The following is a 287838-nucleotide window of genomic DNA, read 5'->3' on the forward strand; positions in this document are numbered from 1 at the left end:
TTAGAGATGTTTTGCATATAGCAGCTCCAGTGTATTTATTTAGGGAGTAAATAAATACACATTTCTGTTCTAATGCTTACCCAGCTGGGAATGTCTTCAGTCGCCCTCTGACCCTAAATTGGATAAGTGGTTAAGAAAATGGATGGATTGAAGTAAAATGCACTGTCACTAAGATTTCAGCAAGCAAGAGTATTCCTGATCAAACTTTCATCAACAAATCAGCACGCAGGACTTTTCCATGTTTTTCATGCTTTAGATGTTTATATTTTTATTTTATTTTCATCACACCTGATTAGTCATTGATTCTGCCAACAGAGTGCCAAGAAGTCACAAGTCCTTGAAAAACTGACTGCAAAACACTGATTTCATTCAGCTTTCTCTGTCAGCTGCACTCTGTTAAATGAAAAAAAAAATGAATGAATGCATCTACTCCAGAGTTTGATTTTAGTTGCTAAACGCGGCATTTGCAATATTCGGCTGAAACATCATGCACATGTTTCTGCGTTTGTGGCGCAGAAACATGTGCATGAGGTAACATTTGCCATATGATACCATAATAGTTTGGACACACACCACAGTGTGGTGTGCCGTAAGAAAAATCTTGCCCAAGGAAATGTATTTCCCTGCCTCATAACAGTCTGGAATTTGTGTATCCGCTCTGTCTCTCCCATGGACACCAGCTGTGCAGCTGGTGCTCACTGGAAACTGCAGTTAGGCTGTAGTCATGTGGGATTTTTAACACAATTCTCCCATGTGTATTGAAGGAAGCAGTAATGTCATGCAGTCGGGCCGTGTTATCACTGTGTGGATCCTGGAGAGTGATGTCAGAGGAAAAAGGAAACTAGCTAACTCCCAAACTAAAAGAGCAAAGGTTAGAGGCAGGCTGGCAGAAACCCAGATTGGCTTAAAGATGTTCCTTATTCTCTTTCCATTTTCCTTTCCTTAAAAGCATAGTCACTCCGTCCAAATGGCTTGCATGGACAGGATGTTGCCTCCTTTAGCATATCAGGCACAGAGCTGTGATTTATCATTGTGGACTAATAGTTGACATTTTGGGGTTAAATATAAAAGCTTGATTAAATGGAACATCCAGTGAGATGGCTGCGCATTGATGAAACACACTGTTGTAAATGGATGAAACTGAGACAAATGACTGGATGGACAAACTAATTCATCTGCTACATTAAAGCAAGCCTTTCATCACCAGTAATGAGAAAATCAACACCAGCCGATCTATAACGTGGAAAAACCATTTTGTATCCCCCAAATGTTCCCAGTGTGTGACTCCTTTGGAGGGGAGGGATCAGAGAAGACTTTTTAAAGTTTAAACTCTTCTGGAGCCTCCTGGAGAGATTGCATGCAGCATTTCTGCATCTGAAAGAGTTTGCTGATGTAAACCGTCACTGCACAAATCTGTGACATGCTCTCACAGCACAGCTCACAAGTCTCACTGTTGGAAAACTGACAGTATTGTATACAGTGGCATCATAATTTATTTGCTATATAACATGTTAGGATAGTCCTCCGCTTTATTAAAGACAGTTATTTATGCTTGAATCGATTTAGTGGCACTCCTGCATTGTTTTGCAGGAAGCAGCACTTCCTGGGTGACTACAGATCAGATGGTGGGGTGACCACAACCATTAAAAACAAACATTGCAAACAAATACAACTGCCACACACAACAAATGAACAACATCCAGTTTATACATGGAAAAAGATCTGAGGCAAAAGAAGAAGAAGGAAGAACAATTTACCCATATTTCAGGTCTAATTAATCCAAATAGTGAGTGTGTAGGACAGCGAGTCTAGCTTCAGTTGAATTCCTGGCAGAAGCATCAATATCTCCAGTCCTTGTCGCTGAGGTTTACAAAATGTGCATATTTGAACCAAAAAGTGGTCCCACAGTATTTTTCCCACCCATCAGAATCTTTATCAGTCTTGATCTGTGCAAGAGTGGTACAGTTAGTCTTGAGATACTGGATAAAATGAGAGATTGGTTTGTTTATGGAAATGTGGCACAAGCTGTTGCTACATCCAGTTCACTCAGAGGAGGTGCACCTGTGTTGCATTGGTTGCATAATGTTGCTCTCAGTACCAAGAGTGGATTACTGACAGAGCCAGATGGCCTGAAGAACCCAGACTGGCAGAGTGTCAGTCAGTTTGGGTAATTTGATTAAATACAAATTAGTCTACAGTATCAACTGAAAAGGGATGGCTAACGTTTGGTTCCTGGCAACCTGCAGGCAGACTACATTGTAACTTTGGCATCTTCTTATCTGAACCTTGTCTCATAAAAGCCCTTGGATGCTGTGTGAGTAAGTTAAGAGTGAGCAAATGCAAACGTGTGCAGATGTACAGTCTGTGCTTAAGCAGTGATGATGAATAAGAATCAGTTATGGATGCTGGGCAGCAGTTATGTAGTTCGGGCCTCCACAAACTTAATAACATGCATGTTAATTATTTCCAATGTATTTGTGCTTTTCTGTCATCAGAAAGAAATTTCAATAAAGTTTCTTGTGAAGGCTTGTGATGGCTCACAGCTTGTTCTCATGCCATCCTCTCTGAGGGAGGTGACAGAAAAAAAACTGTTATTGTTATTTTATTAAATCCAGTTTTACTATTGGATCACATGTGGATGGAAAGGAGAGCTGGGGATGGCTCGTAACAGAAGACAGAAGGATAGCAGCCTGAGTGAAAGGGAAGGTTTACAAGATGGTGCTGAGACATGCTATCAAGTACGGTTTGGAGACAGTGGCACAAAAGAAAGGCAGAAGACTGAGCTGGAGGGGGATGTTAAGATTTTCATCGGGAGTGAGCAGGATGGACAAGATTAGAGCTGATCACAGCTCAGGTTGAGTGGTTTGGTGACAAAGTCAGAGAGGCAAGGTTGAGATGGTCTGTTGAGGTCCAGAAGATGGACATGATTTTATTTATTTATTTATTTAGGACAGTGCATGTTAATGAACATATATGTAAAAAAAAAAAAAAAAATTACATGAATGTAAACATACCAGATTATAGCCAAGGGCTAATTTCCATCTGTTGTCCTTAAGCATAAAAAATAGACATAATAATTCATAAAAATTCATCATTCATTCATAATAAAAACTCCATCACCAAACTTACACATACACACCATTCTGTTCCCAAATAAAACATTAAAACTATACAACTCATACATGATCACACACTTGATTTGTCCATAACCAGTTTTTAACCTTTGCCTTAAACAAAGTGAGTGTAGAGCATTCTCTAATGGGTTGAGGAAGACTGTTCCACAGATGGCCTCCCTTGACAGAGAGGACGTTTAAGATGGAGCTGCCAGGCAGGAGGAAACAGGAAGGCCCCAGAGGAGGTTCATGAATATAGTGAAGGAGGGTTTATAAGAGTGCTCCTTTAAAAATGTACAACTGGGTTTAGAAGCACAGTGTCAGAAGATTTAGTTCAGAAAGGATAAGTGTTTTTGTCCTTAACCTGTCCGGGAAACCGGAAAGATACAGTCCTGCTTCTCTTCTCTTCTTCTGGGAACAGACTTGAAATTGGTCAGTTAGTGCTTGTTTAGACATTTGCATTTGCAAAATCACTGCAATATTATCAACAGAAACAAACAGATCTGTGTAGTACGATAAAAGCTGCTGAAGATCAGCTCCTACATGAAGTCTTTTGCAACATTAAAAAATGTTAACGAGACCGATATGATGTAAACAGAAGAAGTTGTTTCTGTGTGAATCCGCAGTTTGGTTTGCAGACCCTGCTTTTTTTCTACACTACCATAAACACTTTTGCTTTGTTTTTCATGACGATGCAGGACACGTTACACATGATATTTCAAATACAATAAAGCCAACAGGCTAAGAAGGCATAAAATGATTTGACTGGCTGTGCTGGAGTACTGAATATTTTATATCAACAGTCCCTTTTTAAGATAAAATACCAGGAATATTTTTTTTTTAAATCAACCTTGTAGCAAACATTTATTTTTTACATTGTGCAAAACAATCCCTATAATCAATATAGTGGCAAAAAGGCGTTTGGATGCTGCATGCATAACCTTAAAAAGTTCAACTGTACTTGCGAGTACTTGCAAGTGGATTTTATTTCAAGTCTTTGCTGCAAGCAGATAAGTTCCCACAAAAACTGTAAACTCTAAATGTCTAAAAATGAGAGAATAGTTTACAGCACACGCATGCACCTTACTTTAACTCGTGCTCAATCAGATCGGCAGATGGAAACTATTTCAACATCATCAGTGAGCATTATGTTCATTACACTGACATCACACTGGACGCAAGCCGGTGGTTATTTTTGGAATTCCTTTGTGGACAAATTAACACCCCACCCAGCTTTTACAAATAGTTCCTGATGAAGTGAAATATAATCCATGAGATATATTTGCTGTTACGCTGGTAGAACAATCGGGGAATATTTCTGAATCAGCCAAGCTAAACAATTAGCCATCTCTGCCTTGAGGACTGACCCCGTTGGGCCTCTCTGCCACAGTTTTATTGGAAAAACACTACTCAGACTTGATCATAGACATGTCAAGCACAAGTTTTATGATGACATTCAAAGCAGCAATGTCACTATCTCATTAAAGTCCTTATGGTACAAATGAGTCGTTTCATTAGCCGCAAAATGGATTTGGCACACCATGGAAATTCAATAGATCACCTCAGTAATTCTGTTCTTAAAGAAGTTATATTTCAGTGTTTGAATCTGAGAAATTGTTCTTCAGAATTGAATCTTTGAGGCTATTGAGCAGATGGGGAGATTTCCATGCAAATGGCTCCTATAAATCATCTTTCTGACTACAGGGTAATGGCTGGTGAATGATACTTATCAAGCTCTGTAAGTGCTCCTTCCAATAAATACGCAGTCCAGGTCATTTGTATTGAGATTCACGTGTTGATGGATATGGGATTACCACTTAACCTTGGAGTAATTCCAAGGCACCGCTTAAATCATCCAATACATTATCTATCCCATAACGGCTGACCAGTCTTTAAGGATATCGCTTCTTAATGTAAAATATGTTTTATGTGATAAATTAAACCGGAGGTGTTAGTGACCTATTCATCACCTAGATGTACTCATGACAGGGCACCTCTATCCTTTTATTTTGTGAAAGGTTGCTACTGTATGCATGTTTCCCATATTATGGTCATGCGATTATTATTATTATTTTGACACACTGACGTGTAACAGCGTTGCTCAGGGGATCGCAGGCAGTAGCAACACACGTAACCTGCTCCAGAGACACGTTTAATCTCTGTCAGGTTAAGCAGGTTCGAATCTGCATAAATGCACTAACAAAGCAGGACAGTGATGTATGAATGCTGATTGTGGTCATGTGCTTCTTGTTGAAAGCTGGCTCTCTTGACCCTGACCCTGCCTGCCACAATTATATCTGAAGACTTTCACGCCACAGAATCATCATACAGTAGAGTAAACATCACTGCTTTTCATGTAAACATTTAAAGCTGCGTTCAGAAGTTAGTAGTTTCTCACAACTGGCTTAAAAATGCTGACACGCATGTTTAGACAGTTAGTTTAGAAGTCGATATAATCCTGACCGGTGCGTTCATTCATGGTATGAATCTGGAAAGTCAGCGGTCTCTGGGGCAATCCTGAGATGTTTACATGTTTCATTCTGACAGTGCAGACAGACCATGTCGCTGCTATCCACACATAAGCTTGTCTAGAAAACGCATCCTTTTTTTTTGTCTAAATGTGGAATTAATGCATTTTTCAGCAGAACATCAACTATGATTCCCTTCTGTCTCACTTTTACACAGAATCTGTTCATGATCACAACAGATAAGAGGTTAAAGCAAATGAGTGGTGCACTGATACGCACTCACAGGCCACTTCATTAGGTACATCTGTTCAATGGCTCATTATATTCAGTCAGCCGAGCAGCAGAACAAGGACAGAAAAGTGATTTAACCCTTTAAGACCTCAATTATGAAATAATTGTGAGGACATTCTTTTTGTTTTTAAGTTTAAGTGTTTATTGAACCTTCTGAGATTAAAAAAATATTAATTTGCACATATGATTCTTAATTTGTTAGAACCGGCATTTTATTTCTTTATAATTTATGCTTAAAGTATATAATTTTTTAGGTTTTTGAAGATGAATATATCACAGTGATGATGTAGAAGTCTCAAAACCTCACTCACAAAAACTTATGTATCAAACATGATACACTGTACGCTAAGAGGTTAAGTCAGTCTGAACCTGGTAAGGTTGCTGGAGCTGGACGCGCTCCTCTGAGAATTTCAGAAACTGTTGATCTATTGGGATTTTCCCACACAGCCAACTCTCGGGTTTACAGGGAAAAGGTCCAAAGAAGTAAGCTGCAAATCCCAGGGTGAAAATGCTTTGTTGTGATGTCAGAGGTCAGAGGAGAATGGCCAGACTGCCTTCCTATCAGCAGTCTGATAGCAGTTACAACTGAAGTATGCAGAAGAGCATCTCTGAATGCACAAGACATCAGATGGGCTACAGCAGCAGAAGACCACACCAGGCGCCACTCTTGTAAGCTAAGAACACTAAACCCAGTCTGTGCTTCACACAGGCGCACCAAAATCGAACACCAGACGGTTAGAAAAATGTTGTCTGGACTCATGAGTTTCTGCTGTGACGTGCAGCTGGTAGGATCAGAGGCTGGCATAAATAACACGAATGCATGGACCCATCCTGCCTTGTATCAACGGTTCAGAGTGTGTTGGTGTAATCGTGTGAGGGATATTTTCTCAGGGATACTTCACCATCGCCTAGCTGAATATTGTTCTTGATGATGTCTATCTCACTATGTATTTCTGATAGCTACTTCCAGCAGGATATGTCATAAACATCAGATCACTTCAAACTAGTTTTGCGATGCTGTCATATCAATCAAATGTCTGAGGAATGTTTTTTATGTTTTCAGCACCTTGGTGAATCTGTACCAGGAAGAAGTAAGTCAGTTCTGATGGCAAAATGGGGTCCAACCCGGTACAAGCAAGCTGTACATAATAAAGTAGAAATTCTTCATTCTAACTCTGTAGTTTTCAAGTGTGCAGTGAAGGGCAGCAGCAGTAGTAGAAGCAGTATTCATTTACAGAACAAAGTACACTTCTGTGTTTAAGAATGCCCCTTTAACTGACTGCCTGCTACCCTGCAATGATCCCTCCAGTTACACTAGCGCCAGTTCCATCTTCTGTGAATGTTGAATTTATTGCTTTAATTCTCCTAAATTAAGGACAAAGGCTCCCCATCCAGGGCTGTTGTTATTTTCTGTAATGTTCAACAGCCATTTCTTCTTCGCTCGCATGCACACATTAACTCATCACAGCATCGCTGGTGTGGAGGAGTCTCTGTTCGCTCAGCGAGCCCTGACTCACACTAAACTGGAATGAGAAGCATGCAGAGAGAGGCTTGCACAATGTTTCAGTGAGAAGAATCAGACCACCTCTGCAAAAGCACGCACGCACACATACACACACAATCTCTGTCCTTAGCTACCTCTCCAAAGTGTCCGTAAATGTGGAAATCGCTTTTGTGACAAATAAAGAGGACCGGACATCACAAAGACACATCTGTTTGTTCCGTTAACTCTGTGAGAAAATATTATGAAGGAACAGATAATAGGAAAAGCAGCGCTATCTTCTGGAATATTAACTGAAACTATAAACAAGGCTTGTGAAGGATAAGGGTTTTTTCTGGACAAAGGGTGAATGTCCCTGTCAGTGTGTGGTCTGTTTCTAGGCTGATGTCCTTAACTGTGGGGTTATGTACGTGCACGCTGAGAAAATGAGATGCTCTGAAGCGTCTGCATGAAGGAAATACTGAGTCTGTTCATTTCAAAATCTCTTAAAGAAGAACAAGATGAATAAAATCCCCTCAAAAAAAAGGAAATTTCAGTTCTTTGTCTTTCTCATTTGCTGATTGTTATGTTGTTGAGTGCATGTGAGGTTTTTAATTGTGTGAAAAGTGACAGAAACTTTTCACAGGGTAGTGTTAACGCTGCAAGGGTGAATTTAAATTGATTTAAAAAGAGAGCAAAAAAGGATAGAGGTTAGAAGTAATTTTTTAAATAAGTCAGAAGATAAACAGGTTCATAAATGCGTTTTTATCTTGAGAGTGTAATCTCCTGGTCTGCACTGACATACCCTGTAGTGTTAACAGAGTGCTGCAATAAGGAGATCACTTTTTCATCTTGTCCTTGGAAAGACTGATATAAACTGGGAAAGGAGTTGTGGGAAACCGTAGCCTGGTAAATTAAAAGCTATTTGCCAAAGAAACACTCCAGCACGGTGTCTTCACCTCCAGCATGAACGCCGTCACCAAACAGACTCATATTTCTGCTGTAGCCTCCCTCAGTGGTCACTTCTGTCTTTAGGGCCCTCTTTCATTTAAAAAAAAAAGGAAAAGTGATTTTTTTTTTTCTAAATGGCCATTTTTTAAAAAGTATGCGTGCTGCCTTTGTGGTTTAGTTCTTGAGTCAGACTTTCCACATGTCACAGACAAAAGATCTTAATAGCAGTTTGTTGTTTGTTTTTGTATTTAGTCCCATTAAGCTGTGATTGAGTAACTATGAGCCAGCATGCACGACACCAGGACCTGAAACTAAACCAGCCTGTGTTTAAGTAAACAAATAGTGTGTAAAGAGGGCAGCTGAGGCAAAATCTCATATTTAATATATGTGTTTTTACTCCTTCATGCAATGTACTCAAATGTTCCACTTCTTTGACATTCCTCAGTTGCTTTTAGAAGTCTAAATTTAGAGACAGATGAAGGCGTAAGGTCACACATGTAAATGTCAGAAGTTGTTATTAAGCAGTTACTTCCTTGTCCCACCCTACTTCCACTTAATAGGACACAACCGTCACTCATGCTGACAAGCGTTCTATTATTTATAGTAAAACAGCAATTCACACAGCAAGAGGATGTGTGTGACACGCTAACGTTATTCTTACTTTTCTTCTTTGGAATTGCGTCAGAGCTATTTACGCAGTTTTGGTGTTCTCATAATAGAAATAAACAGTATTTCCATTCACCTGGTAGGCTTAACTTTACCCGCTGCTACCTGCCGCTGCCCCCACCACGACTTTTTTTTTACTGGAACACTTTGATACAACTTTAATATTTTGCAGCACTGGCCAACTAAATAAGGAAGGAAGAGGATAAGTAGTGTGTTAAATGTTGTCCCCCACAAAATATGATTAATAACTCCCACAATGACACCTCCACCTCCTCTGTGGTGCAAGTAAAAACTCTAGCGTTTATCACTATGCAAATATTTCCAATTTCATAAGTTTGGAAACGGTTTTTACCTCAGAGTTCAAATGTTCACATCAGACTTGTGTAACTTCCCTGCTGGACCTGGATGGGCTGATTTATACGTCACAGATCATTTTGGCTCGGTAAATCTAAAACTGATTTTTTTTTCCAAACACTGACAAAAATACATCTGAGTGGATGGAGATTTTGAATTAGTATTCAAAGTATAATAATAATGAGTAGTACTATTAGTACTGTTCAACATGTGGATCAATATAACGAGCTAAGTATAGATATTTAATGTAATAATTAAATAGACAGATTTAGCCTGAATTAAAATGTGAGACTTTTTGATCGGCAAAGACTCGAAACACTTTTTCCAAGAAAAAAAGATTTTACTGAAAAACAAACAAAAAACAAAAAAACAACTATAGTCATTTTATAATTTTATAGCATATGATTGTATAAACATAAAAATAGATGGACATCAATGAAAATCAGTTACATGTATTTTAAAACACATCTACTCCTCTTTTAGCAGGTGAGAGTAAAATGCTTTTAAGAGGTTAAAGTTTTTTCACGTTTACATCAGTCAAAGGTCGACATACAGTGTTAAGTCATATGAGCTAAAATACAAACAAAGACAATTAGAAATCAATCTTAATTCAGAATTAACATTTCATCCATTCGTGTCTGAGGCTGACGACATCAGTGGTTTTGAATGAGCGAACGTGCTCGCACAAATTCTAACAAGACAGTGACACATGAGGTTTTGACGATCACACCGCACAGTACAGAGAAAAACTGTCACCCAGCGGGTTACAAGCTGCTAAAGGGCTGATTGCAAGTGCGGCAACTGAGTCTCTGAGCATCCAGCATCTGGTGGTGAGAATCGGGGTTGTAACGGCTGGGACGGGCGTCGTTATTGGGTTTTGAAGTCAGAGCAGCCTCCCCCATCGTCTTTGTGAGTGCTTTAGTGTAGTTAGTGGAGAAGGTATGGAGTACTGTGGGAGGGGGGCAACACAAGTGGCGATACCTGGACTGGAAGCGGCTGAATGTCCACGGAGGGATGGGAGGCAGTGAGTGGGTACAGCCTGGAGTTATCATGGATATAAGTAGCTCTGATGGGTCGTGGTGTGACACCATGGACAGACTGACAAAAGCTTGTCAACAATGAGGAAGACACTACCTCCTCCTCCCTCCCCACTCCCAAAAAAAGTGTGGCTGCCTTAAGAGTTCTTGGCGACCATCTTTATTGTGATGGTCTTCACTTCTGAGTACTCCTTCAAGCCGTTTTCTCCCCTGAAAGAAGAAATAGAAACATTTTGTTTAAACTCGAATGCTGACAGCAACATTGAATTACAGTGTACACACTGCTGGAGGCCCTTGGAGCAGGAATATTTCCTCTTAGATGGAGATTTACATCATGTTAAGCTTTTTTGGAAAGTCGGCTTTCAAAACACTAAGTCAGCAATACTAGTGTTGCAACTAATTTGTGTGTATTCAGCGGGCAGACGACCAAGTCTTACTCACATTTCACGTCCATTGCCAGACATTTTATATCCTCCAAATGGACACTGTGTGCTCAGAGCGTTGAAGCAGTTTATCCTGTGAAATACACAAAGCATTGATCACTCTTGATCAGTTGACTTGCAGTTTACTATAAAAATTTTGCACAACTTTATCCAAAGCGTCATTTGGGAAGATGGATGTAAAATTACATTCTCATCATCACAGCTATTTTTAAAAACCCCTGAACTCAATAACAATTATTCTTTTGCTGTTTAGCAAACACAGTTAAAAAATGTCAGGTTCTATATCTGTAAACGTAGTGATTACAGCTGCTGTAGCTGCAGAAACAATGCTTTGAAGTAACTCGAAAATATGAAGTAAAATTATTAAATATTTCAGCGATTTTTTTCCTTCTCATCCTTCTGCTGAAAGACTTTGTTCTCGTGCTTCATCACTTATGTCCTTGTTCTTCTCTTGCCAGTTTTTTGAACCACATTCAGCTGATCGCTCTCTGAGTCTTCATACACCCCCTGTACAGTACCCCCCAATTTCTAGATTGTCCTTTTAGTCTCAAACATTCATGCCATTTTAATAGTTGCACTACTTGTGTTTTCTTTTTCCTTTCTAGCTCAGGTTTTTGTATATTTGTGTGCCTCCTCATACATGACTTTTCTCCCCTCTTTTGGAGTCTGTCTCTTTGCCTGAGTTGACCACCTGCTGAGTGAATTTCTCAATGTCTATGATTAAAGTTCTGGATCTTACCTATTACTGATGTCTTGTGATTGGACTCATAAATATAATGTTTATAATTAAGGATGGAGCATATAATATCCTTTCTTGGTTACAGAATAATTTATGTGGCATTTGTGATGAAAATTGCCCGATGGTGATTAGGTCAACATCATTGATGAAGGAAGAGTTATTAAAATAGCTAAGCATAACAAGTGACGCAAGATTTCTGGCAGCTATCTATACTTCTACTCATAACCATTTGTAAGTAATTAAAAATGGAAACTATTGCAGGTTAACTCAACAAGTAACATTTACTATTAATTTCATTTCAGTTGTCCTGTCCTGGAACATTATTTCTGATATTTTCTCATCATATCTGAGCTTATGGGTGGATAAAAGGGAAGAAAAGCTTTTCTTTGTGGCTACTGTAATGATTCTAAATCAGCAGACTGTTAGTTAAAGCTTCGGGAAAGTGGCTGATATTTCTCACATGAAAAATATTACTGAATGGAGCTGAAGAAGCACGGCAGATAGAGCTTACCAGACAGTGCCAGCCTGCATGGCTGTGGATATGGTCATGGCTTTGCTGATGTCCTTGGTGAATACAGCGGCAACCAAACCATAATCTGAGTTGTTGGCTCTTTCTATCACTTCATCAATTGTTTTGAACTTCATGATCTGCTGGACTGGCCCAAAAATCTGTAGAAATATGGTAAATGGTAAGCTAACATCACACATCAAAGAAATGAGAATACACAGACTCACTATGAACTTCAAAATTATTAGTTATTCTTAGGTAAACGCATTTAATTAGGGACTTAATTTATGTATCACCATCCTTTTTGGTACCTTTTTACATTTTTTGACAGCTTTAGTGACTCTTTTTTTCTCCAGGTTAGAGAAACAGGTTATTAACAGCCTCTACATTTATTCATGAACTGTTTTGCTACCTCTTCTATTGCAGCCCTTAAATCAACTCAAGATGCATTAGTAGTGCTGGAGTCTTTATCACTATACCTCTTCTCTGGCAATGCGCATGTCATCTCTGACGTTAGAGAAGACCGTAGGCTCAATGAAGAAACCTTTCAAGCCCAGAGCTTTGCCTCCACACTCCAGCTTGGCCCCTTCGGTAATGCCGATCTGGATGAACTCCAGCACACGGCTCTGATGCTCTCGGCTGATCTGTGGAGGTGGAGGACAGACTTACTCCCTTATGACAGAAAAAATGAGCAATATATGAAATTTACAGAGCAAATGATAGAAAAACCGATCACAGCTTCTGATTCTGTGCTCCTCACCTGTGGTCCCTGCTCAGTCATGGGGTCAAAGGGGCTGCCAACTATCCTCCTCTTTGCTCTCTCCACGCTCCTCCGGACGAACTCGTCATATATGGGCTCCTCCACATAGACGCGAGAGCCTGCCGTGCAACACTGGCCTGCGTTGAAAAACACACCCTGGTGGGCTTCTTCTACAGCCAGATCCACTGGGGAAATGGAGAGATTTGTGCTGGTTAATAACTAAACAAAAGTAGTATAGAATTATAACCATGAAGCTACTTATTAGGTAAAAAAAAGACCTGACTGGTCTTTAAAAGTGAAACAACGCACAAATTAAATATCAATAAAGACAGAACAAATTTATCTGTTTATAAAAAGCAATGTGTGCAATGTTATTGGAGCTATCCCATGCAAATCTGACACCTGACACCTGAGAGACAGGATCCCGCTGTTGTGCACAAAGGGTTAATGGACCCCTGTGATTTATGGGTCTCGGCCGAGTCGGGGTCCATTCCCTTGATTTACAGGCCCTAGTGTGCCCCTCTCACGGCTGCTGAAAGCATTTGAGACGCTCTGCAACCCCAGTTTGGTGAGACACTTGGAGTTTATATGAAACCCATCCATCCAGAGGTTTTCATAGCACTGCTAAGCCCCGAACATTTTAAGGTTCTCAGTAAGGGTGAGAGCTGTGAGTGCTTTTCTAAGAATATGACACACAGCTACAAAAAAAACCGTGATTGTGACAGACAGACATTGGGTGGGAGGGGGTCAGGTAAATGAAGTGACAAATAACAAAATAACAAAACAAAACTTACAATCAGCATCTGCAAATATTATGTTGGGATTCTTTCCTCCCAGCTCCAGCGTCACTCTCTTTAGGTTACTCTTCCCAGCTGCCTCTTGGATCAGCTTGCCGACCTAACAGAGGAAACAGATCAGAGGTTTATTCGTGGCGATGCAAGGCTCACAGCCAGATCAGTAAATCAGCTGGAACCATTAAATATCTTAAAGAGGCTGGTTAGCTCCTAACAAGGAATATACTGGTAGGCCAGCTGAAACATGAGTTCTGCAAACACACAGAAAGAATATCTGTTACAGGCTTTTGGCGACAGCGAGAGGAAAACAAAATGATGTTTCTGCCGGGAAGAGTATTTGATATGTGCCGTAGGACAGGAAGAGGCAACCACAAGGTGTGTGGGTGGTGTACTGTGATATAACACCGAGACGGGATATTCGGTATGAGTTGGGCCTGGTGTGACGATACGAAAGACGGCAAGGGATTTGTGGTGTTTTATCTCATCCTTCTATTGCCCTAATTTCCACTTTACTCCTTATCAGGAGCGATGATATCAGATGACCTAAATGAAGAATAATAAATTACGGATTGAGGAATAACATTCCTTGATAAAGATCTATTGCTCAAGAGAATCATGTGTAAAATTCATTCTGGGGGAGAACGTTTTAGTTTTATTTAGTACAAATCATTAAATCTTTGAAAATGTTTTGAATACAAGCCATGAATATTTTTTTACTTGAACCTTGTTTTTCTCTGTAATACATCATTAAATAACATCCACACTTCTTTTTGCTACATTACAGGCTATGCATAGTAAGATATTTTAGAAGCAGGCTAAGGTAAGAAGACCAAGCAATACCCTTGTACCTCCACCAATCACCAGTAAGCCAGTCAGGGAAAAGATATTTTTCTCTGGTGACTGGAGATTTAGTGAAACTTGAAGGCGATGAGGTTTTTGGAGGCACGTGACCATTAACCACATAACATTAATATATTCACTGTTTGGATGTGTAGTAAGCTTGGTGGCAATGTAGGATCGCTTGAATAAGGCATTAGTGTCATAGACCAAGAAACTAGTTTGCAAACATCAGAGAACCACTGGTCATGAGGAAAAAATTTGTATTCCCTGACTGCTTAGGAGTGGTTGGATGCTGATGGCAGTCACTGGGAGATGAGTGATAAAATCCCAGTAATGCAAGCCTACATGCTCCCTAGCAAAAATATGTATTCTACAACTAGTTAGCAAAAACCTCATTGTGATTGCTTTGGCTGTTAGCATTTTGCTGCAGTTGTAGTTTAAAAGAAAGCATTGTACTTGCATATAAACATTGTCCAGCTAGTCTCTGAGCTAATACTGAAACTGTGAAAAGTAAGACACAAACCAGAAAAAGAGATGCTTAAATTTGTGTCTTAGCATTGCAGCCAACCTTGTTAAAAAAGCTCAAATTAATTTTTCTTGTTTACAATTTTCAGTTTGTGACACACTTTTTTAAGTTTTACTAGTGCTTGGCTAGTGGTCAAAGATATTTTGAAGACAAACATGATAAAGCAAAGGCAACACACTACTTGCTTTGCTAGCAGATTGTTAGTGTTGCTGGTAGATTGCCACTAGAAGATTGCAATCACTAGGAGGTTTTTGTTGCATACTGATTAGTATGGTTTTCAGTGTGATTATTTGTCCAGGTTTGTACTCCACTTTGGTGATTGAAATTTTTGTATTTTATGGGCCTCTGCTTGTTAACTGCTCGCCTAGCGGTAGTGTTGCTAAAACTGCTAAAAGTGCGACACCAACCAGGAACAAAGACCATCAAAGTAAAAGTTGAGCACTTTTTGAAATCTTCTGGTTCCAGTGGTAAGGTACAACTTTTACTTTGAAGGTGAGTGTTCTGCCTTCCCAGTTTGCATTGCATTTTTCCCAGTTTTACTACCACTTGGAGAGCAGGTGGTAAGAGTTTTTGTTGCAGCCTCCAGCAACCACCGCCAACCACTCAGGGAATCCAAATAAGATTTCAGGTACCAAACAGGCGACATCACAGTGGCAACGCCCACTCATCATACCATCTATGAGCTTATGAGCAGGAGAAACTAGCTTGAGCTAAAGGCAACAGAACTTTGTGCTAATATGAGATTAAAGTCATGGCACATTTATTTGTTTAGGCACTTTTTCAATTCAACTCAACGTGTTTTAAATGAGACACAAAACAAACATATAATGAGGCAACTTAAAAAAAATAAACATGACATTTAAATGAATAATTAAATTGGTAAAATAATAAATACATGGTGGGATTCATCACTTTTGGACAGAGCCAGGCTGACTGTGCACCTCTGGTTACAGCCTTTAATCTAAACCTGCTGCTTTAAGACTAATAAAGGCAGTTGCAGTAATACGTACTCGACATGAAAAGATACAGGTTAAAACTGCCGGACGCTATTTGACCCCCTTGCCAATTTCGGTAAACATGATTTTAGGTTGTGAGAATGAGTCACCAGTTTTTAATCAATATTTTTCACTGTTCTGACACGTTGCAATAACTGGACTGATAACAAGCCTGGAAAATCCCATACACCACCCTCACAATCCTACACCCTAAACAAGTATTCATCTTCCTGTTACTCATACTGTGTCTTTTATAGATAAAGAAGAAGAAAAAACCCCTTAGTGTCCAAGTCCCCCCCCCCCCCCCTTCTTCAAACCACCCCTAAGAAAAACATCTTCAAACATGTTAAAGACTCATTCTCTTGCTCTTTTCTTCTTCGCTCTACTTCCCATTATATACTGAAAGACTAAGATCAGAACAGCTGGGCTGCGGCTGGTACCGAAGCTGCCTAAATACAACACAAAACTTGGCTCGGCTTCATTTTTCTGATGTGTTTTGTCTGTCTTTGATCAGAAACATAAAGTGGCTGACTAAGGGGAGTTTAGCATGTGTTTATTCAAGGGTAAAGGAAACACACTGGGCTGCTAGACTCCTCCGCCACATGTGAGTCAGTGAGAGATGAGCTGAGCTCCTAAAATCCACCTGTAGCTACTCCAGCACCTTCAATCCTGTCTGAGGAGATGAGGTGCTTGCTAGGATCCCACCATTGCTACTACAGTGCAGTGACTCACTGTCTGGGCATCAGCAGTCTCTGACAGTGCTGGCTCTTTTCTCAGTAATTGACTCCAGTTCACACGAAATAACAGGAAAACTAGTAAAAAAAGAACCAAAAACAACAAGAAACCCCCCAAACTGGACCACTTATAAAGGAAATGTTCAATTGGGATGAGATGTTAAACAAAGATGTTTATAATACAAGTTAAACAAGATGCCACAGGATAGATAATTTCTAAATAGATAAATACATGATTATGGTTTAATCATAACTAGATCAATGTTTGAAATTATACAGTAACTAATATAGACCGTTAGCAGCTGCTAACAGTTTTTACCGTGGCTTATTCTAACAAAGTTTGGTGATCCTAGTGAGGTTGTGCTTGAATTTGAATGTTTACAGAAAATGTACGAAAGATTGAAGACACTGTAGACATTGAACAGACATCCTACACACATAAATAAGTAAGCTAAGAACACAAAGGATGCTGTGTCCACAATAGCGCATTTCTGTTCTGAACTTTTATTTTAGGAACTATTTGCGTTTGCCTAGAAAAGGTCAAATCATGTGACGATACATGTACGACTCAGGGAAGGACACATAGTTACTGTTATCAGCCAATCAGAAGCCTTGGAATGAATTAAGACAATGCTAAAAAAAAAAAAAAAAAACCCAAAAAAACCAAAACAAACTGCAGTTCCTCTAGTGGCCACTTGAGGCTGGCTTCAAAAGGGAGTGAGTCTCATTAGACTTCCATGATAAAATGGCCATGTACAGCATTACAAAGCACGTTTAGCTTGACATAAAAATGTCCCTGTGCTTTACAGATAGCCATTCAGATCAACTATAAGTAGAATGATTTATTTTTTTAATAACTGATCTACCTGCTTAACTGAGTTAGGGGTGTGGCCTTATTAATTAACAGACAGCTTTCCCAACACATTTAGCTGGAGCTGACTAGCATCTACGAGGCCTCACTTTTGTTACATCCAGCCATTAGACTGGGCCGGTATTGCCGTAGGTGAATTTTTAATTGATTATCTGACTAACATTAGGGCTTGATGTGTGGTCAAATCATCCCAGAAGTTATGTGCTTTGGTGAGTGAAGTTCTGGTGTTTTATTAGTTCACTACTTGGGTTGCTTATTCACAAGACACCACAAAAGCGGATAAATCAATAAGTTTGATTTGCCAGATTTTTATGCCAGATTCCATTCCTGACACAACCCTCCTAGGGATTTGTGTCCCTTAATCATTTGACATGTGTTAACCAATACAGTATGAACACTACGCTTGTAAATTGCCTTAACATGCTTTGCTGATATGTGCTTCTGTGTTTTGCACTCGAGTTCATGGATAGGTGATAAATTAGCACGCCACTTGTTTATTCATATAAAGTAACTTCTTCCTCCCAAAATCCAACATGGCAACAGCCAAAATGCTAACAGAGTCCACAATACAATTTCTGAATGTGGGCACATCCATGCTTTATACAGTCTCTGATCAAGAACTACTCATGGGTGTCTGATCGTTTCTAATATCAGTGTGGTCTAGTCTCCAAAATGTAGCTAATGCAGTGTTGCTGAAAGCTGCTAGATGCTGGCTCCAAAATAAATGTGTCTCCTGCTTCAAAATGGATCCGTTTTTTCCCGCAAAAACTAGATCACATTAGTTTTTGATGATTTCAGCTGTACAATCTAATGTGTGTACCATTGGTCATTTTATAAATTACTGCTGTGTTACTAAGACTGGTAGCTAACGGAAGGCTGTAACGCCCGGCAGGAGGCGTTGATTTACAGCTGGCTGACAGCTGTTTCAGAGTTTCTATTTAAAGAGTAAACTTTTTTTTCTCCAGACGCACACTTCTACTACTCTGTTTGTATTTAAGGAGACTTTGATATGATGCAGTCATGCATTATTTTGGTAATGCTTATCTTTAACACATTGTGGTTAATGTAACTAATACCAGCATGGGCTAGCCCAAGGTCCTGGCTCCACACAGACAAACTCTGCAATGCTGTGGCCATTTTTAGGAACAATATGGTCTACAGCTGTGGTTTGAGCTTAATGCTTATGTCAGCATGGACACACACACACACACGCACACAAACACACAATATGATATTAACATGCTTAGTTGGGTTGGGCAATATGTAAATATTTTCCAACGGCCTGCCGTCAGTCCTACGACAGGCAACTGATGATATATTTGTTAAGGGTTGTCTGTGCAGCAAGTGCAGGGAGCAGGGCAAAAGACTCCCGACACCCTTTCAGCAAATGGAAGCATTTGTTTGTGAAAATATTTTAAAAAATCACTATTTTGGGAATATTTTGGTTTTAAAATGGAAGAAACTAAAGGTCCTGAGGGAGTGATGCCTCCGCTTTGCAGCCTATAAATGAACAGAGGTAAAGATTACAAAGGCTAATAAATGAATAATGTCATTTATGAGACTTTTCAGTACTAATCGATTGGACAGCAACCACTACCTGCAATTACTTCAGTCTGGTCCCTGTCATGACTTTCTAAAAGTTAGAACCATTGGTACGAACACCAACTGTTTCCATATCACGTAGACAATAAATTTACTGGAATTTTCAAGAGGACAGACATAAATCACACAACATAATAATATTAATTATTATTATAATAACAATGAACCCCACAAACAACTGCATAACCCCAAACCTTAGCAGATATAACTGTAACCAACAGTTCTTAATATATCTGAAGCTGAATTGTTCTCCTGCCCAGATGCTAATGTTGATTTTTAAACTGAGACATAAATGTGTGTAACAAATTCAGTTCTGCAAGTTATCCAGATATTTAAAAAAATAAACAAAAAAATCCACCATTGTTTCATAAAAAGAAAAAAACCCAGCATATCACCAAAGTCATTTAAAACTGTTTTGGGGAAATTTCAGTGTTGAAGCAACAGACTGGTCAACTCTCACAGCTGTTCCTCGAGTCCATTAGCGTCACTTAAAATCCGCCTCATCGACATCCAGGATCTTTGAAATGCAAACAACGGCGTACACTAATGATGATCTCTCCCTGTGACATTCACGTTTACATTTTACAGGAATATGTCTACTCATGTGCCACTTAATTAGGTACACTGGTTCAACTGCCCCTTGCTCATGCTGAGCATCAGAATGGGGAAGAAATGTAATTTAAGCGGCTTTGAAGGGCGTATGGTTATTGGTGCCAGGCCGGTGTGACTATTTCAGAAACTGCTGATCTACTGGGATTTTCCCACACAGCCATCTATTTTACAGAGAATAATCTGAAAAAGAGAAGATATCCAGTGAGTGGGAGTTCTCTGGGTGAAAATAAGTTCAGAGTGGAATGGCCAGAATGCCAGCGCAGAATCGCTAAAGCGCACAGCACGCAGATTGGCTTCAGCCACACCGGGTGGCACTCCTGTCGGCTAACAGCAGTTAAAAACAGGAAGGCTACAATTTGCCTGGATCTCAATCCAGTACAGCACCTTTGGGATGTGGTGGAACGGGAGATTTGCATCATGGACGTGAAGCCGACAAATCTGCAGCAACTGTGTGATGCTATCATCACATCAACAAAACCCTAAATCCCTGAGGAATGTTACCAACACCTTGTAGAACCTATGCTATGACGGATTAAGGCACCTCTGAAGGCAAAAAAGGTCCAACGAGCGAATGTCTCATTGTTCCAGTCGGTTTTGCTTTCATTGCTTTTATCTGTGACATCTGTACCTGTATGGGCTTATCAGGGACTGCTCCAATTACACATACTGTACACATGGCGCCTCCAACACAATGCAGGAGTCAAAACAAATATTACATAAGGCCGTGTTATTTGCTAAAGATAGGTGTAAATTACAGGATGGTCACATAAAAATATCACTACAACATCAGGACTACTGTAAATGGTTTTAATACAGGGGTTAGTCAACATGGAAATGACAGATGTTTATAAATGATCTGTAGAAAGGGATCTGCCGTCACTCTGGCTGTTCTCGCTGACTCCAGGAATCTGTTCAGACCACAAGGCTCAACACCTAACATGGTATGTCCTTTGTCTTCCTATTAACTGCTTCCCTGTTCTCAAGAGCTGTAAGGGTACATCCTGATGGTGAGCTAAATGAAAAGCGGTATGGAGGTGCATTAATACCTCAAAGACAGCTGAGGGAAAACAGACGAGAGGCAGTGTTTTCAGAGAGACCTGTTTGTATACTCTCGACAGCGCAAATATGTGCATGTGTGTGCGATAAAATCAGAGCCCTGTCATGAGGAGTAATGACAGGGTGCGCGGCTTATGTAAGACCCCATTTGTTTGTCATTTAAACTTCAATACAGGCACACAACATCCCCTAATTACCCAGCCTGCTCTTATGCTCTGCACATGTTGGTCACTGTGTCAACTGTGTTCAGTGACAAAAGCTAGCAGTAGGCAGATGCTGATCTGAGCAGTTCCACTAGAGAGAAAAGTACCTCGGTTGATCCTGTGAAAGCCACTTTGTCTATGCCCATGTGTGAAGCAATTGCAGCTCCTGCTGTTGGCCCGAATCCTGGCAAAATATTGATGACTCCCGGTGGAAAGCCGGCCTGTCAAAACAATATGAGAGGAAACAAGCTTTAGCGGAGATGACAGCAGAGCCAAGCAAAACCACAGGCAGTGTGGGGGAATCCGGACCCAACCCAACCTCCCTACAAGCAGAGAGCAGGGAGAACATCAAAAAGGCAACAGACAGATAGTCTCCAAGAAGAGGCGAGGCCGGAGAGGACAGGGGAAAAATAGAGAGGATGTAGACACTTAAATTTGTCCATTATTTGGCTTCAATACATTGCCATGTCAGGCTGTGTTGTTGAACTTACTCATGTGTTTATCCTTATTGTACACAGCTGCACTCACTACAAAGAGCTCTGGTTTGGAATTTACTCGAGATTTATATCAGCGTGTTTAAGATGTTCAGATTTTATTTTATTATTTTGTGGAGTTTTCGGCACTATTGCCAGGAAAAACTGAATAAAGAAAAAAGAAAGTTGACACCAGAGCATCCCTGAATTAATTTTTCTAAAGCACTTTTATGTTGACTGTCACATCCATACTTAACATATGAAACTATGTGATTATATAACATTTGTTCTTGTGATCTCTCTGAATTCATAATAAACTGATATCAAATTTAGAAATAAAAACTTAAAATAACTTTCCTTATTAGTCATTTAGCATTTTAGCTAGTGTGTGCATCATTAGGCTCTCATCACTCTTCATGCTATTGTTAAAGTGGGATTATTCAATGTGGTATGATAATGCTGTACTTATTACTGCTAAAATACTGCCTGTATTATTCTCAAAGGTTGCCATCTTAGCAGAAGGTTAGGGAGTACATATTTTAAGTCTGTATGAGGGAATGCTAATTCTAATTAGCAACCGAGCAGCAGGTGATTTTTAGCAGACCTTGACATTATGGGTGTTTTTTCTTGTCTATGTATTAATGTTTAAATATTGTTAATAATGTTCCCCGTGGAAGAATTTAGTATGAGTGGTTACATGTTAAGTTAAGCTGTAAATGTCTACAAAATGGCACAGCTAGCTTGCTAACCACTGTGAAATGCTTCAGTAGCCATTTCTGCTAAGTACATAACCTAATTATCATGAGACAGCAGTACTGTATATACTTCATATACTGTTTATATATATATATATACCACATCCATACTTGCTGAAGGATGTGAGACACATTGTTAATGCTGCTCGAGTACTGATGACACAATGATGACACAGCTCCTGGCACAAAGTTTTTGTGCTGATGTTAAAGCAAAAGGAGGTTTTGCTGTTTGTAATTTGACATTCAGGGACTATTTTCCCTTAGCACTTGGTGCTGCTGCTCTATAACTTTATGTGGTCTTTGATTTCATGGCTGAGTTGCTGTTCTTAGTAAAGCCTCCCGCATTGCAGTAATTCCCCTTTCAGTTGATCGTGTAATATCTAGGAGGGTAGAAGTTTCACAAACTGACTTGTTGCATAGGTGGCATCCTATTACAGCAAAACGTTCAAATTTAGTGAGTTCTTTAGAACGACCCAGTCTTTTACAAATGTGTGTGAAGGCAGTAGATGAAAACATTGGAATTCAAAGATTAATAGGTTTGACCCAGTACTTTTGTCCATACAGTGAATATTGAATTGAGTTGAATTAGCTGTATTAATATTAATATTTGGATTTTATTTTGACTAAACTACCAGAGGTAGTAAACTAGAGACACTAGACATGTGTTTAGTTCTGCATCAGATAATTATTTTGTATTTCTGACACTTAATTATGTGACAGAGACCAACATGAAGGTTTTTAAATGCAGCGTGAAAGCTCAGCAAAAATAGATATTCACAATATTAATCTCATTATTACTGTTTCTGCAGCATTTCCCACCAGACAGATGCTAATTCTGAGCTTTTTTTTTTTTCATTAAAATAAAGAAAGATTTTAAATGTTTCATTTTTATCATCCTTAATTAATTTTATTGTTGTATTAAGAGACTAAAATGTGTATGTTTTAGACCATTAAAAAGTTCATTTGCATAATTGAGGCAAACTAACCATTTCATTTTGGCTCTATATTGGCTGGAGATAACATAAAGGCCAAGTCCTACTTCACTGACTCTGAGATGATGCACCAAATCGATGTGACACTTCACTAAACATCTGTTTTTTATCGCCTTTTGGTTACATTAACATTGAACTGTCTAAATAAAGTGTTGGCCAAAGTCAAAGTGAACACTGTGTCCTTGGCAAAATAAAATCTATAAGTGATTCTGTTTCAGTTAGTTCAGCACTCATGCTTGAAACGGTGCGTGCGAAATGTTTGCTGTCGTCATAGTGACTCTGTCATTTACCTCCTTGATTAGAGCTGCCATGTAGAGGCAGGTGAGCGGCGTCTCCTCAGCAGGTTTCAGGACGACAGTGTTTCCACACGCGAGTGCTGGGCCCAGCTTCCATGCTGTCATCATCAGAGGGAAGTTCCACTGTGTACAACACGCACGCGCACGCACACAGAGACACACACACAAACACCGGAAAAAGACATCATGCATCTGACACACTGGGTGGTCACAAGTCAAGTTCAATAACTCATCGCTCTTAAGTCACTCACTCTCATTTTCACTCTGTCTAAACATAGTCAAGTGAGAAAATGTTCTCGGCACTTGTACAGTATTTTCTCTTCCCACAGTATTCTGAGAAAGTCGGGAAATTGCAACACATGTGCAATAGACCCGTATCACTGTTCAACACACAGGCCTGTGTTATTTCTGCTTTGCACAGGAGCCCATGGGGCTCAACACAGAACCACACGCTTTCTGCACTCTTGCACAATCAACAGTGTCTCTTTCTCCTTGATCTTTTCCTCCTTTCTCATCATTCTTCTTTCCTCAAACACACTCTGTTAAATCCCTTAGCTCATTCTTCTGCTTCTCACTTCTTGTTCCCTTTTCCTCAAAGCCACCGGCACACTGGAGGGGGTGGGGTTTGGAGTGGTTGCGGGGCATTACCGGTAAGATTTAAAAACTGTGGCTGACAGGGAATTACTGGAAAATTCAGAATGTAATTCAGTACTTTTAGACGCAGCTAACTCCATCTTTTTTATTTTTTCTTCACACTTCCCTGTCATGTTTGCATGTCACTTTTCAGAAAAGTTATACTCACAGGGACAATTTGTCCACAAACTCCAATAGGCTCATATCTGGTAAATGTCAGATACTCTCCATCTGTAGAGGAACACACATGAGCAAAGAGAGAACTGGGTTATTTATTCCTAGCTTTAACACTTTAACAAATAAGCACTTAATAGGAAATACTAAAAAATCCCTCTAAACACATGAAAAACGTCACCACCTGACTCCCCTGGTGTTGTTGACTCGACATGTTAATTTGCAAATGAATCCACATTCCTTGTTCCTTGTTGCTTTACCCTGGTGAGAGATTACGTTTCCTCCAGCAGCACAGGCATGTGTGTAACTGTTTTAGGTCATAGAGATGGGTGTTATGCTGGAAAGGTTTGCTCATTCCTCTTGCATTACTTGAGTAAAAAGGAGGTACTTGCTGAGGGTGTGCCATGCTTGTTCATTTTTCAGAAAAACAATTCATATTGAGAAATGTGTGTATAAATTTGTTACCACAGTGGTCAGCTGATGATTGCTTAATGTTGCACTTGGACTGGAAGGATCAGTGGGGGGATGACAAGTTAAACAATCACGTTGACAACAGATACAAAACTGCAGTAAGATTCCCATATTTCAACTTTTTCTTTTTTTTTGTCCGTGTATTCCAGTGTGGATCTTGCAAAACTGCTATTGTTTGTGGAATGAATCTACAAACCCAGTAGGCATGACATTTTCTGGAGGAACTCGAGTATCTGAAGCCTTGTTTGAAAGAATGACGCCTGCACATGAATTATATTTCAATTTGGCACAGGTGGTGTAAATGATACCAAACTGTACTGCCAAAGGTGCTGCACATAATGACACTCCCCATTCATTTCATGCCGTCTCTGATATAAATTTAACACCACAGTATCAGCATAACAGGCAAGACAAATAGCTGCAGAGGAGCAGCTCATGGTAGCTGTGTTGCGCCTCATTCTAACAGGTGAACAAACATGATTACTTACATCATACAGGCTACAGGAATACCCTTATTTATTTACTCTGAAAGCCTACAAGTGGAATAAAGCTTAGACCAAAGCCCTGGGAAAACGCTCGCCGTGGTTGGTTTGGCAGCAGCGTACAAGAGAAGCTTTGAGAGGGACAATACAGCGGTAGCAGGATGTTTTCCATGTCCTCTCAGTCTCTCTCATTCTTTTTTTTCTTCCTTTTAAAACACACAGCCAACTTTCTTCTCTTCCACCCTCAGATTCAGCTGCTTTAGAGGGGCAACACTGGCAGCTGGCTCTAATGTGTTTAGATTGATTACCAATTTGTTACCTTCACCCGCTGAATGTAAGCTTAGCTTTCTGCAAAACTCTGAACACAATGAAATAAAAAGAGTGTTTTGTTTTACTAAAAAATGTAATAAATGGTGATGTCAAATAGAGACCCCCCCCCCCCCCCCAAAAAAAGATTAAAATTTCCTGTACTTATAAAAAGCCTTGTATTAAAATATTGCAAGAATTTATGCAATGATCCTAGTCAAAGGTCTCTAAAGTAGCTTAAAAGCAAAAAAAATTAATGTTGCACAACTTAAATCCCTATATTAATTGTGCATTCTCATGCTCCTCTTACAGGGTTCCTATATTATAACATAGTTCTCCTGACTGTCCACATGCTTTTCAGTCAGCGTAGGAAAAGATTAACGGAGGCTACAAAGATTTTTTTTATTTTATTGTTCTGAGTGTTTTAAAATCATGTTTATAGCTGCTTGTTGTATATAATAAACACCGATTTTGGTACCTATGTACAGTGGAAGCGTCATGGTATTAATACTTTTAAGGATCTCTATAAAGATGGCACTTTCTTAACTTTTTTAGACCTGTGTTCAGAAACAAATCTTCCGGCTACCAATCTATTCCGTTATTTTCAGGCACGGCATTGCACTTCTGCTCTCTTCCCGTCCAACCCTCTTCTTCCAAATGTCCAGCCTTGGGAGGAATTCTTATCCCTTAAACCCAATAAGAAGTCAATTATATCTTTAATATATAAACAACTTATGGATTTACATGTCCATTCAGTTGTTAAAATTAGGAGGGCTTGGGAGCGGGAGTTAGGAGTAATTTTTTCGGATCAGCAATGGGAGAAAGCAGTATCCAATGTCCGTTATAGTACGTCCTGTGTATTGTACAGGGTTTGCTATTCAAACTATTGCAAGTCATTAAACGTTCTACCAGCTGATTAATATCATCTCTCCCCCCCCCCCCCCCCCCCCCCCCCTTTTTTTTTTTTGTGTGTTTTGGGTTTCTTCTTAGTTTTTGGGGTTTTTTGGGTTTTTTTGTTTTGTTTGTTTTTCTCAATTTTATATAAGCGTGGGTGTGACTGTGTGTGTGTGTATTATTGTATCTGTTCATGTAAGAAAAACTAACAAATATGTCAGGGGAACAGATTGTATTGTCATTTTAAACTTATGTACATTTGTCGCTCAATAAAAATATTTATTAAAAAAATAAACACCAATTTGCTGCATTTGTTATCAGGCACTGGTTGTAAATTATATAATAACTTACTAATCTAGGTCACTTTGTGTGGAACACAGTCAATATAATAATATATCCCAAATTCAATTAGCACATGTAACAATAATAAAAGTAAAGTTGATCAACAGACTTCAAAGAGCGATCGTATTGATTTTCCAGGTCAGGGAACTATTTTTTTATTTTGTTTTATTTTAATTTCATTTTCCTGACACCCCAGTAATGCACAATAACAATTAAAACCTTTTACTGATACCAAACGGGTCTCAGAATAAAACCGTGCCTGCTAAAGCTCTCAGTAGAGTTAGTGGAGAATTTAAAGTTACTTTCAGCTGCTCACTTCTCACAACAAACAGCTAACTATTGTCTAAGAGGTTTGACACATTAAATCTGAATGACAGACTGTGTAAAAAATGTGCACAGTGTAACATCAACAATTGTTTGAGGAATTCTGTATTAAAACTTCAAGCTGATGCAAAGAGCGACGTGTTGCATTCATATTGAATTGATTTATCAACTACAGGTTGCCACGCCCTAAGGCATATCTTTCATTATCATAGATTTTCTCTAAATGGGAACTAAAAATGACAAAATAAACATCATGTTGCAATCTTTAAGCGTTTAACTGGTTTATTAATCAAGGAAAGTGTTTACTGAGGTCAAAGAGCAGATCAGAAAGAAAGTGATCTTTCTCATACACTTCTATACAGTCAGTCTTCTTTTTGCAACCAGAGGAGTCGCCCCCTGCTGGCCATTAGAAGAAAGAAGTAGATTTAAAGATCTTCCACACATGCTTCAGTTTTTAAATCCTGACTAATCATATATGTTAAGTTTGCAATTTCAGTTGAGTGTTGTTGCGTTTTTTGTTTGTTTTTTGGTACCAAAAAGTCAGAGGAACAAACACAAAAACACAAACCTGGCTCTTTCTTTAATACCATCTGACTAATCCTTTCTTTAACTGCTAGTACCCTTCATCTCTCTCAGTCCAAATGGCTCTTACCCATTGGAATGGAAGTACCATGGATCTTGTCGGCATATCCAGCAAAGTATCTCAGTGTCTTTATGGTTCCTTGGAGGTCCACAAACAGAGTGGGCAGGAAAGGCTTTCCACTGTCCAGTGACTCAATAGTCTGAAGAGAGACGAGGGACAAATATGTGATATAACCTTTTGATCTTCACATATTTCCATACTGTTTTCTATCTTTTACACGCACCCATGGGTGAAATGTGACACTAAGATAACACTTAACTACAAATACGGCAGTAATATGCTCGCTTTAGGACATTTAAGATAAGATAAGATAAGATAAGATAAGATAAGATAAGATAAGATAAGATAAGATAAGATAAGATAAGATAGAACTTTATTAATCCCTCGGGTGGGTTCCTCTGGGAAATTCGATTTCCAAAAAAGCACAGCACCGACAGAAGTTACAGAGTTACAGAATATTACATATATATATATACACACACACACACACACACACACACACACACACACACACACACACACACACACACACACACATATATAAATACAGAGACAATATAAATAAAATATACGAAGGGGATAAATAGAATTTGCATGTATTTGTACTATCAAGCACAAAAGCAACTGTAGATCCTTCTTTCCAAAAGGCATAAAATGCATTTAATAACATGTGAGGAAAAATAAGAGAACATTCCCAGTATTTGTCCACTTACTGCAAGGTAGACACTGTCCCTCTCCACCAGGTCAGCCAGTTTGGACAGCAGTCGACCCCTCTCTGAAGCATCCATCCTTCGCCACACAGAGCCCAAAGAAAAGGCCAGGCGAGCTGCCTGCACGGCTTTATCAACGTCAGCCTACAGGGGAAAAAAAACATGTCACTTCATGATCTGTCTCTGCATTTTAGCAGGCCTACATCTGACATAGAAGTGTATATGCTGAATGCTGAAGATGATTTGTCTCATATTGTGCTTTTGCTTTTCTTTAATATTTCAGATCCAGCTATTTCACTCATGTATGACGGCTAAAGACTAGACTCCAGGCCAACACTATTGCTATACCTGTTTAAGCATGCAACGCATGTACCAAAGGATAGCGTCCTTACTGCAGGAGCCAGAGTTGGAGTTCATTACAGACCATTTCCTGCATGTTTTCACTCTCTCCCCACTTTCCTACTCTCTGCACTGCCCTATCCAATAAAAAGATGGTTAACCTTTTACAGGGCACTCACTAAGATACACAGAAAGTCTCAACTTTAACCCTAAAGTGTGACTTTTTTTAATCTTTGCGATGCAAATGAAGTGATATGTTTCCTGATTATGGGTAACCCCCCCCCCCACCTTTCATTGTTAGACTCTCCAGCGCTGAAACCTAAGTACAGAGAAATTCATTATTCTTTTTACTGTACTACATGTATTTAAGGTAGCTCCATTATGCTTTTCAAATATATATACTGTTACATGCTCACTTTAAACATGGCTTAAGTTTCAGAAAATTAGGTCATCATGTATAAAAGTAATCCCTGTGAGCCAGAAACTCCAGACCTCACTGCATGCTCAGTTTACACCAGCTTTTTTTTTTTTTTTAACTCTTGGCTCTGTGTGATGAGAAAGAGAAAGAGAGGGCATCCTAACGTTTTCATCTCAAAGTACTGTACTGTGAGTACAGAGGCCACGCTGGCAGCTGTTCAAACCCGCTGTTTGTGAGAGACAGCCAATCAAAAGAAAACTGGCTTTAAGTGGGAGGGGCTAAACTGATGAACTAAGGGAATGGAGCAAGGCCAAGTATATGATTAATAAAGATAACACTGAACTATGAATAATTTAAAGCTACTCTTTTAAAGCCCAAGAATAAAAATATGGAGCAAATGAATTAAGAAAAACTTTAAGAATAATTTGTTATTTCTAGCTGCATTTATCTCTTCTGTGTTTGCACATCATGTGAATGTATCTGCTGAACATCAAGGGTCTTGTTGAGGTTTTACTTTCTGCTCATGTTGCTTTCTGTCCTTTGGGATCATCTGCCCCACCCCATGAGGTTCACTTGGGTTACCCTCCCACCTGTGTGTGTGTGTGTGTGTGTGTGTGTGTGTGTGTGTGTGTGTGTGTGTGTGTGTGTGTGTGTGTGTGTGTGTGTGTGTGTGTAGTTCTGCCTTTATCTTTTCTGTCTTTTTTATCTTTTTTTATCTTGTATATTGTCTAACATCCACTAAACGCTTGCTTTTGTTGTTTAAGCCTGCACGCTAGTCCAACATGAACAAGTTAAAAATTAGTTTTACCAATAAAAACTTCTACATCCATCAACAGTAATGACTTTAACCATTTACTTGGTTTAACTATACTTATGTAATGTAATACTTATAATAATACTCCACCATAAAACATTGTATAACATTTACCTTGTCTGCTTCCTGGACTTCACAGATCTGCTCTCCAGTAGCCGGGTTGTAGACAGGGAAGACCTTTCCACTAACAGAGTCCTGCCATTCATTGTTGATGAAGATCTGCAAAAAAAGAAGAAGATAATTTGGGCATTTTAGTAAGAGATATAACCCATTTTAAATTCATTAAATAGGCAAAATTATTATTGGAATGTATCCTTTTCACACGTAGCACTGAAAGCCTGAAAAGGCAGTTTCCAAACATGCTAAGCATGAGCGTGCAACAATGGCTGCTCTTTTTTTTATTTAAAAATATTTATATTATATTAAGTAATGCGTTCATTTCACCATTTTGCTGCAGCTATGTGTTTGTGGACTGCGAAAGAAAAACAGCTCTCACGCAGCGACACGTCCAGGGAGAATCTCTGGAAATCTGGACACAGATTCCTGTCTGTTCAGCATTGCTCTCTAGGGAGTGCTCCACCATCCAGACAAAGGGGGTGGGTGGATGTGGGGGTACAGATAAATCCCAATCACACACTCGACCCCCACCCACCTACACAATCCGCCCCCCCACCCCCCAAGCACACAGACACACGTTTCACAACATCGCTGCTCGTTTACGAGATCATAAAACACGTGCTGCACTTGGTTTCTGTGATGCGTTAAAGCAAGTCTTCCGTTAAACAGCAAGTCCTTGGATTCCAACACGAGACATATGCAACATCTTTGCCGAGCAAAAAGAAAAATAAATGTTTACACAACTCCAAAACTGAGAGTTATGACACAGAATTACATGTATGTGTCATATGTAATTTTAAACGTACCTCCAGCATATTAGGTCAGCGACAAAAACCTCCTTCCCCGCTGACATGTTTGGATTCATTAGGCTGACTTACTCACACTGTTTTTAATGGCTGTCAGTCTGCCTGATAGATAGAGTGCAAGGAGAACATCTGCTGGCACAAATCCCTCTGTGTATATATTCGCTCTTACCCTCCTTCTACTTTAGAGGAGTTCTGATGTACTGAGAGCAAACCTGAGAGCAGGGTTCAAGTATCCCACTGGCTGTAGCCTCCCTAAACTCTCCAACATGTTTACCTCCATAAACGCCGGGCTTTAAGTACTATTTAATTGGCTGTAAAGTGTTAGCTGTGTTTACTTTCGGGCTGGTATAAAATGCCGAAGTTCCTGAAAACCGTTGGAGTCACAGTAAAAACACATCACTCTGCCCCCCTCCCTCCCTCAATCCCTCCTCCGTATCATTCCCACGGCTCACTGGCTCATAATGTGGACTCTGCATCTGATTACCTCGCATTCACGTGTTTAAGGTGTTCAGTATCTCCATGTACCACTTCACAAGGCAAAAAAATACAGTACACGATCATTTTCCTATCATTCCTTTGCACTGCTTACCCCCAAACCGTCCCCCACACAAAGGCCTGAGTAACTTCTCCCTCTACCAGCCTGGTATTCTCAGGCGCCTACCATCAGAGGCCACCTTTAATCTGCTGCTCATTAAGAGCACTTCATAAAATTGTCAGTAACAATAAGGAGCAGAGGGCCAGCTACAAAAACAAAAAGTCCTGTAGAGCACTGAATTAGTTTTTAAATTTATAGGGGCCACTGAAGTGGGGCGCCCTAAATCAGAGGAGCCCCCTGACAGCCTCAACAGTCCGAGCAAGAATGCAGACCATGGGTAGCTTTATGCATGGCGTAACCCCTCTCACAAGATGCTGCTAAAGGAGAACGGATGAAGCACGACAACAGTGGAGCAGGCCCCACCTAAATCACAGCCAGAAAAGGACAACTGTCAGACGCCGTTTGGCTCAGCCCTCTCGCTGGGCTCGGACTGGTGTTAGACTTTTGTCTCGTTCCATTGAGAGACTTGATTAAGATGACAGGCTGGAGTCGTAAATCAACTCTCAAGGTTTCTTAAAATTGCTTTTAGGATCATTTGGACGAGGGGCAAAGAACGCAAGGATGAAAAAGCAAGTGCAAGGGTTCACATTTTCAAATGACTAATTGTGTTTTCTTTCCCATTCCCTGCGGGGTCGTTACTATCACTTCACATGATAGGTTCATGTTTATGAAAGTCTGTGCTGCCATTCAGGGCCTAAAATCCCAAAAGTGCACGCAAGATGAAAGAAAATAATTAATATGGATACAAATAATCCCAGGTTTTATTTACTCTATATTTCATTTTAAACTAGAGGTATGAAAAACTCTTTAAAGATCTAGTTCTGCAGCTTTTTATACAAATGGGAGAGAGGATTAAAACTGAGTCCAATATATGTTGCTTGAATAATAACGAGGAGGCCTGATGTGGATGAGTAAGCCTATAGGTCAGGGCTTTCTGCATGGGTCACAGAGCAGCTGCAAACATTTAGCAAATCTCTTGCTTTTCTATAAAAATCGCCGGTCCCATCATCCGGTACGAGCCTGCGAGGGATGGGGATCACAAAAAGATGAGGCACAATATAAACAACTACAATTTAAGATTGTATTTTTTTCAATTCAGCTTTAATTTTCTGTAATTACAAAAAACAACAACAAATAAATTAACGTTAAAATCAGGATTTGTTCATGTTACACAAAGTTTAAAATGTAAACGATACCGACTTTTCCTTTTTTTCCTTCTTTTTTTCCACGTTAATAAAAACTTTGTGCGGTATTTGTGTCGATTCATTTTTTCGGAGTGAACTGTAACGGGAAGTATGAAATGCCAAAATACTTCATGCAGCCAACAAAACATCTGTTTGGCTCTTTGCTTCTTCTCACAGCTCACATGCTGAAAGAATATGTAAGGCTACTCGTTTCTCGTCGGTTGGACAGAGGGGGCGCGGGGGTTTAGGGGCGTCTGTGTGTGTGCGCGCGCGTGTGTGTGTGAAGGTTTACATACGTGTGTGTTTACACACAACACGCCAAGATTCCACAGCCAGATGAATCCTACGGGCACCTGCAACACTCGTCTGCGCAGGAAGTTTCATATCCTCCCCTATCACAGGACCTCTATTTCCTTTCTGGTTTTGGATGGCGTTCAAAACTCTTATAATTACTACTGTTACAAGTGAGTGGAGAGCATGTGAAAGTGGAGACCAGCTGGTATTTTCTTTTTTTCTTTTTTTTTCTCCTACTCCTCTCCACATGTCTGACACCGTGGAGCCTTCATGTTTTTCATTCACACACCCAGAGACAATGCCACCCTGCCCTCTCGGGTTTGGCGAGGGCGGCCTCATTGTCACTGCCTGGCAAACGCCTTTGTCTTGTCAATTTGAGTAGGCAACTGATAAAGGCTGTTTGTCCTGACAACGACGTTAAGCAAGAAACAAGCTTAACACAACGCACACCTTTCTAATAACATCCCCAGAAGTGATGCTGGTGCCAGTGTGACAACGTTTCTGGGCAGATTTATTCGGCCGGCAATGAATCCCAACACTAACGCTCAATTTTTATCAGACTCAATATGAATATTATTTACTGCAAAACCTAGAAGAGCTTAATCTGCAGTCCTAATGAAAGACAGAGCAAAATAAAACAAAGAAAAAAAACCTCGAGACCATGTGCGGCTTAATTTCCATGAATCAACAATAAAACTGACCTCTCCTCTCACTCGTGGTGTTTTTTCTACCATTTGAGGTTTGATGGGTTTCCTGTGTACTTAACCACTCTTTATATTTCAGGTCAAGGGAGGTTTTAAAGAACGTTTTAACATAGTTTCACTCATGGGATCACTGGACAAGGAGGAAGTAATTTATAAAGAAATGTCATGCTTTTTTTCCACGGACAAATAAACATCTAGAAAAGCGGTCTCTGCTGTGTCGTGTTGTGCTCGCCGGCGAAAAAGAGCCCATTCCAACAGATTTATGAAGCCAAGTGTTTTTCATAATGACACCGTAAGGATTTACACGTTTTCTTGTCAGGAGGGCCGCAGACTGAAGGTATGGGAAGTTAACAGGGTAACCTCGCTGTCACTGCTCTTCCTTAAAAAGTGATTAAGAGACAGGGGACATGATGTTGACGTGTCTGCTAAGATGATAATTTACACTCGCTGCACAAGCAGGCATTTCACACCAATGGACACATTAATGGCGGTGCACACTTACCCTGTCACAATCAAAGAGATGTGTTTTAGAGAGTACGCAGCCATGTGTGTGCGAACGAGGAGATTGTGAAAGCAAAGGCACAGAAAGGAGGGAGGGGATCTTGCTGTGCTCGTTGTGATAAATCATTTAGTTGCACAGTATCCACTAACTTTGCCTCTGTTTGATCTTGATCGCGGTAAGATGGTGGTTTTGAAGTGAAAAACTCCAGAACTGCAGGTCAGACTCTGGCAAGGCAGGGCCACTAACCCACACAGTGAGGCAGGGTCATAATTTACACCCCGGTGGACAGCACCTAGCATCGGGGAGCCCCAAGCCTCCATCTGTACTATCTCAATCAGTGACAGATTGATGGAGTCTCTTATTCATCCACACTGAGTGGATGTCTGTGCATAGACTGCTTTACAAATTCATGGGTCTTCATCAGAGGGGCTCTGCACAGGTTCCTATGGTGAAAGTGCACTAATGCCACCACGAGTAAAGCAACAATGAAAATTTATAACTTGATTAGATTAAGAGATCTGTAACTCAGACGGTGAACAAGGCCACTGAATCTGGTCCTTGTCAATTCTTCAGATGCGTTCTCACTTTATTTGTGCTATGAACACAAATACAAAAGTGCATTTTTATCAGAAGCTTAATATTAACATTTGTGGAGCATTCTTGTAGTTTCTAGTCTCTAATAAAGTCTCTATAATATCAGAAAGACAAGACATGTGCAAACGTTTAAGAATAACTAAATAAAAATGTCGTAAAATACCTCTAAATCCTCTCTTCTCACCACATGTAAAAACATTTTATAGACTCTTCATCCACAGCAGAAGAAACAAAGCTGGGCCTTTCTTGTTAAATTTGTCCCACCGAGTGTCTGTTTTAACAAGTCATTACCACTCAACAGTGTGAAAAACCACAACAAAGAGCAGGGATACTTTCTCCTTAATTATTTATCAGTCTTTCTCCTCTCCACTTCTGGCACAAGTGGAAAATGTCAATAAATAGCTATCATCGTCCTCTTATTTATGGCTTCCGTTGTGGTAATATCAGGCTTTAAACTCTTTCTGTCTTGTAACCCAGCTGTTGGATCCTTTTAATAATAGAAATGTGGGGGTAGAGGATGGGAGGGGGTATGCTTTCTTTTCAAGGTTTTAGAGTATTTATTAAAACTACAAAGTCTCCTGAAGGTATTAAAAAACTATAAATGCCACTTTAATATGATTTGCATCCAAGCAGGAAGATATCTTGATACGATCACACAATTTCACTGTGAGTGGTTTGTGACTTGGTGAAAAGGACAAGGGGCAAACCTTGGCTGAACTATCCCTTTTGTTTTAATCAAATGCTTCCCTGTTATAGATCTGTTGAAGCACGATAATGGATCAGCATATCTCTGCTTCCGGAGTCATCTGATCTTTGCATTGCAAAGCAAAGAAAAGTCACTGCGATCAAAGTTTGATTAAAGTTTTTGAATTCTCATTAAGTTGGAAAAAGTTTCAGATGCCTTTATGTTGCAGAAAATGTGTTTAAAAATCATATTTGAGGGGAAAGGACTGCATCAGTGAACAATGTGGGCTGATTCCTTTGCAGTCAGCAGGGAGGAGAACAGGAACAGGGTGTGAGGAGAGTCCACGCCAGGGGTGCCCATAAATCAGGGCCCTTCTGCCCCCTATGTCCACCAAACCATCAGGGACTGGATGATCCAAATTCCTGGGGGTTAATTCACCAAGTCGCTTCCTAAATTTCCTCCTGTACACTGTTGTTTCCACTCCTTTAACTAACATTCTGCACTGAGAGGGAATGAAAAGCTTTTAGCAGGACAACACACACCATTGTCTTTACAGGGCAGCAGTAGTGTGCCCTTTGCACTTAAAACACTGAGGTATGTGTTAACGCAGAGCAATTATAAAAGCAAATGAACTTCCACCACATTATCATCAGCCTGTCCTCTGCACGAGATGCCCTTTAATCTTACAATCATAAAAACACTTGTTCTGCAGCTAAAAGACTGTTTTAGTAGCGACAAAGTGCAGCAAGACACAATCAGGCTGCTCAGACTGATGATCAAACCTCTGCTACTGATACTGTGAATTTACCTAAAAGTGCAGCAACATAAGCATGAATAAAAAATAAAACTGAAAGAATGAAGATAGTCTAGACATCAAACCAAATCAAAACAACTCATATCATGCCAGTTTTTCATGTGACTCATCACTTATGACTCACTTTCAAAGCCCAGAGGCTTAAAGTGACATCATCCGATTAATTAATGTTTTTTTGTTTTGTTTTTTTAAGAGACATCTATTTATTCAAGCAGGATTAAGCAATTCACCATATATATATATATATATATATATATATATATATATATATATATATATATATATATATATATATATATATATATATATATATCTTTAAAAAGAAAGAAAAGAAAAAGGAAAGAACAATAGAAAATATATTTTAAATAAATTTTAATTCTAAACTATTTCCTCACTAAATATGTTGTTCTTAGATAAAAGAAACGGAAACATTTGACCTGAGTGTGCTGCCATCACTCATGTCATTAATAGAAAAATGCTTAAAGATCAGGTAGAAACTATTTTGGTTGCGGTTTTTTTTTTCTTTTTAGCTGATGCCTAATATGATCCTGGGCCGTAATAATAACAGTAAATCGACTCAGTGAATATGACGAGAACACATAGGAAGGAAAATAAAAATAGACTAAATAAAAACCAGTGGTTCAATACATGGTTCAAGTCTCCCAGTATCATTATTTTATACCCCTTTAAAGTATATTTTATAAATTGTTTTCCCACGCTGTAACCTGGAATGAGGTTGGCCTGTGATATTAGGGATAATGTATTCCAGATGGAATAAATATAAAAACTACATTAAAACGGCGGAAAAAATTGGCCACGTGACTCAGTGTTGTAAAAGTTTAGCATGTGGTGCACTTCTTAAAACACGGTCAAACTATGACACGCCCTTTGTTAATACGTTGTTGGCGTCTACTTAAAATCATAGCCGTTGTGCACCATGCGCACTTTTAACTACAAGCAAAACCAGGCCAATTAACCATGTTTAATTTTTTTTAAGAACAAAAAGGCTGAACTGTGTTAGGAAACCAGTTGTGTTTCAAAACGCACGAAGCGATGGGCCTATCTAGAGAACACAACAATCTAAAAATATTAATCAAACGTGTTTTATCAGCCACACGCTCGTCACCGCTTCAGTGAGTCGCGCACGGATTGTTTAAGATTTAATGATCATCTCTGAGCGCGTGCGAGCGGAAAAACAATCTAATTAAAAGTTGCAGCGCGCCAGGTTTAAAGCTCTAAAGTTCTGCTGGATCATTTTTCATCACCTCTAGTCTGCTTTCAGCCACACGCTCTGACACTGAAGCTCCAGCTGCTGACTCACAAACTCGCTTTACTTCTAAAGATTTCCAAGTTTAGGTTTAAGATCTGCGCGTACAGGCTGTGAGTCGTTACGCGTAAAATAAACTCTGCTCGGTCGGCGGCGGTTTGTGGAGAGACACAGACCTTGGTATACTTGATCTCCGGGTTGGGCACCGGTGAGGGCATCAGCTGGAGCGATGCCATGAGAGCAGCGGGGTCGCTCTTCACCTCTCCCGGGATCTCGATCTTACTGGAAGTCATCGCGGCCGTCTCTGCGCTCGTCTTGCCTGCCTGCGCCTCTCTGGGTTTTTTCAGCACAGTTCTGATTGAGATTTTGGACTCCTTCCTGGGTTTATAGCCAGGTGTCAGCAGCGGTTCATTTTCATTGGGTAAAGAAAAGGGCTGTCCTTTTGAAAAATAAATTCAAGCATTTACATAAAGCCATGCGTGTTAAGGAGGAGGAACACATCCACCCCACCCACCTCACACTCCCGGTGCACTCAGTTTCCAGTGTTCTCACTCACCAACAGCTGACGCTTTTCTACACTAATTCATCCTGTTACATGTACAAATAGACCACGCTCATACTCGAGAAAGTCTGAAATGGATTGTTATGATAGTCACAAGTGTAGTATTACTCAATGGTAATAACAATTCAGCATGTAAAAGCTATGCCAAGTTTATATAGTTAATATAAATGGGCCCTTCAGGGAAACAGAGAGTTACTAAAGCGTAATAGCCAACATATTTGTTGGGTAAACCAGTCTCGCAACAGGGTCCATTAGTTTCTGGAGCTTATCGCTTGCTCCTTCGCCGCAAACGGAGTTTGCCCTGTTGTCTTGCAGTTGTAAATGTGCAAATATCGGTCTTTCTGAGCCCTTTAAGCGCCTTGCTTCGGCTCAGATTAAAGGTTAACTCTGTCTCTCGGATCCCACAGTCAACAAAACAACCCCTCATACATAAAGCACACCATAACCTCACACTTACACCGTCATTAACCTTTTCCTAAGTGACATTAAAGTGTCGCACCACCTTTCGCCTCACAGTCACCATGTAGTCCTATTTGCCTAACACAACCTCCCCACGGCCTGAGATGTCATGCAAATGCGCACTGGAGCAATTGTTCCTGCGTGCGGGGTATTGTTGGCACAGATTTGTCCTGTAGGTGATAATTCCTTCCAGCGCCTCCTTCAAAACCGGCCAATATACATCCTCCAATTAGCCGAAAGAGGCCCTATCTGGGAAAACTAAAGGATTTAAAGAAAATCCACGCGTATTAACACATCCACAACAAATAGACCGTCATACTTAAATGTGACGTCACTCACTCAGCAGTTTGTGGGTGAATGAGGTGCTTATTTACGATTATCTGCTCATTAAGTTTGGCGGAAATGTGAAGAAACGGCGTGGGGGGAGAAAGTGTATCTAGCAGGGCTTACTGAAGAGGCGTGAATTTCAGATTTCATAACGCGGGCCTCTTGACAGCACAAAGGAGTTTGAGACAGATGTAGGTCCATAATTTGCAAATCCCCGCAGGATGCTTTTTCTCCATCAGCACATCACTCTTTTTCTCACAGCATGGGCGACACTCTCCAAGTGTCTGTTTCACATCAAAGAGGACGGCTCCGAAACTGTGACATTGATTAATGGAGTCAAAACATCCCATTCTCAGCCTGTCGTCTCACCTTTTCACAGAGCGCAGTGAACGGAAGATAAGGCATACCGGGGAGACGGTGTGACAAACGTGTAGCCGCCACTTCAACACTTCAAATGTTTTCATGGAGCTCCCTCTGTTGGACGGAGAGAGCCCAGGACTCTGCAGGGTCACACACGTTTACATGAGTCTGAATAATTGGAGAGAGCGACTCGATAAGCTGAAGTGATGGGAACACGAAACGATAACAAATGGAGGCATGACCGAAAGCCCAGGATGAGTGCAAGGAGCGCAAACCCTCCTGAAGGAAGGCTGAAAGAAGGTGAGTGGGAAAGCATTTCAGAGAGAAAACAGAGGTGAGTGTCCCCCGAAATGAACCAGCATCGCTCCCAGTTGCCCCCCAAACGAATTACAGAGAGTAAATACGCGACTAATGGATGGTGGTGAAGACCTCTGAAAGTTACGAAATATTTTATTCACAAAATCAACCAAATTTTTTTATGGACTCAATTTTTTTCCCATAAGTGAGATTAAACATGTAAAAAAAAAAAAAAAAAACAAGCGTAATAATACTGATGGAAAGACGCATTAAATCAAGAAACGAGGCTGAAGATAATCTGTTCAACCCTTAACCGAGGTTAACCTCTTATACTCGGTAGATTAAACATATTTTTTAATATTTTAATTTTTAAACTATTCTCAGTTTTATTTGGTTATTTGATGGCGCACACATTTGTAAATATCTTAACTCTAACTCCCCATGTGCACTAGTTCGTCTACTTTGCATAAATAATTTGATTTTATGGTTTAAACCGAGACAAAGCTGCTTGTTATTTAAAGGTTTAACATATGTTGATGTAAGGCGGCTGCTCGAGCACCAAATAGAGAAGCCTGTAATTCCTATCACGTTCTGTTAAAATACACACACATAATGTTTTTTAAATGTAACTTCAGACCCGAAAGTCTTTCAAAAAAAATAAAATAAATAAAACTAGTCTGTTTGGGCTTTTAAAAAATCCTCTAAACGCCCAATAGAAAAATCCGTTTTATAGGGTTATATTTAAATGTACTTATAAGTAAATCCCTCAGCTAGAGCTCATTAAAATAAGAGATTTTTTTAGAACTGTTGCACCTTTGAAATTGTATGGGTGTAAAGTAAAATATGTGTGCTTTTAGGTCACATTTCCCATGGAACTTAAGTATAAAATGTTATGTTATTTGAGGAGCATATTTAGCATTTTTTGCCTTTTGTATATTTCAAATTAAAACTTTAAAGTTCTCTTCACATAAGATCAGTTGCTTAGTACCGTCTATACATGCAGTAGAAATCTTTATTTAAGCTGCAAAATGCCGTAACTGGCTCAGACTCTTTGTGCCAAAATTCATAATTTGCGTCACTGAATGTGCTACAAGTGACTTATGATAATTTCTGAAAAGTGGCCCGACATGTTTTCACTGACACTGGATGTGCTGTGGTTCTAAATCTCTAAGAGGAAAGATAACTGGCCGCTGTTGTGTGTTTAATTCCGATGCTGAGCACATGGTTCAACCTATAACTTGTAAAGCAAAAGAGCGCTAACACGTGAGGGGAAATCAACTGCCCTGCGATGATCACGTAACACATACAATATTGAGCAAAAACAAGGGGAAAATATAAAGAACAAATACATTTGTACCCAGCACTGAACAAAACACACAGACCGTCAGTGCCCAAAAACGTGTGGTAGAAAGAAAGCATTGGCCTACGTGAGCATATAGCAACAAAATGTTGCTGGGAATCTCATCATGTCGCTCCTTTTTCCAGAAATTCTTGCACTTATTGCATCCCTTTGCAGCGTAACTTGGGAATAACTGGCTTGCATGTTGCAACCATCGTCTGCACGCCCGTGCATCGTTGTGCTGACCTCCTCTCGCCGTGGCTAAATTTGTTTTACAATCCACATTCTCGTGTGACTTACACCTGCAGGATCGACAGATTTCGGCCGTCGTGGTGACTTGCACAATAAATAACCCCAGCATATTTTGTGCTGTAAAACTAGCCCATTACAATTTAGTAACCGTTCAGGTGGTAGGCAGGTGATGTCACATTGGCTTAGCTGTGTTAAAAAATGTGCGCTGGTGCTCTTGGTGTTGTGCACAGGAAGCATTTCATTTTTTGTTTTTACAACTTCAAGTGAGATTTGAAAATTCAGTGAAAGCAGCTGAAAAAAAAACCCTGTTGAAGTAGAAGTAGACCTCTTGTGGTCACCAAGGGAAACGGATTGAGAAAGCTTAACATCGCTGTCAGCCTGCGCGGTCCGAGCGCACCGAGTGGGAGGCGACAACCTACACCGCCAGTGTTTCACGGAGACTCCATCAGAGCTGTTAGCTGTTTGTTGTGTCACAAGGAAGACATCAAGAAGGAAGCCGCAGGGGAAAATGGAAAACGAATACAGGAGGAAGATGAAGGAGAAACTTGGCCTGAGGCGAGACATCTTTAAGGAGTTCCTGGCGGAGTTTCTGGGGATATTTTTCCTGATAGTGAGTACCTCCCTCTGCACCTGTCATCCAGCTTAAATAGACGCTTTAAAGCTGCGAGCCAGCAGCCTATGATAATAAGGTGTCAAACTGGGTCTCCAGGGACTGTAACTGCTGTCTGTCATGAGTCTATTAACAGACTATATATCTTGAAAATATCTTTGTCTTTCATGTGCTCAGCTTTGATTTGCTGCTGACAGACTGTAAAAATCACAACAAAATGTTTCTGATTTAGGGAATGTTTCTCTTCAGGCAAGCAAAGGCATCCCGCTCTACAAATTTGAAAATTTGCAAATATGTTATTTCATCATAATTCTTATGTCACATGGGGGGGGGCTGAACATGGACTTAAATTATAGCAGGAATAGGAAGTGTGTTTATTTCCCACCCTGGTGTTTTCATTCATTCAAGCGGTGGCCTGCTTTACAGTTATGTTCCTCTATCCACCTGTCCACCCCGACCTCCAAAGCCTGTGACACACCATCAACAGCTTCCTTTTTTATTTGCCTTTAAATCACCCACACCCTTTACCTAATTAAGTGGGGGACTCATTACTGTTTCCAGCTACAAATTGTACTAATTGCTGCAGATGGTGGTCAAAGGGGGCTAGTGTTAATGGTGGGTATAATTGGACCAATTAAATTAAACACAGTGAGCCTCTCTGCCTCTGCTGTTTACGTTTCTGTTCTTGTTTGTGTTCCAGCTCTTTGGATGTGGTTCGGTGGCCCAGATGGTCCTGAGCAGAGCAGGTCTCGGTGACATATTGAGCGTCCACATTGGTTTCACTCTTGGAGTCATGATGGCCGTCTATATTGCAGGGGGAGTGTCAGGTAAAAGTTCCCCTCGCGTTAATTATGTCACCCCTTTTTTTAAACAACTAACAATTTGAATATCAGATTGTTAGCAGATGAATCGATTGTTTTGGTCACTCAAATGTTAAAAACAGCCAAAATACTGAGTTTAAAAGTAACAAAAGTAACAAAGGAAAGGACACATTCCCACAATACAGACACATAATTGTGTAATAACTATGTGTTTAGGGTCTACCTGCAGGCACATGATAAAAATGCTAGTTTCAATTTGTTGTCACATTGTTTTCCCTCACTAATTCAGTTGTTTTCTTATATAAAATACTTAACGTTACTTAATAATTCACCCTGGAAAACAAAACTAGGCTGGTAATGAAGGTCACTCTGCTCCAGATGACTTTTCTCTGTGTTTAAATGATAACACACAGGTCTTAATGTAAAGTTTATATTTTTATGATCCTTGTGACACTAAATTACTGCCATTATTTAATTATCCTCTCTAATGGGCTACATTTCTGTTTAATAGTAGTCTGAATGGTCTAAGTCTGGAAATTTTGCACCAATGGGACTTTATCGGGTGCATTCCTTGAGGATTAAGCAGACCCTGCTCGGCTTTGCCAGCAATGACAGGGATAGAAGGGGATAGTTGTTAAATGTCACGGTGCTTCTCACAGGCTGTCTGAGCCAAAGTGAGCGTCCATTAATCAGTGATTACAGTATCCAGTGTGTCAAGGGTTGCATTGTGCAGACTCCATGAGATGTATGGACATTTCATCAGTATTTGAAGGGGAAAAAGCTTCAAGGCTGAAATAAGAGATTATATAAATGCTGTGGCATCTGAAGGCTTAGTCACCGCTGAAAAGAAAAGTTTAATGTATCTGAAGTAAGGGGAAGCGGCAAGTTCAGTGGTAACATGAGCTTACCAGCACCTTTGTTTAAAAGTGAATATTTGCTGTTTCATGAGGGTTACGTGTGCAATTCTTTGCAGGCTTCAGAGTTTGTTTTTGGCTTTGGAGAAGACAGAGTTTCATAAATAAAATTTGGGTTTTTAAAAACAAAAAACAAACAAACATAGTATAATAAGTGAATTCATTTTTTAAAAATTATTATTATTTTTTAAGAATCAAAGACTGAAATATCCAATTTACGCTAAATCAAGGAAGCCAAACATACGGCCTGGGGGCCAGAATCGGCCCAGCAAAGACTCCAATCTGGCCCGAACCAAAGCAATTTATGGTTAAACAATCAAATGATTAAAAAGTACATGTTTTTTCACCATCTGCCATAAAAACTGATTTTTTGTTTGCTTGGTTTTACTTTACAGTGACTTCACAGTTACAAAAGCAAACAAAACATTGAAATTTTCAGTGAATTAAAAACTTTATATTTCATAATTACAGGACAGTCTGAGTAATGAACAACCAGAAGTTTGTCTGTAATTTCACACACTTATCACATAGTTTTACTGGTCCAATATGGCCCACTTAAGATCCCATGTATGTTGTATGTGGCCTGCGACATTAAAAGAATTTATAAATATAAATATATATATATATAAATATTAATGTCATGTAGGCTGTACTTCGTTAAAGGTCTTAGTATTTGGTTAACTACGCAAGCTCAACACCCATAATGTGGTTGAATTTTTCCTGCCTTTTCTTTACTTTTTTCCACCTATTTCCATTCCTTTTTTTTTTTTTTTTTTTGCTGTTAGGGATGATTGCTGTGAGCACTGAGACTCATGGTTCAGTTTTACTTGCGCGACATGATTAATAAGAATAGTTTAAAGCTTCAGAAGAGTCGCTGAAAAACTTGAGGACAGCAAGGTTAATATATGAAGAGCTTTTGCTGCATGACTGAGCCATTCAGCCCTGGGGTCCACGGCTCAGTGGGAATCTTCTGTCCAACGACATCTCTGAAGATGATCATAGGTATTGGACTAATGAGCTTTACTGGGGCATGGGTCTCTGGAGAGGAGGGGAGTCAGGTGTGGCAAGCCTGGCTTTCTAGGCTCCCCTGGCAGGGAGGCTCCATAGGAGAAGAAAACACAATTGTTTTCACTTTGTAGTCTGAGATTTTAGATGACAGTGCACGGTAAGTGTGACACATCATGGTCACTCTAATGACCCGCAGCCTACGTGTGCCTTAAGCAGATTCAGGCAGATTATGTCAGATGCAATTCAGACAGGCAGGTCTGGCTGGTTGTCGTGGTCTGTGTTTGTGAACAGGATGGGGAGATTAACAATGGGCGCATGGCCGATACCCCCAGTGGTGTTACCACATCTAGGTCAAAGCCAAGAACCCAGAGTGTTAAATAAATGACCCCACACTGCCATCACAGCCCAATAACAATTGGCTGGAATGTGTTCAAACACGCCTCTTCAGGACAATGCAGAAGAAAAAGTATTGACTCTGAAGGCACACAAACCCGGTGCCCTTTGTTTGAAAGTATCCTGAAGATTGTTAGCAGAGGGTTTGATCACAAGCATGAAATGATCAGACAGGACGTCACTAAGTGTTTTAATCTACTGCACACTGGTTTCACCTCATCTGGTAAGACATAAGAGACTTTTAAATGCCTGGCCAAGTCCTCCTCTTTGGTCTCAGATGTTTGACATCTGATTTAGAGCTTAAATGGTTAGTCAATTAATTTGTCAATCAACATTTGATAATTATCGTTTAAAGGGTAACTCCGTCAATTTCACAAATCGAAGTTTGTTTGCAGGTCTAGGGGAATATTTCATGATGTGGGGGAGGGGAGAAAGGCCTGATGTAGCTTAACAAGGAAGAAGACTATGGAATAAAGAAGTTAATGACGTCTGTAGCCATGCTGGATCTTCTTTGATTATTTTTAAAAAAAAACAGCCTTACAGTGAGCCTAGGTGTAATATAAGAGTCTCATGCTCAATGCAAAGTATTCAGAGTGATAAACTCAGTGTTTGAGGTTATAGGGCTTTGAGAACTGTGTGGCCATCATTCATCATAGAAAACAGGTCTTAATTTTTGCCAAAGCTTTTTTGTGTCATAAAATCATTGTTGATTACTATTGTTTCTCATCTTTGACTTGTAAATGCTGCAATGCTATGTTCCTAATGCATTGTTGCATTGTTCCAGGAGCCCATGTGAACCCGGCAGTCTCTCTGGCCATGCTGATCCTGGGGAAGCTGCCTCTAAAGAAGTTCCCCATATACGTGGCAGCACAATTCCTGGGGGCTTTTGTTGGATCATGTGCCGTCTATGGATTGTATTATGGTGGGTGTAAATTTCGCCAGTACCAAAAGGCAGGATTTTTCTGAGGAAACCCGGAATAACCATCCAACAATAACAATAATCACAAACCAGATGTACATGTTAAAGAGCCGAAACAATGATGCTTCTCATTATTATAGTTGATACTGTTTTAATGCCTGAATTCTTTTTTAAATATTAGATGAGCTTCATGGCAGTAATTTTATAAACATTTCTTTTGCAGATGCTTTGATGGACTTTACCAAAGGAGAATTTATTGTTACAGGTGAAAATGCCACAGCCACCATATTTGCAAGCTATCCTTCAAAACATCTGTCTGTCCTAAACGGGCTTGGTGATCAGGTGGGCCTTTAGACCTGTCACTTATATTTTGTAATTTAGATCTTAATGACTTTTACACTCCTTTACATATTTTTGTCAGTTGATCACAGTATATTGTGGATGTAGAAGTAGAAGTGCCCTGAGTTTGGGACTACATGCATACACAAGTAAGAGCAGAAAGCAAATATATTTTCAAATCATGTGTGTTTATGAAACCTACCGTAATACATTGAGCTTTAGATATATAATTGAGGTAAAAGAGTTTGGCCAGACTTACCCTTTTAGTAAAAGCATAACATTTGATAGACCTTTACAAGCTATATAAATGGCCTGATAAGCCTAAAAAGACAAAACAAAACATGTTATTGAATCAATGTGAATTATAACCTTACAAAATATTAATTTCTTTTATATAAAATTAATAATCCAAAAAAGAAAAAATTATATATAAGACATTTTATTATAATACACCAAACCTTTTTGTCCGCAAACTCCTCCTCCATGATCAGGGATACAAAGGTACATTTCAGGCGGCTGAAGGTTCTTATCTATATCAGACATGACATCATCATCACCATCATGTTGCCAAGCAACCCCAAGCAAATTATCCAGGCCTGTAACACTGTATACAAAATTTCACAGCAGTTATGTTCATTTAGTTTAAAATTTGAATACTATCATATATCATGATGCCATCATGTTGCCTGGCAACCACCTAACAATGGCATTTATGTGATAGAGGAGAACCTCATCATTGCAGTGCGCCCAAAAAAGACATGACATGGTTAAAGATAATCTGGAGTAAAAAAAAGACCCACCAACCCTACTTATTATTTTCTAAATGAGATACAGTATGTCAGTTTGCCAACAGCACAAACACTACTGTAACATGGGTATGCAAAAGTATAATAACATTTCCAAATTAACTGACATGTTCACTGTTTTAGAGATGTTTTAACAATAAGTGTGTCATAATATGCTTATATTGTTGATAAACATGATATTAAATAAACTAACATCAAATAATCATCAAATAATATTCCTGTTATTATCTCATTATGGAATATATTTAATGTACAGTGAAGTCCTTCAAACACTGCAGCAGCTGCAGCAGCAACTATAGCAAATATGTTCAGAGTTGTGCTAACTGCCTTATTTTTTATTGTTTAAGGTAATTGCAACCGCTGCACTGGTCATATGCATCCTGGCTATCACTGACAGGAAGAATATCGGCGCTCCAAAGGGCATGGAGCCTCTGAGTATTGGCCTGATCATCGCAGGCATTGGAGTGTCCATGAGTCTGAACTGTGGCTATCCAATCAACCCGGCTCGAGACCTTGGCCCCCGTTTCTTCACAGCTTTGGCTGGATGGGGCATGGAAGTTTTCAGGTAACTTAGCTGTCTGATATTTAAACAAAAGGTGGTTGTTATCGACTGTTAAGTGCATTTTATTGAGACTTTGGGAAGAATTTCATTTATTGAGTTTCTGTTCTTATTGCACATGATGAGCAGCATTTGCACCATCTTCACTCCTGTGACAACTGAATTAATATTTCAATGAGAGCGAGGAGCAGAGGGCAATCCAATGCAGATAGATATAAAATATTCAGCGCTTTGTTACTGAAATGAAACAACTGGATGTTCCTCAGTTTTATTCCTTTTTACCTTCAGCTGGTCCTGTTTTGTGTTTTTCCACAAAAAGGTTTTAATCAGATTTGGAAGATCACAAAAAGGGTTATTTTGTCTACACATGTAGTGTGCAGTACTCAATACCTGCTGTTATTAACACTCAACCACTGCACTATGTATATTATAATATACACTTACATATTTTTTGTCTATTTTTTGCATAGTATTATTAGTGTTAGGTTATGCTGCATCTATTTATCTTATCTTATCTTATCTTATCTTATCTTATCTTACTTACTACATTAATGGCACTTTTTGGGGTATTTTAAATCACTAGTAACAGCTGCTATAAAAGATGAAAACTAACTGTCACATGTGCATTCATGTAAGTCCATCTGTCCATCGGTATATGCAGTAGTTAAAGTGGGGTTCTTTGATTAATCTCCACTAACTTAAAAATATATTTAACACCCCTTATAAAAAACAAATACATCATTTTGACCCCGATTCCCTCATGCTATCTGTGAGCCAAAGGAAATTCTAACAAGTTGAGAAATATTATTTCAAAGTTGCTACAAAAGCGTTCAATTAATCATCGCCACGAAAACGGCTAATCATCAAACTGTTGGCTATGCTCTGGGAAGATAGCGTCATTGGCAGGATGGAAACATTTTTGAAGCTGTGACACGATGATGTTGATTTATATGTTGATTTTGGCTTTATTGACAGATCTCTCTTCGGTTTTAAGCAAGCCAAGCTAAAGCACCGTCTAACAATCCAACACCCTAATAACCCAAGCAAATCCTCCAGTAAACCTAAAAGATCTGTATATAAAATAAAGAATGAAGAAAAATAATCAAAGAGCAAAACGTTGCAAATGTAAGGAGGTTACACATCCATTCTCTAAGTAAGTTTATGGAAAAACTGAGGAATGGAGAAAATCATACATCATCGATCTCTGTGTTTAGCACAGACAACATTTCACTTCATACTTCCCTGATTTTAAAACTAAAGTTTAGGACTGTTTGTGCCCCAGTCGCAACAAACTGGTGGATTTATCCTGAAATACCAGCAGGTGTCTCACGCAGTATTTAGGCCAACCCGTTAAGTATCCTGAACTCTCAGAGCATGACAACTTTGCTCCCACTCCCTCTTACCCATGTGAGTCAGTCCTGACTCAATGAAGACTCAGTCAGGAGCTCAGGACACGTTTCTATGTGGAAGATGATATTAAACTCAGCTGTAACTGTCAGGTGCATCCCACTGGTTTCAGGCGGGGTGTTATCAGTGCAATTAGAAAAAAAGAAAAAAGTTGTGCTTTAATACTTTCTATATGTAAATGTTCGAACAAAGAATTTTTAACAACAGTGCAATGTTCTGTAAAATTTCTCTCCTCCCTCTAAGAAGTGATTTAAAGGGTCATGAAGGTTGCACACAGAGCTCCCCGCATCTGACAGGGTACACACTCGTGACATAGAGACACAGAAAAACAACAGTGTCACGGTCCGCTGTGACGGACCGAGTGGAGAATGCGTGTAATGGACCCAGGTGCGTACACAAGTGAACAGACAGGAGTGAGCTTTAACAGAAGGCGAGCCTTTATTATGGCTGAAAACAAGGTGTGCAAATACAGCAGGGATGGCGTGGCTAAACAAAAACCTAAACTGGGAACAAACTATGGTGAGGCTATGGCTTGGAAGACAACAGACCAGGCGTGGAAACACGGAGGGTGGGAACACAGACGACGCGACACAGACTGTAAGAAACACAGAGACTAAATACACATGAGGGATGATCAGGGGAAGTGGCCACACATGGGAACGCAGCTGACACACATGAACTTAACGACAGGACAGGAGGAGTGAGCTGAATACACAGACAGTGAATGCAGGCCTTCAAAGTAAAACAGGAAACATGAGACATGAACCGGGGAGACGTAGTACAGGGGGAGCTGACATAACTGACAGCATGAACTTGACAGTACAAGACACACAGACATAAACACACGAAGGGCAAGGGAGACGTAATGCAAGGGTAACATAATTACAAAAAGGACTGGACTACCTTAAAGAACCTAAGCAAACAATAAACATCAAAATAGGTTAAGCATAACACACTGGGTCACACGACCCAGGACCATGACAAACAGGCAATTTAGAGTTGACAGAAACCCTAACAGTTTAGAGAAACCTGCAGAATCCAGGTGTTGTGACATTTCTGTGAAATGTTTTGCTTCTTGGAACCAAAAATTATCTGGAAATTTGGGAAATTGAGACAGTTTTTTTGTATTTAGCACCCTTCAGACCACATAAATATGTATGTGGATTCCTAAATTAACCACTTACTAATCTTAGAAAGATCAAGAAGTACTGACCACTCCAAACCACCATCAAAATGATGCTGTGTCATCAAAGTGTACCTTTTATATTTTTCCAGTATGTTGCAAACATACGTGGGTTCAGTGTGTCTCCATGTCTCACTTTCACTTTGGACTTTGACTGGAGTGCAAACAGAACTGTCTGGCTACATGTAAATTACCTGAATGCTTTATAACAGTGAACTTTGTGTCAGCTGTCTGACCAACTATTCACAAATCGGTAATGTCTGTAGTGAAAATATTGGACAGAGACCCCAAGAAGTAGTATCACTGAACAGACTATCATTTACACCGTCTTCACTTAGACTTCTGGTCCTAACAGAGTTAGAAAACACTCCTCTGATGGCTCATCTCAGTCTCCGAGTGTTGAATCAGATTCTTATTCTTAATTTAGAAGATATCTCCCCAGAATCTTTGTGATATTAGAAAACCACATCAGCTGTTGAACGCTGAAGTATTAGAATTTTCAGGAGCTGATCTCATCAATTGCTGGCAAATATACAGTGTTGGGCTTTTTAACTAACTCCTGTAGGATTCAAGCTTCCAGATATTCCAGGTCATGTTTAGTTTTTCCAGTTGTTGCTTCATTCTCCCTCAGGTTTCCCTTTTATGAAGACAGTATCCTCTGGGTTTCTCTGCCCAAAGCAAATTCTTTGTACCAAATCAAAACTAAAGCTTTCGTAAAAGTACCCCTCAGAACTGATGGCAGTTTTCTGAGGCATTAGGCCTATAATCTTCATTCCCATCTGATCCAGCTGGGTTTTAACTCAAAATGTTTATTTTGGGTTGGCAACATAACACAGTTTAATAGTACAGTTTGCCTGAAGACAAAGCGTTTGTGCTGTTTGTTTGTGGATTTGCCCTCAGCGTCCGATCATCATTGGCTGTGTCCTGATCCAATCTCTTTAACCCCTGGACCTGAAAGTGTCTGAGCACAAACTAAGACCCAGGTGCTCTCTGAATAATATAGGGCATATAAATGCAGACTTGGATTTTTTTTTTTTCAACAAGCCTGAGAAATATAAATGTTCTGGTGTTATCTGTTACTGCACTACAGCCGTAAATATCTCATGTGTAGCAATGTTTCTATACTAATGGGTAGAAATGCACTTAAGAGGTTTGTATCACTGTGGTAAATCTGATTAAAAATGCAACAAAACAAAAGAAAAAATGGAAGTCGGGCTGAGGATTTCCTGACATTCCGTTTCTTTTCTCGCTGGGTAGAAATGCACTGAAGAGGTTCGTATCACTGTGGTAAATCTGATTAAAAATGCAACAAAACAAAAGAAAAAATGGAAGTCGGGCTGAGGATTTCCTGACATTCCGTTTCTTTTCTCGCTGGGTAGAAATGCACTGAAGAGGTTCGTATCACTGTGGTAAATCTGATTAAAAATGCAACAAAAGATTAGGTCCAAAACATCTGACAATTCTTTGGGAAGGTTGAACGCCTGGAAAAATGATTTAAAGAAGGACATATCCATGGAACAATGTGCATTGGTTTGCGCAAAAGCTCATAAACAAACTATTAATTCTAGACTAAGGTTGTTGCAATACAAATGGTTAATGCGAATATATGTTACTCCGGAAAAATGAAATAAGTACAACTCTAATATTCCAGACACTTGTAATAAATGTAATGAAGATAAAGGTAACTTTTGGCATTGTATTTGGGATTGCAGGAAGATAGGCTCTTTTTGGGTTGCAGTAACACAAACTATGAAACAAATATTATCCAAAGAGGTTGTTTTGGATCCTGGCTTCCTTATTTTGGGATTGTACCCGGAAAACATGAAGTACACAAAAAGTGACAGAATGTTTATTGATATGGGTTTGTTACAAGCAAAAAGATTAATCGCACTAAAATGGAAAAGAACAAGGGAACCGAGTATCACACAGTGGATAAAACAAATGATGGTGGCTTTGCCATTGGAGCGGATAACATGTATACTGAAAAGGAAATTGGATGTTTTTGAGAAGGTGTGGAGACCATTTGTGAATTTTGTAGAAGGATTTGTATTATCTGAGGAGGACGAGGACTGAGGGCAATGACATTTGATTTGGGATAATGATAAATTTAGGCCTTTAACGGAGTGATAAATCTGATGACTTTTTTGTTTTCTTTTTGCTGTCTGAGAGGAGTGTATGTTCATGTAGTATTTAGAATGTTGGACTGTTTGTAAGTCATTAAAATGTAAAAAAAAAAAAAAAAAGATATTGTTGGAAAAAAAATGCAACAAAAGACAACATGTAGTAAAACAAAAGAAAAAATGGAAGTCGGGCTGAGGATTTCCTGATATTCCGTTTCTTTTCTCGCTCACTATTTGCATTTGATGGTGTCAATGTGACCCACTGAGTGTCTGCCTCCCAGCCTGATCATCTTAGCCGTGGCCATAGATTAAAGTCTATAATCCGGGTGCCTCTCTCCTCAAGTCTACTTCCTGAATGTCTGCTGGACCTTGTTTACTTTCAGGCCTGCTCTTTTAATTGAAGCCCTTTCACCTATTGCTACATTAACCCACAAGACTCTAACTCCCTCTTCTAAGTAAAAGAGTCTTTGCGGGGGGGCAGAGTGAAAATGAGGACACAAGCAGCTGGTCCAACAAACAGAGCTTCTTAGTCTTTATTGTAATCTGGGATAACTTGTCTCCGGTAGGAGGATACTAACATAAACAAAGAGACTAGTGAAGCAGTTCACAATATGTCTTTTAAACCTACTAATTAACCTGCCTAATTAATTAATAAAATTAGAGATCATACAAAAGAAAAAAAAATAATACAACATTAATTGTGCTGCATTTGTGCCATGTTTGCAGTCTTTTATTTTTTATAGCATTTAAAACAACATCCAAGTTGCAATTTTGATTCAAAAATATAGCTAGCATATCTGCCTATCTGAGGCATTATGACTATAATCTTCATTCCCATCTGATCCATTTGGGTTTTTTTTTTTAACTCAAAATGTTAAAACAACAACAAAAAAAACCATCTCACATGTGTCAGCATGTGTCAGTGCGAGATGGACAAACACAAGAGACTCATCAGCCAAAGGCAAGTAATAAACACCATCTATGTCTGAAATAAAGACAATCCTAGCAGCTAGTTACACCATAATTGCTTATATTAGCATAGCAGTATCATCCATGAACCCACTGTGATGTGGACAGATTAATCGGCCACAATATCACCAATAAACCTGCAAATCCTTAGATCAATAAAATGGGATAAAACATGTTACCTACTGAGCATTGAAGGTGGTGGTAGGTAGGTTTAATTATCTTAGGATGGAGACGGACTCTTCAGGTTTTAGCCACAGACTGTATGTAAAAGATGGACAGAGCTGATGAAGTCCCATTTTGAGCCATTTTGAGATGAGACAATAAGGGGTATGTCTGACTTTGAAGCCATATGCTTATTAGCTGCTGACTTGTTTTTGGCTCATAAGTTGTTAAGTTGCCAGCTAATGAATATTTCCTGGATAATCCTCCTTTCTGAAACTTAAAGTTATAAAACATTACAAAATGGACTCAATGCTTTATACAGTATAACCAGAAAATACTTCCAAAGACCATAAACTCAACAGTAAAGTATTTACTGTGGTCCCAGTAGAGAGACATCTATTGGACTGTGAGTCATTCTGCAAACATAGCTTTCGCCCCCTGATGGCCATTAAAAGGAATGCAAGTTTAGGGTACTGGTTCCTGTTTTCGGACCCAGAAGCTACATCTAAGTTATCAGATAATGCTAGCTAGTTGCATTTCACAGAATGAGATATCTGCTAGTTAGGGCTAAGTAACATTAATTTGAAAAACAAAAACCACTAGAATTTAACTCAAAACTGGCACTCAGGTTTCTTGGGCAGTCTACAGGTATAATTAACAATAATGTTAGTCATATTGTTTGTCCAACACACTCTACAAACCTAGCCATGAAGTAACTCATACTCTACTGGCACCAACCTTTGAAACTCAAAGTGAAGTCAGAGTTGTAAAAAACAAAATTTTTGTATCAGGTCATAACTTTGTTTATTCCTGATGTGACGATGGCTATGTCGAGCATTAGAAGAATGATTTTAACTCACTTTTGGAGCTGGCCTCAAGTGGCCACTGGAGGAACTACAGTTTTTGTTACATTTTTCAGCACTGGAGGTTCCTGCTCAGTTCTAGCAAATCAACATAAAACTACTCTTTGAAACCAAAACATAAATGTAATATTTTCGTATTGTTTGTAGTGTTTTTTAAAATCCTAACAAGACATTTCCGTCAGCTGTCTGTCTTAATGATTATCCCGTTTATTAGAGTCTAAATAAAAATATTAGAATTTCACTCTTGTTAGTGATTCCTCGGCATGAATCTAACATCAGCCTCTCTCTGTATGGTAAACTTTTTACTTCATGATCCTAGTTTGTTTGTTTTTTAGGACTGCGCAATAAGCAAATTTTTATTTTTAAATCCTTAATAAGACCAGATACGTTTGGGGCTGTGTTTTTGTGACATCATAATCTCTGCGTATGTCCCCTGTCTGCAGAGCTGGAGGCTGCTGGTGGTGGATTCCTGTGGTAGGGCCCATGGTGGGTGGTGCAGTGGGAGCAGGTGTTTACCTTATCTTCATTGAGCTGCACCACCCTGAACCTGAAAAACAAGAGGAGAACAATGTCCAGGACAAATATGAGATCGTAACTATGACTTAATACTAAAAAAAAACAGGTGTTAGCATGAAAACTGAAATCTATTTCTACTGTAAAAAAATATCTGAGTATATTTACAGTGAATAGTTGCATGAAGCATGTACGTGAATGGAACATTTTATAGTCATTTATTTATATACACATGAATATTTTATGAAGCCTTTAAAGTCTCTCTTTTTTAAAAGTCTATACGACTTCAGGTATCAGGGTTTATCTTCCAGGGGCTCTTTTATATATCAAATTTGACTAAAATAATATATCAACTATACAAAAAATATATTCTCTTTAGTATCATAATAATAAAACCTTATATAAAGTGTTTTTTCTGCATTAATCAGTAGCTATGCAGTATTTTTAATCTCCTATTTCCTAACTGGGACCATCTTCTCCTGTTAGAAATATTTGCCAAGTTTCTGAACAATATTGTTTTTTTATGTGCTTCTGTCAAACAAGTGGGCATTAAATATACAGCATGTATTTGAAAACTGCTGAAAGGTAGCAATTTATGATATGTTTAGGTAGTGGCATTAATTGGTATCGTGGAGTGTCTTCGCTCTGTGTCACACCATCCTTTGCGTGCATGTAAAAATGTACGATTGCTGCATCTTGCTGTTGTCGTTTTGTTTTTTTAACGTGTATATGTAGAAAGTCGAGCCTTAAAATGACGATACTGGTATAAGTTTATATTTTCATTTATGTATGCTCGCATAAACTTTTCTTCTCTGCAAAGAATGTAGCACATGTCACTGAATTCCTTCATGTTCTTTGTAGCGGTAGTGTCACTGTATCACAGGCAGTATGCAAACACTGACTGTAACTGTTTACATTAAAACCTTCTCGCAGCTAATGTGGGAAATGTGTAATAAAGGCTGAAAATTCCCTCCAAAGCACACAATCATTGAGCCTCTTGATTCAGATTAGTTTGTGATATTTTGAGATTATCTTATCTGCACTATTTACTCTTGATACGTATTTGTTTAAGACATGATTTGAAATGTCCAATTTTGCCCGATCTTGCAGCCTTGAAGAATCTAATTTACATCTTCATATACTCTAAAACAGGGGTGTCAAACATAAGGCCCGGGGGCCAGAATCAGCCCAGCTAGCAAAGAAAGGCGACAGGTTTCATTTTCACTACATAAGATCAACGTGGGCTGCATGTGGCCCACCATGTATAATGCGTTTGACATGCCTCATCTATATGTGAATCACTGCTTAGATGGGCTGAGCCATATGTGCAGTAAATAAAAAAGCCAGACAAACAAACAAATAAATTAAACCAATCACATCACCTGTTTGGTCTTCATAAGGCTGTTTTTCAGCATAACATGACGTTAAACACAGCCTTGAAGATTGGATCACTCAGAATAGGCACTGCTGTCAGAAAACAGGAAGCATATAATCTCTGCTAATGCATGGATGCTGATATTGGCTGTCAGTTGAAGAAAAATAGCCGTTCTCACATAATTACTATGCTGAGTGTCATTTTACAGCAACGCAGTGGTTTAGTGATATAAAAGCACTCAAAGCACTTAAAAGTTGTTTGTTTTGTGAAACAGGAAATAATGATGACATAATCTATGATGTTTGTCTGTGCACCATGCATGAACTGGTCCATTAAACGCTGCACTGTTAACTGTATGTATGCAACTGTTCATTAGTGAGATTATATTTCATTGTTTATTTTTCTAATACTTCTATGTTAGAGCTGTTTGAAATCACATGTACTTGTAATGTGTGACACATTTTCTTCTTTAACACGTGTCACTGTATCAATGTAGTAAACTGATAAGCAGCATTTAAAACGAATCAGTGAAGACAGGTTGTGAAGCTTAAACAGCTTCATGAAGAATGGATGCAAAGTGTTTTGCTTATCAGTGGTTTTTCCTCAGAAAGCAGCCTCTCACTACCCGAGCCTGCTGCATGCTGTGATCTAGATTAAGTGTTTATGGCAGCTTTGATTCCCCGTCAGTCTTTATGCTGTCACCATGTTTCCCTCATCTGTATGTAAATTTTTAAAGTACCATCACAAAGGCAGTCCTTGCCTGCTAAAACTGTGTGCACACACGTGAAGAAGGCATGGATGTACACAATCCTTGGCAAAGAGCAGGGTCATCAAGTTTGCTGTCTGAAAGTGTGTCAGGCGACATCATGTATTAAACAAACCTCAGCTTTAAATATAGCTGCTGTTCAGAACAGGTATAGAGAGTGTTTAATAGTAAGGTTAATATACCAAACACCTTACCTTACAATATAATATGCATTGAGGCTGCTGTTGTTCTGATTTGTGCCATATAAATAAAACTACATTTATTTATTTGCTTACTTTTCCTCAAAGCAATGAGCAAACCCAAAACTTTTTTTTTTTTTACTAATATCGGACAGAAAGACAACAGATACAAAGACACCAAAATATAAGCCTGATACCACTGCACACACAATAATATGATTCATTGTTAATATAAAAGTACTGAATCAAGCAAATGTTAAAATTTATTTTGAAAGAGATATTACGTAGAGTTTTTAATAAAAAAGACAAACAAAATACAAATACACTTCTTTATAATGCAGAGATTATAAACAGAAATCAGAAGTGAAGACTGTGTACGCATTAAAAGGAAGAAAACAAAAACAGTAGCTTAAAACTGAAGAAAATATGATTCAGACGCTATACTATTTTGTTAATACCCAATATTACTAAATGAAAACAAATGCCTGCGGTTGTATTTTTTACCCACTCTGTGGGACGTTAAGAAAATTTTGTGTGCAGTATTGATCCACTGTGTGCCCTGGGTACACAGAGTGCTCTTCGTCAACTGTTTAAACATGGGTTTAAGCAATGCGGTAATAGTCCACATCTAATCCATGTCATGTCTTTAGCCAATAACACATAGTTCTATAAAAGCTACATAAAAAGTACATATTCTGTACCTCTACCCTGGTACCTGGAAAGGGTCTCGATTGAGGATCCAAGGTCACAGCACATCGTACCACATCCCCTGCCTATCATACCTCTGCTCTTTCACAATGTACACGATCCAGCCCCCAGCCAATCAGGATAAGAATAAATCCCCCTTATCCACGAACCATTGCTCCTGGTGTCCCCTCTCTTTCTCTTTAGAGTTCGGTAAAATAATCTGATTTCAATCCTCAGGACAGAAATGAGGCTTCCTTAAAAACAGCTCCTACATCTGCAGACAAAAGGTTCTCACCTTTAAAATCCACAGCACACGCTGAAGATTTTCTAAGCGTGGCCAAAAGGACCTACCAAGCTGACGGCATGTTTGTGGTCAAAGTCTTGTGGTGTTTGCTTTTAATCTATCACCTCAGTGAGGGAAAGAAAATCAAAGGAATCAGAGCAGGTAAGTGAAATATCATGCTTTGCCTTCGCTTCTGTGATTTATGCACAGATTGATTGATGCTATCAAAATCTTTAACAAGCACTAAATTTAACTATAGTTCATGCTGTGAATTCATGCTGAGGAAAGTGTTTGCAATGAGACTCACACCGAAACTAGCCAATCTGTACACCGCAGAAGTATACACATAATTTCCCAAAGTATCTCTTTCTAAAGACAATCTTTAAAACAATCTTTACTGTTTATTTAGCCTCACAGTAGATAGTTATAAAGATGTGGTTCCACAGAGTAGTATTTTGCCTAAAAAGCAAAAGCTCCCCGATTTGGTCCCAGGAGGAGACACAAATGGATCACAGAGGGGGCCGACATAGAAACACAGATAAATTAGACATGTGGAGCTACCTGTCATGGCTACCCCGTGTACATCAGGAAGCAGCTGAAAGCAAATTCATGTCTTGTAAAGTGAAATTTTAACCAAGTTTCAGTCCAGCTGCTTCAGGCTGTATGTTTATTTTTACTAATTCATATGAACAATTACATTTAAAAGTTACATTAAGATTCCACAGATGAGCAACAAGTAAGCGGAGAAACACAAACAGTGTGCGTGTGTGTGCGTTTCCCTTGTTCCCTTACAGTGAAGAGTCACTTCAAATCGGTATAAAGCTGTTCTGAGCTTTCACGTTTATCCTGTGATAAAACATTTTTCATGCAATCGGTCCTTTCAAGATTGCCAGTGCCCCCAGTGTCTGGGGGAAAAACAGGCCACCAAATGATTTGATGAATATAAAAATATGAATCATGCTTTTTTAACATCTATGGGAGATTTTACAAAGCTGTTAGCCTTTTCTCCACCACGTGGATATCTGGGTGAATGGCGTTCATCCAGAGAGAGACTTAAAAACTGAAACAGCTGTCAGATCTTGTTAAGTTGAACTTGTTGTTTTGAACTTTTAAATACTTTTTTAAATAAAATAAAATATTTAGCATCTTAAAACCCAGCCTTTTTTCTACAAAATCTCAACTATTTGAAAGCTCGTAAAGGATGCGTTCACACCTTATTGATGATTGTCATTATTTTAAAAAGTCCTACAACGAAATCATTAAAACGTGCGCAAAAAGGAAAAGTTACTGGAGATTTTAACTCAGATCAGATTTCCTTGTATTATTGTAGGGTGTTTACCTCACAATACAAAGCTACTTGAGGTAACTGTTGTTGTGATTTGGCGCTACATAAATAAATATAAATAAATAAATAAATAAATAAATCATATTCCTTTAGGTTTGCCATTATTTTCTCCATCTCAGTCTTTAGTGTCGGTGTTTTTACTGGGTCTTTAAATGTGGGCTTATGACAGACTTCATGCCCCATTTACAAATATGTTTTTTTTAATTATGCGCTGTGATAGATACCATGACTGATTTGCAAAGTAAACACAGTTCTTGTACAAATTTCTGGGTTAGGGTTTGTTTGTGTTCTGTTACTAATGAGTCAGACTGTTTTCACTGATCGTGTCGATAAACAGTCACTGAAGAGACACACCAAAGCAAATGATGATAAATGATGGCTGGATGTTCTTTTACTTTTCTTGCTAAGACGATTTGGGCTTCACATCAGGAACCAGAACTTGTATGAAGGCAGCTGCATTGCTGGGTGTTTACAGGCGCCTTGGTTTTTGGCATTATTGGCTGTGGTTTTAAACATGTTGAGGGAGGAGGAGTTTACGTAACAAATGATAGAAGAGTCTGGCAGAGATTCATCCGATGGGACTTGTTGTGAAGTGATGTCTGTGAGCAGATGCCAGCGAGGTCTGTATGACCTGGACTCACAGCAAAGGGCTTCTGATTGGGCGTTAGTTAGTCTCCAGTCCAATGGAGCCTCAGCAGGAACTGACTGTCCTAATTTCTCCACGTTTACTCACTCAAATACTTACATTAATGCATCAAAACACACTCAGTGTTATCAAATTGACACATTTCCATTCATCATTTGTAATTATTCTGTAAGCATAACCATCGTGTTCTGTAAAGTACTCGTTTCTAACAGACAATCCATCCGTTATTTGATTTCTGAGGTGCAGTGGGGACAGAGCAGAGGGATGTCCTGAGGGAGAAAGAGCTATATGTCAGCAGTTCAGTCTTTAGGCTGTTTTTAGGAGGTGAGGACACCTGCACGCTGGACCCTCTGCAGCTGCACACTCTCACCTCCTGTGGCTTCAACAGCAGTAATCCCCTCATCATCATCACTCATGGGTGGTCGGTAAGGTCAACTCCCTTTTCTCTCTTTACGCTTCGCTGACTTAAGCCACTGGATACTAAACATGGAACTTGACTACAGGGAGGGAAACGTCTTCAAAAGGCTGAAACATGTTGAAAAAACACACCATGAGGTAGACACGTGGATCTGCACTGAAATGTAATTAAATTTTGGATCGGATCATGTCAGCCACAATAGCAGTTAGTTCCCAGACCACACCCGTCACAACTCAAGATTACTAAAGTTTTGGTAGAGATTTATACGTACATTATCCATCATTCAACCTTTTTTTTGCTTATCCAGTTCAGGGTTGTTGGGGGGGGCTATCCCAGTGGTCAAAAGGCGAGAGGAGGGGCACATCTTGAATAGGTCGCCAGCCTCTTGCAGGGCTAACACAGAGAAACGTACATTAAAAAGGGGTGGGGTGCTAGTGCCATGACTCTCTTGACCCCACTGAACTTTGACTGCCCTTTTCTCTTTGGAGTATGGAACATTTTGATCTCGGTTACACAACTATAAAGCTGTCTCTATAACAGTGAAAATATTTGTCCACAAACAGACTTAAGAACACCTGCCAAAATACATAAAAACTCCTTGCTGTAATTCCCATTCACAAAACAATCTGTATCATATTTATCTGTCAGCGAGATTTCAACACCAAGCTGAAGTTGGTGAATGCTGCAGGAGAGGTGGAGGATGGCAGATAAAAGGAAGCTGTTACATTCTTGTGCACATGCAGGTCACCTATTCCTAAACTGCAAAACAGGAAGCAGGCCTTGGCTGAGGTTGAACCCTCTTAGTCACCCTGTAGTTTGTTATGCCTCCCCGTATGAGGTAGCCTGATTTTATTTAGAGTGAAACCATATAGTATATGTTTCACAGTCATGGTATAAAAGCAAAATTTCAAGTTTGATTTTCAATTTAAAGATTTTTTTTTTTTAGAAAATAACCTAAAATTCTGACTTATGGATGGCAAAAAATGTTTTTGTCTGTGGCAGAAACAAACTTCCATAGTCTGAGAATAGGGTCCCAGATGTCAGACAGTCAGTTTGACAAAGGGAGGACAGGAGACACTGAGGATTAGCTGGAGATTAGAGACGCATGGGGAACAAGACACAGGTGAGCGTAATCAACACAGGTGGTGACAATAAAACACTGAATCATAAGTGATATAGAAATGAAAACAGAAAAGGAACAACAATCACTTTTACAGTGAAACATGAAAGATAAATACGGAACATGAATGAACTCATTCAATGGGACAACATTTTGAAGACACGGGAAAAACAAAGAAACATTTAGCTTCAGACTAAAGGCAGCTGGAACTGGAGAAGCATAAGAGACAGTGAAGGATGACACGTGAAGACACGAGGACATGAACGAGACAGAGGGGACACAGACTGGAATACTGGTGAAGAATAACAAACAGAAGCAAAACACAAAACAGAACTCACTAATTTCACAAGAACTACAAATCACTAAAAAAGAAACTTGTGACAAGTGCTCAAAAATAAGAACCAGAATTCAAAAATACCATGAGAATTAAGACTCCATAAAAGCCAACAAACACTAGCTCAGCAAATGAGAACCAAACAGAAACCCCAATCCCACATACTAAGAATTCAAAAAGGGAAATAAGAAAGAAAAAACCCTCCATAAACACAAAGATGATGCCAATATATGATGGGTGGGGAAAAGTGAAAAATCAACAGTTTGTAACGGTTCATGAGGAAAAATCCTTTAGTTAAGTAACAGAGTCACTGCAGTTTCTCTCATTTTTGCCGAACTGAACTATGCACAGGACTGTACTGTGGACAGCACATATTAACACTTTAAAAGTAAGAAGCTGTTTTTTTAATGCTTAGTTTTGCTGTTGTGAAGGTGGATGGCATAATGGAGAGCTGGGTGATGAGGTTAGCCACGGCTGTGAGGACAAACCTGATAGATGCAAATGTGGTGCTTACAGACTGGCTGTCGCTGGCTCAGCAGCACTATCCAATCGCAGTACAGAAAACCCGCACTGTTGGAAAAGACATAGCTCACCTACTGCAGGCACTTCAGGTGAGAATAAACTCCTCCACTGATCTTTATGATGTCAGTGGACTGAAAGGTGATACATTTTCATTCCATAATCAAATCCATACGTTTCAGCAATCATGCATGTCTTTAATCGCCTACAGGAGCACTACAAGTACCCACTTAGAAATGCTCATTTGATTGGCTACAGCCTCGGCGCTCACATCTCTGGATTTGCTGGGAGCTTTCTGACAGGTCCGGAGAAGATTGGAAGAATTACTGGTGAGATTTTTAGTCCTTTCATAGCTAAATTTAATAAATAGCAATTTATTCATTTAATATTCTAAAACCACCCAATGCTTGTGTATATCATGTGTGTTCAGGGCTCGATCCAGCCGGTCCGCTGTTTGAAGGCATGTCTCCCACGGACAGACTGTCTCCTGATGATGCTGAATTTGTGGATGCCATCCACACTTTCACCCACGAGCGTATGGGCCTCAGTGTGGGAATTAAGCAAGCTGTGGCCCATTATGACTTTTACCCGAATGGAGGAGATTTCCAACCAGGGTGTGACCTGCAAAACATTTACGAGCACATATCCCAGTACGGGATCCTCGGTAAGATAAATCTGTAACAGCACATTAAAAATTGCGACCACCAGAAATAACCATGATTGTTTTATAGTATAGTATTTCTGCAGCATGAAATAAGCAGCTCTGTGATGCCTCTTAGAGGCTGCAGTGTTTTATGGTCTGTAAGTGTGGGATAGAACAACAGAACATCCTGCTGTCTGTTTGCCGCTGAAGACTGGCAACAAGCTGCCTGGTCTGATGAGTCTCAATCTCTGCTCTGACATTCAGATATAAACAGCATGGATCGATCCTGCCTTGAATTCACGGTTCAAACTGCTGCTTTTAGTGATGTAATCATGTGGAGGATATTTTCTTGCCTTTCTTAGTACCAACTAAGGGTCAGCCTACCTGAGTATTGTCCATCCCTTTATGATCACAGTGCACCCAGCAACTGTGCGATGATATCATGTCAGCATGAACCGAATGTTTCCAGCACCTTGTTGAATCCAGCATCCAACCCTAGCCAGATGTATCTAATGAAGTGGCCACTTTAAACATTGTATTGAAACTTAAATATTACAAACATTTTTCTGAACAAACAGTCTTTTACAAATTTAGACCATATTTATCAGGAATACCAAAGCTATTATATTTGTTTATTTATTTAATGTCTGCATTGATGAGTCCACATAAAGTAGGCATTCATTCCCTGTTTGAAAAGGCATTCAAGTTTCTGGTTCCTCTGGTTTAAATCAAAGCTCCAATCAGAGCAGTATGTTCTCTGCTTAAAGGCTTTCTGGTTTCCTTCTTTGCACGCTCTATCATAACATTTTTTCTTCTTAATTGGCCTTGCCACCTCAGAACACTGGTTTAGAAGCCACGTCTAGGATGCCGATTCCTCTTCTGCTTGTTGACAGTTTCTTCTTCTGTGTTTAGGCAGATGTATTTAATTTCATGCAGTCTAACAGAAGTGGCTGTGGGATTTATGCTGCCTCTCAATCCTAAACACATCCTCACAATATGACAGCGAGAACCACATTAAAGCATCTGTCATCCTCAGGAGTTAATTAGCAACATGTGCCGTGCTTTTTCTCTGTCCATCCGTCTGAGCTGAGCTGCCTTCAGGCTACAAGCTGCTGCTCAGAGAAACGGCCTTCAGAGCAGAGCCGTGTCAGACATAATGAGTCACTTATAGGAGATGTGACAGAAGCAAGAGCTGATAGATGCCACCATTTGGCGATAATGAACTCGATCCACAAATAATGGTCAGGCTTCGTGGTTTAGCTCTTCCACAATCCGTTGAAAGTCAGATCAAAGTCGTTTTGGAGAAGCAGGTTTAAAATTTTCACCACATTTTTATTTTTCTCTTAGGCTTTGAGCAAACAGTGAAATGTGCCCATGAGCGCTCTGTCCATCTCTTCATCGACTCTCTGCTCAACAAAGACAAGCAGAGCATGGCCTACAGGTGCAGCGACAACAGCGCCTTTGACAAGGGCGTCTGTCTGGACTGCCGGAAGAATCGCTGCAACACACTCGGCTATGATATCAAGAAAGTCCGCACGGGCACCAGCAAGAGGCTCTACCTGAAAACACGGTCTCGGATGCCTTACAAACGTATGGTTTGTCATTTTGACCTAACAGCCGTGTAAAAGTCATAACTGACCAACAGGATACACTTATATGTCCCATTAAAGACTTAATATATATAAATAGCTTTTGCGTGTGTTATTAAGGCAAAATAAATCAGTTTGATGACAAGATTACACAAAAATAAGGAGGCCAAATTTTATTTAAGTTAAAGCGGAGTGGCAGTAGATTTGAAAGGATTCGGTGCATCTGTCATCATGGCATAAAATCTCATCCCAAGAAGATTTCTAGTCGTTATTTGTTATTCAAGTAAACCTACGACAAGACCTAGACTTTTTACAGCTTCATTTCTTTTGAGAATGAAAAAATGAGAAATTACAAACCACTAATTTCATTTGTAATTTAGATCTTTAGTAGGAAAGGGTGGCTTTTAGATTGGTGCCATCAACTGGGCTGGAAACCACAAAGCTTTGGTGTTTTAATGGAACTTGCAGACATGAAAACATAAATATCAGATAAATATCAATATCAGAAACTTTGCACTTTGATGGCCTCATTTTCCCGGTTTTCTGCCTTGATTGAACTCCATTACAGTGGGGCAAAAAAGTATTTAGTCAGCCACCGATTGTGCAAGTTCCCCCACCTAAAATGATGACAGAGGTCAGTAATTTGCACCAGAGGTACACTTCAACTGTGAGAGACAGAATGTGGAAAAAAAAAAAAATCCATGAATCCACATGGTAGGATTTGTAAAGAATTTATTCGTAAATCAGGGTGGAAAATAAGTATTTGGTCAATAACAAAAATACAACTCAATACTTTGTAACATAACCTTTGTTGGCAATAACAGAGGTCAAACGTTTACTATAGGTCTTTACCAGGTTTGCACACACAGTAGCTGGTATTTTGGCCCATTCCTCCATGCAGATCTTCTCGAGAGCAGTGATGTTTTGGGGCTGTCGCCGAGCAACACGGACTTTCAACTCCCGCCACAGATTTTCTATGGGGTTGAGGTCTGGAGACTGGCTAGGCCACTCCAGGACTTTCAAATGCTTCTTACGGAGCCACTCCTTTGTTGCCCGGGCGGTGTGTTTTGGATCATTGTCATGTTGGAAGACCCAGCCTCGTTTCATCTTCAAAGTTCTCACTGATGGAAGGAGGTTTTGGCTCAAAATCTCACGATACATGGCCCCATTCATTCTGTCCTTAACACGGATCAGTCGTCCTGTCCCCTTGGCAGAAAAACAGCCCCATAGCATGATGTTTCCACCCCCATGCTTCACGGTAGGTATGGTGTTCTTGGGATGCAACTCAGTATTCTTCTTCCTCCAAACACGACGAGTTGAGTTTATACCAAAAAGTTCTACTTTGGTTTCATCTGACCACATGACATTCTCCCAATCCTCTGCTGTATCATCCATGTGCTCTCTGGCAAACTTCAGACGGGCCTGGACATGCACTGGCTTCAGCAGCGGAACACGTCTGGCACTGCGGGATTTGATTCCCTGCCGTTGTAGTGTGTTACTGATGGTGACCTTTGTTACTTTGGTCCCAGCTCTCTGCAGGTCATTCACCAGGTCCCCCCGTGTGGTTCTGGGATCTTTGCTCACCGTTCTCATGATCATTTTGACCCCACGGGATGAGATCTTGCGTGGAGCCCCAGATCGAGGGAGATTATCAGTGGTCTTGTATGTCTTCCATTTTCTGATGATTGCTCCCACAGTTGATTTTTTCACACCAAGCTGCTTGCCTATTGTAGATTCACTCTTCCCAGTCTGGTGCAGGTCTACAATACTTTTCCTGGTGTCCTTCGAAAGCTCTCTGGTCTTGACCATGGCGGAGTTTGGAGTCTGACTGTTTGAGGCTGTGGACAGGTGTCTTTTATACAGATGATGAGTTCAAACAGGTGCCATTCATACAGGTAACGAGTGGGGGACAGAAAAGCTTCTTACAGAAGACGTTACAGGTCTGTGAGAGCCAGAGATTTTCCTTGTTTGAGGTGACCAAATACTTATTTTCCACCCTAATTTACGAATAAATTCTTTACAAATCCTACCATGTGAATTCATGGATTTTTTTTTCACATTCTGTCTCTCACAGTTGAAGTGTACCTCTGGTGCAAATTACTGACCTCTGTCATCATTTTAAGTGGGGGAACTTGCACAATCGGTGGCTGACTAAATACTTTTTTGCCCCACTGTAGCTCCATAAGCCTAGGATAAGCAAATTAGATTTTAGTAGTTAAAAGTGAAAGATCAGGGCCACTTTGGCCTCATAAAACATTTTTTCTTTGTCTAAATCAAAAAAATTACAGAGCAGTTTTTGCCAATTTTTCACACTATCGAATAAAAACTTACATCTAAATCTGTTTAGACAGTCCACATCCACCAGTAAATGAATCCAGTCCTCTGTTTGACTGGTAGGAATACAAAAATCAGCCATTATCTACACAAAATCTGTTCCTGTTTCAATGTTTTATTATCCTATATGTTAGACTGATAAAATGTAAAGCTAACAAGAAAAACTGAAAACTGTGTCGGGGGTTTCTCTGTAACCGTGTCCTCTTCTTCTTCTGTTTCTGGCTTCCACCCTTCAGTCTATCATTACCAGTTCAGGGTCCAGTTCATCAATCAGACGGAGAAGGTTGAGCCCTCTCTTACGATCTCCCTCACAGGAACCAAAGAAGAGAGTGGAGCTGTGGACATCACCTTGTGAGTACTGTACCAACACCAACCCCCCATCGGGTTTAAATCAGAACACATGAGCACTCTTTGACACATGCAATATGCAGCTGGGCTCTCAGCTCTACAAAGCAAGTTAAGGAGAGCAGCTGACACACATGGAAACAACTGAAGCCTTTGCATGAAAGAGAACTATAAATGGCAATGATGGGATGAATAATTTAAACAAGACAATATTCCCTGACAACTGTGTTATCCTTCATATTCTGTGTATCAAAGCGTCTCAGGCTAAACAGTGCTAGCAGAGGAAATCTCATCTGCTGTCCCGCTCTAGTCTGAGCCGCCACAACAGCCTTTTGCAGGGTGATTAACTCTCGTCTAACTTTGTCTCTCTCGATTACTGTTTTAAAAATCTCCACCAGCAATGAAAAGATTTCAGGTAACAAAACCTTCACCTTCCTGATCACCCTGGACAGAGACTTGGGGGAACTGATGTTGCTCAATATACGCTGGGAGGCATCTCCTCTGTGGGAAAATGTGTGGGACAAGGTGCAGACCATCATTCCTTGGAGAACTTGGGAAAGAAAAAGACTCCTGAATGTGGGCAAAGTCAGCGTCAAAGCGGGCGAAACACAGAGGAGGTACATGTGTTTCTTACGAGCTAGCAGCATAAAACCAAAAGTTTTTCTTGATTGCTGTAAATTTTCTTGTTTTAACCAAAGTTTCTTTAGCAGACACCAAAAAAACAGGAATTGTTCTGTCTTTAATTGTTTATCTATTACTTTGGTGTAGAATGAATGGGGGAGGTTATTATCAACAAACTGTAAAACGTATAAATATATAATTAAATCAAAACCTTTATGCCTTCCATATTTTCTAAAGAAATCCAGCAGGCCGGATTGGAGTCTTAGCTGTGCCAATTCTGCCCCCCAGCCTCATGTTTGACACCCCTAAATTAAGGGCTTAAATGATGGAGAGCACAAATAATTATACAGCTTTTCATCATCATACCGGGCTTTATTCCACACATGATTCCAACACTGCTGAAGCCTTTTCTATTTTTTTAAACTACATATTTTTAAATTGATTTTATTTACATACACACATATATATATATATATATATATATATATATGTATATACATACATACATATATACATACATACATGTCTACTAATTGGAAGGTCAGTGGTTTTAGTCTGCGTGTCAGTGTTTCCCTGGGCAAGATGCTGAGCCCTGAGCTGCCCCTGCTGCATATATATATATGTATGTATATATATGTATATATATGTATATACATACATACATATATACATATATACATGCATATATACATATACATATACAAATGCTTCAATGATCCAGTCCAAACCCATTTCAACAAAAGCCGTGACAAAAACTAAGAACATTAACTGAACTTTTAAAGGTGAAATGTTTTTTAGTGATTGATACTTTTCAGCTTGTTTGTTTTCTTTGTATTATTTTTTTGTTTCATGATAGATCACATATTTCCTGTAGGTTGCAGGTCTAACTGCAGACAGACATGACAGGCTAGTTTAGTCTACAGCAGCCAACAATATGTGTCAAAAAGTGGTTTAGCATTATCTTTGCTGCATGCAAAAAGCTCTTCTCTGAAAGAGACGTCTGAATGGCTCTATCTGAATATATGTGTCATTCAGCATTAATGGGGCCTTCACGGATTAGCACGTTACAGCTGTGGCTCAGGAGGAAGAGCAGGTTGTCTACTAATTGGAAGGTCAGTGGTTTTAGTCTGCGTGTCAGTGTTTCCCTGGGCAAGATGCTGAGCCCTGAGCTGCCCCTGCTGCATCTATGTGTTAGGTTAAATCACTTTAAAAGCAATTAGGCATAGAAAATGGTGATTAAGGCTTGTGGCTAGAAAGTACTTTGAGTGCTCAAATAGAGTAAGAGAGTGCAATGTAAGTACCAGTCCTTTTACTGTTGCATCTATCGGAGGACACAGTGTCCATGATTTCCAAAATATCTTCACATTCCCACTCTGTACACATTCAAATGAGCTTTGACCCAAAGAAAGCTGCTGTGTTTTGGATGGTGTTTGGGGTTTTTTCTCTTTGCATTGTAAAGTTTTAACTTGCATTGGTGGCATCACAGATGACCTCTGTTGACCCTGCAGTTTTTCGTATCACATTCAAAGCACATATATATGAGCATATATGATATTTCCAAATATAAAATAAAAATCACACTGTGATATTTAATAGAGCTGAAAATGGGATAAACAGGAAAGAAAGTCAAGTACAGTTGTCTCAAATTGTACAATAGTGCTAAGACGAGTAATATTACTGATACTGAATTATATTAATTCAGTTCAGTTTTAATGAAATAGCACCAAATTGTAACAACAGTTGGCTCAAGGTGCTTCATATTGTAAGGTAAAGATGCTACAATCGTATAAAGAACACACTTGAGACCATTACAGACTGCTGATGCCATCTAGTGGGTTGTTTCCCATACACAGACTGGTTAATCTTTACTCCTGCACTCACTCTTTCTGTTTAATCGCAGCGTGTTAACGACACCGTCTCTGTTTTCCAGGACATCTTTCTGTTCCATGACAAACGAGAGACAAATGGAAGCGTCAGAAGACATGGTGTTTGTACGCTGTAAGGAAGAGAGACCAAAAAGGCCCAGAAGAAAGGACAACTTATAGACTTGTGTGGGTCACTCGCTGAAGATCTAACTGAAGATATCAGTTGAATGGCCCTTGAAAACAACAACGAATGCGATAAAATTCTCCCTCCTTGAAGGGAAGTTGTGTACATTCAGGGAGTAACGCAGAAAACCATAATTGCTGGAAAGAAGTGCTGAATAAATATACTGTTCTTTTCTATCATGTCATTAGGTGGGTTTATTTTTCTACACATGCACAAAGGTCCATTCGTATCCAGCTACGGACTAACACATTTTTCCATGTCACAAATGTGCAGATATTTTGGTTGAATGAAAACACAACTGACAGGTTGAACTGTAAGTTAAAGCGCTAAACCCTTTAAAGCCTGAAACGGGAACTAATCTAAATTCTAACTGAAAATTGATGTTTATAAAACCCTCTATTGATGCCTATTTTGCATCTATTATTTGAATTTGTATCATAATTGCTTGAAAACAAAATCAGTCTTAAAATCTCATTAAGAGATTAAGAAAGGCAAGTAATTACCAGGTGATGACTGCAGAGGGCAGGCTGTTACAGCTGAAAACTCGAATGCAGTTGAATCTTGTTCTTCTAAATCAGGTGCGACACTTGAATCTTCTTACCAATCATCACTTTGAACCATTTGTGGGTTGAATAACATAATAACATTAAATTAAATTGTAAAATGTTTCTTTTTTAAAATATCAGAAATCCATGGCGCTACCTTTTAACACTGGACAAAGAGGGAAACAATATGGTAAATTCAACTTTATTAATGCAGTTCAAGTAATTCAAAAGAAATTATACATTTCCACCTTTGCAAATGTAGTAAAATATTCAAATTAAGCAGGATGAGAATCAGAACAAAAGAAGGGGGAAAACAAAACCACACAATTTGAAGGCACAGTATAAAAGACAACGCATTAAATCAGACAGTAGTAATGAATCTATAACATTATGGATTCTGTTTACATCGCTTACATTTCAGTGCAACATCAACAAACAAAATCCCAGAGTACTAACCCTCGACACCAAGTATCCACATCATACATATATATATTTTTTAAAAAGATACGAATGTTTCAGCAAAGCGTCTCTCTCTCTCTCACACACAGACAAAAGCTTTTTTTTAAAAAGCCACAGAAAATCTCATAACCAACAAAAAGCATAACTAGTAGCACCACAAAGACAAAGAACATAAGAAAAGGGAGCAAAAGAATTGCATTTGTGCCTGTTCACAAGCTTTGCTGCAGCACACGGTTTTCCGTGTACCCTCTCAGGAGGACACGCTGGAGGCATTTCTCACTGAGAAGGTCAAATGTTAAAACTCTGTGAAGCTCTGCATAGAATCTGGTCTGTAAGACATCCTGGCACCTTGCACATAAAACAATGCTAAATTGCAGTTGCGCTCAACAGAGCTCATTTGAGGGAGCATCTCTTTTATTCTACTAAACATATGTTATGTAGTCTACAAATCATGTTTGTGTGTGTTCTGCATTTGTATCTATTTATCTGAAGAGAACCTAAAATTACACTTACTGAATACTGCTCAAGTTAAGCCAAAAAAGGTTTTTATCTGTGTGCAAAATTGGATTCTTCACGTGCTGGCTGATAAAGTGTCTACAATCAGGCAAGGCTATGCTCTAAGTTGCATCACACAGACATCGTTTCAGTCTTCAGTAACGATTGCTGACACTTGTACATCAACTTCAGTCACACTGCTCCGAGTAGGCACATATTTAATGTAATCACACAAAACCAAAGGGAGTAACAAAGGTTAACAAAATCCCCAATCAGTAGCAAAAAGAAGGACAGAACAGTAGTGGATGGCTGATGCGATGTGATTGTTCACTCTGATAAAGATCTGTTAACAGCAGCAACAAAGCAATAATACAATTAGAATCGCTAGACTTCCCAACTCCATGCACAATAGAAACAATCTCAACTGCATTAAAAAGCATTAAAAGCAAAAAAACAAAGAAAAAACAAAAAACAAACCACATATAAACCCGGACAGGTTCCTTATCTGGGTATAAAGGTCTGACTGCATTTGAGTGGTTTTACTTTGTCTTTAACAACTGCTAATGTGTGAAAAGATGGACAGATGACAAGAGTTAAAAGACACGACAGTCAAACCAGGACTTCTCTCTCCTCTAATCAGTTCTGTACACTTGTATTGTTTGGTTTAACGCATTCTGGTTTAGCTTTCACTTTTCTGAATGTAGCACAAAGTGGTTGTTTCACCGCTCAGAGTCAAAGCAACCAGTCAGGTAAAAAGAGTTATTACAGAATACAAGTGTGATACAATCAGTTTAACAAAAGCTATTTTCTCGTCATTCAATTCCACCTCAAGTATTTTGTTGTAAACACATCTGCAAACCATATCACAACTACAAATACACAAATTCAGACCACCAGATGACTGACTGGTCTTATCGAGCTCATTTATATACATTCTTCCAGTCCTGTCCTCTGCCTTGGATGGCAGCTTACGTGACCTGTAGGCCTGAGCCAGAAGAGACTCTACCCAGACATCTGTAAGCAGTCGTCTTTACACTTGTATTCTGTCATTTTATTGATCCTGAGAAGATGAATTAAAACAGTGAACGATCTCCATTCAAAGAAAAATAAATTCATGTGAAACAAAAGACAAAACGACCTCAACATTTATATATTTGCACACAGAAGGAACAGAAGTATGCCTTACAAAAAAAATATTATATGTATTGGGGGGAAAAAGTCACATTGGCAAAAGAAAAACAGGTTCTTTTCAAACACAAAGTCTCAGATCTGTTTTTGATTGGCAGCAGAAATTTGTGAAAAACTAATAAATTTGCTTTTCTCTCCTCCACAAAAAAGAAAAAAATTCAAAGGTTTAAAAAAAAGAAAAAAAAAGAAACAAGATTAAGATTAAATAACGGAGATCAGTAAATTTCTCCCCCGTTCATCCTTGGAAAAATGTATTTCCTATAAAAGCTAAGTGAACCACTGCTAGTCTTGCTCTTAGAGCAGAGGTGAGTGAGTTTGTTAGACCCAAAAATACATCAGGTTTTGTCCAGTAAAAAGGTTTCAGTTGCAAGTTCTCAGAATTCTGCAATAAGTGGTAAAGGTAACTCTTTGGAGTAAGGTGCTCCGATTGTAGGCACGAAGAAGAACCAAGGCAACAAGCGGACTTTTGCCTCATTGTCTCAACAGTCCCATTTGATACTGCTCTCTTTGTTGACGCTGCTGACGCTGCTGGCGCTGGCCCTGGGCTTGGCGCTGGCCCTGAGCTTGGCGCTGGCCCTGTGATGCTGGGGGCCGCCGTCTCAGAGTATTCAGGGTGTCTACAGGAAATGGACATCTCAATTAACTTAAAGAAATACAGTGAATGCTGCAAATTAATGCTACTACCATTTATATTGTTAGAAATGCCCACAGTAGAAGTGACTATTACATGATAAGGTAATCATGTTGGACTACAAAGTATTTCTTAGCACCTTGCTATTCAGCCATCTCTTCTCTTTAACCTAAATATGCATTCAGTAATCCACAGTTGTGGAAGTTTATACACATACATACACACACTTGTGCATATTTATATCCTTGTGGGGGACATCTCATTGACATAATGCTTTCCCTAGCCACTTACCCTAACCATCAAAAATGAATGCCTAACCCTGACCCTTACCCTAAACCTAACCATAACCCAATTGTAACCCTGACTCTAAAACCATATTTTGAGTCTCAAAAATGCTTTCGTGCCTTGTGGTGGTCCCCACAAGGGCTGTCGGTCCCCACAAGTATAGTAAATTCCAATTTTTGGTCCCCACAAAGATGTTAATACCCATACACACACACATATCATGAACATGAAAGTCCTGGTAATTTAGGGATTTGATTTCTCTGAACTGTTCATTTTCCAGGGTGGAATAACTGTGCATCATACATCTTTAATTATTTAAAACACAAGAATTAGATGCAAAAGTTTAAATTTGTTTGGGATTTTCTCTAATCCATACAGGGATCCATACATGGGAATATCCCTTAGCAAGTTGCACCTCAACCCGATGCTTTTGGCATAATTCTGACTGGATATGTGACCAGTCTTGGCAAAGTTTGGTTTGACTAAGGGACATTTAATTAAATGTTGTGGAGGGTGTATATTTTTGATCCTACAGACACTGAATCAATTTTGGATTTTTTCTAAACTCCTTAAAAGTCTCAAATTACCATGACATTCATGGCCATGGCCTACTAAAACATGTAAATATAAACTGAGTTACATACAGATGAACTGTTAGTATACTTGCAAAATGTATTATATGCATTATTGAAAAAAACATTTTTTTTCTCAATGATGTATATACATTTTTTTGTTTAAAAAAATACTTTTTGTTTAAAATTATTAAATAAAAAATTAAATGGTTAAAATACAAAATGTATGAGAAAAAAAATATACATCCTCTGAGAATAAAGAGAAATCCTTACAAAGAAAAGAAACTAGCGTAAATTTTTTTCATGCTATAAGGTTTTACAACAAGAGGGAAAAACCTCTGCGGTGGATGACCTAATCAAGTTAAACTGTACTTTGCAATGGGATTCTTAAAAAAGGAAATACTTGAGATTTTAGAAGTCCGAAGATTAATTTGTCACAAATAGGCTAAAGTTAGAAGAAAAGAAAACCCTGATTTGAATGAACTAGAAGTCACGGCCCATCTGCTCATTAACATGGACATGTGCTGGAATCCTTGATGTGATGAAATTGACTAAATCTTACAAATAGAACCAGTATGGAGTTTGATATCCAAAATGAAAGTAAACAAACTTTTTTAATATCTAATTTCCCTTCTCTCCCTCACTCCAAAATTAGTTTTTCTTTAACCCACAACAGGCCACAGATTACATCACAGTTTCCTTTTTTTGCAGAGCCCTGGTTTAGATACGTACCAGATACATGCTTGCGTGGAGGAAGCTTGGGGTTGCTACTGGGTGTGTGGACACTGCAGACCTTGATGAAGCCAACCATTAGCATGATGAGAGCAACACCCATCAACAGCACTGCCCACCAGTAGGCCTGAATGACACAGAATGTAATAAAAAATATTTAAGCACAGACAAGAATCACTAAAAATATTAGCTATGTGTGTTTGTCACCATGTTGACAAATCTTTGTCACTATATACACTCCCACACTGAGACACTCACCACTATCCAGTCTGCAATACTGTTATAGAAATCAGGATTAAAGATGGCTTTCTTTAGCCTTGCAAGAGGCCCGTCTGCATCCACCAGGCGACACTTATTGAACACATCGCAGTATCCCTTGAAGTCATTGCAGGGTGAGCCAGGCTGCAGCGTCACCACTTTCCCACTGAAATACTGGGCCCATCTCTGTGACCCTGTGCTGCTGCAGGTGCTGGGATTCACTGAGGGTAGAAAGAAAGTAAGTGACATCTGTATTACCAAGAAAATGTTTTAATCGTAAAGATGTTCTCATGACTAAAAGCAAACATTAAAACCAACAGTCACTTATGCTATACGTCAGATAATTCTAGTTTTAAATGACTATACTTAGTGTACATTTTGACATGTGAACAATCAGACACTCACTTTTCTCCTGGCAGCACACATGGCACAGGTCAGTAGCCTCATCCTTGCCATCCTCCTTAGCACAGCTACATACCTCCAGATTGTGCTTTGCACAGACAGAACCAGTGCAGGCCTATTTCAAAAAACAAAAACTTTAACTTATGATACAAACTCACAAAGCGGGAAAACAAGACACGAAGCCGATTATATGAGCATACCCCATTGATGCAAACTTGTGTATCTTTATGACAAAAGGTGAAATTCTCCTTTGGCTGTGAGGCAGGACATAGAGCAGTATTTCCACCACACCTGCCCTCATTGGCACACTCAGAATCTGGTCTGCACACCTCATTATTGGTCTTGAAAGTACATTCTCCTGTGCAACATGGGCCTTGGCTGGGACTGCGTAAAAACAATGAAAACCATGCAACCAAAAGTCAAACAAATGCTGCCCTGTTCACAGCTGTGTTCTGTGCTCACTAATACCACAATCAACAGTTCATCACAAAATCTTACCTGCAGATTTTGCCGGGTCTAAGTTTGCACTTTTCGCCATCCCCTGAATCTGCACTAAAGCAACAGTTGTCTTTACACTGGTCTTGGTAGCCACAGTCACACTGCTCTCCCTCTTCCACCAGACCATTACCACAGATAGGATGGCCAGACTCTGTACACACAGAAACAACAGACTGAAAGAGCATCTCTCTCTCTCTCTCTCACTCACTCACACACAGATAACAAAATCCTTTTATTTATTTGATCACATAAGAGAATTTACCAACAAAACAGCTATCTCTTTTCTTTTGTAGAACAGCGGTTATATTCCCGATGCTGCAGCTTGAGAACTTGTTATTGTTGAGCCTGTCCCCTGATGTGGCTCTGGCATACATAATGTAGTTCCCTCTCTCCTTTTGTCCTTGCTCCTTAGACTCTCCAGGGGTGCATACGCTACCAGAGTCATGCTGTGAAATAGTAGGCAAGCAAAAGAGAAACAGCAGAGCTCTGAGAAAGTTCCACAGAATAAATACAGCTTGGCAAGAGAAAGTAGGCTACTGGCAAAGGCTGGGATTTAAATAATAGTACTTACAGGTGAGCCAAAGTTGTGTCCGACCTCATGAGCGAAGGTGATGTGTGACACCTTGGGGGGGACATGTGAGCCATAGTTCTGCACTGTGATGATACCAGTGTTCAGAGACTTTGTCCTTCCATCTGAGTATTTTCTGTTCTTCTCACAAATTCCCCCGGAGCTTCCTGCGGTAAAAACAAAGGGTGCGATGCATTAACAGGTCAAACACAGCCAGGATTTGTTTGAATTTGCTTGCTAGACAAAACCTAAAAGTCCAGTTGGAGATAATGTGCATCTCAACAGTGGTTATCAACGTTCTGTTGAACCAGGCCTTCTGAGCATGTTTAGAAGCCCATCATAATTCTTAATCTGTACAAAATGACCCATATGAGTTCTGCCTACTCCAGTCAGAAACACTTTAATGATGATGATGATAAAACACTGCTAAATATGTAAAGAGAATAGAAAACAACATTAAAATGCAATCCTGTTGTAAATAAGACACAAAATTAATGCTGCAGAAAATAATTAAACTGGGAATTCAGTCCACAGAGCAATAAAATAAACATTTCATTTTAAGTTAATTATTTTAAAGCCAAATGCGCTCTCACTGCTGCAGTTTATTTTTAATGTGACAGCGCTGAAATTTTAAAGTGTATATATTTAAATATTACATTTCTTTATCCCATAGCCTAATAAAGGAAACGTGGAAATCACAGATCAAAGTGAAAATTATTTTACTTTTAAACAGGCATTCTTGCGTTCTGTGTTTTAGCAGCTGCAATTCCAGCAGTGTCAAAGGCGACTTAGCAGCAGATTAGAATCAAGCAAAAACAACATTTTTATATTTTCTGCATCACCAACCGAATACACACATGAATGCAACAGTCTGTGCTGCTGTTACTTTACATCTGGGCTTCATTCCTGATGTTGGTATGGTTTGACAGCTTGCACATATGAAAGGTATTCGCTCAGCAAAGAATACGAGTTAAAAAATGCTATAAATAAAACATTACGTGAAAACGTGGCAACTAAAACAGTGAATCGAGGGTTGGCAAGATGGCGTCGTAGCGCGAACACCCGTCTCGCTGTGCTCCGGTGAGGTCCCCCGATTATCCGTCTAAAATACGTGTTCACCTGGTGAAACGTTACAAATGTGCGTGGGAGTAACTCTATAATGAGTCTGGACGACTATTTTTCTAAAATGCCTAACGTCAGGTCTAAGAAAAAGACAGCTCCGGTTGTGCAGGCTAGCGACATTGTGGGTCCTATGGCGGCTGAGCCTGAAGAAGCTAACGCCAGCGACACAGAAATCTCCGCTGACGCTGAGGAAACTGGGAGTGATATCGACCCGAATATCCTTGCGGCTCTGAGTAAGATAACTGACAGCATTACAACTTTATTGGATGTTAAAGTTGATACTGTGCTGGCCGCAATCCGTGAACAGACGTCTCGGATCCAGGCTCTGGCGACACGGGTGGGAGACGCCGAGATACGGATTTCAGGCGTGGAAGACACGGCAGGTGTATTGCAGGCGAAAGTGGCTCGACTCGAAAAACAAGTAACTGACATGGCAGACCACATGGACGATTTAGAGAACCGCAGCCGCAGATGTAACCTTCGCCTGGTCGGGCTTCCCGAGGGCACGGAGGGAAATGATGTTGTCGCCTTCATGGAGTCATGGCTCCCCTCCTATCTCGAGCTCACAACTAAAAATGGGAAGATCAAACTAGACCGCGCTCACCGCTCTCTAGCACCGAGGCCGGGCCCCAGCCAGCGCGCCAGACCCATCATTATGAAGCTTCACAACTTTGCTGATAAACAACGTGTGATGGCTACGCAGCCGAACCAACCAACAAGTCGGATCAAAGTCTCCTTCTTTAATGATTATTCAGCGGCGGTAGCCAAGAAACGCAAGGCTTTCGACGAGGTGAAAAGCTGCCTGAGGAAGAAGAATGTGGATTATGCGCTTCTCTACCCCGCCACACTGAGGCTGTTTGCCAACGGCAAGGAGAAGAGATTTAACACACCGGAGGCAGCTGCGTCCTACGCGGACTCGCTGCCCTGAATCCCCGTAACCACCGGAGTACTCCTTTTCTTCACACTATGCCTTAATTAACCGGTGTGAGTACTTGCCGAATCTAGGCGTATATGACTCTTTTTTTTTTTTTCGTCCTCGCTGCTTATAAGCGACCAGGTGAAATCTTCCACCCCATCGGGCACCGGACGGACTGTGTTTTCGTCTATGGGTAGGCGTGAGTTACGCGCGTGCAATGCCCTTCGGCTTTCCCGACGGGCAGGAGGAGATTGGTTTTTCCCTACATGTTTAGTAGGGCTGTTGCCAAATCACTGTTCTTTGAATGTTCCGTCACACAGCTCTTTCATGCCTTTTTTATTTTTATTTTATTTATTTATTTTTTCAACCAGGGTGTGGTGAACCCTTTGGCTCAATATGCTTTGTGTGATACATGAATAAGTCTAATAATGAGTAGGCTGCGAATATGCACCTGGAATGTACGAGGGGTTCACAGCCCTATTAAGAGGAGGAAGATATTTACTTGTCTAAGAAAGGACGGTGTAGATGTTACTATGTTACAAGAGACACATCTTGATAATAATGAACACTTGAAGTTGCAACAAGGATTATATGGACAAGTGTTTTTTTCATCCTTCACTACAAGAAGTAGAGGAGTGGCAGTGTTGATTAGGAAAAATGTACCTTTTGTAGTAACTGATTGCGTTAAGGATCTGAAGGGCCGCTACGTGATAGTCAAAGGGATTTTGCAAGGCCAAAATATCTTATTACTGAATGTAGAGCTGGGCGATATGAGATTTTTTTCATATCACGATATGTTTTTTTCATTTCAGGCGATAACGATATCTATCACGATATAAGCCAAATAACTATATTTGTAAGATTTAAATGTGCCGTTGCTCACAAGTAAAATGTGAAATAATCAGCAGCTTGTTTTTATTTAAATATTTATTTCCCATAATAAGTTCAACAGGGTAGATGTACTTAAGGAACATGAGACTTTTTCAGATAAATAAAGGCAAATATTGCAAACTACACAAAAGGCAGCCGCTAAAGCGTTTAAGTTTCAAAATAGAACAAACGAAACAGACTAATTTGTCAATTCCACTTAGAAACAAAATATTAATTCTAAAAATAAATCTTAGTTTGTTTTACAGAATAACAGACAAAACTGACTAACTTTTGTCAATATCAAATAAACTGAGAACTAAAAGGAAATTCTCAATCTCTCCTTGTTGTATAGCTGAGCTTTTCAAACAGTTTTAACAGTTACTTTAGTCTGACAAAAGCTGAATGACGAATTAGCGCTTCCAGTCAGACACTGAGGCTACGTCCACACGTACACGGGTATTTTTGAAAACGGAGATTTTCCGTTTTCGTTTTAAAAAATAATCCCGTCCACACATAAAGGCAGAAATGAAGAAAAACGCTGCTAGGAACATGCCAAAGCAGCAGGTGGCGCTAGATTCCTAACCGTGCAGAAATGTTGGCCAATCAGAAGTCTAGAAGCCTCGGTGGGAAAAAGTAAACAAAGCTGGGGCATAGAAGCAGAACCGAGTCGTATGTGTGGACGGACAGTAACTGTGTGTATATGTAAGCATTTAAACACTGCAGAGAGTAGAATTAACAGTAACAGTATTGTAGAAATTCATTTCACCGAAACAATAACGTGGCGCAGTGTGACACATGCACCAGTTTATTGTATTTCCAGACTTGCTTTCGGCACAATTTACAGTGCACGCTACTCTGTTTTTTGTCAGACTTGAAATAGCCGAAATACCTTCACACTACGGAACTTCTATGGCTCTTCCGTTCGACAATCTCTCCGGCATTGGAACCATCATCTGTTTTCTCTTCGGTCACGCTCGGTTGATTTTTCTAGTCGGCACACTCATGTCCTCCATTATGCGCTGGCTCCATTACCCGCTGGCTGCTTCCCAAACAAACACACGTGCGGCTTGGCACTTGTGCTGTACGTAACAAGTCACGCGACGTGACGCTGCGGCTGTGATTGGTTCGGCTCTGCGCTACTTAGTTTGGATTGGCTGACCTTTTTTTTTTTTTTTTTTTTTTTTTTTTTTAAGAGGACAAGAGCGGCGAGGTCTATCGCGATAGCTTAATTTCTCTATCGAGTAAAAGTTATATCGCGATACATATCGTTATCGTTCTATCGCCCAGCTCTAACTGAATGTTTATTTTCCACCTGCCCACCCAACTACCTTTCTTACCAAAATGTTTCTGGAATTAGCCCCATTTCTTCCTAACTCTACCGTTATTATTGGTGGTGATTTCAACTTAATGTTAAATCCGCTTATGGACAGATTTCCACACAGCATTGCAACTCCTTCTCCTCAGGCCAAAGCGCTTCATGCTCTATGCGACGAGTTTGGACTTGTGGATGCTTGGAGATATACTCACCCCTCCGATAAGCAATACACATTTTTTTCGGCTCCGCATAGGTCCCAAACTAGAATTGATTACTTTTTTCTCCCGAAAACTGACTTAGGTTCAGTAGTATCGTGCGACATAACAAGTATAATCATCTCAGATCACGCTAGGGTAATCATGGATCTCGATCTTAAAGCTGCGCTTCATAGGTCCCGCCACTGGAGGCTTAATACCATTATTCTTAAGGATGAGGAATTTACCTCTCACTTCTCTGCAGAATTTAAAGCGTTTTTGGATATCAACACCCCCTCAGCTACTACTGCCTCTGTTTTGTGGGAAACATGCAAAGCTTATGCGAGGGGCCTAATTATTTCGTATTCTGCGACAAAGAAGCGACAACGGATGGAGGAACAAAAATCTTTAGAGAGCGAATTGATGGATAAGGAGAAAACATATATTGCCTCCCCATCACCACCATTATGGCAAGAAATAACCGCACTCAGGTCAGCGCTGAATTGCCTTCTTACCAGAGATGCAGAGAAGAAACTTAAATACACCAGACAGAGGTTCTACGAGCATGGAGATAAGGCCGGTAAATGTCTGGCGTACTATGTTAAGAAGCGCGCAGAATCGAATACCATTGCAGCGATATCTGATGAAGGTGGCCACAAGATATATGAAAACAAACTGATAAATGACTGTGTTAAGAAGTTCTACGAAGCCTTGTACTCTTCTCAACAAGTCCCGGAGGGGGTGCAGCTGATGCATAATTTCTTCACCCAATTCGACTTACCAAATTTGTCAGAGGAACAGAAGACTGCCCTTAACAGCCCTATAACTAAGACCGAAGTGTTTAAGGCTATTAAATCACTGCGAAGTGGAAAGTCGCCAGGGCCTGATGGCTTCTGTTGTGAATTTTATAAACAGTTTCGGGATATTATTGTGGAACCGCTTCTTGATATGTTCAACCACTCCTTCATTACGGGTGAATTCCCGCAGACACTGAAGGAAGCCAACATTTCCCTAATTCTAAAGAAAGGGAAGTGTCCTGATTTGTGCGGATCCTATAGACCTATAGCCCTCTTGAATGTAGATAGGAAACTGCTTTCTAAAATTCTGGCCACCCGCTTAGAAAATTTTTTACCTGTGCTGATAAGGGAGGACCAGACAGGCTTTATAAAGGGTCGAAACTCAGCCACCAATGTTAGACGCTTACTGAACGCTATTGTAGCTTTCAAGCAAAAATCTATTGACAGCCTGGTGCTTTCTCTCGATGCGGAGAAAGCATTTGACAGAATTGAGTGGTCTTATTTGTTGTATACTCTGGGCAAATTCGGCTTAGGGGAGAATTTTATAAAATGGGTCAAAGTTATCTACAATAATCCACAGGCAGCAGTCCTGACTAATGGACTTAGGTCTGATTACTTCAACACTCATAGGGGAGTTATGCAGGGCTGCCCCTTATCGCCCCTTCTATTCGCTCTGGCCATAGAGCCTCTTGCTGAGGCCATAAGACGCCCACAATACGTAGTTTAGAGATTGGACAGCTGTGTCATAAAATAACCTTATACGCGGACGACATCTTGATTCTTTTGACTAACCCTGTAACATCCGTACCCAGTCTCATTGAGGTGATTGACAGGTTTAGCCATTTCTCTGGCTATAGAATCAATTTGGCTAAGTCAGAGGCCATGCCTCTCGGTACTCTTTTCACAATGCCGGCTACTGTTCCTTCCTTTCCTTTTAAATGGTCTCCTAATGGATTTGTGTATTTGGGGATCTTTATTACCCCGTCTCTCGACCAATTGTACAAAGCCAACTTCACACCCTTATTTGGCAAACTCAAACAGGACCTAGAGCGGTGGGCGTCACTTCCTGTCTCCTGGCTAGGACGCATTGCCCTGATCAAAATGAATGTGCTGCCCAGGCTATTGTATCCTATCCAAATGATCCCCGTCTTGTTCTCTAAGAGAGTACTGAAGGACATAAATGGTTGGCTCACCTCTTTCATCTGGAACAAGCGCAGACCCAGACTCAAGATGGCAGTGTTGCATCTGCCAAGCTCCAGGGGCGGCTTGGATCTACCTAATATTAGATTGTATCAGCTTTCTGCCCATTTAAGATTTGTGAGCGACTGGGTTAGGGGTAAAACCTCAATCTGGTCGGATATTGAGACAGCTCTGTCACAATGCAAACTGAGCGATCTATTATTTTGTAATGATTTTAACGGAATTAAGGCCCTTTGTACAAATCCTGTAACAATCAACACCCTAAAAGCGTGGCGAATTGTCCGCCGTCTTGAGGGAAGATCGAGAATAACATCAACCTTTACCCCTATAATGAATAACCCTGCTTTTCCTCCGGGTTCTTTGGACCCCGGCTTTCAACGATGGTCTGATAAGAATATTAAGTCTCTTGGTGACCTTTTCTCGGGTGGTGAACTCATGTCGTTTGAACAGCTTACCAACAGTTACGGCTTGCCTAGACAGGATTTCTTTCGTTTTTTGCAAATACGACACTATATCACTCACAATACAACCCTTGCTGAGCACCCTGAAGTATCTGATGTTGAGAGGGTTTTGTTTGGGCAACAGCTGACGGTGTCTCTGAGTTCATTTTACCATGTGCTTAATGCTTTGACTACCACTGATGCGCAGGGGATTAGAGGTGTGTGGGAGAGGGAACTGTCGGTAACCATAGATGAAGATAAGTGGGATACCGTTTGGTCTCTCGCAAAAAGGATTTCAATTTGTACTCGGACAAGAGCAATCCAATTTAAGATTTTACACAGATTACACGTATCCCCTCACCGCAGACACCTCTTCAGCCGCTCTCTTTCCCCTGTGTGTCTTAAGTGCAAAACTGATGTAGGGACTTTAACTCACTGTTTTTGGTCCTGTTATAAGCTTCAAGAATACTGGGCTGACATTACAGGTGAACTGGGGAAAATCTTCCACGTTGATATAGAGATGGACCCTTTGTCCCTGATTCTAGGTCTTCCAAGTGACCGCCTAAAAGCGGCGGCCAACAAAAGATTGTATAACACTCTTAACATTTGCAGCCAGGAAAAATATCCTCTTACAATGGATCAACGATAGGACTCCCACTGTCTGTGGCTGGCGCAAAATAGTTTTTGAACTGATTCCTCTGGAATACCTCACACACGTTATACACCACAGTGTGGGTCAGTTCTATGGGATGTGGCACCCCTTTTTGGACTATATTGGACCGGACCTTTCCGCTATCTTATTCAAAGGACTACTACACACGTGATCACCACCCGGGCGCTGTAAGACTGACTCACCACCTCTTGTATGTTATATTTTGTATTTTGTATCTTGTATTATGCCTTATTTAAGAGCTGTTGTGTACGTTTTGTGTTTGTACTGTTTTGTTGTTCTGTGTCTACTGTCGAGACACTGTCGTGTTAAAGGAAAATCTGCAATAAAAACAATGATGAAAAAAAAAAAACAAAAAAACAAAAACAGTGAATCTAACCTGCTCAAAAGCAGGTTGTGTGTTCAGCAACAGTTACCACATAACAGTGACTTAGCCACCTGTGCGGGTGACAAAACCTTACTTTTAGCTCACTAACCCATTGTACACCCCTCTGGTTCAATATGGACAACAAAATACACACATACATACAGACACACAGTAGCAGGGCATGGAGATGCTGGTAGTTTCAGCAAGCGTAACTGGCTCCACAGTTAATCGAAAAGAAGTCATGAAAATCAGTGAACCATAAACTACAGTAATTAACAGATGGAGAATGTTTTATTTGTATACCGGTTTAACCAATAAACAATAAAGTCTTATAAGGGTTGTCCAATAAATTAAGGAACTTGTTTTAAATGTTTTAAAAGGGGAGAACAATAATCTGAAACAGGATGAATCGTCTGTAAGTCTAAGACCCTGAATACATCTAAACCCCTGAAGTTTCTTTGCTTTATTTGTCTGTTAAATTATCTAAAATAAAAATTGGTTTTGGATATATTGGGTATCACGCTTAACAAGAAGCACTCTCCCAGTCGTGCTGCAATTCCCAATATCCAGAAATTCAGAGTTTAGGAGACCACTTCCAGCTACATAGAAACATGAGACCACGTCAAGCAATAACGTGTCCATTCTGTGTAAAGTGACCATGAGACTGAGTGCACATTTTACTACACATCGCACTCTTTACCTGTGCAATTGTGTAAACCCTGCACTGAAGCCACCCATGACAACTAGTCACATGAACTCACACATTAGCTGTGCTTCACCAGTGGGCCTGAAAGCCTTTTTTAGACTTCCTTTGTTCAATCAATCACCACAAAGCTCACTGCAACCAATCTATTCTCCATGTCTTTTATTCAATCAATTCTTTCAGCTTACAGTTTTGCTAATACGCCAGGATTGATCGTCTGGGTTTGTAGCGGTATACTTCATGTTGAAATGGTATCCAAGCTAATTCAAAAGGAGAGGAAAGAAGCACCAAACACAACAATCAATTACAAATGTGAGGGAAAAGCCAGTCTATATGAGCAATCTGTGGGAAGACCACAGCATGAAATCCAACAGGAAAGAGAGGCTGCTGGCATACTTTGCACTTCAAGGACAACAGTTTTTCTCACATACATAAATATAAAGAAATTAGAATATTTCTTAATACAAATGGCCACCTGTGCAGATTCTTGTGGTCTCAAAGCATTGCCAGAATATAAACAAACTCTGGGTCCTCTGATCACCACAGGAAAAAAAGAAATACTGGCAGTGTCCAGTGGTACCTATCAGCCTCATAGCAGATGCACCTACAGTATAAATTTCAAAATCCTATGTCCCTTCATTCCTGATTTCACAAAATTTTCTGAAAACTTGACCTCTGACCTAACAGCTGAAATCTGTGAGATTATAACTTTTCCAAGATTTTTAGTCGATGCACATATGGTATCAGTTTGAAACTCCTACATCTCTTCATTCTCAAGTTACCGCATTCACAAACTTGGGTGTCCTTGTCTCCCCGCCTGGTTGCCCGCCCGCCAAGCAGGGTGACAGCAATACCCCGTCAGCCTTTTTATGGCTGATGCGGTAGCACTATTCAAACTACTAAAACTGAGATCTGGTTTCTTGAACCAAAGTGATCTTAAAAAATAAAATGATCAGACTAATAAAAAAAATTATAATGTGTAGTATGGATAACTGGCTTGATAGCAAATATGATTATAGAAGTAATGTGAAGGTGTGTTACAAAACACCCAAACACTTTAAATGCTTCTGAGCAACGCAGGGAGTCACTACCAGAGCTCGGTGTGTGTGTCTGGTACCAACCTGAGGGAGCCCCAACCCACGCCAAGCCAAGCACGCCATCATCAAAGTCCCTGTCAGTAAAGACGTAGGCCAGGCAGTACTGATCGTGGTTCTGTTCAGAGTTGAGCTCCAAAAACTTCTCCACTCCGATGTTGGCAAAGCGAAAAGGATTGCTGGGGTCCTTTTCTTCAACTGTGGTATTGATCTGTGAGAAAGAGTTAAACAATCAAAAGGAAAAGTAGGAAAACAAAACTACCCCAATGAAGCAGATTAGTTTAGAATGATCCCGGGCAAGTAGACAGATCACTTCCACTTTTAATATCAGCAGGTTGATTTAGTTGTTATTAATAATGATAAATGAGGTCTGGTATAGATGAAAAATTCTAGCATATTAAATAATGGTAAACAAACATAATAATGTAACACTTTATGTAATTTAGGACTATAAATGGTGGCTGGCCTGAAGTTTGAGACCCTAAATGTCAAGATGAAACTCACCCTGACTCTTTTCACCATGAAGCTGATGTTACGTATGCCCTGGAAGTCCGTGCCCTGGTAAATGGTGTCAATAGCCTTTACGTGGCTGGAGATCTGCAGGGAGTGCAAGATTTTAGATTAGGAGTAACACAGGTACAACAATGAAAAAAGCAGTGAATTATTAGGTTTAAAATTAAAAAAAATAAAAATAAAAATAAGATTACCAAATCTCTGCAGCTCCTCATCTCTGCTACAGGTTACTGGCTAAATTCCCAGCTACTAGAATAATGCCTACACCACATAAGTAGGCATTTGTTTTCAGCCTATGAATGTTAGATGCCAAGTTTGACTTTGTGGTCAGCTATGAAAAAAGCTAAAACATTAAGAATGAATGGATTAAGGATTACGAAAAAAAGGTCTCAAAGACTTTAGAGTAGGGGCGGGTTTTTATAATCAATTCATCGATTAAAATCGATTCTGGCTTGGATAACGTAAAATCGATTCATTTAAATCCTGAATCGATTTTTTTAATATAAATTTATTTTGCTTGAAATGCCAGAATCTTTGGTGACATCTCACAAAATTTCAAGAACCACCAAACAGTTAAGACAGTAAATGAGAGCAGGTACACGGATTCTGCACATAGACTTAAACACACGGTGCGACCCGCGGATCAGAATCAGTTAGATGTCGCCTTTCTCACGGTCGGGGCTGAAAGCCGACAGCTCGCTGATCCTGATGTTTCGGCGGGTCCACGCTTTGTGTTCACGCCCTTTTTGCGCCGATTCTAAAGCTGTTAGTTTGATCTCTCTCCAAACAATATTGACCGAACCAGCAGCAAAAGAAGATCCAAACGATTCACATAAAATCGTCATGAATTCACTCTGACTTTTACTGTTTTGCTTCCACCGCGATGCACAGCTCTCTCTCTCTCTCTCTCTCTCTCTCTCTCTCTACTTCAAGAACAGTTTCCCTTTCTTCATTATTCGCTTGCTTGTTACGCACAAGTCTACTGTTGTTTACAGCGCTGTCAGCCGCTGTTTTTTTCCCTTTTACATTCTTCCGAAAAGAAAACCTCATTTCTGCTGTTCAATACTGAACAAATTTAAACTTTTTAAAATTATTCAAAATGCAAAACGCTTAACCGTGTCTCTAATAAAACCGCTGTAACTTCAGAGGTAATGTTCATATGTTGATTAATGGTTTTCTTTCGTTTTTGATGTACTGCAGAATATTTTTATAAAATCCCAGGCCAGGAAAATCACCTTCATGTTTTTCTGTGTTTTATCTTCAGCTACTTTGACACAAAGGCATCTGCTGTGATGCTCACACCTTTGATAAAGTCTTGCGTGTGTCAGCTTCCTTTTTATTGATACAAAAATATGTAAATGTACTGATTTGAATTATAATATTTCTGACTGTCAAAATTTCCCAGATTTAAATCGAATCGAATCGAATTAAATCGAATCGTGGATCGAATCGATTCGGGACCTTGTGAATCGGAATTGAATCGCTTCTAGAAATCAGTGACGATACCCAGCCCTACTTTAGAGTCAGACCTGTTACAGATCGTCAACTTTTCCTTAATGTCAGGTGTGTTTCCAGAACCACTAAAAACTGCTGTAATCAAACCTATACTGAAAAAGGACAATCTTGACAAGACACAAATGAAAAACTACAGGCCGATCTCAAATCTCCCATTTTTAAGTAAGATCATTGAAAAAGCAGTTTCTCAACAGCTCAATTACTTCTTAAAACAGAATAATTGCTATGATGCCTTCCAGTCAGGTTTTAGACAGAACCACAGCACTGAAACCGCTCTGACCAAAGTCTTTAATGACAAATGTCTGAACACAGACAGTGGAAAAATGTCAGTCCTAGTTTTACTGGATCTCAGTGCAGCATTTGATACAGTTGACCACAACATATTACTCAAACGACTGGAGAACTGGGCAGGTCTTTCAGGAACTGTACTAAACTGGTTCAAAACATACTTAGAAAACAGGAAATACTTTGTATCAATAGGTAACTTCACATCCGAGCAGACAAGTATCACATGTGGAGTTCCCCAAGGTTCGATCTTGGGACCCCCTCTGTTTAACATTTACATGCTCCCACTGGCACAGATTATAAAGAACAACAAAATAAACTATCACAGCTATGCAGATGACACACAAATATATATCACAATGTCACCAGGAGACCGAGGCCCTGTACAGGCTCTTGGTAAATGCATTGAGGAAATTAATGACTGGTTGTGCCACAATTTTCTCCAACTAAACAAAAACAAAACTAAAGTAATAGTCTTTGGCGCCAAAGGAAAACGATTACAGGTCACCAGAGAACTTCAATCTATACATCTAAAAACCACAAACCAGGCGAGAAATTTGGGTGTAGTGATGGATGCAGACCTAAACTTAGAAAAACACATTAAGACAATAACAAAGTCAGCTTACTATCACCTCAAGAATATTTCAAGGATAAAAGATCTGATGTCTCAACAGGACCTGGAAAAACTAGTCCATGCATTCATCTTTAGTAGGCTTGATTACTGTAACAGCATCTTTACAGGTCTACCAAAAAAAATCAGTCAGACAACTACAGCTCATTCAGAACTCTGCTGCTCGAGTCCTCACTAAGACCAAAAAAGTGGACCACATCAGTCCAGCTCTGAGGTCTTTACACTGGCTGCCTGTCCGTCAGAGCATAGACTTTAAAGTTCTGATGCTGGTCTATAAAGCTCTGAATGGTTTAGGACCAAAATACATCAATGACCTCCTGACCCAGTATGAACCTTCCAGATCCCTCAGGTCATCTGGATCCGGTCTTTTATCAGTTCCCAGAGTCAGAACCAGACACGGAGAAGCTGCATTCAGCTTTTATGCTCCTTATATCTGGAACAAACTCCCAGAAAGCCTCAGATCAGCTGAAACACTCACTTTATTTAAATCCAGGTTGAAGACTCACCTATTCTCAGCTGCATTTGAATAAAGCACCAAATCCACACTTTTAAGCTTAAATTTCAAAACTTACACTAACTACTGATCTTATCTATTTCTGATTTTATCTGTTTTGATTTTATATACTGTTTTGTTTGTTTGTTAAGCTTAAATTTCAAAACTTACATTAACTACTGATTTTATCTACTGTTCTGATTTTATCTGTTTTGATTTTATATACTGTTTTGTTTGTTTGTTTGTTTGTTTGTTAAGTGGGTTTAGAGCTCTGGGTAGCTCCCCAGCTGGGTCTAGACTGGGTCTAGAGAGTATTTTAAATTCAGGGAATTTAAAATAGAAAGTAGCTCGTCCACAGAAGGACTGGTAGCTCCCCTTACGATAAGGGTTCAGATCGCGCGAACAGGTGTGAAATGTGTGTGTTTAGTTAGTTTGTTTGTTTGCTTGTTTTAATCAATTTTAAATCATGCTTTTTATTTGTTTTTGTTTCTAATGTCTCTGTAAAGCACTTTGAATCACCTTGTTGTTGAATTGTGCTATACAAATAAATTTGCCTTGCCTTGCCTTGCCTTACGAACTTCTGTCCAGCTAAACTTATTAAAAGTATAAGTTACGAATTAGGAAATTAAAATCTGATGTCAGGATGTAGCAGCAGCAAGTTAGCCCAAAAATCCGACTCCACAGAAATGTTTTGATTTGGTAATCCAGCATGAAGTCACTGGGAGGCAGCAGCTAAAACAAGGGAAGGGGTGTGAGCTAATGCTAATCAGCAAATAAGCAAAACAGGCTTTTTCAAATAAAAAAAGAAAGAAAAGAAAACAAAGATTTCACATACTGCATTTCCTCATACCTGAGCAAGGACAGCCTCTTTTGAGCCGTAGCGTTTGAAGAAGAAATGGTCAGTCTGGATGTAGAGCTGACAAGTGTTTTTTTCTTTACCCGTCGCCCTCTTCTTTCTCAAAATGACAGGAGTATCTTTAGATTCCTCATCTTCCAACATTCGTGTCACATCCTGGACAGAAAACGTTACGTTATGCTTGTTATCGATAGCATAGTTCAATGGCGTTTGGGGAAATAAGCACATTTCCGGTTTTGAAAACAATCCAACATTTTTATCCCCTAAAAATTTCCCTGGGCTAAAAAGTTTATATTGCCATTTTAAGTAAGGTCAAACACTTCCACCTTGCTGTTAACTAACAGTGTAAGGTAAGGTGGAAATAAGCTCATGTAATATCACGAGTCTTGTCTGCCTGTGTTTATCTGTTCTTGTTCTCTTGTTCTTAATAACACTTACTCTGGCTGGCTCTTCTGCTGATGCCTGGTACTTCTTCATCCTCTCAAACACAGAGTGGTCTGCGCAGCCACCCTCTGAACCATACTTATGAGGGTAATCTGTCAGACAGAAGGAGAGAAACATTTTCTTGAGTGCCTTTCACCATATCCATTCAGTTATCTTCATCAGTCATTTATATCTTTATTTTAACATTCAGTACAAGAAGAGAAAGGCCCTGACTCCACTAGTTAAAAATCTGTGCAACTAGGCCTCTTTTCTCATTTATTAACAAAATCAAGGCAAAAAAAAAATTGTTATGACCTGGCTCAAAAGCCACAAAATAAAGCAGAGACTGACAGAGTTTGCAGGAACATTTGGTTTCATTTTAAATTGCTTTGTAATCTGTGGGCTCTTTCACACCAATAGTTTGTTTACTCTGTTTTGAATCAGTTGATGAGTTTGTAAACTTGCCGCCTTTCCCCCTGGTTTGGTTTGTTTTCACATGGAGAAAACTTGAAGAGAACCAATTTGTGTCACTACAAGCCACCCAAACACGGGGAGAACATGCAAACTTCACAGAGAAAGGCCAAGTGGGAAGCAAACCCAGGATTGTCTTGCTGTGAGGCAACAGGCCTGACCACTGTTCCACGTACTGCCCAGGTGTTAAGCAAAACCAATAGACCACCACTGTAAGGAAATTAGGGCCTGCTCAAGTTCAATACAAAATTCAAACAAACTAATCATGTTACAGCAATGGAAAAGAAATTCTTGCATATTTACAATCACGGGCTCCACTGATCATATCTAAAAATTGAAAGTCTCTGTTTTCATATGAACAAAATACACTACGCTTCGCTAAGACTACAAGCAGATCCAGAGTTCAACACTGAGTGAAGCCTTGTGAATGTTGGATTTCAATGTTTCTGCATATTACTATTGACACCATAACAGATAATGGTGTCATAAACAATAACACTGACTTCAGAAACATGTTTCCTAAATGAAAACAGGTCCGTCGTCTCCTCTTTTAACTCACTGAAACGACCAAATACACTGTGTGCAATGTGCTTTTGAATTTTTTTCAAAGAAAGTCGTCTTTGTCCTCACAGTGAATGGTGTCTCATTCAACTGCTAATCAAAAGGCTTTTGCAGTTTGGACAGAGGTAAAAAGCTTAAGAGAAAGGCCAAATCAGAAGCAAAGGCTCCTCTGAGTCTTAAAAAAATAAATAAATAAAAAGAATCAGCCTTCTCCACCCATTTCACTGATACCTGAATAAAAAACTGTACAGAAACTTCACACAAAAAATCCCCCAGTTAGTTGTGAGCAGTTTTACTGCTGGGTACTATCCACGTACGGTTCACAGTCCTCTGAAAACCACAACATCAATGAGACAGCACAAGAGCCATCACAATTCACAGGTTATTGCCCATAAAACAACATGTGTGACCTTGAGCTTGAGCACAGTCCTGATAAAGTCTCACTGGGTGATCACTGTGTGCAGCTTTCACTAAAACATGACTGACACTGTGCAAGCAGCAGGAATTCTTGGGAAAATGAAAAATTCCTTGTAAGGTGACAAATATGACCCTCATCTAAAGCAAAGCCTTGGTGAAGATCGATTAGCTGATCACTGTTTATAAGTTTGCTTAAATTCTGTACAAATCTATAGGAAGAGCAGCAATTCCTATGAATTGTGGGCAGACAGACAAGGGCAACTGGGCAGACAGATGCCTCCTCGTGACATTAGACCTTCAAGGTTCGTAAAAATGTCACCTAATTATCTCAAAACAAGGGGGATACATTCCGACTACCTAAAAATTGTTCAGAGAAGTTTTAAAAATATGTCTGATAAATACATATTTGAGTTTTAAAAATCACGGTACACAGCCAGAAACAACATCTTGTTTTATCTTTACAACCCAGTGCAGATGTTAGCAGAGACTACATGCAGCAGAAGTGTTTTAATGAAAAACACACTTCCACACAAGTTGATGTGCTACTTCAGTCTTGATTAACAATGATGAGTAGGGAAGTAGAAAATTTAAAAGGGCAAATAAGAGTTGATTATAGTTGCAACACTAAGGGAAGAAGGATGAATTAATGAAAGCACTACATAAACAATTTCAGTTCCACTTGATGTTTCTTAGGAAATTTAAGAAGTCATAAACTCCACTGTGGAAACTGTGACAAAACCTTTTCTTTGATTACCCTCATAAAGAGTAAAGTTAGCACTTCATTAAAGTGTGGCAGTTATCCCACCGAGGGTAGTTTTCTTACATAGTTCCCAGCACTTCTCTTACCACTGAATTTCACCATTGACCACAAACTCGTGCTGAAAGCAAACATCAACTTCTTTGTCAAACTGACCTAAACTTCATGTTCAGGATGAACAATGAGGAAAGCTAGGTCTCCAGCTTTGGTCCAAAGACCACAAACAGTTTTCAGCGGGAGAAAAGTGGCACATCAGGGGAGAAGTGCAACAAGGAGCAACTTCCTCTCTTACTATGACATTCACAGAAGCTGTGAGCTTTGAATTAGAGCCCCAGGGTCACACGATAAATACTGAGCTCTACTGTAATGCCCTGGGAAACTGACTGTAAACCTAACCTTTGGTACATGCTATTGTCTGCCTGCTTATCTACCTTTGCTGTGCTAAAAATGGCAGAGATGTATCACATGTCTCAAATGCAAACCTGAGGCGGTCAGAGATTTCCAGGGAAGGCTCTTGCAATGTTTTAAGTGGTTTCTCGCTAAGGAGACGGCCCTGACGGGGATAACAGCTATTATTTTTTTGTTTTTTAAATAAGTGCACTTGCTGAACTTTTATATTGTACCATTTGTTGGTTTAATTTTTCCAATATGCATCTTCTATCTCATTAGTGACAGAATTTCATGCTCCTGCTGTTAGAACATGAATTCAACAAATCATTAGGCACAGTCTGAGACTCTAAATCCATATTTCCTAAATTTCCTTCAGCAGATTCAGATTATATACCAGTGTATGTGTTTAGACGTGTGTTTGTGTGCTAGTCTAAAGCCACCACAGGGTTCATATCAGATTCCCTGCCATGCTGCTAAATGCACCCCCGGTCAGGGAGCACTTGCATACATTTGTGCGACCAGTAGAAATGCAGAATGTCATTTAGTACACACGAAGACCGTGAGTGTAGCAGCCAACTCAACACAGAGCTTTTGGACCGGAACTTAACCTTACAGTTAGCGCACTGCATGCCTGTTCCCATATGAAAGAGCCTTCATACTAAATTTGTAAGTCTCAAGTTACTGAATTGCATTTTGACTCACGCACTGTGCACATGTTTTTTCAGCTTGGTTGAAGTCAACCTCTAAATAATTTCAGATTTGCTCATCTTCATCGAAAACACTGAGAAACTTGCAGTGTCCTGGTTCTATAGCTCTGTAGTCTGACAAAAGCAGTGAATGTAAGCCATTTACATTCTCCGATCCAGTTTTCAATAGATACCGAACACCCTGTCCATGACTCAGGATGCTGAACAATATCCTATTACTACCACTACTACTCTGTCCTTCACTCAGTTTTAAGATCATAAACTAAACTATTAAATATGACGTTCAAGTACCAATTTAGTCTCAATGTATAATAACAATGTTATTTGGACAGCATAGATATCAATCACAGCTGTACATATTCTGATCAAATGTCAATTATTTAAATGTATTATCAGCAGGCAAGACAGTCTCACATTTCAAAACAGCTGGTGTGCTACAAAAATGGGCTCATTTATGCAATTTCCCAGTTAAGATTATGGAGGAGGAAGATAAGCTCGTTACTCTTTAGAGAGCCCCCAATGGTCTAGGCCCCAAGCGTTTGTCTGGCACGCTGATTCAACAACTTCTGTTGCAACTGAATAAAAAATAAAATAAAAAAAATTCAAATTTCACTTTGTTATTTAAAAAATATAACAGAATTTTCCTTTGTGTATTTAACAATTCTTCACCAAGTTAATGACATTTGCCAGGGGTATAAAAAGAAAGCTTTTCTATAAAGAAATGTTTCAGACTTTGTAAAAAAATACCACTTGTCCAACAAGCTTCATGTATTGGTCACTATACTAAACATCAGAACACAAATGTAAATATAGTGCCTACTTACTGATGTCATCTTCGTGATAAATGACAGAGTGGAAGGGCACACTCCTGTCCTGTAGGTATCTTTCTGAAGGTTCAACATAGTATGTTCCTTGTTGGGTTTTAATGAAGCCCTCAAATCGCCCATCAACCAAAGAGCCATGTGTCAGTGTGCCCTTTTCTCCTGAAACATAAGAGGAGGAGGGTCAGCAGATGAAGACAAGTCATTTTTTTGTGTAGCCTAAAGTTGCAAGTAAATTGAAAAAAAGACTAACATGCCAAAGTGGACAAACAAACAACCACTCGAACCAAAACTGTTAAAAACAAACAAACAAACAAACAAAAAACACATGAAAACCTGAAAACACAAGCGAGAAGAGGAGAGAGAGAGATGGCGATCAATATGAGGAATAAAAATGATGATGATGATGATAGATGAAGAAGGCTTGGCTTATATAGGTTTCTGTTTTACGGTTTTGTCTGTTGTACTGCTTCTAGAGTATGAGGTTTGCTTTTTTGTCAGGGATTTTTTCTTTGCTTGTTTTTTTTTTTCACTTTTGGATTCCGACTTTAAGTCTTTGATCGCCGTTTTTGTTTTATGGGTTTTTCATGTTATGAATTTCAGTTTTGTGATCCGTTTGATTAAAGTTTTGATTTTTATGAATGTTAGTTTTACTTCACTGCCTGTTCCTCCCTCTGACTCATTTCTGTATTAGTTTATTAGTTCCACTGTTCCCTAGTCTGACGTCTTCTTAAGCGTCACAGTTCACATCAATATTTTCTCATTTAGTCATTTCCTGTTTTGCTTTGAAATGAGGATTTTGCATCTTATTCCTTTATTTCTCCTTCTGTTCAGATCAAGATCACCTCCTCCAAAGGATCTGGCTACAGTGGGTTTTGGACTGCTCCCCAGTGCAGCTGCCATGCACAAACGAACTGCACAACAGTGCCAAAAAAAAAAAAAAAGGTTTGATTTAAGGTAATTACAGAGCACCGGTGTGAAAACAACTTTATTCACGCTGTGCTTTTCCTGCTTTGTTACATGTGTGGATTAGTTATGCATCATGAATAACTTTAAAATGTTACTCAGTGGTTTAAAGAAGCTGACTTCTTATCAGCTCAGAAAATATTCAAGGAGTATACACCTCTCCTCCCCATCTGTTTGTTTGATGCAGACCAATCACTAAAAAACAAACACCCTTGTTTTTCCTCCTGTTCATTTGAACTCTACTGGAAACAGGCAGCAGGAAGATGTCCAGGAAGGGAGGGAAATAAGAGCAGCAGAAAGAACTGGGAAAAAAAAGAAGCTAAAAATAAGTCTTGTGAGATTTGGCTTGTGATTTGTTGTTTACTCTGCACATTTAACAACGTTTCATCAATTGAGAAGTCACCCAAAAGGTAATACAAATAGGCTTTGAATTGAAAAATAACAATGCTACAAATCAGATACACTACCTTTAAAAGACACACACACACACACACACACACACACACACACACACACACACACACACACACACACACACACACACACACACACACACACACACACACACACACGCGACTCAAGACTTACCATACAGTTCTCCACTATAAATATGTGATGTATCAATCGGGTTCTCCTCCCCTGACACCTCAATGACAAGATCTGGAGAAAACAGCTTTGAATCCCTCTTCATCCGCAAGTTAAAATGTCTGAAAAGAAGAATAGGAAACAATGTCCAATTACATTAAATGTCTAACACCACATTCAAACTTTGTACATTCCTCTGACTGTTGTCCACATTTACATGTGGACAACAGTCCTGCAGACAGACACTCATAATTCACAGTGTTGACAGTGTTTTTGTCATCCTCTTACTGAAAATTTTTAGAATAAAGGACCACAAACACTGGAAATCTACGACAGGAAGCTGAGAAAGCAGCCTTATTTACTTCACTAATGTTTACAGAGGTTCACCGTTCTAGTGTTGTTACCAAGTAGGCAGCTCAGTGAGTCAGACGAATTATGTCACAAGGAAAACCACATGAACCTTGCAAGTGCACAGACACTGTTTTATGTAACACTTTCAGTGGAAATGATGAGAATGATGTAAAAGGCAAAAAGGCAAACGTCACATGGCGCTCACATGAGGCACTTCTGAGAAGTTAGTGGTTCTAAGGCTTGAGCAGTTCAGATGCAAACTCCTTATCAGAAATCTCCTGACAAATTATAAATTCCTCCACATGACTCAGTATTAACCTTAAATGGCTCAAGACCTTTTTGGCTTTGGTGTGTTTACACAATCATCAGTAAGGCCAAAAAGCTGTTCACAGCAGGAAATCTTTAAGCTAAAGTAGGCTGTTTAACAGATTTTGAAAGTACTCCACACCTTTTTCTTTTTTTTTTAAACTCATTTTAAATACCACAGTTGCCCTTATAGGCAGGCATAGTAATGAGATTAATCATAGTCGGGCAGGATGTGTGCATGTTCTTCAATCCCTCAGCTGCACATTAGTCTCCAAACCAAAGCTAAGATAATCTCAGGTCATAGAGGACATAATACTACTGAGAACAAAGTGTATGCTGTGAAGTTTTCTTGATGTTCCAGTATACAGGTTTGTTTCAGACTAAGGATCTTACAGTAACATTTCTACACAACAATCATGGAAACATTCATAGAGCAAAACAAAATGAAAACACAAAATGCAAATAAATGCTCTGAGCAGTACAACGTGTCAGGGAGTGTCTGGCAGAGTTAGAAAGCAAGGCATTATTCATGGCTCAGACAGTTCAGGATTTCCCTCCCCAGGATGACTTTTTGACCTGCATTCAGTTTTTCCCAGTCCAGTTTTCATTTCACACCCCTTTTTTATTACTGTTTATTTTCCATGTATTGGTTCATTGTACCAAATGATATGCTGAATGAAACAGCCTTGCTTTTGGTTAGTATTCAGTTTGGTAAAAACTTTGTTATGTCATTAGGAATGCTTTTTATAGATACAAACATGTATAATAACCTAGACGGATCAAGTAGATTTGCAGTCAAACACAAGCTGGCCTCGTCTACAGATTTTCTGCCCAAAGAGCATTTCAGCTGAAGCCAAGAGAAAGAAAAAGGATCAAATATTTGACACAGAAGAGGAGACGATGAAATAAGAGAACTGCTAAACCTGTACGACAATGGCTGCAACATGACCTGCTGTTTGAAGTCGGCAGTGTTACACAGAGATAGCAACAGATACAGTATAGTTTCCTTGGCTTATTACTCATACTGGCACTAAAACAATAAATCTGCCTTCATAAACATAATTCCGGTCACAGCCAAAGCAAATTATTCACTTAGAAATATAACCTGCACTGTCATGTATTTAGAGTTAGTCGTCAGGGATTGAGACACTGTCTGTGGTTGGGTTCAAAAAGAGAATGACTAGTTGGTAAGAAGCCTTATAAAGTCTAAAACCTAACTGCCTTCTTTGCAACATTTGCCTCCTCATCTTAGAAGTTAACACCTCTGCGACAACTTCCCCACAGCAGCCAGGTGTACCACTGAAGTCACAAACCACTGGTTATTCTGTTATAAAAAACTGTTCTACACTTAGGATGTGGCTGCTCTTGTTTCTGAAGCAGTTGAACAATACAGTTTTGGCAATGTTTCCTGTGTATCGAGAAGCTTGGCAAAGAGGAATCGTGGGTTACATCTTTTGTATTGCAATAATAGCAAAAAAGGTGTATAGAAATACACTAAAAAGCATCTAAAAGGCTTTCCTATTCAGAATTTCCATCCCAAAGTTCATGAAGCAACAGACTGCAGGGGCTCAATCATGTCTGCCACAAGTCGTTGACACCCATGTGAGTCAAGGTTCAGAGCGCAGCAACTCAGTAAAGCAGCTTAGTGTGTTCAGAGAACAGAGAAGCAGGAAATCCGAAGAAAGGGGAGAAAACAAAGCAGTAAATGAAGAAGTAAGACTTGAACAGTTGGCTTGGGCTTTGCAGAACAATGCAGCTTAACTGCACCTGTATATGTGATTTAGCTATCTTAGCAGGTTTAGTGGGAAGCATGTCTCTCCTGCAATGTGTGGAAAAACAAACACATTTAGTGTGTTTCTAATCACTAAACTATAAAGTGCCCTAGACAAAAAAGAGAAAGAAAGAAGAGACCAGAAAAAATACCAACAAATCAACATGGGCCGCAAGACAAGAAGAGAGGAATCCAAGGATAAACCCAGTGGTACTCGTCTCACAGCAGCAGCTCACTGCTAAATTATTCAGACAAATCCCAATTGCTGAACATACTGAATCAAGCATCTGACAGTCATCCACTGCTAAGTAAGCAGGCCAAGCACACAGAGATGGGGTGCCCTCAAGACATTTCTACAGAGAAAATTCCAACTAAAAAGGGGGCAATACCTACTTATCACTACATAGAGCTCTATTTACAATATTAAGTCGCTTGGTCACAATGAATCATCGTAAAATCATAGTATTCCCAAATTACTTAATTGGAAGAAATCAAATCAGGTCAGAAGTTGTTAAATATCAGTGCAGAAAGTGGGAAACAAGGACAACGAGAGGAGAGTAAGAGATGAAATCAAGACATAACTGGGAAGCAGTCCTAAGAGATTCTGGTTAAAGTGGTAAAATGTGGTATGAACCTTAACTTTAACATTCATTAATGGATAAGCCGCATTGTTTGACTGCTTCAATAATAATAATAATAATAATAATAATAATAATGTTTTTTGTCAAATATTTTTATAATTAAGGAAAAAAAACACTTATGCGTCTTATTAATTCATTATTAAGCTATAAACTACAAAGAAATGTGAATTATATCACAATCACAAGCATTGCATTAGCACATGCTTGCTATGGCACTTCACTTTGTAAAGAAGCCCTACACAGAGACCCTGTGACTTGCCTTCTTCTGTCACCTGATCTGGCCACAAATACTCATGCGAGTGGGCATACAGAAGAACGCTTTTCTCTCGTTACAACAAACCTCTACAGTGCCAAACAGCCTGGCCTTGAGTTTTCACAGAAGGGAGAGTGTTAGCCTTAATTTGCACACACTAAATGAATTCAGTCAGGACATAAGACACAAGCTTAATGTAAAGTGGCATAGTATTATAGTCTGTGGTACAGCTACTTTTATTAATATTATTGCTCAGCTTTGAAAAACTGAAAGAAAGTGGTCAATTATTAGTTCACTTTTTGTTTTTTGTTTTTTACCACATCTCTGTAGCTCCTCATCTCTGCTACAGGTTAATTCAATTCAGTTTTATTTATATAGCACCAACTCACAACAACAGTTGCCTCCATACACTGCATATTAGAAGATAAAGACCCTACAATAATACAGAGAAAACCCCAACAATCAGATGACCCCTAGGAGCAAGCACTTGGCGACAGTGGGAAGGAAAAACTCCTTTAACAGTAAGAAACCTCAGCAGAACCAAGCTCAGGGAGGAGCAGCCATCTGCTCTAACTGATTAGGGATGAGGAGAAGAAAAGAAAAGAAGTTCTAGTATGCAATGCGATGTGAACATCAAGCCTCAAGACCTCTTAGTTAAATCTAGATATTTCTAACTGGCATGATAACTAGCAACTGTCAGACATGTCTAGTAAATTATCTTGTACAAGTAATACCTGACACACAGTTTTAATATGTACAAAGGTTTCTACACTCCATGTGATACTGCAGAAAACTGGACACTTTATAACTAAGTGTCCACTTATTTCAAAGAAAAATCTAAGAAACTTTTTAGAACTCAAATGTAACAGGTAGGCAGCATTATCTGTGCAGTTCTTGCTCCTTAATGCTTCCATAATATAAATCATACTGATGTACAGCAGGTATACTGCAGCCGTTTTTGGAAACTGCAGTATGCTCAGAGAGTTAAAGTGGTTATCTCACCAAAACAGGCAGTAGAGCTACATGACTTTTCAAACTAAGTTTCGTTTTTGCACAATGTGCAAAATGTCTAGTCTACAAAAATGAAATAAGCCTGCAAGTGTGAGCTTCTTCATTTAAAACACTCAAATTTTACTCATATGCTTCAATATAACCTCAAACAGACAACTGTGCCATGTAAAGTAAAAAACTCAGTTCAAACTAAAAGTGGAAGCATGACAAGCCTCCTTCGCACAGTGGAATACGAACAGTGTGTCTCCTTAAATTCGGAGCCTCAGACCAATCTCAGTTCCAGGGCCATAGATAAAAAGCTGCCTCACTTTACAGTGGCAACCTATATAACAAGACAGGGAAGTAATTGAAGGAAAGCTCATACGGTTAAAGAAGTGATATCCACTTACGCAGTCAAAAATCCTGGATTTAGGATGCTGAATACAGTCGATCCCAAGCATGAACCACCCAGCCTTATGTATTTGTGGAGTAAGCAGTGGACCATTTACTGCTCCTACTGCTGCAGATTCTAAGGCTTTTACTTACAAGTGAGCTTTTATGATTCACAAATGATGCAGATGATTGAGCAGAATCTTTCCTATAAGCTGAATTTTTTGAGAGGAGATCATATTTTCTGGCCAACCCAATAAGGCAATGCTAACAAGTTCTGCAAGATTCAGCAACAACTGGAAAAAGCGCAAAAGCTGGGTAAAAAGCCACTGGTATCAATATACCAAAAAACTGAAAGAAAGGACAAAAGAAAAAATAAAGAATTAAAAAAAATAAATAATAATAATAATAATAATAATAATAATAATAATAATAATAATAATAATAAGGAATGAAACAGTATCACTGCACAAAACGTCAGTAAAAACATTAGCGAATATACTAGAATCAGAGTTTATAACCGCAACTAATTTAAATATTTTTTAAAAAGGAAAGAAGAGACAGGAGGAACACGCTTCAGCTGATTCATGAATGTTTGAGTTGCACAGTTTGCATCTTCCCTACTGGCAACATGTGTTTCAAACCCACAAACACAACAACCAGCTGATCTGCACAGACTTAGACAGAACATAAATGAGTAATCCATAACCTGTGACAATAAAACAAGATTATAAACTGTATTGTCATAATATTTTAGCAAGTACTCAGAAATAACTACACATAATAAACAGATGCTTGTTTCATGTGCCTGAAAAAAATATTGGCCAATATATTGGAATTTAAAATCACCAAATATTGGTATTGATCTTAAAAATCATTCAGGGTCTAGTTTCATAAATGTATTCACATAGACGGGGCTAGAATAAATAAACAAACCAATCAATGTTGCTCGTCTTTGGTTTTGTTGAGCATTTACACAGTTTTGTCTTACAGTGCCTCTTTATTCAGTAAATATACCTGTCTCACAAAGACATGGACTGCATGGACACATTTAAAATGATTGGATGTCATGCTAAATTAGAAATTCATTCGTGTAGATTAGGAATAATACAAGCTCCAAATTATTATCATTGTGAACATTTTGACCAAAAGAAGGGAACCTGTGGCTAACAAGGTAGACCAGATCCCTGGTTCTTCCAGTCTACTACTGCATCCCAGATTTCAAGTTAGTATGCTTCAGAAAAAGCAAGAAAAAACAAGTTTTGTTTCAGTTCTTAGCAAGGCTCAGCCAGTCAGGTATCACTAGCAATACAGCATTTTGTTTAAATTTTCTTTGCACTTAAAACACATTCGTGGCTAGAGCCTGCTCACTCCTCTGTGTATGCCTTATTTAGTGAGTCGCAAATACACAACAGTGGCAGTACAGATTAAAAATAAACGGTTTCCCTATCATTTTATGTTCAGTGTCCCCATTTGGATTGCTAACAACGGGCTTTCTGGGTGGAAAATCCAAGTTGAGGGGGCATTTGTCAAAAAACATTCCAACTGGGAACTCACCATACAAGTCAAAGTGTCCTTGGGCAAGATATTGAAACCCAAGTTGCCCCAATGTATCCACTGGAGTGTGAGTATGTGAATTTTAGACAAAGCGCTTAAAAATGCAAATGTTAAAGCCCTGCGTGAATGTGTAAATGAGGCTGTCACAGAAAGTACTCTGATTAGAAAAACACTAAAGTAGTATGAGTCCGATTGCCATTTTTAAAACAAATGTTTAAATTCTTAATAACCTTTTGAAAACACACCTAAAAGTACCTTCTGCAAAATGAATTAACAGCATTGACTGCTTTAACTGCGTTTCACAAGTTCATGTGAAAATGTGTAATTCTTACACATTTTTGTTGCAGAGTGTTGTTCCTTTACAGGAGATGGCAAAAATTCAGCTGATACAAATCTGGGAACATTTGTGTTGTTGCCCGTTTCCAAAACAAGGGTGGCACCACTGCACTCAGATGACATGGGTTTGATGAAGGGTCATCCTTGGATAATGTATATAAATGAAAACTGAATCTCTCAGGTTAAAATGAAACATGAAAAAACCTGAGTTTGAACTTTGAGCAATGAGTCTTATCTTAAGGACTATAACTAGTATCTTAGCCAAATAATAAAGAGATATTTTTCCATTGACCTTTCTACAACTCCCTCTCTCAGCTCAGCTCTGTATATACAGCCACAACCAACACAAACTGAAACCATGGTGAGCAAATTAATTTCCACAGTAATTTATTAGCTGTACATACTTAATAAGAAAACAAGCCATGTCTTATCTTGACGGGCAATCACCAAGCATCACTGATCTCAAATATCACCGCCCATCTCCAAGATGATAATAAGAGTTAGAAAGGAAAATCAAATTATACTAATTATACTACAAATTATACAAAGCTATTCTTCTTAGCTCTTTTGCAATTCCTTGGTATGTACTGTATGTCTGCCAGTATGATAACACTGAAAAAACATTTCATATTGGCTGCAGCTCTAGTTTTAACAGGGAACCAGCATAACCAAGTCACAAAATACACAATATGTCATGTATAAAGGCATTAGGCAACAGAGCTTGCACTTATCAATTTGACAGGCAAATATACAGCTTGCTGATCATCCATGCAAAAAGGTGCAGTATAATCTTGCAGTGGCAACAAAGTGCACACAGACCAAGACTAGAAAAACCAAAACCTGATAAATATCACCACAACACACAAAGCAGTAAGAATTTATGAAAAGGTGTTTCACATTACTAAAAAAAAAACAAAAAAACAAAAACCCACTGAGTAATAAAAATAAATACTTCTTGTTTGATCCTAGGGCTGGAATATAAATTACTGATCACAAGAATAATAGACTTGGACATGAACTGAGTCAGCACAGAAAGAAAGAGTGACTACATGAGGAAGGCTGTGTGTGTTTCTACTTAAACTGACCTTCCGTGTGCATGGAAGTCCAGCTGCACGGTGCTGTCTTGAGGAGAGAGCGCCCTTTTAGCTCTCTGGTGACGGCTGTGCAAGGCTTCTGTGTCATATGATAAACCCTCATAGTGGCGAATATACTTGTTCAAAGGGTTCCCAAACTGACCTGAAAGAGAGTTCAACAGCTTTTTAGTACTGGTCAACAACAGTATCAAAACGAATAGGTTTTTATATTGTTTTATTAATCAAATGATAATTAAAATTTCATTCACGTATCGCTGACATTTTTCCACTGTAGATTAGCATGTAATTCTGAGATAATTCATTTTTATCATTTCTATCCATGATTTTCCTGACGTGCCAATCTTTCAATGGAAATGGCCTATGGAGCAATCGATCTCTACAATACTGGCTAGCTTTAGTACAAGCCCGCACTCGCTAAACATGCTTAACAGGCTTATTCAGCCAATTGCTATAACATCCCCTGAGGTAAAACCCTACCGGCATCCATACCGACCCTTTTCTTTGTTCTTTTCACAAAAACAAAGCTAGTGTTCAGTTTAAAATACAAGTGAGGAGCACATGATACGATCAGGTGACGAGGGTCTGTTTCAGTAGTACTGTATAGCATTGTGTGAGCTTGTTGCAGGCTGCTTAAATGCTAATCTACATTCAAAGGGGTGTGTGTGTGTGTGTGTCCATCTATCTGTCTGTCTGTCGGTGTCTGTGCAACTCTGGTGGCCTTAAAAAAAAAAATCCTCAGCTATGACTCAATTTAAGGATTTGTTAGTAAGATCAAGTTCTAATCTTTTTGTACTGTAGGATTTTCTGCACATGACTAAGAGATACCTAGACTCAAAAATGCAAAAATAGATGATGTAGATGCTCCACATTATCTGCATTTTTACATTGCACTGTTCTGTTGACAACTACATAATTTCCATGTCAGTGGGAGGCATAACTCCCCATACAGGGAGAGGCTGCTCCAGGCTAGCATGAACTTGTCTATGAATGCACTTAGAAAATATTTCAACAACCATCTTCTTTAGTCTCATTAAACAAGGAAAATAATGTTTGCAAACTACACAGACAACACAGATCAACCTTTGCAGGAGGTCTCACCAACTTCATTCGTATATTATGTATATAATGAAGTATGCAGTGTGTGTGTGCGTGTAAGATATCATGTCACATTTGACCTCTTTATGTACACGGTTTCAAAAAGAATGCTGACAGGTATCTCCGGATGCCTTCACGGTAGAAAAACATGTTTCTAAAACAACTCTGAGCTTGTATGATAAATCAGTCATGCTCTCCATCTAAAGACTCTGGAATGAAATCTTTTAGCTTATGTTAAGGGTTACAGAGTTAAGCCAGTTGTAAGAGCAGGTTAACATTTTATGCAGCTTTCAAATACCTGAGAAAACTATCACTAACAAAAAATGTACCATCTTACTGCAACCCACACACACACACAGGTTATTGTTGCAAAACAAATACAAGAACCACGCCAAGAGCGCAAACGTCCGCCAAGGCAGCTCACTCTCTGGGCAGTACTTACTTTTAAGGGAGTAGTTTTGTATTTTCTATATATTCATTGTGTTTTCTTTGTTTGTTTTGTTTTTAATATACTTTATGTTTGTAGTGCAGTGAAAATATGGATATGGCACACTTTATTTTAATTAAGACCTTGAAGACCTTGGTGGATGTAAGCCAAATTTTAAATGATTGATAGCAGTACCCCACTCCACCTCCCACAAAAGTCGATCAAAATTCACCCAAAACTTTTCAAGCTAATCGTGTTTACAGGCAGAATGACATGCAAGCAAACATTACCAAAACCTCCTGGGCAGCGATAAAAGGTGGAATTGTAAACATAAACAATATAACAAAATGTAATGTTGTTTTACTTACTAAAATCTCTATATAACTCTTGATTCCCATACACAGACATCTTACTAAGCAGGTTTTTTTCATGTTGTGTGTAAACATCACATCCTGAATGTTACAAGCCTGAAAAGAATCTAAAATGCAGGCAGCTACACAATGTTGAAAAGGTTAAAAAGACACTTCCTTCTCTCAGTGACAACAAAGAATTCAAATCAACTATATTTAATGAACTACTCTTTATTACTAAAAATGTGTTGATCAGGATGTTTCAGGAAGTTAAACCAGATCAAATAGGTTTAAACATCAAACCAGTACTATCTGAGTTAATTTGTTCCACGTCATTGCATACCTCACAACTCATACTACACACACACACACACACACACACACACACACACACACACACACACACAATCCAAAAAAGGTAAAAAGCGAGGATTGCTCTACTCGCATGTCAACATCTATCCAGTTTTATTTATATAGCACCAAATCAGAACAACAGTTGCCTCAAGGTGGTTAACATGTTAACGTAAAGACCCTACAATAAGAGACAAAAACCCAACAGTCAGACAATGCCCTATGAGCAAGTCCTTGGCGATGCTGGGAATGAAAAACTCATGGCTCAAAGGCTCATGGAGGGGCAGCCATCGCCCCAACTGGTTAGGGGTAAGCGGAGGAAGACAGGAAAAATGACATGATGTTGTGTATGTGATTTATAACATAATGTACACAACCTTTATGTGTATCTATAATTTATAAAATAGCATGCACAAAAATTGGAATTCAATTGAGATTTTTAAATGCATTTTGATTTCCAGTGGTTGCAAAATACATTACTTTCAAAATGAAGCTCTTAGTTGCTTGCATTAACATCTCTATTAATACCCTACATTAATCACATCAGTTGGTTCCTTTGGATTGCTTTCTTTTACTTTTATTCTTCTTCTGTTTTTTAAAACATTTTCCATTTTTATTGTAACAATAAAAAAATACAATAAATCATTATGTGACAATACTATCCAACACTATTAGGAACTACATAGTTCACTTCAGACTGATAGCAACAAAAAATTCATTTAAACTGCCAGTGAGTTTTACTGAAAAGGCATCATCACTACAGAGCAATCTGTTTTCACTCTCAAGTCCTGCAGGAAAGTGCAAGACAGAGAGAGAGAGATAAAAAACCTGCTGACAGGAAGCAAAGACATGGTCACAGCATGGATCAGAACTGAGCTGAGCCTCGCATTGCCATGCACGCTGGGTCCTGGCAGCCCGGCTAAGACAATATCTCAGGCACCCGACTAAAATGTCTCTCCTTAACATTTTATATCATACAGTACTGAAAAAAAATTAAGTGGGTTGGCAAAAACCTGTAGGCATCAAGTCCACAACAAAAATTCACTCTACATTACTCAAAAAATGTCTGCAGGAAGCTGTGACTGTGAGAAGGCCAAGTAACAGCAGCTGTGCGAAAGTGAAATAACCTACATTACATGAAACACAGACTTCCTCGAAAATGTCTGGGCATGTAAACAGAGTAAGATTGGTTGTTGCATGTCACGCCATCATTACTAACAAGCTATCAAATTGCAAACTCAATTGCAATGGCCCCTCTTACATCAAACATATCTTTCAGAGGTACATGTGGAATGACATAAAGCCATTTGTTTGAAGCTTTGTGGAAAAACATTTTTTAAAAACAACTGAGCTTGTATAATAAATCAGTCATGTTGTACATCTGAAAACTCTGGAATGCAATCTTTTAGCTTATGTTAAACTGATAAAATAAATTAATTAATAAAATTTAAAAAACACAAAGCGTGAAGTTTTGATCAGGACATTTCTGGCCCCACCTTCCCAATCCCTTTCAAGAATATAAATAGTGTTTCCTCATGTTGGTGTTCACATCAGTGGACACACCGCCTACAACTGCAAAGCTCTCCAGCGAGTAGTGCGGTGCTCTGAACGGATAATTGGAGGTGAGCTTCCCTCCCTCCAAGACATCTACAGGAAGCGCTGCCTGAGGAAAGCGGGGAGGATCATCAAGGACTCCAGTCACCCCAGCCATAAACTGTTCAGACTGCTTCCATCAGGAAGGAGGTTCTGCAGCATCCGGTCCCGTACCAGCAGACTGAGAGACAGCTTCTTCCATCAGGCCATCAGACTGCTGAACACGTCATAGACACCTCAGCTTCACCACTGGAACTTCAACATTATGCACTCCACACTGTATATAAATGCCACTCGTTTTGCACATATTCAACTCTGTATATTTTATTATTATTATTATTATTATTTATTTATTTATTTATTTTTTTTACTATTTAATTTGTAAAAATGTGTATATACACACACACACACACACACACACACACACACACACACACACAGGAAAATATTTAGTATACACATCCAGAAATGCATACACTATTATATATTGTACATATATTTATTAGTTTCAGGTTGGCCATTCTTGTATTTTGCTCGTTTGTGTTGTTGTGTTTGCACATCTCTGTTGCTTGTGGGGCTCGCACACAAGAATTTCACTCGCATGTGCTGTGCCAGTGTGCCTGCACATGTGATGTGACAATAAAAGTGATTTGATTTGATTTGATTTGAAAGCTCAAAATACATTTCTGATCAGACACAAAAAAAAAGAAAAAGAAAAAAAAAGGTAAAGTTGTGAGATGGAAGCAGGGGGGAAAAAACGTAGTCACTCGAGTCACAATTTCACTTGTGCTACTGCAAAAAACAAAACAAACAAAAAAACGCCAGTACAGATGTTTTATGAAAATACGTTGATGCACTTTGTACTTAATCTTGACATGTCAAATGAAGGTTTTAAAGACATAAAGAAGATTAATGTGTAATCACAATGAAACAAATCTGAAATAAGCCAAGAAACTGAATTATTTATAATGACAGATTAAGCAATTTTTCAAACACAGCAGCAATATTTTGCCACAGGATATTAGAACTTTTTAATGAAGGTTTGACAGATGTTAAAAAGTGAAAATTGAATAATAATGTACCAGCTATCTTGCCAGATTATACAATTATATGAAAGTAGCACAGCAGCTCATTACCAACACAAGGCAGAAATCAATTTCTATTTGGTTTTCCTGTCCTGATTCTTCATGACAGCCCCCAGCTCTCAATAAATCTGTCACTGCCCTCACAGATAATAAAACTTCACAGGTGTAGTATCTGCAGTTAATCACATGCACACATTTTACACTGTGAGCTTAAGCTCGTCTGTCTTGATGTTTTGTGAAGCAGGTGGTGTAACTGTACTAAATCTGGAAATAACCCCTTAGCGATGATTTTATTTTCATTTACACACAAATTATATCTATTTTAATATCACCAGTTACACAAAATCACAGTTTTGCTCTGTTTGTCTTACAAATGTTGATGCCTAAAGTACAATTAAAGTACCAATCTGACATACTGTAGAAAATATGTTATTAAGAAGGGCCTGGACAAAGTTTTGTAAGGTGGTTAAGTTATATTAAAACTTATAATATATCGACACCCAGGTAGTTACTCATCCACGGTAAGAACGGGATATATATCATCTCTTTCGACCAAATGCTTGAGTCAGCAGTAGAAAAAAGTACCGTATTTTGCTTCAGGTGCCTTTCTGACGGATGCAACTGCTTGTCACGCAGCTTCATACCTAACCTGCTTTTCACAGACTGTCCGACAAAACGAAAGTTTTTTGTTAAACTAGTCTCAAATTATTCTAGCGACACTGAATATTCATGGTAACAAACATATTCGGCAGTAAAACTCTTGTTTATAGACGTTAACAGTGTAAAGATTTCCCACTAAGCAAGTGACTGAAAGACAAGCCCCCCCCTCCTCTACTACAGGAGTACTTAACCTGTATCAGCCAAACATAATTAATTAACCAGATAACAGCTAATACAGATTGACTACACACTGTAAACAACAACAACAAAAAACACAAACAAAAAACACACACAAGTTAACCGCAGTCTCCACAACATTAGCCAGCCAGCTAGCTAGCAAGTTAAACTGTCGACAGTACAACTACACGATCCGATTAGCGCTAGCTCTACTGACGAGCTCTAAAGACTTTCTCTGTTAGTCAACGGCAAACTTACCTGCAATATCGTGTAGGCAGCAAAACAGAAGAATTAGTTTGACAAATTCCATAGTGAAATGCCCTGTAGTCCCGCTTAACCAGCGAAGCTACACAGCGATACCCCTGACAGTTGCTTGTTTCGATTTCTGCCACACTTAAAGACAGAGTCGCCCTTCCTAGTTAGCTGTGACTCCCATCGCAAACACCGGCAGCTCTACCTCTCCAACAGCGCTACACACTGTCATAAACAGAGAGAGACAGACAGGCAGGCACTACTCCCTTCCGGTGTATGGGGCCAAAAGATATGGACACACCCGCTGTTCTGCGTTTCTATAGTATTGCGATCGTAGGTTGAAAGATACGTGAAAACAACTGGAAAAAAACACTACTGAGCTTTACACAACGCCACCAAAATGTGTCTGCTCCTGTGCTGAAAACACGCACTGATCTGCTGTTTACTGCTTGCACACATTATTTCCGGGTTTAAAAACTAAAGATTTAACTTTGTGATAGTGAAGTTATACATTTCCTGTTTCTCTGTCTATGTAGACTGCGCTGTAAATGCAAGGTACAGACTGCTCTGAGAGCGAGGATTCGCAACAAACCGGTCTGTAACATTAGCATAAAGAGAACTCGGGAAAGAAAGGATTAGTCATTCGTTTTTAATGATTTTTTTAAAGAATGAAGTTGAAATGTACTAATGAATCTCGAAGTACTATTTCGAGATTAAGTAGATACAAACTAAAAGAAAAAAGTTACAAAAATACAATTTGAAGAAAAAAATGAAATAATATTTTGACAGTATACATATTTATCTGTTTATTGCTTTGTGCAACCGCATGGTAACCGTGTAAAAGAGACATCTGTAAATTGCATCTGTAATTGGACCAGCAGGTAAGTATAAGGGTATATAAATTACAGAGAAACACTGGCTTTCTATACCTGTACCACCTCAGCCAGAAGGATTATTCTAGCTGCAGTGTATACAATTTATTGTACCCCGCAAAAGTCTGCAGTGTTCTTTGGGTGATGAAACCTATTTGTTATGTTCTGATTCACTAATGTTGAAATCCAGGCTCTGGGGAGGCCACTCTATGACTGACAATGTGTCTTTTCTATCCAGGTGTATTTTTATTGCATCGACAGTGTGTTTGGGGTCGTTGTCATGCTGAAAAATTAAGCCATTGCCAATAAAAATGCTTTGGTACTTTTCTGTGTTTATGATTTCATCAGTTTTGCCCAAATTCTCAACAGCAGTGGCTGAAATACAGTCTCAAACCACTGCAGGCATCTCACTGTTGCACCTCTCTCCTGAGCTGCTCTAATTATGACTTGAACCCAAAATGTCTCATTTGGATTCCTCACTCCATCGGGCCTGTTGCAGCTGATTTTCAGCTCAGTTCTTGTGTAATCTAGCATACCTCAGCCTTTTCTCCTTGTTTCCCTTTCGTAAGAATTGCTTCTTGAAAGCCGCCCTTCCGCTGAGATAATTTCTGATGAGGCTTCAGTGAACAGCATCAGTGATCAGCTGAAGAGACAGATGTATTTCCAATGCTGAAAGGACACAAGTGTCTTGCATTAGAGAATGCTGAGGCTTGTAATACTAAAAGAGAGATTATGCATATAGCAGGATCTAAAAACAAGTGAAAACAATACACAACATTGTTTGTGGGCATGTAACAACAACAACAACAAAGAAATCAATGCAAATAAAGAATTAGAACTGAAAAAGAAAATGTGTAAATTACTGAGACAGGAGAGAGATGGACTTCCAAGTTTGTTTGTTCTTTTTGCAGACTAGAAAATTATGGGCAGCCACATCACTCAAAATGACAAAACAACCCCCCCCCCCAAAATAATAATAATAATCTGACATGTACTTTGCTGTTAATGTTAACATACAATTCGCAAGGGTTATGTTTACGTATGAAAGTAAGGGGTATGTCACTTGTATTTTTAGGCGATAACATGTGGTCATTTTTGTTGTCTGTCAGTCTGCAACCACAAAATCTAGGTGCTTCACATCCCAGAAGTGACTGTGACTGACATCCTGTGACTGGCCTATAAATAATTCTCAGTTTTGATGCAGACTTCAAAACAGATCAAAACAGGGATAATCTTTTGTGTGAACCTGTCAAACTTATAATAATGGCCACGTAAAACGACCTTTTTCCTTAGCTGCCCACTTCTACATTCCTTTTCATGTAGCTCCACTGTGATATTGAGAGCCAAACCTCTTATCAAATATAACACTTTATTAAGAATTTTTTGTATATTTCACTTTTGCAGCTTTTTCTGGGTTTTGTCATTATAGGACGTTACTAAATACTATCTGTGGCAGAAATTTATGCCTGTAAAATCTGTGCTGAAACCCTAAATTGCGCTTCTTGTGCTAGATTGAGTATTTTCTCCCACCCAGTGTCTATAAAACGTTACTACACGTGGGATCTATAACTGTCAGATGTGGTTTTTGTTGCACAGCCAGAGCTCTATCTCAAGAATTTCCAGTGTGGGAAAATTTAATCTACTCAAAGATTACTCCGTTTTTGTGCTTTTTAAAATTTATTTATGTATGCATGTATGTATGTATGTATGTATGTATGTATGTATTTTTATTTATCTTTTTTGTATTAAAAAATAGACAAGGATTAAAAAAGTAGACACAAAAGTATACACTAAACTGTCAAACAACAAATTAATAAAACACATCCAACAAAAAGTATACTTTGTTGTGAATTTTTAAAACTCACAGACAGTGACAACCTCGCGATATCCAAAGTTGGACCTGGGAGGTCCAGCTACGCGAGATCACGCAATACAAATGCGCGTGCACTGGGACGCAAAGTGGTCACGGCTACGCCAGGCTCTTATCAATTTACGAGTACTCGTAAAAGTAACCACCTGAACATTTTAGCGCTTTGAAAGGCAGCCCGACTATTAAGTTATTCTACATGTGATTCAGCTGATGCAAATACTTTTAAATGTTTTTAATTTTTATTTATTTATTAGATAAACGCAAAGCTCTCACTTTCAGCTCGTCTGGGACGCAACGTTAGTTTCAAACTGAGAAATATTCTACATTTTATATATTTATTTATGTTTAAGTAAATGACAGATAAATGTTAAGGCGTGAAATGTAAGCTTGTCACCATAGTGGTAAAATGGTGTGTAGACACGTAGATTAAGTAACACGTCGAGTGGGTCACGCGGTTTAATGTGAGTGATAAGCTTTAGAGTTTACAGAATACGAGGTGACCCAAAACGCACCACTGGTTGTCTGCCGCCCCCCTCGTTCGGCCTGAAAGCAATTCACTCTGGTGACGTCACTCGCAGAGTTGTCATGGCGTCTTTGGGACCGAAGCTACCGCTGCAATTTAGCTAAAATCTGTCGACAACTCGTAAACCGAAATGGAGAAAAATGCAAACTTGCATCGAGACGCTGACGGGAGCTCTTTGTGTGCTACGATTGCGGGAGAAATGGGCGAAGCTGCTACTGTCGCTGGAGTGAAAGGAACAGCCGACAAATGCAAGAATAGTGAGGCTCCTCTCTGTAGTTTGGTTAACGTTAGTTATAATATCAGCACCACAACCGATGGTGCTCCCAGTAATGTCACTTCCAGTACCAGTACCGGGAAGTCTGACGTGCAAGAAGTGGTCGAAGTCCTCCCCGAGCAGCAGCAAGAGGAGGGATACGAGAAGAAGAAGAAGAACGCCGAGGCGAGCGAATTGTGGTCGGGGTCCGATCAGATCAGTAACGGGATGGGGCATGACTCTGTGGTGGCCGCAAAAGACAGCCAGGGTGGTGCCTCAAAGTTGGTAAACAACAAAACCGACGCCTCGTCCTCACCTCCCGATAAAGAGAGCGCAGATGTGCAGGCTGAGGTTTCCGCCAGCGGAGAAAGTGAGCCGACAAAACTTGCCAAACCGACTAATCTGTGTCCGGACAATGCAAACACAGAAAACGTCAAGTCGGGGCTGCCCGCTGATAACGCCTTATCAGAGGGATTGCCGAGTGGGAGTGACCCCGATCCCAGTCTCGGTGGAGAGTCTCGAAGCATAGATTCACTCGAGTCCTTCTCCAACCTCAACTCCTGCCCCAGCTCTGACCTGAACAGTGAGGGGCTGGAGGAAAGAGGACTGGCCTTGGCCCTGCAGAACGAGTACGGGGCTGATGGCACGAAGAGTTCATATGCGAAGGACAGGGCCGCCGGCCAGTCCATATACCACATTAAGTGGATCAAATGGAGGGAGGAGAATACGCCGATCATCACCCAGAACGAGAATGGCCCCTGTCCATTACTGGCCATCATGAATGTCCTTCTGCTTGCATGGAAGGTAAAGGCTTGGAAATGACTGTGGATCAATGCAAACTTGATTTTGCACTGATATAATTAGGCAGATTTCTTAATGCATCTCTGAGCTCTGACAGGTTTCATGCCTTTATAAAGAAAAAGTGTGTATTAAGACTTAACTTAATAACACAACTGTCAGTCTCATCGCTCTGCATTATCTTTTTTTAAATTTTTTATTAATTTCAGCCAAGACACGTCTTTACGTGATTTCACTAGTTAAACCATCATGCCCAAACGCCTTAAGTGCTTACAGGATATATGATGTACGTATCTTTTACATATTTGTCCCGCTGTGTTGTTTTTAAAAATTACTAATGAACTATGGCTCTGCATACGTCTGTTGCAGGTTAAGATGCCACCTATGATGGAAATTATAACTGCTGAGCAACTGATGGAGTATCTCGGTAAGTCTTTGTAATCCTGACAGCACTTAGTCTCCCATGTGTGTTCAGTGACAAGTCCAAAAAGCAGCATAATCCAGTAGCAGTGTCTTGGGCTGCTCCTACAGCATCACACTAACCTGCATTTGGAGTGGCGCCCATGAGTCCATGCACTTGTAAACATAGAAGCCTGCAAAGCCACTGAGTTTCAGTGCCCTCATAAGCGTTCTTGTGTTTCATGTCCTCTCTAATGAGCAGTTACATGCAGGTCATATACAGTGTTGGGAAGGTTACTTTTAAAATGTATTCCACTACAGATTACAGAATACAGGCCCCAAAATGTATTTTGTAACGTATTCCGTTACGTTACTCAATGAGAGTATTCTGAATACTTTGGATTACTTAATATATTGTCATGTTTTTTACAACTACATGAATGTACTATTGCTGTGTGATTTATTGAGGGTTACTCGCCATACCAATACCAACTGGATGTTTAAATCTTAACATAAAATGAGTAACAGTAGGGTGGACATTAGGTAAGGCTGCGCTTTTTTGCAGCGATCTCATATAGAAAACTATTCTGAGCGTATATAAAACAGGTCAAACCGAGGTAAAGGGTCCTCTGGCTAATACGCCGGGTTTCGTGTCGGGCTCGTAGCCGAAAACTGGCTTTACTTTGTTGTGTGGGTCAACTTTGCTAGCGAGAGACAGAGAGATGCGTTGAAAGGCTGCTCCAAAGGAACTTATTGTGTCGGAGAAAAACAGGAACACAGTGTACAGTCCTATAGTCTGAGTCCTAATAGCTTACTTACAACTGGGCTTGTCAGGCACTCTTTTTGGCTGTAGTGGTTATTATTATATTTACATGCTTCCATCTCCCGTTTCTGCTCGGTGACAACTCGTACTTTTCTCCTTTTTCCTCCCTCCCTCGCTCGCACATAACGGGTATGGCAGGCCATTCTCCCTGCAGCACGGACTACACTGCCCATGAGGCTACATTCTTTAGGGCGATGCCTGTAACACTCTGCCTATTGCCTTCATATTAAATCATTTTTAAAAATATTTCTTCACGTCATTGTGCAAGTAGAGGTGACATGAGCCACAAGATTGAGACACAGGCATTAGAGCCTCTTAATGCGCGTTTTGTTTGGGTTTCCACCAGTGTGGAATTACCAAAAATAGAGAGAGCATAGCCTAACATATGAAACAGGAAAAGACCGCCGTGTAATCCATTTATTTCAACAAAGTAACTGTATTCTGAATACCACCTTTTAAACGTTAACTCTAACGGAATACAGTTACTCATATTTTGTATTTGAAATGCGTAACGGCGGTACATGTACTCCGTTACTCCCCAATACTGGTCATATATATATATATATATATATATAGCAGCACAGGGGAATCCCCCATCAGCCAGTCTCATGCTGCTGCAGAGGAAACAGGAGCTGTGTCCTGTCATTCATAACTAAAATTAAACTTCAAATATCAAAATAAAGTGTCACATTAGCAAGGGGCTCTTCAGAGGTAGAGTCACCGATCCACACTTGTGTCACTCTCCAGTGCACAATGATCCACGTAAGGTTTTACAACAGATTTACTAGGATTACTTGTGTGTGAGACATACCTCGTCTCTGTTGATCACACTGACAGACAGTGGCAGATTTGTGCGGCCTGATCACTATGTGCATTTAAAATTGCTGTGTGCGTGTGGTACCTCGTGCTTGCACATAATTGCGGCACACACAGTCTTGCGTAGCGTTAAGGGGCTTCTGGATAGCCTCTTTGTCGTAACACGTAAACACCAAGCTCAGAAGTGGTGTTTTTAAAAGGCCAATGGTTGAGTATCACAGCTCACGAGTAAGCAGCGTAGCATGCAAGAGATCCGGCAGATAGATACAGATATTAAGTGACTGTCAGGGATCAGTGAGTCAACAGGTCAGCAGTGAGGGGTTTTCCCAGTTGTGGACTTGCTGTAGTAAAAGCAGTCAGCTGGCAGGCCCCCTGCTGGAAAAAATCTTGACTTGCACTAAAGTCTTTGTCAAGGCTGTCCAGTTCAGCAAGTAAGACAGTGGTGGTTTTTAGGCTACTGTCTGATCAAACATTTTGTGAAAAGCAAGCTTGTGTTTTACAGTTGTAGAAGACGGCAGCAGGGCTATACCAAGCCCGAGTGAATGCATCCGCTTGCTTTTCCGGTTTGTTTGTGAAGCATGCATTTGGCACACGATATCATAAGTCCCAATAAAGGTTGAAGAACGTAACAAGCCTTTGCTGAGCTTTGTATTTTTATTTCATTTTACTTGAAAGCCAAGTTCAGAACTGGGCAGTTATTTCCCACAGCATACGCACAAAGAAACCACTGCGTCATTACAATTATAAAGCACTAATCACACAAAAGAAAGCTTAAGAGGCTCTTTTTATTGGATGTATTCCACTTGTTCTGTTTGAGGAAGATGCATATGAAAGCAGTTTTTATCCTAAACGTGTAGCTGTTTTCACTTAATATAGATGTTGTCGACTAGGCGTCCATGGCATTCCTCTGAGCAGTTCTCAGGGAAAATATGTGTTGACAGTGCAGCACAATACTCCTGCCAGTTCCTAATAAATTTATGATTCTTTGTGAAACATTTTTGAAAACCACTTGCTCAAGAGTTTTAAAAGTAAGGAGTAGACGGCAGTAAAGCATTCACAGCGAGGGGAAGAATGTATTTGCCCTTTGCAATGCTGGAAATGTTCATCAGTGAGATCCTAATGAAAAACAAGACAATTAGCAACGAGCGGAAACCTTTGTCTTGAGATGTAACGGTCAGCTGTGTTTTTGGCGCATCTTGAAACTTATCTGTCTACAGCTGATGTACTGTAAAGTCTCAGTTTGTTGAGTGAAGACTTGCATGTTGGTAGTACTGATCAGGGCAAAAAAATAAATAAGTAAAAGAGGAGCCAGACATCTGCCAGGCTCTGCCCTCTGGCACAGCCTGTATTGCTATAGAGGTGAGTCAGCGGAGCTTTCAGGTGATGCCACAGATGACCGAGATTCAGCTCATCCTCCATATTTGTCACAGACCTTTTTTTGGGATACAGCCGACCAGTGCAAAATCTACCAGTGAGCACTAGAAACAGTTCACAACATCTGTTACAATCTTTACTCCATGTAATGAGTTCCAATCCAGATAGTAATTGCGTTGCTCTGGAATATGACTCGACATATCTGCCAATATCGCTCTCTCTCTCTCTCTCTCTCTCTCTCTCCAGGTGACTACATCCTGGAAACCAAACCTAAAGAGATATCAGAAGCTCAGCGGTTAAACTATGAGCAGGTAAGGCCTGACTCATACCTAAGCAGGCGTGTGTTTTTGCTTATGTGTGTGTATTAGTAAGCTGCTGACTGTTCACGGTGCTTGAGGAGGAGCGAGGGCTGTTTTGGATGAGTTGGCTCTCACTCTCTTGCTCTCTTCTCACCCTCTCTGTTGAAACGACAAATGTGCACGTTTAACACGAGCTATCTGCTCTGCTCGCTGTCTCTATTGAGATTTCTTTTTACTACAGTGACGACACTGCCGCGCTGCTGTGTCTCATGTCCTGCCAACACCCCGTGTAGCTGCTTGTTTAAACTACAACGGGTTTGCACATTTGCATTGACATAGCAGAGAAGGGCAGCGGATGTTCCATAATATGGTAATAAGGGTCGAGTTGATTGCAAACTGCATACATACGACTGCAGCCCAGCTTTTCTTTTTTCTTCCATTGCTCTGTATGTTACATAAGATGTGTCTTGCAAGGCCCAGGGAACAAAAAGGGTCAACAGTGTCAGATTATGTTGTTTCACATGGCAGTAAATGCTTAGAGACGCTTGGGTAAGTTCAGCTCCCGGCTATTACTGAGGCTGTATGTGTGTGGCTCACAGTGAGAGGCTCTTGGAGATGGAGCTGTGGTTCCCTTGCTTCCTCCCATCTCCACTGCCTGCCTCAGAGTGTGGGAGGGGCCCTGCCTCTTCTCCATTTGCGTGGCAGAGCACCAGCACATCTGTGAATGATTTCAAGCCACACTTGTCCCTCGTTCAGAAAGGGCAAAAATAATGCGCATAGGTTCTTCATAGAAGCTCTCTGGAGCGACCTTTCTAAATTTAAGTTGAGCTGAAATACAACCTCTTGAATAAATCAGCAGTGTCCTCAGCATTCAGAGTAAGGGAGTGGTCAGGGTATGCGTTGCATAGTTATTATGGTGGTCTAATCCTAGATACTGGCCCGGGAGTTGTTTTGCATGTGGGTGTCCTTGTGTCCGTTTGCCGCCTGCGTTTGCAGTTGGGCTGGTTGACACAGTTATGTGGAGACTACAGCGGCCAAGGCTTCTTGGAAGCTGGAAATTATGATTTTAAAAAGGAACAAGTCTGAGATGTGTCGTGGATGAGAATCAGATGGTGCCCTCTTCTTGATATGTTGCAGAGACATATTTCCGTTGCTCATTGGATTGATGCAAAATGCAAATGAAGTTACCCCGACTTTGAAAAGGATGCTAGGAGTTCATAACCGAAGTAATTCTATTTATAAATTCCGCTTAAAAGTCATCATCTGTCGCAGGAGTGCATGCGGATTAAAATAGCAGATGCACGGCTGCTCTTTAGCTATTGTTAAATATTTACTCGGTGAAGCTGAGGAAGTGAGTGTAGTTTTGCTAGGCTTTCGTCTCAGTGGACCCAGCTGAACACTGTGATTCATCCACAATCACTGAAGGAAGCGGGCTGGGTTTAAGCATCCTCTCTTGTTCCTATTTAGTGTCATTCATAGTATCGATCATTATTCACAAGTATTTTGCGCTGAGTGAAGCAGGTACAGTCCCAGCAGCTGTAGCATGACTCTGAATTTCTATATGCCCTTAAGTGTGGATTTTTCATTAACGAAGGCAAAATATTTGTGTGTGGTATGTTTGAAATCTCTGTCGAAATAAGCCAGCGTTGACTGTAGTTAATAAACTTTAGATAATAGAATAAGTTACAATTAAAAAAACAAATCATACAGCCCAGTTTATAAGGTTTATGGAGGTCCTTGTGTAGTGCAGATTACTGAAGGAGTTATAGTATGCTCTCAGTTGTGTGGGTTGTGGTATCAGAGCCTGATTTAATCCGAGTTGGCTCTATCTAATTAAAAGATGAGAAATGAATGTCTACGCAGAGTTGCCAGTTTATCAGGTTTGTTGTGTAAAAGGTAATTTGCAGGTCTTTTCAACCTTGTATTTTATAACAACTACAGTAAAAGTACCAACTGAAAAAAAACATTTTATGTATGTGGTTATTTTGAATTGGATGCAAACAGCATGTTTCAAAAATGTCAACAGAAGGAGAACAAAAATGTAGAAAAGTTGTGTAATACTAAAAATAAACCAGAGGCCAGGTCTTAAAACTAAACTAACTCTCTGTATGTATTATTGTAGGGTCTACCTTACAATATAAAGCGCCTTGAGGCGACTGTTGTTGTGATTTGGGGCTGTATAAATAAAATTGAATTGAATTGAATCAATACGAATAGAGGCTGAGTATTTTTGCGGTAATGGTCAGTTTGGTGGTCAGAGTTTGGGTATTTAATATTTAATGAGTCTTGTACGCAGGGGACAGTTTAAAAATGAGGTTGAATGGCAGTGACCTTTAGGCCACAGGAAGGGTATCCATGAAAGAAATCCTAAAGGCTGTATCCTGTGAGCTAACAAGGAGAGTGACCCTCTGTGGATGCATCAGTGCACACAGCTTGGTTAACTCACACATTTGTGAAGGCACCATTAAAGCTAAACAAGTTTCATCCAGACTCAGTGAATCCGTGCTTGGTTTTAGTGAAAACAGTGGAAAACCACACATATTGCAATTGCACTGTTGTGCTAAGCTGGCCTCCCTGCTGTCTGGACCTGTCATCTACTAATTAGTGTCAAAGTTCTCAATGTTTGATGTGTCATCTTTATTTGTTTTGTTTATTTTTTTCCATTAAATTTCAGTAAATTCTTTCTTAAATGCGTTTGTACAATTTAGTGTAATCCATTGCGAGGGCTCCTTTGCAAAAAATGTATCTCTATGAAGCTTGATGCTTTGACACTGTCAGAAAGAAACTGATTTCTTTTAGGACCTGGTTTGCTTTTCTGCTCTATTGGGAAAAAGAAATATTCCCCCCATGATTTAGACAGATCTAGATTTGTCTTGAATCTGATGACCAAAATATTGAGTATCAAACGCTGCAGATGTGAGCCAGCACAAAAAGTGTGTCCCACTTTGTGGGACATTGCCGTCTTGTAAACTGTTAATAATTAACACCTCAAACTAATGGGTCATGACATTATGTAAGACTTCTGAGGCTGCTGGCCTCCATTCATTGACTGATGTTTTTTAGGCTCAAAGATCTATTGTGTATATGTATAAAGATTTATCTGGCGTGTAGATGTACACAGATGACTGCAGGCAGACCCATAAAATATGCATCAGCTTGCACAGACAACAAATATCTGACAGCTGTATTCACTATTCTCTGTTTGCTTCACAGTGACATAAAATGTACAGTGCATCCTCTGAATCCTCTGATTTCATAGCGCTGGACAGTAATGGACAGAAGCTTTGTGGTAATTTTTAAAACACAGCTGATTACAAAGTATAAAGTCATTAGTGCTGTTTCCCTCCAAACACACGGCATACAGTGCTCAGACTCGTCCCATACTTTTGAAATCATCTCTGGAGTTGCTGTTGTTGTTATGTTACCTACCAACAACCACATGAAAGTCACAAATCCCATCTTTCTGACAGTGTGTTTTGATCGTTACTGGTCTTGGAAAGGCTGCATAATTATAGCACTTTAAAATTGGACTTTTCATACACCCTTTATATTTCTACCAGAACCTGGTGCTCAGTTGTGTTTCTTCACAGTAACAATCAGATTTTATGTTCTTTCAAATCTAGAAATAAAGCGAGCATCTTCTTATTGTTTCTGCATGACTGGTGTCACGGTGATTTCTTGGCTTCATTATGTTGTAAAGTGGGAACGGCTACATGTGTTCTGTTCTTAATTGGAACCTTCATCTTAAGAAAATAAATCCTTTTGGGAACAAAGTCCCTCATGTGCTCAGAGAGAGAAGCAGAGAGGCCTGCCCTTAGACACCTTCGCTTAGACTGTGTAAAAAACAAACAAACTGCAAGGCCCCAGCAGAGTACCATGCTAATGTTACGCTGTGGAAGTGTAACACGGCGGGGCTAGATGAACGTGTGCGTGATGCAGTGCTAATCATCTGATCCACGAGCGCTCATCTGCTGTTGGAGCTCTCTGCCCTAAAATGAGGAGATGTGGTCCATTACACATCCCTGCTAATCCTCCCATCACTGCCGCTTATAAGCATCCTAATCCACACACTCAGATGAGCCAGCTGTGGGCTTTCCACCTCAGCTCTGTGCACCAAAGGGTCAAAGCTGGAGCAGCCCAGCGCTTATTGGACACGATCCTATTGCTAGCAGGGGGATGTCAAAACACTTCACAGAAAATACTCTGAAGCCATTGTGGGAAAAACAGGGGAAAAAAGGAAAGACATTTCTGTATTAGATGGTGGGAATTTTTCTGCCTTTTTATTGTTTGTCTATTACTTATTTAGTCTGGTGTGGTATAAATGGCTTTGCGGGGAGGTCTTTTATAGTTAAAAGTCCAAAATGTATCCCCTCCTTCACATTTTTCAAAACTATCCAGTGGGCCTGATTGGAGTCTTTACCAGGGCTGGTTCTAACCCCTGGGCTTTATGTTTGACACCGCCGGTCACCCCTGAGTCCACACAAACTGCCCTGAAAACATGAAGACATTTCGATGCTTGCATATTAGATGTAGTGTATCACAGAAATAAAGTTTTTCATTTGCATAGTGATTCAAGCTAGATCATAATAGTAAGACCATATTTTATTCATAGTTTTATGGAAAATGTGTGCAAAGTCATGTCCAAAATAATAAAATTGATTTGTGTCAGACAAAACCCTTAGAAAACATTTCTATAATTCATTTGGAAGCATTTTCCCTACAGCTGCTTGGAATTACTATTATTATTAGTTTGGACAAGAGAAGTTTTTAACTGATTAAACATATGAAGGCATTTTTATAATGCAATACAGCTGAGAGAAAATAAATGGGGTTTAATCGTTTAATATTAGAATTTAAAAACTGAAAAATGCAAATAAATCTCCACTTTGTAGGCTCGTATTTATCTTTCTGGTATGTGTGACGGTGGTAATTGGTTTTTGGTTTGTGGAACTTTTTTTTAATCTTCCCATAGAACACACTATACACTCATAATAGAGTTGTCGGGCTCAGCTGCGAGGCTTATCTTGATTTCAGAGTTAAATGGCAGGAGAGGTTTAGTGCCAGCTGGGAAACATTGCTCTGAGGCTGAGTGCAGGAATTAGTCTCTCTCATTGGGTCCTCAGGTGTGTGGTGCAGTTATGTATATAGAGTATTTGCTCTAATATTCATACGGTGAAGTAAAAAGGCTGGTTTTCTAATTAAATCCTCTCTTACCGATAAAGAAAGAATGCCAGTCGGATCCACAGAAAAGGATTTTCCACTTACGCACGATGTATTTGTGTCTGCTTTAAAACCTTTTTACTCTACAGAGATAATGAAAATCCACCAGTCAAAACATGGCTAATGAGAAGTACAACCAGAGACTTTTCTATTAAAAATTTTCTTTCTAAATGTGAGAAAAAAAAAATAAAGATTTGCTGATATTTGTTTGAAATATACTTAAAACATGTTTTTGTATTACTATATCAGAAAAGCCTTTTTTATGTATCTATAGCACACGGATCAGGGTCAGCCATGTGCTGTGGATCATCGTGTGTATGTGTGCTGCAATAACAAAGGAGGAAAAGAGCTAGCACACACCTAAAACATTACTGTAAAGAGGACGGGGTGTGTTTGTGTGTGTGGGAGTGTGTGAAGATTGTGGAACAGCTGATAGTTACTAAAGATGGCCTCCCAAACAACTTCACATTAGGTGGTAAAATGTGTGCGAATGCTTTGAGTTTAGAACGAGCAGCATCCCGAGGAAGTCATTATTAAAAACATGGTGTTGTTAAAGCATAACAAAAAACACAACATTTAACTATCAATATTAGGGCAGCTCATTCAGACAACTTTACACCAAGCATGGCATTTCCTTGGGTCCCCAACCGTACACCTGCTAAGTGTGAAGAAAAGAGGATGAGCAGTTGTCAACAAAAGCGGAGTACAGGCGCACACATGGAGACTAATTCCTCTATAGTGAGAGGTTTTCTTATCAGTGTAAAAGACAATGTTTTTCTCAGTACTGTTGGATTTGGCTAGCAGTGGCATACAAGCTCTCAGTCAGGTTCTAATATGCAGGATGTAACTGAAACAATTTGAATCTCATGCAAAATGATGCCGTCTCATTCATACGACTGTTAGTTTGTTTGGGCTTTTTATGCAGGGATCCTGCTCTCTGCCTGTTAGGCCTTATTTTCTTCTTATGTTGCTTATTAGGTGGTATCTGGGCTGCAGCCTCTGTGCAGTGATTGTGTAGTCACTGGGCAAGAAGAGTGTGCAGGGTTTGAATGCAGGTCTCTATGAAAACACAACAACTAGGTTACGGTTTAGCTTCAGGCCTCCCTGTTTTCTCACCTGTGAACTATGTTTTTAGGTTGTGTTTGCACAAAATCCAAGACCTTCCTGTGGGTTTATGTTCAAGGAGTTGAACATAAACAGGTGTTTTGTTTCGTTTTGTTTTGTTTAAAACTTACAAAGGTTGTGCAGTCGCACTTTTTTTCAACTGAGAAATATGCCAGAATTTCCCATTTTTCTCTCAAGCAGACCTTGAAAAACTCAGCCCACTCATTACAAGAGGAACTAAATAAGAAATCTTATTTTTACAGGAATTTAAATGTTGAAAGCTTTGTCCACTGCTGCATTCACCCTTTTTTCTGTGCCTCTAAAGTATCTGCCACTGTGCACTGACTTGTGTAAAGCACTTTTAAAACATGGGTAAGCTATTAAGAATTGAAACTTGACTTTAAGAACATTTTAACAAGAATACACTGAGAAGTGGGTGAGGGAAAACTGAAGCAAAATAAAGCAAATCAACACTCTGTTTTATAATGGAAAATTAAGCGCACAGGTGAAACACAATGACATGGAACTGTATTCACAAACTTACTGCAACGGGGACCGGTCATATCTGACAAATAGGCTCAGTCATCCAGGTTTTCCAGGATTTAACTGTTATACCCAGAATGCCAGTTTGTGCTCTCTGTTTGGGGGTTAAAGGTTTGTAGTTCCATAGGTTTGATTCCCAGCTCCTCCAGTGTCCATATTAAAGATCTTCAATAAGATGCTATACAATATAAATACAGCCCATTTACCACACCACGTACAAATCAGGAGCCTCTGATTCTCTCCTGGTTCCTGTGCCCAGCCACTACTGTCGGGTACACGGCATAAAACATGATCTAATCTGAAAGATAGATGGATGTGGATTCAGTTTTTTTACTTTTTCAGGACTTTTGTTTGTTTGTATTTTTTTCGCCTCCTGGTATCACAGCTCAGTCCGTTCATAGCAGCCACAGTGGGTTTGTTTTGTCACAGTGTGATAGCGGCAGGGGGGTGGTATCATGCGAAAAAGTGACGTCAGTGCATCTTTCGGCTACAGTGAGTCATCTCCCATCATCTGGTCATAAAGACATGACACATTGAGGGAAGAAACGACATTTGAAGTTGATCTTACCAACTGCTGCAAGCAAACAAAAAGTAAAAATCTGCTTTACTTGAATTTTTGAAAGGAAAAAATAAAATATTATTATTAGCCGCTTAAAACATATACTGATGTCGTTGAGTTTAGATGAAAAGATGAACTGTGTGTAGTTTGTTACGGCGTGAAATAATCACAGGAATATTTAATTGCATGAAGTTGACTGATTGAGCAAAAAGTAAAAAGAGCAGTATATATGAAAATAACTCCGCTACAATAAAATAATGTGATCTGACAAAACTACATGAAAGCAGGTTTTTGTATTGGTGTAAGTGACAGCTAATGGTTTATTTTAAAGTTCTAGAAATTGATCCACGAGGACTCCAGCAACTGTTGTGATTACTTGCATTTTTTCTGATCAGTTCAATTTGATTTGTATAACATCTGTGTCTCACGCTGCTGCGCTGTGTCCTTTCTGTTTTCTAGAACATGAGTGATGCCATGGCAGTGTTGCATAAGCTGCAGACAGGTCTAGACGTGAATGTGAAGTTCACCGGGGTGCGAGTCTTTGAGTACACCCCAGAATGCATTGTGTTTGATCTGCTGGACATCCCTCTTTACCACGGCTGGCTGGTTGACCCCCAGGTGAGATGGATCTTATTTTGCCTTTACTGCCGTAGAAATCGGCCCGTTTTCTTTTTCTTCTTTTTTTATCTTCAACATAATATGAATACTCTCAGTTTTGTGTTTTTTGTGTTTTTTTTTGTTTTGTTTTTTTTCTCCACACATACACGTTGGACGTTGAATTCATTTTAGTTGTAGTCCAATTAAGTAGTCTTGTTCTAACTTATTACTGCAAATTGTAGCCTCAATTTTCAGTTCTTAGATAACAGGAGCAGCACCTGGGTCTTCTGCTGCTGTAGCCCATCTGCTTCAAGGTTTTACATGCTGTGCATTAAACGATGCTCTTCTGCATACATTGGGTGTAAAGAATGGTTAGTTGAGGTAGTTTTGCCTTCCTATCATATTGAAGACATTTTCAGCTAGAGAATGCAGGTCCGAGGATATTTTCTCTTTTTCAGGCTTGTAAACCTCGAGATAGTTGTGTGGGAACATCTCAGTAATTTAACACTTCCTGAAATACTCACATCAGCCCATCTGCCACAACCACAGTCACTTAAATCACCTTTTATTCCCATTCTGATGCTCAGTTTGAACTTCAGCACATCCTCTTTCATGTTCACATGTCTCCATGTATTGACTTGCCCCCTTTTTTGTTTTTTAATCTGTGCTTTATTCTAACATCTCATACAGTGCAGCATCATTTTCAAGCAGTTTTACATTTCGACAGGTCATGTTTTTCTTTATTTGCATGCCACATGACTTTACATCCTCGATATGACGCTTTAAAAATTAATGTCAAAACAAGAGCATAAAAACAAATTGTTCTGATTAACCCCACAAACAGGGAGGAAATTAATAAATGATTAAACAAAAAAATGTGCCAAAAAGAATAGAAAGAGATGTGGATTGAAGCACCTTGTTGTAATTATAAGGCCATTGCAGAGTTAAAAAGCTTTATAAAACAGAGATTTTGTAGCTTCAATGACTTTTAGCTAATTTGATATGTTTGCATGCTTTTACTTCCATATGTTTTGTGGTGGTGGATTAAGCTTTAGAAACCAATTTATAATACATTCAGTGGGGGCACCTGGAGCACAAAGACTTTAGTCTTAGGGTGTTATTATTAGATTTGTGAAAAGAAAAAAAATAATGTTAAAAATGATTGGATAAAAGAAATGACAATTAAAAAGATGAACAAGAATGTTTTTCATTTGGTTTTAAACTCGTCCAATATGTGTGCCAACATTATCAGAGCACGATGTGGTTGCTTGTTCCAGCAGCGTCTCCAGTATCAGGGGCGAGTCGGAGAACAATCATTTGTTCTGCTTCAGAGGACCTGAGAGGTTGAGTTGGTTCATGGCTTAGGAGCCTGTCAGAGAGAGGAGGAGGTCTCCAACCTTTAAAAAAAAATGAGCCATCCACTATAACGCATGCACCTTAACAGAAAGCTCTTTATTCTGGACATGAACAGAAATGATGAGTGTAGGTGGCAATCTCCTCATTTCAATACAAGCTACTGGAATTAGTCTCCAAATGCAGCTCACACCGTACCTCTCCATTAGCACGTAATTAGAATTTACTCTTGTACCAGTTTCAGCTCACCTTTTCTTTGAAAGTTTTATTTTTGTTCTATTTTATCAGCTTTTCTTTATCTAATCGTTCTCCAAGTCCTTATGAGTCTGCAGATGTTTACAGCAAAAACAGATCTGAAAGTAAAAGGTGACCTTTTAAAGTGCACTCTCCCATTTGATCGTCTTTTTGAGAAACGTTAATGAAAGGTCATGTTCTTTATAAGTGTGTAATCTGTATAAAGACTTAATAGGTGAGTGTAACAGATTTAAATAAGTTAACTTTTTGGGGAGCTGCTGTCATAAATTTTCTTTTGGTTTTTCTGCAGCTTTTCGTAAAACAACATCAAAGCTTGTTGAATGTTCTTTCCCACACTTTTTATCTTTGTTTACAGATGCATGATATTGTAAAGGCAGTGGGCAACTGCAGCTATAACCAGCTGGTCGAAAAGATAATATCCTGCAAACAGTCAGACAACAGTGAGCTGGCAGGAGAAGGTAAGTGCTTTCTCTACTCTCCTGATCTGCCCGACTGCTTTCTAGTCTCCCATTTCTTCTCTTTTGATCCTGTGTACTTGAAGCTGGAGAGAAAAGAGAAAAGTTGTACATTTTAGTAAAATAATAAAAAGATTTTTCTTTTTTTTTTCTTTTAAATTACATTACATTACATTTTCTTTTAAATTACATTAGACATGCTTCCCCAGAAAACCACAGACTGAGTTTAAACAAAAACCAGGACATACTTGTGACTACTCATCAAATGACCTATTTCCTCGGCTCACAGCGTTCCTACCAGCTGTCTGTAACTTCTCAACTAAATATTTGCTCAATCAACACTGAGCTTCCTAAGTAGTTGTCAGCTGGGCTGCTACCACATCGACACATCACCGCATTAGTCGATGTCCCGATATGGTTCATTTAATTATCTTGGACAGAGATTAAATTCTGAGAAAACTGAGTTTTGTGTAAAGTTGATTAAATCTTTAAAAGATTCATTCACAATCTAGGGTAGAGTGTTTCTCAGTGGTAGCATTCCACTGATTCTGAGTTTTGAATGCTGCTCTGTTGTACAGATGTCAAATGTGACTGTAAAGGTTGCCAGTTCGAGCAGAGAGTCAGAGTTGCTCAGAGTGAGGATAGACATTACAGCAGAATTTCCACAAAGCTTTCCAAGTAGCGACCTGTGTTCATGAATGAACTGGGATTGCTTGATTGGAGTCCAGGCGACTCATCCAAGTGGTAGCTCAATGACAAAAATAGCTTTTATGGGATCTAGCACGTAAAGCTAATCAAAACAAAGGAACTAAAATTTATAGTCACCTAAATCTGCTTTATATTCCCCAAGGAATTTAAACCAATTAAAAGTCATCAGTGTTTCTTCATTTTCTAATCTAACTTCATTTAATTTTCTGTTTTGTGTTTTTTTTTTCTCTTCTCTCTCATTAGGCATCGTAGCAGAGCAGTTTTTAAACAGCACAGCCACCCAGCTGACTTACCATGGACTGTGTGAGCTCACATCTACGGTACAGGAGGGAGAGCTCTGCGTCTTTTTCAGGAATAATCACTTCAGCACCATGATCAAGTACAAGGTAAAACTACCAAAAAAGTAACAGCATATTTGCTCTGACTGTGAACCTTATTGATGTAACTTGCATTTAATATATTTTCCTGATCAAGACGGCATTTGGCAACCTTCACTGGGCTTTATTTGGTTCACTCCAAGAATGAAAGGTCATCATTCCTCCATGCTGTTTCCTCTTTCATCTACAGTAAATGAAAACCTCTGCGCCATCAATGAAATAGTGAAAAACGACTATTCAGAAGAGTAATACTACGTAAGTTATCAGGTAGCCTCACTACTACCTGATAACTCTTAATGGCAAGTTTTGATACCTTAGTATATATCAATAAAGACAAGGTTTGACGATTTTTCCAAGGGTAGTTGCATAGACAGAGACCACCCTGTCGACACCCAGTCGTTCTGTTCCATAAGCAGGTCTGGAATATGACAGAAACTGCTCAGCTCAGAAAAGAGCTTCAAGAGTTACTCTTAGTATGCTTTAAAGGGGTAAAGAGTTGAGATTTATGTAAGAAGCCACTGCTACATTGCAACAGCTTAAATGGGTCAGGACGTCATGATACCATCTGTCCCTCTAGCAGCAACAAGTCTTGCAGCCCTTTAAATGTCAGTTGTTGTAGATTGTATGTGATATATGAACACAAAGTATAATCGTAAAACGATTAAAATAACGTAAAAATAATATAACGTGGTTTTTTTTTTTTTTCAATCGAGGTGCAATTGGTTGCACAGAGGATGTTCACCTGGGAGAGCAGTGTCCAAATGACCTAGTGGGAGGGGCTACACAACATGCATAACAAACCTACTGAAGTGTTAATAAGTTACAGTTGAGCTCACAGAAAACAGCTCAACCACTTTCTTGTTTCTGATGAGTAGTTCTTTTGCCTTTAAGTGGCATCTGTGTAGTTAATGATATGCTTTAATATATTCATCAGTCTGAAGAAAGCTGTTTATTTATGTGTACATAACATTAGACACCACATTCACAGTGACCCTAAGAGGGTCATTGCTTACCATATATCTGCAGCAGGGAATAACCTTTCCTGTTATCCACGGAAGGGGAAGTGAGTGTCTGTTCTTTCATTTTGAATAGTACACTTGTTGCCAATATAAGCAAAGCAGTGCATGTGTGTGCCCAACAACCATCAGACAAAGCATAATAACAGCCCATGGTCTCTTGTAATCACTCCAAAGCAGACCTTTGCATGAACTTGTACACATACATGCTAAACAGCCTTATTTATCTGTGAAGACTGTATGTGTAGGGTCTAGCATGTGATTTAATCTGAACACTGGCACGTTGTTTTTATTCTTCATAAATAATTCTCCTTCAAATAATTAATATGGGGATCCGAGGAAGGGGATCAGATAAATACCGAAGCACTTTATGTCCGACATCAAAAGAGTTAATCCTGTGAAAGAGTTTATTATTATAGAACAATCAACATTTCCTCAACTTAATATTTTGTAACCAAACTCATTATAATAATAATCATAATTATAAGGAAAATAACAATAAGAGTAATAATATAACTTTGTCTGTCTACATACTCGTTCCATGATCCAAAATTCAACAACCACACTGGCACACAGGCACATCTTAGGCCTCTGAAGGTTCTTATCTAGGTTACATATTATCTCTCCATGTTACCTAGCAACCACCTAGCAACAGACTAAAGTGACCCATTTTTAACTTTAACTAATGCACCTGTAAAACCTTATAAAAGAATCATATTTTAATGTTACAGCAGTAACTATTAGTAACATCTAATAGCCTCAAAACGTTAAAATTATGTAATTTTTTTTTTTACACCATCATGTTGCCTGGCAACCACTTAACAGTGGCCTAAGGTGACATTTATATGGTAAATCAAATCAAATCAAATCACTTTTATTGTCACATCACATGTGCAGGTACATTGGTACAGCACAAGCGAGTGAAATTCTTGTGTGCGAGCTTCACAAGCAATAGAGTTGTGCAAAATACAATAACATAAACAGGCAAAATATACGAATGGCTAAATCTGAAACTAATAAATATATGTACAATATATAATAGTATATGCAAAAAAAAATAATTTCGGAATGTGTATACTTAATATTTTTTGCTACGTGTGTGTGTGTATACACACATATTTTACAAATTAAATAGAGTCAACAATAAATAAAATATATAAAAATATACAGAGTTGAGACATGTGCAAAACAGTGGCATTAATGTACAGTATGTAGTGCATAATGTTGAAGTTCCAGTAGTGAAGGTGAGGTGTCTATGACGTGTTCAGCAGTCTGATGGCCTGATGGCCTGTAAAAGCTGGGGTCCTGAGTAGGGATGGGTATCGTTTAGGTTTTATCCGATACCAGTGCCAAATCGATACTTTTGAAATGATGCCGGTGCTCGAACCGGTGCTTAAAGAATGGAGAACACAAACTTTGTCCAAAAACCTCCTATGTTTTTATTTTTAGCAGTCTCTTTTTTTTCTGCAAAATGATAAGCACGGTCCAGCCCTACACACGGAGCGATCCGAGCTAACTCGCTAATGGAGATTTGCCACACCCGCAGTAGATGTGCTCTGTGTGAGGTCTCGCAGCAAGCTATCAAATACGGTACATTTGATAGCTTTTAAAAAAATGCTATGCGTCGCCAGGTGTTTCATCAGATTCGAGGTGTTACCTCCTTTGCACAGTATCAGCTTAAAGCACTTGTTGCAGGCTGCTGAGTTTGCATCTTTTGCTGTGAAGTACAGCCAGACTTGTGACCGCTTCGCCTTGGGCATTTTTAATCTGTAGCTCTGCTCTAAAAGAACGTACGTACCTGGGCCCGCCTACTGTACTTGGAAAGGTAAAATGATCGGCTAGAATCCAAAGTGTATGACATCTCGGGGGGGGGGGAAAAAAGCACCGAAATGTGCGCTGCTTTTCGGTCTGGTTACTACCGTTTATGTCAGAACTGGTGCCATAATGGCACCGGATATTGGTACCCATCCTTGTCCTGAGTCCTGTAAATCAGTTTGCCAACACCACCAACAGACCAACTAATATTGTGGCATTGGCATGTATTATTAATAATGATCATTTAAATGATGAAAATAGAAAATGGTAGACAATAATCTCTGGCTCCACAAAGCTGATAAATTCTGGAACTGAGACTGCTTACTTTGACCTTCAGCGCTATCACATTGACCAAATCTGACAAATAACCTTTGAAAGTCCTTCACCTCCTTTGTGGTAATAACAAATACACATTGTACTAACAGCATGTTTGTATACACTGATAAGATGTGTGTAATCTGTGTGTGTTGTTTCCCAGGGCCAGCTGTACCTTCTGGTTACAGACCAAGGTTTCCTGACGGAGGAGAAGGTTGTCTGGGAAAGTCTGCACAACGTTGACGGCGACGGCAATTTCTGCGATTCGGAGTTCAGGTTGCGGCCTCCTTCTGATCCAGAGACTGTATACCGTGGCCAGCAGGATCAGATAGACCAGGTCTGAGCACTGATGCAGGCAAGACTAGCAGAACCAGTAACAATTCCCGTCCAGACCGTGATGTGTTTAAATGTGTTGTGCTTTTCACACCATCAGTGTGACACAAAGTAACGTTTTGGTTTGTTTTTTTTTTAGCTGCTTTAAAGCATTGGCCTCAATGAAACACAACACCAGTTCGCATGAGACAGAATTATCGAAGTGAATAGACACGGGAAATGAAGCCAAAGAAATAAACTCTGCGTCAACCCAGGCTAAAAAAAAATATAATGGAAACTTCTTAAATAATAAATGTGTTGTAGCTCCCAGTGCAAATCACATACAGGGCAGCCTGAATAGCACCGGGCAAGGCTGCATGGCACCTTGCCCCCCTCTAATGCATGCTTCACTGTGGTCCCTATCAATGCATTGTGTTTGTCTGTGATGCTCTTTTACCTGTTTCACAGCTGTCTTCTTCTCGGTGGACCAAAATAGATTGAACACAGATTTTCTGCCTCGCTCCCACACATGCACCAATGAGACATGAACAGAGGGGCTATTACTTTTTATTCTTCTTGCTTACTCAGGTCTAGCACTCCTTATCAGCAAAACTGGTTTTGTAAGAAAACTGTATTTTATGGACGACTCATGACTTCAGTTAGATGAAGAAAAAAATTCACCATCTTTACAGCGACACTGTGCATAGCATAGACAAGGAAACACTTTAGATAATGCACTCTGACAAAGTAGACGACAGACACAGTTGTTTCTCCGAATAAGGAAAAACTTGAGGCTTGTGACCAACTGTTCAATAACCATAACACAGTATTTGATGGATTTAAGCGTTGCAGTGATAGATTTGCTCATAGGTGATTCTTTCTCCACCTTTATATGTGTGTTCATGTCTGTTATCAGGATTATCTGATGGCGCTGTCACTGCAGCAGGAGCAGCAAAGCCAGGACTTACAGTGGGAACAACTCCCAGAAGGCATCAGTGATCTAGAGTTGGCGAAAAAGCTTCAGGAGGAAGAGGACCGACGAGCCTCCCAGTACTACCAGGAGCAAGAGCAGGAGCAGGCGGCGGTGGCAGCAGCAGCACACGCACAGGTAGGGAGGGTGGGAGATAGGGAGATAGCAGGTAAGAAAGGAGGTAATTTTATGAACCACGGAGGGTAAAGTTTACCTTTTGGAAACGGAAAGATGTCTGCATCAGAGAGCGGAATTACAAAGGAGGAACTGATGATGAAAAGGGGAAGGTGATAGCAAATAATCATCCTTTTTCTCCTTAATTTGTGTGAGCAGAGTATAAAATTCAGAAAGTGGACAAAAAGAAATAAAACAGAGAACAGGAGATAAAAGTAAAACTCTTCAGTTTTATTCACATCAGTTTCTTTATACAGCTTTTCTCCTTTTTTACATTTTTCTTCCGGCTGCTCCTTTTAGGGGTCGCCCAAGTGGAGCATCTCTCTCCATCACACCCTATCCCTAGCGTCCTCTTCTATCACCAACCCTCTGCATGTGCTCCTTCATTGCATCCATTTATCTTCCCTGTGCTCCTTTCTCGTCCTCCAGCCTGGCAGCTCCATCTTCTACATCCTTTGTCGAAAATATCCCCTATCCCTGCTCTGCACATGTCCAAACCATCTCAGCCTCGCCCGTCTTTGTCTAAAAATTCACATTTTTGTTGTTGTTATTCACGAATTTTCAATTGACTGTTTTACAAAAAAAGCAGATATAACGTTCTGGAAGGAAAGAGAGGGTAAAGTAAAATGTAAAAGTGAAATTAGCCAAATGTGGCATAATATTTGGATGTAAATGATGTGATATTTAAAATCTCCATATATCAGTATCATTTCAGAAATGTTGAAGAAGAGGTCAGAGGTCCAAAGTACATGATATACCCATCTAACATTCCCAGTGTGCCTATATGTCATTAATACAAACAATTGCAGTGAGAGATGCAGTTTTAAATAACTCTATATATCATTACTACTTTGACCATCAGATCAATCTATTCACTTTGAAGGAGAGGTCAGAGGTCAAGTGTGATATATAATAGATTGCTATATTTTGACAAGACACACACTTGTAAGAATCACAGTTTCTAAGGCTTTTTCTCAGTTTTCAACCAATCAAATTATGAAGTTGACCTTGAAAACCTTGGTGGATGTAAGCCAACTATTAATGGATTGCGACCCCCCACCCCCCCACCCCCGTACACCACTAAAAAGATTGATCAGGATTCATTCAAATCTTTTTAAGCTATTATGTTCATACACGCTACCAAGTACCTCCTTGGCTGAGGTAATTACTGTGAATCACTCTTGCCGTAAGTAACACTGACACACATGGCCAAAGTTTCATGAGGACACGTCTTAACGTCCTGCAGGGTGTCAGGACAATCAGATTATGATAATTTTCCCATGTTTACCACACAGCATTAAACACATTCATACTATGTGTTCAACATGAAGTTAATATGTCATAAAATGAAAATCAAACAGAATAGGTCATCTTAAATTCTAAATATGTTTTACTTTAGGGATCTGTCTGCATGGGTTAGGTGTGGATGGTGTTTGTCTTTGTGTCCTGTACCTGGTGGTAAATGCACCGTACTGTATGATTATTCTCACATCAGTGCGAATTACAGACTTGAAAGAGCTCACAGAGCGACCACGTTCAACCTGAATGCATCATGTGTTTGCATTCTCATGATCACCTGCCTGGTAGAGTCCTGTTAAAGTTCAGGACTGCAGTGCATGTGTGAAATAGCTTTAGTTTACCTCTCAAAGTCTGTGTAATTAATTCCAGAGAGAGATTAATTTTTGGTTGATCATTTCTTGCCACAGTTTTTCAACAAATACAAACAAAGCTGTAAATTTCTACTCTTTTGCTGTCCTGTTCGGGAAGGAGGGCCAGCAGGATGCTGCCGAGGGGGCCGAGACGGACAGAGGTGGTCCAGGAGCAGGGGGAGCAGCAGCCAGCGGTGGCGTAGCAGCACCGGCTGGAGCCACACCCAGCCCGGGGAAACAGTCATCTAGTGGGGAGCGTAAAAACAAGAAAGAATCAAAAGATAAAGACAAATGTGTTATTTTGTAACATATAGCTGTCTGCGTGAGTGTGCATGTGAGTGTTTTGTGCATTTGCTTATCTGTGAGAAAGGGGACAGAGTTTTTTCTCCATGGACTGGACACACACAACGCACAGCCCCCACTTGATGGCAAACAAGGGAAGGAGACGATTGAGGAGAGATGTGACTAACAGAGGATTTGCTGTTCCCAAACCACTGGTGCCTGCTATCCTCTATCCTCAGTGGAACCTGGACATCAGAGGAAGGGGCAAAACAACAACTACTACCCCTTCTCTTTCTTAGAGTCCGCCAAACTTTGTTACAAGTTGCACACTATATTTGTGAAGGGAGGGAGGGGGGTCAAGTTTACCTGGGGATGGTGTATTTTATAGCCAACGACATAATCCGAAGAAACAAAATCTCACCCTCTCACATTCTCTTCTTTTACAAAACTTAACTCACTTTGGTCATTTTTTTCAGTAGTGCAGCTTATAAGCTTTTTTGTATGCGTCAATATTTACAAAACATATATAGCCATTGATGCCAACATTCACATTTTATTTATCTGAGTAACCTGTAGCTTTGGGAGAGGTTCTATGTTTTTTTCTTTTTTGTTCCTTTTCTCGCAGTCTAAAGGGAAGTCGATGTAACGCCACTCGTGTCCCCTCTGAAACACTACATACTAAGGGTTAATTAGCTGCCAGATACTGTAGCTATGTTACAACACTCATCACAGCTTGCCCTGTTCAGATTTGCCTTACCAGAGTATGGCAGTGTTGTATTCTGCTCTGTCTGAATGTGTATGTGCAGTAAACGTGTGCTACTTTGGTATAAACGTGTCATTTACTGAGCATCACTGATGTAACAAGATTGCTTTTTTTTTTTTCTTTTTTTTTTTTTGTATGCTGCATCAGTTAAGCTACACATTTGGGACATTTTGTGTCTTTTTTGTTGTGATTCTGTTTCACAAAAACAAGATTTGGGACAGGAAAACTGAAGATTACGTTGGCACGTTATGTCTGAATCTGATGTTTCTGAGACGCGCCTATCTTTCGGCAGATTAGGTTTGCGTTCGATGGCACCTAGTTTAGAGTGAGCGGTAGTTTGAAAGTCTGTTCTGACAGCTTCCTGTAGAGCGTATGTGTCTGTGTGTGTGGAGACACTGTTAGAATCAGGGCTTTGAATTCAGTAATCCACATACATTTCTCTGAACAACGGAGGTCCTTTTATTAACATATAAATTGGACTCCAAATATGTGACATCAGGATATACAATATAATAGAGTCAGATTTAACAGCAGGCCGATAGTATCCTATGATATTAGCCATTTGACAGTTTGTCAATATCGGCAATCATAGTGGCCAATAAATGTAAACTAATAAAGTAAAGAAGAGATGGGAGAAACACCCTTCAGCTATTTTATGAGTGTTGATGTTGCATACTTTGTCCACCAGAGGGCACTTTGCAACTTCCTTGTTGGCAACACAAGTGTTTGGAACCCAAACGACTGCCGGCTAATCCGAGCAGAGTCGACCATAAACGAGAAAATGAAAATAAAACTAAAAAATAACAAATGTTACGGAAATCTGTTTGTTTTGTGGCTAATTTATTATAAAATCAGATTTTTAAATCAAATATCGGTATCTGTATATATCAGGCTCTACAAGATCATTTTCTGCTTTGAATTTTTCTCCCATTGTTCTCCACAGTTCTCCCTTTCCTAGCCCCTTCTTAGTCAGCTTCAGAGAAGACTAATTTTATCAGATATTTATGAACATTCAGGCCCAAAGTTCGCAGACAGAGCTGTCTTTGGAGGTTGTAGGAAATTCTGTGGTATCACCTTTAAACTTTTGTGCATTTTCACTGCGGCGCTGCGCATGCAGACACATGATGTACATATTTATCTAACCCATTCTTATAATTTAGCTAGTGGTTTGTGCCATTATTATACCATGGGACTGCCTCCTGACAAACTTTTTCTATCTACACATTCCAGTCGGATGCCTTGACTCGAGCCTTCTGCTAGAGACTGAGGGAGACAGTTGGCGTAGGAGGTCTTTGCAGCGCTTGTAAAGTGGTCTCCATTATTTTGTTGAGTGAGAAGAAAATTCTCTGTCAGGACAGCAGGCTACCTACTGTGTGGGAAACCTTTCTTACGAGCTTTGTGTGATGGCTGGAGTTTGTGCTCCCCATTTGTTTCTTTGGCCCTAGCAAGGCTATGTTTTGTATATATATACATAACTACAGTTGAATATATAACGCCTTACAGCATTTCAGCATATTTTATAGGACAAAAGGAAACAGGCGTATTACTAGAATGAGACAATCCATACATTTTTCACGTAAACGTCAGAACTTCTCTCAGGCCTTTTTTGATGGGACATATCCTCGGGTGTCTTTTCAGATGTTAATGTTTCTAATGACACGGTTCCTCGGCCTGAAGTCACTATCTCAGTCGCAACTTTTAAGCATCCGTTATATGTACACACCACACAACTATTAGGACACTTTGAAGGACTTGACACTAACACTGTTATTGACGGCTGAATTCATTCAAATAACAGTAAAAAGCAATGGACTGGCTGGTCCTGGTGAAAAATAAAGACCTCGCTGAACAGGGTTAAGGAACATTGTTACTTCTTTGCAGATTTTTTTTTCATGCACCTTAAAGTAATAAAGTAATCAAAATTTCTCTTTAAGAAGATAGAGGGGAGGCTTTCTGATTTTTTTTTTCACCCTGTCTTGGCCCATCAACAACATGCTGATTAAACATTCCAGAGGAGATTTTTTTAAAATTAAACTTTATTTTAAAGTTGGATTTGATTTTGAAGATTTTTATGTGGGTCTTTGTTTGAATACAGCGTGAAGTTACCTAAATGCCACAGATTTTTACTATTGTTTCAGATTTACTACTGTGCATCCGCTTGCTACTCTTAGTCATTATCACCTGAATTAAGTATTTTTGTTGTAATGTGTTTGGTTTCACCCTACTTCCTATGATGAATTGATCAGAAGGATATTGTGTGTTTAATGTCTCAAAGTGGTCTCTTGTATGCCTTGTAAAAGTGATGGTGGGGTAAATGCTGTAAAATTAGTATTTTGACAAGGTGATCGTTGAACATATAGTTGTTGTAATTGGTTTTGCACTGTTACATTGATATGCACTAACAGGAAAAAAAACATACCTCATTTTCTACGGAACACAAATTGTGCAAGAGTGCTATTGTTCTTTTGGGTACCTTAAAAAAAGTAAATAATGGCCAAAATAATAATTCTTAGTAGCAGTTGCTCTTAAGCCAGCTAAATAATACGAATTTGTAAAAGTATGAAAGGGCTGATTAAATGTTTTGGCTTAAAATGAAAGGATACATCTGTTACAAGGAGCCACTCTGTTTCCAGAAATGGCGGGATGTTGTGCAAAATGTAAAAATAGACAAAACATACAACTTTGCAGAGAGATATGGAAGCTTGTTTCAGCCACTGAAAAAGGAGCCATTCGTAGTTCATAATAATCTCACAATGTTGACTTACTTTTTCAGAAGTTTGAGTTTGTAACCCCAAATTGAGAAAATAACTTCGAAATTTTGACTTGGCTTAGCTAAAATTGTTTGGGATTTTTTCAGTGGCAGCAACAAGCTTCCATAGAGAAACCCTGTTTTGAACTTAAATAGAAAAACAGGCAACATATCAAATATTAAAACTGGCGTTTTTTTGTTTTGTTTTTTTTACTTTTTCTTACATATGCACATTTTGAATATGATGCCAGGAACACATTTCAAATAAATCTAAAGTCGCATTTTCTTTTCACAATGCCATGTTTTCCCCCTTTTTGAGAGATTTTGATTGTGTAAGCATTCAAATTTAGTAGCCAGACTCTCTAAAAACAGAGCCATGCTGTTGTCACATCCCTTTCTTCCGTGTGAAACACGTTGGTCCAAAATCTGTAGATATTGTTCAGCATTAATGGGACCTTTGCAGATTAACAAATTGCTCGTGTTGCTCATGGGCCTCCGTATAATCACAGGTGCTGCTTTTTAAACAATCTGAACAGCCCCTGTCCTTTTTACTCTGGAGGACGTGGTGCCAGTGGTTTCCAGAAAGACCATTCAAACCCACGCACAGTTGTCTGCTTCGGCTCAGTCCACTATAAAATAGACCGTGGTGTTTATGGATCTTGCTGTACATGAGGTTTTTAACTTTGTGGATGCAGCATCACTGCTTGCAGAACTGTTTCAGACTCCACGCAGTGATTCCCACCATGATTATCCCTGTTTTTAAGGCAGTGCAGCCCCAGAGCCTAATGATCCTCACAGTCATTCAGTTCAGGTTTTTCCAGCCTTGTCATTTGTATTGAGAGATTTTGTCCAGATTCTCTGACTCTTGTATTGATGATGAAAATGATGAAATCACTAAATTCTGTGCAGTTATCAATAAGAGCTTATTTGTTTGTTTGTTTTGGGGTTTTTTTTATTGTGTTGCTGGCTTCAAATTCAAAATGAGCATTAAAAAGTTGCTTAGTTATAACATATGGCGCTTTTGTAGTATTTATAATTAAATGTATGGTTTAAATTAATTTAAAGTCTTCTTGTGGTTTAATTTATATTTTTCACAGCATCCAGATGTTTTTGGAAATCGGGCCATAGCACCTTCAATAGAACTTGCTGCAATTTGATATATTCGTAGTTAGCGGTACATCTACACCAGACTCAAGTATACCAATACAAAGGCTGGAGTTATCAGCTCGGCGCTGATATTCAGTTCCACTGGTATCCAATTCCATCAGCAAAAAAATGGTGTAGGTTAACCCCTAACTATTTTTTTTCCCATCAAATCCATCATTTCATTACACAATGTTCTCAAAGAAAGGCAACAGGTCAAAAGTACATACAAATGTGAAAATGCTTCATCAGGCTTGAGTGTTTTCATTAATGTAGCAGAGGGAAATGTTCATTGTTGTTGTGTGACGGATAGATCCAGAGTGCTGAGCAATCTAAGGGAGATCTTTTCTTTATTGCAATATCAAAACTCCCAGATTTTACCCTGTGATGCATGTACAGTGTGGGCTGAAAAATAAAGAGGAGTAAAAGTTCATCATCGATTACCCCAAGAAATTTTTTTTCCACTGTCCGGCCTGTTTTGTTTATATTTCGCATAAAAGAAGCAAACAAAAAGGAAAGCGTTTGTGAATATGGGAGGTTACTCATTTGTGTTGATTTCAATGTTCATGTATTTACATAAATGACCAAATAATGTATGTAGCCTTTCACATTACAGTCACATATTGTATATGGTGATATATATATAAATATATATATATAACAAAATGCCTTATAGACGAGGGACATTCAACCTGATTAGAAGTTACCAGGAAAATAAAAAACTAAGATAAGTTGTTGGTTTGTTGTCATTGCTTTGAAGTCTTAATGTCTTTTGAGAAAAGTGGAAGTTGCACCATTTCATAGCCTGTATGTGTGAAAACTGGAACTGTGAGTTGGATCATTCCACGTAAAATTAATCCATTCTGGAAAAAAGTTCCAACCTGACCACCTGAGAATCAGTTAATACAGTTTCATTATCGTATGTATTGAAGCCGTGCAAAACTTCACCTTCACACTATAAAAAATATTTTGTAAGATTGACTTGGTTACTTTTTTTTCCAGGTGGGAGGAACTGGTTATATCTGTTTGCCTTACATATGAACAAGATGTATGAAGCATAAAAGTCCAAGGACACTGTACCAGTTGGTTAGACACTGCAGTGGAATATACACTCACCAACCACATCATTAGGTACACCTGTTCAACTGTTTTCTTTTTGAAAACACCTAATTAGCCAATCGTATGGCAGCAACTCATTAGAATTAATCATTGAGACATGGTCAAAATGACCTGCTGCAGTTCTACACACAACCATCGAAAATGCCCTTTTGTGTCAGAGGTAAGACAAGAAAAGGCCAGACTGCTCTGAGCTGACAGGAAGGCAAAGGAAATAACCACTAATTAAAACCAAGTTGCAGAAGGGCACCTCTGAACAGATGACCCCTCAAACCTTCTATCCGGTCTTCCTTCTCTCATCCCAACCGGTCGCAGCAGATGGCCCCGCCCCTCCCTGAGCCTGGTTCTGTCAGAGGTTTCTTCCTGTTAAATGGGAGTTTTTCCTTCCCACTGTTGCCAAAGTGCTTGCTCATAGGGGGTCATATGATTGTTGGGTTTCTTCTCTGTATGTATTACTGTAGGGTCTACCTTACAATATAAAGCACCTTGAGGCAACTGTTGTTGTGAAATAAAATTGAACTGAAATTGAATAAATGACTAAACTAAGTTTAGTTTACTGAGTAAGTCTAAGGTTCTTATGAAAGTTCTCTAAAACATATTTTTGTAAGCAATATATGGATTTTAGTAAAGTGTTTTATGTGTTGCTTTATAAACCAGTCAACTCTCAAGATATCCACCACTTCATAATCACTGTTCTTAAAAAAAGTATGGGGGGGGGAAACATTTACACACACACACAGAAACTTGTATTTCATTTTAAACTTCCAACTGGCAAAGCACGTACACGCACTAGCTGAGAGATCTTCACTCCCACCGCATCAACAGTTTCACGCTGAGGCCCACAAGCAAACTGATCCTGGCATGACCGAAGACTCAGCACAAAGACATTTGGCTTCTCACTCCCCCCACCCCCCCTCCTGGTAGTTGAATCAGCTTCAACCAGTTACAACAGATGTGTAATTTAAATTTAAATCCAACTACATGCATGGCAGTCCGAGGTGTGCAGTATTGGTCCAGCTCTGAAAGAATTACGAAGCTTAACGAGCTTTTAAACAAAATTTAAAAAAAAAAAAAAAGCACTGAAATGACCGAACAAGACGAGACAGAGGCAAGATGTTGGTTTAGTCACAGTTGACACGAAGCTTACAGTCTACATACAGTATGATGTCCCCTTCAATGGGCAGGTTTTACCCATCTTGTGCACTTTTTCAAATTCAAACTTTCTACACTGATACTTCCTGCTAGCATGAGAGAGTTCAATGATGGACACAGGATGTCTCTACAATACAAGTTTCACAAAAAGGGAAAAAAAGCTGAAAAGCAAATGTTCAAATTTCACTGAAATAACAATGAGCAAACAACAACCATGTGTGCCCTTAAAAGCCTCGCTTACCTCCACTGAATGCCCTGCAGTTTGACCTGAAAGTCAAATTTGAGTTTAGACACACAGACCTGTCTGTGATTCAATTTGTGGCCTATGAGAGGTATTTAGCTACAATGCGGGCTCTTTTACAGTTTTATAATCATTTCTTTTACAAAAACAGGACATCCACAGCAAAAATGACTTTTCAAAAAAGATATTTCTTTTCGTCATCTGTGAAACTTCCAAATGAGTCAATTATCCCTTCATGTCGGGTTCTATAATACGCTAAAGACATATTACACAGGAAAATTGAGTGTGACGCTAGGCTACTGAAAATGTACAGAGAACACTCAATAAGAGAAGTCTTAACATCACTTGAAAACTTGTTACAAAGACTGTGCTGTACAATAAGGTTTCTAAATATTATTAAAACATGTGCACAGGGTTGTGTAATGGTAACAGCAAAACTGTCAGGAAAAAAACCCTACACTGGAGGTACACTTGTCTATACAAAATAAAATAGTGTCATCAACCTTTTGTGCACAAACGTGCCGCCAAAAGAAAAAAGAAAAAGAAAAAAGAAAAAGTTGATATTCTAAAAATAAAGTTCAGAAAAGTCTTCAGATCTTCAGGAGCTTTCATGTTGCAGATTTGTGGCTGTGGTTAGAACTGCCGCGGCGTTCCTTTGAAGGTTTTGAATCCGCCCACAGTGCCGCCACTGGGGATGGAGTTGTTGGTGATCTGTACAATTCGGCTCATTCCAGACGAAGAGTGACTGCAGAAAGACAAAAAGGTCATGTCTGAGAAGGATGGAAGGGCGGCACGCTACTCTGCTTTCTCAACACGTCTCCATTATGCAGCATACCTGGAAGGCGGCATCATGGCGCTCCGAGAGTCCCCCATCCTGCGATTATCGGAAAAGCCTCCACCCTGGGAGCTTGAGCCACCGTGCCACTCCTTCCTCATTCCCTGCTCCCTGCCGTGACGTTCCACTACGACCTGGCGACCCGAGCTGAAAGGCTGCAGAGGCAAAGGAAATGCTGAATGTGTTTGGGTCTCTCACACAGAGGAAAGCCAACTCAAAATGTAAAGGTTTTCCATCGTACAGGAGGATCAGGGAAAGACATCACTCCTTTTTCAGAAGATAAACTCACCTGATCACTCATCACCATGGGTCTTCTTTCATCTCGATCATTAAAGCTCCTTTCACGGTTGATGGAGTGGCCTCCTCTGAGAGCAGGACCTGGACCGACACCTGGGCCATCCCTGCCCGATCGCTCTGCACGCATGCGCATAGGCCCGCTGCTCAGCCCAGCAAGAGATTTCAAAGAGAGATTAGCTTTCCAAAACCATCAAGCAACTAATAATGCTTAATCTTCAAACAGGAGTTTTCCTTTACCGCATATCTCCCTTATTGGAGTTTATCCCGCCGTCATTCTTCCATCCATGCCCTCCATCCCTCGGTGCGCGATTGTGCGACATGCCCGGCATTGCGCCTCTTGCTCCCATAGGGCGATCGTGCATGGGAGCGGGGCGTCTGTCGTCTCTGTCCCGGCGGTCGGTGTCCCGAAGTTCAGCGCGTGGAGGTGGTGGCGGCTCAGCTCTGCGGACCGTTTCAAAGTTTTTGTGGTAGCGATCAAAGCCGGAGCCTTCTCTGTGAGGAGCAGGCCGACTCTTCTTCACCTCAGGCTCGCCGTCAAACCGGTTTCGTCTTGGAACACAAAGAGGACCAAAATGTAATTCACCGAAAGTGCAATAAAAGCTTTCTTTGGAGTCCATAAATGATTCCAACGAATGGCATCAACATTGTGATTAGTAAACTAATGTAGTTTAAACGTGTACCTGTCATACGTGTTGGGTGGTTGGCTGGCGGTCTCGGGGAAGCGGCCTCTCTCTCGGGGAGTGAAGTTTGTAAAGCGGTTCTGCTGCCTGTTGTAGTTTGAGCCTTGATTCAAACGGGCGTCAGGCTGTATCTTCTTGTTGCCGTTCCAATAGGAGTCGTCTCGTCGACTGAAACATCGAATACAGACACTGAGTCACGAGTGCGGGACGCCACTTGTCACTCTGCAATATAGATAACACTAGCTACCACTATAAACACAACATTACGTCACAGACTTTACATATTATGTAAATGACACTCGATAACAGCGCTCCCTCTCCTAATGAAAACCAAAAACTCTCAGATTATGGTTGTGCTGCGCACACACAGACCCAATGATGATCTTTTCTGTACCGAAGTCAAACTGAACAAAATGTTACTTTTGAGAAAACAGAAGAAAAAGCTGTTAAGCTCTTCGTCAGCTGCTCAGTTTCCATTTTAAAATAAATGTAACTCATGGGTAATGATTATCCACACTCGTCTTCACATTAAAACAGCTGAGACAAAACTACATGTACCCGTGTTCCACTTCACGGCCTCTCTTCAGGTTGTTTCTCTTTTCTTGCTCAAAGCGAAGCTGCTCCTGCTGCCTCCGCAGTTCCTCGCGCTCACGAGCCATGCGCTCCGCTTCCTTCCTCCTTTCCTGAAAAAAATAAATACAAATTTAAACAATTAAAAATATGGCTGCGGTTACAACATTACGTTAGATTTGATTTAGATTTAAAGACGTGATAAAGCCGCTCCCATCTTCCTCAGCTCACTCTTGCCTCAACAGGTTAGCCCCCTCTATCCCTTAAGTGCTAATGAAAAAGAAGCTAATTATGCTGTTGCTGGGCAGTTTTTTTGTCGAAGCAGCAGCAAACTTTCTCACAGCTATTGGAGTTTCCCATGCATTTGCCACCACATCTCATCTATTACAAGCTTCATATTACCAAAATGTTGACAGCAGCTTTCGAGTGCCAGCTGCTAATATCAGTCAGTGCATGCAAGGGTTAGTAGACGGCTACATCTGTGACCACCATTTCTAGCCGCGCTAAATGACAGCTATAACATAAAAAGTTAGTCTGATACACGTTTCACGCTGTACCTGCTCTATACGAATTCTCTCCCTCTCAAGCCTCTCCCTTTCCAAGCGCTCCCGTTCCAGTTTTTGCCTCTCCATCTCCAGTCTCTGGCGCTCCCGGAGAAGGTTCTCCCGCTCTTCACGCTCCCGCAACAGGCGGATACGCTCACGCTCCCGACGTTCATGTTCTGCAATTTCACGGCGCCTGAAGACAAACAAGACATCCCTCGCCTTGAAACTCAAACATACAGCAGCCTCAGCATTTTATAAATCTACCAAGTGTAATAACTTGTGTGCGTACTTGCGCAACTCCACGGCTCTGCGGACACGCTCCATACGAGCCATCCTTTCACGCATCCTCTGCTCCTTCTGCTCCTTGATTTTCTCAAAAGGTAAGATGTCCCGCTCCTCCCCCTTTTTCATAAAAGGTCGCATTTTATCTTTCATCATCTCCAGCTAGTAGGGAAACAGAAATTCAAGCTTGAAAAAAAATAAGAACTAAAGCACATTAATCACAAACAAACAAAAAGTATAGAGAGAACTTCATACCTCCTCGGGAGGAATCAAACTTCTTGGCCGTCTTTGAAAGTTCATGTTAACAAAAGGCTGAAAAAGTATCAAACAGAGCACATTTGTATTCATCTGAAGACAAATACACATTTAAAATGTGGTTACAATTAAGCAGAAATAATTCTTACTTTGTCAAAATACTTTCCCCTTCTGAAAGGTCTCATTTTGCCAAAACTAGACTCTCCCTTGTTGTGATCTACCACCATCATCTTGCTTGGGCTCTTTGCCCCTGTTAAAAAAACAAAAAGCAAATTATGACCACAAAGCAGCTACGTTACACTCTCCAAATCAGAGATGAGAAGAGGGCTAAAACCTACGGCCATGCTTTCTGTCATCCTTCTTTGCACCTTCGTGTCCTGAACCAGATGAAACGGAGCTGGATTTTCCGCTTCTGGCATCTTGCTTCTTGGATACGTCTTTGTCCTTTTCAGAGAGTTTATCAACTTTCTTGTCTTCTTTTTTGTAGGACGCCTGTGGCCTAAATGAGAAAAGGACAGAAAGTTAAATAGGCTTTCATACAATTACCATTAGCACTTTTTTCCGCTTCCTCCTGTCACTTACTTGTTAGTCGCCTTCATCCCGGTGGAATTGCGCTTTTCATTTGCCTTCTCCTCTGCTTCTTTCTTTGAGGGCTCCTTTTTGAATGGATCATTTTTGGCCTAAAGAAAAAAAACAAAAAAAACAAGATTAATAAAAAACAAAAAGAGTGATACAGGACCAACGTTTTATTCTATGAAGAAATGAGACATAATGCATTCAACCAACCCTTTCAACATATATCTGCTGTCCATGAAGCTCTGTGCAGTCCAGGTGGGAGATGCAGCGTGCCACCTCTGTGCTGGACGACATCGTCACCAAGCCGTAACATTTCGAACCAGGACTGCGAGCGTTCGTAACCACCTTGGCACTTAAAACCTGTTGGAAATTTTTGTTTTCTCTATAAAATTCCAAGAATATTTTTTATGCTCAAAATAAGTAACGACAACTAAGTAACCACACACACAAAAAAGACGTTATCTACCTTGCCATATTTGCCAAAAAGGTTTTTCAGATCAGCTGCTTTGGTGTTTGAAGAAAGGCCGCTCACCCAAATGTTACGAGACGAGCTGGCAGTGTTGTTGCCGCTCACAGCTCCTAATAAACATGTTTTCCAAACAGCAGTAGTATCAGAAAAACCAAAACACCACTGAATTTTTTTTTTTCCCTCTCTAAAAACATCCTTACCCTTTTCATCTTTTGCAGCTTTTCCATCTCTGTCTCTTGAAGAGCTAAAAAGCAAAAGGTTGAAACAACAAACAGGAAATGAATGACGGTAAATAACACCATGACGTAAGCTGACAGGCACACGGCTAGTGGAATAAAATAACTCGTGGTTCTGTTGAGGGGGAGAAAAAAAAAATCCTTTAGGCAAGACGTGGATCTGAACCAATGTCTCAAAGGCTTCATTGATTTTTCCAGTGGTGAGATGGGGTCAAGTTGTCAGCCAATTTATTCTCTGGACAAATGAAATCTTCGGAGGTTTGTTCAACTTCAGCGAATCATTTGGCCACAAAGGGGAAAAAACCGTCATCACAGAGACTAATGCTCTTTTACACTGCCTTGTGTAGAAACTGGAAAAGGCTTAAAAATTGCTGGAAAGGCCAAAGTAACAAAATAAGAGTCGTTCTCTCAGCTTGTGGGTAACTTCACATTTTAACCGACTTCAGAGAAATAAATCAATGCCGTAAATGGCAGGATTAGGTACATCAGTGAACATCTCCCTCATGGCAAAAAAATTTTTAAAAAATAAAAAAATATTTCTTGAGGCTACCCACAATGTTGCGTTCTTAGTGAGCTGGACTTGGTAGTAGTATCAAAGAACTGACATAGAAAGACAAACCTCTTTGCTTGACCTGATGCCCCAGTAGTGCAGGGGCCTTTCTTCCCAGAATCCTTCTCTTTATCACCCGTTTCAGCTTTCTTCGTGGCGTCTCGGCCGTCTTTCTTCATGGGCTCGCCACGGGATCCATCGTCCTTCTTACCATCTTTGTGGCCCTCCGACTCTTTCGCTTTCATGTCATCGTCTGGGCTCATCTCAGCAGAGGCCTCTGGCTCATCATTGCCCTTCTCTGCCTCTGGATCTGGAAGTTTCACATGTTTACCTGTTTCCAGGAGGTCGTCACCATCAACATCCAGAGTGATGGCATCTTCGTTTGGGATTGAGACGGATAGGTGATCCTCCTCGGCTTCTTTAGAGGAATTCATGGCTTCAGCATCCATCTCAGCCACTTCAGGCTCGACCTCTGGATCCTCATCCGCGTCTGGTTCAGCATCGGGATCGGCCTCGGGCTCAGCGTCCACCTCTGGCTCAGGCTCTGAATCAGCCTCAGCCGCCACAGCGTCTGTCTCGGGTTCAGCCTCAGAGTGAGCGAGGCTGTCCTCACAGGGTGGAGGCTTAGAATTTTCACGAATACCATCATCTGTATCAGTTACATCTGAGGGATTTAACAAGGATAAACATGGCAAAAACACAACTTTTAACATTTGACATGTCGCATGTTACTTGACCTATAAAGTAGAATAGAAAGCACATTTAGTGTTAATGGTCATCGAGGGCGTAGACACCACAGGAAGACACAAAACACACAATCTCCTTGGACATGTGGGAATATTTCCGTGCTTCTCATTTCTTGACACATGAAGTACTTCAGTATGAATTCAATTCCCGATACGTCCTACGACAAGTCATGGTCGCTCTTCAGAAAGTTCACATGTGGAGGAATGGCATCAGTTCATCTTTTGGGTTTTCTCCATTTAGGCAAAATACATTCCCGGTGGGTCAGTTCTTGAAAAGTCGTCTGAGTTTTAGGATATCTTCTTTATCATCCAGCATTTCTTGTATAATAAATGTCTTATCTTAGCAGGTTTTATATGGGGGGGGGGATGTAAAAGTTAAAAAGTTATCATCAAATCCAACCCGCTGTAACGTGTCCATTCAGTCACACCCATGCAGTTAGAAAGAGTCCATCCCTTTGTGTACGACAGTCTATCCTTGCTGAACATGTTGTGGCATCTTCACTGCACACATCATGGGTGGGCTGCAGCCACCTGGGTACAAATGTATGAGGTTTCTTGCTGTTTCTTGACAAATGGCTTCTGTACGTGTACAACATGCTCACATGAATGTCGCAGTCCTTGAGTCAACCCATGTACCGACTTCATTCGCAGAGCGTTTCACCTGCCAAGACCTAACACGAGGTGCCCATTTCCTGTGGCGAATGGAGTGAACCATTCAGATCTACCCAACACACATTTTACAGGTCCTGTCCAATCATGCTGTCAATCACAGTGACAACAAGAAAGTGCAGTGATCCTCAAATCTTACAAGCTAGTGCTGCCTCCAATTCTCATTCATTCAGTGAATATATTCAATCTTCATTTCCTTAGGCGATGTAGGGAGACGAATGCCACTAAAAACAGAAATTCACTGAAGCAAACAACTGATTTCTTTTAAATATTTTGAGCAATCCAAGAAAACCGGGTACCCAGGCATCCTGTATCCAACGATTGACATGCGATGCAAAACAACAACAAAAAAACCTTGACTCGATCTTGAGAAATGTCTCAATTAATCATGTATTTGTTCCTCCTTTTATGTGTTGCAACCTAGATAGATGCAGTAGCTACCGGAAGCATGAAATACCACATGATATATGCATTGTACCTGGAATTAGCTGTTGAAAAAAAAGAAAAAAAGGGGGTGGGGAGGGATCCAAATGTTAGCATTGGGGATTGGTGTGCTATCATACATACCCTTTTCTGACTCATACTCTTCAGCCTCCTAGAAAACAAAAACACTCAGGTGAGTTGAGAAGGCTGTCAGTGTCAAGTACAACAACAAAAAGGGTTTGTGTCAATGTCTCAAACATCAACAGATGTGTTTATCACAGTCACCTTGGAAAAACTGTCATCTTCCACGGTGTTGTCCAAATCCGAATCCACTTTCTTTCCTAAAAGATTAAATTAAAACTCAACATGAAAACATTTAGAAAACATGAACTTGTTGAGGCCCCAGTCACACCGGTCGGTGACCATCTGGCAACCTCCAGGCATAAGTACAAATGTTAGCTGTTGAAAATGAAAAAAAGGGGCTGGGGAGGGATCCAAATGTTGTTTGAATGTGGCTACTGGCAGTCACTGTGAATTGACTGGTAAAGCCCCACTGAAGTAGGCCAAGAGGCTGGTCAGTCAATCTGCTAGAGACCAAAACAATCGCAGGGAGGTATTTGGTGCAGCACCGTCTTTGTGAATGTGACTGGGTAACAGCCAGCACCCACTCAACAAATGCACTTTCCTCTGACAGAGGATGCCAGGGTCTCGCTGACCACACCTGGGGCAACCTGACTCTTATAAGAAAGAAAGATTACCTTTAGCTTTTCCGCCTTTGCGAGTTGGTGTTTCAGCTGAGAGCTGGAGCTGAATGTTTTCTGGGTCGCCACCTTCATCCTCAATAGCCTTAAAGAACAATCAAGTTAGGATTACTAATTAATCAGTATGCAAATTAAATAATTAAACAGCTCCCTGATAACGACTGTGTTTAGACTGTTCCTTCCCATTCCATGCAAGGCCACCTGGGTTGGCTGGAAGACTGTTTACTTAGCCTGGTGGGGCGAAGGACACTGTCTCAACTGAACTCTGGACACACACACACACACACACACATACACTGATATACACACACTCATCCCCCCTCCCTTTCCAAACGCCTTCGATGCTTGTGCCCTACCGGGGGAGATGGCAGTCGACTGGACCAGCGCAGACATGCTGCAGGACCGGATACACCGGCTTTCTCTTACCCTTTACCCGCCCCTGTTGTCTTGTGTTTCTATGGTGTATTGATAGTCATGTGCTTTTTGTGCTGAGGTGTTTTTTCTGTTATCTAACTGTTCTCCCACTAGGAGCTCAGTCTGACCTCAGTCCTCCTCTTACCTCATGTTATGTATTTTCGTTGTTTTTTTCCTATCAGCCTACCTTCTGGCATGTCTCCCCAATATGATGTTTGTGTAAAGTTGGTCAGAAGGTTCCTTTGTAAGTGCGCATGCGCCATTAGCGTGCTGCCTGCTGTAACCCTAATTTCCTTCGGGATTAATAAAGTATTCTGATTCTGAGACCGACTTTTAAATGTGAACATCAGACAGTATTGACGTTTAGCTAAAAATCTATTAAACAGGCTCCTCCGTCTGTTTAAAGCAACCACATGTTCGACTATATTAACTAAAACAAAACAAAAACAAACAAAAAACACTTTTATCCGTACCCTGGATGTGTCAGTAGTACTCATCGTGAAAACTCAATCGAAAACAAGCAAAACCAAAAACACAGAGCAGCCACTGCGCTCTTATTTAGATCCGGACTTACAATGAGCGCATGCGTATTTTAACAATAAAATCCACGCTTCCAGCACCTGGGATCAATCACGCGCAATCTGCTGCATCTGTTTGCGCTGAGATTAAGTGGTCCTCAAATGCGGCATCGAACCAGAGAGCCCTCGTCCGTCTGATGTTTCGAGGCGAAGGGGGAATAAACAGGCCTTTTGTTTGGGCACCCCCGCTAATTTAAGGCGAGCGCTAACATTTTTACATACTTCAACACAACCTCCCTTGGCTCCTGGTCCGAGCTACAAACACGAAATATTTCCCGACAGATATCTAGCTTTAATGCCTCCAAAACTCGGTCACTCTAGCAATTAAACTACGAGTGTTGTTCGCTAGAATCGATGGGAAATCTGTGACTACACGGGCTAGCATTAGCGTTAGCATCTGTGCACCGTGCAGCCAGGCTCGGTCATCGTTTCTGCACACATCAGCTCCGTCTGACTCACCTGTCTAAGTCGCGCGACAAGAACACTCTTCACACCAAAGGTGTCCAAATTTCTTCGCTTGAGCTCCGATTTAAGATCAACAACTCTTAATTCCGATATCTTCTTGCACTCGGTTGAAATGGCACCCGACGCCATTTTACCTCAAGATTACAGAATGGTTGCGCGCGCAGACACTTTCCCCCTGCGTCTTCTTCGTTGGTTTTCAGTAGTTATTGATTAAATGCTTCACCGTCATCTATTGTTAAGGCAAATACTTAATATTTTGGATAGTGATGTGCGATACCACTGATTTCCGATCCGATACCAAGTAAAATTCAGGGTGGTATCTGCGACACTAATCCGATACCGATACTCTGTACAAAAACTTAATGTTTCATTGCATTTCATAATACAATATATAATTTTATTATGTAATTGTAATAATAACATAACCATATTGCTTCATAATGATTAGAGGACATCAGACAACTTGTTTTTATTGCTTAATAATGCAGAATAATCATATAGAAATTAAAAAAAAAACTGAAGTTGTGCGCTATTTGAGCATGTTGCCTGCCTGCAGCACTAAAGGACTCTGCGAGAGACGTCTGTGTCCCGGTCCTCCTCTTCAGTTCGCCTCAACATAAGCTCATCATATTCTGTGATGTGATTTACTCCGAGGTGTTTGACGAGGTCAGTGGTGTTGCCACAACACCTCACTGTCTTGCCACATATATCACAAACCGCGTCTGGGCTGTTTGTGGAGGTAAAACGCGTCCACATATGACTCTGTTTGCGCTCAGCCATTGTTGTGAGTGTGCAGGCCAGGGGCTGCGACACATTTATACAGCCGTATTTCGCATATGACTATGAAAGGCGTAAGAGGAAGTAGTTCCTTCCAAATTAGACGATCCGAATGGTATAGTTTCTTTTCACTGCGTTCATTTTAATGGAAAAACTACAAATTTACCCCAGAGTACTAAAATATCGATATTATAATATGAGAATCGATTCTAGAACATAAATTGCTGGTATCGGAAGAATCGATATTTCAGTCTCGATCCGCACACCACTAATACTTGAGGGCGCATGGGAGTTTGCCCAACCAGTCTACATGTGTTTTGTGGACTTGGAGAAGGCATTTTTTTTATTTCTATATGATTATTCTGCATTATTAAGCAATAAAAACAAGTTGTCTGATGTCCTCTAATCATTATGAAGCAATATGGTTATGTTATTATTACAATTATATAATAAAATTATATATTGTATTATGAAATGCAATGAAACATTAAGTTTTTGTACAGAGTATCGGTATCGGATTAGTATCGCCGATACCACCCTGAATTTTACTTGGTATCGGATCGGAAAGGAAATCAGTGGTATCGCACATCACTATCAAGTATCCTTGAGAGGATAAAGAGCTGGTCTTTCTATACTCGGTCACTGACTCTGTCATAAGATAAGAACTTTATTTATCCCGAGGGAAAGTATTTTGTCATATACATGCTCAATGCAGCAAGAGAGACAGAGGAATAAGATATATAATATATACAATAAGAATAATAGTAGTAATATGTAGTAGGTAGGATAGTGCAAAATATATCAAATAACTCCAACGAAGTAACAATGTAAGTATATCCTGAAAAATAAATAACTTAACTATCAGTGCAGGTGACTCTAAAAAGTGACATAGTATTATGCAATTAAATAAAAGAGAGTAGCAGCATATGATGGGGAGATGAAACAAACATTCAATAAAATACTGTTGGGTGATACTGCACGGTCTGAATGGGAACAGAATAACATTGGTATTAATCCTCAGGAAAATCACCTACAGAGCGAGGAAGAGTTGTACAGTCTTATTGCCACTGGTATGAAGGATTTCCTGTGGCGGTCAGTTCTGCATTTCGGGGCGATTAGATTAGTCTTTTGCTGCATGTGCTCCAATGGTTCACCGTGGAGGCATGCGTGGGGTGGCAGGGGTTGTCCATAATACAAAGAAGCTTCTTTAGCATTCTCCTCTCAGACACCTCCTCCAGGTTCTCCAGTCTGACACCCAGGACAGAACCAGCCTTTTAAATCAGCTTGTTCAGCCTGTTGGCATCAGCTGTCTTCACCCCACTGCCCCAGCACACAGCTGCAAAGAACACAGCGCTTTCTACCACAGAGTGATAGAACATGGTCAGCATTTTCCTACCAACATTGAAGAACCTGAACCACCTCAGTAGGAAAAGCCAACTCTGCCCTTTTTTGAAGACAGCAGTTGTCGTGGTCCTGAGTCTGTGGACCCAGTGGTGGACTTTTAGGTTTTGATTATTATCTTGTGTTTTAGGTTCATTCTTGTTGGGAATTTCTTGTTCTCAGGTTTTGTTTCTGTTTTGTATTTCAAGCTCCTTTTGTTGTGTCTCTGTGCCTGCCCTGGTCCCACATCTTTGTGTTCCCTCCTTGTCGCCATGTCTTGTGTTAAGCTCATGTCTGTGCATACCTGTTGTATTTCCTGTTTTATTCTGAAGGTCTCCGTCTCATGTGAGTGTTCTAAGCTTTACGCCTGTGTCTCGTCAGCCCTGATTTCAAATCAAATTCAAATTTTATTTGTCACGTACACAGTCATACACAGTACGATATGTAGTGAAATGCTTGGACAACTGCTCGTGACCTAAAGAAAACAAAAAAGGAAAAGGCTATGAATAAGATAGGAAATAAATATGAAAAATTAAAAAGGGTAAATTTAACTAGGAAGGAATAGAATATAAATTAAGGTTAAAAATGAAATAACTGTACAACACAAATTAGAATGAAGGGTAAATTTAACTGGGAAGAATAAGATAAAGATAAATATATAAATTAAAGTTGAAAATAAAATAACTGTACAACAAAATACACAATACACAATATAGAACTATATAAGAATGTATGAAGAAATCTAAATATAAATAAATATATACACAATAACAGCAGCTGTACAAGTATTAACCGGAAATGAAGAATATAGTGACCAGTGTTGTGCAAAACCAAAGTCCAGAAAGTCCAGTGTGTGTGTAAGAACTGTATGTGTGGGTCAGTACTGTGTGGTGGTGTGATTGAGAGACCGTATCGCCTGCGGGAAGAAGCTCCTCCTCAGTCTCTCTGTGTTGGTCTTCAGGGAGCGGAATCGCTTTCCTGACCTCAACAGAGAGAACAGTCTGTTGTTGGGATGGCTGAGGTCCTTCACGATCTTCCTGGCCTTGGTCCAGCACCGCCTGCTGTAGATTGAGTGCAGGTCAGGGAGCTCGGAGCGGATGGTGCGCTCAGCTGACCGCACAACCCTCTGTAGAGCTCGTCTGTCCTGCATGGTGCTGTTCCCGAACCAGGTTAAGATGTTTCCCGCCAGGATGCTCTCTATGGTGCACGAGTAAAAGTTCCTGAGCACCTTGGAGGGCAGTTGGAAGTCTCTCAAGCGTCTGAGGTGGTAGAGACGCTGTCGGGCCTTTTTCACCACGGTGTTGATGTGACAGGACCATGACAGGTCCTGCGTGATGTGAACTCCGAGGTATTTGAAGCTGTCCACTCTCTCCACTGGGCACTCGTTGATGACGGGGGTCTGGTAGTTCCTCTCCTGCTTAGTGCTGAAGTCCACTATCAGCTCCTTTGTCTTACCCAGGTGTGTTCCCTTCCTGTCTCCCATCCTATGAGTTCTCCTGTGTGTATTTAAGCCCTGTGTGTTCTCCTGCCTGTTGCTGATTTGTCTGTGATGTCTTCCCTGAGTCTCTGCCGTGGTCCTTCCTATGTTCCTTTGCATGTCACTCTGTGAGTTTTGGTTTCAATTTCATGTATTTAGGTTTTCCCAGTTTAGTTATTTCTTAGTTCCTCGCCATCTCCACCTTAAATAAACTCACTCCTCATACCAACCTCTGCCTGCACTTGGGTCCTCACTTTATCTACACACAGCCTGCCTCGCCAGCCGTGACAGCATTGGTGTTATTGCTCCAGTCCAGTTTACAGTCCATGTATACTCCCAGGTACTGGTAGTCCTCAACGATCTCCACATCAGCCCCTCTGATGGTGACAAGGGTAGGAGGAGGAGCATGCTTCTTGAAGTCCATGATCAGTTCCTTTGTCTTTGTGATGTTAAGCTCTAGATGGTTTAACTCATACCACTCAACAAAGCTGTCCACCACACTCCTGCACTCCTCCTGTCCATCCCTGATACAGCCCACAATGGCAGAGTCATCAGAGAATTTCTGCAGATGACATCACTAAGACTTGTACCTGAAGTCAGATGTGTAGAGGGTGAAGAGGAAGGGTGATAAGATAGTCCCCTGCGGCACCCCCGTGCTGCTCAGGATGTTATCAGAGCGGCAGCTCTTCAGCCGAACATGCTGTGGTCGACTTGTTAAATAGTCAGTGATCCAAGCTACCAGTGGGGCGTCCACCTGCATTTCCGTGAGCTTATTCCCCAGCAGTGATGGTCTGATCCTGTTAAAAGCACTAGAGAAGTCAAAGAACATGACCCTCACAGTGCTTCCAAAAATGTCCACCCCAGAATAAGCCTGGTCTAGCAGGTAGATGATGGCATCCTCCACGCCGATACGGGCTTGACAAGCAAACTGCAGGGGATCCAGCCAAGCAGACGCAGGTGTCTCAGGATGAATCTCTCTAGCATCTTCATGACATGTGAAGTCATTTTCCCTTTCCAGTTCACAATCAGTCTTACCCCAGGTCAAGAATATGTATAAGAAAATTGGCCTAATTTAATATTATTTATAAACATACCTGTCCGATGATTAATTGCATAGGTACATGGAGTCAGGACCTCAGAGCAGAAGCATACGGCATAATGTGTTGTACATTATTATATGCATTTTTCATCTATTGTATTTACAAACATCAAGGAGTCACAAACAAAGAAAGTCCACACCATGGCACATGTTTAAACAAGGAGTGTTAATTGATCAAAATTATTTATTAAACAAATAGACATGGCAATTTTTTCAGCCCCCCAAAAATACATGTTCAAAGCAACACAACGGCAGCCCAATATGAGACAGAATTGTGAACTCGACTCTGTAGAGTGGGCAATAATAATGAAGCAGTTGATTTTATTTTGTAGATTCTAGCTGCTCCTCATATGTTTGGCCACCAGATGTCACCAGAGAGGACTGTGTTGAAAAGCTTTGAGTAATGAACCGTTTTTTCAACACAAGCTTCAATGCTTCAGAAAGCTTTATCTGGCCATCACTAACAGAAAGTGAGCCTTTATTGACGGCGGAACAAAATAACCAACAGGTGGAACATGGAAAATGAGCCAAAACCTAAACTGAGAAAAAAAAAAAACAAACCCAAAAACATGTACCTGAAACTAGAAACGCAAGGAGACGGAGAGCAGAGATTACACATGGGATGACTTCTCCAGTACCTTTCAGATCGGTCACATGTGCTCAGGATGAACTTGCTTTCATCTGTGAAATGAACAGAGCATCAGAAGTGGACCTGTGTAACAGGGTCATAAATCACATCTTGTTATAATTACACAAAATGTGTTCTAAACCCCCAAAACTGTTCCTTTTATACCTGACTTTTAGGACCTCCAAGCCTGTAGTTATGTTTATTATCAGTTAGAGCCCCTCCTCATTGTTCTTCTTCTTTGGTGCTACCCTATAAATACAGTGTACCCCTTTTGCCTCTCTTCTACAATTCCCCTGTGGGAGAGGTGGGTGTCATTTCTTTCCAACACTGTAAAACACACATATAATTCATATTTAGCCACCCTGATGTTTCTGATTGCAATTTTAGTTCAATTATTGTCATCATTATGCCTGTTTTTTGTTAGATGCTATAAATGTGTAGTATGTGTGTGCCATATGTGTGTTCTAGGGAACGTGAACACTAGCATGAATAGATAATTCTTGCTAGCTTGGAAGTTGTGGTGGGTTGAGCTAACCCTCTTCCCCACTGTTTGTATTTGGTCATAGGAGCTGGAGTGGGCAAGCTATTTGGAGGTCTTTCTTTCTTTTACCTTTATCGTCAGGTATGTCCGATTTCGTGTTGTTGTTTTTTTAATCTTATGTCAAATATGTTACGTGTAAATTCATACTTTATGTTTAATGTAAAAAATAAATGCCAGCCCTTTTCTACAATCCCCTGTGGGAGAGGAGCTGGAATGGGCAAGCTATTTATTTGGAGGTCTTTCTTTCTTTTACCTTTTATCGTCAGACACAATGCAGAACCACACCGGTTACACCTGCCAATACTCGTATTCTATGGTAAATGCCAATCTGACTCTACAGTGCCAGGCAGTGAGCACAGGGCCCACTAGAGGACATCGGGGCCTCCAGCAACTCTCATGAAGTCTGTTTCTGTTTGTTTGATCAGACACATTCATACCAGTGGGCCCTTCAAGTGGATTTTGTAGTTCTGGCAGCACTCATTCTCTTCCTACATTCACAAAGGAGAAGATACCGGTTCTGCTGATGTGTTAAGGACCTTCTACAGCCCTGTTCAGCTCTCCTAGAGAAACATTCTGTCTCCTGAAATATCCTCCATGCTCTTGACACTCTGCTGGGAGACACAGCAAAGCTTCTGGCAATAGCACTTATTGCTCTGCAATACTGGAGGAGTTGGACTAACTGTACAGCCTCTGTAGGGTCTGACAGACGGATTTCCTGAAAGACCAAATTCCAGATATCGTCTGTTGCAGGCCATTATGTACAAACGTCATTCTGGCAGTATGTCAGCAGTTGTCAGCAAATCCCCTCTTGCGTCTGCTTGGAAAGCTTCTCATTTTGGCAGAGACTGCCATCAGAGTGAAAGTGTGGAATCAATGAACACTACCATTGGAAGCTGGAGCTAGAAAAGGACACTGGTTTTTCAGCAGGACTTGTAGAAACCACAGTAAGAGCACTGGACATGAATTCACGCATTGTGGATCTGTCATCAGTGCTGTGGCTTTGAAGTTGAGCAAAACTGATGGTAGAAGTTTCTTCTGAATTCTTCAATTCAGGATTCTGAGTGCAACCAATTTGAACTAGCTACCCAGAATACATTGCAGCGTAAGCCGTGGCTGCCTGTAAGTGAAATGATTAGTTTTTAAAAATACATATATAAAACCCAAACCATATAAACTGCATATAAACATATATACCATACCCACTTGTCTAGGAGGAGATTATATAATGAGGTACAGCTAAATGATTTGTAATCAGTGTATTGCATCTTTATTTACATTTGAACTGTCTGACTTTGTGAATACAGAATTGCATGCCTTCATATGTGACAAGAAAAGCAGATTATTGTCAAGAATCAGAATATGATTAAACTGTCAACCTAAATAAATATAAAGAGGTAGAATTAAATATCAAAATCCAGACAACAAACCAGTTTAAACTGGTTGTTGTTATGACTTCACTGCATGAAATCGTATTTTGCATCTGTGGGAACAAGAGCTGGCTATTTATTTACACAGAACACAACAAATAACCGCAGTACTGAGACCAGCCCTTATCCAGTCACCTAAAATTCAACTGTGGAGCTCACAGGGTCCCGATCAATTCAAGTTTGAAGCAGATCAGCTTAACGCATATCAAAAAGTGGAGGACCGAGAGACAATGACAGCAGCGACAAAACAAAAAAAACTTGACAGTTAGAGTTGATTAAAGTTGATCACATTTTATTTTTTACATTTTTAAAAAACAAACACAATTTCTAACAAAAAAAAACAAACAGTTGCCTCAAGACATTTTATACTGTAGAGTAAAGAACCTACGATATAAGAAAGAAACCCCAACAATCTGATGATCCCGTATGAGCAAGCACTTTGGCAACGGTGGGCAGGAAAAACTCCCTTTTAACAGGAAAAAACCTGTGACAGAACCAGGCTCAGGAAGGGGCGGTCATCTGCCATGGCCGGTTTGCGGGTTGATGTTAAGTTTCTTCAGTATTTGAAGAAAAGCGAAACAGCCTTAAGAAAAAGTTTTTTATCCTTTTCCCTAATGAAATCCGACCTATAGGAGGCGCTGCGTTGACTGTTCCTTCTTTGCTGTCTGCACTTGTACAGCTGAATCCCTGGATTTAGAGGAAGATTCTACCAGCTGTTTTTGTTTGACACCCAGCTTCCAAGACATTTCATCTTTTGCATGCCATGCAAACCTACTAAATACAGGCTGATCCTTTTTGCGTGCAGCTGCTCTTTTCTGTCGGTTTCTCTGGATTTCAGCTGCAGTGGCACAGTTGTCAAAAGTGGAAAACAGTCTAGATCCTCCACTGCTCTGTTCTCTGTTTTTTATGATTTCACTTGAGGTAACAAAGTTTTCGTTTTCATTTTCTAGACTGAGGGGTGGGCACACTTTCATGAGATGGGATGACTCCGCGTAGCAATCTACTGCAGGGTCCTCAGGAAGATGTTTCATTGTAATAAAACGATCTCCCAGACCCTCAACAGGTGTCATTCTTTTTACAGGATCCACACATAGCATCCATTTGAACAGGCTTCTTGGATTCTTTGTTTGGCTGTGGGTGGTGTTTGGCTAAATCTCCCATGCATGTGAACTTGTCTGTGATTGATTTACTTTGTTTGATCACAGTGCTTGTAGATACTGAATACTGAACTGATGTCTTCATTACCCATGTGTGTTTCATTATCCCTTTTCTTTTCCAGAAATAGTTCTTGCTGTGCAAAAGTTTTGCGAGATCCCGAGTTTGTTTTGCGAGATCTCACAAAACTTTTGCGAGATCCCGAGTTAGTTTTGCGAGATCTCGCAAAAGTCCCTCTTAATTTTTTTTCTCCCATGTCCCCTGCGGGGCTCCGTACATTAGGCCGACTAATGTGCCGCATGTGAACAAAACTTCCAATCATTTCATATTCACACATACCGGTGGTAGCCCAATTACAGAAAAGCTGCGACAGAACCAGGAGCCCACATGTCTGCAGATTCAGTCACAGGTATACCCAACATGACCTCAGGGGCCCTGTAACCAAGGGCCTGGATTATGGCGCCACATGGAATGTTTGTAGGACGAGTGGCAAACCAAAATGAATAAGTTTAACTTTAAACGGCTGTCAAGACTGATTTACAAGCATGATGTTATCAGGTTTGATGTCCGCATACATTATACCTATGCTCTTCAGAGCGGTAAGAGCTACAAACATCTGCTTTAAAATGACCCGAATCTCATAGAGAGCGAGTGGATGGCGGTACCTGTGACTAAAAAAAAATCAAACTAATGTCTAGCATTTCCATTGAAATAAAGGCGCACTATTTGTACTCGAAGATTTCATAGTACTTTACCAAATTGCACCGATCCTTGTCCAGAGCACTCATCTTTTTTTTTTTTTTTTACAACCGCGGCCTCTTTCCAAGCCATCCTTTTGCATTCCCTTTTAGCAACCTTGACTGCAGGGGCGATTTTAGCCCATTTTTGGGGGTGCTTCAGCAAAATGAATCAAAGCACCCCCAAAGATTTCTTGCTGTTTTTGACAATATTTGCTGTTTGTGTGACACACTACTAAAATATAAAAAGCATACATAGGTTGAGACGTAACATTTTAACAATAACAGTATAGATACCCCCCCCCCCTCTCTCAAAATGGTTTGTTCCAGCTCTCCCCTGCTCTGGCTCTAGCGCCGTTGCTGCCAGAGCGATGGTGGCTGAGACGCAGCGGAGCGGAGGTGTAAGTGCCTGGCTTAAAACAGGACATGTTAGCTGCATTTAACCCTAAGTTACTCTTTATATAGTTAGGTAGGAGTCACACCATGTTTCTTTTTGGCTGAAAAACATTACACCCAGGTAACCTGCAGTGTTGAAAACGTGTTTTCCAATGATGTTTGCTACCCTACAATCCGTCCTACTCTGTAGTAAATTCAGCGACATTTGACCGTCCTGTTGCTCCCATTGAAATGTATACAGCCTATTTAAAATCTAAAACTTAAAATTGTCGTAGCCTACTGTTGTTACCACTGTCCTGTTTGAAATGGAATGAGAGAATCTGGTTATTTTGTCATTTGTGCCGATATTAAACCCAGGAGCCACATTCAGGTAAAAGTGTAATAACAAATGATCCGTCAATAAAGGATAATGTTGGATCAGTGTTTCAATATTTATATCTTTTATTAGATTTACATGTGGTTTGGTTATTTACCTTGTGGTGAAAACACACTGAGAGAGGACTTTTTTATTAGTGATCTTAATAATATATTTTTTTTCATATTAATGTAATTTTTCATCTAATTGAATACAATCTATTTGTGTATGATTGTCAGTCCAAAGAGGGAGAGAGGAAAGAGGGGAACGTGAAGAGAAAGTACAAGTTCAGGAAGAACCAGGTAAGGAAACAGACAGGGAATAGTGACAGGCAAAACAGAAACTGTTTAACCGCTTGAGAGAGTTGACCAGCAAAAGTGATTTGCCAACTTCAAGGTGAGGCGACATAGGTTAAAATAAAAGAAAAAAATCTGCAGAGCCATAGTAGTATTGTCAATAAAGATCTTTTCATACATTGTACCATAGGCAAAGTTGCCTCAATTTTTATAATTTTTAAATCAATATTTTGTACATTCAAGGACTCTATTTTTGGAGTGTATTTTCATATATCTGTATTGTATTATAATACACATTAAAAGTTAATCTCTGTCCAAAAAATGCACTTAGTTTACTTTTTACTCACTATGAGCATCATTCATTATTCTTCATTCTTCTTCTTCTTCTTTCTTGATGAATTTAAGAATCTTATGAATTATTATGGAAAGTTTGCAGACTTGCACAGAGATGGTAAAATTATGATGACTGATAACGGAGATGAAGACAACAGATGATGAGGACAGGGAGGAACAGGGGTTTAAATACACCAAGGAGACAGTCAGAGGGAACTTGGAACAACTGGAGACATTTAGGGATGCAGGGACTGACAGAGACAGGGAAGAAGACTCATCATGATGAGTAAAGTTTATCTTGCCTGGCTGGGCAGCTCTCTGAGTGCTCAGCACCCCCAAAGCTCTGATCCTAGAATCGCCCCTGCTTGACTGCTACCGTTTCAAATGTGTCCAATTTTACGCATTGCACCACTCGCCCAAAACTTCCTCTTCCTCCAAGCCTTTTTACTTTTTTTTTTACTTTTTTTCTTTTTAAAGTTTTACATCTGCAGGACTTGAAGTTATCTGTCACGGCTACACTGGCAGACCGTGGGAATGTGGGGAAAATAGAACCCAAAACGCAGGACTCTGTGCGATCAGTGCAGTGCATTTATTTACAGTGATGTAAATATTACACAATGAATCCCCGTGTGCGCCCGGTGTTCCCACCGTGCCGTGTCCATGCTCTGTTTGTCCGTGCCTGCTGCCTTCTCATTTCCGTACTCCTACCGGGAAATAACAGAGGCAGCCGTTAGTACAAATAACTTCACTGTGGCAAGCTCCCACTCACAAACCGACTAGCTAGAGAACTGCAGGAAGTCTCACGCAACAATCCAGCGTCGAGGAGCTCTCAGCCACACTGCTATGTCCTTTGATGTTAAAGAGTGTCTATAAGTTCATGTTAAGCCAAAGGGTAAAACATGTTTGAAACGCTACGAGTTGTAAGATGGAACAGATTTCACAGTCGTCTGTGGCAACTAACAGTAATGTGGAGATTGGTGAGAATGCTGTCGTCCAAAGTAATACGTGTAAATACTCCCACCGCTGCTTCCTGGAGGGGTTTTGAGATTAAGGAATTGTACCACACTTGGTGTTTTCTGTAATTTAATTTGATTACTCTTAAATCTTTGTTTTACATTTCATTTGTTGATATCTAGTGTGGATGCGATTAAGCATTGTTCTTCTACTTTTAATCTTCCGTAAGTTCAATACTGTTCATGTTCAACTTAGAAAAACCATTCAACCACCATTAGATTCCTCTTCTTTTGGACACGCGTGCTTGTATTTTTTTCCCTCATTTTTAACTTTTAGGGCAGCGCGATGGTTAGCACTGTTGCTGCACAGCAAGAAGGTCCTGAGTTCAATTCCACCATCAGGCCTGTATGGAGTTCGCATGATGTTCTCCCTGTTTGCGTGGGTTCCTTCCGGGTACTCCAGCTTCCTCCCATGACTGTCTATTTGTAAAAATAGACAGCCAATGGTGAAAAGAAAGCACACTAATCAAAATATATGACATGTTAAACCAAGTACACCCCTCAATGATTTGATAACTGGTAGAAACACAATCAGCAATTTTCTTTTTGACTTCATCAGTCTCTTATATCATTGTGGAGGGATTGGGGCCCACTCTTCTTTTTGACATTTCTTCACTTTTCTGAGGTTTGCTGACACTTGTTCTTAAGGTCAGCTGTCTTAAATTTGCAGCACAGCATATCAGTCAGGTTCAGGTCTGGACTTTGATTGGTCATTGCGGCACATTGATTTTCTTTTTCTCCCATGCTGCTGTATATTTTCTGCTGTGCTTGGGATCACTGACATGTTGCATGACCTGATTTAGGCCAAGTTTTAGCTGCTGGACAGATGGCCTCACATTTGATTCTAGAAAACTCCGAAATGCAGAGCAGTTCATGTTTGAATTGATGGCTGCAGGTTGTCCAGGTCCTGTGGCTGCAAAACAAAACAAACCTTCACCCTACTGTGCTTGACAGCTGATATGAGGTGTTTCTGCTTATATGAGGTGTGTGACTTTCTCCAAATGTGGTGCCCTGTATTATGGCCATACAGCTCCACTTTGATCTCATTTGTCCAAAGGACATTGTTTCAGACGTCTCAAGGTTTGTCCAAATGCAACTTTTCAAACCTAACCCTTGCTGTCATGTCTTTTTAGAGAGAAGAAGCTTTCTCCTGGCAACACTTCCAAGCAAGCAGTCTTTTAAAAAAAAAAATTGTTCTGTTATGAACTTTAATCATAACATCCTAAAAGAGTCTGACTTGTAACACTTGTTTATTTTAGCAGTTTTTCTGAGCATTGCATGGTCTGATCTTGGGGTGAGTTTACTCACAGGTCCTCTCCTGGGAAACCTCAGAGCTGTCTTTAATGTTATCCACCTGTGCATAATCGTTCTAACTGTAGAATGATGAATTTCAAATTGTTTTGAAATAGTCCTTTAACAACTGCTTCTCTACGATCTGATGAATTTTACTCCCAAGCATTGTGTTAACATAAGACACAGATCAGCAAAATGCCAAAATTTCTACTTTTATTGAGGCGCTCACACTTGCTGATGATCAGTTACACGAGTGCATTTGATTAGCAGAAACTGGCTGCTTTGTACTGTCTTAATTCCTATGAAAGCAGTGAGTATGGACTTAGTATTTTTCACACACACTGCTTCTACATGTTGGCTGAATTTTTCTTATATAAATAAAGGCACAATGTAATACGTCGTGTTTTTAAGGGAACTGAGGTTGTATTTGTCTATTTTTAGACTTGCAAAGCGGCAGATTAATTTTATTAAGTCCTGATAAAAAAAAAAATACCATAGAATCAAAGTGACTTCATTTTCATATTACTATGTCAGGATCTAGCTTGTTCCTGTTTTTCTTTTTATTTTACATCATTGGATGCATGTGGCGATATTAGTTTAGTTTAGTTTTGGTTTTTTGTAAAAGAATAGTACTTAATATTTAAAAAAATCTCGCATCTATGCTCATAAAAAATGTATGTCTACTAGTAGACACTAGTGGGCGTGCTAGTACTTGAAATAGAGGCTCGAATAACGCTACATAATCTTAAATTAACTCCGGCAATAGGATTAAACACCTATAACTACACCGGTGTTCTACTCTTTTCTTGTTGGCAGAAAAAAACAGAAAGAGAGACTCTCCCGTCTGGGTTGTAACGACCATTTTATATTGTTGTTATTATTATTTTTTAAGGCACACTTTTCAAGAGTAAAGAACCTGTCGTAAAGTGTCGTAAAAGTAGATGGCGGGGGTTCAGCGCCCCCATGCGGCATTACGGGCAATGACTGCATTGTAGAAGCGGCCAGCCAAGAGACGACCTGCTGGGTAAACAACAGTGGATGCCTCGGAAGGCAGGAATGGGAACTTCGTCGAGGGCAAACAGTGAGATTTTTTTATCTTGTCACATAGAGAAATAACACGGAGGTCGTATTGTCTCGTCCGAGTCGTCTGGGTTTCCATTTCGAGCCAAAATGGCTGATAATAATCGAGTATTTACTGAGTGAAGTGGAGCTAGCATTAGCTTAGCTCGTAGCCATCCGGGGCCCACTGCCTTCGATTTTGCTTCTCGGCACGGCTCGGGACTGTGTTGCCAGTTTCACAATCCCGGCCGCTACAGTCCTCCGGGTCGCGATTTCTGCGTGCTAGGCCTGCCTAGTTGCAGTTCGGGTAACACGTAGAAAACTACCTGTTTTCACTACTTGTCACTATTTCCTGCAGGATTCAACCCCGCATGTTGCAAAAAGGACGGTGACACATTTTGAAAAAAGGATTTGGACACAGGTACGTGTTGTCTTTGTTGTCTTCTGTCTGGGATATTTATCAGGCAACGGCTTGCTGTCCACTCTGGTTTCTCTCGATTCGTTATCGTAATATTGGTAGCTGATATTGTGGTGCGAGTGCTTTCCTAATAAAGCGACATTATCCAGCCTCAGTCACTTCGGCACCGTTTATGGGACATACAGAGAGAGAGAGACAGACAGACAGGCAAGCAGGCAGGCAGACAGCAGCTGGGCTTATTGTAATTGTTAAGCGTTGTAGAAAGTATGCTTAGCCCCCAGCTTCAGGCTCGATACTGCCAGCCTAAATAAATCTACGTATCTGTGTTTTTGCTTGCCTAATCAGTTGTTAGTGGTCAGAAAGCACTGTGGGTATCGTTAGAGCTCAGCAGTACTGAATCAGTCGTACATCTTGAATTGGTTTGCTGTTGCCATTTCTGATTGCACCCACCCCCATGTATTTTCTAGTATAGATAGGCACCAGTTAACGTGGTAGAACTACCCCTTTTCTTCGTGATCTTATCGCCTGCATTAGAAATCAGCAGTATTATGGTGCAGCTTTGAGCCTTTGGGATTTTTTTCCCCTTCAGGGCTGTCCTCTGAGGCCCCTGAATTCATGCTTGTCATTGCGCAGCTTTTACAGTGAGATCTGAAGCACTCTCACTTATGTGTTAGATATATATATATATATATATAAATAAAAGCATATAAGACCATTGTTGCATGTGCTTTTCACAGTTATGCTAAATACTTAAGCAAATCACTCTCTGCTCGCATAAAACCCAGCATCCCCTTTGACAGAAGTTGCATCTTCAGGTCAAGTGACAGCCAGGGTGCTGTTGTGCAATATGCTGCTAATGGACGTCACTTGTGCATTTGGCTTTTCTCTGTCTCAGGAAATGCTCTATAACCTACAGGAGTTGCACAAATGTACATACCAAAGCAGTGCAGTGCATTTTACTCAGACAGTTCCAGGAGCATGTTGAACTGTGTAGTGTTTTTTTTTTTTTTTTTTTAAATCCCTATTTTGTATCTTAAAAAGAAATGCTTATTTTTGCTATCAACTGACTTTGTGTCTGTCCTAAATGCATGCAGTGTTCTTCATGTTTGGTATTTTAGCTTTTAGCTCCATTTTTTCTAAAAGCAGATTGAAGCAGGAAATTGAAATCCAATTCATATTGTTGTGAATTGTGTGTTCCCAGCACACAATGTGGACAGGGACTAGCAAAGCACTGATTTCATATTTTTGTGTTGTGTTACATCACTTGTACTTCCAGATGGCTGCATTGACAGAGTTGGTACAATATGTTCCCAAATTATATTCTGAAATAGTAGCATCATGAATTTGTTTTCTGATTGCATCGGGTCAACAAGTACGACCAGCTTGTTGCTACATGCATACAGTGCAGACTATTTGACTTTGGGTTTACTGATGGTATAAAGCGCCCTAAATCAGAAAAAAGTTAGCCAGAAAAATACTGATCTGCTTTTTAAGAGATGATCAAATAGTTTGTTCGTGCTTGAAAATACCTTATACAGAACTAGACTGATTGTGTTAATGCCAATATTTGGGAAGTTTAAATTTCTCTATCAATATATTTGCAACTGTTGAGGTACATATAGTGTATTATAGCTTTACTGAAAAATGAACATGATAGGATTGCCGATTATTAACCCTTCAGTACCTAACCTATTGCAAAGTCACTGCTTGGCTCCATTCTGGTGCTACTCTACTGCATTTGCTGCAGTAATCTTTGAGCCTTAGCTGTTCTGATGGAACAACTATGTGATGTTGCTATTACCCCCAAACATATTTCTCTGCATTATAATCAGTAAAACGAAAGATTCTGATGCCAAAACATGAATCCTCATAAGGTATATTAAATAAGCCAGTATCCACTTATACATGGATATATAGGTCAGGCTAGGATCCCATGTTCTACAGTATGTGAACAGAATGTTTTCTGCCCTTTTTAATAGCAATTTTAAAGCCTTTTCTATTACAGATTTCTAATGTGTACCTTTGCAGTCCATATGTTTCCAAACACAAATCCAGGATTGCCAATAATGCCAAGCTATGCAATATATTTATTATGTAATATATTGCAAGAAAGTATTCTGCTTTACATCTACTGAATTCTGGATTTGATTTGATATTTATGATTGAATTAAAAGCAGTTTCCAGTTTCACTGATCACTAAATGGCATCGTGATTTTCTTGACAGTTTGGAAACAGAGCCCTATCGGTTTTTATACTCCATGTTGGTGCAAAGAGCACTGTTGACTGCTGTGTGCTTTTAGAATGTACACGTGGAGTCACGGAAATTGCTTTTTTTTGTTGTATGTGCAAAAATGGTTTAAATTTCACAAATGACTGGGTTTGTCGTTGTTCTGGGAGACTTCAAAACCACTGTGAAAAAATTTCCCGCGGCACCAGAGTGAAAAAGGCTCCTTCTCTTCACAGATACACGTTGGTGCACCCAAATATAACTCATATAGTCTCAGAGTCATGAAATAAACGCGAGAATTTGTCTCCCTTTCAGATTTTTTTTTTTTTTTTTTGTCATGCTTTTCTTGGTATCCACAACAATGCAAACATATCAGGGCTGTTGACTCATCATTACTTTGAGTCAGCCTATGGGTATTTATTTACTGTCTTTAATCAGCAGCTTGGGGTCATTCTGTGTTAATTTGTATGAGAAAACAAAATGACCTGTTCAGTGAATAGATTGTCTTGTATTTAGACGGTGAGGTATTGTTTTAGATGAATTACTGTTTCTTCATGTTGTTGATTGGCCAGTGAAATGTCAAAAATGTTTACCTTGAACAATTCAGTGCAGAATGAAAATAGAAGTATAATTGTCTTACAGTCTATTTAAAAAATGCTGCATTTGGTTAAGGATATTAAGAATGAAGACTTGTTCGTGCATTCATGCACTTCTCGGAGTCAGGAAGTCTAGCTCCGGCCTAGCTGTGTTCACCTGCTCTTGAGTTGGAATAAGGAAACACAGTTTAGTCCTGAAAGACGACATGATAAATCATTGCTAGGAGTGATTAAATAACTTGTTGACAGCTGTCTGCAGGTTTTATCCAGCTTATTATTAAAGTATTCAAATAAAAATATTCTCAGACTTTGTTTAGTTTAGTTTTTTAGTTTCAACATGAATGAGTGTTTACTTGAATTAAGAAATGATTATTTTTCTCCTTTTAAACACCATCAGTACAGAACAATCATCTACTATTTCTCTTTTATGCATCTTAGATTAAATGTATGTTTCTTACCTGTTTTTGCATCTAGTGTTTTTTGTTTGTCTGTTTGTTTGTTGTCGTTTTGTTTTTGTTGTAGGATAGGCTGCAGAGGCCATAACAGAGTCCATCAGTAGTTGATGCTTTTGGTTTTCCCTCTCCGTGTATTTTCTTCTGGATGTGTAAACAAACATTTACATTTACTTCAGTTTAAATGATGTCTGTAAGGCAGATTGTAGTCATGTTTGAAGAACACTGAAAAGCACATGATTGAATTGTCTTATTTAGTTAAGTTGGTCAATTGAAGCTGCCTGACTACTGAGGACTTTAAGTGTGTTTACTGTGTAACATAGACTATTAATACCTCATCCATCAGACCTACATTGAGCTGACAGTACTCATTCACATTTTGCTTATTTTATTTTCTGTTTCTTTGTTGACTGACCTGTGTTATTTAACTCTTACATTTTCCCCCTTTTCTAGGTTTGGTGACATGCAGTGGTGAGAAGCTTTGGAATTAATGCAAGTTCACTTGGTTTTTGCTCCTTGAGGTCAGACCTGCCACCATGAAGAGTGAGGTGCCGTCTGAGGCCGCCAACAGACAGGAGCATATGAAGGAGCAACTGGTGAATCCCGAACCCATGGAGGCATCCAAGAGCTTCCCTAACAACATGGAGGTGATTGGAAAAGCTGGCAGCGATTTTGAAACTCTTTGTGAGTCGAGGCATCGGCCCCTGAGAGACACAGGGACACATAGAGACTCAGAACGGAGCTTTCCCGGACGTAGAAAACGAAAAGGCCAACAGGCAGGCCCATCAGACTGCTCGCTCAAGGATGGCCACATCAGTGAGAGTTCACTGGCACCTCAGCGTCCCAGAGTAGAACTTTTACAGCAACCCAGCGAGGATGAGCATAATCACGAGTCCTCTTTTAGTGACTGTGCTTCGTCCCCTTCATCCAGCCTGCGATTCGGGGACTCAGACACTCTTAGCTCGGAAGACGAGGGGGAAGCAGGAGCAACAGGAGGCCAACATAAGGCCCCTGCCCTGACAGGAGGCGGAGCCACTGGAGTCGGCTTGCGCCCTGCTATGGGCCGAACTCGGGGCAGCCGCACTCATAACTGGGTGCGGTCTGATGCTGAGCCCGTGCTGCTGAAGCGGGCGTGCCTGAGCAGCCGGCGGCCTCTACATAGGAAACGCTTTGTGAAAACGGCTCCTGGAGGAGGTCAGCGGACTCAGAAGCAAAAGGAGAGACTACTACAACAGAGAAAGAATCGTGAAATGTTTGCACGCAAGAAGTATGCTCTACACCACAGCACCAGTAGTTCCAGTGAGGAGCTCAGCGGCGACTTGTCCTCTGAATCTTCTACTGAAGCAGAGGATGAGATGTATGTAGATGTCAGCAGCACTAGCAGCCAGACCAACAGTGCTGCTGTGGCCTCAGGTAATCACTAACCCTTACTTTGTTATACATTTATCTCTGTGTTACATTACTTTGTAGGATTAGTTTTTAGTGCTTAATGAATTGACAAGTAAGGGAATAATTTATTTTCTCAGTAACCAGTCTGTAAAAGAAAGATTAGATTGTTTGGACATGACATGGGGTAAGATGGGTTTTATATGTACCAGCAGGCAAAATTATACACCACAGCCTGGGCATTTATTTTTCCATTATGTAATGGGTTGTTTTCAGCTCTTTGAAGAAAAAATCACCACACTTGTAACATTATGATGGAAATTATTTCTCCTAAACATCACGGTCACCATGATCTCTAATGCTGCACAACCATCCAGCATGAATTAACATATTTTAATTGAAGTACGTTGATGCAATGTTAAATTAACATGCACTGAAAAGCGGAACAGAAAAAACAGAAATGGCTCGTGAGGTCAACATGTGTCGTACAGCTTTCACTGACTGCTTTTATTCACAATAAAGGTTGTTAGTGTGGTAGATTAAAAACAAAAAAATATATATATATCCAAATTACTGTAATATTCATACAGTAATGTGCAAAAGTATTGAGTCACTCCTTATTTGTTTATATTTTTCTTCCAAAGAGCCAGGATTCAATCAGTAATTATCCAGACTTTTAAACGGTCTCTTTGGACATTAACTGCTATTTTTTTTAATTCCCTTTCAATCAGGTCCTTGTACTTGATCATTTTCAGAGGAATACTTTCTTTTTTAGTCAAGAGATGGACGAGCACTGTCCACAAATAACAGACATCTTAGCAAAGGACCAATTTAAAATTGCATTTTTAGCAGCAGCCGGTCACAAAAGCAGATGATTTAGTTCCATTTGTTTAATCGAATCTATGACAAAAAGCTAAAAATAACAGTCTGGTAGGCATAAACATAAGTTTTTTGGCCAACAAGGTGATTGACAGAGAGTTATTAGCCAAAAACGTAGCTACAATGGTGTGCAGAGTGTCGTTAAAAATTGGAGGAAACTAGGCAAAAGAAGAACTGACAGGCTTAAAATACTATCAAAGGAAGACGGAGAGTATCTGAAAGTCATGTCTCTAATAGGAAAGCATCTGATTGACAACAATTTAAATTTTCACCATGACAACGATCCTAAACACACTGCCAATTCAATAAAAGCATATTACATATAGTGGAACAATATGAGTCATTATCAAAGCACTGTGGGATCATCTTGATAGAGAACAGAACAAAAAATTTGAATGTCTTTCGAGAAGCCTAGAGAACTATTCCTTAATACTACTTAACAAAATTACAAGAAAACCTGGCTAACACAGTTCAGACTGTGTTTAAAAATGAAGGAGGTTGTACCAAACATTGACTTTCAAGATGTTAGAACTGTATAGTTCACCTATTACACCAATTGCACCAATTTCCCTTTTCCTGAGAAGACTGACTCAAGAGTAGCAGAGTACGGAATTTTTATAGACTTCCTGTTCCCTCACAGCACAATCAGGATCTAATTCTCTGGTGTAGAAGTTTAATGATGAAAAGTATCTCATTTGTTTCTGTAGTTGGAGCCGCTAGCTCTTTAGGTGTGCTGTTACAATTTTGGACTCCAGGTTTGGTTGGGTAGGGTCTCAAACTCCATAATTACTGCGGAATCACAGATGAACAATAGCATCGCTATTAGGGCGGGGTGACGTAGAAGTTTTAAGGTGCAACCATTAGAGCAGTCCTACCCATATATCGCACAGTGTGAAAAGAATCTCAGTAGTGCACAGGTGAGAGAAACACACATTTCCAGGATGAAGAGATTTTTGTATGTTTAATACAATTAATTAATCATAACTAACATAAATGGACAGATATCAGCTGAACAGCTAAAATGCTTTTGTGATGTTTTGGCTTTTTTTCCCTAACAGTTTAACCTTCGACCTATAGACCTGTGTCTGCTCTTTAATGTAACATTTGCACACTGTGTTTCACCAATTTAAACACTCGGGGTGAGAAAAAAAAAGGTTATGGCGACAAGACAGATGACTGTCTATCAAAATGCAGTCAGATTAGATCAGATTACGGTGTAATTTAAACATTAAATCATAAGTCATAAAGATCCTCTTTACTTTCATTTAATAATAATGATGGGTCAGTGTAGCTGTTATACACACACATTTACATGTTCAGAAGCATGCATGTGTCCGAACACATCTATCTTGCAAGGTTACATGCAGTGATTGACATGAAGCCATAGCGAGGTAGATTCAATTGTGAATATTATAATAATTATACCACTGAAATAATACAACAGTGTGTACTGCAATCTGAAAGCACAAATGGGAAAACCAGAGTGAAACTAACCACAGAGGTTCAAGTAGAAGCTACTGAAGTGCTGAGCTCCAAACACAGAACTACTTTACCGAGACCTTGCAGTAACGTCCAGCACAGTGTCAGGACACAGCCAAAGCCAGATTTATGGTCCCATATTTTCGTCCATTTTTGTAGCCTAGGTTTGGTGACATGCAGTGGTGAGCCAAAGTTGAGAAAGTCCTTAGTTGTTTTTAACACTATGTTTCACTGTATTACAAAGAACTTCTTTAAATAGTTTGACTTCTTTCAGGCTAAGCTGAAAACTAAACAAGAGTAGTCAGCATTCCAGATAATTTTTAAACTGCCCCCAGCGGGCAGTAGACCACCATAACGTATAGATGTGGGTCTGAAAAGCTCTGTGTACACCTATACATGACCCGCACAGTACCATGAGGGTCCTTAAGAGAAAGAGGCCTTCATCTGGTCTCCTATAAAGACGGACCACAGCTGCTTGGCTAGCCCCTGCTGTGAGCCTGTTGGAAAATCATGGCTTGGCACAGCATGGCTAAATGAGACTAACATGAGCAAAATGAAAACCCTATTAATTTCTGTTTTCTGAAGCTGGATCAGAGTCTACAGGTTTTCCTTTTACAGAAGGAGATTTTATTCTGGCTTACTAGCATGTCCCGTTAATATGAAAGGAAACTAAAAAAATTAAATGAACTTTATTATAGTTTTTGACTTGCATTTCATAAATGTGATGAATGTTGAAACATACATTAGAATTTGATGGCTGAATAATCAGAGCCCTACCTCAGAGAAATGCCAACTGCTGCCCTCTGTACCTGTTCAGGTTTATGAAGCCACTAAATTCAAACTATAACTTTGTGATTTGTTTCTCAGTGACTGTAAGAATGAAATCCTTTGAAAAGCTCCACCTCCGCCTTCGTTCATTGTTTCTTTCATGTAGCTGTTTAGCCCGAGCGATATTTCTGCTGCTGTGGCCCTAAGGGAGAATGGAAAGTTAGTTGTTGTGCCTTTGTGGTGGGAGACAGGTGGGAGAAAACTCAAACACTGTAGAGCCAGCAGCCTTTGCATAGAAACAGTGAGTCTCTGAGGAAAAACAAGGCATTTGTTTACAGCAGGGAAAAGCAAGGAGGCAAGTGATGAAACCTTTCTTGTCCAGGGTTTGACGTAGGTGTGTGATGTAGAGAGGAAAGAGTTAAATCATACACGATGTATTAAAATGGGAAAACAATATCACAGCCAAATTTAATTTCAATTCAGTTTCAATGCAGTTTACACCTTAATTGAATTTCTTTAACAAAATCAAATAAAAATTCTGGTAAATTACTGGTTTAAACACAGATCAGACTCTTGGCCAAACTAAATTGCCTCAAGCATATTATGTGTCCTTACAGTGTTGTGTTTTTTTTTTAAAAGGTATAGTAATACGAGGTGTTGTTTATCTTATTAAACATTGCACATATTGGCTACAGTTCCCAACCAACTTGTTGTTTTTGTGACTACATAAAGGCTTCACCTGAGTGCCAGGCAGCTAGACTTGCAGAAGGTGCTAAGCAGCAGTTCTCATGAGAGAGTAGGAATAGAAATCACACTGGGGAATTAGACTTCAGTAACATGGCAAGTCACTTGGTGATATGCACAAAGACACGGTTTAACTAAGCAAACAAAGTGCACAAATATACTCTAGCACTAAGTAAATTAAGCAAGCATTAATTTAAGTTATTTTAAAATCTCTTAACCAGCTTCCACAAGCTCTGTTCTACAAATCTTTCTGAATTTCATTCCTTAGAGATCATAAGGTGTTACAGTTTAAATGTGCTATACGCTGTAAGCCTGCCTTGGTATTTATGTGGAAGGCCAACCATGTCGGAGAGAACTTGTAAGTTTGACTGAAACACCCAATGCATGAGTCAGCAACTCTGACTTGCACTGAGATATTGTGATAATAATTAGAAACAGGCATGGGACTGTAAGCAGAAATAATCATGTCTCTGACTTATACTGTGTATTGTCGTCATCATTAGTGGAGACAAATTTATAGTTTCAAGTCTGGAGCTAACCCTAAAATAAATTCATGTTTGGGGACACTGCTGTCATTACCCTACCATGGCACCGGCACTGCCTCCATTTGCAGTGCTGAGAGGAATGATGCAGTTCTCTCCAATTAGTTTGCCATGACTAACCTGTTTGATCAGTGCCTATGATGCACTGGGCTCCTTGAGTATAATGTGGGTGGCATTAATACATGCACCCACACAGGACCCCTTGAGTGTTATTAATTGACCACATACATTAGATATAAATCGTAAAATTAAATAAATACACATTTGTGGGTTTGCATAATGCTTATTGTATTTTTTTAAATGGATTACTTTACAAATAATGTAATAATATCTTCTGGTTTCCTTCTTTTGATGTGTCAGTGCAACCATTAACGCTTTGCAGACGCACCTTAGTGTTAAGGTCCCATGGTGTTAAGTGCAAGTAGAGATAGAGTGGGATCTGTTGCATTGATTACATTTCTCTCTTGCCCAGAGCTGCTGAACTGAGCAATTTCAGCACAAAGGTTTATTGGTTGGGTTATTTGTATGCTTTAAGCTAGTTATTTATATTTAACTTGATTCTGGTAAGCAGAAAACTGAGATTAATAAAAATTCGGACTATGACATGTTTATGCTGTTTGTTTTATTGTAGTTAGATGATATTTGCATTTATCAGATAGTATCTGGTCAGTTTATTAGAACTGGGGGGGAAATTGATACAATGGTATTGTCATATGGTGGTATTGTATCAATGCAGGGACACATGATATCTATATTTTCTTAAATACATTAAATTACTCTGGGGATACTATGAAAAAGAGGGCTCATCTCGTACATCCTGGGATAACATTAGGTGAGCAAACATACATTTTATTGACTCAACTGAAAAAACATCCAACATTGGACACACTTTGCTGTGAACTAGGAGTCAGCTTCATCAAGCTAGCTAAGGGCTCAGTCACATGAGTAAAAGTAGGACAGCAACATCCTTGCATCTACAAGAAAATCTGCCTGGTGATTGCATTGAATCTTTTAACATTCTGTGACCGATTGCAGCTTTTGATGTCTAAATGGTTGCACAGAGCTTGAGCGTGTTGATCGCAAGGTACAGATTGCATGATAGGAGGCAACCTTTCTGCAAGCAGTTGAACTCTGACCTGGACTGACTGCAATCACCATCAGAGAAAGTTGAAGGCTTGCACATAACTGTGATCTAATAATCAATATGTTAAAAATGTAAATAATAATGCATCATGAGTGAAATATTGTGATAATATTGTATTATAGGGAGTCTGGAGTACTACACTAACTTTTGGTAATGGATTTATTCAGGTGCTCTGGACGAGGATGTCGTGGTGATTGAGGCGTCTCCAGCTCCCGCTCCTGCTGTCCCTGCAAGTGAGGAGATCAATGTGACCTCAACGGACAGTGAGGTAGAGATCGTCACAGTTGGAGATGGGTTCAGGTAGGCACCCCAGCTTTTTGAGTAATTAGTGAGAGTAAAATAAGATCTGAAATTAATTTGACCCTGATTCTATTTTGAATTCTTAAGGGTTTTAGGTGGATGCAGACTAAGCGTCTGAACTGTTAGTACAGTTTGCTTTTTTATCAGCAAACAAAAACTCAAGCCCAGTATTGTGAAAGTTGGGTTAGGACTTTTCTTAACTTGCAAAAATAGACTTTTACGCATGTGCTGTTAATGCTGTTTTTGTATACCAGTGCTATGCATTACGCTTTCACAACAATGCAAAGTGTCCACTTGGGTCAGTGTGGCAGATTAATGCGAGACTTTCTGCAGATACTAAAGTTTCTGGCAAAGCTACATCCTTAGCGTACCTTTTAGCAGACTAGGTAATAACTCCTCAACTTTGACACGAGCTACTGACATGACTACCTATGGGAGTGAATGATTCTGTTGATTGACATATGAGGGAATGGTAAATGCATTAGATGGGAGGCACCAATGCTAAGAGACTGGTTGGCAACTATCTGGCAATCCACAGGTTGCTGGAAAAAAATATGCATACCATGTGAATGCCTGCTGGTTAGTGGCAGATGCTAAAGCTTCATTCATGCAGTCCTAGAGATCTGCCAGTGACGCCCAGTAACCACTGGTCACCAGAGAAAATTGTTTCTTCTGTGACAATTGGCAAGAAGTCACTAGTGAAAACTGAAACTAGAAACTGATCACAAAGAGGTACACAGTGCTGCACTGAAAACCACCTTACTGTTGCTTTGGTCATTAGCAGGTTGCTGCACTCGACTGTAGTTTGCATGGAAGAAACAATCTTGTCTACAAACACCTGCAAACCCCTTCCAAGTGTTCGTGAAACTATGAGAAGTGCAACACAAACTGAAAAGAGACCATTTGTAGAAACTGCGCATTTTGAAACATGTTGTTTGTCACAATATGGTAAATCTTTTTTTTTTCTATTTTGCTTTGCATTTTTATCCAGTTTTAGCTCAGTGGGTCAATTTTAACTCATCAAGAGAAGAGCATCTTCCATTCAAACTAAGGGTGACCATTGCAGTCTGCTATTAACCAAATAAGATCTTTGGTGCAGTAGGGTCCTCTTTGCAACTGTTTTCACATAGTGACAGCCGGCAACTCACTTGCCATCCAGTTAGGAAATGCACATTTTTCTCTAGCATCTGGGGTGGGGTTACCAGGAGGGTAACAACTTATCTAGTTCTGTGTGATGTAGCCTAACCACTGTGAAATCTTTACCAGACATCAGCTGCAGAGCAAAGGGGAATTGCTTTGTATCAGGACATGGCTTTCCTCTTAAATTTACTGGAATAGCTAAGACACTGTTAGCTCCAGCTTCAGCACTTTGCTCGCTTAGACCTTTTATTTTAAGGGTTGATCTGTGATAATGTGCAGTAAGGATAGTTTAAAATGCCTTATAAGACTTAAACCAAGCGCTAGACGGCTGGTTTTGTTAGTGTGGGTGTAGCCATTTTGACAGAACTAGAAAAAGGAGTAAGTGCAGGTTGGTCATTGCTTGCTTAAAGAGAAGTTGTAGGATGGGGGTGTGTAGTGCTTTAGTTGATTTGTTTTGCTCATGGATTCCATAGCTCTGCTTACATTGAACAGAGAAACCAGTCCTAGTAGAGCTGCATGCCTACATGTTTATAGCTGTAAACCCACATCACCCTGAAGCCACCTACGCTGTGCCTCTGCCATTTAAATCTTTCTAGATATGTCAAGCACAATGTGAGGTCAACCAGATGCGTGACTAAAGGTTTATAGTTAAATATAGTTAACTTGTTACACCACGAATGATTTAAGTGGCAGGGACAAAAAAAAGTCACTTTGACATGCCGCTTTTTTATATGCTACTAAAATTGTAAAACTATATATAACCAATGTGAATAATGATCCCATATCACAGAATAATTCTAAAATTCATGTTTCATGTATACATGTATACATGTATACATCAGAACGTATTCCAGACTTGTTTTTTTAACATCACTAGAGGTTTATTATGTAAGCTTAAAACTACCATGGAGTAGATGTAGTGCTATATTGTGGCAAAGAATAACAACAATAACTAGCTGCTTCCACACTGAGTCCCTTATCCCGAGGATGGAGTCCAACTTTACCAACCTCTGGTGCGTACGGAGAAAGTTGTAGTCCTAGTTTTGCTCTGCAGCCTCTTGGGCTCAGCATTGCAGCACATGAACCAGTTCTGTACCTTTTTGTTGTTGTTTAGAGTGGTTCTCCACAGCAGAACGACGGCATGCACAAGGCTGGTTGGACTGTGCACAACTGCGTAATAGACTTTCTGGAGAGACAGCTAAATGATATCAAGGACCGCCACAGCAGTGCCAGCTAACAGAATTACTCACTAATAAAGAAACTGCTAAAATGACATGCAGAATATACTTATCCTACTTTTGATATACCTGGGCATCTCACACAAGTAAAGTCTGTATTTAGGGAAACACTGTATACATTGCATAGCCTGATTGGTATCATGGCTGCCATATCACTGTATATAATGCTCAAGTCTTTTTGATATGGATGCTAGTTAGAGACAGACATTTGAGAGCAGTGTGTTTAGAGAAGTTGTATTCCACTACACCCACCTCCATTTTCCTCACCCAATGAATCTTTTCTCTCTCTTCTCATATAACTTCTTGTCTCCTCATGCAGGCGATTATGCAGCTCAGTTCACAAACCTCTCCCTCTGTGTTAACCTCCATCTGTCTCCTTTGGCTTTCTGTCTTTAACCATATTTTTCCTGTTCCTACCTTTCACATTAGTCTATCAGTAATATATGAAAAATAGTTCCTGGAAGTGAGTATACCCAGCCTGCAATGTCATGGCCTGTCTGCCTGTTTTCCTCACTTTCAAAGATGTCCTGTCTCATTAGAGAATGTAGAGATGAGCTCTGCTGTAAGGGGGATGGGCAGCAGCAGAGCAGAAGGGCGGAGAATCAAAGGCCAGGAGAATGAGCAGTGAAATCTTTGTTCACACTGCCAGTGGTCTAATTTATATGTTCACATGCAGTTTATATTAGTACAGGCACGATATTCAGAAGTATGAAAACCCACATACATATTGTATCGTGACTTTTTCTTGGTATTTTGGGTGATTGGCTGCTTCTGATGTGATTTATTTAATTGTGTGTGATGCATTTGCATGAAAACAACTTCTGTAGGCAGAAGAGTGGGTTTCCTAAGTCTCACTACACATAGATATACTTTTTATTCTGAAAACGGAGAGAAACAGTCTTAGAGCAGCCAAAACCAGTCAAAAAGACTGGAATGCAGTGTAAAAGCTGAAGATAACATAATAAATAGCCTGATAAGTAAAACCATACAGGGTTGGACAGCCTCTCTTCACTCCCAGCTTGTGCAAAATGTGGCACTCCAAATTCAGGTTTAAACCAACAGCAGCACTTTTGACATAAGTGGGGAAAAAACGCTAAAAAAATTAAGTAAAGTGTTTCCATTTTTAACCCACTGCCTCTCAGATTGGTCATTTGACTTGCTGTCAGTGTTCTCATCATGAATTTGAACGGCTGGCAGTTATTTATTCGTTCATGCAGTTGACTCGCCTGTAAAGCCGTGCGTCAGGAGAAAATTCCAGTGTTTTAGCAGTGCACTGTGGGCTGCGTTTGGCAGCTGGTTCACCCAGAGCACAGTGAGTTACAATAAACAAGGATTATGTAGCTGACATGGATCAATTTAAAAAAAAAAAAAAAAAGCCCTTGATGAGTCCCTGCCCTGATTCTGCTAATCAGCTCAGTATATGCATATTAGGGCAGTGAATATCACGAGACTCTCTGTGAGCATTATGTGCGTGCTACATTTTTCTGCAGGATTCCTGAAAGTTTTCTACTCTGTGTTTAGAGTTGGAAGGCCTAAATTATGAATACACAGCCAATACTGCTGTCAGGGCAAAGCTTAATGCCTCACATTGTTTATTCTCTCTTACACAGTGCTGTTGGCCTTGTATGATCCCCTCCCAACCTTTAAACTCCCAACCTCCCAGCCTTAGCTGCCCATAGCATCAGTCCCAGCAGTTTACATTGCCGCAGTGCACAGAACCTCAGCTCCCTGGGGTTTGTGTCTCTCAACACTTTGGTTTGGCACAGCCTCGACATTGCCAAGCCACCCATTCCCACAGTGTTCATATTTACAATGTACTGTTTTGCTCTTTGCTGCCACACTCAAGGGGTCATAGTGGTAAACAGATATTTACAAAATAATCCCAGGGCTGCTTAATTAGGAGCCCATCCCTAGTGGCAAGCCCTGCTCCTTGGGATCAACCCTGAGCTGAGGATGCTGGCCAATTAGACCCCAGTACAACCACCATGTACACCCCTCCCCTCACCTCCACTCCCACTCCCTCCACCCACAGATGCCACCCTCACTGCTGTGTGTTCAGTGGTGAGGAACAAGTGTTTGTTAGCAATGTGTGAAGTATGAAGTTTAATAAGCTTCCTCCTCTATTGTTGCATTGTGCAGTACGTCCCAGAGGAAGCTGATTTGGATGAGGACAGTATGAGCTAGTGGGAATCCCCCTCAGCACAAAGCGTTTGCTCTGTTACATTTAAGCAATGAAATCAAAGCCATCTCTTAATTAGTTTGTTTCTTAGTTAGCCAGTTCAAAACGTTACATATTCATCTTTAAAGTATTAAAGTAAATCATGCAGGCACTAAAAGTGAAATGAGGAATAATAATGCTTTTTATTTACTAGTTAACTTTATACAGTGCAGTAAACACTTTTGCTTTTTAAATAACATTAGTTTTCATCAGTAACACTTCCATAGGTTTAAGGTATTTGGTAGTTTGGTTATTTCACCAGCTTTCAGGGCTCACCATGAGTGTTCATTGGACTCAAGTCTGTCTTAATATTTCTTCCGGTGATCCCAGAGTGGTAAATCCTATTATTATTTTTAAAATACAAAACAAAACCTCATTCGTGACAATGACTTAACAAGGTAAAAGGAAAAAAAGATTGCAGTATTTGCTCACTTCTTTCTTTGGTGTGAGTAAGTCCATTCTTCCTATTCTACTCAGTTGTTCTAGTTTCTATTTGGTTTTGTAATCTGCTCGGACAAGATCAGGGAAATACCCTTAGAAGTCACAAGTACGTCATTTGGCTAAAACAAAGAGAAAGATTTTGGGACGTTTACAGCAAAGACCTCCAATTCATGTGATCTCTCTCTGTTTTCTCTGTGTTAAAAGGAAAACATGAGAAATAATTTAATTTCCCCAAAAGTTAGAAAATTAGTGTGTTCCAGTAGCCAAAACATACCAGATTAAAAAAGCTTCTAGGGTTAAAACTGATGTTCAAAATGGGACTCGGTTAAAACGAAAATGCAAAAAATGAAGAGCTGAATACCATAAAATCTAAATATGAGGATGCAGGTCTTTGCATTGTGTTCTGCATACATCCTGAGCTCAAACAGATGTTGTACAAAGTGTTCCGCAGTATGTCCAGGGTGACCATTATTCATTGCCACAGCGATTTGGATGAACTCTGCATCAGCCAATAGCAGATTCCAGTCAGTGTTTATTCAAACAGCAATGACGAATTCCCTTGGCAACTAATATGGATGCATTCCAACAGTTAGCAGTTCAATATTCAGGCTGCAGAAAAGTTCTTTCATAGTAACGTGATGAGATTGCGCCACTTTTTCAGGAGGATACTCTGTATACAAAAGACTTCACACACTGATTTCTGGACTCTGCCTGTGTAAGCTTTTGGTTCTCACCATGCTTTATTTGGAGCCAGACTTGAACACATTAAGACTTAAGAGAGTGAGGTGCTAAGTTACGAGCTAATCATAGCTAGTATTGTTAGCAAGCTGTGTGCATAAACTCTGTGTTGGTATCACACAGACACATTTACCTGCTAGTTAGTGCCTGGTAAGCAGATTAAGGAAATACCAGATTTAACCAAAAACAGAGCCACTGACTCATTAAGATGGTTCTAACTCACTGTAAGCCATGCTATGTGTCAAATAATTCCATTTAAAAAATGCTTTTTCATAAAGTCACCAACACCACAAATGTGGCCCAGAGGTTCAGTTCAGTGATTTGAATTGGCCAGAGTGAAACATAGTAGACAACAAGTGGCCTCACCCCTAGATGCCATTTGCCACAAAGGGCAAATTTATCAATAGAGAGCAAATCTATTTTTGTACCAGACTGTAAACAAGTTTATTTAATGGCTGAAGCTCAGCGTTTTAACATCTGAGTCTCTGAGGATTGACTCATTTGTGAAGCCAGGCAGAAGTCAAGTTTTTGCCCCCAGTTTGCTCCTTAAAATGGGTTAAAAAAAAAGGAAAAGGGTCAATCTAACAATGACTTAATCAGTAACATATTGATGTCTGATGTATATGTATCAATCAGTAGGAATCTCTGAGCTGGTCACATCAGGGTTACTGAGACTGTGCTGTTGCTTCCTTCCCTCTGCTGCTCTGTATTCCTGTTTTTAATCTCTCATTTAGCCACAGTGAAATTCCCTAGCTGCAGAGCTCCATGGCATCAAGCTTTACGGCACTCCCATTTAGTCTCTTGACTCTTGTCCCTTGAGGTCATGCCCTCCTCCCTCTGATCACCTAGGTTTACAGTGCTGTGGAGGGAAATGTGGCTACTCCCTGGCCTCTCACTTGAGTCTCAGAGGCCATGGGGTAGAGCGACCGGAGCCTTGGAGAGAGAAAATTAAAAGAAAGATAAGAAAATGGGCTAAAGGTGGGGCAAGAGCAGCACAGCGTTTGACTTAATTCAAGGAAAACGAAAGGTGGTTGGAGACGATGGGAATATTTAGATGCAAGGCTGATTGCAGAACAAGTCTGCAGATTCTAAAAGTCCATTTTTTGTATTGTTTTTGTTTTTTGGGTTTTTTTTATTTAGCGACTAATTTACTAAGTAAATTATTAAAGTTTCAAACAAAACAATTAGTGCAGAACAAAAAAAGAATGCAAAACTACACAACCTAATGGATGATGTTAAATATTTTACAAAGACAGGAGACTAGTTTGTCAAGTGTGGCTTATCTTAGCAGCACCAGCTGTAATTCTTTCTCTGCAGGTCCACACACGTGTGCAGACTGTGGTTCTGTGTTGCTCTGGTGGTGATATGCCACTTTACGCCACCACAGGCTGCAGATCAAAGTATAACAGAACTGCGCTGGTTGCAGGGCTTGTCATCTGTTTTACTTTCCAGCATGCTCATTTACAGCTTACTGCCACAGAGTCATAGGGGCTGTTGCTAACTAGTGGTGGATGGTTGCTTAGCAGTTAAAAGGCATTGACCATTATTTATATTAGCAGAGTACTAACATTTAAACGTATCACTGACTAGTCACACACATCCCTAGCCTACCATGCACTGTTTTAGATGCTGCAGCAAAACAAGCCATTACACAAAGTCCTTCTGTCAGATCTGCTCACTTTTACTTCCTCATCCACTTTTGCAGCAGCAGCATCTGCTGGCCTGGAAATGAACTGGTCTGGCTCTTGTAAAGCAAATGCTTCAGTGAGCTGTGAGAATAGTCCCGGTGGTCCTGAACTCCAGCATGTTGTAACAGTCTCTTTTTCTTTCTCCCCTTTTTTCAATGTGTCTATTTTCTGCAGGTCACGCTCAGTGGGGGGTCTTGGCCGAATGTGGGGTAATAGTTGCTCCCAGAATCGCCTCCAGGAGCCACGTGGACGTCACAGGCTCTCCACTGTTATCCAACCGCTGCGGCAGAATGCTGGGGAGGTGGTGGACCTCACGGTTGATGAAGATGGTAACACAGAACTCGTTTCAACAAAGCCTGGTTAAAAGATTACTAAGCGATGTTTTAACTTGGGTCTTACTGACTCAGCTAATGTACTTTTCATGCAAGCTGTGCGAGAGTTGTAGTAACTTATTTGTCACAGTCTACAACTGTGAAAGATAAAACTAAGACTAAAATATATACAAGGAAAAAACATTTAAAATTAAACTTAAAAATACTCAAAAATACTGGATTTAATTGTCAAGTTGTTACAGAACTTTAATTTAAGCCACATGCACATCTCTGGAGTGTTTTAAATTTAGATATGAGATGTAAAGTAAGCAGACAAAGATCTAATGTTGAGTGGAACCAAAAGCGATATTTTACCAAAAAACGTACAATTAGTAACAGAATTGGCTAATTATTTATTAAATTGACTTAAATTTTAGTGTCATTCTAGTTCATACTCAGCTTTGTATGGTTCCTTGACAACATTAACCTAAACCAGTAAGGTTGCATTTCTTTTCAGTGTATTCGTATCTCGCACTTTATTTTCTGTTACATTGCTTTGTATTGGTATTTGTCTCTTAGCCTGGATGTCATTCTCTGTATCAGCCTGCGCCTGTGATGGGTAGCAAAATGGTGCCTCACGCAGTATTAGAGCATTTGCATTTCTTAGGAGAAAGAGGGGAAATTAATTTGTGAATATGAAAAGCAGATGGTATTTACACACTGGAATGCTAATAAGGTCTGCTCTTCTACTTGGCTGCTAAGCCTCTGCAGACACTATGGTATGGCAGACATTACCAGTGTGCACAAATACCACAGTGTCTCCTCCACACATAATCGTGCTTGGGAATCGATAAGAAATAAGCGATTCCGATTCCATAATCGATATCAGTTATTGATTCGATTCCTTATCGATTCTCATCAAGTTCTCTCTGGCTCTGCTTTGAGAGTGGCCAAGATTTCTAAGCAGCATATCAAAGACATTGCATTCCTAGAAATTAATAGCGTGCTGTGTGGTCAAATGTTGCACGCTGGAGGTGTTTCCCCTCTTTGTTGTGATCATTATTGGGCTCATTACTCAAAAAAGTAATTATTACCTATTACACAGAACACTTGTCTTAAACGTAATGCTGTACATTACTTAATGTCTTTATCCTTGGAGTAATTAATTATTACTACTATTCGTTAACATTACTTTCACATTTTTCTATAAAATGACCTGAAACAGACCGTCTGACAATTACCAGTTAACAATATAAACCTATAGGTTCCACACACCAACACGAATCCCTATCCTAATGAGGACACACATATGATATTTCTCTTATTATTTACACAAAGCCGACAGCACAAAATAAATCGCCACAGCAGCCCAACTCCTCATCTGCTTGTTACCTGTTAAAGTACACGGTCTGGCTGCTGGGCATTCACTCAGCTTTATCATCAGTCTGTGTTCTAGCTAACTTAGCATTAGCATACTGCCTGTGGAGTTGCTTGCAAAGAGCCAAAGTTCTGTTACAAGTCTAATTCATTTGTTTCTGTAATGGATGGATTTTGCACTTTGCGCTCTCATGCTTTTGTGTAATAAAAATAAAAGTAATGTCATAACCACACTGTAGACTGTGCCACTATCTTCGTCCTCCTGCAAACTGAAATCAGCTGATTGTAGCACAAGTGAAGTCGATAAAGGGGATTGATAGGCAAGCAGGCTAACACTTCCAAGGAACTGAACTTCCCGATTCCCACCCTACTTCTGATCAATAACTCAACTGACAAAAGTCAGCTGGTTTTTATTCTGGTGACATAATCTTTTCTGATTACCATTTGATTTTGTTTTTTTTTTAATCCACAGATCTCTCAGTTGTGCCAACAACCTCTGGCGGGATTCAGCCTCAAACAGTCAGGTCGTCCTCATCATCATCATCATCCCATCAAGCCTCTACCTCAGAGCTCAATGATGCCCCAGGCCCTTCCACTAGCTGCCCAGGTTCAACACCTGAAAGTATGCACACACAGAGGCCAAGTGGCTCTGCTCGCACAGGTCCAGAGGGTAAGACAGGACACAGCATGTTGACATTGCTGCAGCAGGCAGTTTCTTTTCAACTGTTGTCTGGAGACATCTTGTGTTTAAAAAATCAATTCTTTTTAGTGGCCAATTTCTAATTAGTCTGTATTGTGTGGTCCTCTGTGATATTGTCTGCCCTGTAAAAGCATTTTTAAAAAGAAAAATAATTCTCATATATCTTTCTCTCATCAGATGACAACAGACCAGGTTTGTCAGGTACAACAGGAGAAAATGCAGGCGTGGCCATGCCTAGGCTCCCATCCTGTTGTCAGCAGCACTCACCATGCGGAGGCCCCTCCCCTGGTCACCTGCCCCTGAGCCACTCCCATCCAAGTTGCTTGCAGGCGTCGTCCCCTCAGCAGACCAGCAGCTCTCAGCACAGCCACAGCAACACTCAACACTTTCTCCATCATGCCCACCACCCAGCACCGCAGCCCCCAGGCACCATGCTTTTTCCGGAGCCGATATGCCCCGTGGTGCGACCCAGTGCTCTGCCCGCCCCCTGCGCCGGAGTCAGCAGCAGCAGCAACAGCAGTAGTAGCAGCAACGCAGCCCACTACCATGACCAAGTATGGCTGTTTGTACAATATTTATTGATTCATAGCTGTTAGCGAGGCAGTATAAGCATACGCTGATTCCACACAAACCAGGTTTTCGTGACCACTAAGGTTTATTTTCTTGCATGAAGAAATCCTGGCACCCCAGAGATATTTTAAGTGGAGCTAAGGGAAGATCAGAGCTAAGGAAAAAATAATTTATTAAGTTAAATATTTATCCAAATGTATATTGTCAGCAAAGAACTGCCCCAAATACTGAATCACCCTTATGTTGAAGAGCAATGATGTAGTCTGAGTAATGGGGAGTTACAGTAGTCAGGTTAGAGGCTTTTAGCTACCTTCATTGTTGCTTCATTCTTTGCCTCATTCCAGGCATTTATTGAGATTATCTGACAGGTGTTTGGAAACACAGAACAGCTGTACTCACTCTGTCATGAGGACTCGTTATATCCCTACAGTATCCATAACCTTCAGTAGAGTGCAGGGTGAATGAAGTGAGAGGATTTTTTGTTATTATTTTATTCCACGACAACTTCTGAGCCTGTTTTTGTCAAAGCTTCATGATGCATTTGGAATCAATCAGTGAATGTGATCATTAATGTTTTATTTACAGTGCTGCGAAAAACTACTTGCCCCCTTTCTGATTTGTTAGTCGTTTTGTTTCATTTTGCATATTTGTCTTGTGTCTGTTTTATGCTTCGGATCCTCAAACACATTTTAGTACTTCTCAAAAATAAGTCAATACAGAATTTTTGTTTATCATCATTTTATGTCCATAAAATGCTTTTCAGGTGTGACCCCGTGTAAAAAACGTATTGCCCCTCAACCCTAATAACTGGTTATGCCACCATTGGCAGCAAGAATTGCAATCAAGTATTTGTGATAACTGGAAGTGAGTGTTTCACATTGGTGTGAATTTTGGCCCGTTTGTTTTAATTCAGCCACGATGGAGAGTTTTCCAGCATGAACGGCCTGTTTAAGGTCACGCCAAAGCATCTCAAGAACATATGATTTACATTTACATCTCTCAGCCTGGAAAGGGTTACAGAGACATTTTTAAGGCTTTGCGACTCAAGTAAACTACAGTGAGGGTTCACTTGAGTCCACACGTGTAGAAAATTTGGAACAGTGGTGAACCTTCCCTGGAATCAACTAGAACTGCGGGCCTCACTTGTTTCAGTTAAGGTCAGAGTTCATGATTCAGCAATAAGAAGGAGAGTTGTTAAAAAATGGCATTTATGTGAGGATTCCAAGGCAAAACCACTGCTGACCAAAAACAACACACATAATAATGATCAGAAACACACCAGCAACTCCACCTCTGAATGGCTGAAGAAACAAAAACAAAATGAAGGTTTTGGAATGGCCCACTCAAAGAGTGGACGTAAATCTGATTCAGATGTTGTGGCGTGACCTTAAACAGACTGTTCATGCACGAAAACCCTCCAGTGTGGCCGAATTAAAACAATTCTGCAAAGAAGAGCGGACCAAAGTTCCTTCACGGCGATCTGAAAGACTCTGTGCCAGTTGCTGCAAGCACTTTATGGCAATTGTTGCTGTTAAGAGTGGCACAACCAGTTATTAGATTTAGGGGGCAATTTCTTTTGCTACAAAATCACCATCTTATAAACTGCTTTTTGTATTTACTTGATTTGTCTTTGTCTTAAATGAAGTTTCATTGACATGTGTGACAAAAATGTGAAAAAAGAAGTCATTAAGGATTCAAACACTTCCTCACAGCACTGTAGTTAGAGACTGAGGGAGAAAAAACTAAGTAGAGGTTCCTGATGGGTTTTTTTTTTTCACTCAGAAAGACGAGCTCAGTGTTCTGCAGATTTGGTCCCAATTCTTTCTGAAATGTCTGTCTTCCTTTCATAGCAAACTTTGCCAGTGGACCTGAGCAACAGCAGCGTTCGGAGCAGTGGAAACAGCGGGGCGAGTTTCCATGGCAGCACTTCAGCCTTTGACCCTTGCTGCCCAGGTTCCACCTCACGGCCCCCTGCTTATGTTTCCCAGCCCACCCCTGGGCCCAGTCAGCCAAGTGTGGTGGACTCATTCAACTCCCCTATGGTGGCTCAGCCCCAGCCGCAAACACAGCCCCAGCCCTGCAGACATTACATGCACCCAACTTGTGAGTACAACGCAGTACATTACATCAGACTTTTTAAACTTTTGAAAATGCATTTTGAATGTTTGCTGCTGCCTATGAAAACAGATTTGCAATGCAATAATACTAACCAATGCTCGCTCACAGACACTAGTGCTGGCTAACAGGTTAATGTGCTCAGTGCTGAGAAACTTAATTTGCTACTCAGAATTTTCCAGTATCTGGTTAGTCTGAAGCAATGCGATGAGGATTCTTGGTGGGGATGTCGTGAAAATTTAGAGTCACTGGTGCCTCTCCTTACCTTTCCCTTACTTGTCCACCCTCCCTGTTTCAGTGCAGTGTGGACAAATATTAACAAATTCAAATTCAAAACAGGAAACGGGCAAGGCCCCAAGAGGACCTATAATGGGTTTTTTCTTATTTTCTGTCATATATAATATTCTAAAATGTACTGTTAAAACAATCCTAATGCTATACCAGTCTTTTATAGTAAAGAGACAGAACCGTCAGTTCAGGGGTCGTTCTTATTCTCACCTATAGGTAGCTCTGGGTAGTGACTGAAAGAATGAGATATAAGATGTAAGCAGTGGAAATGATCTACTCCAAATTGTATGGATTTCTTTTTAGTGATAGGGTGAGGAGCTCAGATTAGAGCAGCTACTCCTCCACACAGAAAGGAGCCACTTGGTCCAGGTATTTGACCTTTCAAATGACGGAGGCCTGGGGGCAGACCAAGGAAATGCTAGAGAGATTTCATATCTCAGCTAACTTGGGAATGTCTTGGTCTCCACCCACACCACAAGAACTGGGGGAGGGCTGGGCTGAGGGAGGGCTGGGTGTCTCATCTTAGACTGCTGACCCTGCAATCTGGACCTGCTTGAGTGGCAGAAAGTGGATGGATAACTGGTGCTTGTATTAAACATAGCAAAAGTTTCAAATGGTGAGGTCAGCATGTGAACAAGTAAATCCCATGAGTCCAAGGCTCAGGCCTCACAATGTTTTAAATAGTTGACTTTAAAAAGGTTTTAGTCCCTTGGCTTGATAGGTCATAGACACGGGATGTCCTTTGCTGGTTGCGAGCGCAGTAGCTCCATAGCAACCTCGTATTCAAACTGATTTTGAGGGCGAGCCGATAAGAAAACTGTAGGGAGCTAAATATCTTGTTTTAGACAGATGAGAAGCTGAACCTTTCTGCCATACTGGGTATATATAATTTTATTTTAAAGTGATAATTTTCCATCAACTATTAGACTTGTGATTGGAGTAGGTTGGAAACGGAAGATATCTGCATTTATTTGTTCTTTTTTTTTTTTAACACGAAGATCCTTGCATAATTTGACAGTCTTAACTTTTCCCCTTTATCTCTTGTCAAACCCAGATGGCCCTCTAACACGTTCACTGCATCATCAGTCCTCTTCCGCCTGTCCTCATTCCCATGGGAACCCCCAGCTTACACCTCAGACCCCAGCACAAGGTGAATTTCTCATTCCCCACACCTTTCATGCACCTCTGTCATCCCACCCGCCAGGCCACGCCGTGCCGCCCGCCCCTCCCCCGTCTCTGTCCACCCACCACCTCACTAATTCAAGTGCCCAGCTGGCCCAACATCTCCCTGCGGACCACCAGACGCTGCCGCACATGTATAGGATGGAGGTTCAGAGGCGCAGGATGATGCAGCACCCCACGTGAGTACCAGTGCAGGCTAAACTTACATAATTGATGGCTTTTCTTTGCTGAACATGTATTTTCCTGTCTTTCCAGACGAGCACACGAGCGTCCTCCTCCACACCCCCACAGAATGCACCCCAACTACGGCCATGGGCACCACATTCATGTGCCACAAACTATGTCTTCCCATCCTCGCCAGCCTGAGCAGAGAACAGCATGGTCAGTATCATCAGGAGTGTAATGTGTGTAATGTGTAAGTTTCATACTAGCTAATCCAGTGATTCCTAGATTTCATAACTACCAAAAAGAAAGCAAAGAAGAAACATGGAGACCCATCTCAGTGTCACAACTTATTTATTTTTTTTAGTCTTTCCTATCATGTCACAAACTGAAGTTATTTTTCTATGTTAAATAAACTGAATGCCCATGAAGTGAAGTACCCTTTAGAAACAGTATTATAGATATTTAATGTGACTGCACTTACATGATTATTTGGATTGATGTGGTTTGATGTAATAATGACTCACCGCCTTGTGTCAACAGGGAGCTCGGCATCGAAGCCGTAGCCCCGTTCCCTTCAGGGCACCTGCACTCCCACCTGCCACACTACCACCCTCCCCCAAGACTGCACCACTTCCCCATCCCCTTCATGGTGAGAAACCCTCAGCACACAGGCATCCATTAGCATACATGAAAATGAATCACTTTTATATGGAGTTTGGCTGCGATTAATGGAGTTTGCTCCTTATTTATAACATCAGTTATTTCAAGGATGGTTTAGTGAACCCATGAATAATTCATTAGCAATTAATAGTGGCTCATCAACCATTTCGAGTGCACACTCAACAAATCCAAAAAAATCCTCGACTCTCATCCTGCGCAAATATAGCTGACAGTTGTGATGTTATTATTATATTAAGGAATCTATCATCTGTGACCTTTATCATTACACATATGCAGTGCCTGCATTTTCAGAAGTTTTTAATTAATTACATTATTTTGTTGAAACTTGGCTTCAGTTTTAGAAATGGCAGCAGCACATGTTGGTTTTGTTTATTTTTAATAAAGCTAAGCTGACACAACACCCTTCATGGACCACATTACAGTGTGACTGACTGCATTCCTTGTATTTTAAGGCTAAACTTAATGAAACTTCCTCCCCTGCAGCACACTGGCATATCTGAAGTGACCTACCCGCACATTAGGTACATCTCATCTAGAATTACTGGCTTCGGAAGAAATTATGAGGTGAGTACTGTTTGTAAATGTATAAGCCTGAGGACAGTTGGGTCAAAACACGAGTACGAGTTACTGTTTCGTTCATCACGGTTGTCTGTTACTATAAATTTTAAAATGGCTTGACTCATCTCCGCATGACTCAGCATTATTGTGATCCTGTCATGGCGTCAGTGTTGGTTTGTTTTTATTGAAAATGCACGCTGGAATCGGATGAATGCTGCTGTCGCAGGAAAAAGAAGGGAGACGGTGTTTTAGTGGAAGTTTGTGCAAGGAAAGTTTTTAGCGTTTAATAAACAGTGCAGGGTTATTAAAGAGACAGATTAACCAAAATCAGATTCACTGAGGCCTGTTGCACATCTACATCTAGGTCCTTAAGTGTTGTAGTTTTGCCTCTTTACACCACCACAGTGGATTTTAAATCAAACGGCATCACAGTTTGTGATTGTCCCACATTTTCAGCATCTGAAAATTTGTTTTTTGATGAAATAACATAAATTTATATTCATTAGTTTTCAATTCCTGAATGAACTTGTGGACATCATCAAATGCCTTGTTGGTTAATTTGAGACAGTCTACCAGCCCTTTATTGCTGCCACCTTCAGTGTTTGTCAGGAGATAAGATGTACCACAATGTAAGGAGTGCTCTGACACGTTGATAAATATGTTTTTTTTATCTGATTAGCTTGGTAGCATTTGTCTTAATCTGAGCAGAATGTGTTGCCCTGTACTTCACAATTCTGCTGCTTTTATCAGCAGTCACATCGTTGGTAACCCGGTTCCATTGGCAGCTATATTTGCCCGTGTCATAACATTGCCTCAGGTTTGACAGATGATGTAGTTTGATCGTTACCCATAGTACAAGTTAATTTTCGTTTGTTTCGTCTTGTCCATATATATTTATATATACACGTGTACACAAGTTTTTTTCTCTCCCCAGAACTCTATAAGCAGTGTTTTCTGATCTGTTCTTCCTGTAACCAGTGGTTTGCACTTTGTTCCAAACCCTACATGTATTTATATTCATGAAAGCATCTGTTGATTATAGACGGTAATGCTATCTGTGATCTTTTGGGGTTGTTGAGGTGGTCAGAGAATTCATTCTATTTAAGACTGGACCACATTGGTGTAAGGAACTTTAGAAGTGACCAAACCAGCTGGTATAAAATTTGCTGTAATTCTTAAACGGTTCATCTAAAATGATCATAAAACCCCTCAGCTTAAAGGTTGAAGTCTACATATCAGTGGCATATTGATTGTTTGATTTTTAAAATCCAATCTTAGCAGCTAAATTACAAAAACCACTTCGTTGTGCAACAAATTATGGACCTCACTGCAGATTATTTTAGTCTGAGTTTTGCAGTGTTATCTAAAATGTTTCCCTCCTATTGAAGATAAAAGGAACTCAATCCCAGTTGCCTTATTTGGCCTGAAACACCAAATAAGTACATTTGAAAAATTCACCAGTGGCGTCATGTCCACGCAATCATCACATGATTGCTCAGAAAATTCCACAAACGTTGGCATTTTTTCATATAGGAATTGTTTTCTTTCTGCTGAAGAAAACTGTACCCATCAACCACATCACCGCAAGAAAAAGGAGTGCGTCTAACTTTGGCAGGTTCATACTTGTGACATCGGGGTAGGATGTAAAGATCAATAGCGTCTTCATAACTGTAGCTGTAACCCTCGTCTTCACAACGAGCTGTAACGTTAGCTCGGTACACGTCGTCTTTGGTGGTGAATGTGGTTTAATAGAAAGAAAATAGTTCCCGTTTTGAGCTTCTCACACTGCAACCCCAACTCACAGTCTCAAAATGGTGAATTGACCTCTGAGCTCGGTGTGGCCAAATGTTCATGAGCAACCTTTAACCTGAAAAAATTGCTCCCAGAACACGTGTCTGTCAGCCGTGACGTGAAAGCTTCTTCTCACAGAGCCGTCTGCCTCAGTGAGTTGAATTTATTTGCCAAGTCACGCAATTCAACAAGCCAACAAGCACAGTGAGTGGCTCAGTAGGTAACCACAGCTGTCCTGCTGACACTGCATAAACCATTGGCTTGATTTAGAAATATTAATCTGACTTTCGATGACTACGTGGAAACCCATTTAGTCAAAGGCTTTATCTGCTTAATTGATTAATCGAACAGCTGGTAAAGCCTCTCCATGAAGAAAAATGTCAGTTTGTACAGAAAATGTCAGCTTTTTCCCCCTCCAATCAGGACCTGCTGCATTTAGAGGAGAGACTGGGGACTGTGAACCGAGGAGCCTCTCAGGGAACCATAGAGAGGTGCACTTACCCACACAAGTACAAAAAGGTGAGGACCTGTCAGAGTGTGTGTGTTGTAATAAATATATAATGTGCTTACAGATTTTGAAGCTGCTGTCTATAGTTGTGAATGTATGCTGCAGTTGCCTCTGGGACAGAGTGCGCAGTGGTCTTTTGTGCTCATTTCAAACATCTGATGTTTTGCCAGCATTTAGAAAAACACTGTAGTGTCTTTTACCAGAGATTTGCAGCTGTGACGATATCTGTTGGGGCAAAGTTTCCGTAGAGGTTTCCAAATGTATCTAAATAAGCAATCTAACACCCTGCCACCCAATACAGAAGGTGTTGGAGAGAGACATTGACCAACAGTTAACCCCTGAAGCTTGGGCATCTATTGGGAAAAATATGCACGCAGACCCAGAATCGGTGAGAAATAATGAACAAATCAATTTGGAAACATGTCTCTGCTCACATGTACAGTAGATGTTAGTGTTAGTCTTGGGGGCCAGGGAATTCGGCTAATTACTTTGATTTGAATCATTTTGATTTGATTAAAAAACATTTTTCTGTTTCAGGACAAAATGACCATTCTCTCTGTCCCCAAATCTAATGTATTGTTGTAAACATAGTTACCTCTTTATCGGAAAAATATCACTTGTTTTTTTTTTTTTTAAAATACAAACTTAATACATACTTCTAATCTTACTACAGTGTTTTAATTGAGTAGCTTGTGTTTGAATTCATAGGATTTTGTTTAACCATCTGTAATAGCAGTTGTTGATCGACACTGCTCATCAAAAACAAACGTTTCTCACAAACAGAGAAAGCTGCACGGTAAGCAAGACGAAGACGAGGGGGCAGATGAAGACACAGAGGAGAAATGCACCATCTGCCTGTCAATACTGGAGGAGGGGGAGGATGTCAGGTAAATGTCTCGCCTCCTGGGTGTTCGTCCCGCTCGCCGCGCTCGGTTTTGTGTGTTCAATTACGCTTTCAAGGGTGTGACGGAGACAGGTGGGATAGCAGGTGTAGTTTAGCCGTTTCACATTGTCTCATAGGATGTCAAAAAAAAAAAAAAAGACCCAGAGGCATTAAAGTAATCAGCAGAAAATCCCAAAGAGCCTTAAAATTACAAGCCTCATGGTGCTGCGTTTTGGCACTCACTCAAGTATTTCTTTTAAAGAGGATTTTCTGCCCCCTGTTGGTTTAAGAGAAACTGAAAAATTAAATGTTTTTCTGTTTTCTTTACCGTGCACTACAAATTGCGAATCCCTTAATTATTGTTACTCACTAACAACATTTAGTCTTTATTCTTACATTTAAACTGTGTTTTAAAATCAGTGTTTCCCTAATTGGAGAAAGCAGATGGCAGCTCTGTTTGTAAGGAATACAGATGAAAACTTAAATATATGAATTATACGATGGACTCAAGTGTTTAAAGGCACTTTTATCCGGTCAAATCAAAAACTTCCTCATTGACAGTGTCTGACATTGTAAAATATACTTAACTCTGTTTTTTGGAGCCTATCCCCAGCTGTCGTAGGTCGAGAGGCAGGGTGCGCCCTGGACAACTGTTACAGCTGTTAGCTCACTATTTCAGCCATTTCCTGACTTCTTTCAGCTGTTGTTGTATTTAAACCCATCTCTGCATTGAGGGTACCAGCATGCAGCAGTTTCATTCATTTGAGCTGTTTTTATGCAGCTTCTACAGAATACAACTTATTCACTTTTTGAGCCATTTTAATGTTAATTTAACCTTAATGACATTTTAATGTACCAATAACTCAGCTGTATGTTTGTATAGCTTATCCACTGGATTTTGTTGGGTTAGGGTAGCCCCGGCTGGGAGTCGGTGGTTTTGATACAGCTTGTATTTTACTCACAACAGTGGTTTAAGACTTAATGTGACAGAAAACAACAATTTCAGTCTTTGATTAACTAAAGATGTTGGGTTTTGGGTTTACTTGCATCCTGAACAGAAAAAATATTTTAGTGGTTGAATGTTTATTTCTGACTTTCAGTTATTTGAGTATAAATGCATGAATTCAGAATAATATTAATATAGTTTATAGATTTAAACAGACAGATTTCCTGGCTTTTGCACGTGACCATAAACAAAGATTTTAGTAGACAAAGTAGTGCAATCGTTTCTGTTTTTGAAATAGGTTTCGCTGTTTTCATCGGATTTTTAAAAAAAACCCAAAACTATATTTTAATTAAGCTCATGATCAGGCAGTGCTGCTGTATCATGCATGTTAATATTCCATTCAATTTTATTTATACAGTGCCGAATCACAACAAGGCACTTTATATTTTAAGGTAGACCTTACAATAATACATACAGAGAAAAACCCAACAATCATATGGCCCCCTGTGAACAAGCACTTTGGCAACAGTGGGAAGGAAAAACTTCCTTTTAACAGGAAGAAACCTCCGGCAGAACCAGGCTCAGGGAGGGGCGACGGGTTGGGGAGAAGGAAGACAAGATAGGGAAAGGGAAAGCCTGCTTAATCTATTTCTTTGTCTCACGTCTCTCTCCTCTGTTTCCCCTCCAGACGCCTACCGTGTATGCACCTCTTCCATCAGCTGTGTGTGGATCAGTGGCTCCTCACCAATAAGAAGTGCCCCATCTGCAGAGTGGACATTGAGGCGCAGTTGTCTGCTGAGAGTTGATGCTGTTTTTTTTTTTCCCCCTTTTTCTTTTCTAACAACCCTTTTGTTAAAAATTTATTTTGAGATCATATTAATTTCTCTTCAGTACTGCAGTCAACCAAAGATGGCATGAATTACCCCTGCAGCAGCTCTACTGCAAGGATATTAAAAAAAAAAGACATCTGACAGAGAAAAAAATAAAAGCATTGAGCCTAGAGTGCCAGCTATCACATGTTACTACAACAGCTAGAATTCTCCATTAAGGGTTTAAGATTTTATTGTATTTATAAAGCTTTTATGTAGCTTTTTTGATCGTTTCCTCAAGTGTCATTTGCGTTCTGTTTCTCTGCATGTTTCCTCGCAATGCATTTCTTTGCACATATAACGTGGGCTCGAAACGGCCTAACAAGTTGCAGGTGAGGATAGCTGCTCTAGTAAAGATGCATTTCTGTAAACCCAATGCCTCGCTTTACTAGAATAGAATGTCAACCTCCAGTTAAGGAAAAAAAAAGAAAAACAACAAAAAACAAAACCAACATTGCAGGATTCATTTTACCAATCATTGTATCATTGATTAGTTTATGTTTAGAAGATGTGGATTGTTAGTGAGAGATGTTTTTTTTTTTCCTTTCCTTTCTTTTCTTTTTTTTTTTAAGTAAATCAAGACATTCCTAACTAGGGAACTATGTTAACAGATCAGCTGCTGTATTAGTGCACACCCAGTATTTCTAGAGTGGAAATAAACTCAGATGTTCACCTCACTCCCAGAATATGCACACGCTTTGCTACGATTACACCACCCGCCCCTTCCCCCGTTTTCCAGCACCTTCATTTTGACTACAACACCGTTACCGCCACCATCCGATGTATTTTAGAGGACAAAGAAAAAAGAATGTCACCTCCCTCTCTTTGACTGTTCTTTCTAAACCGAACGATTGTCGGGATCTGCTGTGAATCTTTTCTTCATTCTGTTTGGGGTTCCTTCCTGCAGACGGGCCTGCGGACGCTAGGTTTATGTGAGGTGATCTCAGGTCGACGCACGACCCCGCAACCTGGGATCATTTTGTCAATTTGAAACTGGCAGTGGCGTTGATTTCCTGTGTGTATATGTGTGCGCGCGTGCGTGTGTGCTCAGAGGGAAATACACAGCTCAATCGGAGATGAATATTTACTGTTTATTCTCACACGTCGAACCATTTCACCCACCCTCCCTTTTTTGTCTCTCTGTAGTTGAGCAGCGGCGTCTGCTTTGGCCGCTGAGAAAAGAAAAGAAAAAAACACTAATGCTGTCGACTAACTCACTCGCATAGACTTGCACAAGAGAGAAAAGGGTAGGAGGACCGTAGTGAATATGACAGTGTGCTGAGGCCATGTATTTCCACTCTGACGAATAGTAAAAACTGAAAAATTACAATTTTGAATGGAGTGTTGAAATGCAGTACTTAAAGCAGGTAGCCATGCATTCATTGACTTAAAGGCACCAGGATCATATTCTGTGGGATTTCTATTAGTTTTAAAAAATGATATTAATAAACTTGGATAACTTAATTGTGTCGTTTCTTTGGCGTTTTTCTGATTCATCAGACATGCGAGTTTCTCACTGGCTTTCATAGTACATGCTTATCTGTCATTAAATTTGCATTGGCTTAAAGATCATGTAAAAGCTTAAATCTTTTATATTGGAGAAAAACCAACATAAAAGCACAAATTTACAGACCTGACTTCCCAAACTTCATCTTTGGGTTAAATAAATACACAAATGTACAAAAATCAGTCAGATATAGAAAATGATCACTATTACTACAGGCACATTTACTCTTTACTAATCTCATTATATATTAATCTGATGCGATAGATATAGATAGAATAGATGTGCAGTTTCCAAACTTTCCTAGTGCTTGACCTCCAGACGTTTTTGTGATATGTAATCTCAGAAAGCCTTAGATCGAGAACATGTAGATGATATCAAGTTTATTCTTTCTCGTTATTGTCATTATTTATTGTATTATTAAAAAGGACTTCTATTTTCAAATAATAAATTAATGTAAGATCATTTTAATCAATCGTTTTTCTCTAATCAGTGCTGTTCTGGTTTTAATAAGTTGATATAAATAATTAGAAAGTCTGTTATGGACCAGGTGAGTGAGGTGATTCCATTTAGGAAATTGTTATTTTGTTAAAGCAAAAAGACAGAAGAAACTGAGCAAGTCTAGTCAGTTTTTCGAAATGGTCCATAGTTAAAATGAATGTGATTAAAAACTACTAGTGTCTAAAGAAGATAAACGCATTTATCACAACCGATAAAAGAAGACGTTTCTCAGATAACATAAATGTTAAAGGTCAACTATTCAAAATGTTGCAGTACCGATTGTAGCCACAAGGTGGAAATGAAACGCAGTCTTCCAGCAAAGCTGTGGCCCTGAGTGCAGCTGCACAGTGGAGGGTGTGACAGATCCTCCTCAATAAAAACAATGTAGAAGACATAAGTAGGAAATGTTCCTGCCAGCACAGATACATTTTTTTCTGTTTCAGCTGAGTAAAACTATTTCAAGGTAAAAGTCTCTTGTACCTGTAAAGCTGGGCTGAGAGACAATCTTTAGAAAACAGTCACAATTTAAACATAGATTTTGGTAAAAAAAAATTACTGAACAGTTAAATCTGCAGCTTAGACATTTACTTTTAAAAAAGGCATACACATCACTACATTTACCCTCCAGGTCTTCATTAGGTACACCATTCAACTGCTCATTAATGCAAATATCTAATCACCAAACACACAGCAGCACCCAGTGCATTTAGGCATGTGGACAAGGCCAAGATGAGACCTGCTGACTTTCAAACTGAGCATCAGAATGAAAAATAAAAGTTATTTAAGTGACTTTGAATGTGGCGTGCATGTTGGTGACAGACGGTCCAGGTCTGAGTACCAATTTCTAAAATTTACAGAAAATACCTTGTTGACACCAGAGAATGTCTCGATGACCAGACTGCTTTGTGCTGATAGAAAGGCATCATTAAGTGAAAACTAATCAAACTAATCCAAAGTATGAAGAAAAGTATCTATGAATGTAGAAACGTCTGACCTTAAGGAGTGGGTGTCACTCCTGTCAGCTAAGAACAGGAAACTCAGCCTTCAAATCGCACAAGTTCACCAAATATTTACAGAACTGAAGATTGGAAAAACATCTGCTGTGAGATTCTGATGGCAGGGTCAGAATTTGATGTAAACAACATGAAAGCCTCTTTGACAATAAAACAAACCAAAGCAGTTAAATATGCAGTATTACATGCTTTATTAAAGGACTGATCTACTGTTGTGTATTGCACAAGGATACTTTCCACCATCTGTTCAAACTATATTTCATGATGCAGAGGTTTTATGACAGAAGTCCCAGCAGTTGTCACTGACCAGAGTATAATGTGGTTATTTTATTTGGAAAAAAAAGGAATGTGTAAGTAATGAAAGCAGTGCAAAAAGATGTGCAGAAACAGTCGAGCACAAGTTAAATAGTTTGCAGCGCCACAGGGAAAAATGGCAACAAATTCACCTAAAAGCAAATCGGTGCACTTGACGAAACAAAAATCCGTTCACCGTGATCTGTGATAGTAACCACACCGAGCGGAACAGGAAATAAAGCAGATCTGTGAGCAACAAAGGCAGATGAAAACCAGCATGTTAAAATCCTTCAGAGAAAATACAAAACAAAAAAATATTTAATTTAAATTCTAACCAGCACCAGGCATCCTCCTACATATGAACACATATACAGAATCAGATCTAAAATGCCTGTTTTTAACATTTAATGTAAACAAATTAATTACCAAAGCGACTTATTGCTATCTTGGCAACTTGTCCTTCATCAACTTGACTTACTGGCTGTGGCATGAACGATGTCTGTGTCCAAGGTAGTACCGGTGCTAATAAAGTGCTAATAGACCGCAGACAGCATGCTCAGGTTACAGTATACATGGCCTCTACTGTTAGTCTAATATACTGGTGTGCTAGAAAAGCAAAGACATAGTGATTAACCACTTTACTACACTGCCCTTTGACTGGTTTGGGTATTGCTTTGGTATTTCTAATCATTAGAAATCACAGTGTGGCGATTTAATGAATATGTGTTCCTGGAAAGTAGTTACAGTTTTGCACCAAAAATAAATATTTCCTGGTAAAACAGCAGTCACTTCATTTTTGACACGGACACATCCACGTTTGCTTCGGCAATCAAACCTTCATCTAAAACAAGCTAAACAAAACAACGTGTTGAGAGTAAAAATCACAGCCTGGTCCCACAGATTTAGCAGATTTCATTCCAGCGCTTCAAAAATGTTTTGAGCTAAAAGTCCTCAGCAAGATATAAATGACAGTAAGGAGAACACAGAAGCTATAAATACAATAAATAGTTTTGTTCAGTACTCAGAGGGACTGTGAAGGGAAAAGAAATCAGACCCTGGGGTCAAACAGTCTTCTTTGTCTTTAGAGCCTCATTTCAAGCTCGATGATCTTTTAGTCTGCTGGTGTAACCGGGAGTTACATTCGTGTACTCTAAGGCAGTAAAGTGGAGGAAGTGTCTCATTGTGCTTCTCTCTCCAACTGTAAGCTTCTAAGCTCCGCCCCTTCCTCTGAGAAGGTCAGCTGGGATGAAGCGTTCTCTCCTCCGTGTGCTGTGAAACCTGCAGCTCCTAGATCTTGGTGACGTAGTTGTTGGGGAAAAGTCCCTGCTTCCCACGAAGGCGTCCTGTCCACCACCCGGACACATCTGGCCGACAAACACGACTAAATTAGCGTCTCATGAAAAATAGATGACAAATAAGCCCCTGAATGCCTTTTTCGCCCTGCGCTTACCCTCTTTGATGATGTCGATGACGTCGTCAGCGTTGAAGCTGAGCTCGTCTGTGTCCTGAGCATCGTAGGCGTACAAAGCTCTGCACTGGGGCACCTGAGGCTTGGGTTTGGGTGCAGGCTTGGGTCGTCCTCCTCCCGGCGGAGGCCTGCTGGCTGACGGTCTGTGGGCCCTGAGGTAACATCGAGAGAAACAAAGAGAGAAACGCGTTTGTGACTTTGTCTATGGTCGATCTCAGAATACGAGGGCATGCATAACCACCATCTCATTATACCATATACCAACCAGGAAACACCGATTTGAGGATTAAGATTTTTCATTTTCCAATCAACACTGTAATCAAACGGAAAGTGTTTTAAAGAGATAGCAGCAGTTCATAAATCAGACACAAGATGGCGATATGGTGCATGCCATCTCTATGCCTGCAACTGAACCTAAAATGTGTTTGTGAAGCCCTCAGGAGCACAGAGTGCTGATCCCAAGTCAGCAGCACCTTTTTTCTGCATACTGGCTGCATTCCATTACTTGCATATTGCTGTACCTGATTCTCTCGTCACCACGGCGCGAGTTAGTGTACGGGATGTATTTGGGAGCAAGTGAAAACCTCAAGGTTGATGTTAGAAGGATTTGAGCAAGTTTGAGAAGGACCAAATTGTGACTTGGTCAGAGCGCCTTCAAAACTGCAGCTCTTATGTGGAACAATGGCCGGCTCCTGTGGTCCGATCTAACAGACGAGCTACTGTAGCTCAAATTGGCCAGAAAGTTCAAGCTGGTTCTGATAGAAAGGAGTCAGAATAACCAGAACAGCCAGGTGCCCGTGCTGACTCCTGTCCACCAACAAAATGCCCAACAATGAACCGAACCATGGAGCAATATAGGAAGGTGGCCTGGTTTGATGAATCATGTTCTCTTTTACAACACGTGGATGGGCAGGTGTGTCCATTTTTACCTGGTAAAGACCAGGCATCAGGATGCACTATGGGAAGAAGGCAAGCTGGTGGAGGCAGCATGATGCTTTGGACAGTGTTCTGCTGGGAGACCGTGGGTCCTACCATCCATGTGGATGTTACTTTGACATGTAACACCTACATAAGTGTTGGTGCAGACCATGTACACTTTTTCATTGAAACTATTCCCTGATGGTTGTGGCCATCAGTGGGCTAGTGGAGTTCATGCCCTGGCAGGTCAGAGCTGTTTTGGTACCAACTCAATATTAGGTATAATTTTGCAGCTGATCGGTGTACACTGTAAATAAAAGAGGGATGCAGTCTCTATGGCGCCACCTGCTGGTCAGGCGGAGCAAATTCACCATCATCATCATCATTCAGGTGTTCTGACGTTCTGACCAAAGAGAGCTCGTACCCTGCTTTATCATAGTTTTTTTTTTTTTATCCTGTAGGGATAATCTATAACATGAGTTATATTGTAGATGTCTTATGTATCAACTTCAACAAAAAAAAAAACAAATAATAAGTAAGGCCATAGATCAATGAGCTGTAGTGTTCACTGCAACCGGGCTTCTGTTTAAAACCAGAAAGGTCGCCCCCTGCTGGCCACGAAAAAGAACGCAGGTTTGAGGCACATCTCCAGTGGCTTCACTTTTTAGTGCCGTATGACACATCCGTCTTTTATACACTGAACTTTAAACAGGCAGTGAAGCAGCCTGTTTTATACATATGTAACTTATGCATTGACCCAATAAAATTATTTACTCCTGTGATATTAAAATTGAACCAATATTAAAATAAATCAATAAATCAATAAAAGCACAGAAGGATTCTTTCAACCTCCCAGAAATCTTGTTTACAAATGAAAAAAAAAATTTGAGAAAGAATTCCCACTTGATTGAAACAGAGCAGCAGCAGGAGCAGGAAATAAAAATAAAATAAAATCTTAGTTGCATACTACGACAGGAAGTCGAATTTTAATCATACAAGAGAATATGCATGAGCATTTCCTGCTGCTGCAAACTTTTGCACTCATGAAACACCAGTCAAAACACTGCAAACACTCCAACTCACATTCCTCCGTTTGAAGTGGGCGGTCTGCCTCCAGGACTACAAAAGAATAAATTATCCAAATTATGTCAAAATACAGAAACACAGCTATGTGTGAGAGTGTCTATAGTCATTTTAATACGACGTTTATAACTGTGTTCGTGACACGAGCCTGACTACTGTCTTATTTTATGAAACTGGGTTTGGACATTGGACATCTAAACACAGGAAAACTGTACGTTACACAACGCCAAATAATTACATGACTTCATACGTTTATTAACACAGAATCAATAGGAAAAAAAAGGACTTTTCCACCACATGAGTTTATCCGGGAAACAGGAACCTTTTGAGGAACTTAGGGTTTTAAACCAACAAAGAGCAAGAAAGAGTCAGAAGGAACCTTTAAATTCTTTGAGAAAAGTTCCTGGGACTAAAAGATCCACATAGTTTAAGGTGCAAGTGTAAATTCTCATCAAATGGGATTTCAAAGCTGAGCTAAAACAGTGCTGTGTCACATTAAGTTTAAGGACAACGAGCGACATTTGTTTTTAGCTGAAAATCAAAAAGATGAGTTGATAAACTGCTGATTTCTTTCAGCTGAGCTCTGTGAAACATCACGTTAGTCATACAATTAAGATTCAGCCAACAGGTGTCAGAGATAAAAGCTAGCTTTGCTTGACTGCCGACTTGCTGGTGACTCTTTCAACGTACAAATCAGCTGTGACATTTTTATTTCAAAGCTGGGAGACGACAACATTAACCAAGCAAAGTGTAGACGCTAAAGAACAGGTGTAACTTACAGCAGTATGAGGAGTTCAGGCACAATTTAAACTAATTAAAAGCTTGAAGCGGTGATGGGAAAGTCCTTGTTTTGTGTGGGTGAGTTAGTCTGTCTGTTCCTGCCTGGACTGTTTGGCTACAGTGTGTGCCGGTTTCTCACCCTGCTGCTCCTTGATCGGGGACTCTCAGACAGTCTAAGTTCGGCTGCTGGCGACTGCCGCCTCGCTCCTTCACCTGGTTGATGTTGCTGGGCAGGACCGGGTGCGCTGAGTTGTGGGACGATGGATGCCTCTTGCTGTGATGCTGTGAATTTCTCTGATTGGTGACATGGTTGGTGTTTTTTATGCCACCGTTCTGGTGTGAAACTGCAGAAAGAAAAGCTTTGTTGTCATGTGAGCTGTGAGAGAGATGATTCACTCGGGACAGGTGACCAGCGAGCTGCTCGGACGCTGTACCTGGAGGTCCCGGTGCAGCTCGTGATGGGGTGTGCTGGTGGCTTCTGGACATGTTTGAGCGACTCTGAGTGAAGCTCTTCCTGGTTGGGCCTAAAGGGGAGAGATATTCAGATATTAACTAACCAGCAGCTTTGTAATTTAGATAAACAAAACTAAAACACAGTTGGATCCATAATTTGTTGGATAAAAAGATCATTTTTGCAGTTTTGCCTCTGCTCACAACCACAGTGGATTTGGATCTAACAATAATTGGAGGGACAACTTCTTTCTCAGTAACACAAAAAGGCATGAAATGGCTCCACAAACAAACAACCTCTCAAAGAAGGAAACGCAGCATTTGGTGGATTACGGCTCACTGTGAGAGCAGGTAACCTTTCCACAGGTTCGTTCATACTCACGTGTATTCTTGGGAAGCCCGGGTCCGATGCTGACCTGCAGAGATTTGCTCGAAGGCTTCAGGACAGGCATGTCTCCCTGACCTTGGACAAATGTGACCTGCCTGGAGCCGCCGCCACTCAAGAAGCCCCAGTTCTCCTTCTTCAACTTCATCTCCAGTCTGAGAAACACGACAGACATTTTTATATCATCGGACTTTGTTTTTGTCTTGTTTGTCCTTTTGGCTTCTATGTTTACTATTGAAGTGTTTACTTACGTGTTACTGAACTTAAGCGGTAGCTTCCTCTGGGTTTTCTCCTCAAACCTTTGAGCAAGCAAGCTGATGAACTCGGTCTTAAAAATGCACTCCAGCAGGCTGTCGTACTCCTGCTCGTGCAGTATCAAGACGTCGTCCTGCATTGTGCTGAAAGGACGAACAAAGCAAGGGAAACTTTAAGTGTTATAACAGATCAAATCTCCCCGTTTTTCCGTTTTCTGTGAAACTTTGACAGAAGCCAAGATCACGAGTCAGAATCAGCTTTCACATTTGCATCAAGAGCCTCACAAAGCGGCTCACATCTGAGGAGGGACGACAGCTTGAGCCCGTAACCCGCACAAGGATACTTTGTTCCTCCCAGAGAAGTCGGGTTTTTCTCTGATGAGCTTTTTACAACTCCTGCTTTCGCTCATTGCACCACCTGGTCTGTATTACCCCGCTGACTCAAAAGCCACATGTTACTCCAGCAGCTCCACCTCTGAAACGAGCTATGCTGCGTTCCCATGAACAACAAAGCTACGATAAGTCTCTCAGCTCCTTTTTTCCCCGCACTTTCACAATAAACTGATCAACGTTCTTTCCCCACTATAGCATTTTTGAGTAATTTAGCAACGTTTTGGAGATGTGGACTAAACTGGTTTCAGTCAGACCTGAAAACACTAACATATACAAGCAGCTTAAATATACTCCACATGTTTTCCGCGTCCCTTGTGTGACATTTACAGCAACATGGGAACTTCTTTGATTACAAATCCAGACTGTGACTTTGAAGTGGATTCATGGCTTTCTGCAGTGCAGTGTCCACAGAATCAGATGTTGTCTTGTTTTGGAAACAGTCAAATATCTGCTGGTATGTACCTCTGCTCATAGAAACGTGTGATTCAGAACATCAGCTTTGAGATAACGGAGAGGAGTGCAGAGCAGGGGCTGAAGTTTGAAAATCAACAATATTAGCGTGCACTTTACTTCTGATTAAAGTAGCAGAAAAATACACTGGAAAAAAAAGCTTCACCACCTGGAGGGATTGATGCAGCGATTGATATGTTTCGGCTGGGAAAAGGTTACTTAATCCTAAAGTCTCATAAGCGTGAAAAAAGCTGTTTCATTGGAGTCAAATTGCTGGCCTGTAACGAGGAAAGAAAACTACTAAGGTGATTGGCGAAACTACGAAAACTGAGTCCTGGACGGGTAGTAGGGAACCATCATCTCTGATAAATGTGGTCGGGGGGAAAAAAAATCCTGAATAATCGAGATCGGAGAGAAATCACATAATTAAAAATATATAAAATCTACAGTAGAACTCACAGCTATGTTTAAAAGTGAAGGTTGGAGCATTTCCACAAATATAGCAAGAAGAGAACAGCTGTGTAGCCTTAATAAAAACACACTTATCAGTTTCAATTTGCCAGGGAGCATAAAGATTAGAGTCTGAAGCAATGGAAATGTGCTCTGATGAGACCGACTGTGATCCAGGAGTGATCGGCACGAGAAGAAAGGCGGATGAAGTGCAAGCGTGTGGGTGCAGGGTTATGATCTGGAATTACTTCAGCTGGTCAGGTCTAGGTTAGGCAACATCATGTGCTCAAAAAGACATGAGTTCAGCTGACTATCTGAATACACTCAATAACCAGAGTCCGGAGTTCTCGACCTCTTTGAGAACCTTTGGGATACGATGGAGACGACTTTACGCAGCAGTCGGACTCTCATCAGCATCATCAGTGCAAGATCTTCGAAAAAAAAGAATGCAACTATAGATGGAAATAATTGTTGCGACACTGAAACGATGCCACGGCGATCGCACGCTGTGATCAAAGCTAAACGGGGTCGAATGAAGTGTGTCGCTTTTCTTGTGGCTGTGCAGTGTAAATTCTGAAATACACCAAAATAAAAATGCTGCTGTAGGTAGATTTTCTAGAGAGCAGGATGTGGTGTAGCAGCAGGACGTAGCAGTTAGAGTTGACTTATGTAAACAGAATAAGCTCCAAATTTGTTTTTATGGATGCCATTTGTGTGGCACATGTTATTAATTCTATTAATTATTAGACAGTATAATGACTTCTGTTCCTGCTTTGAGCTACAATAAACCTGCATTAAAGTTATGTGATGGAAAATAAAGTACCCCTTCATCCACTTTCTTCCACTTATCCACTCCTAGCTGCTATAGGGCGAAGTAGACCCCGGACAAGTCACCAGTCTGTCACACAGCTAACACACAGAGAGGCAGATAACTAGTCGCACCTATGGGCAATTTAGAATCACCAGTTAGCTTAATGCCACTAACTGCATGTCTTTGGACTGTAGGAAAAGGCAAAGTACCCACACAGACATGGGAAGAACATGCAAAGTCGACCCAGACAGTGGAAATGAATCCAGGATGGCACCAATATTCTCCTTAATGTGAGTAAAAATAAAAATACTAAAGAAATTAAGTTTGCTGCTATTTTAAATTGAAAGATAGACTGGAATATACAATTGTAAAGGCTTAAATTTGCCACTTAACCATGTGGAAATGTGTTAGGTAAGAAGCCGAATAAAATGATAACACATCCATTTTCTTAACCCCTTCACCAGTTCAGGGTTGCAGATCATGAACTCGTCTTTGGTCTCGTCATTAGCGGAGCCGTGCCCGTCGGGTGGCAGAAGAAAGCCTGCTGATTGAATTTACGAAAACATAAAAATAATATTGAACTTTCTGCCTGACTGATAATGAAAGACTGGACTAAAGGTTTCATCTTTGTGCCGTGTTGGCCTGAAGTTTGGAAATATCTGCTCTAGCATCATTCTCTCAGGAGAAAACCTTTCTCTCTGAGTTTTGTGGAGGAGTTAGAAGTTGTAAGCTCTCTGGACCTGGAAAAGGCAATACTATAATTTCTTTTGAATGATGTTACTCAGATGTGAAGGAAGCATTTTGCACCTCAGAGACACCGCTAAGATCTTGTCCACATCGATCCGCCTCTTCAGCACCTCTGTCACCTGCCCTTTCTCTGGCCCCTGTTTCACCTTCTCTCTTCCAATCAGGTACACAGATTTTGGTGTCAGGATCAAATCTCTCTTAATTGCCTATTTGAAGAAGGAAAACACAATGTTACTATTTTGCCAGTTGTTGGAAAACCAGACTGAAAATTTAATTGAACCAACCTTGAAGCGACGGTCGTATTTTGTGACTTTGTCCGCAAAATCGATCTTTTCTCTCTTTCCAAGAAACTGCCGGAGCTCAGGCCGGTCATCCATACCGAGGTAGTCACCTACGAAGTTTCTGTTGAGGCTGTGTCGCCGCCTCTCTTTTCGGTTCAGCAGCAGATCGGAAGCTGAATGAACCCAGACAAAGAGGATAAGAGCGGGAGCGCCAGGCAGGTAGATACTTCCGGCAGTAAGTCGCTCCCTCACTCACCTTCTTCCCTCATCTGAACATACTTCTTGCGGGCCACATATTTCCTCCAGGCTTTCTGGATGGTCCGGGCGTAGCCGTCAAACTTGCGCTCCCTCGTCTCTTCCAGCAGAAACAGCTGTAAAGACAAAGAGCGAGACTCAGGATGACACATGCCGAGTTCAGCTCACTGCACAAACCCAAACACAGACACACCTACATGAACTCAGTGGGAGGAATGCATACAGAACATACCTGAGTACAGTTAAATAGACAAACCGAGCTGTCGGCTCGTCATTTTTATTACAGTGCAGAAGTGAAGTGCTGGTGTCTGACAACAAGACCCGTGTCATGCCAAAAAGTGATTTCCAATGTTCCTGTGTGTTTTTCATGTGTGATATATTTGCTTATATTGGTAAATAGTCAACAGGATTTATGAAATCACCTGTTTTGCCAGCATCTTTATGACGATCCAGTCCTGTTTGTTTGTTGTTTAAAATATCTGTATAGAACTATTATGTTATGTTTCTTGCAATCTTTGCTGCCCTCTTGGTCAAATCTCTCCAGAAAAATACATTTTTAATGCCAACGACACATTTTACCCAGCTAAATAAAGGATATATAAAAGTCACTTTGCCAGAACAAACAGATTTCAGCTTTAACCTTATGACAGGACGTTTTCTGGCTCTAAATGGCTGGATATCATTCATGAGAGATATATTTGATGGATTATAGGCCAACAAGTCATTTGCACCTGTTTAAATAGCAGCAGTCATTTTTTGGCAGACGACAAACAGCCACAGCTTGTTTGGATTGTTGTAATGAAATTGTTTGGCAGTTGAATCAACAGAGTGATGCCCTGCAAAGCTGCAGAGCTGACGGTGAACATGTTTAAACTAAAAATATCTATAAACGTCCAGTGTGAACAGGATTCTGATCTTTGCTTCGAGATGGACTCAAAGACATTAACACTTACCCTTTAAAGTAGAAAAACTTAGAATTTAATTACAATAATCCTTAAAATTACAAGTGTTTGTGGTCCTCGCTAGCACTTATGAGCAGACTCATCTTGTCACCGGGATATGTCATTTCCCGATGGGCGTCGGGACACGCAATCACACTCTCTGCCCTCTCCCTGCCAGACTAAACATCCTGCCCGGTGCTGCAATAGGCTTGGCATCGACAGAGCCGGCCACAGGAACAAACCGCAAGCAAGACCGAAACACAACACAGCAGATCAAACTTCACCCAGAAAGGCTGCAAGCAGAAAAATACACTGAGTCACAGAAACAGTGACACCACAAAATCACAGAGGCTGTGAGAGTGATTGCACTTCCCGGCTGACAACACCAGGAGCAAACAGCAGGTGGTGTTTTGGTTAATATTAGTGGAAGCGAGAAGGAAATGGTGGCAAACTTCCTAATGTCTTTATTACACAAACATCTGGCTGACTCTTCAAATCGAAGCAGTGCTGAAACAAACAACTGTATTTACTATAAATAAATAAATAAATATATTTAGAGTATGGTTAATTAATTACACGTGTACTCACTTACTTTAATTTTTCATAATTTTTTTAATTTTTCATATTTATTTCCTATCTTATTCATAGCCTTTTCCTTTTTTGTTTTCTTTAGGTCACGAGCAGTTGTCCAAGCATTTCACTACATATCGTACTGTGTATGACTGTGTACGTGACAAATAAAATTTGAATTTGAATTTGAATTTTAGGCAGCACGGTGGTTAGCACTGTTGCCGCACAGCAAGAAGTTGTATCTTTAGGCACTTTGTTTCTATCAGCCTGTCACAAAAACACAATCTGCTCCCATTTCTTTAGTTGAATCTACAGTAAACCCAGCGATTAAAACAGTTTGACACAAAAAAAAAAGTATCTTTGGTTCCTAAAGAGCTGTTAGCTAAAAACCTGGCATATCTCAGCAGTCAGTGTTATAAAATCTGAGGAAACTGGACAAGCTGAGATTGAAAGAATTAGTGAAAAACATAAAAACAAAAACCCAAATCATTCTTATATAAAGGTGCAAATCATCATCAATATATGCAGAAGAGGTACAACAGTGAGTGTCTCTAAAACGCGATGGAGGCTCTTTCATGGTTCGGGGCTGCATTTCAGCCAGTGGTGTTGGAGATCTTGTCAAATTATAGAATTATTAATGCAGAAAGTATCATCAAATCCACCATGATGACAGATGATAGAAGAAAGAGAAGACAGAGAGAGGACATTACAAAAAGAAAGAAGTCACGGGTTATTCCAAAGCTGAAGGGGGCCTAATGGCAAAAAGCTTTTTACCCTTCAGCTCTACGCCTCGATTTTGAAACAGCCAGGAGGACAACACACGATGATCTCAGGCTGCAAAATGGCTCATATGGGCTCAACATACCTGCTATGTTACTTGTGCTAAACCACAATGTGCTTTAAACGCAATCAGAAAAACCTTAAAAGTCAATTTAAAAGGGTGAAGCTAGGAGTGGGGTGATGTGATGCCATCTGCCAAAAAAGCAGCAGGAATCTGAGATGGATCTTATTTGGAAGACTACACAACTTTTCTAATGTGTGGTTTGAAAATTAGCCCAAGTTTGTGGCCCAACATTTGTATGTAAGGGGTTTAGGACACTTTCAGTGGCTTTGATGATTAAACACTATTATGAAGCAGGAAACAGAAGAACAGCTGTGAGTGCTGTATAAAAAAGTTTTTTTAATAACTCTTTAGGTGAGCTGTCTGTCATAGTCACTCAGCTCTGCTTACAAAGGACCTCTGATGGACAGTAAGCCACGAGCAAATCCGTCATCACAGAGGGGCTGAAACTCCTCCAACATCTGGCCTGGCGTCAAACAAACTTTACTTATTACAGCCGACAGAAAAACGCTTCAGTCACGCAGCTCATTAGCTGGTGTCAGTGTCTTATCATGCACAGAGACTTGTTTTGAGAAGCCTGGCAGCTCATTTCAGCGGTCCGCCCCATGTGATATTTGCGCTTCATAAACACACCTCAGTGGCTCTCAGTGTGGTGGCGTGGGGGGATGGGGGCTCCTGGCAGTGAGCGGCTGCAGTAAATAAGTAAAGGCATTCAGGATCCGCTGTAAGGCCTGAATCGAGACTAAGATGTCTGTGTTTAAAGCTACTAAACATACATCTGTGGGCGTGCATGCTTACCCTTGTGTGACGTGTACAAATGTTAATGAGTGAAAGCGCAGGGCTGCACACAAGTGCTGCTTTCATAAGAATCGTGAGGGGAAAAAAAAGAAGTTTGGGTGGAAAAAATAGGAGCCTTTACGATGTCACCCCAAACTCTGCAACCACAGCCTGCGCTCGTGTTTTCATTTCAGAGCGGCGGTGACTCAGTGCTGACGTGGTGCAAGGGTCGGGTTCAGCCTCCTCCCCTGTGACGAGGGTTAGAGCGTGATTTGGGGCTCTGATGTCCTTTTATGGTGTTCAGTGCAAAAACTGATGACTTGAGGCTTTTTGCAGCCTGCTGATGACGCTCTGACAAGAGATGTGAGCTGCTACAAACTATCTGTAGTTTTTACTTTGTGCTTTACACTCCTGGAAAGCTTCCTGAAAGAGACCCTGCATTATAAATGGACAAACGCACAAAGAGAAGATGCGACAGTCCGAAAGAGACGCAGCGGTGAAACGTACCGACTCGGGGGCTTTGATGAAGATCTTGGTGCGGCCGAGCTGGAACTGATCCTGGTCCATGTTGACAGACCGTAAGAGATGAAGGACGCCTTGTTTCTCGTCTCCCCGCCATGTTGGCCAGGATTCTTTGGTCAGGATGGCGTACCTGTCGAAGTTGAGTGGCGATAAGCAGCAGAAGTTGTGTGACTTCGGTTTGAAGCACAGGACACAAGCAGTAGAGAGAATGAAACGTATCTTTCATAGCCTAATCAGACAGTGCACCTTGAACCACGGCGAAAAAGAAAAAGCTTGATACCTGTTGAGGAACTTCCTGAAGACCCTGCGGTAGGCGTAGCCAGCACGCCTCACTCTGATGTTTTCCTTCAGACCCAGATACTCCACCTGGTGCTTCACCCTAAAGACAGAAAAACCTCATTCAGTATCAGATAAACCACAAATTGATGAAACTTGTTCATTTTTCATACTTTTGTGTTTGTACACATCATTTAGTGATGTGTACAAACACTAATCAATAACAGCCAATTCCTTTTTCTCTAACCTCTAAGGAATCAACTATAAGTCTTTTCATATCACGTGAAGCTTCCACTCATACTAGAGGAAGGGATAATCGGAGGTTATTGTATGCAAATGAGTTGCTTTCCTAACTTTTTCCTCAAACAAAGTAGTCAAACTTCCTGTGAAAACAGCGGTTCCGGTGCTAATTAACGATCCACCCTCACAACAGGAAGGCGGTAGGCTCCGAACAATACACCATCAGACTGTATGTGAACATGTAGTACCCAAAACCTGAGCACAGGGACAAAAGTGTAGGAAACTGAAACAAAGGGATAAAGAACGGGGAATGCCTGAAACATGTCTCACATGTCTTCAGAGGGACAAAAAGACCCCAAAAAGACAAAAGCGCAAAGAAATTTAGTGAAGATAGAAAAAGAAATTGGATAACGATCTCATGTGCTATAATACATACTTAAATAAGAGAAAAATGTAATAAAATTAGCCATAAATAACGTAACACAGCATTTTGGTGATGGTGCATATTGCAAACAGGGTAGTTTTCTATTAGATTTAAACATTTGATAGGACTGTGGATCAGTTTTAACAAACACAAAACCCAGACTTTTGTTTTTAATGTATCACTTTCTGTGCTTTATTTCTTTCATTGTGGTTATAAATGTCATTAATCTGTTTTTTTGTCCTTGATAATGTGTTTGTGCTCCATTTTTAATGGTCTTCGCTTCGTATTTTAGTCAGTTTTCTGTTATTTCATCTTATTTTTAAATCTATTTGTTAATTTTCTACTGTGTTTTCTACAAGACAGCTTGAGGTGGACCTATTATGCTTTTACTTTTTTCCCCTGATATACATGTAATAATACAGCACTATGGTTGTATCTGATATGAGCACAACTCAAATATGAGGTCAGACTGCTTTAAAGGCTCAGTTTTAGACAGTTTTTTCCACTCTTAACTCTGCAGGACTAAAAAAAAGTTTTTTTAGAGGAAATTTTAGAGGAAATGAGCATTTTAGATCAACTTCAAGTGTTTCATAGAAATATTAATAGCATATTTTGGTGTCCACAGGACATGCTGTCATGGGTCTGTTTAGCGAGATGAGGTTTTTCATACTTGTTCAGTCTTTTTCTAATTGTACTTTCATTTTCACCAACAAAATGGCAAAACTGCTTTTATAGAAGCGCTCACACTTGCTGATGATCAGTTAATCGAGTGCATTCGATTATCTTAGGGTATACTAAGGGTATACTTAGTTTTTTCCAACAAGCTATTTTTATTTGGGTTCATACATGTTCTTGTAAACATCACTTTTTCATGGTTATCATAAAACTTGCCACTGATTGGCTGCTCCTGCTCAGACCGCCCTCAGGATCGGTCGTGTACACTCGAGTGCTGCCCTCATGTTTTGGCTCTGTAAGCCGTCTAATGAATGTGTCTTAATCTTTAACTTTTCAGGACAACAAGGAGTGGGTGCTAGTGATTCAGTCACTCACCGACTTTCCTCCCAGTCTCTGGGCTTCTTGGTCTCATTTGGTTTGATGCAGCGGATGTAGTGCGGCGTGCATTTCATCAGTGTGCTCACCAGATCGTTGGCTTGTTTCTGAAGGATGGAATTAGAGCAAACATCAAAAAAAGGAAAGATAATGATGAGGCTGGCGCGTCTGTGACTAAATTACTGGCTCTTTGCTGACTGGGAACGCTGAAGGACATCCCACTGAACAGCAAACACGCACATTATCTCAGCAAAGGTCTTTTCCACAGTGACCCTGATAAACAGAAGGCACAGCTGCACTCACACACCTTTATTTTGCTGCCTGCAGTTGTGGGTCGACCCTTCTTGTCAGCATTGAGGTTTTCCGGAAATAGTGCTCTGATGAAGCTACTGTTGGAGGACAGAAAGTGAGAGATTAGGTCAAAAAAAGAAAAGAAAAAAGCTCTTATTATTCTCATATCAACAAAAACAAACAGCTTTAGGGCTAAAAATCACACCAAGGCTTCCAGACTGTGAAAAAAACAAAACAAACAAAAAACGTAGTTAATGATTAAAGAACCGAGGACCCTTGATGAAGGTCACTGATTTAAATTCCTGAACCATTTAGTAAGTTTGAGCTGGGGGTGGCTGGGAAAGCAAAAAAAAAAACAAAAACGTGAGTGTGTGTCCACACTGTGCTGTATTTGTACAAACAGCTTTCTCTGCAGCAAATCCCCACAAGGCCTCTTCTGTAGAGGCCGAGTGAATAGTTTTACTTGAGGAATTCCTTCAAAGAATAAAATAAATAATTTCTTTTGACTGATACTGGGTCTGGAAAAGGAGAAACAGAGAAGAACATTAAAATAAGACAGAGTATCAATCCCACTTCTTCCAGTATTTTTTTCTCCCGTCTTTCTGTAACTAAAGGGGGATTTTTCAGTGAAGTGCTGCTTGTTGACAGTGTGAAATGACTCATGAGGGAAAGGGCTGCTAAAGCTAGTTTTTCACTTCACGGTAGAGATTTAGGTAGTAGATACAGAGTGACATTGTTAAAGAAACTACCTTTGTTTTTAAATTCATATATTTGAAAGTGAATTCATACATTGCTTACATTCTCCCAAATATATATACATAAACACAGGATTTAGACACTGTAAACTTGTGCTGCTTCACCAGTATAACAAATAATTTGGATTTCAGGTGGAAACCCCAGAGCATGAGAAATGAAGCCAGCATGGAAGTGTAAAAACTGAGTCTCCATAAACTTCCATGTTAAAATGATGCAAACATTTTTGGTATTTATAGCTGCTTTACTCAATCTAAACAATTTTTTAAAATAAATGTTATGACTTGATGTGATGTTTGTACTAAAAGACTCTCCAAGAAGTACAGTTTGTGCCTCTAATTGTTGGTGAAATGAAATCGTAGCATTTTATTTTTAGAATTTGTTACTTAGCACTAATCTGTGTGTGTGCAGACTGTGGTCACAGCTGCTAACAGGGCTTCATAACATTCAGCACTTCACCTTGTAGTGTAAAATATAATTACTTCTGGCTCTAAAAACAACCATAGCAACACCTGAAATCCTACAATAGGTCGAAACTTCAAAACACGGCTTGACAAGCTGATGAGTGACATCACAGTGACTACGTCCATCTTTAATATACAGTATATGGTCCTGATCGAGGTTCAGCATTAACTTTAAATGCATCACAACACCAGGATGTGTACAAGGGGTAGTTGAAGCATGTAGCTCCACATGTTCGTATCCATATATCTATTTAATTAAAAATGTTATTTAATTTAAATGTATTTATTTGTATTTTATTTTATTTTATTTTTTAAAAACATGGATACTCTTCCTGACACAATCCCAGAGGAACTTGTCTCTCCTCCTGGGATCAAACCAGAGTTCCTTCACTCGTTAGGTGGTTACGTAAATGTCTGCGCTGTGAAGCCACCAGGATTTCTTGCTGCTGGTCAGAATGTGGCAGATATTTGTGAACTTTCCACATCTTCAGGTTCTTCTCAGCTTGAGACATGCGACCGTCAAGATTCAAACATTTCCAAAGTACCTTTTTACTTTGTTGAGCACCATTTAAACTATGCACACACACACACACACACACACACACACACACACACACACACACACACACACACACGGTGGAGTAACAATAAAGGAACAGTGTGCGTGTTTTAGCTTCGGGAAGTCATTGTCATTTATGGTCCCTTATGAAAATCATAAGATAATAATTTATATTTCCTCCTCACTCCTTTTTAAAGCCCTGCCTAGTTAATAATGTCGTTTATTTAACTTACTGCTGATGTCTTGTTTTTTTATTATGTTGTCAAGTTCCAATTTATTTAATGAGCTTTTTCAAAGGCTTGTTTAGATACTATGATGCAGGTAAAACTCGATCTTAAATTGACGCACACTTCTGGCTAACATTTGATTAGTGTATGATTTCAAAATGCTGTTTCATGTTGGTGTAAATCCCACACCCTTTCTGGTTTTCCCCCACATTGGGATTTGTTTGATTTTAAACTTCTGACTCCGTGCTTGGACACAGAAGAAAGGATCAACAGTACAAATAGATTCAAAGACTTCTAATACTGTCCAGCTGACAATACTGGTCAGTCCTTTCTTCTCCGTTTGGACCTGCTGCTTGGAGGAATGGGTGTGCTTCCTTCCGCCTCATTGTGTGACTGTGTACGACTCTTTATCTTTGCATGTCGTGTCAAATGCATCAACGCATCTTCTAGCATGTGTCCTAAAGGGATTTTGGTATAACCTCCTTTCGCGCCTTACAAGGAGACCTGCAGGGGTTGCGCAGACAACACAGGCTGTTTACACAGATGGCCACTTCGACACACACAAAAAAAGCCCAAGAAAGCATAACACAGGGGGAACAGACACAACCCCACAAACAACCTGCACTTGCAAGGGCAGATTGAGTAGACCCCGAAAACCGCATTATGGGACAGCAAGCAGATGCGATTGAGGGTAGAGGGCACGGCATAACCCCACCCTGCACACTTTTGCTACATCCCACCAGTTTCCAGATGCACTGCTACGTCTGAAGCTCTTATTCAGCTGGTTTCAATTATAAACATATGATCACAAAGACGACTCCCTTTAAGCGAGCGCCGTAGAAATGCTCGCCACATGTCGGTGCAATGTGCAAAAAGGATTTACTTACATTTCACTGCTCTGCATCAACTCGATGAGGTCGGTAAAGAGGACGTCTCGGTTCCTCTCACAGAAACCTTCCGCGTCGTAGGACACCTGGAGGAGAGACACACAGAAGGATTTCTCAGGAGTCATCTTTATCAAAAGAGGAGAAAACTGAACTCTATGAAACCTTGAGCAAAATGGAAGATGACCCCTGTGTGAAAATAAAAAAGTGTAACTCATATTGTGGCCTAAATAAATGCCCTGAAGTTTATGGGAGAGAAACAAAAACAAAACATGAAGGGTTTCAGGGTCCGAGCTTTACACGTTCCAGGATTAGCATCCTTATAAACCCAGCAGTGGTTTAAGTGTGTAAATTAAACTCCATTATTTCTCCTGTAATGTAGGCTGAGACGGGAGGAATGTTCTGAGCACAGGCATGGGAGCCTCTCGAGCCTTAATGGCATGGCTCATTAAGCTTACGGCATGTGTGCCAGGCTGAGGCCACCACACATCTGGAGAATGACACGAGGCGACCTCTACTCAGACCACCGAAAACCTAAAATAATCCACAAGAAGACTTCTAGTGAGCTGTAATGCTCGGCTCAATGAGCAGGTTTAATACGGGGAGGTAAATTCCTCCACAGACAGACAATGGAGAATGGCAGAGATGGTGCACAAAGCTACTTTAGAAGTGGAAACCTTCTGAGGACAAAATGACGACACAGATGGAGGAACCAGCTGCGTATAACTAGTATTTATGACAGATCATACAAGCACGGAGGAACAGCTCCAACTCCATTAAAAAAATGCCATTTTTTATGGTGTTGGACTTGTTGGTCTCCTACAGCCGGAGACTACATGCAGAAAATATTCTTTCAAAGTTGACGTCAGGGACGAAGACAAGTGCACAGAGATGCTTGACTGTATATATACACACTATGTCGCGGTGTACATTACCGTTTTATGTCTGCAAAAAGCTGAATGGCTTCCCGCTCAAAATGCAGATGACTGCCGTTTGAAGCCAGTTGTCAGGGAAAGCAAACAAACAGATCAAAGTGAAACTGACCTTGCCAGCATAGTGGTGGATGATGAAGCCCTGATTCCAGCTGTTGAAGTGTTCATGGGTGTTGATCTGGACTCGGAGCTTCTGCAGCATCGTCTGGTCGGCCCCCTCGCCCACGGCATGCATGGTGGCGCAAACATCATCCAGGATGCTCATGATGCCAGGAGGATTCTGGGGATCACGGTAAACTTTAGGTTCTTGATCTGTTATAGCTTGAAGATCTTTTTTTGACCTTTTTCTGTCTGATCTGCAGCACATGTATACACAACTGTGGTCTTATATGTAGATCTGAAAGGACTCTGCACCAATTTCAATCAAGTGGCACGAAAAATTTGAGCGGTGGAACATAGGAAACCACACAAAGCTTCGATTTCAAGGCTGAAACAAATTACTACGGCTTGGTATTTATCAAACACACAAAAGACATTTTACACATTTTAAAATGAAAACAGCAGAGCTCATTTAAAACAGCATGTCCTAAAGACTACTCTCACAGTGGTTGTTCCCATTTTTTTTTCATTATGCCCGAGGCTGATCATTGGCCTTCAGACCGGATCGCGGCAACAGCCTCTCAGACTCGGAGAGCAGTTTTAAAAGGACACGCGTAAATTTGTCAGCACATTAGCCAAAGAACTAAACTGTCAGCCACTGATGCAGATCCCCGGCTCCTCTCAGATGGAGCCTTGTGTTAAAACCCTTGTTGTGGATTTCATGGATTAGACTTCTCAGTAGGACATATAAATCAAATTAAGAGGCATGTCGGTGCGTTTGAGGGCATTAAGCTGCGAGTCATGGCAACAGAGCAGAAACTTGGCAGTAAGTTGGGCAACTCAGTTTACAATACTAGTAAACAAGATTAACAAATGATCACACCCTGGTTTATTGTGGTTTATATTTTTTTAGCCTCTAAAAAGATATGTTTGTGGAGGAGTCCATTGATGTCAATTATGTTTTTAGAGTGATCGATTTAATTTTTCTTCTCCTCTACTATACAGGTCCAAGGTTTGATCTAATCTCCATACCATTTTACTTTACAAAGTAATCTGTTACTTTCTTGATGATAAAAGCCTAGAGGGTGGATATTTAAATCAACCTCCCCCCCAAAAATAAATTCACCATCACATAGGCAGCATTTTTTTTAAATAACTGAGGTCCTACGAAGATTTTCTGTCATGTTTGTGGTGAATGAAAATGAAAGGCTTTTTTTTCTATATTAAAGAGAAAGAAATGTGTATATTGTGTATGAGCAACAAACGTCCTATTCAGAGTTTATTCACTTTGCTCTCGATGAGATCGCACACAATCTTGTTGTTGAAGTATTCTATAGGAGTCCACTTGATGCCCTCCTGCACATACTCCTCCTGCAAGACATGGAAAAAAAGTTCAGCATTAGAGAATAAAGCATCTGTGGAAAAAAACAAAAATAGAGTGAGGGGGGGGGAAGAAGAGAAGAGTGTGGAGGAACATTACCTGCTCCGCCTTTAGAGTCAGCTCGATGAATATCTGCTGGAGCTTCTCATTCACAAAGTTGATGCAGAACTGCTCAAACCCATTTTTCTGAAGAAGACAACAGGGTGAATAAAATCTGTATAGCCTAAATGAGCTGCATGTCCAGTGGGGTGCGGATATCCTCTAAGCTCAATGGGCTTTGTTTGGACGGGGAGTGATGTACTGACTGCCTGATGTTAAAGGAAGGGGAGCATTGTGCATTTCGCAGCACATACAATGGACCTTCAGCCTGAACTTTAGGCTACAGAGGTCTGCAGCTTCCTTTCTAAAAACCTGCAGTCACCAGAATGCAGCTGACCTTTTCTTATATTGTGCATACAAAAAACTCTTTAACCTGAAAAAACAGCCAAACCTGGATCAGATTAGATGTCGTTTAGCTATCAGAGATAGAGTCACGGTCACCATAGCAACGTCGATAAAAGGGCTAAAGAGCTGTTTGTAAACCACAAATGTCCAGTCTCATTAAACAAAGTAAACAATGACGTAATCAGATTAAAAAAGCATGCTGAAGACTGCTGCCTCAATTAGGAGATGGGACCTAATCCACATACTTTTTACATTAACCTCATCCTCATCCTTTGTGTTAAATCTGTTTAAATGCTCATTGCTAATAGCAGTTAATCTCATTTTCACATTGCTGCATTCCTGCAGCCATGTGTCAGCCTGAGACATGTCCAAAAAACACTTACTTGGAAAATTTCAAATCCATAAATGTCCAACACGCCAACATTTAACTCCTGATGATCCTTCACCATGGCTTTGTTGATGGACTGAAATTAAAAGATTAAAAGTTGTTATTACCAAAATATAACCGGCTTCAGCACTTTGCATTTACTCTCGCAAAGCACTGTATGCATGTAATCATACCTCGACCAGAAAGTCAAACACACGTGAATGCAGGGCTTTGGAGAGGGCGTCACGCGTGTAACACGCCTGCTCCACGTTCAGCGTCACGTCGATGGACTCCACCGCGCTTCCCCACTTGCTGTCCATCTTTCGACTCGTCAGTTTCTCCTTCAGACGGATGTGGTCAATCCCCAGTAGAAATGCAGGAAAGGCTAAAACTATTATAGGAAAGGAGGGAAAAGAAAGCAGTTGTGACTTTATGGGTGTTATTCTATACAAATATATATTTCATAAGGACTATGATGATTTGGCTATTTAAGAATTTATCATTGCAGAGCTGAAACTATTTTCCAGCTCCTAAAATAAGATGAGATTATATTTTGCTTTTGTCGTTTGTAATCTTTAATTAAATATCTCTTGAGTTATGGAGAATAGTTTGGGGGAAAGACTGGGATGTAGATCAAAGGGAAAGAGCAATTAGCATGTCTTTTTAACGATAGGTTTTCTGACATTTTATAGTTTTAATCCTTAATCAAGAAAACAAGCAGCTGATTAAATGAAAATGATCATAACCACTGTATCTGCTTGACAGTCTTTTGTTATAATATTCTGCTACTGCACTGCTATGATGAGCTGAGAAAAGCAGCATGTAAGGATTGGATCCTTCTCTGAAGTAACTACGAGACACTTCTGTGAAAACCAGCATGCAAATCAATACACAGCACTGGACTCTTCGAAAGGTGCAACCTTTGCATTAGCACAGAAAACACTGAAATCCAGGGTTCAAATAAATCTGCCTTTTTCATGAGCTTCGTACTGCAGCTGAGTGTAGCGTAAAATATAAAAATAGCTGCTACTGAACTCTTCAATAAAAAGTGTGGCACACACCACAGATCAAGCCCCGACCTGGCGCTGATATTGTCCCCTGAGAGCCCCTCCCTGCCTTATTACAGTGACTCACTTCCCCTAAAAGGAAATAGCTCTCAGGCCTGCAGACTCGCTGCGTCTGAGAATGCATCAGACCACTCTAGAAGCCCCCCCTTTTGAGACGTTAGGGTGTGACTGACCATACGCCCGATTAAACCGTGAGGAAAAGTCGTCCTTTGTGTTTGGTAATAAAGGTAATGGCTGCATATGACGGCTGGCGGTGTGGACACATTCTGTGAACTTTGGAAACAATGTAACTCTAATGTAACTCTGTGTTTTCCTGCAGATTTGTTAGTCAAAGCAGCAGTGCATAATGTAGATGTCAGTGCAGACGTTTTCAAAGCTTGCAGCTTCACTCCAGTAAGACATGAACAGTCCTGTGACAGCTCACTTCATTTCCTCAATATCAACTCTTGGATATTTGCATGTTAAATTTGAGCCGTGGGAGTTTTTTAGTCATTGTGGGAGACTGGCCACCTGTTCAGGGTGTACCCTGCCTCTCGCCCCATGGCAGCTGGGACAGACTTCTGTGACAATGAATTGAAGTGATGGATGGAGTTCTTCAGTCCAAAAAGGCATTACTAATTTTTGAACTGAATTAATGTCAACATATTAATGGTGAAAAGAGATGATACCCTCATGTCTTTAAAACTAGCACAGCTCAGAAAAAAAAAAAGGACCAAATGCTGGGTGATTTGGCAGTGGCAGTGTCCGTCATCTATTTACAGTCTGCCTACTTTCATCTTTATACTTTTAGTTTTAGTAGTTAATATTGAAGTGGCGTGTGCAGTTTTATATTAGGAGCAGTAATACAACAGCACACTGCAGTTAAAGCACACAGGAAAGGAGCAGGAAAGGCTTAGATTATGAAATGCTGCTGTTACGTCTGCCCTGAACAAACCAGCGCTTTGTAGACTGGCAACTGCACTCTCCCCTGCATCATACAGACGCAGCATGAGGAGAAAAAGAAAAGAGGAAGGGAGAAGGGGGACAGACAAAAAAAAGCATTTTTCCAAGTAATTTTAGTCTCTGACGAAATACGTCCAGACCTTCAATAATAGCATTTTATATTCTGGTGATCTTGCATGGCCTGAAGTACTCCAGACAGCTGGCTGCAGCCCTGCATTAACACAATAAAACTTTAGGGAGTAAAAGTGGTGAAAAAGAAACACCCTCCAAAACCAGAGAAGGGCAGGTCAGGACAAGAACCCAGCGAAAAAACAAAGATTTACCACTACTCAGACTCAGGCCTTAGCGCTCTGTTTCCTTTTGGTGACAGAAATCTTTAGTGACTGGTGATCAGCTCATTGTGCAAGACCACTTACACTCTTCGCTCTCCACAGCAGCGTAGTTCCCCGATTCCTTGAAGCTGATATTTCCCAGGTGCAGGACTCCGGCTACAATCTGAAGCACCATGGAGCGGTCCTCTGGTGCAATGCCAATCACATCCATGGCTTTCTGGGGAAGTAAAAGGGGAAAAAATAGCATGCTAAATCAGGACCACAGTGGGGGTTTACTCACTCCTGCGGTACCTAGCTCATGTTCTCTAATTACTCCTGTTGTGGTCTCGCTGGTAAACAAAAACAGAAGGAGATCATTGAAAAAAAAAAAAGGAAAAAAGAAAACAAGAGAGGAGTGCTATTGAGAGACTGTGAGCCACATGAACACTGGTATGAGATTCACAGACAAACACAACACCACTGACTCCCAAGCAGACAGAAAGAGTCTGACCGTACCATTGTCTCCTGGAAGTCGCTCTTGTCGTTGATGTCGTCCACTTTGTAGGAGCCAGACTGATTGAGGTAACTGTAGTAATCCAGGCTTGTGATTCCCAGGCTATTCTTCTGCTCCGAGGTGGCTCCTTCTATCAACTGTTGAGCAGAAATTAAGTCTAACTGTGTGTACAAAATATATAACGCACAGTTTAAAGAAAGCTGTACTGGCTTCTGAAAACTAGACATGTCTATACATTGGAACGGATAACAGCCCAACTACAACAAAAAGGGCCAACCTTTGAGAAAAATTATAAAATATCTTGACAGGACACTAAAGCCTTAACACTGTTACATCTGTGTTTAGGTATGTAAGTATAGGTATGTATGTATATGTATATGTGTGTTTTTCCTTTTAAATTAAGTTTTCGAATTACCCTCACCATTATATACTGCAGATTTGGTCTCAGATCATGTTGTTGCTGTGAATTGCCTTGCTATTTTTGGCAATAAAAGTTCAAAAAAAGAAAGCTGTACTATCGAAAAATGAGAACCTCTGGCCATGCACGACAAAAACAGACTGCTTTTCTAACCCAAACTGTCCTGAAATCACCTCGCAGGCCCTTTTCTCAGGTCACATGTGTTCCTTTCCATATTACAAAAAAGAAAAAAGGCCTCACCTGGTAGAATATATGGAAACTCCTTTCTCCAGGATTCCTCATGACAACACGTGACTTTTCCAGAAGGAAGTTGGAGATTTTCCCGCCGTCTGGTTCACCGCCGGAGCTGAACTGGATCTCAAAGTATTTCCCCTGATGGATCAAAGCATTTTTTTTTGTATTGCAGCCAACTGTAATAAAGCTTAAAAGGCAGCGTATACGGTCTGAAAATACTGGCACCTAGCTGTTCTAAGGCTACTAGCAGTGTGTGTGTGCGTGCGTGTGTGTGTCAGCTTAAATAGAAATATGATCCAGCTTTTTGTCTTACTCTCAACTCCAGACTAGCCTGTATGCAATGTCTCATTATTCAAAGAAAGCACTTCAAATGTAGTGACCTTACACAATTAGTGCCAAACTATTTTTGCTCTTTTAAATTTGAAGCTAAGAATATCTTTTATGGCATCTGCTCTTTATGAATTTAACTAACAGACTCGGTTGAAAAATTTCGGGGGAGTTGCACTTTCTATGTGAAGCTTATTTTTCATTGGTTAAGTTTCTTAGTGAGCCTCAGCGCTTCTGCGTGTGTGTCTTTCTGTGCAGTGCGTCGTCGCAGCACTTCTGGTTAACCGGGACACACACGAGGTTTGATGCCTCATGAAATAAAACAGAAAACAGAAGGCAAGCTGTTACTGTAAATCTCAAAGGTCTCGAAGGTATGCCACGAAAAAAAAGTTGAGGACTCAGCTTGTTCCACGGCAGCTGCGTCCCTGTCTGTGACTACGAGTGGGAATTTCACTTTAAATTTGATTACACTGTATGTTAAAGGGGGGGAGAGAAGCAGCCTTACAAATCTGCTGGAGTTGTTGTTCCTCAAAGTTTTGGCGTTGCCGAAGGCCTCTAGCAGCGGGTTGGACTGCAGGATGATGTCTTTGACGTGCTGCGAGGAGACAGATTCAGTGAGCTGATGCTACATCACAAACAGATGAGGCAGCAGGTAGAGAAACCACACACTTCACACCCCGACTCTCTGAAAGTTTCCACTAAGATAGCAGCATGGCGCACACATGCACATCTACAGACAGACACACAAAATCTGGAGGGCATTATCCTCGCTATGAGCCATGTGTGTGTCAGAAACACATGAGTTTTAAATCAGTACAGCAGACAGAGATATTCCCCACTTCCAGTATTGTTCACAGAGGCTGAGTGGTATTTCTTGGAAATTTTCTTTTATCAGTCCTGTACTAAAGAAAAACATCCTTCGCTGACACACATTCTTATATGAGTTTAGCCTTTTAACTACGCTGAAGTTCTTCTTGCACTGATGTTTTATTCCAGCATGATCTCGAGATGTCCAAAAATCTGAATAAGTACAAGTACTATTAGATATAGGGCTGTGCGATATGACCAAAATCTCATATCCCGATATAAGAATTCTATCGTCCCGATAACGATATAAATCACAAAAATGTAACATTTTCTGTAAATTCTGTGAATCTCGGGCAGCTCGTCTTGCGGGAAGTGTTTCCAGCTGCGCGTCATATAGCTGGAGTCGAGTGTTTTAACCGATGCATGAAACTATACATTTTTAGACATAAGTTGTAACAGCTGACGTTTTCTTTGTGAGTATTTATTACACGGCGTGCTGCGGGTAAAAACCTGTTCTAACGTTTGAGTCTAAGGTTTATTTTTTAGCACCTGGCGGCTCTTTTTTAATTCTCATCCATAAATAATCTGCTCTTTCACGTGATTCAGTTTATTTTGAAAAGTCTCAACAGGATCTTGAGCTTTATTGTGAAAGGTTTATGTGGAACATAAACAAGCGTTCACGCGATGGTGTTACCGTCGTTGTTGCTAACGACAACGCATAAAACGGGAGCTTGTCCGTCTGTAGTGTGGTTATATTAAATATAAGAGAAAGAGAGACCTTTAAGAAATTAATATAGCCACTACAGTGACCATCTAAACGATGAAAAAATATTGCTGTAAACAGTTTATTTTGCGACACCACGGAACAAACGATAGCTAAAATGAAACGATAGACGTTTTTATATCGTCATCCGATATATATCGTTATATCGAACAGCCCTAATTAGATATGTAGAAGCTTTGAGAAATGTATGTTGCTAAAACAGCTGAACTGACACAGTGATATTATCTTAAGGCATGAAGTACAGTTAACATTATCATAGTTATATAATAAAGCTGTCTTGGTTGATTTAGTGTAAGCAGTCTATCGTTGAATTTAAAGGTAGAAAAGCCAAATGGCTGCTCTCTGGGCCTAAGTGGTTAAGCCCGAAAATTATTTCTGATTGTTTTCTTGGTGGAAGCAGCTCTGAGTGGATTAATTATAAAACTCCCACTGCCATCACGGTGCAGGAATTTCCTCATCAAACTTCAGATCTTTATCGCGCTTAGAAACTGGACATCTGCTGTTTTTTTTGTTTTTCTTTTTTTATTTGAGGGGGGTTGGGGGGTGCCAGATGGCACGAGGGGGCTGGTGTATAAGAGTCTGCTGACGGGCTCACAATAGGACACAAAGGATGAGGATGACAAGACAAAGACTGGAGCAAAGCGTGAAAGACAATGCAGGAATGAGACAGCAACAGGTGGTTTGACTGCACACGTGTGCAGTTAGTATCACAAATCATTCTGGTTTAACTTAGTTATCGTTCACATGTGCACTTAAGCATTTCAAATATGCATTCCTCATTTACAAACTGCCGAGAAGGACAAAAGGCATCTCCTCTCACCTGCACTCTAGGTCCACCGCCTGACACTCTGGAGATGTAGCCCATGATATATTTGGCTGCCACAGTCTTCCCTGCTCCGCTTTCGCCGCTGAAAAGCAGATAAAGACTTCATCACATGCTTTCTCAAACACAAGCCAAATTCAGATACACCTGATAGCCTGCGGCACACGCTCACTGAGACATTGTTTTCTGTCTCACACAAGCACAGTTTTTATTCACTCAGTGACTAAAAAACACCCGCCCCAAAACTGTTTTTTGGTTTTGATTTTTGTTCACCTATTATGGGTTTTAAATGAATTTTCCTTGTTCCCGTTTGTTCTGGTGGCTTATCAGTCTAAAGCTTATGTCATACCCCACCTGCATGTGATCTGATATTTAACAATAAGCCTGCTTAGGAACAGCTCGGCCTGTGCATTAAATAGTTTCCTGCATACGTCCCAGTGCAGACTTTTGTCTCTTCTCTAAGAATAAACACATATTTTACATCCATATTTGAAAACAGAATCTGGTACATGGTTTGTTTACATGTGTTTGTTTTGGTTGGACACACTACAATAAACAGGATAATTTGGACTACTAAACATGGTAAACTTTGTCCAGACAGCCGGTATTTGGACAGTTACAACATTTTTATCCTTTAGAGTTTCTATTTTAGCAGCATCAACCTGGAATACAAGATTCCAGATTGCAAGTTCAGTCCTCAGCTTTCATTTGGAGTACATTTAAATCAATATAGAAAAAAAAAATCACTATGTAGCAAATGTACCCAGATTTAAACACATAGTACCCAAAGCTGAGGGGTAAAAAGCAATTGGACACAGTACTTTTGTCCCAAATGTAAACCTACTTAAATTAAAGAGACTTGCAACGTATCTTACTCTATGTTAAAGTGAATAAAGAGTCTGAAAAAAAAAAGTGTAACTGTTTAAACACGTGTCATTTGAATTGCACAAACTCTTCATTCAGACAAAAATCCAGATCAAAACTGGTTGAGAATATGTTTGTGTGTGTGTGAGACACGTTTCGTGCAAATTTCCACCTCAGAAAGTAAAACTTAAATAAGCAGTCACAGCTAGACAGCTACATTTACTGCCTTGCACGTGCAGGCGGATGAACGCTGCAGTAATAACGACATTTATCCCGTTTTGTTTACATAGCTTTCCTTCGTATCTTTTCCCTCAGCCTACTCTTGTCTTTTTCCTCTCCTTGCCTTTCACTGTGCCGGGGTCATACTTATTTTGACCTATGTGGTTTGGCAGTGGATGATGGCTGGGTCTGTTTTTTCTTTCTGTGCCTTAAAGTAGAGTCAGGATGGTACAGCCGCTGTGAGAAACACAGCTGCAGACTGTTTGAGACTGCCAAAGGAAGTCATGGGAGATGCTCTATTACACAGTCTCAGTATAGCTGCACACATCCTACTATATACACCTCCCAGCCTGTACCAGATGCTAAAGTTTTGCCTGGACTTCCTCACTGTGCAGTTTGGAATCAAGTAGGAAACTGATCGTTTAGTTATATGCATCTGAGAGCATAGTTTCTCCTCCTGCAATCGACCCTCTAAAGAGGTATTTCCAGCACAAGCTGCAGTGAGACTTTGAGGCCCATTTAAACCCCCAAAGGGGCAGGTCTCATTGTTGTGGCGTTTGAATGCTGAAGACATTTCTGACTTCTGCAGCGATTTATTACCCAAACAAGGACATGAGTTACACAATGCAGTGCAGAGGGAGGGAGCGTTAAGCATTATCTTTCATAAATTATTACTGACTTGAGCTATGTGAAGGATGTTCAGTCAACAGTCTAGTTTTGGCAGTTTTGAATCCAACAAGGTGTTCGCTGCATTCCCACAGAACTCGCTGAGACACATGTACAGTCTGTTTGACAAGATTTTCCTGTGATAATGTCAGTGCATTGTTTTTTTGTATGTTTTTACATTGTTTGTATACATCACCTCCTATGACTTTTGCCTGCATACTAAACATCTGTTTTAGTTACTGATACTAAGGAGTAGGAGGGCAGAGGGACCGTTGCTACTTTAAGACCCACGTTCTCTTCAAGTCATAGCTCACAGGACCCCTGTTTCAGTCGCTGACCTCTACTTTAAGATATTTGGTGAAATTAAGCAAATTTTTACAATTTTACATTTTAATTAGCGTGTCTTTATCTTTGTTGTATAGGCTACCCTAAAGTTTTTCCTATGACACCATGTTCTTTGTAAGAAAGTGCAGGAAATATACCGCTAGAATTTGACTACCTGAGACTTTGAGCGATCACACGAGGACATTCATTTTCATGCGTCTCCACATACAGCTGCAGAAATATCTAAAAGCCTAACATAAATGCATTTTCACAGTGCAGGCCACACCCAATGACTACATGCATATTTTAAGCATTAAAATGATCCCGACAATCTCTCACCACACATTGTCCTTCTCAAACTGATCTAATTATAACAGCAACCTGCTCTGTTGACACCGATGAAAAGACACAATCATGCGTGGAAAGGATCCCACGCACAATCATTAAAAAAAGAAAGAGCAGATTCCTGGTAAAAAGCCAGCCGAGCAATGAATACGCCTGCTTTCTCTCAGACTGGGTTTAAGAAGCTGTTGTTCACTCGTCATGTGACTGAAATTTAAGATGGCTTCAAAGAACAAAATCAAGCAAAACTGCCTAGAAATTGTGAAATCGTGTATTTCTGAAATATCTGTATATCTGTATTTAGAGCACATGTAAAGGAACTGGTCCTCGATAAAAAACAAAAAGTATCATAAAAGAGAAATAAACACTTTGTTAAATCCAAATCGTCACATATTCAAATGCTGTTACAATATCAGAGAAATAAAAGAAATGCTCAGCCGCTCTTTTTCTGCATTAACCTCATTTCTGATTCTTAATATAATATTTTTTTAAAAACTGCTAACACAGGTGGGTGCTGACCACGCTGCACGGTTAGCAGTTCACAGCAGCCTTTGTTTGCTGAGACCTGGTTCATCATAAAACCACTTCCATGCTTTTGTTTGCTGATTTAGTCAATCACAAAATCCACCTCGGTGCCTTTATGTGGAAAACTGAACGAGCAACTGCTGGCTGTCCAAACAACAGCCGAAAGTGCTGAAGCAGGGCTCATTCATCATGAGGTAAGCACTATAGCAACCACGCTGCTCAGATGAGTGGGCCATAGCATAAAAACCCCCTAATGACACCACATTTTTCTCAGCTTTGTAGGTCAGAAACATTCATCGGGAAACTCAAACAGGCTGCGAAAGCATCTAAAATCCTCTAAATCTAGGGACCGTGCAAGTGTCCTCTTTTCTTTTTTTAAAAACAGGAAGCTTTTCAAAAATAGCTGCTATAGCGGCTGCTTTGTTTCCATCTCACATCCTGAGGATTTAGCAGCCAGATCAAGCTGTAAAATCATTGTTTTCCTATTTGAGGACTGGCACATTTTATTATTTTCTCTTTAATTTGTAATTCACTGAAGCTGAAAACAGTATGATGGAAAAACACCACACAAACACTGACTCAGCTCTACTCAATGATGTGGTCAGACCTGTTAGGTCTGTCCTCTCGCCCGTCTATTATCATGACCTGCAGAGCAGTTCAGTGTTGTGATCTCACAGATCACATTGCACAGATTATCGTCTCCAGCTTTTGTCTCATTTTGTCACATCCTGGACATTTGACACGCTAATATAAAGTGCTGAAGGTTACAAAAATATCAGTTGAAACCAATAAACTGGGCAACTATAGTATCTTAATAAGATATGGATAAGGTCATATTTTGGTTGATTTATGATCTTTTTAATTATTTTAGATTAAAGCAAATCTACTGTTTTTTTTAAAAGCACCGAGATCAGTCCCCAATGTACAGTACAGTTTATCAGGCTCTATTTTGAATGGATAATTTAAATAAAAATGCAGCTTTTCTGGTTCTGAAAATAATTTCCTTGTCACATGCCGTTAACTAATGATCACTATAGAAGGCAGAGAAAGAATGGCCAGAATTTCAAAGTCTTACCTAATGATGACACACTGGTTCTCACGGTCTATCATCATGTTTCTGTACATGTTATCTGCCAGAGCGTAGATGTGAGGAGGATTCTCATACTGAGCCTGAGAGAGGATAAAAGATTAAATTAGTGGTTAGACAAGTGAATATACATTTAAATACAACGAGGGTTTCTGTAGACAAAAACATGGATGCCATGGGCTCCCCAGTGTCACCCATTGTAGCCAACCTTTACATGGAGGAAGTGGAAAGTAAAGCTCTTGCCTCTTTCAAAGGGACAGCACCTAGCCACTGGTACAGATACGTAGATGACATCTGGTTCAAAATCAAAAGCTGAGAAGTAGAAGCTTTCACTGCTCACATCAACTCCGAGGACAGAAACATAAAGTTTACCAGGGAAGACCCAAAGGACAACAGTTTGCCATTTCGGACTGTGCTGTGCACATTGGGGAAAATGGAAAACTCAGCATTGAAGTTTACCAGAAGCCCCCACACACAGACCAGTACCTACTCCTTGACTCCCGCCACAAACGTGGAGTGATCAGGACCCTGCAACACCGGGCAGAAAACATTCCCTCTAAGTAATAAGGGAAAGAAAAGGAACACACACATGTAAAAAAACCAAAAAAAACACCCAAACTTTTAATACATGTGATTATCCCAGTTGGGCTTTCATCAAATCAGCACAGTAAAGAAGGTCAGACGCCAACTAGCGAGAAACAGACGGACAAACAGAACAACATCATCATCCCTTATGGATCAGGTTCATCAGAGAAACTCCCAGTTTCCATCCCAGTGCACTTCAGAGCCAGTCACACACTCAGACAAAAACACGGACACAACTCCCAAACGCAAACTAGACAATGTAGTGCATGCTGTGCTGTTCACCAAGGAGTGCTAAGACCTCCACGTTGGAAAAACCAAACAGTCACTTCAAAAACTGATGGCACCAACTGTCTGCCATCTTTAATCCAGTTTTGAGATCCCTTCCCAGGTGTCTTAACGCCCACTCACATCTTGCATCAATTGACCTCAATAAGTTTCAATAAGGTCACTCAAGCTCCTTAGATCACTTTATGAATCACTAAGTAACACTTTTAACATCCATAGACTGTATATAAAAGATGAATACAACCTCTGTGACATCACCTATTAGGAAAGCCAATTATGAAGCTGTTGCCATCTTGGTGCTTTGAAACTGGATGTGACAAACTTGACCCTGACAGAGGCAGTTATTTATGAAATAAACATTATGTTGGATTCAGTATTACTGGGTGATATATTCTTTCAATTTTAAAAATGGGAAGTGTAAATTCTGACAAAATGCACACAGTATCGTGTTGCTGTACATGTTCAGTAGATCAGTGGTTCTCCACCACAGCTACAAATACTCCAAATTAGCTCAACTATTCTAAAGAAACGTGCAGAAAATTTAAAGACAAATGATTTCAACATACACATAAGCAATAAATAAATAAAAAAAATATATAAAAAAAATATACAATTAAATAAAATATGGAGACAGCTGAAATAGCCTGTATAAAATTATGCAGTCATGACTTGTTTAAGTAAAATTTTAGCTCGCAGTCAAACAGTCAAAACTCTTCCAACTGTATGCTAAATATATGAACAGTAAAGAAGAGCTGCTAGCTGAGAATAATAATAAATGATGAAATTTTTGGCAAAAATATCAGAAAAAAAAAAGATGCAAAATCTACCTGGAACGTTAATAATAAATTACATGAATAGTGTAGTTAGCAGTTAAAGTGGAAGTTACTAACATGGCTCCATAATTGTTTTTAGTGCAATAAACAGCTGAACCTGTTAGCAAAATAATCGGGTCAAAATATCATGAAATGAATGGATCTAATCAAAAAAAAAAAAAAAAAAAAAAAAAGAGTAGTAGCAAAAATTAGGACATAAATACTTTAATACTGAGCTGAAGGGATGTCAGATAAAAAAGTTTGGACACCACTGCTCAGGGGTAGGCTTACTCATTTTATATTTTATTATTTTGTTATATTTCATATTCATTTTATTAATATAAAAAGTATTAAACAGTTAATTCACCATTAACTCGTAGTATAGTAACATCTGCTGAGAACTACAGTGCCCTGACGGTTAAGGAAACCTAGTGAAATTTTAAACGAACTTTTATGCATAATAAAGTTATTATGTAATCAGAGACAGGCTGACCTATAAAATCCACAAAAACCATAAAAAAAAAAATTACTATAATACAATTACACACTGCTGTCATTTTTGTCTGTGATGCTAGAACAAAATAGCGACCTTTTGCCAAGACAGTTGCACTTGGTCCCTTTTTGTGATTATTTCAAACAACTTGTGAACAAATATGAACTTTTCCCCCGATAATTTGAGCTGGCTAACCGTGCAAATATAAACCCCGTGCACTTGTGTGCAAATGTGATCTGAATTTGGCATGTGTGATGCTTTCACAGTCTGTTAGAATTTTTAAAACTTTTCAGTGTGCTCCTGGCTCGAGAATTCGAGTTCGCTGTCAACGGGCTGGCCAAGAGAGAGGAGGCAGACTCGAACAGGATGTTCTGTGATGGTGCTGCCAAGCTGCTCCAGCGGTTGAGTCAAGTTTGTGACAGCAGCATCTGCTCGCTGGAAAGTTTTCACAGCATCTAACCCAGTACATTTAAAACCTTTGTCTTTCAGACCGTTACCAGCCTAAACCAGCCTGACACTTCAATACCATCAGAGACCCAGAAAAAAAGCTTATTTCCTTAAGATGATGCTGGATCTACTTACTGCGCCTTGATACATCTCAATTTCTTTATCCCCAAAATATGGCATCTGCTTGAAGGGGTTGACAGATATGAGCACGGGACCGATGTACGTCTGGTGAGATCGTGAGTTAAAGAGATTAAAGAGTGGGAGCAAAACAGTGGTACCAAATTACAATTACCTCTCACAAAGAGAAAACTGTGTCGAAAAGAAAGCACTTAATCTCCAATTGCCATGACGTCAACAGAGATGGCAACAGTGCAGCAGTGTGGCGTATTTGGCGATCAGGCCTGAGCCTAAATAAGTATGCAGTGCTTACAAATGACAGAGAATAGACCGACCATGTAACACTGTGAGGTTTTATGCCTTGAAGCCAAAATGCAGCTCAAGGCAAATAAAGCAGCTATTGTGGGTGGCCCATAGTGACCCACAGCCTTGGCAGGGAGACCTCACAGTTACAGATATTTACTGAGCAAAATCAAAGGAGAGACTCAGAGCTGTCGAACCTGAAACTGCCTGCATTTGGTAAACTTGGTAATGCCGAGCGACAGTGAGGGTTTATGTTTATGTAATGAGCCATTAGGAGCGGCCTTTCAAGGCACTCATTCATTCATCTCGTTTCACGTCGTGAATACGCGCGCGCGTGTGTGGCCACAGCTGCACTTTAAACTTAAACCCAGCATTTGTGTGATGCAGTGTATGAAAATGATAGCTCTCAAGAAGATCATTTTAAATCCGTAACACAATCAAATTCAGCTGTTTAAAAGATAGCAGCTATGCTCTCACCACCACCACCCCCTCACAGTGAAAGGCCTGGTGAAAGAGCAGGAGTTAGAGATACAAAGACGCCCTTTCCTCCCCGCTCACCTTCCAACACTGACCTATTACTCATTGCTAATATGTCACAGCGAATGACCAGTCAGCTATTCTGGGTATAGCAGGAAAGAGAAGGGCTCCGCTATTCCTCACTGGGGTGTGAACTGTGAGCGTGAGCAAAGGATACAAAGATGTAGTCATCCATGTATCTCTTCTTGAGGTTGTCCACGATGGCGTCCTCATTGATCTTGCTGAGCAGCACCATGTCATCCACGCCGCTGTGTTTGACATTGTGGCTCTGCCAGTGGTACCGGTAGTGCCCCCGGCTCCCCTGAAACAAAACACACACAATGTCCAACTGTTAGGTCACTGAAAAAGACAGAATGAGATCATGCATAGAGTCTGACGTCACGGATGCGCAGACACACTGCTACTTTTCAACACACTCGTCATAACCACACCACTCAGGCAATCAAACGAAAGTGGAACACGGTCATTATCACTCAAATAAAAAACACAGAAAAATAAATATTACACACATTTCCTGACCTGAGAAACATGTTTACATGAAAACAGTGCGAGGTCAGATTCCCAAGAGCGCTTGTTGCCAAAGATGCTCTAAACATTTATCCAGCATCCTAAAACTCTGGCTTCTCTCTACATCCCTGTTTTTCTTTTTAGTCGAGTGAGTCTCCGGAGAACTGAGGTCATTCATCATGTGCTATGAGTCAGTATTGTCTGGCTACTGTGGACGAGGGTCACAATGTGCTGTGAGGGGTGAGTCTCTTTCTCCTGGATGGAGAACCACTCAAAGACACGGACAGCATCCAGAACATTAGTCAACACACAAGTTAACTCTTGACTTCCTCTCTCTTTAGGGAGGAAATGTGGGGAGAGGAAGCAGAAGAGCAAGGCTTCAAACAATACTGCCAAGAGAAAGAAATCATTAGGGGCTTTTGGACCACGGGAGCTTTTTTGGTAATTTTAGAATGTGGCGGCAGAACCACGCCGATCATCTTTTTTAGCTTGTAGAATAGAAACTTTCTCCTAGAGCTGTGTGTGGTGTGGTGTAGATGCATAGCATGACACACTGATTGGTCAAATGCAGCTTTGGTGCTCATCACTAAAATAAAAAGCAGCTGTGTGAACATCAGCTCTTAAAGTTAGTCTTAAAGAAAGGAAGCAGCAGTGAAGTCCAGGCTTTACTGAGTCTACATGCGATGGAAGAAATCGAACACAATTTCGACTCATTGGAGCGAGATATTATTTAGGCTACTTGTCGCCAGTCGATTTCATCTTCCTGTTAGACTACTAGCACACAAAAAGTCATGGAAAATAAAGATGCTGGAGATGAGAGAAGATTAGAAAGTAATCAACTACAAAACTGGTGGAGAATGGTGCAAACAAAACCAGACTGCATGACTTCGTTTTGTCTTTGTCCCCTCACTTCAGTTCTGGTGAGTCAAATTCAGCAGTTAGTCTTTTATCTTTGTACTATTTTGCAGATATTTGCACAGTCTAAGTAATCCTTATCACGTTTGTCGATAACGGTGAACTCCATTCTAGCCATTAGCAGCCAAAATGCTAACGCTTAGTCCTCAAAATACAGAATTCAAAACGAGTGGTTTCAGCCTGTGGTTTCAGAGTCTTCAGATAGTGCACGCTAACAGACACTTACTAAAGGACACACATATTAATCCCAGTTCTTTTATTCTTTCGGTGATGATACTTTCTGTGTCAGAAGTGTATGGTTGATTTGTTGTCTTGAGTACATAATATGCCTCTATATTTTCCGTGGATAAGTGAGGTTCGATTAAAGGCAGTCTTATTGTGGCATATTGTTAAAAATAAGTGAAGCAACAACAACAAAACTATGAATACAATAACTGTTGCTCAACTGTGGTTTCCAAGGACAAAGATGAAGTTTAGCAAGGCCGTCAATTATTTTCTCAACTCTGTACCAGCATCAGGGCTGAACTTTAAACCTCAACTTCATTCTGGTTTCTTGGGTTTAGAGGTCGCGGAGTCCTGCTTATTCCAGTGTTACACAACACGTTAAAACTGTAAGCCTGGATTTCCACCGAATGCTATAATCTTTCCTGCACATAGAGACTCTAGTACACGCTAGATGTGAATAAAAGTCAAGCACTAAAGTTGCTTTTACAGCAGGAAAAGGGAAAGAAACAAAAACAGCAAAGGGAAAAAGCCACAACGTAACACTACAGTACAAAATTAACCGTGGAAAGTCATTGTGCTTTCACTTATTAACTCTAAATTACCATGTCCAAGGAAGAGGAGAGCCAGAAGCATTTAATATCCTCCACAGTCTCTTTACAGCAGCGAGATTAAAACCACTTTACAGACTCAGTCATAGCATGGGAGATGGTGAGGAATGTTTACGGCTTTTCAGCTTAATTCAGCGGGTATTTTCCATTAGGTGGGAAGCAGCAAATTGCTGTTTGATTACTTCTCGACATCATACGGATTAACAGGCCTCACAACTTTTAGGTGTGGCTGAGAGAGATGCCGACTTCTTTCATTGTCAGCAGTGTCAGGATGATGCCACTCTCAGCGGCAAAAACACCTCTTTTGGTGAAGTGAATTTGCTTCTCTATCTGTAAATTACAAAACTGTACAAAAAGAAATATTTAAAATGTATATCTGGAAAAACCACCTAAAGGGAAAAATCTTCCATTTTCTGGATGAGCAGCCTTTTAAAAGGTGTTGTTTACACACACAAAAAATGTCAGAGGAAGGGTGTAGAATTGCAATATAAATAGGAGAACAGCAGTATTACTGTGTACAGTAAAATGACAGCATATAACAGTGAGGCTGATCCTTCTAAATGCATTGTGTTCATCTCGAGGTTCCTTTGTCCTTAACAGACCTCAGTAAATACACAAAGTGTTATTCGTTATTGTTGATGGATGAACTCGGATGATCTTCTTATTTCAGGAAATTACCATCGCACACTCTGACATTCTTATTTAGGTTAGCACCTTTTGTCCATCAGGAATGCCAATGTTAAGAGACAGCGCTGGCTCAACTGCAAAGAGAAAATAAGTGAACATGATATCTTTTATTTCTCTCTGCTATGTGTGGAATGAAAGTCTGCCGACTCAAGAAGGGAGAGGTAATAAGCTGGAAACGTAGGAGGCAAGAGTCACATATTCTTGGGTCTTGTCTAATGAGGGAAGCATACTAAGTAAATATTCATACTCGCAGCAGCGACTGAGGGAGTAGCTGCACACGTACAGACATCAGGGAGACGCCTGAAAGAATCACACTCTTCTGCTGCTGAGCAGCTCCGGAGCAGCTGACTGTGCCGACTGTAACAGCGATGATTGGCTGGAGCGTGACTTTGAACCAAAAACGCTTATTTTATACTTTTAATTAAAGACACTTTTCCACTAATTTAAATCCAGACACTTAAAAGTTATGAAGCAGATGTTTCTCTACAGTTAGTGTAGTGTTGCACGCAGCCGCTAGTTTTATTAAATTGAGTCCCTGCACATGAACCAGACTGTAAACAAACAAACAAAAACAAAAAAAACCTTTTGCAGGTTGCTAAGTGCAGCACCTTAAATGAGGAGGCTGTTTAGCATTTACTGTATTTCAGACTGGAGCTCCCAGAAAACCTGGGAGCTCTTGGAGAACATGCGAACTCCACACAGTTGACTGGGTTTGAATCCAGGACTGTCTTGCTAATAGGCAAAGGTGTTAACCACTGAGCCACTCTGCTGCCATCCTGTTAATAAGGTGAAGAGCACAATAAATAAGAGAACAGTGTAACAGTAAATAACTGTGACTCAGGACCTAATTACATGAATTGTGGATACATGACCTTTTATTTGTTCCACAACAAAGCTGTCCATCTCAAAGCACTAATTACTCAACTAATTTAATTTAATATGAGGCCACAGCACCATTAATGTCTAATCAATTACCTTTTATGGTAAATAATATTGAGCATACTTTCTCAGGTTTTACAGGTTTTATGGTATGAAATCGCTTTGGCTCAGTTTACAGGAAATCTTACTACTGTTACCGTAGTCTGTGGTGATGGAGTAAGACATACACACACACACACAGGGGACATCTGGCATAATGTGGAGTCTATAGTGGCCATAACGACATCATCACCATGCAACCGGAGACTTCCCTCTGAGCACAGCTATACACAGAAGGAGCTCACACATGGCAAGATCTATATAAATGCAAATATATATAATATATAATATTCTGACAACAACTTCCCCTAAAAAATATTAATGGGCAGAAAAGACAGTGGATTCCTTTTCTCTCGTCAAATCTGAAAACAGAACCAGACCTTTTCCCAGAAGTTACTACAAAGGAATTTCAACACCGCTCCTGATCCATAAGCCCAGGCTTTCCCTCCATGCAAATACCATCACCATATATGGAAAGTGTGTGAGCAGCTCTGACTCGGGATACAGGAAATGGCTGGGTTTGATTCACTATCATAAGCGGCACTTTCCCTCTTATTTCTCCCTTCTATGCCATTTTCCCCCTTCTTCCACATCAGAGTCTGAAACAGTGAGTCCACCGTGTGTTAGGGCTAGGTTTCTCCTCTGCCCTCTGAGACAGATCTGGATAAAAGCCATGAGAATGAATTCCTCGCTTCTAAAATAAGAAGCAGCTAAAGCCATTGAACACTGAGCAGCAAAAGTCTGGAGAAATCACACAACTTTCATAGAAGCACATGGCTGAGGAATCCTCTGTGAAGCTGATCGCTAGCAGTACGAGTACAGAGAAAAGGTCTCGATACAGGACAACATCCTGTTTCGCATCATGAAAAACTGAAGGATATTTTAGCTAAAGCTGCTGTAATTAAATTTATCCTAAGAACAGCAGTACAAGACAAGCTAATACTGGTCACGTACTAAAGGAGACTGCAAGAAAGCATTTCAGTTGATATGACTTAAGACTTTTGGCCTGGATCAGACCGTCTGAAGCGAGACCCTACATCTGATAAGCCCTCAGATATCAGATTAGTTGTGCTGCCATTCCAAGTCGGAGCTTTGTTTAAATATATTGTTCCTAGCGCTGATTTCATGAAGTCTATTTTAAGAAATTACACACACGCAGCAATTAACTTACAACATCACATATTTGGGTCGATGACATAAAAACTAAATGGAGCCTGTGAGTTAGATCAGCCGGGCAACTCGAGCCGCACTGCATCACACACACGTAACACGACCCACTCTCCTCACGTCGCACAGCAAACACAACCTCCTAATTTGTTTATTTTTCTATTTAAGCAGCAAAATTTCCCATCTTTCCCTCTGACGTGTCGATGATTCGCTACCTGCAGTTTCAGCCCCCTCCACAACCACAGCCTCCACCTGTTAGTGCCTGGGAGATGTTTAGTCATTACTCCCCAGTTTAGATTTGGGGGTGTGATAAGATAAACTCTATCTGATGGTTACTTCAGGACTATCAGGACTGGTCAGTTGTGTAAATCAGACAAATGACATAAAACCAAGAACAAAGACCTAAATAATTACACAACGTAAACACACAAATTGACAATAATGCTGGACAAATCCAAACAGATTTAAAAGGTTGGCCCCTGCCAGTACATGAGCTTTAACCTCCAGCCTTCAGCTTCCCTAAATAAGTTAGTTTTTTTTTTTTTTTTCCATTGCTTACTGAAATTACATAAAGTTACTAAAGCTGTCTGGAAAACAGGTCCTCGTTCTCATCTTTATCACCCTGGTTTCGCTCTTCCAAACAGAGCCATATGGTAGCCATTGCAGCAAAAGGCATGTCACTGTTTGCTGTTAACGATCTCAAGGAAGTCTGATCTCTCTGCAGGTGAGCTGTAAAGAATATTGCTTGCCCTGACCAAAAAGTAAACACAGGATATTTAGTCACTCTTTTCCTCTAGTACTACTTCAGCTAAGCTGCTACAATCACCGTCTCCTCAGTAACGCCAAAGCAAGTCAGGGAATCGCTCCAACACACATTTATGTTAGTGGGTTGATTTTGACCGATTTTCTTTTTTCCCCCTCTTGAACGCTTGTTGTGATCCAAAACATTTCAAACAGTGCTTAAGGGGTTACCACTCTCTAAGCTGAATTCCCACCTGGTCTCTGCTGCTTACGCTTGTACTTTGTGTGAGATTAGTCACTGCATGTAATTGGGCCAGATGCAGACGAAACCGCTGACTAAGATAGCTGGCCTTTCCATGGTGGAGGAAAAAGATAAACAATGATGAGAGATGGAGGAGGAGCTCAGCAGAAGAAGCAAAGAGAGTGGAGTCAGAGGAGCAGTGACCCAGTCTGAGCTTCTCAGCGAGGGGATGCTCATTCAGGTCTAAGTAAGCTCTGTACACACACATGCAAACACACAGAAGCAATGCTGAAAACTACAGTTAAAAGCTGGAGTCTGATTAAAGAGCTCATTCACAGTTTAACACACAGAGGAGGTCTTCCTCTAAACTAAAGCAGTTAAAGTTAAAACTGGTCTAAAAATTAGTTTTTTTGTTTGCACTGGGAAACACAGACAAGCCTTTTTTTAAACACAGTTTTCAGATAATAGATCAGATTTAAGTTGCACGTCAGGTTTTTGAGATGTTTTGATGTTTACACACTTTAAAAAAAAAAAAAAGAAAAAGAAGCTTTTTCCCACCAAAATATTTTCATACATTTATTCTGAAAACTAACCAGAAGACAGTGGTCAAAAATGTTTGAGCTCTTGCTGGCTTGTACCGCACATCCGTGTCTCTTTGCTTGGACCAGCAGTAGTCGCCCATCATGTATGGAAATTTTCCCTGATAACAGTTTTCCATCACTTGTATATCTCGATGAAATCTTTCTCCATGATCATCGCAAACACCGCCCAGACAAGATGGAAGAAAGTCAAGACGGGAATGTAAAAAATGCATCTTCAGTGACATTCTGGCACGCATTAGCTGATATGCTTTCAGCTTGTTATCCACAAGCTCAGCAATATTCTTTGCTCCGTGACTGCCAAGGACAACCTGCACGAATGCTTCCCGTGCTGCTGATTCAGACAGGCTTCAGTTTACTTTCAAGCTCACTGTCGAGCATCACTTCACAGATTTCAGGATCAACAAAAACACCTTCCTTCACATTTTTCATGACCATTATTACTTAAAAACAACAAACAAACAAAAGGGGACGTGCTAGATCCCAGTAGCGAAATGCTTGCTGACCAGTTTAACCTCCTAAAAATATATTTTTATAACTATGAAGGTAAAATTCAATCTTGCATCACTGCAAAACCACATATTGTAGCACTGCAACAACATGCAGTCACATTTGGCTCGACACAAAAAAGGATGACGAAAGGAGGCAATCTGTCACAACACCTGCATACAGACCGAGAGGAAATATGACTTCTGATCATACTGAGAAATATATAGCCTCCAAACTCACATATTTAACACCAGCAGCAGACAGCGATCTTTAACTTTAACGTCTTTTTCCAGCCAGGTATTTCCAGTAAAATGTAAATCAGAAATGTACTAAAAATAGCACAACAAATACTAAATATAAATATTAGGATACTAAAAATAGAGTCGTGCAGAGTGTGTAGGAACAGCTTCTTGTGAATATAGGTGTATTGTACTGGGAATGACATGCTTTTCCATCTGACAGTCATGGATCACAGACTGGATTTGACTGTTCCTCACCTGGAAAGGAGGAAAGGAAAACACCAGTTTCCACTCTACACCTGCTGAAACCAGCTGCTCCACATATTAGCAGCTCCATATTTTTGTCTGTAGAAGATTGTTGAGCAGAGACTGTGGGTTCTCTTGACATCTTTCCACTTCACAACTTCAAGGATGACAGCGGTCACTTGGATGTAACTGGGACACCATCATAAATAATGCAAACAACAAGCCTGCCCGGAGTTTCCATGCTTAGACTTCTCACACTGTTGTTATGGATCTGAGCTTCTACAAAGGAATAATAAAAGGAATCTATTCTTCGGTGAGGATTTGGAAACATGAGCACCGACTGGCTGCGATGACGTTAATATGCTATGCCTGCAGGGCTGGGCTGAATGCTGCCCCTCCCATATAAAGACGGTATAATGATCATGAGTGAATGGATACTTTAAACATTAGTCTCCTAAACGGATGACAATAGCAATAAGGTTGCTAATAAAAACACAACATCAAAGACAATGTGGTTCAGGGTGGAAGTCTGCTGAAGAGGCATGTCACTAAGTGCTGCGTTTTCCTTTTTAAAGCAGTTTCAGTTAAACATAAACAAACTATCTGCAGTGGAAACCAATTCATAGCCATGCCAGTGCCACAATAGGGCCTCAAATCAGTGAAATCCAAACTACAGTCAAGCTAAACTGAGCACACAAAAATACATGTTAAAACCCATCCCAGCTTTCCGCGTTACCTTCTGCTCCAACTAATTATTCAAAGCTGTCTCCTCTTCTTAGAAGGTAAGAGTCAGTCTGGCATTGAGGGAAGAAACCTTAAAGTTGTTTGTTACGGTAATTTGCCAAAAATGGCTTTGTTTTTGATTACATAATAATAATAATAATAATAATAATAACAACGAATCCAGCGTTTCATAGTGCACTGTGAACAGAAAAATCCTTTAAGAAGCTACAGTTGCAACTGACATTATCAAACGACTGCCAGGAAAGAAGGAAATTAGTAAAGCCAAGGTCACTGAGATCAGTTCCAGATGAATCAGAGCAGTTGGACTTTAGAGGTACTGCTTCTGCTTTTTTGTGTCTATTAAAAATCTGAACTTGAAATAGACTTCAGCTGCTGGAAAACTTAAGTTGTAAAAAACAAAAAAAAACAAAAACAAAAACAAAAACAAAACAAAAAAACTAAACCAACCAAACACAGCATTACCTTAATTAATTTACTGCAGCCCAAAACTGTACTTGATACAGTGTTGCAATAAAATGAGTAGCTGGACTATTTGAAGCAACTCTGCATTAGGAAAGAATAAGATTTAAAATTAATTAATTAATCATCCCTGTGCTTTCATGCTGAAATAAACACGATTTGTCTCCTACAGTTTCGGAAGTGTCATGCATGTAAATTATGAATGTGATTTTAATGATGCTGACTCCATAAAAGTGAACTCATGGAGAAGACAACTAATGACTCGTAGGTTTAACTCAGGCTTGTTTAGTTCAGAAAGTTACTGCGCTGCTTCCCAGTTTATGATTAACAGAACGCTGGACTGCAGTGGTTCGTAATACCTGCTGCGTTTGACTAAATTTTGCTGCTGACTGAAACAAGGTATAAGGAAGTCTGGACCCTAGTAAATTGCCTTTTCAAAATAAAACACTAAAAACTGCCATGACTGGGTTGTGTTTGGGGGGTTAGATTGATGCACGACTCATGAGAAATGACAGCTGATTGGTTTATGGTACGACAACAGAAAAGGATGTGCAGCAGGGCCAGAGGGACCGAGTAAATAACTTTTCCTCTTGTGCCATTTCAATTTGAGGCAAAGCTTTGCAAGCTACTTTGCAGCCCACCTTCAATCCAGTCCCACCGTTTCCTGCTGTATCCAACTTCCATGCTTCTTTCGATTATAACAGCCCTGACTGAACTAGTGTTTATAAATGATCAGTCAGTGGGTGATTCCACAGTGACTCAGGCCTGCCACAGGATATGTGCCAGAAAAGACAGCTAATTCAAACCAGCTAATTCTGACTTTGTTTCCAGTCAGTTTGTTTATGTCTATTATAGAAAAGCTGACAAGCCTTGTATTAAAAGCTTGTACTAAGTTCTTGTTCCTCCTTGATCACTGTCTACAGCTGTGTGATTTTTTTCCCATATATCTTAATCCACAAATAGAGAACCTGCTCCATCTTACCCAGTGCACTTTTCCTATCAGCTGTTCAAAGATGAATGAAAGATTATGACAGCGGACGAGAGGTGGGGTCGCCAGTCGATTGCAGGGCTAAGACATACCCACACCTACCGATCAAGCATTTCTTTGGACTGATAGGAAACCAAAGGAAGGTTACAAGGTCCCCTTTTAATTAACTGTGTGGGTTTCTTTAACTTTTTTTTTCAAATCAATCGATTAATAAATGCAGAAATTTCAGGTTGTGTCTGGTTTCGACTCACGTCCGTATTCCTTGTTGTTATTAGCTTAACTATTAGCCAGCAGCAACAAAAGCAAACTCACTAACAATAACTAATGTGTCAGAGGGAGTATCAAGCTTCTTGAAAAACACAAAAACACATACATTTTCATTTTCTGTGCCAGCACAGTTTCATTGTGAGCAAATCGGGCTAAACAGTAACTAACAAGCCAAATTTCCTACAGCAGCATCAAGACAAATGAAGGGTGGAGTTAAAGGCGATTTGGTGGCTGAGTGCTGGCTGGCATGGGATGATGGGAGCTTAAGAGCACTTGCATGAGTCTGACCTTGTTCCTGGTTTGCGATGAGGTAAGCCATACATGCAAATAGGCAGGTATAATAGGACACTGCTTCGTTCAGGGTAAAAGAACAAGGAGAATAAACAAACATCTAGCACGAAGCATGCCTACAGGATAATGCTGACACAGTAAGAGCATTTATAAGGAAGTTAATTTATCCTTTACTCTATGAACAGATTACCTGCAAAATGGAAGAGAGGCTGGTTGTGTTACTGAGCTGGAAAGAAGGATCTAAGCCAGATAAACTACAGCTTTTCCATTGGACACCAAAGACAACTGATACATGAGAAAGCCATTGCTTCCATTTGAAACTCAAACTGAAATAAACAGCTAAGCTTAAAAGTTCAGAATTCATGACAAATGCCCTGTGAGGCTTATTGCACACAGCGCTGCAGCGAGCTAAATCCTTAGGCCTAACATTGTCAAAATGCTGATCGATGCAGGTGCAGTTTGTTAGTTAAGTTTGTTAATATGCTAACATCTGCTAAATAAAAAAAGTCTTTAGTTAGAGCTGAATATCATTGTTTATGAAATGTATGATCCATCAGACACATTTGACCTAAAAGTAATTGAGAGATTTTTAAAAAGTCATCAAATTATTCCTGATATTTCAGTCTGGTATAAAGTGATTGGCCAGCCCAATGACACTGACCGACAAGCTCCACTGACATGAGCTAATAAAAATGCAATGATAATATGTGATGACTCAATAAAAATATTTCAGCTGTTTAATTACAAGTCACACTGAAAAGAGTTACTATCAATCTCAGAGAAACTGTGCCACTGAACGCTCGCTCTGGGGCATGACCTTTGGCGATCAGCTGAAGCAGCTGAATCCTCTCTGCATCACTGAAAGCACTGTGGCTGAGGACTGAAGCCGAACTACAGCAGAGCAGGCAGAGATTTAAGTGTTTTAAAAACCAGGCCAGAGCCAAATTGTGCAGTTACTGGGGAATTTCGGATGAAGGGAACACAATAAATAAACACAGAGACAAAAAAAAAACACTGCTTAACTGTTCCCCACCTAACCACTTCCACTGAATCATGCTTCATAGTTACAAAAATACCCAATGTCCCATCACTATATCACTTACTATGAAGTCACGACTATTAAAATATGCTTCTTTTGTGACAGGTCACTCATCAAACCTTTTCTGTGGAAATAATTCTCAGCCTCCACTCGTGTTGTGTGGACGTCTGAAGTCCCTCCTTTTTTCCCCTAAATCAAAACCAAAAGTCTCATCCTGCCTTTGTTGTGTGTCCTAAACATTTTTTATAGCATCCATACTGCAATAAAGAAATAAAGATTATTATAACAGCCAAGGTCCCAGTGATCCAGCCACATTCTGTGCAGGAAGTCCAGCAATTTCATGTTTGGGAAATCATCTTCATTTGACTCCAACTTTAGCTTTAGTAAAGATATTTTGTCCAAATGAGAAGATGTAATAAAATATCATATCATCACAGAATGTGTTCACGACCAACAAATCCAAAGAAAGGGATAAAAAATAGTCCATCTGATTGCAATCATTTATAATAATAAACAGTAGCAGTAATGGAAATGCTTAATTTCTTATCAAAAAAAGAGACTCTGCAGTTGCAGAGTGAAGTAAAACCAGATTTGACACTTGGGCAAAATAGAAGAAAGCTCAAAAACTTTTTGGTAGTTGACAACTTGTGTTTACAATGTGTTTGACACATTTATAAGCGATTTATAAGCTTCTCGTGTCCTCACTGATTTACAGCAAGTGCAACAGTAGAATGAGTCAGCACTCATGGGGTCCATCAGGCCAAACAGCAAAGTGGGGAAAACTTGGCTCCGTAACAAAGACGTATGGAACCGATTGAGGAGTGTGTGTGCACACTGCACTGCAGCGACAAGACTAACGAGTTCCCCAGGTCCACAGAACGGGTGTTCATCCTGTTTTCAGGGACAGGGCTTGAATTCCAGAGCAAGTCTCTAAAGCAGTGATGGGTTTGAAAATGGAGCACCAGCTCTGAGATGAAGTATGCACCTCCCTGCTGGAGAGACTAATGCAAACCAGCTGCTCTCATGCCGACTTGCTATTCAGCATCTGGCAGAGAAGGAACCACTGAGCGATGCTGGTGTCTGCTATTCTAGACAGATACAGTGACAGACTATTTTCTCTGCACGAACTGATACTCTTCTTAACCTCTTGTAAAAAGCTTTAGCAAGAGTGTGTGAGTGTCAACAATGTCTACAAAAGCTGAGTTAAATGCTGCAGGATTACATATGTTGTGCTGACTGGATATTATCTCAACCAAACCGACAGGTTTTAATGCATCACCTAGGAATCGAAGAATGCAAACAGCTTTCAGGTCTACCTGTTTTAAATGGACAAAGCATGTTTACAGTCTGAGGTACTGTACAGACACGTGGAAGAGGTTCCTAAGTTGAATGGTGGGTACGTTTTTCAGTTGCCTTTCAGGATATTTCTATATACAAGCCACAAAAAAAATATTGCAACCCCCCTTCATATAAACATTATGTCTCCAACATCAATGATGCAGCCATATCATTAAGTGGAAACGTGCTAAAAGTCTGTATCAGCTGTTTTATTAAGAGGACAGGGTTAAGGAAATGTTTCCAATATGCAAAACATACAATATCTCCCATAACTTCTCTTTAGGTGTGTTTTCTGCCGACCTGGCATTTAGAAACCAGGAAAAACCTGCCTCTCTGTGATGCATCGATACAAAGTAAGGTGCACACAGTACACACTCCACTCCACCTGACACATTGTCCTCCAAGGCTAACCGGTTTTCTAACAAAAGAGACTGAACCTAATTTATCAGTGCTTTCTGACTACTTTCACCACAGGCAGTAAAAACTATAAGTCTGCCTGAAACAGCCAAGGTTGCCGCTTCTTATCATAGGCTATGTTACACTCGTCAGGGATCAAAGATTAATAAAGCAGCGATTGTGGTTTAAAAGATTTTTCTGTTAAAAGCCTCCAGTGAAGCAATCTGTGAGCTATATTTATGGACATGTGAGTTATCAGTTCGAATTTCGTTAATATTACTTAAGAAAACTTTCAATTAATATTTAAAATAAACACGTTTAACACCCGAGACAACTTTTATAAGCAGACTAGAAAAAGGAACCACCGCTCCGTGGCAAATATTTGGATTATGATGACTATATTAAACAAATAGTGCCCTACTATCTCAGCCAGTGTAAACACCGCTTACCATCCTCTGTCCTCACAACAGTCGCAGTCTTCGATGTCGTATTCCCTGCGATCCAGTGTCTGAGCGAACCTCGGGGAAGTTCACGCTGTTTAAAACAAGGTCTGACTTGTTTAACCTAAAACCAAGCGACCAAATCCAAAATATACACAAGTTATTCCCGGTAAACTCCAGACAGCATGGATGCGGCTCCTTAGCGGTGCCCTCCGTCCATTGTTGTTCAGTCAGATGTGAGTCCTCCACTGACAGAAGCACAGCAGTCCTCAGACAACGAGCCGGATGGTCAATTTACGGAGGAGCAGTGCCCAAACAGCCCGACTCTAAACACAACACGGGAAACTCGGTCCAATCAAAGCGCGAGTGTTGTTAAATATTCATTAGCTCCTGGAGGGAGGGCAACTGGGCATGCGCAAGTTTGTCGTTCCCTAACAACAGACTCAAACATAAGAGGACGACTAATAAACATGAGCTGTCTTCAAAGAGAGAGCCAACAGCAAGGCAGATGGTACTATGATCCAGCGCAGGGGCGTAGCTTATAATGTCAGTGGGGTCTTAGCTTTTAGGAAAAGTGGCAAAGGAAAACTCATACAGGCTAAAGGTCGTGTTTTCAGATTACAGTACTCACTGAATGTTATAATACACTATTTCACGATCATTTCTACAAGTCTGCAGCTAGTAGAGACCTTATTCTAAACATTTTATATCCTGCATAGATGCAACAGGGTCTTGTGTGTGTGTGTTCCTGTCTAGCTATCTTTGTGAGGACCGAAATCTGCATTCTACTATACTTATGAGAACCAACAGGACCTTTGTCTGTGTCCTCACAAGTTTGAAGGCCTTTTTGAGGCTCAAAATGTGGTTTTAGGGTCAGGGTTATAATTAGGTTGTGGTTAGGGTTAGGGTAAGGGGCTGGGGAAACCATTATGTCAATGAAGGTCCTCACTAAGATAGCTGAACGGGGTTTTGTGTGTGTGTGTGTGTGTGTGTGTGTGTGTGTGTGTTTTAACCCATTACAATAGATTACCTACATGACCAAAGTATTGCTGCAGAGCAAATCTATAAATGACCTCAAAACTGAAATACTTAACTACACTGAATAACCTGACAAGTGTCTAAACATCATGTTATGTACAGAGGTTTGTAATGTAACACCATGAAACATGCAGAAGCTGGTATAAGTTAAAGAGCAACATTAAAACACTCTTTCTCTGTGTATTGCATGTGAAATAATAGTTTGAACTTCACACACAAATTTGGGGATGTCGGTCACACCATCTTCATAATGTTTGGACGCATGAGACTGTAAACTAAGAGATACAAACACTTTAACATTATGTAAAGAGCACAACTTACGGATTTCAACATATGAAGTTTTCATTTATTAAAAATCTTATCAGTGTTTGACTCAAATTACCAAATACAAATGTATAAACCAGGTGATAAGAACATCTATCTTAGTTATTTTAACGGGACAGTAATATTAATTCTTAAACCTAATCATGAGTAATTGTCTAACATGCTGATGAAGAAAAATACTGTCAGCTTTATTCAGCAACTTTTAAGATCCACTACCAAATTAGGTATAGAGTCAGTGTGTAGGCCAGTAATTTAAAACATAGTTACAAAGACATGGTGTCACAGTCTAACAGCATGATGCAGAAAGGACCTCTAATCTATTGATTTGCATTTATGACAGCATATAAATCCTTTTCAAAAAGCATGGAGGGGAAGAGATGGATCAAAAGTCCAAAATGACAAGAGTTTTAAGCTTGCTGGTTTTCACTAAATAAAGGATTCCATTTTGACATTTTAATGGGGCAGTGTGTCCTGGGAAATACAAGTTTCAGTCTGCGTTCAATCTAGTAAATACAAAACATAAAAAAATACTTAGTAATCAGTCTAAATGACATAAACAGTAACATTAACTTATTTTTAGAAACTCATTTCCACTTCTGCCTGTTTACCCTTTTTTTTTTTAATTTGGTTGCTCCCAAATTTAGTTCTGTTTTATCAGCAGACAAATAAAAATGCAGCTCAAAGGCCTTTTAGAAAATCCCTGTTAAGATTTTTGGGTGGCACTGGTATCCAGTTCTCACAACCAGTCTCCAGTCAGACTGAGGCTTGCCTTGGAATAATGTTGGGCGGTCAGGCAAGCCTCTGGGTGTAACCAGTGTAGCAGGGTGCCTCTGTATGCATAGACATATACTGTGTGTGTGTTTGTGTGTGTGTGCTTATTTGAATGGAACAAAATAAATAAATAAATAAATAAATAAGAGATAAATTATTACAAAACGAAAAAGAAAAAAGTTTTCTACCATCTCTGATTCTTGCGATGCATTAAAAGATGAATCACATCATGATTTGAGTCAGTCTTGGTGTTTTATCACCACCGTGTGGTCACTTAGGGAGATGGCAGCAATTATTACAGAAACAGAATAAACTCAAAACCTTTTTATTCTCAGGAGCTTACAATTAACTACTGTTTGTAGTAGTAGTAAAAGTAGTAGTAGTAGTAGTTGTTGGTGTGTGTGTGTGTGTGTGTGTGTGTGTGTGTGTGTGTGTGTGTGTGTGTGTGTGTGTGTGTGTGTGTGTGTGTGAAAACCCAATTCATTGTGAACAGTTTCATGGCTTCATCACCTGTAGTTGTGGGTTTTTAATTACGAACTTATTTCAACGAGAAGACATTTCTGGATCTTATTCAATGTACAGCTCTTTTTTTGTTTTGCTTTTTGAGTTTAAAGACATTTAGTTTGGGAAGTGGTAGTATACAATACAGTACAAAACAATAACTTCTTTATTAATGTTGGAGCTATTTGTTCTTTATTTTTTATTATTTTGAAATTAGTTAAAGTTTGTTAGTTTATTTATATTTTGGGGTTTATTTGTTGGTTAATATTTTGTTTTAAATGATTTGTTTTGTTTGTTGTTATTTTGTTAAATTAGTCAGTAAGAGCTGTAGGGCCATTTTGTTTCTATAAATAAAGAGACTGGTATAGGACCAGCATGCATTTGGGGTGGGCCTATGGTTTTTTACCAGAGCAGGAGAAGCAGTAGGAAGGATCTTGTTATTGCTTGCCAAATGGATAAATAAACCAAAACCAAAACTCTCAACTAAAAGGTTTGGACAATGGACTTCTTTTGCCTGCGTACGAAATATTACCTCAGTGCAGCAGTGGCTTGTGGACTTTAAGTTGTGGGACGTTTGATCATTCAAAAGTAAAGGAATTGCCACTACACAAAGTAAAAAACCTTCCCGTGGACAAAGGAATAATAGTTCATTAATGGATATAAGGATTTCAAGGATCACCGTCGAACTCGAATAAAAGGTATTGGATCGTCTGGTGAGTAATCCAGACGGATTTGATGTTGAGGCCTGGATCAACATGTCACTCGTTCATCAAAGCTGGTGAGTGATAATATTGTTTAAGCCGTAAAGGAAAACGGTGAAGCTATTGGAGTTTAAAGACATGATTTCACTACAAAGACTGATGAACTGAGTTTTGACGTACTAAATTGGTGCAAAATTGGATCGCTAATTGAAACATGCCAACGCCCTCTGTGGAAATGTTTGTCCGCTGCAAAAGGCAGGTAAATGGATGTCATGTTTGTACTTTAGGCTATGGACTCTCAGTGTGCTGTGCATCTTTATAAAGTTTGAAATAATCCAAGAGGACAATAAAAATGTCGGATATTAAGAGTAAACGAGAGGATGACACTGAGATGCAAGCAGAGAAAAGAAGCGTTAAATTTACGCCAAAAGGTTTGGATTTGTATATAAAGACATGCCAAGAAAAGCGCAGTTCAATGTGTAAGCAAGCATCTAAGTACATGGGGAAATTTTCCGCTTTAATGACCTCACATGAAAACGTTAAGGAAGTGTCTTCTGAATTTGGGAAGTTTATTAAATGCTATCAAGATGCAAACGCTTTGCAAGAATCCTTTTTAAGTTTGCCACTGCCAGAAGATGAAGTGAAAAGGCAAGTTGCACATTTTCAGTCGAAGGTGACAGCATTCTCTGTTTTTATGGACAAAGTAAAGGTTTGGTTGCAGGAGGCGGGCGAGCCGTATACTGAACAAAACAATACTGTTCGCAATGATAAAGCTGTTGAAAGTTTGGATGAAATAAAACCTGAAGACAGTGTCTCTAATATCTCAAGTGTAAAACCACCTTCAAAAACCTTGTCACAGCAAAGTCGAATTTCATCAACATCTTCCGCATGCATTAAAGCTGCGGCTGACAAGGCAGCGCTCATGGAGCGACTGGCTGCATTAAAGAAAAAACATTCTATCGAAGCGCAAGAGGAAAAACTGAGAAAAGAAAAGGAGACATTATCCTTGGAAACAGAGCTGGCAGTCACTAATGCAAAGCTTCGTGTCTTAAAAATAAATTCAGTTTGTAGCTCTGAGCATTCTGATGGAATGAACTCTTATTTTGAAAGAGGGCACGTACAAGAAGCGCCTAGTTTAAATCCCTGTGCCGATACATTTGTTCCAACATCAAGAGATTACTCTGGTATAAATTCTGCATCTGAATCACAAGTAATCGTACCTAGACAAAGTCAAACCCAACATCAGGTTGATGATTCAGCTCAAGTGACGCAGCAAACACAGCCTCAGTCTCCTACTTTGACTGGGAACTGCACGAAGGAGATTGTAAATATTATGCAAAAACAAAATGACATCACTACTTTGCTTGTAAAACAAAACTTATCTTCTGTCCTCCCCGCCAGAAACATCCCTGTGTTTGATGGAGACCCTTTACAGTACAGATCATTTATGAATGCCTTTGAAAATGGAGTGGAAGTTAAAACTGATAACTGGAGCGACTGTCTGCATTTTTTAGAGCAGTTCACTAGGGGGCAGCCTAGAGATTTGGTGCATAGTTGTCAGCATTTACCTCCTGAGCAGGGCTATTCCACAGCTAAAGATCTTCTTGAAGAACATTTTGGGAACGAAAATAAAATTGCCTCTGCATATATGGAGAGGATTGTGAGTTGGGTACCTATTAAAAGTGAGGATGTGAAAGGTCTACAGTCATTCTCTCTTTTTCTTCAAGGATGTTCGAATCTAATGCAGCAAGTTGTTTATATGAAGGAGTTGGATTTGCCCTCAAATATGAGAATGGTTGTTATGAAACTTCCATACAAATTGAGGGAAAAATGGAGAGTTGTTGCCTATGAACTGCAGGAACAAAATGGTTACAGAGCAGTGTTCACTGATCTGGTTGCCTTTATAATAAAACAGGTAAAAGTAGCATCAGATCCAGTGTTTGGCAACATCCAAGACTCACAATCTGGAAGCAGCTTTAAAGCTTCAAGTTCTACCAAGCAAAGGAGAAAAGGAAGTAGTTTTGCCACTAATGTCAGTACAGTGCCAGGAATCAAAGCTCAATCAACTGGAAGCAGAACAACTTCCGTTGTTCTGCGTAGTTGTTTGTTTTGTTCACACAGCAACCATTTACTAGAGAATTGTAAGCAGTTTAAAGCTAAAACGCATCAGGATAAGTTGACTTTTATCAAGGAAAGGGGAATTTGTTTTGGTTGTTTAAAAGTTGGTCACACAAGCAAAGACTGTAGGAGTCGTTTGGATTGCGACGTGTGTCACCAAAGGCACCCAGGGGTTCTTCATATAGAGCGAAAGGATCCAGGTGCGTCTTCGGAACAAACTCAACAGAGGACAAACTCTAATGTCAACTTTTCAACTGCAACCACTCAGACATGTGGGTATATTGGGGCTGGTCATGAAGTTGATGCAATTTTTTCTATAGTTCCAGTTCAAGTTAAGAGCCAAAAGAGTAATAAAATTGTGCAAACTTATGCGTTTTTGGATCCTGGAAGTTCAGGTACATTCTGTACAGAAACTTTGGCAAAAAGGCTGAATGTAAAAGGTAAAAAGACCAATATCTTTTTGAGAACAATGAGTCAAGATAGGATTGTTAGTACACAAGTTCTGTCTGGTTTGGAAGCAAATGATTTCATGCCATTGCCAGATGTTTTGACTCAAAAGACTATGCCAGTTTCTACAGTTAATATTCCCCAGCAAAGCGACATCGATCAGTGGCCTCATCTTAAACCTGTTAAACTGTACAACGTTAATGCAGATGTGGAGCTACTGATAGGCACTGATGCTTCCAATGTTTTGGAGCCATGGAAGGTGATAAACAGTGTGGGAGGTGGACCTTATGCTGTAAAAACAAAAGTTGGCTGGGTCATAAATGGTCCCCTGCGCACTGGAAGTAACAGTGGAAATAAAACCAACTGCACTGCTGTAACAGCCAATAGGATTTCCGTTGAGCGTCTTGAAGACATGTTGATTAAACAGTACAATCATGATTTTAATGAAAGATCATCAGCGGAGCAGACTGAAATGTCTAGAGAAGATCTGTGTTTCATGGATATTGTTAGTAGTTCAATAAAGCTTATTGGAAATCATTATCACATTGATTTGCCTTTCAGGAGAGAAGGTTCCAGTTTGCCAAATAACCTCTGTGTCGCGGAGCAGCGTCTCCAGAGTCTCAGACGGAGATTTGAAAAGGATACTCATTATAAGGATGAATACACTAAATGTGTAAACAACATGCTTGAACGAGGATATGCCGAGTTTGTGCCTGTAGATGAGTTGCACAAAGATGATGGAAAGGTGTGGTACATCCCTCATCATGGAGTGTATCATCCCACAAAGGGCAAATTAAGAGTTGTATTTGACTGTGGAACAACTTATAAAGGAGCATCATTGAACAGTCAGCTTCTACAGGGACCTGATCTCACAAACTCGCTGGTTGGGGTTCTGATCAGATTTAGACAAGAGCCTGTTGCATTAATGGCGGACATTGATTCCATGTTTCACCAAGTGCACGTCTCAGAAAAACATGTCAACTTTCTCCGTTTCCTGTGGTGGCAACATGGCAACACTTCAAGGTCTGCACAGGAATGCAGGATGAAAGTGCATTTGTTTGGAGCTGTATCTTCGCCAAGTTGTGCAAATTATGCTCTACAGAGAACTGCAGATGATAATGCACAACAGTTTCCAGCTGAAGTGGTTGATACAGTCAAAAGAAACTTTTATGTGGATGATTGTTTGAAATCTGTTGCTTCAGAAGAGGAGGCAGTGCACATGGTGAAGAGGCTGACAGATATCTGCGCTAAAGGAGGATTTAAGCTTTCAAAATGGATCAGCAACAGTCGCACAGTGCTCATGTCAATCCCAGAGGAAAGAAGAGCAAAGGAAATTAAGGATCTGGATTTGGACACAGATCAACTTCCAGTTGAGAGAGCACTGGGTTTACAGTGGTGCATAGCAACAGACAAGTTCCAGTTCAGAACCTCCCTGCAGGACCGTCCAACAACCAGAAGGGGCATTTTGTCTGTGGTCAGCTCACTGTATGATCCTTTGGGAATCTTGTCTCCCTTCAGTATGCCAGCTAAACTGTTGCTACAAGAGCTTTGCCGACAAAATTTGAAGTGGGATGAAGTTATTCCCCACTCTCTTTCCCAGCGGTGGCGTGATTGGCTGGAGGATCTCCAGCTGATTTCAAAGTTTAAAGTGGAACGTTGCATTAAACCAAATTGCTTTGGAAGACCAGGCACAACTTCATCATTTTTCTGATGCAAGTCAAGATGGGTATGGAACGGTGTCATATTTAAAGTTGGAAAAGAATAACGTCACGCATGTTGCTTTTATCCTGGGAAAGGCTAGAGTTGCTCCTCTCAAGCAAACTACAATTCCCAGGTTGGAATTGACGGCTGCAGTTCTTGCAGTTCGGGTGGACAGGCTTCTGCAAAAGGAGCTGCAAGTCAGGTTGGAAAAATCAGTTTTTTGGACTGATAGCACAACAGTACTGAAATACATCTCCAATGAAACCAGAAGATTCAATACTTTTGTTGCAAACAGAATTGCTGTTATTCGGGAAGCAACAGATGTGAATCAGTGGAGATACGTTTCTTCTAAGGAGAATCCTGCAGATGACGCATCCAGAGGTATGAGAGCTGGGGATCTCCTCAAATGTAGGAGATGGATAAAAGGGCCAGAATTTCTCTATGAGTCAGAAAAGGAATGGCCTAAACTGGATGTGGAGTACAGTGTAATTTCTGCAGATGACCCAGAGGTCAAAAGGGACCTGACAATGAATGCCATTGTGAGAGAATTACAAAATCCTACCAGCTATTTTATCCTCTACTTCTCGTCTTGGGCAAAACTTAAAATCTCTGTAGCCTGGCTTTTAAAGATGAAAGAGGTCTTGGTGTTGTTGGCACAGAAGAGGAAAGAGTTGCTTGCTGCAGGTTTGAATAAGAATGATCCGGAAGGTCAGAAAGAAGTGGAGATAAGAATGGAAAGATTTAAGACCACTTTGAAGAAAGGAAATCTCACTCCAGAAGACTTGGCAAAGGCAGAACAAGCTATTCTTCAATATGCACAACAACAGAAATTTACGACTGAAATGGCTTTAATCCGCAATGGCCTCAAAGGAGTCTCTAAGGGAAATTGGCTCTACAAACTTGATCCAGTGTTGGATGCAGGAATCCTCAGAGTGGGTGGCCGATTGAATAAAGCAGCCATGCCTATGGAATTAAAGCATCCTGTAATTTTGACAAAAGATATGCATGTGTCAACACTGATTTTACGCCATATCCATCAAAGGTTGGGACATGCAGGAAGAGCACACATGTTGTCAAAACTAAGACAAAATTACTGGATATTAAATGCAAATTCTGCTGCCAGGAAAATTATCTCTCGTTGTATCACGTGTAGACGCAACAGAGGAAAGTTTGTTGAACAAAAGATGGCGGATCTGCCTGAAGAGAGAGTCCTGCCAGACATAGCTCCATTCACAAATGTTGGAGTGGACTATTTTGGACCTATAAGTGTTAAAAGAGGACGAAGTCTCCTTAAAAGGTATGGAGTTCTTTTTACCTGTTTCACCAGTCGTGCAGTACATCTGGAGATTGCATGTACACTTGATACAGACTCTTGTATAAATGCTGTGAGGAGGTTCATCTGTAGACGAGGCCCAGTTACGACCATCAGATCTGATAATGCTACAAATTTTGTTGGGGCGAATCGAGAGTTGAAAGAAAGTTTGACTGAGCTGGACCATGCCAAAATTCAAAAGGCTTTTGTTCAGGATGGCATGAAATGGAACTTCAACATTCCAGCAGCCTCTCACCAAGGTGGTGTGTGGGAGCGTCTCATTCGTTCAATAAAGAATATTTTAGCCTCAGTTCTTAAGGAGCAAGTTCTGGATGATGAAGGACTCCACACAGTCTTCTGTGAGGTTGAAGCTATAATGAACGACAGACCCATTACTAAAGTTTCAGATGACTCAAATGATCTTGAAGCACTGACACCCAATCACTTGTTGTTGCTGAAAAATAAACCAGTTTTTCCACCAGGACTGTTTCATCCAAGTGATTTGCATGTCAGGAAAAGGTGGAAACAGGTACAGTACATGGCAGAGTTGTTCTGGAAGAGATGGCTTTCTGAGTACCTACCTTTGATGCAAGAAAGACAAAAATGGATGAGGACTAAAAGATGTCTTATACCTGGAGATGTTGTTTTAATTGCAGACGCTACAGCTCCAAGAGGATCATGGATGATGGCGAAAGTCTTAAATGTAAACCAGGATGCAAAAGGCTTGGTGCGTTCTGTGAGACTACAAACAAGGACCAGTGTTTTGGAAAGGCCAGTGACAAAACTTATTTTGCTACTGGAAGCCTCATCGTGAAGAAAATCATCAATGAAAATTAAGGATTTGTTTAAGGGAATAGCTCCTCCTTTTGGGACTTTAAAGTAATTGTGATAGTATGCACAATTAGGGGCCGGAGTGTTGGAGCTATTTGTTCTTTATTTTTTATTATTTTGAAATTAGTTAAAGTTTGTTAGTTTATTTATATTTTGGGGTTTATTTGTTGGTTAATATTTTGTTTTAAATGATTTGTTTTGTTTGTTGTTATTTTGTTAAATTAGTCAGTAAGAGCTGTAGGGCCATTTTGTTTCTATAAATAAAGAGACTGGTATAGGACCAGCATGCATTTGGGGTGGGCCTATGGTTTTGTTTTTTTTTTTGTTGTTTTTTTACCAGAGCAGGAGAAGCAGTAGGAAGGATCTTGTTATTGCTTGCCAAATGGATAAATAAACCAAAACTCTCAACTAAAAGGTTTGGACAATGGACTTCTTTTGCCTGCGTACGAAATATTACCTCAGTGCAGCAGTGGCTTGTGGACTTTAAGTTGTGGGACGTTTGATCATTCAAAAGTAAAGGAATTGCCACTACAATTAATAATCTAAATGACATAATAAAAGTGCTATGAATGCATTTCTGTTATAAGCTTTGAGTATCATGCTAAATAAAGTTAAGCAGTTGCGTTGAAAAAAAACAAAGAGGAAAAACTAGGGCACGGTCGGTCGCCTAAGTTCTCTCTGTGTCTCATGGGAGTTGTAGTCCATAAGTGGTGCACTTGATGAACGCAAAAATAATTGTTGTTTAAAACTTTAACATGACAGGTTTATACGTGTTTACTATCGCACACAGTAGCAAATATCCATTTAGCAGAGGATAAAGCCAGAGTACCTTCCTGTCGCCTTCCAGCTTTTCGGAAACTTTAATGAAAGACGATCTCGGAGTGGAGTGGAGCCCGGAAGCAGGGCGGGACCTCTGCTCTGTATAAACATGGCCGTTAAATCCTTTACAGCGTCAGGTACTGCGTTTGGCTGAATTAGTTAGACTTTGAGGAAGTCGGTAAGGTTAACTAAAACTGTAACAGGTGTAAAGAAAATGTAGACACGCAGCCAGTACGTCTTATCTTTTTTTTCCCTTAGTTTTTTTTTCTGTGCATGGGAGCGATATTTATAAACTTGATATAGTACTTTAAGCTAGCTAGCTAACACCGAGCTAACGCCGACGTCTCAGCGTCAACTTCTGTCAACTTTGTTCTGCCAGCCAGCCTCATCTGCTACTTGACTACTTCACAAAATGAAGGACTGCCGTCGCTTGCCCACAGTGTCTCAATGAATGTTTTACACACGGATATCTTGGATTTGCTCAGCTAAGGGCTGACCTAGAAACTTTCTCCAAGATTTTCCCTTGGATAGTTTTTATTATATTATTTTTAATATTACTGGCAGCAGGATATCGTTTGCCAGGCGTCCGTTTGGGAACGTAAATTACATAAACAATGTTTCCTGCCAAAGTCACGAAACCGACCTTCAAGTGTTATCTCCCTCCTGCTCAGGTATGTACGGGCTCATGATCGATAATGGTACAGCATATTTTGGTTAGCGCAGTAATTGCCTGGGTTGATTAACACTTTGTTAACTTGCTGTTCTACGTGTTTGCGCATTGTCAGATAAGTAACACATGAATTGCACATTAAGCATCCATGCCAGCGGAGGTATCTTCTTTCTGCAGCACCATCGTACCATAAAATAGGGAAGCACTTCACCACATTGCTTTTGCTTTACGGTTATATATGTCAAGTGAAAAGTCACAAGGTGGCACAAGCAAAGGAAAAAAAAGCCCCCCACCCATTTCTCGTATAAATTCGAGAAATGAAACCTTTAACAAACATACAGCTAATGTGCCACCATTTTGAAAAAGAGAAATAATTACCCAGCGGTTGGGCGTCTCATGTTTTGCCTACAGGTGTATGCAGCTCTAGACAGAGGGTAAGTGTTTGCTTACAGTCGCTGGCGGAGCAAACCAAATAAAACCAGTGCTTGTCTCTGAAAGGCCAACACAAACATTGTACAAGGGTTTTAAAGTGTTTTGTATCTGTGTGACTTAAAAAAAAGTCGCTGTTTTCAAGTACATAATAAGGATGGCTGTGCTCTTTTGATTACCGAGCTGGTGATGATAGTGTTTTTGTGTATCTTGATTATTTAAAACTGGGCATTTCACATTTTGGGTGAGGCTAGAAGTGATGCACTTAACAATAAAACTTCAGCAGGATGGCAGTTCTTCATCAAGTTGTACTTTGTTGTTGTTGTTGTTGTGGGGTGTGTGTTTTTTTGTTTGTTTGTTTGTTTGTTTGTTTGTTTGTTTTTTAAAGTAAGGTTTTGATCATTAAAAAAAAAAAACTTTTTTAATTTTGCTTTGTCAAGCATTTAAGCGCAGGGATCACCAAATGTTAGTTTTAAAATAAAACCATAACTGTGTATAATATGAGTATAAGCAGTAACATGTAGAAATTTTAGCCCAACGTGTAAAAGTAATTCCTGCAGCTGAAACTTAGTGTTTTAACCTCACATCCATTTACTCAATCTCAAAGAGTAGAGTTTTACTTTAAGCACACAGCCGTCCCGATACTAACAGACTGTCACAGCATCACAGGAAAGTTTTTAATAAGCATTTGCTGACAGCTGTACATGCTTGGTACCTAATTTTGTAAGCAGCAAAAATTAGGCAATGGTATTGTTACCTGGGGCATGTTGATGGTGTTTATGCAACAGTAATTTGCCAAAACAGCAACAGGATGTTCAGCTTGAATGCTAGGAGAGCACAGATTAATTTAAACTATGATTTGCGGGGTTCGGACATTGTAATAACACATTTGAACGGCAGGTTTTACTCTCTTACAGTGTAAAGATGCATAATTTTAATTGTTTATTAACTAATTAACTGTAGAGCTGGTAAATGACTAACTAAGATGTGGTGTATGTGTGTGTCTGTCTCCAGACTGATGTGAAGAATACAGTTGAAAAACCTCTTAAAAAGTTGGAGGCAAAGTTGCTTTCAGGTAAGTTTTTTTTTTCTGCATTAGAATAGTTGTCACTAAAATTTGTTTGATCACAGAGAAGTTAGTTTTCATGTTTACACGGTGTCTCATATTTTGCATTCATGAGTTGTGTGCTGTGTATAATCTGTGAATGAGCAGTTTTTCATTAACTAAAACGTTTTGTGCTTGGTTACAGAGGTTTACTGCTTTAAGCAGAGAGCAGGCAGAATTATCTAATAGTTATGCCTGATTATTTTTCTTAGTGACTTCAGAAATGTGAAATAGTTGGTCCAAAATGAATGAAAAATGAATGGTTTTGTTTCAATAGATGCAGATGAAAGAGACATTTTATCAAAAGCAGCTATTCTATTTCAGTTCACAGTACAAATTGATACCTTGGGTGTCTGTGAGAACTGAGCATAAGGTTCATGAAATGGAGAACTAGAATGAATGTTTCTGCTTTTTATTTTTTGTTTTATTCTAGTAAACTATTTGCAACACAGGGTCGGTGGTGCATTTCCTTAGACGGCTATCTAGTGTCAAAGTCTCAATACTTGACTATTAAAGTTTGTACAATGCCCACCGCAGACTGACTTACTGGTAATGGCTCCAGGCAGTTTTTTTTTTGCACATAGACTGTATATAAAAGACTGCCCCTCTTCTGGGTCTGAAAAGGGAAGGCGTTGTAGAAATGTCCTAAACTTGCAACCTGGTTGCTAGGAAACAAGATGACATACTACATGTGCAATGAAAGTTTTAATGAAGTCTTACTGTGCTTGTTCTTGTTTTTATCACAAGTGGGTCATTTTAGCCTTTTGGCACGTGGTTGATAGGCGATACGATTGTATCATAACATCTAGTCAACTGCACTGCAGCAGGTGCTCTGGCAGAAATTCCTCTTCATAACTATTTATAAACGTCACCCGAATGGTGTTTTGTCCTCTGTCAACATTTTTTTGTTAACAGGAAACAACAGCCTTTAAACTTAGAAGCTAAAGTGGATTCAGCTTAGGAATCTCAACCGTTCAAGATGTGCCTACTGATGCAAATATTATCATTACAATGGCAGACTGTAGTTGTATCATTAACTGAAACAGCAGGAAAGCCTTTAGTTTAGTAGTTTCAGTATTATCTGGGAGCTTGTGAGCCTTGTGGAAATGGCTTGTCATGCTCTTTGTATAATATACTGTAAACTGAGCCTAATTTTGGTTGCAAGTTTTTACTGTTTTGTTTTTTTTAATGAAGTTCTTCAGAGCTACTGTTTTTCATTTTCAGTCATGTGACATGTAAAATTGTAGTTTAATAAAGTGTAGGCTAATTTAGGTCACAAGTAAGATGACAGATTTAACTAACCTGATGTACTAGTTAGGAGGTAAGTGTGGTATTGCCTGAAGGCTGTTGGTTATTTCCCTTTTTGAATTGTGAGCAAGACAGACTAACAGGTTACATGATTAGCTTCCCTATTTTTAACTGTGCATTCTCAGTTGACTCCTCTGAGGCAGGGCTTTGAATTCGCCTCTAAAGAACTCCACCCTCTGTAACAGTTCTCATCTTTTTAAAATTTGCAGACCAACCTTTTATAGCTGGATTCACGTGAAGGTACAAAGTCTGCATTGCTCATGTAAATGGTGTATGAAAAATGCTGACCCATTTAGATATGGGAGAACTGAGGGTTACCGTCTCACTTGTTTTTTGCAGACATTTAAGAGGTGTGTGGAGAGAATTGGCTTTTAGCGCCAGCTTTTTAAATTGTTTAGTGTTTGCTTTAGAAGCACATCCTTTTGCAGTCATACATGAGAAACGTGATCAGATATGCAAGAGTGATCTCAGTATCTTGTTGGCTCAACTAATGTACTTTCTAAGGAAAGTACCCCAATGCTTGCTGTGTTTTTTGTTTTTTGTTTTTTTTTTTAATCATCGTTTGTAAAAACGTAAAGAAAATTGAAACGATGGAGACATCCTTTTGAGTATGAAGACATTTGCCCCTCCAAAATCCAGCGGTGGAGGGCCTGAGTTAACTCGAGTTCCATCAGTCATTGGGTCTAACCCTGATCTAAAACGTTAGTTTCTCATAAAGCATAATAATGTTAAGTATTTCTTTCTTGTACTCTTCCTTCCAGTATTATGAAGTACAATTAACCTTGTTAGACTGGGTGGACTTGCTTTTTAAATCTGATGTGACATCATTGTTAAAGCATGCAAAGACTTGTAAAAACGCAGATACTTTATTAAAGTCTTTACTTAGTAAGAAGTTAATAGCATTATTATAGCATTACTGCTGTCTACTTATTAGTTTGCGGTAAAGTTTGTGGGATTATTTTTAATTGATGTGTATCAGCATGCATTGGTGTACTTTGCAAGCTGTGACTATTTTCCTTCTGCACTGTCAGCAAAACCCAGATCTGAGCTACTGCTTCACCATCCATCTTAACATATCAAGTAGCAGTAGATGGGGAAAGTAGCTGCAAGAAATTGTAATGATTTTTATTTATACAAGAGCTATCATGCACGCACAGGCAAAAGAAAATGCACTCTCTGGATATTGTTTATAATTTACAATATATCACATGAGTACGGCTGTGAATAGAGTTTTCAGGTACTCGTCTTGATTAAAGTCCATGTTTTTATGACTCACCTGTGTCTGCGTATACTTCAAAGTCAGCATTGTTTGACTTGTGATATGATTGTTTCATTTTCCCTCTTCTCTAATTTATCTAGGTCAGCTTAAGTATTCAGGCTTCTTTGCTTTCCTTTGTCCTCCTCTGATGGCCATTCATAATTTAACTTAAAGGTTGTGTGGAAATTTTTTTGCAGTGTTAATCTTTCCCAGTATAAGAAGCATAGAAAATGATTGTGTAATTAAAATTTTAAGCAAGGTCTGCATGTATAATTATAAGTTCAAGAGATGGTATATGCAATTATGGAGTATGCATTTTGTCCAGAAAAGTATTGTCAGAATTTACTGTTTATGAATGTATGTAAATATAAAGCATAAATAAAACAGTTTGATGCTGTATTGCAACATGATACCTTTCTAAATTGATGTCAGTATAGTGGAAATACACAAGCTGTTTTTTGGACTTCCTTTGAGTTTCCAATTTTTGTTTTCTACTTGTTTCTTTGAATTGCAGCAATAACCTTTGGATTTACACTGGTCTTTTTGCTCATTTATTTGTCACTAGGTGAGATAGTAGTTAATGAGGTGAACTTTGTGAGGAAATGTATCAGCACTGAAAACAACCAAGAAGGCCTTTGGGGGAAGCTGATATGTACCAACTTTAAGGTGTCCTTCATTCCTCAGGACACTTCACCAAAGCAGGTATTTGAGTGGATTTCTTAGTAGCAGTTAAGCTATTTAGAGGAAAAATAGTGTGAAAATTCATTTTTGAGGTTCTTAAGAGTACCTAATGTTCGTTTGTCTTTTGTTTGTTTGTTTTTTAAGGGGGGGGGGGGGGGCAAATTTCAATTATATATTTAGATGTGATATATGTTAGTATCGCCAGCACCATGCTGCAGAATAGATTGAATACTGTTACTTTACAGCCTTCTTTCAAAGAGGAAGGAAAACTCGTGTACTTTCCTGCTCTACATTGTCAGTGATATCGCACAAGAAGTGAGAGAACAGACGTCATTTCCACCTATGTGGCAGATTGGCGACTTGATAAGAAAATGGAACTGGATCATTGCTTAGTCTGGGAAAGTTAACTCAATATATCAAACAGCCTTTTAAGACCGTTTTCAGTTAGTTTTGGGGGCTAATACATTTTCTGCAACACATCAAACCTACTTTTTTGTTTTTCTCCTTTCACTACAGAAGTCCACGTTGTCCCACCTGCTGCTCGGAGAGCATGACATCCCCCTGACCTGTCTGGAGCAAGTAGTAACAGGTATCTCATTACAATTCCAAATTTTAGGGAAAGAATTTTAAGGAAAAGCTTTGATATTCTTTTTTTTTGTGAGGAAAATATTCTTGGAATTCCTTGAGCCCAAATGAAATGTCTTGAAATCCCATTAGAGCACAGAATGTGAAATTTATTAATGATGTTAGGCCATCATTTTGTGCATTTGGCAACTGTGTGGTCACAAACACAGAAGCTTTGCCCACTCATTGTATAGGAGCACCTAGTGTCATTCCCTTTTTCCTGGTCAGTGATCTGATAGCAAATGATCTCATGGCTAATGCAGTGTTTAGCAACAATGCTACCCAGCTTAGGATTAGCTTTGTTTATATATCTCACTGCAGTCCATTGCTGACACTGTGAGGGTGTCTGTCCAGAACAAGGTTTATTGTGTTATGAGAGTTTGTTTTACCCAGCTTGTTTTTGAGCTGTATGACCTCGGCATCTAAGGACACTATCACTGTGGGACAAGAGCAAATATAAGGGCATCGGGAATAAAATAAGACCTTAATGCTGGTTCACTTATAAAATCAAATACTGGTATAAAATTAACTGCAGACATGCACTGTGATAGATGTGACAAAATGCTGTCAGCAGCACCGATGGTACAACAACACAGCGTCCCAGCACTACCCACAGGGCAGCCAAATAAAAATATCTGAATAAAATACAAATCTGAGCAGTTAAAAAGAAAGAGATGCATATATTTAATGAAATCTGGTCTTTTGTCATTATTTAATCTGAATATTGTGTCAAATCATTGTGATTTGCTCGACCCTGTTCCTCTTGTCATTATGCCATCAGTGTCATCATGCGGCAATATAAAGTAGTGACTTTAATAAGTTAGGTTGCTGAGGAAAGTAGTTCAAACGGCTTACATGGTGCTGTTGTATTATAGGAGAATGAGTACTATTAGAATCCAACTAAAGTTAGCATGCCCAGCTAATCAGGCTAAATTGTTTTAACCATGTTTGTTAGGTTCTTCATAAGAATCTAGTGAAATAAGCACAGTAGAACTCCATAACAATTAATTAAATCAAAGAGGCAGCAACAGAGACAGGAGAGAATGGGGCCAAAGTTTACCAAGTATCAAGTGTTGTCCTTCATTAGCAGTACACTCCACAGAATAGTAAATTTTTGGAAATTCAGTCATCAAAAATTTGTTTTCTTTTTAAGTTTTGTGTTTATTCCTTTCAGTGAATGATACAAAGGGAAAGAAGAAAGTATTGGGCTCCAACCAGAAGCTGAAGTTCAACCCCACTGAGCTCATACTGTACTGCAAAGACTTGCGCATGATACGGTTCTGTTTTGAAGAAGCTGGACCTGAAAGTGCCAGAAAGGTCAGTGAAACAGAAACATCTGCATGCTTTGAGTCAGAATGCCCATTTAAGCTGTTTAGGAGACTTTACTGGGTACATAATGCTAGTTTAGACCCCACACTGACATGTGACCCAAAAGTTTGATATAGTGGATTGAGGTCTGGGGACTACGTGGGCCTTTTGTCTGCAGAAAGGGCATGTTTTATTGTGGGTACATCGTGGTCAACATTAGGACTTGGCTAGGATGTGGCATCTAAATGAAGCTTGGTTGATGCTGTGGGGCCTGAATGGTTTCAAGAGAAATGTCTCCCTCATCATTACACCCCTACCCTCAACTGGGATTGTTCATACAATGCAGGGTTGAATCACACATATTAAAAAAAAAAAAAAAAAAAAAAAAATTCTGATTGTACTATCTGTCACAGAGACTCATTGGACCAGGTACCAGGTTTTGTTTGAAAGGATTTTAGACCCCCCCCCCCCCCCCAGTATTATTTTCATGAAGAGTGATGGACATGGGGATCTTGGGAATTTTGGCAATTGTAACATGGTTAAACATTTAAAGAGTTAATAAGCATTTGAACAGGGTACCTAATGAGACACTCTTAGTATTTATTTTCTCAGAGCAAACAGGAAATTGTGGGTGGATATTTGAAGTGCTAATAAGTTATATACAGTAACCAAACAGGATATTGAAACTACTATTAAACTATGATAATACTGAACAACTGTGCATCATATCAGTGATATGTTGGTAGTGACGGTAGCAGCATTAAGAAAATGAGCAATGGCTACCTCATTTCCCACATTCACCATTTTCACCAAAGTTTACTGCAAGTAAAACTTTGACTTGTCACATTAATGTAGGTGTCAGATTTAAACAGTTGTTCTTTAATCATAGCCTTTAATCTTTAATCATAGTTCTTTAATCATTCTTTAATCAAGCCTATAAATGTATGCCTTGTATCTGAATAACTATTTAGAAATAACCTTTTGGTTTTCTAGTCTTCGATTTAAACGTTGGTTATTGTTGACCAAACGTTTTCTTTCCCATACTGACTACATACCCACATTGAGTTTCAAGTTATGACCACATCCTCTGTGACAGCAATATTTATATTAGACCAGGTTTTCTGTGTTTCTTTGTCAGCCTCCGTTAGAATAGGAACTTCTCAATTAGCATATTTGCTGAAGGTACAATACGAAAGGACCCTGAGAACAATACTCAGTCAAAGCAGAGGAAGCAGAATTTGATCCTGATTGTAGGAACGACTGGCAGTGTAACTCTGACTCATCTCCTGCACAGAGAACAGATGGTTCATTATTGATGCCCAGCTCATTTAGTAGAGCTACAGTTTGGTAGGCACCAAGTAGGCCCAGAAGCACAGTTGTGGAAATATACATGTTCTGTTTAAGGTTGATTATGTATAGAGCACTAAAATTAAAAATGTCTCCCCTCCTGCACTCCTTGTGAGCTTATTTATGGACACCATGTATGTAATTACAGCGTAAAACAGGACTCGGTTCTTTTTCTGACATATGGAATTATGCCAGCCTATAATGGCCCATTTTGCCATAGGAAATTACAGAGTGTGGAGCAGCCTTTGTATCCGCACACACACACACACACACGAGGACAGACGCACGCACTTGTTCTGTGCCCTCTAGTATCATTCACAGCTTTAGCTCTGAATGACTTGCTTTGTATGACTAAAGTTGAGCCTCACAGAGATTCAGCTCTGAACTCAGAGCACTAGAATGTGTGTTAGACATTTTCTACCCCAGGGTTGACTGCTTGTGTTGCTATTATTTAAAAAAACATGCCTCTGAGTTAATGTTAGCACTTGGATAAACCTGGACTGGGAAGTTATGATGAAACCTAATCTGCCTTGACAATATTTATTATACCTCTCACTTCTACTTCTTTTGTACTGCATATCCCATAGTACTTAGTAGTTCTCTTTTTTAATTATAGGTTTGCCTGGCTATTGCCCACTACTCTCATCCAGCTGATCTTCAACTGCTGTTTGGCTTTGAGTATCAAGGACGGCGATACCATGAATCTAAAGGTAACGCCTGTGGATTGCTATAGTTCTTTCACTGTTTGTAAAAGACCTGCCATATTATTTGAAAGTGATAAATGTTTTAATTCCATGTATAAATAAGTGTATATGTTTTTTGTTTTGTTTTTCTCTCAGAGGAACGAGTCAATGGTTCCACCCCGAGAGGATTACAGACCCCCATTTTTGACCGTTCCTCTGATTGGGATCGGGAAATCAAGAGAACGAATGCTTCAGAGTGGAGAGTGTGCTCCATCAACCAGAGTTATACCGTCTCATCAAGGTTTTTATTTCATGCATTCAGTCCTACTTGTTACAAACTTCTTTTAAAATCATTTTTTTGATGACATGTGACATAATGTGCCTTTTCCACACTATATTGAGGTACCTGACAAGAAAAACAAAAACTAACATGTCAGTCTGGTTTTGACAAAACAGTCTATTCATCTCAGTTCAGCAGCATTATCGCCAGAGATGGTTTCAAAGCATAGACAGTATATGGTCGTAGCCAGAGTGATATTGCCCTTTAGTAAGCCTGGAGAAGAGCGTCTTCACTGTTGTCATCTTGGTAGTTTTGTAATAGGACATGACGACAAAGGAGTGGCTCTGACTTGCACTGGCTAAAAACTTAGTTTACATGTCCTGTGACTGGAAAATCCTCCCTTTTGACTCTGTGATTTTTCAAAATGAACTTCATGTTTTATTCAGTATAACTGGAGACTAGCCATTGAGTTGTCAAGAAAGTTTTCAAGATCACAGAGGAAGGGAGCCAAATTCTGTTTTCAGTCAACTATTATAAAATCTAGTCTTTTAACCAAAGGAGTCGCCCCCTGGTGTTCATTACAGAGGATCAATTATTCACCAAGACAAACACACAACATGGGCCTGAAATAATCCAAAGCGATAGCAAAACAGTTCCAGTCCTTACAAGCTTTCACATTTATACTATACTACTTGAGAAATTTAATAGACCACCTGTCATAAAACCAAGAAAAATAATTTATTTAAAAGTAAGAATGACATTGTTGTTTATTTGGCAATTGACAGACTGAAGTCCCATTTTTATACCCAGATTTAAGCCAGCACGCTGGACTTCTCTGCAGAGTCATCAAGTGTAATATTCAACCACTAAAACTAATTTTTCTTTTCAGAAATATGGGTAAATAATTGTAATTTGTCATCTAAAAAGTGCTTCACCTTTTTCTGCTTCTTTATAAAACTGTAAATGACATAATTCAAGTATATAACAATAATTGTAGTTTAACATTAAAAATATGATTTTAATAAAAGGGCTTGCACATATCGGTTGATTAGAAACATAAACAAATATTTTGAGATGTTGTTTTTTTCCAATACTATTAATTTAGGGCATCTGTGCCATATACCTTTATTAGATGGTGGTCTAATAAATTTGTTAACCACTTATACCTTTTATTATTATTTTTTTTTTCACTCTGTTTTGGGTTAGTGTCTTAGTTGTTATTTACTTAATCCGCTTTAAATGAAGTCTTGTGTTTGTTTCATGTGTTAACACCAGTCTCTCTCTCTCTCTTTTTTTTTTTTTTTCTTTTTTCTTTTCTAGTCTTCCAGAGCACATTGTAGTCCCGTCATCTCTGACAGATCAAGATCTGATGCAGTATGCATCATCATTCACTGATCGTCGCATCCCTGTGAGCATCTACACTCTAACAGAGCGCACGTTTATCGGAAGTCTCCAATAAACGTTATGCTTCCAAATATAATTTCCATTTAGGTCATTATTTAACCTGCAGTGTTTTTTTTTTCAGACAAAGCGCAGGCCCACCAATGGAGTTATCCCACTTATTGTTTAATTTAACTGATCAGAGCCTCACTATTACTTTGTTGCTGATCAGTGACTGTTTAATTAATGTCTGTTTTTTGCAGATGTGGTGCTGGAGTCACTCCAATGGGAGTGCTCTTGTCCGGATGGCCAGCTTAACTGATCCATTACAGCTAAAGAAGACTGAGCAGAAGTAAGACTATTCAGATTCAGAACCTAAATTGAAAATGATTTTTTTTTTTTTTAATAACTCTAGCAGATTTTCAGCTCTCAGTCCATTAAGAAAGTGCTACTTTAGGAGAAGGAAATACAAGTCTGAACATTCAGTTTCTGCTCAGGTTTTTGATATTTAAATTGTTTACATTAGTCAAGTGTGCATCTTGTCATCACTGTCTGTGGTGTTGTGTTGTAGAATCTTTGCCGCTATCACAAAAAGCCACCCACAGCGCAATGAACCGTTTAGATCGGATCTGGACAAGAGTCTGCCTTCTATCCTGGACATCCAGAGCGCATTTGTTAAACTGAGGCAGATATGTATCCTAGGTGAGCTCCACTGCAGCTTATAAAAGCAGTGTAATTCAATGCTCTGCTGAAAAAATGCAGGAGACTTAATGGCATTGGCGTGTACAGTTTTATACATATAAACGTACTAATGTTTTTTATTGTGCAGATCCGTTTGAGGAGTCTGAGGAGAGGTGGCTTTCAACCATTGAAAACTCTCGATGGCTTGAATATGTCAGGTATGTAAACAAGCTGACAGTGCATGACTGTGCATTGTAAACTCAAGAGGGTCATATAAAATTTTAAAGGGACAAATTTAAAGTGCGCCATAAGGCTGCATGTTTGTAGAGTCACAGTTAAATCTAGAATATAGGATTAAAAGGTGCTTTTTAAAATGATTTCTTTACACTTTCATGTTTGCACAGGATTATTTAGATGCAGAAAAGACTAAAGGTATGATAACGGTTGACAATAAATATCAATGCAGTTAACATGTTTGTTTCTTTTGTGACCAAAGGGCCTTTTTAAAACACTCTGCTGAGATGGTCTATCACTTAGAGGGAGGGAATTCCTCTGTCATTCTTCAAGGTAAACTCTTTTTGAGCCTTATTTTGTAGCCTTCACTCCTGCATGTGGAGTTATGTTTTTCGATCATTTATTATATTACAGCTAAGTTTTTCTTAAAATGTACAATAATATGCATTTAATGTATCAGTGCCACATAAGAGTCTGTGACTTATTACTCCTTTGTTCTGCACCTGCACAGAAGAGGAAGACCGAGACCTAAACTGTGTAGTATCCGCATTGATGCAGCTCATGTTGGACCCTCGCTATCGCAGCCTCATTGGCTTTCAGAGTTTGGTGCAGAAGGAGTGGGTGATGGCTGGCCATCGCTTCTTGGACAGATGCAACCACTTGAAGAAAAATGACAAAGAGGAGGTACTTGATTAATGTAATTTAAATTAATCCAACTATTCAAGAGATGTGACTTGACACCCCTGCTTCCTGCATCTGTTTGTTTGTTTTTTTTGTTTGTTTGTTTTATGGGTAAAGTCCCCACTGTTCCTGTTGTTCCTGGACTGCGTGTGGCAGATTATGAACCAGTACCCAGCAGCATTTGAGTTCACAGAGACCTATCTGACAGTACTGAGTGACAGCATGTGGATCCCACTGTTCAGTACTTTCCTGTTCAGTTCATCCAAGCAGCGTGCCCAGCACTTGATGGTGAGGGATAGATTAATGTTTATGTATGCACTTGATCTGGATAAATGTAATCATCAGTGGAAATGCCATAATGAGCAGTAAATGCAACTGTGTGTATGTTTGTGAGAGAGGTCTGTCTGTGGAAAAATAAATAAATGAAGAGGAATAATGAATTGGAAATGAATAGAAAAGAAGGAAAGCATAACTTGAGGATGTGTCACTGAATGCTTCAGACTGTAATTTCCTTCTGTTCGTGCCAGATAATTGACAGGAAAGAGTACAACAAAAAGAGAGGATAACATTTAACTTGTGGTCAAGACAAAAGCAAGTTGTGGACCTTTCTTTTCTTTTTTCTCCTTCTTACTTTCATGTATTGAAACTGTTCCGCTTTGGAAGCTGCTTTTTATAGAGTATAGTAGTTCTTATTACGTACAGAGTCACAGGGTAACATTGTCTTTACTCTGCAGGACTTTGCCAAGCACAAAGCCATCCCTCAAGGAGAAGACCAGGTTGTGTATTTCCCTCCAGTTTGGGAGTGGTCACAGCAGTTCTCAACTAAAGATCAAACCCTCTTTAACAACCCCATGTATGTAGGCAAAGGAGCTGCCTGTGTTCAGAACGGTGAAGTGAAAACCTTCAAACGCAAGGTACGCAAAGCACTGAGGTTCACCAGTTTTCAGGATTCGAATTAGCACATTTACATGTGCATGGTCTCTCTCTCTCTCTCTCTCTCTTCTTTTTTTTTTTAACTGTCGTTAAGAGGTTGACATCTTAAGATTTTTAAAGTGGCAATTTTCTGACAGTCAGATTGTAATTACAGAATTCCTGTCATTTGAAGGGAAAGTTTCACAGAACTCAAAGAATGCAAATACAGTAGTCTCTCTTCCACTTATCTCTTATTTATAGAAGTCAAAGGACATGTAGGTAAATTTGTATCGAGTCACCTTTGTCCTCTGAAATATCTGTAGTAAATGTACAGAAGGTGGATTATTAAACAGAAAATATACATTTTAAATTGTCATTTTTAGAGTCTTTGCAGTACAGCCTGTCACAGAGAGAGTCAAAATAGTCTAATTCTCAGTGTTTCCTCTTTTTGTAGCAGAAAGCCTACAGTTCCACATTACGAGGGACGCCCACAAATCTGCGTAATGGGGTAAAGGGTGGGGAGGAGTCCCTGACCCGACGAAGCTCTCTAGCTAACGAGTTGAAGTCTGAGCTGACACCAGTGAAAGACTTAAGTCCATCTGAGCGCTTCTTCAAGGACTGGTTCTCTCGACCCGCTGACCTGCAGGGCCTGCTGATTCCCTTGCTCATGCCCTCTCATATGGCTTTTTGGAAGCTCTTCTTTCTCCGTTGGGTTCCTGAAGCCTGCATCTCCAAAGGAGGCCCAGTCACCACCTACCACAAGCTCTCCCAGCTGGTTGATGAAATTGAGATACTGCAGAGCCAACTCAGGCAATATAAGGGAACCAGTCCAGGCAACACACCACTCACCAGCTCAGGTGGAAACCCTACAGACCAACGGAGGATGTATTTTCAAGCCAGTTCTCCTGATGACCCCTCTACACCTCCAGAATGCCTTACATCTTCCTTTCCTTTCACCCCAACGGGCAACCTTTCCCGCCGCACTGTCCAAGGGACTCCCATTAGCAAATTTCTGAATGGTGCAAGGATCTGGCTCTCAACAGAGACTCTTGCTAATGACACCGTCTGAGGACGTAGGACTCACTTTTTTGAGCCTAGTACAGGTTTTTCTAACAACTAATCATCTTATTTTCTCTTACCTCTTTCTTAAATACCAAGAACTAAACTTAGAATTAGAAATATATGCCATTTTGGACTTATACTGAATTATTTATAAGCTAGAACTTGCGCCATTGATGCTGCATCCAAATCTGAGGTAATTTCTAGAGTAATGTCTGTAGCACTGAAAAATACAGTTGAGGAATTCAGTCTTGTAAGCACATCATTATTGGCCTTACCATGAGCTCTTGTATGACTGTGAAAGATCATAACTTTTAAGATGGATGTATTTTTATTTTTTGTCATCCATCTACTTAAAGAGTGCTTTTTAATACACCTTTTCTGACATTTACCTCTGATTTACTGTATGTTTTAAAGCAATAATGGAATGAGGTATATTTGTGATAGTGCTATGAGTTAAATTGTTATTTCTTTGAATTCTTATTGGTCAATAAGACGTCTCACTGAAATGGAGTAATGTTATATGAACTTTAAAGAAAAATTGCCCATTTAGTGTTGCAGCAGCAATGATGCTTTTCACTGAACACTGACTTCCAAGTAGTCAAGTTGCTTGTGCCTTCATGGAGATTTAATTGAAGATTATTTTTTTTAATTTATATTTCAGAAAGAGGAACAGAAAATAATACTGCTAACATGTATTATGCGTCAAAAAAAGATCTGCCTTGGTTGAATGTAATGGTTTTTTTGTTTTGTTTTTCCTCTTGCACAAACTTACTGCTGTTTGCTACAAGTACCCATATTTTAAGGGTTGTTTTTGTTTTCGGGTTTTTGCGATTGGTAGCAAATGGTGTGATTTCAGGGTCTAACTGTAGATTAACTCTATTTTTTTTTTTTTTTTTTTGAAGCAGCAATAAGGACCTGTATTTTTAGTCTGCGGGGAAATGGAGCTGTGAGGACTTCAATCTGTGGTAGATATTTCCTCTTTTCTTACAAAGCAGCTTTATTAAACTTAGAGGCCTTCTGGTAAGGCACCAAGGAGAAATTCTTCAGAATAATAGTAGCTGAATGGTAATTTTTTTTTTTTTCTTTCTTCAAAGTAAAGGGATGGACAGATGCTATGACTCAATCCAGTCCCTAGTTTGGTAAATGATGAATCAGATATCAGGCACGGAGTCCAAGCATTCAGAGAGCATGACACAGTTTCAGGGCAGCACATTAGCAAGAAGTCATCTGGTTACTGCAAAGCCTCATAAATGCATGTGCCTGTAATTTTGACTTTGCAGGGTTCAGTTGTAGAGAATGAAAAGTTTAAAAGCATGAACTGCACACACTGTTCAGCATACTGTATCCTTCCTCATTTCTCTTGATACATTTACTCTGCAGAGACTAATGGCAGCATTCGAAAACAAGAACTGAAGATGTAGTGCTAAACATGCCCCGCTGTTCTTTGTGCAACTGTGTGCTGTCTTGGCAAGTTTGGGGAAAATGTCATCATCAATGGCATCAGTAAAAGATCACTGTGTAATTCCTCTTTAAAATGTTAAAATGCCGTTTATTGTCAAACCCTTTGTCATTCGCAGTGGTCCTGCGATGCTGGATTGATCAGTTTCCAGTGATATGAGGGTTTTATTCTGCAATAACTAGTTCAGGTGTTTCTGTAGTGTATAATGTGAGTGCAAAACTGCTCTCCCAACTGCTATTAATTGCACAGTTTACTCAGTATATAGGATAGATTTGTTAAATATAATTTTTGGCAAATATTATAAATATTGTATATGCTTGAAAATTTCCAATTAATATTTTTGATTAATGGTACTAAATAACTTTTATCCTTGATTTAGTCTCTATATTTTATGAAGAGATATTTATATGCTGTGTTATTTTTCCACTAATTCACAATGTTGCACTCTGCTGTAAGTGTATGATGACCGTGCTTCTTCTGTGGCACCGTTTGATATCGATTAACAGCAGATGTATTTATTCAGATATGCAAATGTTCTCTAAGAGGGATGGAGCAGCTGCTGGACGTCCTCTGTGCCTTTTGTTTGTTTGTTTGTTTGTTTTTTGGGAAGATTGACCATTTTTGTAACTTTGTTCTAAATCTGTCGGCTTATCTTAGTTTTCTAAAACCTGTTGATTTGTACCAATTGTGTAAATTTAGTTAAATTTGGAGGTACTGCACTGAAGCTTTTTTTTTTTCATAACAGAAAATACAGCTCAAATATGTACTAGTAACCAATCATTACATAAGTTTGCAAATGAAACTGTGTTCTGGCTTTTCTATGACATGTTCATGACAATAATGTCTTTATCACAGCTAATTTGAAAGTATTTGTTGTGGCATGAAAATTACCAAGTTGATATTCATGGGGAAAAAATCCATTAATGCAAAATGAGGAAAACAAACCATTCCCCCCCCCCCCCCCCCCCCCCCCAACAAACACCTGCTGGTTACCAATGGACACAAAAACTTTGAGTCCTCAAGTAGAATAAAAAAGAGCTGCCTAAGAGCCAGCGCATTTACCATCCTCGGTATGGTGTCATTAGTTATACATGGATTTTAAAGACTTTATCTTAGTAGGATACATTCATAGATTTGTTATAAACCCTTTTAACATTATTTGTTTATTTTATTTATTTATTTATTTATTTAGGACAGTGCATGTTAATGAACATAAATGTAAAAAAAAAAATTACATGAATGTAAACATACCAGATTATAGCCAAGGGCTAATTTCCATCTGTTGTCCTTAAGCATAAAAATAGACATAATAATTCATAAAAATTCATCATTCATTCATAATACATTGTTGATCAACTGTTGATCAACAGATAGCAGAGGTCAAACACATTAGGTTGTCAAATAACATTATTTTATGTAGCACTAATTACACTACACTTAATAGCATGTTGACATGGAGGCATTACATTTTTGTGTACTTCCATAACAATGAAACTAGTGTGTGAAATGGCACAGCTGGAATACAAAAGGAGAAACTATATCTGAGATTGAGACCAAGCCTTTTAAGGAGGCTGCACTTCAGCTTAAGTGTCTCTCTTTAATCTTGGCTGAGGTTTTCCTGCAAGAGCATAACTCTGATTACCCAGAGTGCCCTTTGACAGTGGCTCAGAATAAAATTGCTGATTACAACAGGTGAGGTGCAGTAGTGGTTAGTTTAGTGTCACTAATGCTGCTGTTACGCAGCTCCAGAACTTTTCTCAGATGGGTTTTTTTGTTCAGTAATGTTGTCTGGACCCGGAGTTGTGGTAGGAGATAGTCAGAGAACTTATAATCATCATGGAATTTCTTAGAGAATATCTGCAAAACCAAACTTGTTGATAGAAGTATAACCTGGCGAATAGCTGGTTTGACTGATGATTCTGAGCCTTATTTTTTTTATCTAAAGGAGACCACTGAAGTTAATTTGGAAAAAGCTTGGAAAACAAATCCCAAATGCATGCCTTGGAACCTTTTAGATGATTGCAGAGTAATGAGAATTGCTTTTAGATGGACATCAGTCAACCACACTACAAAACCAAAACAATGGATAACCAATGGATCTTATGAGATACCCTCATTGACTACTAAAAAAACAAAATTTGCAGGATAAGAAGCAAAAAAAAGTCAACATTGTTGTCAGTTTTGCATGATGTGCAGGATCAAAGGGGCCCTGAAGTAGCACTGTTGTTACTGATTTCATTGTTACAGGCTGTCGGCTGATTGTTGAAACATTACACAAACTTCTAAGATGAGCTTAGGCTAGTGTGTTACAAAGTTTCTTTTTTTGAAAATACAAATTTGCTTGCTTTTATAGAGCATACATTCTTTCAGTTCATAGAAGTAAAAACACTGGTATAACTACCAGCATCAACAAGAGTTCTGCTCCACTGTATCATCTCACTGACAGATGCCACGGTAAGTCAGCTGTGTGCAATGTAAGGGAACTGGAAATATCACCGCTTGCGTGTGAGCTTTACCTTTGAAGAAATGTCTGAAAAACATATTTCTTCTTAGAGTCTGTAAAGGCCTTGTGCTGGGGCTGGCACCTTTCAGATGTTTCCAGCCAATGTGGACACACCTGCATATTTTTACTCTACAGTCACATGCCTTTTGTTTAACTCAAAGGTGGATTATCAACAAGGCAACACTTTCTGGTTTTCAGAACCTCCATGTTCGCTGTTTGTCAGTTCAGAGAATTTGCTCTTTTCATGTAAAAGCAAAGCCTTTGTTCATATTTTTTTTTCAGTCAAATCAGCATCTGCAGAGGAGATGACACAAAAAAAAAACTGCAGATCGTCATTTCAGGACAACAGGATTATGTACTGCTACTGTTTTTGAAATGAAACGGCTATTTTACTGCATCAAATGATTAAAGGTACCAAAACAAACGTATGAAGCATAAGCATTTAACTATTAATATACATAGGCTATAAAAATGACTAAAATTAATGGAGGGTTTCTGATGCTACAGAAAATATGAAGTTACTACCCAATTGTAAATTCTATTTGGTGCATGTCTTCAGCTCCCCCTGCTGTGTGACACTTCGTATTGTACATTTAATTAATTTATACCGAGGTTATTAGAGTTCACGACACCCAAATTAAATAGTAAGTGGGTATGAAAAAAACTGAAAATCCCAAAAACTAGACGTTACAAAAACATGTATTTATATAAATGACTGAAATAAGACACACCAGCATGCAGGAAATGTATTTAGTTTTTCTCAATTTGATCACATCTGTGAAAAATGGCTGGAATTGATTCACATGTTTACTGAGATTGGGATGTCTATATGACTGTAGATAAAATAGTATATTGTATACTATACCTGTTTTGACCCTGTCAGATTGTACCCCTTATAATATAACAATATAACGTCAGTCATATCTCTGTAAAAACTAAAGCTAAGGCAGACACTGATCAAAACAAAGCAATAGCAAACAAAATGAAATGAAAATAACTGATACTAATATCTATATGTGCAATAAAGTGAATGAACGCCATGTTTTTTGGCTTTGATGTGTTGTGTTATTGCTGTTATTTTGAAAAAACTGGAAAAAATCTGCCAGAAAAGCAATTGTGAGTATCTGTTCGCGCAGCATTAAAAGTAATATTATATTTTTCATGTGCAAGTAGGATAAAAACTTCGTTGTGCTGGTAGTAGTGCACGCCTAATCTAAGGGAGTAAACGTAGTGACGTCATTGTTGAGCGCCTCTGCTGGCCTTCGAAATGGGCTCGACTCCTGAGCCTTGATTACTTCAATTGTCCCCTCCGAATATCAACTTTTTAATAAAGAAACTCCTGTTCGCGATGACATTTGGAGGTATGTGTGCAGGTCGAGACGAAGCACGGGCGTTTATTAGAGGCTCCCCGCGCGCTGCCATCGTAGTTATGAGCTGATGTGAGTCGAGCAGGGCTGGAGTCAGTTCATTTAGCTTTAGCCGTGGGGCTAACTAGCCTGAACCTCTGGGCTGATGCACAGTGATAAATTATAGCGATAGGCGTCGTGGCCTCGTATAACATTAGCTACCATTTAAACTCGTCGGCTACGCTTGGTGTTGCACTGCGAAGTGTCACACTGTCACTTCTTTCTCCTTAAAAGTAGGAATTCTAGTAGCTAGCTAACTTTAGCTAAGTCAGCTAACGGTAAACAAATTTCCCTGGAGTGTAGCGATAACAGGAAGAAAACTCTTGACTTGCTACAGCATTAGTTGAAGAGATGTTTCTAGATGAAAATTCACATTGTTTCCCGTATAGTCATGCTGAAAGAAGTCTGGATTCTGGACTTTGATTTATTTATTTATTTTTAAATATAAGCTTTTTCAAATTAAGTGTGTGCTAAATTAGCAAATGTGCCTTTTAGGAGCTGTCCAAAAAAATCTGTCAGCATGTTTTAATCTCTTTAGAATGGGGTTGTGTTTGTATAGTAAACAAGCTGATATGCATTGCAACAGTTATATTTCCAACTTTATTACTACTCAAGTAGACATGGAACAGCTTGAATGTTTACTGGAGGGGGGCAGGGAGTGTGTGAATTGGATGTATTGCACTTAATTGCAGTGGTTTTATTGTATTAAAATGTGACTGTAAAAAGTAGTTAATATAAAAAAATGCTAAATTTTTGAAAATGGGGCATTAAATTACATTTTGTCTGTGTGTAATAAACAGTAATGAGTATTCATGTATTAGTACTATGTATGTATATATATGTCAAGCAGCTTAAGGGTTTGTTTTCCCAGTCAAATGGTTTATTTTTGCTTCTACAGATAGACACGATCAAAGATGATTAACAAAATTCTGCTCTTAGATCAGCATAGCTGTACCTTTCAAAGTGGACTAATTTTTGCCCATTTCTAGCTCCATATTTTCTTTTACGATTCTACTACAGTAACTTTGAATAATTCAAAGTTATGCTAACTGAACTTGTCAAACAGAGATAAGAGCAGAAAAATCTGTTTGAAATCAAGAGTTTTGGGTAGTCTGAAGCCTGAGATTTTTTTTGGTTGTACTCAAACTGATCCTTTTCTTTCACCTGAGATCAAGTACAATTACGCATACATTCAAAAACAGGCTCAAAAACTTTTTATTCAGACATTGTTTTATCATATTTTGCCGTTTTTACTTCCTGAATGCATTGCAAACCTGTACTGGGATTTTATTTATTTATTTTTTGTCTTCTGTGTTGAGCACATTGAGTTTGCATATAATAAATGTGCTATATAAATAAAATTGCCATTGCCACAGCAAATACCCTAACCTGGTTGTGTTTAATATGCACATTGTGACTTTACTAGTATATATGAATGACCAAAAAAAGGAAACCATAAGAGGTTTGCTTTAGTGCTTTCTTTCTGTGGTTGAGGGTAAACTAACACAACTTGTGGCCGACCATAAAGCCTAAAAATCAAAGTTTTAAGCACTGATGCAATGAGACAGTATTATGTGTCTTATTTTATTGTATTTTTCTTTTCAGGTAGTTTGGTAGATGAGGTGAACCAGGTGATTTCAGAACTGGTTCCTGTGCGGGCTGACTGGCTTGCAAGTTTCAGTTCCTGTGCAGTACAATAAAGCTACTGGCTTTGTCTGAGGATAGCAATGAAACCAGCTCAGGAGCGTAATCAGGAGTGCCTGCCTCCTAAGAAAAGGGATCTCCCAATAAGTAACAGCAGCAGTGGAGCTGGAGGGACAGTGGGAGGTGGGGTTCCAGTCGGAGGGGCTAACAGCGGAGCTGGCAGTGCTGCTGGTGGTATTGCAGAAGAGGAAGTGGTTTCCATCCAGAATTGTGGAGCCAGCAGTGAAACTCAGGGAGGGACCCCCTCTGGAGAGTGGCTGCGAGCTCAGCCAGGGCTTCATTATGGAGTGGATAATTCTGACAGCATACCGGCAGTGCCCGTTGACCAGTACAGTATGCTCTACAAAGTGGCCCTTCCATCTGCTACCTACTCACCTACCAGTTTACACCCAGTGTTAAGCCACATTTCTCCAGCCTATACTGTACACTCTCCCCTCCTGCAGCATCATCCTGGCATTCCCTATTCCCCTCTTGGTTATGCACAGATCCCTCATTCTTCTCTCCAGTTTGTCAGTTCCCCTTATGCAGCAGTACCTTACGCGCTCCCCCCTGGTTTTGTCCCAGGATCATTAATCTCTCCCTCAGGGACCATCCCGCAGCCCCATGCTGTGTCCCACCTTGTTCCCTACCCATCTGTCATACAAGAAGGTGTTGTTTCTCCACCTCCTCAGGCCCAGGTGGCTGCTCATACCTTTGCCAAAGTTGCAGCTTCCAGTGGTGTCCCACTGATGCTGCCCTCAGAGCAAGCTGCCCAGCAGCACCTTGGTACTGTTGGAGTCCTGCCTGCAACAGAGCTTAGCTCCCGAGGGATGCCCATCTTCTGCCACCCTCAGGGAGCAAGGGGTGCCACTGCTGTCAGAGACTACCACAGTTCCCAGCAGGAGAATGAATTGGAGGTGAATGGAGGGGACAAAGAGCAGGGAGCCAGAGAGGTTGTACCAGACTCGGTCTACACTGCCAGAAATGCACGTCTACCACAGGTTGCATCCAGCTCAGCATCACAGGAGCACAGCCAAGACAAAGTCCTGCAGAACCGAAGACTGGAAGAGAGAAGTTCTCCTGGTCAGCGCAGCACTCCGGACAGTGACCTGGAGGTGAGACACACTGATGGCTTTCTAATGTACCCTCTAACAGTGAAATGGTGATTTAATGCCTCTTTACAAGTTAATGCACAAAGAATAAACCAAAGTTAACAGTTAAATAAGAAGAGCCAGGAGTGATATAAGACGGTGTGTGACATTGTTCCATGTTACAGCTTAAGTTTTGTGTTTTACATGTACACTGAAGGGAAGCGTCACCTGATGCAAAGAAAATCTCACATTTGAACATGGCAAGCAGAGCATGACCAATAGAGAACACTTGAAGGGTCTAGAAATGATGTCCATGCAGATCAAACCATTTTACAGCCTTTCTGTAAAAGAAGTCAGAGGGAGCTCTATGGTGTCTGTCTTTTCTGACATCAGTTAAAAAATAATAATTTTGTGGTTGTTGTCTGGCCTGAAATCTCTTGTTGGAGAGGTTGAAGATTTAGGAACTCAATAATTAAAAGCCACTCATATTTTACACATTTGGTTTCTTCAGGCTGCTGTGAGGAAGCGTACCAAAAGCCATTTTTAAGTTGTTCTGTGAAATTAAGTTGTTCAAATAACTACTCATTTATTTATTCAACTCTCAGGTGCAGCAGGTGGTTGGGCGTTTGGTTTCCTCTAACCAAAGTGGTATCGGAGCACGGAAAGAGGTCTCCTTTGCTCCCTTGAACCTCTCTCAGGGTGGCCACAGAGCCAGAGATGTCCACGGAGAGAGTCCAGGTGTAATTTCCAGCCGAACGGCGTATGCGGCGCAGAACGCGAGTTACAGTGATCACAGAGTCACCGCCCTCCAGCAGCAAGCAGGACAGCCAGGCCACGCTGTCATGCTTGCCAATGGGCAACCGGTACTTATTCCCTTGGAGTGTCATCCGCATCAGCAACCACAGCAACACTACCCGGGACAGGCTAATGATGCCTCAGCCAGCCATGCCTCTACCACACTGGCCTCCCCTAGCCCAAGCTTTAAAGCCTCTGATTCTTCAGCCAGAGTGTGCCTCTCTGAAAGGGTGGAGCCAATCACAGCTCAGCAGCAGCCTCTCCCGCAGCCTCCAGTCCAGCCTACAGCAGATGCGACTCAGGCCTTAACTTCAAGCCTTGCTCCCGCACCGGCTTCTTGCAACCCATCGCACTTCATGAAGGGGGCAATTATTCAGCTGGCTACTGGGGAGCTGAAGCGTGTGGAGGACCTGCAGACTCAGGATTTTGTGCGTAGCGCCGAAGTGAGCGGAGGGCTTAAAATCGACTCAAGCTTGGTGATGGACATCCGCGCCAGCCAGCAGAGACCCGGCCTGGTTTCACTTCATTTTACTGTGGGGGAGCAGCAGAGCAAAGTGACCATCGACGTGCCCCCGGAGCACCCCTTCTTTGTCTTTGGCCAGGGATGGTCATCTTGCAGCCCCGAACGCACGGCCCAGCTCTACGGCTTGGCCTGCCATCATCTACAAGTTGGTGACATGTGTGTGTCCATCACCCTGCAGCAGCAGCAGCAGCCACCGCTTCCTCCACAACAACAGAAGCAACCACAGCACCATCATTCACAAACGCAACAACAACAGAACCTGTCCAGGACTATAAGCAAAGCCAATGCTATATCAGGACCTGGTCACCAGCTAATGGGGCCTCCAGCCCCTCAGCAGTCACGGCCACCATCTCATTTCAGGTTGGACCGCATTCACAGAGAAAGACAGAAGGATGGAGAGAAAGATTTGGCCGATAAAGAGGAAGCCACACAGCTCGGGGCTGTAGGCCGCACTGAGTCGCCCATCAGACCAAGTAGGACCTCAGGAGAGCATCCAAGGAGCCAGAGCAGTTACCACTTGCACACAGAAGGCTCTGCTTTTGCAGAGGCAGGGATGGGAGCAATGCAGGCTGCAGTAGGTGCCTCACAGAGACGCTGGTCCTTGCCTGGCCTCCGAAGATACAGTATGAAGGGAGACGAAGGGCCACGCCCTCAGATAATCAGCTCCAGCCACACAAGGCCTTCTTTCATCCCACAGGAGGTCAAACTGTCCATTGAGGGGCGCTCTAATGCAGGGAAGTAGCATCACATTTGGTAGCAACTATAGATGAGACTGCCACAAGTAAGAATGAGTCTGACAAGGAGAGAAAGAGGGAAAAAAAGAGTGTGAATGTATCCTCAGAATGTTTGAGATTTTGCACACCTAAAATATACAAAAAAATGACCAGATCCTTGTCTGTCTGGTGAGAAGTTTGATTTTGTTCGAATGCCACTCAGCCAAAAGATGCAGACCTTTCGGTCTCTAGCCAGCTGAGTTCATGGCGACGGGGCGGGGCGGGGCATGAAAAGTGGAGCAGAAAGTATGTAGCTGAAGAAATGCCTACCATAGAGTCCTTATACGCTGCATTTCTCTTCCTCCCTCCCTCCTCCGTCTCCACTTCCTCTTAACCATACTTGGAGGTTTCCATTGCATTCAAATCACTCTAGCTTCCTTTTTGACCAGACCGTCTCTTCAGAAGAACACAGACTACAGAAAAATAATATACGTGTATCGCAGTGAAACTACCAACCCTGCAAGTCGTGATCTATTAAAAAGATCACCGCCAGGGATCTTTAATCTGCTTCACTGCTAAGATCCTATTTCTATGAAAAGCACCCCCCCCCCCCCCCCCCCCCAAAAAAAAAAAAAAAAAAAATAGAGTAGAATTGCAGACATCAGCAGCTCCTTTGGTGATGTTGGCACTGTTGATGCTTTCATCAGTGTATGTTACATTATGCTTCTCCTGCAGGAGTCTGAAACCTCTGCTGTCAGCAGAGATACTCTCTCCCCTCTCTCGTTTCTGCAAAGATCTCGTCTCAGGCCAAGTGTGGCATGTCCCACTTGTCTTACACTGAAATAGCGATAAATCAATCAGCTTGTTTGTTCAGCAATCAATTTCTCCTTCTCCAAAAGCCATTCACCATCATACTCTCAGATTTAGGTTGATGGCCCCAACGTAGATTTACAGAAATAATAAGCGATGTCACGCATTCCACTATTAACTTTCCCCCATGTAGGGAATCATTTTACTTCTCTCCTCACTTCCTCATCACCCAAACTGGTCGAGACAGATGGCCACGCCCCTCAGCTGGGTATTGTCAGGCTTCTTCTCGCTACTGTCACCAAGTCCTTGCTCATAGGAATTTGTTGCATGACCTTTTACATTAGTTAAATGATTTAATTTCCCTTCCAAAGTCATGGCCTCCTCTCCTCACTTTACCTCAGAGCTTTCACAACCAGACTGGGGAATTTAGTTTTCTCTTGTGAACTTTGTAATTAAGGAGGAGGCACCGCCTGGTCATCACTAAAGCCACCTGTGGGAATGAGCCAGCAAGTTGTTTCTCTTTTTGCTTCGCTGGCTGCACTGCCACCTACAGCCCAGGAGTCCGGAGTTGGAGGGTGTAGTAGTTTTTTGTGTATATGAGTGGGGCCGTGATGTTCTAAACTTGACTTGCTCAGTAACCAGATTAAAGCAATAGTTATTTTTATGCTATGTGGCTTTACTGATCCGTATTGCCCTCTCCCAGGAACTTCTTGTGGGGTGTGGTAAATCTCGATAAATGTGCAGTGTGAGATCTCACCCTCTCATCCCTTGACTCTTAAAGGCGATGCACTCTTTTTAATGCTCATTTTCATTAATTTAGCAATCCTGCACAAACAAAGCCTTTGGAAACTTTCTCAAGAAGTCATTGTCCAAACATGGATTTTTCACTTCACTGATATTTTTTAATTTTTTTTTAATGGATTTACTGAAGTGCACATCCAAGAGATGCCCGGCTCTAATGAAATCACAATCATCATCAACTTCTTTTTTTTACCTTTTAAAGTGTACGTTTTGCATTGATACTAGGCTGTCTTTATTCCAGTGGTTCCTAAGATTGTCTTGTGTTGCACATAGCAGATGTCACATTTATTTCATACTGACCTTTAAATAGGAATCACAGTACAGTAGTTTATTTTTTTAATGAAGGGAATAGGTTTAAAGTATTGTTGTTGGGGTTTTGTGGCGAGAGGAAAAAAAACTGACTTGCGTTTCTAAATCTGTTTACAAATTAGCCGACATAAATGCTGCAGTTTCTTCCTTTTGTCTTTCTTACAGGAGAAAAAAAAGAATCAAAAAAGGGTGTAATTAAAAATAAGTGCAATTAGACCATACATAAAATCGTAGTCAGACGACATTCCTCATTCAGACATTCCCATCAAAAAGTACTTCTTTTGCCATAGATATCTGGACTTACCTTTGGCAAGTTACTTAGGAATATTTCATGTATCTTTTAAATTCGACGTGCTCTGACAGCAGCATCAGTTGTGTGGTTGTTATTGTCATGTGTGCTGTTATGGACTAGTTTGTTTGTGAGGTCCAGACACTGTTGTGTGTTTCCCTTATATCCTCGTGATTCACTGAACTTCTATCAGCAGATAGAAGGGGTCATGAGATTGAGCCTGAGCAGTTTTAAAGGATGGGTTCACATTTTTCTTTCTCTCACGCACACATATTACTTATTCCTCCTATCCATTCTTGCTTGTATAAAGATTCCCTCTCAAAGCTACAGCGGTCTTTCAATGCAGTGTTGTGGAATAGTAATATTGGGCTTCAGGAGTCATATGGCAAAGTCGCACATTAAAATAACTTTTAGACGTTTAAAATGTAACAGTCGTGCCATATCTATAAAAATAATACTTTAGTTTATTGCGTGTGCAGTTTCTTTCCAAAAAGTATTAACAATTGTAGGGATGTGGAAAACAAAATCTGTAACTATAACTGTTAGACAGTTATTTGATATTTTCAAGTGTGTATTAATAATATGTCAGTATTTCTTTTCTTTCTTTAAAAAAAAAAAAATCATGGTTATCCTAACACCCGCATATCATGCTTGTTGGAGATACACATTGTGATTTGTGAAAG

General features: G+C 40.0%; 10 protein-coding genes across 19 annotated transcripts; 6 read left to right on the top strand and 4 right to left on the bottom strand.

Moving 5' to 3' along the window:
* Window positions 1-9694: 9694 nt before the first annotated feature.
* aldh1a2 (aldehyde dehydrogenase 1 family, member A2) lies at window positions 9695-38086 on the bottom strand. Its single transcript, XM_086287105.1, has 13 exons — window positions 37848-38086; window positions 30224-30328; window positions 28542-28682; window positions 27838-27967; window positions 24362-24423; window positions 23554-23682; window positions 21151-21264; window positions 13605-13707; window positions 12811-12995; window positions 12530-12694; window positions 12054-12211; window positions 10802-10876; window positions 9695-10570 (listed from the first exon to the last, which is right to left on the bottom strand). Exons 1-13 carry the CDS (start codon window positions 37962-37964, stop codon window positions 10498-10500), a joined length of 1557 nt encoding a protein of 518 aa, XP_086143231.1. The 5' UTR covers window positions 37965-38086; the 3' UTR covers window positions 9695-10497.
* Window positions 38087-41651: 3565 nt separating this feature from the next.
* aqp9b (aquaporin 9b) lies at window positions 41652-55830 on the top strand. The gene is made up of 6 exons (XM_086287161.1): window positions 41652-41877; window positions 42578-42704; window positions 45798-45935; window positions 46156-46274; window positions 47425-47642; window positions 54784-55830. Exons 1-6 carry the CDS (start codon window positions 41776-41778, stop codon window positions 54944-54946), a joined length of 867 nt encoding a protein of 288 aa, XP_086143287.1. The 5' UTR covers window positions 41652-41775; the 3' UTR covers window positions 54947-55830.
* Window positions 55831-57989: 2159 nt separating this feature from the next.
* On the top strand, window positions 57990-70290 carry lipca (lipase, hepatic a). 2 transcript variants are annotated; one of them, XM_086287136.1, is made up of 9 exons: window positions 57990-58305; window positions 60375-60559; window positions 62438-62617; window positions 62737-62854; window positions 62956-63189; window positions 64516-64758; window positions 67328-67442; window positions 67835-68053; window positions 69988-70290. In XM_086287136.1, exons 1-9 carry the CDS (start codon window positions 58224-58226, stop codon window positions 70100-70102), a joined length of 1491 nt encoding a protein of 496 aa, XP_086143262.1. In that variant the 5' UTR covers window positions 57990-58223; the 3' UTR covers window positions 70103-70290. The 2 variants fall into 2 exon arrangements, with proteins under 2 accessions (XP_086143262.1, XP_086143273.1); XM_086287147.1 differs by having other exon boundaries at window positions 57992-58305; window positions 60381-60559.
* Window positions 70291-70837: 547 nt separating this feature from the next.
* adam10a (ADAM metallopeptidase domain 10a) lies at window positions 70838-110839 on the bottom strand. Its single transcript, XM_086287120.1, has 16 exons — window positions 110504-110839; window positions 104499-104649; window positions 96822-96940; window positions 95271-95429; window positions 91159-91256; window positions 90715-90876; window positions 86932-87024; window positions 86455-86638; window positions 76743-76906; window positions 76434-76617; window positions 76172-76322; window positions 75874-76057; window positions 75677-75788; window positions 75272-75492; window positions 75014-75140; window positions 70838-73410 (listed from the first exon to the last, which is right to left on the bottom strand). The coding sequence occupies exons 1-16, from the start codon at window positions 110553-110555 to the stop codon at window positions 73265-73267; spliced, it is 2307 nt and encodes a 768-aa protein (XP_086143246.1). The 5' UTR covers window positions 110556-110839; the 3' UTR covers window positions 70838-73264.
* A 2937-nt stretch (window positions 110840-113776) lies between these two features.
* On the top strand, window positions 113777-141614 carry mindy2 (MINDY lysine 48 deubiquitinase 2). Of its 2 annotated transcripts, XM_086287196.1 has the most exons (9): window positions 113783-114819; window positions 115183-115240; window positions 118472-118536; window positions 126410-126568; window positions 128511-128613; window positions 129562-129704; window positions 133005-133178; window positions 134070-134261; window positions 136065-141614. In XM_086287196.1, exons 1-9 carry the CDS (start codon window positions 113893-113895, stop codon window positions 136251-136253), a joined length of 2010 nt encoding a protein of 669 aa, XP_086143322.1. In that variant the 5' UTR covers window positions 113783-113892; the 3' UTR covers window positions 136254-141614. The 2 variants fall into 2 exon arrangements, with proteins under 2 accessions (XP_086143330.1, XP_086143322.1); XM_086287204.1 differs by lacking the exon at window positions 136065-141614 and having other exon boundaries at window positions 113777-114819; window positions 133005-133196; window positions 134070-134202.
* Window positions 140663-152896, bottom strand: sltm (SAFB-like, transcription modulator). 2 transcript variants are annotated; one of them, XM_086287184.1, is made up of 20 exons: window positions 152738-152896; window positions 151284-151371; window positions 150811-150866; window positions 150670-150697; window positions 148757-149351; window positions 148102-148145; window positions 147899-148011; window positions 147643-147792; window positions 147439-147536; window positions 147225-147355; window positions 147006-147106; window positions 146857-146913; window positions 146609-146763; window positions 146332-146512; window positions 145763-145887; window positions 145205-145372; window positions 144762-145073; window positions 144517-144664; window positions 144228-144382; window positions 140663-144137 (listed from the first exon to the last, which is right to left on the bottom strand). In XM_086287184.1, the coding sequence occupies exons 1-20, from the start codon at window positions 152870-152872 to the stop codon at window positions 144026-144028; spliced, it is 2952 nt and encodes a 983-aa protein (XP_086143310.1). In that variant the 5' UTR covers window positions 152873-152896; the 3' UTR covers window positions 140663-144025. The 2 variants fall into 2 exon arrangements, with proteins under 2 accessions (XP_086143310.1, XP_086143302.1); XM_086287176.1 differs by having other exon boundaries at window positions 147195-147355.
* Window positions 152897-166618: 13722 nt separating this feature from the next.
* rnf111 (ring finger protein 111) lies at window positions 166619-199515 on the top strand. 5 transcript variants are annotated; one of them, XM_086287216.1, is made up of 16 exons: window positions 166619-166731; window positions 167068-167130; window positions 170856-171815; window positions 177512-177644; window positions 185282-185436; window positions 187268-187465; window positions 187673-188049; window positions 189916-190168; window positions 191523-191829; window positions 191906-192031; window positions 192356-192464; window positions 192980-193060; window positions 195269-195364; window positions 195655-195741; window positions 196137-196240; window positions 197871-199515. In XM_086287216.1, exons 3-16 carry the CDS (start codon window positions 170939-170941, stop codon window positions 197986-197988), a joined length of 3021 nt encoding a protein of 1006 aa, XP_086143342.1. In that variant the 5' UTR covers window positions 166619-166731; window positions 167068-167130; window positions 170856-170938; the 3' UTR covers window positions 197989-199515. The 5 variants fall into 5 exon arrangements, with proteins under 5 accessions (XP_086143342.1, XP_086143371.1, XP_086143363.1 ...); XM_086287245.1 differs by having other exon boundaries at window positions 191673-191829; XM_086287228.1 differs by having other exon boundaries at window positions 166625-166731; window positions 170924-171815.
* A 1161-nt stretch (window positions 199516-200676) lies between these two features.
* On the bottom strand, window positions 200677-249919 carry myo1ea (myosin IEa). 2 transcript variants are annotated; one of them, XM_086287248.1, is made up of 29 exons: window positions 249577-249919; window positions 236121-236264; window positions 235142-235231; window positions 232373-232467; window positions 228355-228442; window positions 226449-226538; window positions 225623-225754; window positions 224967-225101; window positions 224556-224688; window positions 222325-222521; window positions 222147-222227; window positions 221419-221505; window positions 221226-221309; window positions 219952-220119; window positions 218911-218996; window positions 216037-216118; window positions 215730-215836; window positions 214020-214118; window positions 213725-213869; window positions 210090-210204; window positions 209837-210006; window positions 209613-209758; window positions 206699-206845; window positions 206445-206602; window positions 206047-206136; window positions 205752-205956; window positions 204833-204868; window positions 202814-202983; window positions 200677-202727 (listed from the first exon to the last, which is right to left on the bottom strand). In XM_086287248.1, the coding sequence occupies exons 1-29, from the start codon at window positions 249577-249579 to the stop codon at window positions 202651-202653; spliced, it is 3360 nt and encodes a 1119-aa protein (XP_086143374.1). In that variant the 5' UTR covers window positions 249580-249919; the 3' UTR covers window positions 200677-202650. The 2 variants fall into 2 exon arrangements, with proteins under 2 accessions (XP_086143374.1, XP_086143380.1); XM_086287254.1 differs by lacking the exon at window positions 204833-204868.
* Window positions 249920-260212: 10293 nt separating this feature from the next.
* Window positions 260213-277034, top strand: mtmr10 (myotubularin related protein 10). 2 transcript variants are annotated; one of them, XM_086287257.1, is made up of 16 exons: window positions 260213-260801; window positions 262244-262304; window positions 265466-265602; window positions 266098-266170; window positions 267380-267522; window positions 269477-269570; window positions 269700-269844; window positions 271144-271231; window positions 271467-271555; window positions 271775-271905; window positions 272033-272102; window positions 272381-272451; window positions 272630-272802; window positions 272917-273087; window positions 273534-273713; window positions 274169-277034. In XM_086287257.1, the coding sequence occupies exons 1-16, from the start codon at window positions 260745-260747 to the stop codon at window positions 274778-274780; spliced, it is 2295 nt and encodes a 764-aa protein (XP_086143383.1). In that variant the 5' UTR covers window positions 260213-260744; the 3' UTR covers window positions 274781-277034. The 2 variants fall into 2 exon arrangements, with proteins under 2 accessions (XP_086143383.1, XP_086143382.1); XM_086287256.1 differs by having other exon boundaries at window positions 260214-260801; window positions 274166-277034.
* Window positions 277035-279982: 2948 nt separating this feature from the next.
* atxn1l (ataxin 1-like) lies at window positions 279983-285559 on the top strand. Its single transcript, XM_086287262.1, has 3 exons — window positions 279983-280096; window positions 281747-282939; window positions 283521-285559. The coding sequence occupies exons 2-3, from the start codon at window positions 281869-281871 to the stop codon at window positions 284973-284975; spliced, it is 2526 nt and encodes an 841-aa protein (XP_086143388.1). The 5' UTR covers window positions 279983-280096; window positions 281747-281868; the 3' UTR covers window positions 284976-285559.
* Window positions 285560-287838: the final 2279 nt, after the last annotated feature.

The sequence above is a fragment of the Aulonocara sp. 'chitande type north' Nkhata Bay genome, linkage group LG1 (genome assembly GCF_057382095.1).
Source record: "Aulonocara sp. 'chitande type north' Nkhata Bay isolate Kocher_YH1m ecotype deep benthic linkage group LG1, A_spYH_male_GT1.1, whole genome shotgun sequence".
Classification (NCBI taxonomy): Eukaryota; Metazoa; Chordata; class Actinopteri; order Cichliformes; family Cichlidae; genus Aulonocara; species Aulonocara sp. 'chitande type north' Nkhata Bay.

Coding starts and splice junctions, on each gene's coding strand:
- aldh1a2 (XM_086287105.1), bottom strand. CDS start 37,964: ATGACTTCCAGTAAGATCGAGATCCCGGGAGAGGTGAAGAGCGACCCC. Junction 23,683..24,361: donor TTTGTGGACAAATTGTCCCT/GTGAGTATAACT, acceptor TGTTGTACACAG/TGGAACTTCCCTCTGATGAT. Junction 10,571..10,801: donor TCTGGCAATGGACGTGAAAT/GTGAGTAAGACT, acceptor TTCTTCTTTCAG/GGGAGAAAACGGCTTGAAGG.
- aqp9b (XM_086287161.1), top strand. CDS start 41,776: ATGGAAAACGAATACAGGAGGAAGATGAAGGAGAAACTTGGCCTGAGG. Junction 45,936..46,155: donor CGTCTATGGATTGTATTATG/GTGGGTGTAAAT, acceptor TTTCTTTTGCAG/ATGCTTTGATGGACTTTACC. Junction 47,643..54,783: donor TGGGGCATGGAAGTTTTCAG/GTAACTTAGCTG, acceptor CCCTGTCTGCAG/AGCTGGAGGCTGCTGGTGGT.
- lipca (XM_086287136.1), top strand. CDS start 58,224: ATGTTTGTGGTCAAAGTCTTGTGGTGTTTGCTTTTAATCTATCACCTC. Junction 62,618..62,736: donor ACCTACTGCAGGCACTTCAG/GTGAGAATAAAC, acceptor AATCGCCTACAG/GAGCACTACAAGTACCCACT. Junction 64,759..67,327: donor GTCTCGGATGCCTTACAAAC/GTATGGTTTGTC, acceptor TCCACCCTTCAG/TCTATCATTACCAGTTCAGG.
- adam10a (XM_086287120.1), bottom strand. CDS start 110,555: ATGGAATTTGTCAAACTAATTCTTCTGTTTTGCTGCCTACACGATATT. Junction 86,639..86,931: donor TCATGGTGAAAAGAGTCAGG/GTGAGTTTCATC, acceptor TCTTTCTCACAG/ATCAATACCACAGTTGAAGA. Junction 76,323..76,433: donor AAGAGATAGCTGTTTTGTTG/GTAAATTCTCTT, acceptor CTGTGTGTACAG/AGTCTGGCCATCCTATCTGT.
- mindy2 (XM_086287196.1), top strand. CDS start 113,893: ATGGAGAAAAATGCAAACTTGCATCGAGACGCTGACGGGAGCTCTTTG. Junction 118,537..126,409: donor AGCGGTTAAACTATGAGCAG/GTAAGGCCTGAC, acceptor TCTGTTTTCTAG/AACATGAGTGATGCCATGGC. Junction 129,705..133,004: donor GCACCATGATCAAGTACAAG/GTAAAACTACCA, acceptor GTTGTTTCCCAG/GGCCAGCTGTACCTTCTGGT.
- sltm (XM_086287176.1), bottom strand. CDS start 152,872: ATGGCGTCGGGTGCCATTTCAACCGAGTGCAAGAAGATATCGGAATTA. Junction 146,513..146,608: donor AGAGCCGTGGAGTTGCGCAA/GTACGCACACAA, acceptor GTTTGTCTTCAG/GCGCCGTGAAATTGCAGAAC. Junction 145,888..146,331: donor AGAGAATTCGTATAGAGCAG/GTACAGCGTGAA, acceptor TATTTTTTTCAG/GAAAGGAGGAAGGAAGCGGA.
- rnf111 (XM_086287216.1), top strand. CDS start 170,939: ATGAAGAGTGAGGTGCCGTCTGAGGCCGCCAACAGACAGGAGCATATG. Junction 171,816..177,511: donor CAGTGCTGCTGTGGCCTCAG/GTAATCACTAAC, acceptor GGATTTATTCAG/GTGCTCTGGACGAGGATGTC. Junction 193,061..195,268: donor GCTTCGGAAGAAATTATGAG/GTGAGTACTGTT, acceptor CCCTCCAATCAG/GACCTGCTGCATTTAGAGGA.
- myo1ea (XM_086287248.1), bottom strand. Junction 213,870..214,019: donor TTCAGGAAGTTCCTCAACAG/GTATCAAGCTTT, acceptor CAACTTCGACAG/GTACGCCATCCTGACCAAAG. Junction 206,137..206,444: donor CGGGCTTCCCAAGAATACAC/GTGAGTATGAAC, acceptor TCTCCCCTTTAG/GCCCAACCAGGAAGAGCTTC.
- mtmr10 (XM_086287256.1), top strand. CDS start 260,745: ATGTTTCCTGCCAAAGTCACGAAACCGACCTTCAAGTGTTATCTCCCT. Junction 266,171..267,379: donor TCTGGAGCAAGTAGTAACAG/GTATCTCATTAC, acceptor TATTCCTTTCAG/TGAATGATACAAAGGGAAAG. Junction 272,803..272,916: donor AGAAAAATGACAAAGAGGAG/GTACTTGATTAA, acceptor TTATGGGTAAAG/TCCCCACTGTTCCTGTTGTT.
- atxn1l (XM_086287262.1), top strand. CDS start 281,869: ATGAAACCAGCTCAGGAGCGTAATCAGGAGTGCCTGCCTCCTAAGAAA. Junction 282,940..283,520: donor CTCCGGACAGTGACCTGGAG/GTGAGACACACT, acceptor TTCAACTCTCAG/GTGCAGCAGGTGGTTGGGCG.